Source organism: Bufo bufo, chromosome 9 (genome assembly GCF_905171765.1).
Source record: "Bufo bufo chromosome 9, aBufBuf1.1, whole genome shotgun sequence".
In the NCBI taxonomy this organism is placed as follows: domain Eukaryota; kingdom Metazoa; phylum Chordata; class Amphibia; order Anura; family Bufonidae; genus Bufo; species Bufo bufo.
In genome coordinates this window covers 171,771,809-172,026,649 of record NC_053397.1, presented here as the reverse complement: position 1 = coordinate 172,026,649, position 254,841 = coordinate 171,771,809, and the positions used below count along the sequence as shown (strand labels likewise).

General features: G+C 43.6%; 1 protein-coding gene across 1 annotated transcript; it reads left to right on the top strand.

Annotated features, from left to right (window-relative positions):
- Positions 1 to 93,528: 93,528 nt before the first annotated feature.
- On the top strand, positions 93,529 to 228,480 carry SFMBT1 (Scm like with four mbt domains 1). Its single transcript, XM_040407409.1, has 21 exons — positions 93,529 to 93,633; positions 132,765 to 132,880; positions 135,439 to 135,533; positions 135,938 to 136,178; positions 149,418 to 149,506; positions 150,946 to 151,186; positions 151,307 to 151,401; positions 153,168 to 153,269; positions 154,088 to 154,241; positions 154,868 to 154,950; positions 158,877 to 159,003; positions 167,703 to 167,816; positions 168,162 to 168,201; positions 169,714 to 169,775; positions 184,734 to 184,870; positions 189,134 to 189,243; positions 197,292 to 197,467; positions 200,416 to 200,594; positions 210,729 to 210,926; positions 224,663 to 224,791; positions 228,121 to 228,480. Exons 2-21 carry the CDS (start codon positions 132,775 to 132,777, stop codon positions 228,259 to 228,261), a joined length of 2,619 nt encoding a protein of 872 aa, XP_040263343.1. The 5' UTR covers positions 93,529 to 93,633; positions 132,765 to 132,774; the 3' UTR covers positions 228,262 to 228,480.
- The last annotated feature ends 26,361 nt before the right edge of the window (positions 228,481 to 254,841 follow it).

The following is a 254,841-nucleotide window of genomic DNA, read 5'->3' as shown; positions in this document are numbered from 1 at the left end:
GTCACCTCATCTTGCAAAAAATCCCTACCTAAGAGAATCGGTCAAAAAATAAAAAAGCTATCACTCTCAGAGAATAGAGACACTAAAATATGATGATTTTTTGCTTCAAAACGGCTATTATTGTGCTGTAAAAAGAAATAAATAAAAACTGTGCCAAAACAACAAATTTTTTGGTCACCTTGCCCCATAAAGTGTAATAGTGAATGATCGAAAAATCATATGTACCCAAAAATGGTACCAATAAAAACGTCAACTCTTTCTGCAAAAAACTAGCTCCTGCACAAGACGATCGGCAGAAAAATAAAAAAAATAAGGCGTTCAGAAAATGGAGATACAAAAATGTAATTTTTGTTTTCAAAAATGCTTTATGTCAAACTGAAACAAACATCATAGAAAGTAGACATATTTGATATCATTGCGTCCGTAACAACCTGCTCTATAAAAATAGCACATGATCTAACCTGTCAGATGAATGTTATTAAAAATAAAAACTGTGCCAAAACATAAATTTTTTGGTTACCTTGCCTCACAAAAAATGTAATATAGAGCAATTAAAACTCATATGTACCCCAAAATAGTACCAATAAAACTGGCACCTTATCCCGTAGTTTCCAAAATGTGGTCACTTTTTTGAGTTTCTACTTTAGGGGTGCATCACGGGGGCTTCAAATGGGACATGGCATCTAAAAACCAGTTCAGCTAAATCTGCCTTCCAAAAACCATATGGCGTTCCTTTCCTTCTGCGCCCTGCCGTGTGCCCGTACAGCAGTTTATGATCACATGTGGGGTGTTTCTGTAAACTGCAGAATCAGGGTAATAAATATTGAGTTTTATTTGGCTGTTAACCCTTGCTTTGCTACTGGAAAAATGGATTAAAATGTAAAATCTGCCAAAAAAGTTAAATTCTGACATTTCATCTCCATTTTCCATTAATTCTTGTGGAACACCTAAAGGGTTAACAACGTTTGTAAAATCTGTTGTGTATACCTTGAGGGGTGTAGTTTCTAAAATGGGGTCATTCTTGGGTGGTTTCTATTATGTAAGCCTCAAGTGACTTCAGACCTGAACTGGTCCTTAAAAAGTGGGTTTTGGAAATTTTCCGAAAAATTTCAAGATTTGCTTCCAAACTTCTAAGCCTTATAACGTCCCCAAAAAATAAAATGTCATTTTCAAAATGATTCAAACATGAAGTAGACATATGGAAAATGTAAAGTATTAACTATTATATGAGGTATCACTATCTATTATAAAAGTAGAGAAATTGAAATTTGAAAATTTGGGAATATTTCTAAATCTTTGGTAAATTTGGGATTTTTTCACAAATAAAGGTGAAATATATTGACTCAAGTTTATGACTATCATGAAGTGCAATGTGTCACGAGAAAACAGTCTCAGAATGGCTTGGATAAGTAAAAGTGTTCCAAAGCTATTACCACATAAAGTGACACATGTCAGATTTGCAAAAAATGGCCTGGGCAGGAAGGTAAAAACAGGCCCTGGGTTGAAGGGGTTTATAACATATGCCTCAGACTGATGCCATACAGTGGCGGCCGTTCACCATAGAGTTCCATTGTAAAAAAAACATATACGTTAACGTATGCATTTTTTACTGGACTCTTCAGGATACAAAAACGTGGAGTGCTGCACATTTGTATACATCAAACCGGGGGGGGGAGTACTAAAATTTGCTGTGGGGCCCAGTCAGTTCTAGCTACATCACTGTACAGCTCCTTCTCTCCTCCAGGCCTGGCCCAGTTGTCCAGTTGTGACGTCATGACGTGTGTCTCACTGCTGCAGCGGGTCTGAGGAGAGAAGGAGCGCAGAGAGATGAGCTGCGGTTAGTGAATGATAGGTATGTGAGGGGGGCCACTGGGGGATCATTACACTGTGAGGGCCCCTTACACAGTACAATGACCCCCAGTGCCCCCCATTTAGTATAATGATCACCAATGACCCTCCATTCAGTATAATGACCCCCAGAGCCCCCATTCAATATAATGACCCCCAGTGACCACTATACAGTATAATCACTCCCAGTGCCCCGTCCATACAGTATAACCCCCAGTGTGGGGGCCACTGGGGGTCATTATTCTGAAAGGGGTGCGACTGAGGGTCAATATTCTGAATAGAGGGCCACTGTGGGGTCATTATACTGTGTGTGGGGCCATCTGGGGGTCATTATACTGTTTGAAGGGCCACTAGTGGTCATTATACTGTATAGGGGCCAGTGGGGGTCATTATACCGTGTGGGAGCCACAGGGGAACATATAAATGTAAAAAAATGCCTTAAGGGGGCCCACTGGGATTTATCGCCCAAGGGCCCACAGGAACCTGGAGCCGGCCCTGCCTATACCACTGTATGATTATACAGTGGCATATGTCAGAGCCTTCCATCTGAGCTATACACTGGCGATAAAAATTAGATTTTGATCGCCAATTTCCGAAATGTCAAGGTCATAGTGTAGTCCTATGTGAATATATCCTAACATGAGTAAAATAGCAGTATTTTAAGATTATTTCATAAATTGTATTTATTCTAAAACACAGAATAAAAATGTAAATGAGATAATTGAAAAAGAACACTGATCAAAATTAGAGAACACTTTCAGATATCTGCAAGTTATTGGTGTTAATCTGGCAACTGGTGCTAATTTCCTTAATGATCTGACAAACCCTATTTAACTGGCAGCCTAACTTTCCAGTTTTCACTGACTTTGCCAAAATAATGTGCCGTTCAAAGTGACTGAAACCCTCCGGCAGCAGGTTGTCCAGATGAAGGCCAAAGGGGTGACCCTATCAGCCATAGCAAGAGAAGTTGGTTGTTCCAAGTCTGTGATTTCTAGAATATTGCATCTTTACAACATCACAAACTCATTCAAGTCCCCCAAGAAGGCTGGTCGCCCTCGAAAGACAAATGCAAGAGAGGACAGTATAATGCAGAGAATCTCCATGGGTAATCGTTTCAACACTGCAGCTGGAATTGCTCGCAGGTTCAGCACTGAACAGGGTAAGGATCTATCTCGTCATACATTGTCTCGACGTTTAAGAGCATTTGGACTGAAAGCCCACTCTGCAGTGACCAAACCTCTCATTAGCAGAAAGAATCAAAAGGCTAGACTCACCTTTGCCAAGGAGCATGTTGTGTGAACAGAGGAGAAGTGGTCCAGAGTTCATTTTAGTGATGAAAGCAAGTTTAATTTATTTGGGTCTGATGGGAAACATTATGTCTGATGGGGAAAGACTGAACCCAAAGTGTGTAAAGAAGTCAGTGAAAGGTGGAGGAGGAAGTGTCATGGTTTGGGGAATGTTTTCTGCAGCAGGAGTTGGACCTCTCATACAGCTACATGGCAGAGTCAACACAAGTGTGTATGAGAACCTTCTTCAACAACACATGGTTCCTTCCTTGCGTTCATCACTCAATCAGCCAGCAATTTTCATGCAGGACAATGCCCCCTGTAACACAAAACAGGTAAAGCAGTTCCTTGAAACTAAAAACATTGAAACAATGAAATGACCAGCCCAGAGTCCTGATCTAAACCCAAAAGAAAACCTCTGAAAAATCCTTGGTGACAAAGTTATGGTCAAGAAACCCACAACAGTCACATAACTGTTGAAGAGACTGGAAGAAGAGTGGAGCAAAATCATACCAGAGCAGTGTGAGAGACTCGTGATGTCCTGTGGCCGCAGATGTGCTGAAGTCATTCAAAGAAAGGGCCTTCAGAAAATGTAGCTAGAATCTTTCTCTGTGCTACAGTCATTGCTGTGCTCTAATTATGATCATCAGGTTTTTTGAAAAAATAAAGGTTTTATGTTGATATACTTTGGTTATTTTGGAAAACACTGTTCTAATGGCATGGTGTGTACCCCTTACAAAAAAAATCCTTCAAATGATGATTAATGTAGATTACATTATTTCTGAAAGAATCAAGTGTTCATAAATTGTTCTCTAATTTTGATCGCCAGTGCATACCTCCAAAGGATGAGCTCAGATGCTATTTACACAGAGCCTAAGTCCTCCTCCATCTTGGGAGAAAGCTGAGCACTCATTACAGGTATACTGGATCACAGGAAGACACTTCCTACACATTTCTTAGTTCCATTAGTAACATAGTTTGTGAAGATGTCCATCCAGTTCAGCCTGTTATCCTACAAAGTTCATTCAGAGGAAGGCAAAAAAAAAAAAAAAACTCATGAGGTGGATGCCAATTTTCCTCATTTTAGGGGAAACAGTTCCTTCCCAACTCCAAGCAGGTAGTCAGAATACTCTATGTATCAATGACCCTTCTCCAGAAGAAATCTAATAACTATAATCTGTAATATTATTACACTTCAGAAATACATCCAGGCCCCTCTTCAACTTGTTTAGTGAACTCACCATCACCACCTCCTCAGGCAGAGAGTTCCATAGTCTCACTGCTCTTACCGTAAAGAATCCTCTTCTATGTTTGTGTGAAAACCTTCTTTCAGCTAGACGTAAAGGATGTCACAGTAATGGGTATAAATACATCATGGGAGAGATCTCTGTACTGACCCCTAATATATTTATACATATAGGTGTTTATTTCTTTAAATGTTGATGATTATGGCTTACAGCTAATGAAAAACCAAAAGTTGGTACTTCAGAAAATTAGAATATTATATAAGACCAATTAAAAACTGATTTTTTAATACAGAAATGTTGGCCTACTGAAAAATATTTACAGTATATGCACTCAATACTTGGTCTAAGCTCCTTTTGCATAAATTACTCTATCAATGCAGCATGGCATGGAGGCGATCAGCCTGTAGCACTGCTGAGGTGTTATGGAAGTCCACATTTGATAGCGGCCTTCAGCTCATCTGCATTGTTGGGTCTGGTGTCTCTCATCTTCAGCTTGACAATACCCCATAGATTCTCTATGGGGTTTAGGTCAGGCGAGTTTGCAGGCCAATCAAGCACAGTGATACTGTAGTCATTAAACCAGGTATTGGTACTTTTGGCAGTGTGAGAATTAAATCAGCATCTCCATAAAACTTGTTAGCAGAGGTAAGCATTAAGTGCTCTAAAATGTTCTGGTAGATGACTGCGCTGACTTTGGACTTAATATAACACAGTGGACCAACACCAGCAGATGACATGGCTCCCCAAACCATCACTGACTGTGGAAACATCACACTTGATCTCAAGCAACTTGGATTCTGTGCCTATCTACTCTTCCTTCAGACTTTGGGACATTGATTTCCAAATGAAATGCAAACTTTGCTTTCATCTGAAAAAAGGACTTTGGACCACTGAGCAACAATCCAGTCCTTTCTGCCCTTAGCCCAGGTAAGATGCTTCAATCGTTGTCTTGACAGTGGCATGAGTGCGACAATTGTAGCCCATGTCCTGGATATGTCTGTGTGTGGGGTGGGTCTTGAAACATTGACTCCAGCCACAGTGCACTCTTTGTAAATGTACCCCAAATTCTTGAATGGCCTTTTCCTGACAATCCTTTCAAGGCTGCGGTTATCCCAGTTGCTTGTGCACCTTTTTCGATCACACTTTTTCCTTACATTCCGCTTTCCATTAATATGCTTGAATACAGCACTCTGAACAGCCAGCTTCTTTAGCAATGAACTTTTTTGGCTCGTCCTCCTTGTGGAGGGTGTCAATTATTTTCTTCTGGACAACAGTTAATTCAGCAGTCTTCCCCATAAATATGTAGCCTACTTAACTAGACTGAGGGAATATTTAAAGGCTTAGGAAACCTTTGCAGGTTTTTTGTGTTGATTAGACTGTGACACCATGAGGCTACAATATTCAACTTTTTCACAACATTCTAATTTTCTGCGATACTGACTTTTGGGTTTTCATTAGCTGTAAGCCATAATCATCAACATTACACGTAATAAATGCCGTATTTTTTTCTAAACTAAATAACCCTCATTTTGACGATCTTTCTAAGTACTGTAGTCTACCCATTCCAGTTATTACTTTAGTTGCCCTCCTCTGAACCCTCTCCAGCTCTGCTATGTCTGTCTTCTGCACAGGCGCCCAGAACTGTACACAGTACTCCATGTGTGGTCTGACTAGTGATTTGTAAAGTGGTAGGACTATGTTCTCATCACGGCATCTATGCCCCTTTCGATGCAACCCATTATCTTATTGGACTAAACAGCAGGTGCCTGACACTGGTTGCTACAGTTAAATTTCTTGTCAACTAGAATTCGTAAGTCATTTTCCATGTCAGTTTTACCCAGTGTCTTACCATTTAGTATGTACTGGTGACATGTATTATTCCTTTCCATGTGTATAACCTTACATTTATCAGTGTTAGGGCTCATGCACACGAACGTTTTTTGCGTTCAGTATACTGCCCGTTTTTTTAGTTCAGTATGCATTACTTATACTGAACCAATTATTTAAATGGGTCAGCAAAAAAAAAACTGAAGTGTCTCCGTGTGCATTCCGTTTCCGTATTTCCGTTTTTCCGTTCCGTTCAAAGATAGAAAATGTCCTATTATTGCCCGCAAATCACGTTCCGTGGCTCCATTCAAGTCAATGTGTCCGCCAAAAAAAACGGAACACATACAGAATGTACTCCGTATGTCTTCCGTATCCGTTCTGTTTTTGCGGAACCATCTATTGGAAATTTTATGCCTAGCCTAATTTTTTCTTTGTAATTACTGTATACTGTATATGCCATATGGAAAAACGGAACCGGAAACACTACTGAAACAAAAAAACGGATCCATTAAAAATGGCCCACAAAACACTGAAAAAGACATACGGTTGTGTGCATGAGGCCTTAAACCTCATCTTCCACCTCTCTGCCCTAGCTTCCAATCTATCCAAACCCATCTGTAGCAGTATACTGTACTTTTCATGTTAATTACTTTACACAAGTGTCATCTGCAAAAAATTATATTTTGCTGTACAAGCCTTCCACATGATCACTAATAAATACATTGAAGAGAATATAGCCCCATACTGACCCCTGAGGTACCCCACTAGTGACGGTGACCCAATCTGAGTGTGTACCATTAATAACCACCCTGTGTTTTCTATCACTGAGCCAGTTACCCACATACAGACATTTTCTCCCAGTCCAAGCATTCTCATTTTATATACTAACCTTTTATGTTGCACAGTATTGACATCCAGTCTAGAACCTACCTCCTCATAGAAACTGATTACCGTAGATTAGTTTGACAGGACCAATCCCTCAGAAACTCCTGCTGATATGGTGTTATATATTTATTTTCATTGAGATACTCCTGGATAGCTTCTCTTAGAAAACATTCAAACAGTTTACTCACAACAGATGTTAAACTTACTGGCCTGTAGTTTCCAGGCTCTGTTTTTGACCCCTTTTTGAATACTGGTACCATATTTGCCAAAACGCCAATCCTGTGGAACAGACCCTGTCCTTATAGAGTCTTTAAATATCAGAAATAAGGCTCTGTCTATTACATTACTTAACTCTCTTAGGATATGAGGGTGTATGCCATCTGGGCCCGGTGATTTGTCTATTTTAATATTTTTAAGACACCACTGCACTTCTTCCTGGGTCAGACAGGGCACATTTAATGGGTGAATTTACTTGGACATGCTGCATTTCATCAGACATTTCATTTTCCTCTGAGAATACAGTGGATAAAAAAATATTCAATAAATTAATTTTCTCCTCATCATCCTTTATAACTTCTCCCTCATCACGCTATACTTTCAGGTTTAACCTTTTTACCATTTATATAATTGAAGCATTAAAGGGGTTGTCTCACTTCAGCAAATAGCATTTATTATGTAGAGGAAGTTAATACAAGGCACTTACTAACGTATTATTATCCATATTGCTTCCTCTGCTGGCTGGGTTCATTTTTCCATCACATTATACACCATTACAACCAATCCAATCCAGCAGCGGTGGTCAGGCTTGCACATTGTAGGAAAAAGCACTAGCCTATGTGAGCTCCCACAGTCCCGGCCACCAGAGAGGCCGGCACATTTTCCCTATAGTGTGCAAGCACGACCACCGCTGATGGAGTGGTCATAACCATGGAAACGAGCAGTGCATAATGTGATGGAAAAATGAATTAAGCCAGCAAAGAAAGCAATGTGGATAATCACATTAGTAATTGCCTTGTATTAACTTTCTCTACATGATAAATGCTGCTTGCTGATGTGAGACAACCCAATTAAAGGGATTTTCCAGGACTTAAATATTGATGACCTTTCCTTAGGTATAGCTATTAATATTATTGAATATATGTGTTATTAAATATTCATCCTGTGATATGTCATTTCTGGGGTTGTTACTATTTATCCTGTATTGGACCCTAGCTGTGTATTCACCTGAAGAAGAGGGCAATACGCCCACGAAACGCATCGTGAGCAGCATTTCCAATAAAATTCTAATTACCAAAGTGAGTAGCCCGGACTTGTTTTTCGATCTGCTGTATGCCATTCTCAGGGTAGGTCAGCAATATCTGATCAGTGGGGGGTCTGACTCTTGGTGACTGGTAGCATTTGAGAATAGGTATTTTAACTGTCATTGTGAATGACAGAATAGGAATCTCATCAAACTAAATTCTGAGACTAGAAAACAGATGGCAAATGCAGCAGCCTCCAAAAGTAAAAATAACTGTGAAAGGCATTGGATGTACATCAAGTCAGTATGAATATAGATACTATCTGCAACCCAAAAAAGCAATAACATTTAATGAGTGTTCTGGTTATTGCAGATATAACTATACTACAGGAGAGATTTACATGTACATTTGTGATTTCTGTTGCTAAGTAGCCCTTTCTCTTATTATGAGCCAAGATATACAACCAGTATGCAAGCAGTGAGAAAGAATCACAAAAACAGTGACAAACGGCGTCACATAAATGTATTATGTATGAACTCGGGTTTGTCATTACATTGAGTGGAGAAATTCAAGTAAATGTGAAATCTGAAAGTCTAATAAACCATAAATTAAAGGGAAAAGGGATTTGTGTTCCTTTTGAAACCAAAATGATGCCTCTGCTTATGGTCTCATTGACTTCATCATTCACTAGCAGTTGCCAAAATCCAACAAATTGATAGTTGCCAAAAGCCCCGAATTTGCAGGGACTGTTACGGCAATGGGCTTTCCTGGGATAAAAATGGGTGGGGCTTTTGTACTCACCACCCATAAGTAGGCAGTCTTGTTAAATTTTTAGGTGCTCCTGAGGCGGGGTTACATGCCACAACTGAAATATTGGTAAGTATGCAAATCTCAACTTAGTGGAAAAGTAATCAATATTACTGAAGATGTACGGGGATATTTAAAAGCTGTCTTTACTGCCCATAAGAACCATAAAGAGCACTATGAGAAATGAAAGTGTTTTTTGATTGGTTGTTTTGGGCAATAAAGACAGTTTTCATGAATCTCCCCCCAAAAAATTCTGGGAGTTTGATTTGAAGGGTTTTCCTTTGAAACTAATGGCCTATCCTTAGGCTATCAATATTGATTAGTGGTGGGACAACCCCCAACTCTCCCCCCAATCAGCTGATGAAAGGGAACACAACACTCCAACAGGTAACAGTGCTGTACATTTGGTAGTGGCTATGTCTGGTATTGCAATTCAGTCCCATTCAATTGAGTGGGACTGAGCCACAGAGATCTGCAGTACCAGGGACATGTGCTGTTAAATGTACAACGCTGTTCCTGGTAAGCAGCGAAGGGGACATAGCATCCACCATGGTCCCTTCAGTAAGCTATTCAGTGAGGGAGCTAGACATCAGGCTCCCAGTGATGTGAAATTGATGACCATCACATACTAAGGATAGACTTAGTATTGAAGCCCCAGAAAAAAAAAACATTAAGGAAAGAACTAGGGATGAGTGAATCCATTTCCCAAACTCGGGTTCAGCTCCAAGCAGGGCCGTCTTTAATATTGATTGGACCCTGGACAAGAGGGGGGACACAAGTGCCGCTGCCGCATTCATGGGCCCATACTTTATTAACTAAGTAGCAGGACATGTAGGGCATAAATGGGGGATGTCCCTGCACTTATTATTATTTCTGGTCGCCACTCCGATGCGTCCCTGGCTGTAGTGCTGTCCCATCGCAGCGCAGAACGTCACAGCCAGGGAGAAAAAAAACTCACCTTCTCCCTGTGACGTTCTGCGCTGTGATTGGACAGCGCTACAGTCAGGGAGACGGAACGCCCAGGGAGAAAAGCTGATGTCGCCTCCCTGGTGTTCCGATACTGTTACTTAGAATGTAACGGGGGCCACAGCGGTGCAACGGAGCGGCGCCCAGAAATAATAGTAAGTGCAGGGACATCCCCCATGTATGCCCTACATGTCCTGCTACTTAGTAAATAAAGTATGGACCCATGAAAGGTCCTCCAGTGGCCAGCAGGGCTCAAGAGGCAGTTGCCTTGGGCCCCCCAGGAGCAACTGGGCCTGGAGCAGCTGCCCCTTTTGTCCCGTGTTAAAGACTGCCCTGGTTCCCAGGTACCACTTGGAACTGAACCCGAGTTCGGGAAATGTTTTTTTTTACAGTATAAATCAATTTCTGAAGTTATTATGCATTATAAGTCTTTGCGAAGTAATAACTTCGGCTCATCAGAGCCAATACCTTCTAATACTGTACGGTACCGTACAGTATTGAAAAAAGTTTTATGCGAATCAACTTCGGATGTTTCAACCGAAGTCGATTCGCGCATCCCTAGAAAGAACCCCCAAGTTACAGTTGCAGTCCACCAAGATTTTTGCTCACTTTTAGGCCTCATGCACACAGCCATTGCTCGGCCATTCCAAGCATTGGGGACAGCAATTTGCGGTCCCCAATGCATGGGCATCATCCGTGCAGCTACTACAGTCTGATCCAGACCCATTCAACTTAAATTGGACCATGATCCGTCTGAACCACAATAAAAATTGGTTCTATTTTTTTGCGGTGCGGAGGCACAGAGAGAAAACCCATGTAAGCACTCCGTAGTGCTTCCGTGGGGTTCCATGCCTTCGTTCCACACCGCACCTTCCGTTTTCGGGATGTGGTGCACAAACGACCGGGTGCATGAGCCCTAGTGTACTGGTGACCCATATTAAAGAAACAGCGCAGTGACCAAAAGTGAATTATATATATTTTTTTAAACCTCAATTTCATTATATAAACTTGTTTCTAAAAAAAAGAAACATTAATTCCTTCCCAAACCATGCCATACTAGCATATTTGCCAACTTAGAATATATACACAAAAGTATCTTGCCTGCCCGGTCTAAAACAGAAGAGACGGTGTCTTAGCCTGTATACCCCTTTCACCAGTATACACCAAAATTCAAAATAAGGGGTGTAATAAAACTTAACTTTTAATAGGTTTACCACTAAAAACTACCAAAAGAGAACAAAACAGACCCACAACAGTCTAAAAATAGCACTCCACTGTATGATATGCTACAGAGAACTATCATTCCATTAGCACAATCATAGTAATCCCTCAAAAGCGTAATGGAGCACCCATGGGATTACTAGCTTCCTTCCGTCTTTCTTTTTTTAGGAAAAGTGACCTACACTGCCACATGGGAGACCTGACCCTAAATGCTAGACAGAACATTGGGATCAGCCTCACCATCGACGTCATGCATATGGGGCCACGGTGATTGACTACAATATGGATATGAGGCTGATTTTTCTAATCTTTAGGGACCTATGAGTGTAGGGACGGAATAGTAGTTAGTTCTATGTAGCATATCATACAGTAGAGTGTTGTTCTTAGGCCATTGTGGGCCTGTTTGTAGTGCTATACATACTTGCTAACTTTTAATAGTTACCCTCTGGAATGCACAATCATGCATGAAAAGCACTCTCCCTTTAAGTGCCGCAGCTCCATCCCACTCCCCTTTTTGCATACCACGGTCAATTTTTACTTCAGCGTGCCCCTTCAATGCTGCAGCAGCACCACCTCACTACATGTTTGGCTGAAGACAAAGCATCCCAGCGCCACATACAGTAGAGTTCATGGAGCACTTCCCTCCATGCTGGGCCCGGGAGATTTGACAACTTTTCCGGGAGTTTGAGAGGTCTCTGCTTTTTCTGCTAGCCTCTCAGATGTTATGGCAGAGCTGGCAAGTGTGCGTAATAGTACAGCGCAAAGCAGGGGTGCACCTAGCCGTTCTGATGCCTGAGGCGAAAACTGAAACGCCCCCCCCCCCCCATGCCAATTTCTTAACCTAACCATTTTGCCACAGTGAAAGCGCTTATTGCCCATGGCTCTTCTGCTGCCCCGCTCTTGCCCCTACCTGGTGCTGCCTGAGGCGATCGTCTCACCTGGCCTTATTGGTGGTGCACCCCTGGCGCAAAGAGCAGACACTTTCCAGTGTACTGTTAAGGCACAGGTATGTCGTGGCTTAGGAGTTGTGTCTGCGCGATCAACAGCCTATATTAGCTAACATCAGTCGGTTCCGAAAAAATTCTAATCTATAGTAGGTCAGCCCATTATGCCTTGACCACAACTGCTAAGTGGTTTTAGTGCCTGCGTCAGTTTGATTCACAGGGCAGCATGACCACTCTAAAAGGTAACCATGTATCATGCGTATGGTTGCATCCTGTATCTGTCGTTATTTGGACTATTAACCGTGTAGATGACATACCTGTCTTCTAAATTTCCAGTTCTGTGTTTTTAGTTTATAAATCTCTTCCTTGCCTATGCATTTCCTCTTTCCACCACTAGGGACATCAGTGTTTAAAATTATCTTGCAGCACAGTCATTTTGGAGATCTCATGTTATTCAAATTTAATCCATTTCTTGTTCTCCCTTTTCCATTGTTCTTCTTTTCTGCCTTCTTCTACATTCTTCTACCTCCTCTGTTTCCCTTTTTCTCTATTCATCGTACCCATTCACTTATTGCTAATAAATACATATTGGTAGTATACTGCCTGATTTGTCATGTATTTTTACTGCACTGTACTTTTTGCCTATTTAGAATATTTGGTTACATTGTGTTATTCATGTAGATAATGTATAAATATGTACAGAATAAAAGGAGAAGACACAAAAATAAAGGATGAGTCCGTTATTCAATTTCTTTTGGAAAAAGCTGCTGCTGAACTAAAACCAAGATATAAACGACACAATCATACAAGTGACCAGGGCTGCCATCAGAAATTTTGGGGCCCCTTACACAGCTCAAGGCCTGGGCCCCCCAACACCCCCACCCCCCCCCTCCTAGGCGAAAGCTAATTTTGCCGCCCCCCTTGACTCAGCCCATTGACCACACCATTTAACCCGCCCCTTTTTGTCGGCCACCTATTTAAGGATTGTTTCATGCAACGTTTTACTTGACTAGCTAATTTTAGATATTCTAGATATTCTTGGTGGTCATCTGTGCCATTTTGGCCTCAAAACATTACATGGCCCCCTACACTACATTACATTATTGACAACTGTAAGTTTTTACCTTGACTGGTGGTGGCCTAGGTGTGTTTATCAGCAGGTCTGCTCCAGTCACTGTTATGGGGGATCTGTGGATGACACTGTTATGGAGGGGGATCTGTGGATGACACATACCGTATATAGCATCTTATGCTATGTGTCATCCACAGATCCCCCTCCATAACAGTGTCATCCACAGATCCCCCATAAGTGTCATCCACAGATCCCCCTCCATCCCCATAACAGTTCACAGATCACCCTCCATAACAGTATCATCCACAGATCCCCCCCATAAGTGTCATCCACAGACCCCCCCATAACAGTGTCATCCACGGATCCCCCTCCCTATAACAGTGCCGTCATCCATAGATCCCCCTCCCCGCCGCTCACAGTAGTATACATTTATAAACTGTAATCGGTATCCTGCAGACAGTAACTTTAACTTTAAAGGGACACTGTCAGGCCCAATAAGTATTTTTAGCTATATATATGCAGGCATAGGTCTTCTAATGTGTATTAAAAACATATAAGTATACCCTCTGTCCACCTTATAAATACAGTAAAATCATGTTTGATAACCTGATAGAATCGGTCTCCTTTGCGCCTGTTTTCAAGCGCCGCCCAGCTCATCAATATTCACTTCTCTGGGCGGCTTCTGCTGTCCCCGACGCAGGCGCTTTTTCACACATATCTGCAGCAAGACATGTAGTGGCTGTGATCACAAAGCCGGCGCAGGCGCAGCTGAAGCCGCCTCATCGATGTTTATGGGACGCAGGCACAGTATCATTGTGGCCACTGGGAGTGCTGGGCAAGGTATCCCGCGCATGCCCAGAAGCTGCAAGTGAGGCCGATGCCCATAGCTTTCTATTGGGCATGGGCGGGATCTCGGAGCGTCGGGGACAGCAGAAGTCGCCCAGTGAAGTGAATATTGATGAGCTGGGCGGCGCTTGAAAACGCAAAGTTAACACACTGACACAAAAAAAAATAATGGCTCGGGACCGGCCGGGCCCCCCCGGGGTCCGGGCCCCTTACTGGGGTATCGGCTTTACCCCCTTGATGGCGGCCCTGCAAGTGACCAATTACAGAATGATTCCAACCTGTCACTCCCATTGTCTACAGTTATACGCTTCTTAGGCCCCTTTCACACGAGCGAGTATTCCGTGCGGGTGCAATGCATGATGCGAACGCACGGAATCCGGACCCATTCATTTCAATGGGGCTGTGTACATGTGCGTTGGTTTTCACGCATCACTTGTGCGTTGCGTGAAAATTGCAGCATGTTCTATATTCAGCGATTTTCACGCAATGCTGGCCCCATAGAAGTGAATGGGGCTGCGTGAAAATCGCATTGCATCCCCAAGCAAGTGCGGATGCGATGCGTTTTTCACGGATGGTTGCTAAGAAATGTTTTTTGTATACCTTCAGTTTTTTATCACGCGCGTGCAAAACACATTAAATCGCATTGCATCCGCGCGATAAAAACTGAACAACTGAACACGATCGCAAGCAAAACTGAATGACTTTGCCTGCGAAATCGCACATTTTTCACTGAACGCATTCGCAATGCATCCGGACCTAATCGGGACATGCTCGTCTACAAGGGGCCTTACTGATAATTACATTTCCTTAAAAATATCTGTCTATCTATCTATCTATTTACAGCCAGGTCCAGAAATATTGGGACATCGACACAATTCTAACATTTTTGGCTCTATACACCACCACAATGGATTTGAAATGAAACGAATAAGATGTGCTTTAACTGCAGACTGTCAGCTTTAATTTGAGGGTATTTACATCCAAATCAGGTGAACGGTGTAGGAATTACAACAGTTTGCATATGTGCCTCCCACTTGTTAAGAGACCAAAAGTAATGGGACAATTGGCTTCTCGGCTGTTCCATGGCCAGGTGTGTGTATTCCCTCATTATCCTAATTATAATGAGCAGATAAAAGGTCCAGAGTTTATTTCAAGTGTGCTATTTGCATTTGGAATCTGTTGCTGTCAACTCTCAAGATGAGATCCAAAGAGCTGTCACTATCAGTGAAGCAAGCCATCATTAGGCTGAAAAAACAAACAAACCCATCAGAGAGAAAGCAAAAACATTAGGCGTGGCCAAAACAACTGTTTGGAACATTCTTAATAAGAAGGAACGCACCGGTGAGCTCAGCAACACCAAAAGACCTGGAAGACCATGGAAAACAACTGTGGTGGATGACCGAAGAATTCTTTCCCTGGTGAAGAAAACACCCTTCACAACAGTTGGCCAGATCAAGAACACTCTCCAGGAGGTAGGTGTATGTGTGTCAAAGTCAACAATCAAGAGAAGACTTCACTAGAGTGAATACAGAGGGTTCACCACAAGATGTAAACCATTGGTGAGCCTCAAAAACAGGAAGGCCAGGTTAGAGTTTGCCAAGCGACATCAATAAGCCTTCACAGTTCTGGAACAACATCCAATGGACAGATGAGACCAAGATCAATGTGTACCAGAGTGATGGGAAGAGAAGAGTATGGAGAAGGAAAGGAAATGCTCATGATCCTAAGCATACCACCTCATCAGTAAAGCATGGTGGTGGTAGTGTCATGGCATGGGCATGTATGGCTGCCAATGGAACTGTTTCTCTTGTATTTATTGATGATGTGACTGCTGACAAAAGCAGCAGGATGAATTCTGAAGTGTTTCGGGCAATATTATCTGCTCATATTCCGCCAAATGCTTCAGAACTCATTGGACGGCGCTTCACAGTGCAGATGGACAATGACCCGAAGCATACTGCAAAAGCAACCAAAAAGTTTTTTAAGGGAAAGAAGTGGAATGTTATGTAATGGCCAAGTCAATCACCTGACCTGAATCTGATTGAGCATGCATTTCACTTGCTGAAGACAAAACTGAAGGGAAAATGCCCCAAAAACAAGCAGGAACTGAAGACAGTTGCAGTAAAGGCCTGCCAGCGTCTGGTGATGTCTATGCGTTCCAGGCTGTAATTGACTGCAAAGGATTTGCCACCAAGTATTAAAAAGTGAAAGTTTGATTTATGATTATTATTCTGTCCCATTACTTTTGGTCCCTTAACACGTGGGAGGCACATATACAAACTGTTGTAATTCCTACACCGTTCACCTGATTTTGATGTAAATACCCTAAAATTAAAGCTGACAGTCTGCAGTTAAAGCACATCTTGTTAGTTTCATTTAAAATCCATTGTGGTGGTTGATAGAGCCAAAAATGTTAGAATTGAGATGATGTCCCAATATTTATGGACCTGACTGTATCTATGTGCTCTAATAGGACACATGGACAGGGGTCATCTTCATGAGGCACACCTTTAAATACAATGCAGATACAGTCGAAATCAGGACATACTTCAGCCATTCTGGAACCACGGGACAGTTGCCGAAATTCAGGACTATCCTGCTGGATCTGGGGTGGCTGGGAGGTATGGCTTTCAGGTTTCCTGATGGGACTTTTTCACCTATGTCTATACTTTCTTCTTTACAACCACATGTTATATAAAGAGAAAGAAAAAGAGAAAAATCAAAACAGTACATCAGTACATCAGGAAATGCTATCAGAATACCAATGGATCCATGACGTAATCCACAGCATGGAAGACCTACACATGTAATATAGAGTTCAGGATGGAGAACAACAGAACAAAGGATAAATACCAGCAGATTACCAACAGGTCCAAGACCTGCTCCACAGCATGGGAGAAAATGGGAGAAAGGGAAGGATGATATGGGGGAAAATAACATAATGAAGACCAAAGAAAAGAGAGAAGATGAGAAAGAGTCAAGCACTAATAGCAGCTTTCCTGAACTGGAGACACAAGAGGAACTTATCAGATCTACCAAAACATCTAAGTGCAGCAGTATCCCTGATTGGAAATCCACCACAAGTGACATCTCTTTTGAAGAACCTGACCAGTCTGGCAAGGAAACATCTGCCGTAGCACACCTATCTTTAGAGTCCTTTACCTTCCAACAAACACTGGTAGCAGGAAGCTTTGGTTAAGTCTTCATGGCTAGAGATATCATCTGCAAAGAATGCGCTGCCATAAGTTGTCAGACAAAACAGGATTTCACAATATATAGTGTATAACTATTATGGGCAATGACATGGTCTTTTAATATAATCTTGTTAAAGCTTTTATAACTGTTATAATTTACAAGTCTCTGATTGGATGACAGAACAGTAAGACTAGAGGTACAAGATGACAATGATCAGCTGAACGAAGTCTCTGTACCAAAGCATTAAAGACTTTTCCCATTTTATAAAGTAATGATACATTGCTAGAATATACCATCACTTTATTGTTGGTAGGGGCTCAACCTGTGGGACCAACAATAATCTGGAAAATAATGGGGCTACAACAATAATATATTGTAGCATAGTGTCATCTTCAAAGTTTTCCTTGCACAGTGGCATTCCCAGCCTAATGTCCGTGGAGCCCTGCCGCACCCATTCCAAGGGAGCATAGCACCGCCCCGCATCCCAAAGTTTCCTCCTTGCTCCGCTGACGTCATTCAGAGGACTCAGCGTAATCCTGCACGAGCGTCTGAAGATCCTTTATTTTGAGCATCCGTTGTGCTTATTTTGCATAGTTTTTTGTCAGTTCCATCAGAGATCCATTATTTTAGATGGTACAAAAAGCCCTCCACCCAGGTCATGACAAACAGAACAGGATTCATGCGCACGACCGTTGGCTAAACACGGATACCGGCCGTGTACATTCCGCATTTTGTGGAACAGAAGGGCCGACCTCTAGTTAAACAGTCCTATCCACGGACATGCGGATATACAGACACAGAATGCACACAGAGTAATTTCCGTAGTTTTTGCAGCCCCACTGAAGTGAATGGTTCTGTATACAGGCCACAAAAAAAAGGAACGGACAACGGATAAAAAATATGTTCGTGTGCATGAGCCCGCATAACAAGAATATTACTGAGAAATCCAGAAGAACTCCATCTAGACAGATCACACCCTTCAAGTTCTTGCTCTTCACTTCTCCATCGTGTGTGTTCCAAACCTGGATTTCCAGAAACACCACAGGTGTGTGCCAACACCCAAAAAGCGGAATCATCATCTGCTCCTTTCATCTTAAGTCTTTTTTATTTCCTTGAATACATTTATTTTTTTATTTACTTTATGCACTTGCTATATTCCGAAGCACTTTAGAGACAAAAGCACCATGCTGTCCCCCAATGGAGCAAATACATTTGTCACAAAATTGAATTTGCTCCAAATTCCCCAAAAGTTTCAGATTTTGGTGAATACGAACTTTTTCCGATTTGTCCTGCGCGAATTGCTTAAATTGTCAGCTGACATTTTACAAATCAGAAGATAGGGAAGAAAGATCACATGACCACGGGCGGCAGCCTGGCAGGCTATCCCATAATGCCTTGCAGTATTAAAACTAAATACACAAATAAAGCTATATAAATGTGGTATCACTGTAATCGTACTGACTCAGAGAATGAAGGTAACAGGTCAGTTTTACCGCATAGGGAAGTATGGCGGAATTGCCTTTTTTTTCCAGTGCCACCCCATTTGAAGTGTTTTCCAGCTTTCTATGACATTGCATGCAATATTAAATGGTGCCATTGGAAAGTGCAACTTGACCTGTAAAAAAACAAGTCCTTATTGGGCTATGTGAAAAAAAAAAGTTATGGCTCGGGGAAGGCAGAGATTAAAAATGAGAATGCAAGAACTTGAAAGGATTAAAGTAACCTATAGGGCTTCTCCTACTAGATCGCCATAAAACTGGCTGTGTGGGCAGTCAGAAGAGAAAAGGACTTAGGTGATTTCAGGGAGCTCTGCTATTTTAGATGGGGGAAAGGTTGTTTGTAGCGTTTTCAACAGGATTACTGACATGAAGTCCAGGGAAATGTTTGCATCTGCGGCAAGAAAGACAATAGACAACTGACTCCCATTTCATTCCCTGTGCCTCTTACTTCATTTTCTCAGGTAAACATTCTGGTTTAACCAGCTTTCCCAATGAAATGTAGCTATGTGTGTAGACGATGCTCGCCAAATAAAAAGCTGTTTCGCATAAGATAACCACTTGTCATACAGGTAAGAGCAGTTTTCTGTAAAGTAACACACATTTCCTATAAACAAGCCACTTCCAAGAGGTGGCACTAGCGAGATGGTTCTCTTCCTTGGGTGATAACTGTTTGCATATTCTTTTCCCATGGAGTATTGCCAATAAGTCTGCATACCATGGAGTACTTTCAGTAAGTCTCCACACAGGACTGGTCTCTTTAAGGAGATTCAGCACCCTGCTTAAAGAGTAACTGTCATGTTTTCATCCAAAAATATATTTTAGCATAAGTTACTGCTGCAGCAGCATTATGCATAAAGCAATTTTTACTTTCTTCACATACCACTGTTTTCCTTGAGTTTTTCTCTTAGTTACGGCTGTTTAATCATTTACAATATGAAGACCTTCTCAAGATGGCTCCTCTGCCCGTTCTCTGAGGCCAAAACTTCTTTTCCTCATTTCCCATACACACTTGCTGTAGCCAGCAGCTCCCTGCCAGCCAATCAGATTGGATTACTGAGAGACACGCTTGCTCCTTCTGAAGCCTAATGCAGGCATGCAGTGTGAAGGACCGCCCGTTTGTCTACTGTTTATACTAAAAGGAAACCGGCAATATGTTGCAAAATGTTATTCTTCTTTATTTCATAACTCAATTCATTGTTTCATATAACGCGTTTCGGCATATAGCCTTTATCAATGGCTATATGCCGAAACGCGTTATATGAAACAATTAATTGAGTCATGAAATAAAGAAGAATAATATTTTGCAACATATTGGCGGTTTGCTGGAATTTTTTCACTGGTCCACATGGAGCGACGCTCCTTTCCGTTGCAACGCCAGGTAACACAGCGAGTGCCGGCTGGATTCGAGTTCATTTTATACTAAAAGGAAGACAGACAAGCCCTAGCAATGGTCTTTTAAGGGAGCTGTGGAAAGGGACAGAGGACATTAATGAAAGCTGTTATTATAAGGTAATTACAGATCTTTTGACAATCATTGACAGACTAACTCATGTATACATGCCTAGCTGTAAGAAATACATATTTGATAATGCTAGCTACTTATTTTTTCCTCCTTTTCCCCTTTATATCATACAGAATCTTTAGGTAGTATATTCTGCCCACAGTGTGTTTCAGATCTGAGCCATGATCTCGGAATTTGTAGGCAGTAGTCCTACATTCATCTACGATCACAATTTTTCAATAGCCACACATATAAATATATATATCACCGATCAGTCATAGCATCAAAACCACTGACAAGTTCAACGAATAACATTGCCACTTGTCAAAGGGTGGGACATACTAGGCAGTAAGTGAACAGTTCATTCTTGAACTTAATGGGCTAGAAAGCAGGAAAATGGGAAAGTGTAATGATCTGGCAAATTGGGATTGCTAGTTCAGAGCATCTCCACAATGTCAGGGCATGTGGGGTATTCCCAGTATGCAGTGGTTAGTACCTACCTAAAGTAGTCCAAGGAAGGATATCTGGTGAACTGGCAATTTTTTATTCAATACATGATATGGTAAATTAAATGGGGCCATTAAAAATACAATGTGTCACGGGGTTCCGAAGGTGCACTCGGTCCCCCATTGCCCGCAGACCTGTTGCTTAGCTTTGTGAATGAGGATTTGTGCTTGACCTCATTCCCAGGGCGGCTTTGCTGGCTGGGTGTCTCCCTGCTCCTAGTCTGCCTTTAGCGCCGAGCTGATCACTCGGTGCTCGACTGGTTGGCCTGTCGGTCATGTGACGCTGGCCACGTCACATGACCCTCACTCCCCACTATAAATACAGGCAGCCTGCTGGCCACAGGTTGCCTGTTAATTTCTAGGTTCCTGGCTATTTGTTGGACTACTGAATACTTACCTGATCCTGTTCACTGACGATCCTCTGCCTGCTCCTCCTGTACTGCGCATCCATCCTGGTATTGTGACCTCGGCTCCCACCTGACTACTCTCTTAGGACTCCTCTTGTACTTCGCTACTCTCCTGGTATTTGACCCCGGCTTCTCCTGACCATTCTTTGCTTAATCCGTTGTACTGCGTAGCTCTCTTGGTTCTGACCCGGTCCGTTCATGTTCCGTATTTTGTCTTGTCTGTCTTCCCTGCACATATCCTAAGTTAGGGATTGCCGTCCAGTTGTCCCCTGTCATCAGGACTCGTGAGGCAAGTAGGCAGGGCCAGGGGTGAGGGTGGAGCGCAGTGGTCACTACCCTTCCCCCTGTGTGTGTGTGTGGACGTGACCGTTACACAATGTCATGAAATAAATACAAGATCTCATAAGGGAAAAGCAAAAAAGTTTTGGCTTTTGGTAGGCAGGAAGGATTTAGACTTTGACTGGAAGCGTAATAAAGGCCTAGTACATTTGGTGGAAAGGGAGACCCATTCTAAGTTTTGCACTAAGATGTCTATGTATGTCCCTGGCAATGGGATTGAGAAACTAAAGCTTCATATCAGTCATGAGAGTTGTATAATGGAGGGGGATTCTTGTTACCAAATTTCAGTTCCCCCACCGCTGTCTTTTGCTTTTACTGTTTCCAGTAAAGGAAGTATTTATTATGAAATTGCTTACATAATACTGTAATATTACATGGTAGCACAATGTGCTTAGTTTGGGTAAAGCACAGCAGCCATTTTTTGACAATACATCCAGTTAGGCCACACACCCTTCCACTTCGCAGCTGACGGGGATTTAAAAAATTAAAGTAAAATCAACTATGTGTCAGCTGCAGGGGTGGAAGGGAGGGTGACTTTCCCCCTGCATCTCACATTCAGACAGCACAGTGCTGCTGTCTGAGCGTGACTGTCACGGATGGTGTTGCAGAAAGCTGGAACTTATAAATAAACATCCGACTGACTTGATCCCAAACTAAGGAGCATATGGGTGAGCCCTATAAAACCCCTAGAGCTCTCCGTGACTGCTATGCCCATGCAAAGGTCTTTATGGTAGACGATTGCATGCCCGCGTACCTCATACTGTGTGACACCTGAAAACCCTATAATAGTGAGGGAACACGACCACCGGCTCCCTGCACTTAATACAGACGGAGTCAGGGTCACCTAGAATCAAGCCAGCAAGGAAACACAAATAAAGGAAAAACACTTATCTGAGGAATCAGCAGTAGCAGCCTCCAGCAGTGAACAACTCATCCAGGAAGAAGTATAAACCGCAAAGTGAGGCAGTATGGGAGGGAATATAAAGGGTGACAATTAGTGTAAATAGGTGACAGCTGGGAGAAGGAAAGGAGATGACAAAGTGAAACCAAAACAAAGAACATCATGCAAGAGGTAGAGAAGAACGTCTAACAGACCTTCTCACAGGACTGGCGGTGACAGTGACCTGTTCAAAAGGACATCCCTGTGTCCGTCCAGGTCCTGCGCCGGATAGAGGACAGGGAGTCTGAAAGCCGGACTGTCTGGCCTAAAACCGGACCTCTGGCCACCCTAGTTGCCAGCGGCCAGAGCAAGCCAAGTATTGCTCCCTCTAACCTGTGGACACGCCCCTTTTTACACAGACGGTGTACACAGCAGCTTTACTCTGCCCCCCGAGACACCCAGTGATCATGAGATTGCCAGATTCACTAGAATGTAATCTTCAGCACTACAGCTGTTGTGAAACTACAATTCCCAACATGCTCCATTCATTTCTATGAGAGTTCTGAGAAGAGCAGAGCCAGCATGCATGCTAAGAGTTGTAATTTCACAACAGCTGGAGTGCCGGAGGTTGCCTACCTCTGCACTAGAGGAAGTGGCATAGCTGCTTCCTCTATTCACTGCATAATGCTTATTGAGCGCTATACACCACGCAAAGAAGAAGGCAGAATGGTTAAAAAAAAACACTTTTGTCTTCTCCTCGAGGTCGCTGGCTGTCACTGACCTTCTCCTGCTGGAGCTTTAATCCCGCGCTTTTGCTCTGGATTAAAGCCTGTACATGTATGGCTCGTGGATGAAGTTATTAAGAAGGATTGTTATAGTGGGGGCGAGGGCCTAAATGGACTCTATACTGCAGGTCCATGGGAATTTTACTAGTACTACTTTGAGTAGTACTAGTAAAATTCCCATGGGCCTGCTGTGTAGACACCACTTAAACCCCCAAAGAAATAATCCTCCATTATGAGGCTATCCCAATTCCTATTTAGCCCTCCCTCCCTGACACCGTTCACTAAAATTGCCCCTGAAACAAAAAAAAAAGTAATACCTTGTTGCAGGACTGTGGAGTGGGGCAGCGCACAGTCTACAAGAGAGCCAAGGGTGCAACTAGGTGAATGCCATGCACTCTGCCACAGGCATTGCACTGTGTGCATCCCGCAATCGCCATTTTGTGACTCATTCACTGAATGGCGATAGCAGGATGTGGGCAATGCACTGCCTGAGACACAGTCAGCCCCTCTCCCACTGACAGCCACTGACATTTTAATGTCTCACCTCTCTTGGGGACATGCTGTAAGGAACTTACCTGTCCTGGCTCCAGTGGCACAATTCTTAGCTTCAGCGTGGCCAGGAGAGACGTGCTGCCGAGCCACACCCCCTGGTGACATGGACACGTTTTTACCAACCCAGTGCAATTCTCTGTTTCTCCCTGCGGTGCCTGTGCACTGGAGGAGACAGGCAGTGGACTGATTAACAGTCCATCTGCCGAGATACCTGTTTAGTTACATGTCTGACTTGTTGGAGTCTAGGGACCTGTGCTTTATTTAAATCCCCCCATCTATACACCTGTGCCAGTGATAGCCCAATTTTTGGCTCACTCTCGTCATTCCCTGTTCCTGTTTTGCTGATATTACCCTGTGTTTCTGACCCCTGCTTACCTCCTGACCATTCTTTGTCTCACGTTTTGATACTTGGTAGCCCGTCTGGTTTTGACCACTTTGACGACTCTGGTTTGTTGTATTTGTCTGTTTTCTTGTTTGTCCAGTAGCCTAGGGACCATCGTCCAGTTGCGGTTCAACCGTTTAGGGCTGGTACTGCAAGTAGGTAGGGACAGTGGTCTGGTTTCAGATCAGGGTCTCACTGTCCTTGTCCATACCTACGCCACAGAGCTGACACTTGCAGGACAGGAGCAGGGAGGCTGGAGTTGGAGGGAGAGGGCTTCACCTGCAGTTCTTATACATATATATATATATATATCAGGGGGTGAAGGGCCTTTGATGATGTCATCAGAGATCCTGCACTGTCCTAAACTCAGAACTATACTATTGTCAATGCAGTTCCTTAGACAGTTCAGGGTCTGTAATGACGTCATCACAGGTCCTTTAGCTTTCAAAGCATCCGAACTGCATTGATGATGTTAATGTTTAATCCTGTCAGGCGGCCCTCTGACAGACCAGCCCACCAGGCCTGGACACAGTGAATGGCATTGTCTGTGTCCAGGTGGGCATGTGCCTACCTTATCCTGAAACTAGGTCATCAATATTTAAGTCCCAGAAGACTCCTTTTAAAGGATGTTCAGCATCCTGGGAGATGCTGAACACCTTCTATTCACAATTTGAAGACATTGCATGCAGGGGCGGACTGGGAACTTAAAGTGACCCTGGAAAAAAAAAAAAAGAGGCCCCATTTTGTAGGCAGGTCCAAATTAACAGAAGGTGGGGCAACACAAGTAGGTGGGGGTCAACAAAAATACCATCCCAGCAGAATCAAATAACACAGTGTGGGACAATATACTGCCCCCAAAACCTGGCCCTCTGTGGTGTCCATCAATAGCTACCATCTTCTGTCCTACTCCTCTAGTTGTCTATGGAGCAGGGGGCATAGGAGGTGAGGTGTAGGCCACAGCAGTTAAATTCAGGAGGGCATATGTGGTTGCTGGCTGGGTACATAAGTACTTGATTATCACAGTGTCAATTACTGTTAAGAGCTCATTCTGTACCCAGCCAGTGGCAGAGAGGAGGACTTGGGTGGCCCCTGGGTATTGACCCACCTGGAAATTTCCCTGTGAAGTCTATGGCCAATCCGCCCCTGACTGCATGAAATGTAGAATACATTGAGAAATATGGGGGGATTTATCATCTCCCATGCACCTAAAAAGTGGTGTTATAACTGCAACTTTTAAAAAAATTGTTGCATCTCCCAATTCTACCCCACCCTCGCCACTTTTCAGTACAGTGGAGAGGGAAGGGGACATGGCTAGTAGCCGCAACAAATTTATCTTAATTTACGTGCAAATGAAGCCTCAAATCTACAGCAGCTCGGAGCTGCCATAGATTTCTTTTTGGGCGCATGAACTGCTGGAGGATACATCTAAATAATGACGAGGCCTGAGCCTGATCATAAATTAGGTGCATCCTCCGGCAGTGCAGGAGATATCAAGACTGGTATCTCCCCCATAGTGTCCATATTTATGAAGTAAAGTCCCACTTTTTCTGACATAGAAATTGGTTAACGTGGGTGAGGCCAAGTGTAACTTTTTATTAAAATATTTTAATAAAAATGTCTTCTTAAAAAAAAATCATCATAAAACTGGGATGTTATTCTTTGCATTCTGCATTGTCTGGGAGTGATTGACGCACACGTACTGGGAAACTGGGTAGGGCAGGGAAGCCATACAAAATTTTGTTATGGGGCCCTATGAGATCTGTCTTCACCACGTCAGAGTGGCAGATCAGTGAATAATGTTATTTAAATATATATATATATATATATATATATATATTATTTCACCAGCCAACCCCTATAACTTAAAGGGAATGTGTCATCAGAAAATAACCATTGTTTAAATCACATTTTTATGTTTAACATGTTTAAAAAAATAATAATTGTGATGTTATTTTTAATGTTCCATGTCAATATCTATATTCTAAATGCTCAGGCAAGATGGCCGCCCCCATAATCATGTTCAGAAATATAATAATCAATCATTTCAATCAGAAAATAAAAAGAGACTATTTGGTTTTAACCGTTGGTGACATTTCCTTTAAACTATTCAGGGCCTGTGACAAGAGAAGAATAAATAATGCATCGACTATTGTATTGGATATAGAATAAAAAGAGTGATTTTTGCAATTCCCTTTGCCAACATAGACTACCTTCCTATGTCATTGTGGCATCCTAGTGCTAGATGTAAAAAGCAGTGGGCGGTAATGGCTGCTGCATGCTTCAGATGGGTTGCCATTAATGGACCGAGGCTGTCAGTGACAGCAGAAGGTTCCCATGAGTAGGTTATCGAAAAGTACAGAGATGCACTTCTGCAATTGTACCATGTAGTGTCAGGCGGTTGCTAGGCAACTCAACGAGATCCCCAGAATTCCCGCAGAATTGATCCAAACGCACGTTCTATTTTACAGAATTTTATCTGCTACTTTACAACTTTAAAAATGCAGCTGCCACTGGGGTCACCGAGCTGTGGAGCAACTGTTCCCTCGGCTTGCATGTCGTTATGAGGAGCAGTTGTTAAAGTAATCAGTCAACCCGGTGACAACCACAAGTTCCTGGAGCTTTATCACATTTTATCCTATCTGGACCGTTCCTTATGTGCGATCAGATCTTCAAGTCTCACTGTTGGAATAGCATTTGATCAAGCAATTCTAATGAAAGTGATGGGATTTTATATTTCTGTAATCCCTATATCATAGCAGAAAATGAAGACATATGTTTCTACCGGGAGGATCAGACCCCGTCTGTAAAAATGTGCAATTTTTTTTTACCTTGTTCTGAATTCAGCGGATGTTGCATAAAATGTGTCACATTAATTCAGGAGTTTGAGGAAATTACAGGAAAGGGAAAAAAAAAGAAAATTCAGACGGATGCTTTCTGTGCCTGACTGCCTTACATTTGATAGCTCCTGCCAGGGACGGTCGTCATGGCAACCTGTCGCTCTAACACACAGTGGTCCTAAGTGTTAGGATGCGGCATGCGAGACAGAACACCTTGACCCTGCAGAACGGGAAAGGCAGCAGCGTGCTCTGCATGCATTCAGTACGGAAATGTAGAAAGTCGTACTTGGAGGGGTCACAGAGGTTAATCAGATAGTTATTTACAGAACTTTATGATGGCAAATTAGCACATTATAGCATACACAGCGTGGAGCAAAAAAAAAAAAAAGGAAAATCCGCCTATGAAATTCCACTCTGAAATTCCACTCGGAATGGTTTATAGTGTGTTTTTCGTGCAGTTTTTGATGCTTTTTTTTAACCAATGGGTGTTCACTTGAATACAAAAGCGAATTTTCAGCTTGTGGTTTTTGGCACGGATCCGCTTAATGAGCAGAAAACATATGGAGCTGTTTTTTTTATGCTTCCCATTCATTTCATCGGGAAATTCTGCCCCAAGATAGGACACGCTGCTTCTTTTTTCTACGTAAGAAAAAAAAAAGAAGTACTGCTTCCCATTGAAATGAATAGGAGGCTATTCTGAGGTGGTTTTTGGAGCTGATTTTGAGGCGGAAACGGGACAAAATAGGCAACGGAAAACTCAACGTGAACTAATGAATAACACTCAACATCTAGCAGCCATCAGTAAAGAACACAGTGCATCCGCATGCCGTCTGTTTTTCAGACAAGCTCCGTTCACTTCAATGGGGCCAGAGCTGCGTGAAAAACGCACAATATAGAGCATGCTGCGATTTTTCCTGAATGCAGAGATGATCAGTGAAAAACAACGCTCATGGGTACAGACGCATTGAACTGAATTGGTCAGGATTCAGTCCGGATGCTAAAAGTTCGCTACACGCATCGCATCTGGACAGAAAACTTGCTTGTGTGAAAGAGCTCTAAGTGTAAGGCCTCTTGCATACGACCGTATGGCTTTTTCAGTATTTTGCAATCCTCAAAAAATACGGATGACGTCCGTGTGCATTCAGTTTTTTGCGGAATGGAACAGCTGGCGTCTGATAGAACAGTCCTATCCTTGTCCGTTATGCGGACAATAATAGGACATGTTCTATCTTTGAACGAAATGGAAATACGGAAACGGTAGGCATACAGAGTACCTTCCGTTTTTTAGGGCGGATCCATTGAAATGAATGGTTCCGTACACGGCCCGTATGCGGAACGCAAAAAACGGAACGTAAATGGAAAAAAAAACTTTCCTGTGCAAGAGGCCTAATCCAAATGATAGAAAAAGCATTCCAAGGTATATTAACAAAGAAATTCCAGTGTCTTATTCACCCAGTGCTCAGCAACATTTCAGGAACAGTTCTCAAGCTTCAGAATGGAAGGACTGAAACCTTGCTGAGCATTGGATAAATAAGTCGCCAGATTTTTTGTGAATATACTCTTTTTTTACTATTTGGATTCAATTATGACCTGATTTTTTTTTACAAGTATTTTAAAATTAGTTAAGAATCAGGAGCCAAGAAAAGCAAATAACAGAGAGCTTAGTGATGATATAACCTCTATGTACACACATATGTGGGTATTATGGAACTGACCATCAGGTTTTTCAGTGTCTATTTGCTGATGAGATGACCCATCTTCAATATCAGATCGGTGTCTGTCCGTCACCCAGAATCCCCACCGATCAGCTGGTGCCAAAAACAGCACGGCAGACAGAGCTGGATCCAGAAAGGCGCTAAAGTCACTATGTAGTGGCCGTGCCAGCATACCGCATCGCAGCGCCCGTCCAAGCTGCCAGAAACAGCTGATCAGTGGGGATGTCGGACAGTTTGAAAGTGTAGCATAGAAATCAGATTCGGAGATATGAGATGAATAGGTGTACACAAGGGGAAGATTATGGGTTTAAAGGGAATGTGTGACTACATTTTTTTAGATAGCAATAAATATCCCTTCTTTCTAATCTGTTTGTATTTTTGTTTGCAGATTTTTATATATTTTCTGAGCATGATTATGGGGGCATCCATCTTGCCTGAAGTGTTCTTAACGGCATTTAGAGATATGCTTTAGAGCAGGGAGTAGATAAGCTGTGATATCACCTATTGTGAATGGTGGATCATCTATATAGAGGTGATATCTATCATTCTAATCCTGTCAGTAATGATAAGCAGATAACTGCAGTAAAGTGATCTGTACAAACCAGGTTATTATTAGGCATAGCGGCTAGTGTGAAAACTGCAGGATTTTATGGTTTTTTTTAATGAAAATTTCAAATAGAATCGCCAAAACTATTTTAAATATGTTTACTATAAAACATGAGTTAAACAATATGTAATTTTCAAATGACACATTCTCTTTAAAACCAACCTGCCCAACCTTATGATGATTCCCTATTCCACCCCAGTACTGCCTTTACCACCAAGCTGGGGCATTGACTTCATCAGGTGCCTCACTGTCCCTGCTGCCTCTCCCCCAAGGTGTCTCTGTCTCTGCTGCCCTCTTTTCCACCAGGTGACTCACTATCCATACCCATTCCTAACTGCTTCTCCCACCAAGAGCGAAGTCCCTACCCCCATACCCCTCTCCACCGCTGCCTTGCTGAATGTGGCTTGGGATTACCTCTCACTCCTCAATATGGCTCTCAGTGTAAGGCCTCATGCACACGACCGTTGTTTTGCGGCTTGGATGCGGACCCATTCACTTCAAAGGGGCCGCAAAAGATGCGGACAAGAATAGGCAGTTATATCAATGGCTGTCCGTGCCGTTCCGCAAATTGCGGAACGCACACGGACGCCATCCGTGTTTTGCGGATCCGAAATATGCGGACCGCAAAACACAAAACGGTCGTGTGCATGAGGCCTAAAGGTCAGATCCACTGCTTCAAAGTGTCAGCCACAGGCCAAAAAAGAAGCCTATGGGTCACCAACTGATAGTTAACACTTTATTAAACATATCTATCTATTATTTCTATTGTTGGCCAAGTTACACAAAGGTAGAACTACACGTTTAAGCAACTGTGCATAATGTAACAGCAAAGGTTTGGAAATCAACGTCAGAATGACATCATGCACAAAATATGCGGAATCTGCACTTTCCTTTTGGCAACATTTTTTAGTAAGACCAGTTTTTTTTTTATAAAGGTAAATTCCACACATAATATAATCAGTTTTACCAGAAAAGTTAAGTTATGTCTTTACAGCCACTATTGTTTTTACGCGATTTCTCTCTTTTGAAGAAGTATTGCATCTACAAGCCCAAAATCTTCAATTGGCTTTTACTTTGAGCTGTACCATTCATTATGCTGCTTTCTGCCTTCTTATTACATTTTTTATTCTTCAGTCTTTCTACTCTGCTTGTTCGGTTTCAGCTTCAAAAGAATAGTAAATAACATAAAAAGAATAAAGGTTATAAAGCTTTTTTGGGGAAAGAACAGTCTAAAAGTGTTATTTTTTATTCTCACCTAAAACAGACTAAAAATAAAATGGTAAAAGAATGACATTGGCCCTCATGTCACTCAAATGTCAGGTGAATTAAAGTCCATGCAACACAACAAAGGACTTGATTTGGGATGTGGTGAGTGACTGGGTGACAAAGTTAGGCCTCATGCACACAACCGTATGTATTTTGTGGTCTGCAAAAAACGGATCCGCAACAAATAAGGATGACGTCCGTGTGCATTCTGTATTTTGCGTAACGGAACAGCTGGCCCCAAATAGAACAGTACTATCCTTGTCCGTGATGCGGACAATAATAGGACATGTTTTATTCTTCGCGGAACGGACATACGGAAACAGAATTCACGCGGAGTAACTTCCGTTTTTTTGCTGACCCTTTGAAATGAATGGTTCCGCATGCAGTGCGTAAAAAAACTTAGCGGACACGGAAAGAAAATACTTTCGTGTGCATGAGCCCTTAAGGATTGAAGACTTATAAACTATTTTAACCCCTTCGGGACCACACCGTGTGAGGTTATATCACTATATGTGTGTGTTTATGCCATACAATGTATTTTATTTTTTAAAGTGTCATTTTTTTTTCAATTTTATTTTTTTTCTTGATTTTTATCAAGTTGAATGACCATCTTGTCACAGGTGTATTCAAGCATAACATGTATTTCAACACTGACAGATACGAGTACAGTATTTAATCTTATAATTGTTGTGGTTGTCAGGATGTCACGTAAAGTGACAACTACTGGATGTCATTTCTATCAATGTGACTATAGAAAGTGATAATTCCATTTAATGGCTTCATAAAAACGGAACTTACTGTAAAAGCATGTCAGTACTTACTGTTTAGCAACACACAACACTTTTGGTCCTTCTGGAGGCAGCTATCTTTTTTCATAGTTCATGACTGTTTATTTTTTTGTTGATTTTTTGTGGCTGCATGTGCAGCATTTTCTAGTGCCATCACTTTGCGGTACGTTTAATTTGATCATTAACTTTAATTCCATTTTTATATGGATGTGAAAAAAAATAGCAATTCCATCATTTTATTTTGTTTTCTTTTTTTAGTTGGTTTTTATGGCATCCCCACCTGCAAAGTAAGTGACATCTTAATGTTATTCTATGGGTAATTACAATCTTGGCAATACCAAATCTTTTACCAATGTTCAACAATAAAAGCACTTTTTTTTTAAAATACAGTCAGGTCCATAAATATTGGGACATCGACACAATTCTAACATTTTTGGCTCTATACACCACTACAATGGATTTGAAATGAAACAAACAAGATGTGCTTTATCTGCAGACTGTCAGCTTTAATTTGAGGGTATTTACATCCAAATCAGGTGAACGGTGCAGGAATTACAACAGTTTGCAAATGTGCCTCCCACTTGTTGAGGGACCAAAAGTAATGGGACAATTGGCTTCTCAGCTGTTCCATGGCCAGGTGTGTGTTATTCCCTCATTATCCAAATTACAATGAGCAGATAAAAGGTCCAGAGTTTATTTCAAGTGTGCTATTTGCATTTGGAATCTGTTGCTGTCAACTCTCAAGATGAGATCCAATGAGCTGTCACTATCAGTGAAGCAAGCCATCAATAGGCTGAAAAACACAACAAACCAATCAGAGAGATAGCAAAAACATTAGGCCTGGCCAAAACAACAGTTTGAAACATTGTTAAAAAGAAGGAACGCATCGGTGAGCTCAGCAACACCAAAAGACCCGGAAGACCACGGAAAACAACTGTGGAGGATGACCGAAGAATTATTTCCCTGGTGAAGAAAACACCCTTCAGAACAGTTGTCTAGATCAAGAACACTCTCCAGGAGGTAGGTGTATGTGTGTCAAAGTCAACAACCAAGAGAAGACTTCACCAGAGTGAATACAGAGGGTTCACCACAAGATGTAAACCATTGGTGAGCCTCAAAAACAGGAAGGCCAGATTAGAGATTGCCAAACGACATCTAAAAAAGCCTTCACAGTTCTGGAACAACATCCTATGGACAGATGAGACCAAGATATACTTGTACCAGAGTGATGGGAAGAGAAGAGTATGGAGAAGGAAAGGAACTGCTCATGATCCTAAGCATACCACCTCATCAGTGAAGCATGGTGGTGGTAGTGTCATGGCGTGGGCATGTATGGCTGCCAATGGAACTGGTTCTCTTGCATTTATTGATTATGTGACTGCTGACAAAAGCAGCAGGATGAATTCTGAAGTGTTTCAGGCAATATTATCTGCTTATATTCAGCCAAATGCTTCAGAACTCATTGGACGGCGCTTCACAGTGCAGATGGACAATGACCCAAAGCATACTGAAAAAGCAACCAGAGAGTTTTTTAAGAGAAAGAAGTGGAATGTTATGCAATGGCCAAGTCAATCACCTGACCTGAATCCGATTGAGCATGTATTTCACTTGCTGAAGACAAAACTAAAGGGAAAATGCCCCAAGAACAAGCAGGAACTGAAGACAGTTGGAGTAGAGGCCTGGCAGAGCATCACTAGGGATGAAACCCAACATCTGGTGATGTCTATGCGTTCCAGGCTTCAGGCTGTAATTGACTGCAAAAGATTTGCAACCAAGTATTAAAAAGTGAAAGTTTGATTTATGATTATTATTCTGTCCCATTACTTTTGGTCCCTTAACAAGTGGGAGGCACATATGCAAACTGTTGTAATTCCTACACCGTTCACCTGATTTGGATGTAAATACCCTCAAATTAAAGCTGACAGTCTGCAGGTAAAGCACATCTTGTTTGTTTCATTTCAAATCCATTGTGGTGGTGTATAGAGCCAAAAATGTTAGAATTGCGTTGATGTCCCAATATTTTTGGACCTGACTGTACGTCAGTGCAAACTTTTTTTTTGCTTTTCCATCAATGGACCTGTAAGAGGGCTTATTTTTATGGGACAGGTTGTAGTTTTCCTTGGTACCATTTTAGGATACATAGAACTTATCCAAGATTTTGATATTGACGGCCTAGCCTCAATAGGGTATAGAGACTCAGTGTACTACAGTGTTTGGGAAAGGATAGGTCTCGACTCAGTAGCACTCCCCCTGCCACGCATTGCTCTGTTTGGCCGTGACCAAGGTCCGGGACAGACCGAAACTCTAGTGTCGGCCACCATGTGTGTTTGATGGAAATTCTAATAAAATAAGTTGAATTATTGCATGGGAATTTGAGTGTTGTGGTTACTTACTCTATGTTAACTCTGTAGACCTGTATAAAGATACTGCAGGAAGATGCTTGATGCTTACATCATTGAATGCATTGGTTTGTTTCCTGCCAGGATACATTTCGCATGGACATGGCTGATCATGCTTATATTATTCCTCCACAGGTTCCAGAAAATAATATTACCTTAATATCTGAAAGTTGTGTAGACCCATGAATGAATCAAAGTTTCTGTATCTAGCTACTTAAGAAGTATCGAAGGACACAAAGTACTGATGACCTGTCAAGTATTCTTGCAGGAAACTGGTAAGGTAAGGAAGGAATGTGAAAGGTAGGGCAAAGGCATAAGGCAATAATACATACCATTCTATGAAACTAGATTCTCGCCAGCAATGAACTATTTCCATTTCAAGATTTGTATAACTTCTATCACAGTATGCAGACACCTTCAGAAACATCTAGCGAAATCAACATAAAAAAAACACTCTAGTTACCAAGGACACAGCACACAGGTTCATCAGTTACATTATTGGAATAAATTATCCTAAAGCTGGCATTTTATTGTATCAGTAAAAAAATGAAAAATACAATAATTAGAAGATGGTGAAAAGATCTTCGCTGTATAATACTTGACAGTTTATTAACCCCTTCCCCTCGTAAACCGTTTTCATTTTTTCATTCTCATTTTTCACTCTTTGGCTTCCAAAAACCATAACTATTTTATTTTTTCATTCAATTAGCCTTATAGGTGCTTTTTTTTTTTTTTTGCAGGACATGTAGTACGTTCTGATGATGCCATTTATTATTTTATACACTGTGTTCAGAAGCTGGAAAAAATTATTATTGGGGTGGAATAAAAAAAAATGCAATTGTTGTACCGTGGTTTAACGAGTTTTGTTTTTACAATGTTTTAATAATTAAAAGAAAAAACTCTGAAAAGATAATTTATTTGCATTGTCATATGTTGACACTCTTATTTTTATATTTCCGTCTATGGAGCTCTGTAAGGCTACTTTCACACTTGCGGCAGAGAGATCCGGCAAGCAGTTCCGTCGCCGGAACTGCCTGCCGGATCAGGCAAAACGTATGCCAACTGTCGGCATTAGTAAGACTGATCAGGATCCTGATCAGTCTTAAAGGGTTTCTATCACTTCGTTTCACCTATTTAGCTTTCAGACACTAGCGATCCGCTAGTGTCTGCTTTATCTAACCATCCTAATATAAGAGCTTATTGTCCTGCCGTTTAGCTAAAAAAATAACTTATATAGATATGCAAATGAGCCTCTAGGTGCTATGGGGGCGTGATTAGCACCTAGAGGCTCCGTCTACCTTAACAAACTGCCGCCGCCCAGCACGTCCCTCCAGCCCGCCAATCTCCTCCGGAATGCGATGCTCCTTGTGCGCATCTGTATTCGGCGCATGCGCAGTGAATGTCTGACCGCTTCCCTGCTCAGACATCTCCACTGCGCCTGTTCCTCGGAGCACTATGACGTCATCGGCGCAGGCGCAGTGGAGATGTCTGAGCAGGGAAGCGATCAGACATTCACTGCGCATGCGCCGAATACGAGGAGCATCGCATTCCGGAGGAGATGGGCGGGCTGGAGGGACGCGCTGGGCGGCGGCAGTTTATGAAGGTAGACGGAGCCTCTAGGTGCTAATCACGCCCCCATAGCACCTAGAGGCTCATTTGCATATCTATATAAGTTATTTTTTTAGCTAAACGGCAGGACAATAAGCTCTTATATTAGGATGGTTAGATAAAGCAGAAACTAGCGGATCGCTAGTGTCTGAAAGCTAAATAGGTGAAACGAAGTGATAGAAACCCTTTAAAAATGCCTGATCAGTCGAAAAAATGCATTGAAATGCCGGATCCGTCTTTCCGGTGTCATCCGGCAAAAACGGATCCGGCATTTCTTTTTTTTTACCTTTTTTTCAGTCTGCGCATGCGCAGACCGGAAGGACGGATCCAGTATTCCGGTATTCTGAATGCCGAATCCGGCACTAATACATTCCTATGGGAAAAAATGCTGGATCCGGCATTCAGGCAAGTCTTCAGTTTTTTTCGCCGGAGATAAAACCGTAGCATGCTGCGGTTTTCTCTTTTGCCTGATCAGTCAAAACGACTGAACTGAAGACATCCTGATGCATCCTGAACGGATTACTCTCCATTCAGAATGCATGGGGATAAAACTGATCAGTTCTTTTCTGGTATTGAGCCCCTGTGACGGAACTCTATGCCGGAAAAGAAAAACGCAAGTATGAAAGTAGCCTAAGGGCTATTTTTTTGAAGTGATCTGTAGTTTTTGTTGATAGCATTTTAGGGTATGTATGACTTTTTGATAACTTTTTTTCAGGGAGGCAAAACAACTAAAAAAAAACAGCAATTCAGCCATTTTAATATTTTTCCATTACGGTATTCACAGTATGGGATAATACTTTTATATTTTCATAATTCGGCATTTTCAGTAATACCAACAATGTTTTTAATTGTTTGCTTATTTTATTTCTATGTAAAATGGAAAAAGAGGGGGTGATTTGAATGTTTAGATTTATTGTTTAGCCCCCCTAGGGGACTTGAACATGTAATTGTCAGATTTCTTCTACTGTAGACTGCAATGGATTACTATTGCAGTCTATCTGAAAATGGCTGTGTTCCTATTAATAGGAACTTTGCTATATTAGGCCAGGAAACCTTCACAAGGCTCCCAGCTGCCATAGCAACTGAACAACTCCCACAATGCTGACATGGGGGGCTGTTTGTTTGCAGTCTGCTCCCGGTAAATGACCCCTCAGATGCTAGTCACTAAGGCTAGAGCTACACGACGACATGTGTCGCACAACACATAGGGCACAACTACATTGCAACATGTCGCGCAACAATTTTTATAGTGATAGTCTATGGTGTCGCACACTGCGACATGCTGCAACTGCGAGGCGACAGTCGCGTAAAAATCCATCTTGGATGGGTTTTTTGCCACTGTCATGTCGCAGCATGTCGCAGTGTGCAACACCATAGACTATCACTATAAAAATTGTTGAGCGACATTGCTGCGACAAAATGTCGCGCGACACATGTCGTCGTGTAGCCCTAGCCGAATGGTCATGGTATCTGAGGGATTAAATGTTCGTGATCCATTTTGTCTCCAATCACGGACACTGCTGACTGGTGCCTGCTATGTAACACAGCGGTCACCCACTAACTATGGTGCCCGCTCAGCTCCCGAGCAGGCACCACCTTTAAAGACATGACATTTACTGCACCATAATTTGCATGGTTGGTTTTAAACCCTAAAACATAGTTTGTTAGGCTGAAAAAAGACAAACGTTCATCCAGTTCAGCCTGAACACAGTGACCAGATCCAAAATTGCTACTACCATTCCTCCACGTGCTCCTCTTGGATTGCTGCTTATTACCTTTGTTTACTAAGAATCGATAACTATAGTCAATTCATATAATAAGACACCATATTATAAATGGAAAATGGTAGGTGGCAGGACCTGTTGTAGATCTGCATTGTGGCCCAGGAACTTCAAGTTACCTCTTGGCTTGGCTCAGCTATGAAAAACAATGTATTTGAAACCAGATAGTGATACATACCTGTATTATTTTTACTAAATTGTTTTTATTTTCTGGTTGTAAATGTTATTATATTTTCTAGACCAGATTATGGAGGCAGCTTGAGGCTTAGCTGGAAGGGTGAAAACTACAGCATTTTAGGATTTTTTATAAAATATAGATAGTGACAACAAAAATTGTTCATATAAATCACCAAAAATTCAAAACAATTTTTATTTTTTTTAACATGAAACATTTTATTTGACCAAGTTAGGCAATTTTCTGATGACACTTTCCTTCAATAATATATTTCAGGTGGAAATGTGACACAAAATAGCCATTCAAAGATCTTCAAATTAAAATGATGTATTCTTTAACAAAAATTAGAAGGGTCCGTGCTAAGGCATTTTCTGTATTTCCTTGTAGATGTGAAATCTAATGAAGAAGATGGACAAAAAGGTATTGATGTATTTATTGGTAAAAAAACATTCATACTAAATTGCATATCCAAGAAAACAAACAAATGGATCCTTGATCAAATTAAGGCCTCCTGCACACGAACGTGTGCTGCCCGTTGCCGTTTTTCGGATCGCGGACCCATTAAAATGAATGGGTCCGCGATCCGCTGTGGCTGCCCCACGGTCGATGCTTGTGCATTGCAGCCAGCAATTTGCGGGCCGCAGCATGGCCACGGGGTGCACACCTAAGGCCTCTTGCACACGACCGTATGGCTTTTTCAGTATTTTGCGGTCCGCAAAAAACGGATCCGCAAAAAATACGGATGACGTCCGTGTGCATTCCGTTTTTTGCAGCTGGACCCTGATAGAACAGTACTATCCTTGTCCGTTATGCGGACAATAATAGGACATGTTCTATCTTTGAACAGAACAGAAAAACGGAAATACGGAAATGGAAGGCATACGGAGTGCCTTCCGTTTTTTTGCGGATCCATTGAAATGAATGGTTCCATATACGGAACGAAAACGGAAAAAAAAAAATTGTGTGCAAGAGGCCTAAGTGTGCGCCCCGTGGCCGTGCTGTGGCCTGCAAAATGCGGGCCGCAATGCACGAACACCAACCGTTGGGCAGCCGCAGTGGATCGCAGATCCATTCACTTTAATGGGTCCGAGATCCGCCCATTCCGCAAAAAACTAGGACATACTTTTTGCAGTACGGAAGTACGGGACGAAACACCACGGAAGCACTCCGTAGTGCTTTCGTAGGGTTCTGTTCCGTGCTTCCGTTCCGCACCATTCCGCATCTCCGGATTTGCGGACCCATTAAAGTGAATGGATCCGCATCGGTGATGGGGAATGCACACGGAACAGTGCCCATGTATTGCGGATCCGGAACAGCTATGGTCGTGTGCAGGAGGCCTAAACCTGACTTTTGACTTTAAGCACAAAAGACTAGACTAAAATTATGCAATTATGAGACCAGAAAAAAATAATAAATCTTCCACAGAGCAGTCTGAAGATCCAAAATCAAGACAGGAAACGTATTAGGCTAGGGCTACACGACGACATGTGTTGCGCGACATTTTGTCGCACCAATGTTGCGCGACAATTTTTATAATATTAGTCTATGGTGTCGCACTGCGACATGTGACATGCTGCGACTGTAACACGGCAGTAGCAAAAAATCCATCCAAGATGGATTTTTCTGTGATTGTCGCGTTGCAGTCGCAGCATGTCACATGTCGCAGTGCGACACCATAGACTATCCTAATAAAAATTGTCGCGCGACATTAGTGCAACCTCAATGTCACGCAACACATGTTGCAGTGTAGTTGTGCCCTATGTGTCTCGCGACTTATTGGCTGTTATTCACGCTGCGGATAACACGCACGGCATCCGCTTGTGTGAAACAGCCCTAAGGGTTACCTGCGACGGGTGCAAGTTTATCAACAGAAAATCCACCCAGATTTCCACACAAAAAAACACATGTTTTACTTGTTTTTGGTGCAGATTTGATTTGGTTTTGACACAGATCTCTCCCTTCCATAGAATAGGGTGAAATATGCACAAATATAAATTGTACAAACAATTGACATGCTGGGGATTTCAAAATCTGCACTGCAGGTCAATTTTTGCACAGAAGAAGAAATCTGAGTGTATGTGATATTTATGTTATCTCGTATAATGTTCTGGTACTGTATTATGCTACATTTTTTCCACACGGAAAAACCACACATAATCTGCAAAGTGTGCAAGTATCCTAAGGTTACCAATATCATTATTAACTTGAATATAATAGTAATGAAGATATAATAACCAACTGAAATGTTATTGTTATGGTTTGTTATAGCTTTTTCACACAAGATTTTAGTGTTGTATCAAATCCCCTGAAGCAACAGGTTACTAAAAAGACAGGACTAGCATTTTTATTGCTTTGTAGCATCATTCAGAACGCATGTAGGTGATTTATAATTTCTGACAATAACTTTAACCAGTGGCATAACTATAATACATAGGGGCCCACAACAAAATAAGATGGGGCCCCTACCACCTAGTGTAAGAAAATTAAACGGAACCTGTCATCAACTTTAGTAGAGAGAGGTGAGTTGATTTCAGCGGTTTGTCATTTAAAAGTTAAGAGTAAGTGGTTGCCGAGAACTTTGCGCGTTTGCGATTCGCCGAACATGCGAACATATGGTGATGTCCACCGGCGCCATATTCTTTTGCATTGCACCTAACTTTGACCCATGACACACACATCAGGTAGGACAGGACAGCCAATTGAGACGTTTCAGCACATGGACCCACCCTGTAACAGAACCCGATCTGGCAGCCATTTTACATTCTGTGTTTTGCCAGTGTAGGGAGAGGTTGCTTTGTGAAGCAGGGACAGACTGTTAGGGACACCAAACGCTAGCTAATAGGGCCACAAAATTCCTTTTAAGGACTGGTATAGGTGTACTAGCGATAGTTGTGATATACTGAGGGGTGTGATATACTTATAATATACTTTCTAACATAGAAAGTATATTATAGTGCATTTGTATTATGCAGCAGTTGTGTGCGGTTCTACTGCGATACCGCAGGTATATAGAGGGACAAACGCTATTGGAACAATATTTGCTATTTGCAACAAGTGTGATATACCTGTTGCCCCCCCTCCCAAAAAATGATTGAGGGGTGCAATATACCTGCTTCCACAAAATACTGATTAAGGGGTTTGATATACCTGCTTCCACAAAATACTGATTGAGGGGTGCGATATGCCTGCTTCCACAAAATACTGATTAAGGGGTTCTATATACCTGCCTCCACAAAATACAGATTGAGTGGTGCGATTTACCTGCTTCCACCAAATATTGATTAATGGGTTCTATATACCTGCTTCCACAAAATACTGATTGAGGGGTGCGATATACCTGCTTCCACAAAATACTGATTAAGGGGTTCTATATACCTGCTTCCACAAAATACAGATTGAGGGGTGCAATATACCTGCTTCCACAAAATACTGATTAAGGGGTTTTTATATACCTGCTTCCACAAAATACTGATTAAGGGGATTGATATACCTGCTTGCACCAAATACTGATTGAGGCCTGCGAGATACCTGCTTCCACAAAATACTGATCGAGGGGTGCAATATACCTGCTTCCACAAAATACTGATTAAGGAGTTTGATATACCTGCTTCCACCAAATATTGATTAAGGGGTTGTAACGGTCACGTACACACACACACACACACAGGGGGGAGGATAGTGACCACTGCGCTCCACCCTCACCCCTGGCCCTGCCTACTTGCCTCACGAGTCCTGATGACAGGGGACAACTGGACGGCAGTCCCTAACTTAGGATACGTGCGGGAAGGACAGACAAGACAAATAACGGATAGTGAACGGACCGGGTCAAAACTAAGAGGACAACGCAGTACAGAGGGATAAGCAAAGAATGGTCAGGAGAAGCCGGGGTCATAAATACCAGGAGAGTCGAGAAGTACCAAAGGAGTCCACAAAGAATAGTCAGGTGGAAGCCGAGGTCAAAATACCAGGAGGGATGCGCAGTAAAGGAGGAGCAGGCAAAGGATCGTCAGGGAACAGGATCAGGTAAGTATACAGGTATCCAACAAACGCCAGGAACCTAAATTAACAGGCAACCTGTGGCCAGCAGGCTGCCTGTATTTATAGTGGGGAGTGAGGGTCATGTGACGTGGCCAGCATCACATGACCGACTGCCACGGATGGTGTACAGGAAACAAGACAATGCAATATATTCAATGACTCACTGGATCCACAACTAAGGAACAACAGGGAGACCCCTGCATGAGACCTGCCACTCTCCCTGACTGCTCAGCCTATGCGAACACCCCAAAGGTGGATGGGCGCATATCCACGTACCTCGGCTATCTAATACCCGAAGACCCTACAATAGTGAGGGGACACGACCACCGACTCCCTACACTAGACACGGAGGGAGTCAGGGTCTCCTGAAATCCAGCAAACAGAAAATCACAAATAAAGGAACAGCACTTATCTTGCAGAGGACTGGGAAATAGGAACAGCATGCACACACACTCCAGGAAGTTGTATAAGCCACACACTACTGCATTATGGGGAGGAACTTAAAGGGAAGCAATCAGTCCAACTGCATGACAGCTGAGATAGACTAACGAGATGAGGAACTGAAACCAAAACAAAGAAACTCAAGGAGGAGGATCTGGAAGGCTCCTGTCAGAGCTTCTCAGCTGTCTGGTTGTGACAGTACCCCTCCCTCTACGAGTGGACTCCGGACACTCAGAGCCCACCTTCTCAGGATGGGACCTATGGAAAGCCCTGATGAGACGAGTGGCCTTAATGTCCGTCACTGGGACCCACATCCTCTCCTCAGGACCATAACTCCCTCCCAATGAACGAGGTACTGGAGGGAACCGCGGACAAGACGAGAATCCACAATCCTAGAGACCTGAAATTCAAGATTTCCATCAACCATAATCGGAGGAGGAGGCAAAGGCGAGGGTACAATAGGTTGAACATAAGGTTTCAATAAGGACTTATGAAAAACATTATGGATCTTCCAAGTCTGAGGAAGATCAAGACGGTAGGCAACAGGATTGATGACAGACAGGATCTTGTAAGGCCCAATAAACCTAGGACCCAACTTCCTCTCTTATCCGCCACACGCTTATATCTCTCACTCATGCTCTTTAGATTATCCTGAATCTTTTGCCAAATAGATGACAAAGACGAGGAGAATCTGTCCTCATCAGGTAAACCAGAAGACCCCTCTCCCGAGAAAGTCCCAAACTGCGGATGAAACCCATATGCACCAAAAAATGGTGACTTATCAGAGGACTCCTGACGACGGTTATTTAAAGCAAACTCAGCAAGGGACAAAAAATAACACCAATCCTCCTGATTCTCCGCCACAAAACAGCGCAGATATGTCTCCAGATTCTGATTGACGCGCTCTGTCTGGCCATTCGACTGCGGGTGGAAAGCAGAAGAGAATGACAACCGAACCCCCAAGCGAGAACAGAAAGCCTTCCAGAATCTGGAAACAAACTGCGTGCCCCTATCAGAGACTATGTCTGAAGGAATACCATGCAATTTGACAATGTGGTCAATAAATGCCTGCGCCAGCGTCTTAGCATTGGGCAAACCAGGAAAAGGGATGAAATGCACCATTTTGCTAAAACGGTCCACCACCACCAGAATCACAGTCTTCCCCGAGGAACGAGGCAATTCCGTTATGAAGTCCATGGACAGATGTGTCCAAGGACGGGAAGGAATGGGTAAGGGAAGGAGAGGACCTGATGGCCGTGAATGAGGGACTTTGGCACGAGCGCAAGTCTCGCAAGCTGCCACAAAACCCTCAACTGACTTACGAAGCGCAGGCCACCAGAATCTCAGAGCGATGAGATCCAGTGTGGCTCTTGCCCCCGGGTGCCCAGCAAGGACCGTATCGTGGTGTTCCGTAAAAATCTTGTGTCTCAAAGCGAGAGACACAAACAACCTCCCAGGAGGACAAAGATCAGGAGCCTCTGACTGGGCTGCCTGCACCTCTGCCTCCAATTCAGGAAAAAGAGCAGAGACCACCACACCTTCAGCCAAAATGGGACCCGGGTCTTCAAAATTCCCACCTCCCGGAAAACAACGTGACAGGGCATCTGCCTTCACATTCTTAACCCCAGGGCGGAACGTGACAACAAAATTAAACCTTGAAAAGAACAAAGACCATCTGGCCTGTCTCGGGTTCAGATGCTTGGCTGACTCCAAGTAGGCCAGATTTTTATGGTCAGTAAACACGGTAATAGGGTGTCTGGCTCCCTCTAGCCAATGGCGCCATTCCTCAAAAGCCAACTTGATGGCCAACCATTCCCTATCTCCTACATCATAATTTCTCTCTGCGGAGGAGAGTTTCTTCGAGAAAAAGGCACACGGTTGCCATTTGGCAGGAGAGGAACCCTGAGACAAGACCGCACCCACCCCTACCTCAGAAGCATCAACCTCAACTATGAAGGGTAACGAAATATCAGGTTGTACCAGGACGGGAGCGGAAGCAAAACTCTCCTTGATATTAGAAAAGGCCTTACGCGCCTCTACCGACCAGGAAGAAAAATCTACCCCCTTTCTGGTCATATCAGTGAGTGGTTTAACAACAGAGGAATAATTCTAAATAAATTTCCTGTAATAATTGGCAAAGCCCAAAAAACGCATCAGCGCCTTCTGATTCTCAGGAAGCTCCCACTCAAGCACAGCGCGGACCTTCTCGGGGTCCATGCGAAAACCAGAAGCGGAGAGAAGAAACCCCAGAAATTGAATTTCTGGAACCGCAAACACACATTTTTCCAGTTTCACGTATAATTTATTCTCCCACAGGATGAGCAAGACCTGACGTAAGTGTTCCTTATGAGTCTTGAAATCAGGAGAAAAAATCAAAATGTCATCCAAATATACTAATACAAATTTTCCCATTAAATGATAAAAAATGCTGTTCACGAAATGCTGAAAAACGGCTGGGGCATTCATCAAACCAAAAGGCATAACCAAATTCTCAAAATGGCCCTCAGGGGTATTGAAAGCCGTCTTCCATTCGTCTCCTTCTCTGACCCTGACCAGGTTGTATGCCCCTCTTAGGTCTAATTTGGAAAAGACTTTAGCCCCAACAACCTGGTTAAACAGGTCCGGGATCAGAGGAAGCGGATAAGGGTCACGAATAGTGATACTGTTCAGCTCCCTGAAATACAGACAAGGTCTTAAAGAACCATCTTTTTTCTTAACAAAGAAAAAAACAGCGGCAACAGGTGACTTCGAGGGTCGTATGTGTCCTTTTCTCAGACTCTCAGAGATATAAGCACGCATAGCGACCCTCTCAGGTTGGGAAAGATTGTATAAATGAGATTTAGGCAGCTTGGCGCCTGGGATGAGATTAATAGGGCAATCGTACTCCCTGTGCGGAGGCAAATCCTGAACTCCACTCTCAGAGAAGACATCCGAAAATTCAGAGAGGAAAGGTGGTACAGTCTTAGTAGAAACCTCAGAAACAGATGTCATGAGGCAATTCTCTCTGCAAAAGTCACTCCAACCATTTATTTGCCTCGCTTGCCAATCAATGGTGGGGTTATGTTTAGTGAGCCAGGGTAGCCCCAACACTAGAGGAGTAGGCAAACCGCTAAGGACGAAACAAGACACATCCTCAACATGAGCATCACTCACAATTAAACGGATATTGTGAACTATGCCCTTTAATGATTTCTGAGAAAGTGGAGCGGAATCAATAGCAAAAACAGGAATATCCTTTCCCAAAGTGCATACCTGGAAACCATGAGTTATTGCAAATTGATTATCAATGAGATTAACAGCTGCTCCACTATCCACAAAAAATGCTCTTGCTCTCTAGCGCCACCCTAGCAGGCAGGACAAAACGGGAACTACAAGCAAACGGAAAACCTTCAATTTCCGCCTCAACCCTGCCAATAGTAACAGACGGAACATTTTTAAAAGATTTTTTCCTTTTTGTTTCTTTATTACTCCCAGAAGACTGCCTGAATCTCCTAGAGGGACAAACATTTGCCAAATGATTTATACCTCCACAACAAAAACAAACCCTCCCATGCGGGCTGAATCTTCTATTGTCAGAGGCAATCAACCCCAGCTGCATGGGCTCCTGCTCAGAAGGGGCTGACAGCGACTGAGACCCCTGCGCACAGAATGAGACCGCTGCACTGTCCCGGGACTGAGTATGACAGGAAGGAGAGATCTCTCCTCTCTCTCTAAGACGCCTGTCAATACGAACGGCCTGAGACATAGCAGAATCCAAGGAGGTAGGTCTCTCATGAAAGGCAAATGCATCTTTCAATCCCTCTGAAAGACCATGGCAAAATTGACTTCGGAGTGCAGCATCATTCCTACCAGTAACAGCTGCCCATCTCCGAAATTCTGAGCAGTATATCTCTGCGGATTGTTTACCCTGGCATAACAGACGTAGTCTAGACTCAGCCAGAGCAATACGATCCGGATCATCATATATCTGACCCAGGGCTAAAAAGAATTCATCCACTGAACGGAGGGGCCGTGCCCCCTCCGGCAGCGAAAAGGCCCAGGACTGAGCATTACCCCTGAGCAGCGATATAATGATCCCCACCCTCCGTTCCTCATCACCAGAGGAATGGGGAAGAAGGCGAAAATGGAGTTTGCAAGCCTCTCTAAAACGCACAAAATACTCACTACCCCCGGAGAACGTATCCGGGAGCGAGATCTTAGGCTCAGAACAAACTCCATGAACGCAAGCTGAACCGGTCACTTGAAACTGAGAAAAAGTCTTACGGAGATCAGCTACCTCCAATGAAAGACCCTGGAAGCGTTCAGCCAAAAGTGAAACCGGATCCATGCTTGAGACGGTTTTGGCGGCTTATAATGTCACGGATGGTGTACAGGAAACAAGACAATGCAATATATTCAATGACTCACTGGATCCACAACTAAGGAACAAAAGGGAGACCCCTGCATGAGACCTGCCACTCTCCCTGACTGCTCAGCCTATGCGAACACCCCAAAGGTGGATGGGCGCATATCCACGTACCTCGGCTATCTAATACCTGAAGACCCTACAATAGTGAGGGGACACGACCACCGGCTCCCTACACTAGACACGGAGGGAGTCAGGGTCTCCTGAAATCCAGCAGACAGAAAATCACAAATAAAGGAACAGCACTTATCTTGCAGAGGACTGGGAAATAGGAACAGCATGCACACACACTCCAGGAAGTTGTATAAGCCGCACACTACTGCATTATGGGGAGGAACTTAAAGGGAAGCAATCAGTCCAACTGCATGACAGCTGAGATAGACTAACGAGATGAGGAACTGAAACCAAAACAAAGAAACTCAAGGAGGAGGATCTGGAAGGCTCCTGTCAGAGCTTCTCAGCTGTCTGGTTGTGACACCGACAGACCGACCAGTCGAGCACTGAGTGATCAGCTCGGCGCTCAAAGCAGACCTAGGAGCAGGGAGCCTCCCAGTTAGCAAAGCCGCCCTGGGAACGAGGTCAAACACAGATCCTCGCTCCCGAAGCTAAGCAGCAGGTCTGCGGCTGATGGGAGACTGAGTGCGCCTTCGGCACCCCGTTACAGGGGTTCTATATACCTGCTTCCACAAAATACTGATTGAGGAGTGCGATATACCTGATTCCACAAAATACAGATTTAGGGGTACGATATACCTGCTTCCACTAAATATTGATTGAGGCCTGCGATACACCTGTTTCCACAACATACTGATTAAGGGGATTGATATACCTGTTTCCACCAAATACTGATTGAGGCCTGCGATATACCTGCTTTCACAAATACTGCTCTTCTATAGGGACTTTGGCACAGGGTCATTTTGAAAATGACAGGCAGAGGAAGAGGCAGGCCGTTCCGCAGGGGTGGTAGGGGTTGGGCAGGTGATACCAGGCCGGAGCCTAAGTGGGAAGTTGGAGAAGGTGCATGCGATTACGTCCAAGGACGCACCAGAGTTGGTTGAGTGGCTCACTCAGTCTTCCGCTTCTGCACCGTCCTCATCCTCTGTATCTGCACCCTCCTCACTCTCTGCTGTGTGCACCCCCAAAGACACCACCACCACCATAGCCCCTCAACTCGAGTCAGAGGAATTATTTTCCCATCCATTCCCAGACCTTACCGATGCGCAGCCATTCTTGGCATCAGATGAGGAAGAGGAGGAAGAGGAGGTATCAACGGCCGCCACCCAGCGGTCTGACGACAGTACCCAGATCAGCCCAAGGAGGTCCCTGCTGTTGCTGCCTACTCTGAGATCTCTAATGTCAGTGGTGGTGAAGGTGACGATTAGGACATGTCGATGGATGTCACGTGGGTGCCCACAAGAGAGGAAGAGAAGGGGAGTTCAGAGGGAGAGACGGAGCAGCAGATAGGGAGGAGAAGGAGGAGAAGCAGGCAGAACTTGCAGTGCACAGGAGGTAAAAAGCAGACTGCAAATGTATCTGGAGCGAGCCATCCACCATGCACGGTCACATCTTGCGCTCTCGGATGCCGGCACATGGCTCCGCAGTGTGGGCTTTTTTTAATGTGTCAGCTGCAGACAATAGTGTTGCCATCTGCAGCCTGTGCGGTCAATGCATCAGTCGCGGTAAGCCCAACACTCACCTAGGGATGACCATCTTAAGAAGGCACCTGGCCTCCCATTACCGAGCCCAGTGGGAGCAACTCCATCAGAACCCTCAAAGCCACACTCCTGGAGCTCCATGTCCTACCTCCTCTCCTTCTCCTTCTCCTCTCTCCTCCCATTTGTCCTCCACTCCACCTTCCATCGTGCCGTCGTCGTGTTCATCTGGCAGAAGGCAGGCTTCCGTGGCCCAAATGTTTGAGCGTAAAAATTTGATGATGCTGGATAACCCTCTTGCCCAACGGCTGACCGATGGCTTGTCGGAACTGCTAGTCCGCCAACTACTGCCATATAAACTGGTGGACTCAGAGGCCATCAGAAAATCTGTGGCCATTGGCACACTACAATGGAAGGTCCCCGGAAGGAAATATTTTTCCCAGAAGGGCATCCCAGAGCTATATGGCCACGTTCAGCGGCAAGTGAATATATCTATGGGACACAGTTTCGGTGCCAAGATACATCTGACCACAGACACATGGTCTAGCAAACACGGGTTAGGAAAGGTACATAACTTCTGATGGCCGTCAAGCATGTAACCCGTGGAACCCGTGTGGATTTGGTGTTACTGTGACGGATTGCATGCAGGCCTGCCTCTTCTTCTCCTCCTCCTACTCCATCCTCTGTCCCCTCCTCGGCTGACTCCTCCTTTTCCACTGCTACCGCCTCTTCAGCTGCAGCCCCCAAGCTCCCCAGAACCTATTCGACATGCCAGGTGAGACGTTGCCATGCTGTGCTGTGGCTGTTGTGCCTGGAAGCCAAGAGCCACACCGGTCCTTGCACTGCTTTCAGCTCTGCGGTCACAGGCCAATCAGTGGCTAACCCCGCTCAATTTGACAGTTGGTAAAGTGGTATGCGACAACTGTGCCAATCTGCTGAGTGCGCTGAAACAGGGCAAAATGACACATGTGCCGTGCATGGCACACGTCCTAAACTTAGTCGTGCAGCGATTCATTGCCAAATACCCCGGGGTCCAGGATGTCTTGCGGCAGGCCAGGAAAATCTCTGGCCATTTTAGAAGATCTTACAGGCCAGGCTCGCCTTGCTGACGTTCAGCGGCGACACAACCCGCCCGTCAGACGTCTGATTTGTGGCAGCCTGACGCGCTGGAACACTACCTTGTATTTGCTTGATAGGCTGCTCCAGCAGCAACGTGCCGTTAATGACTACCTATACGAACCCAGTGGCTGCTCATGCGCGACGCATTCAGACTTCTGCGGCCATTTGATGAGATAACCAAACTGGTCAGTCGCAGCCAGGGCACCATCAGTGACATCGTACCTTACACCTTCTTTCTGAAGCGTGCATTGCGTTGTGTCATTGATCAAGCCGTCGAGGAGCAGGAGCTGGAAGATGAGGAAGTCGCAATGCTGAATGAATTCCCAGGGGGGCTACTCCATCTGAGACAAGTCAGCAGGAGTCTAAAAAGGAGTCAGAGGAGGATGGTGGCTGGGGGAGGAGCAAGAAGAGCAGGCTTTGAGGGGGACTTTAAACTATTTGGGGATCCCTGATGTTGTCTGTGGCTGGGGGGATGAGACTGAGGATGACATTCTCCTGGGCGATGAGCAGGAGCCAGGGCGCTCAATTGCTTCCAATTTAGTGCAAATGGGGGCCTTCATGCTCCAGTGTTTGAAGAGGGACCCCGTATAAAAAGCATAAAGGGCAAGGACCAGTACTGGTTGGCAACATATTTAGACCCCCGGTACAAACACAAAATGGCGGACATGTTACTAGCATCACAGAGGGCTGTCAGAATGCAGCATTTCCAGGCCTTGCTGCGAGAGATGCTGCATTCTGCTTTTGCGGGTGCTGGCAGAGGAATTTCCACTCACAGCAAAACAGGTGCGGGTACCAATCCTACCGCGCCTGCAAGAAGAGGGCGGTTTGAAGATGTGTTGGTCACTTTGGATATGAGATCATTCTTGCAACCAACCCATCGACAGCCGCCCTTCGGATCCAGCCTCAGGGACTAGACCGACAGGTGTCTGACTACATCAGGTTAATGGCCGATGTGGACGCTCTGAGAAGCGAGGAACCCCTGGACTACTGGGTGTGCAGGCTTGACCTGTGGCCAGAGCTGGCACAATTTGCCATGGAACCTCGTCGAGTGTCCTGTCCGAAAGGAATGAGGCATGGATCTCAGAGGAATTCAACACCTGTGATGACCACGTGTAATTGAATTTCCTCATGCCAGCCCACACATATCCGTCACCACCCAGAACAAAGAATGGTCCTTGTCTTATGTATATACAGCGGCATAAAAGGCCTTTTCTGTCAGGTGAATGCCTAATTTTTGGGGCCTGTACTCAACTGGCCTACAGTATAATTGTTATCCAGTGACCCCCTAATATACCTCCAGCCACATAATCATTTGTTCTTTTCTGTCAGATGAATGCCTAATTTTTGGGGCCTGTACTCAACTGGCCTACAGTATAATTGTTATCCAGTGACCGCCTAATGTACCTCCAGCAACATAATCATTTGTTCTTTTCTGTCAGATGAATGCCTAATTTTTGGGGCCTCCACTCCAGTGGCCTACAGTAAAATTGTTATCCAGTGACCGCCTAATGTACCTCCAGCCACATAATCACTTGTTCTTTTCTGTCAGGTGAATGCCTAATTTTTGGGGCCTGTACTCTCGTCTCCTAAAATATAAATTTTCTAGGCTCCGCAGGGCACATTTTTGAGAGTTTCCCTTTAAGACGCATAAAAATGTCCCCTGATTAAAATACATATTTTTTGTGGGAATTTTTGCCATTGATCCCCCTCTGGTATGTCACTGTCCATGGCTGCAAATATGACCTGAAGTTTTTTAGGTTCGCCTGCCATTAAAGTCAATGGGGTCCGCCGCGAACGCGCGGTTCGTGAATATTTGATCGTGAACGCGCATTCGCGAATCGTTCCTGCCGATGTTCGTCCATCACTACTGGTAAAGAGTCCCGGCCACCTGAGAAGAGTCCTGGTTATTCATGAATTCCTGCTTTCTCTGCCCACCTGCTGATGACTGACCGTCTTCTACCTAGTTTTCTCCCTTTCTCTCTAGGAGAGAACTGCCAATCATCAGCAGATGGTTGAGAGTACAGGAGATTATGAATAACCATGCCTGTTCTCAGGTAGATTTGACTCTTTTCAAGGCCTGTGCTGCAATGATTATGATGCTGGTTCTCAGCAACCACTTACTATTAGCTCATGAGTGACACAACGCTGACATCAGCATTTCTGTCAGTACTTTATACTGCCCTCAGTGAGGTCAGCATAAAGTTGATGACAGGTTCCCTTTAAAACAGTACCATAAGATGCAATAATTAAATGCATGTAGCATGTATAATAGCACCATATGTCAGAAAACCAACATTATAACAAAAAGCCTACATATTGTTATTCACCACAAAATGTACAATGTTCTCGCACCTGATGGACCCCCCCTTCAAACTCTGGGCCCCATAGCAAGTGATGTGGCTGCTATGGCTATAGTTATGCCTATGCTTTAAACCCCTATGCATTATAGCTGGTGGAAAAGCTCATTTTAGGAACTCCTTTTGTGAATTGAATTTGGAAACACAATACATACCAAGCCCATCCACAGTTGTGCTATAGGGATCTGGTGTTTAACAGATCAAGCCATTGTCATTTAAAAGATACAATGCAAATGAATCGTTCCCACACCCGCTATTTAAATATAAAAGTGGAGATGCGACTTTTTTGTGACTTTTACAAATGTTGCAAATAGTAAATGTGCCTTCAAACACATCAAAGAAGAAAGAGATGCAAATGAGCTCGTAACAAGCTCTGCCTCTAATGCCACCAGATGTAAGGCAGCTATCCTATAAGTCAATGTTCAACCCTTTAACTAGACATTGAGACATAACTTGAATAATAAACAAGCCATCACCCCATCTGCAGACATCTGTTTCGAGGTGATTGCCCCTCATCAGTGCAGAGCAGAGAGTACTGGCTTAACTGGCTGAGAGGCCTAAGTCAGGATTTGGGGGGTACTATCTCTTCATGGAGAGAACGCTTGTTTACTACCCAAGCCATGTCTTAAGGCCTAGTTAAAGGGTTGAACATTGACTTATAGGATAGCTGCCTTACATCTGGTGGCATCATAGGCAGAGCTTGTTAAGAGCTCATTTGCATCCCTTCCTTCACAGAATTCCAGAGGAGCATGAATGGCCTATAAGTCTCCTCACGCCGATTAAGGTGCTCTCCCCAAGGAGAGATAGTACCCCCCAAATTCAAACACATATAAACTGAAAACATGTCCTAAAACATAGACCACTAAAAAAAGTAGGAAAAGTAGCAAAGGCATCAGTAGATAAATGTTGCAAAATTTTGGATACAATTGATGCAACAAAATACGGCAAAAAAACAGACCTACATAGAATAAATGTTCCCCAAAGTGTCTAAACCCCTTAATAAATGTGGTTGTCAGCTTTTTGCTACCAGAATTCTGGCACATTTTGATTATTAAATCTACCCCTCTGTGTCTAAAGATGTGCCAGATTTATCATACAGTGTGAACCACTGTGATAAACCTGGCACATTTTCAGATTTCCTGTCTTAAGTTTACGCTGTTTACATTTGTAAATGTGGACTCGTGTTTTATTTTTCCAAGTGTCATTTTGAGGTAAATACGAATTTATATTTGATTTACAAAGAGTATTTATTTTATACTGTATGACATGTTAATACGCCACAATAAGGGAAGATATAAGTGAGGGAAATAAACACGTGGAGTCACTGTGGGTAGAAATAAATTGTTTAAAAACCAATAATAAAATACTATCAGACAGGGGCGTAGCTAACGGCTCATTGGCCTTGGTGCAAGAGTTTAGCTTGGGCTCCCCCTCCCTGCTTGGCTATGGCAAGGGGCAGGGGTGCACCTAGCCTTTCTGCTTCCTGAGGTAATAATTTAAATGCCAACCCCCCTCCTCATGCCAAATTCTCAACCTAACCCCTTTCCTCCTGCCATACTGTTAAAGACATAGTAACATAGTATATAAGGCCGAAAAAAGACATTTGTCCATCCAGTTCGGCCTGTTATCCTGCAAGTTGATCTAGAGGAAGGCAAAAAAAAAAAACTGTGAGGAAGAAACCAATTTTCCCCACTTAAGGGGAAAAAAATTCCTTCCCGACTCCAATTAGGCAATCAGAATAACTCCCTGGTTCAACGCACCATCTCTTTTAGCTATAGCCTGTAATATTATTACACTCCAGAAATACATCCAGGCCCCTCTTGAATTCCTTTATTGTACTCACCATCACCACCTCCTCAGGCAGAGAGTTCCAAAGTCTCACTGCTCTTACCGTAAAGAATCCTCTTCTATGTTTGTGTACAAACCTTCTTTCCTCCAAACGCAGAGGATGTCCCCTCGTCACAGTCACAGTCCTGGGGATAAATAGATGATGGGATAGATCTCTGTACTGACCCCTGATATGTTTATACATAGTAATTAGATCTCCCCTCAGTCGTCTTTTTTCTAAAGTGAATAACCCTAATGTTAATAATCTTTCAGGGTACTGTAGTGCCCCCATTACAAGTATTACTTTAGTTGCCCTCCTCTGTACCCTCTCCAGCTCTGCTATGTCTACCTTGTTCACAGGAGCCCAGAACTGTACACAGTACTCCATGTGTGGTCTGACTAGTTTTTTGCAAAGTGGTAGGACTATGTTCTCATCATGGGCATCTATGCCTCTTTTGATGCAACCCATTATCTTATTGGCCTTGGCAGCAGCTGCCTGACACTGTTCACTAAAATTCCTAGGTCCTTTTCCATGTCAGTGTTATCCAGTAGCCTCCAATCTATCCAGATCCCTCTGTAGCCGTATATTGTCCTCTTCCTTGTCAATTACTTTAACCGCCTCACGTCCGCCCATAGGATATAAACGTCCTATGGGTGGACGTCTATTTCTGACAGCACGTTTTAAAACGTCCTGTCAGAAATAGCAGCTGCACGCTAATCGTGCAGCTGCTGATCGGGTTGCCCGCTGTCAGTGACAGCAGGGCAACCCTAAGACAAGGCAGGGACAGTGCCCAGGTGTCCCTGCCTTCACGATCGCTGCAGACACAGCGCTCACCGAGCGCTGTGTCTGCAGAGCATGTGCATGTGACCGCCGTGACCGGAGTGTGCAGGGGCTGTGTGAGGTCTCTCAGAGACCTCGATCAGCCCTGCTGTGAGGCTGTACAGCACAGGATTGCTGCTGTACAGCCTCTATAGGGGTGCATTTGTCCTGTAACTGGGGCTACTATCTCAGCCCCAGTTACAGGAGAAATCAACTGTGAAAAAAAAAAGAAAAAGTGAAGCAAATGTCCCCCAGAGGTCTTGTAGGACCTTATGGGGGATGAAAAGTGTAAAAAAAAAATAAAAAAAATAAAGGGTTGAAAAAATAAAATAAAGTTTCACATGTAAAAAAAAAAAAAGTTCCCAAGTTAGGAATAAAAGAAAAATTTAAAAATAGAAAAAATAAAATAAAATAGACATATTTAGTATTGCCGCGTCCGTAAAAACCAGCTCTATAAAAATATCACATGACCTAACCCCTCGGGTGAACACCGTAAAAAAAAAAAACTGTGTCAAAACAAGCAATTTTTGTCACCTTGCATCACAAAAGGTGCAACACCAAGTGATCAAAAACGCGTATGTCCCACAAAATGGTACCAATAAAACCGTCACCTCATCCCGCAAAAAATGAGCCCCTACATAAGAAAATCTCTCAAAAAATAAAAAAAACTATAGCTCTCAGAACATGGACACATTAAAACATAATTTTTTGGTTTCAAAAATGCTATTATTGTGTAAAACTTTAATAAATGAGAAAAAGTATACATATTAGGTATCGCCACGTCCGTAACAATCTGCTCTATAAAAATGTCACTTGACTGAACCCCTAAGGTGAACGCTGTAAAAATAAATAAAAAGAAACTGTGCTAAAACAACCAATTTTTTGGTCACCTTGCCCCATAAAGTGTTATATTGAATGATCAAAAAATCATATGTACCCAAAAATAGTACTAAAAAAAATGGCACCTTATCCCCTAGTTTCCAAAATGGGGTCACTTCTTGGGAGTTTCTACTGTAAGGGTGCATCAGGGGGCTTCAAATGGGACATGGCATCTAAAAACCATGTGGAGTTCCTTTCCTTCTGCGCCCTGCCGTGTGCCCATACAGCAGTTTACGACCACATGTGGGGTGTTTCTGTAAACCGCAGAATCTGGGTAATAAATATTGAGTTTTGTTTGGCTGTTAACCATCGATGTGTTAGAGAAAAAAATTGATTAAAATGGAAAATCTGCCAAAAAAGTGAAATTTAAAAATTTGATCTCCATTTTCCTTTAATTCTTGTGGAACGCCTAAAGGGTTAACAAAGTTTGTAAAATCGGTTTTGAATACCTTGAGGGGTGTAGTTTCTACAATGGGGTCATTTATGGGGGTATCCACTATGTAGGCCCCACAAAGTGACTTCAGACCTGAACTGGTCCTTATAAAGTGGGTTTTGGCAATTTTCTTAAAAATTTGAAGAATTGCTTCTAAACTTCTAAGCCTTCTAACGTCCTAGAAAGATAAAATGACATTTCCAAAATGATGCCAACATAAAGTAGACATATGGGGAATGTTAAATAATAAATATTTTATGAGGTATCACTTTCTGTTTTAAAAGCAGAGAAATTGAAATTTAGAAAATTGCGATTTTTTTAAATTTTTGGGTAAATTTGGGATTTTTTCATAAATAAAGGTGAAATATTTTGACTCAAATTTATGACTATCATGAAGTACAATGTGTCACGAGAAAACAATCTCTGAATGACTTGGATAAATAAAGGCGTTCCAAAGTTATTACCACATAAAGTGAGATATGTCAGTTTTGCCAAATTTGGCCTGGTCAGGAAGGGGGCAAAGGGCCCAGATGGGAAGTGGTTAAACAGTTTAGTGTCATCTGCAATAATTGAGATTTTACTGTGCAAGCCTTCTACAAGATCATTAATAAATATATTGAAGAGAATAGGGCCCAATACTGACCCCTGAGGTACCCCACTAGTGACAGTGACCCAATCTGAGTGTGTACCATTAATAACCACCCTCTGTTTTCTATTACTGAGCCAGTTACTCACCCACATACAGACATTTTCTCTCAGTCCAAGCATTCTCATTTTATATACTAACCTTTTATGTGGTACAGTGTCAAATGCTTTGACACATCCATTGATTCGCCGTTGTCAAGTCTAAAACTTATCTCCTCATAGAAACTGATTAAATTAGTTTGACATGACCGATCCCTCATGAAGCCATGCTGATATGGCGTTATTTGCTTATTTTCATTGAGGTACTCCAAGATAGCATCTCTTAGAAAACCTTCAAACAGTTTACCAATGACAGATGTTAAACTTACCGCCTCGTCTATCTTGTTTAGTAGTAGATTTTCTGTGGACTCTGGTATATTAGGTGGTTTATAATAAACTCCTATTAGTAATTTATTATTGTTTTTGCCTCCATGTATTTCTACCCACAGTGACTCCACATGTTCATGTCCCTCACTTATATCTTCCCGGAGTGTGGGCTTTAGACAGGACTTTACATAAAGGCAGACCCCTCCCCCTCTCCGATTTTGGCGATCCTTTCTAAACAGACTCCAACATGCTTGGAAAACATAACATACAGTGCTACAAAAGGATAATACAGTGCCCAATACCTCTTACATCCAGTGACGTCTCCTCTGATGTAGACATTCTTTTTCCTAATATTCTCCATTCAGACCAGACCGCTATGATGATTTCATTCAGGTATCTCTTGTCTCTGCAGAGTTTGAAAAACAGACATCATAATTTCCCTTCATCATTTTACCTTCTCAACACCCCATGTTTTATCCGCTATGCTCCCCAATACTATATTGCAGAAACAGAAAATCCCCTTGAAAATATTAGTACCACACAGATAGCGCCCCCTTCAATAATTATTGCCACACAGTGCCGTAAAAAATAACTGCCCAACAAATAGTGTAAACATAATGCCCCCCAAAATAATTGTGCTAATCTGATACTGTGCCAGGGTGTCCCCCCCCCCCCCACACACACAGTAATAGAGCTCCTCAAAGTCCCACCAATAGAGATAATTATCTCCTAGAGTGCATAGTGTTAGCAGTGCCCCCAGTAGTAATAATGCCCCTATTACACCCATACTAGTAATCATGTTCCCCATAGTCCCACAGAAGCAATACTTGTCTTGTAATGTGTGCCAGTAGAAAAATTCCCCCTTATAATGTGTGCCAGTACAAAAAAATGCTTTCTTATAATGTGCACCAGTACAAAAAGTACCCCCTTATAATGTGCGCCAGTACAAAAATTACCCCCTTATAATGTGCGCCAGTACAAAAATTACCCCCTTATATTATGCACCAGTACAAAAAATCCCCCTTATAATACGCTCAAGTACAAAATAATATCTCTTTATATTGTGCGCCAATAAGAAAATACCCCCTTACCTTTCAGATCAGACCCCCATATCAGATCCTCAGATCTGACCTCCATATCAGACCTCAAATTAGACCCCCATTTCAAATCTTTAGATCAGACCCCCATATCAGATCCTCAGATCAGACCTCCATATCAGAGCTCAAATCAGACTCCAATATCACACTTCAAATAAGACCCCCATATCATACCTTAAATCAATCTCCCATATCAAACCTCAAATCAGCCCCCCATATCAGACCTCAAATTAGACCCCACATTAGACCTCCATATCAGATCTTCAGCTAAGACCTCTGTATCAGATCAGACCCCAGTATCAGACCTCAAATCAAACCCCCATATCAGACTTTAAATCAGACCCCCATGTCAGATCCTCAGATCAGACCCCCATATCAGACCCTCCGATTAGACCCCATATCAGACAGATACCACACCTCATATCAGCCCCCCATTTCATCCTCAGATCAGACCCCCATCTACTACTAAGGGAAAATAGAAGAGGAGTCAAATAATATGGATGTTGTTATTATGGGTGACTTCAACTACCTAGATATAGATGGGAAAACTGAAACCTGTGGTTCTCATAAAGGAAATAGGTTCTTGTTAATAACTAAAGAAAATGGGGAAGATTTATCAAAAAGCGCACAGCTCATCATAAGGTGTGTGTGTGTGGGGAATAAAATGCATAGTTTGCTACTTTTTAACACCTCTTTTCAGACTAAGGGAGATTATAAAACTCCCCCAATGTTGTTTCCCAACTGGTACTGGACAAGACTAGAGGGACGGCCATACTGGACTTAGTATTAACCAATAGACCTGACAGAACAACAGATGTGCAGGTTTGGGGACACCTGGGAAATAGTGACCATAATATAATAACCTTCCAATTGTCATTCAATAAGGTGTTTCGTCAGGGAGGCACAAAAACGCTGAACTTCAGTTTAGAGAGTCCATTAGCCTCACTAACTGGGACAATGTCCTCTAAAATAAAAATACACAGACGCAAAATAGTATATTTTTAAAAGCATCCTACAATTTCACTGTGCAAGGTACATACCTTATGGGAATAAAAGGGTTAGGAACAAAAAAAAAAACAATGTGGATAAATAGAAATATAAAGGGAGCAATGACACAAAGAAAGCACTTAAATAACTAAAAGAGGAAGGTAGCAATGAAAAAAAGAAAAAATAGAATATGTAAAAGACAGATAAACACAGAAATGTCATAACCAGCCCAGACAACAGTTTATTAAATGCCTTCTGTCATCCTTCTCTCAACCAATTCATTTGGTTATTTTTAATATGTACTCTCCATCCCCTTCACCCCAGTTCCCTTCATGCACTTGCACTTCCCAAAGCTATTCACAGCTTAAAGACATAGCTATAAGTAGAAATAAGCAAATTGAGCTTCAGATCGTAGATCCAAAGTCGATTTGTTCAAACACTTTGTTTTAACGTTGTACAGAGGCCTGTCTCATTACAGCATTAAAATGTATTGCCTCCGTGGAAGCAAAATTCGTTTCAGCCTAAGTCACACAAGACTATGGTAAATTAATTCAGTATTCACTTTTGTATCTTTAAAAACATTTAAAAATTTGGAATCAAAAGTTGGGTTTGGTATCGGCAGGTACCTCGATACCAAACCTGACTTTGGATTGCTATTTTAAAATGTTTTTAAAGACGCAGAAGTGATTACCGAATTCATCCACCGAAGTCTCGCACAACTTCGGCTGAAACTAATTTTGCCTCCACAGAGGCAATACATTTTAATGCTGTACAGAGATAGGTCTCAGGACAGCATTTAAAACTAAGTGTTTGAACAAATCGATTTCAGATCTATGATCCGAAGCTTGATTCGATCAACACTAGCTATAAGTTTCTGGGCTCTGGTGTAAAAAGTATATTACTTACCTGTCACCTGCTACCGCACATGAAGACTTCACTCCATAGTATCAATAAAGATTATTTTTAAATTCATACAAGATAGCTGTCTTTCAGTAAGATGGTGTAAGGAAAAAGAACACCGTCTGGAGCCACAGCCAGCAAAACTCAAAAACTGCTACCAACATTCTTTCACCATTCTGGTTAGTAGAAGCTAAGGCTACCTCTAGGTTATTCACTAAAGACTAGCCCAGATGGACTTAAATTCTAGGGACCCAGGTTAAGTCTGCAGAGTAAGGTGGTAGAAAACAGGTGCAGGCTCACTGGTGGCAGACCTACCAGAACGACCAAGGGGTGCAGAAGAGTAGTCTGCAAGCAGGGTCAGAACCAGGAGAGAAAGTAAGAGCCAAATCAGTAGACAAAGGGTTCATCCAGAGACAAGCCAAAGTCAGTTCCACATGAGAAACAGTTGAAGTCAAATCAGTAGACAAAGAGTTAAGACAGAGACAAATCAGAGTTTTACTTATAGTCAGTGCCTGATTTATATCCCCAGCTCAGCCTTCTGATTGGATGCTGAGCTAGATCCCTGATGGGCTTGGCATTCCCTCACTCCCTGGTAGGCAGCTTCTTTTTCCCCCAGCACCACAGCATGGACCGGAGCAGCAGCTGCTGGGTGGAGAGGAGGACACCACATGATCGTGGCTGGGTAACGTTTCTAACAGATGGTCTGATGATCTAATGTGTATGGGGATCTCCCAACTTCCTGGCATAGGCAAAAGCTAAATTTCAACATGACTAATCCTTAGTTTACACAGGAGATAAACCACTGTCAATGGTGTCTAACAACATCTTAGGGTCGTATAAGACAGGAAGATATCTTTTCATTAGTGACCGGAGAGCAATGATTTAGCGAGTCGTTTGCATTAAAAGACGTTAAATTAAATGTGTCACCAAATTTTTTTATCTGCCAGTTAAAACCAGATAGTGACACATATTCTTTTTTTCTAACCTATTTTTATTTTCTAATTATTGTTTTTTTTTCTATTTCTTGAACATGATTATGGGGGTGGTCATCTTACTGCTTTACAGCAGCCACATGGGCCACAGATACAATGGTCTGGAGGGGTCCCTATTGACTTCTCTGTTTCCTAGACATTCTCTGTGCCGAGGTAATTGTACAAGGGAAGAGTAGATAACCTTTGATGGTCACCTACTGTAAATGGTGGACCCTGTCTTATCTATAACAGAGGTGATATCATTACAGGCAGGATTAGAATGACAGATAAGCAGGTAACTGCAGTGTGAAAAATGCTGGATTTTATGTTTTTTGTTTTAATACAGATATTGATTAAATTAAAAATAACCTCATAAAAATTATTTAAAAATATGTTAAACATAAAAGCGTAATTTAAACAATAGGTCATTTTCTGATGACACATTCCTTTTAAATTACACAGAAAGATCACTGCAGGCTGCTCATTGTGATCATTGCTTGTTGGCCCCTACAGCATTGAAACTGCTCGCAGATTTCCGAGGAGATGTGGTGGTGACTAACGATAAATTCTAATGATTATATGAAAATTTTAATGATAATCACTCCATCTCGCAGGCCCTTTATTCTTCTCTACCCAGTTAGATAAATAGGCACACTCAGAATCAGGAGAAATAACTGACGGCCACGTGTGCATTAAGCCGTAAGCTATGCTATGTATTACTGTTGAGGAACGGTTGAGACGTATGCATATATCCATGCATGCCTGCAAACACGTGCGGGCATGTATGGTATATATGTGCATACATTAACCACAGCATCATGGGACGATGTGCGCAGATGTGCCCAGCATCTGCGCACGTCTGCCCATGGTGATCCCCAGGAGCTCATGGTGGCCCCTGTGGGAAATATGTGCCCCCTGGGAGCCGGGGCCCCTTATAATGTAGGGGCTTGTGCCCCCTTATAATGTAGGGGCTTGTGCCCCCTTATAATGTAGGGGCTTGTGATGTAGGGGCACAATATAATAATGTGCCCCCTCTAGATATGTCTGTCCCTAATATTAATGTATACATGTGTATGGATGTGCCCCAAGCATCCATACGCATGTATATTATATATATCCCCCCCCCCTCCTACAACTGAAACCAGGTGCATCGGTGTGAATGTGCCCCAAGCATTCGCACCGATGCAATCTGGCTAATTGCATCAGAATGACCGGACAAGGTCCGGTCATCCTGATGGATACAAAGAGCTCAGATTCAACAGTATCTGAGCCCTTTGTTGTAATTATCCCCAGCGCCGCTGGAGATAATTACGCATGATAGAAGAAGGGGAGAAGCCTCTCCTCCTTCTATTATGCGCATTCCGACAGTGCGATTACTATCGCACTGTCCGGAATGCTAGGTGCAGCAGGCGGGAGATCAAAGGCTTCTCCCGCCTGTCTGCCAGAAGCGCGTCCCCGATGTGAGCACGCGGGCAGGCGCAGTGATGTCATATCGCTGCGCCGGCCCTCGTGGCTCGGATGGGGACGCGCGCGCCCCCTGGTGGGCGGCGCGGTGCGGGAGTGCGGGCTGCCGGGGTTAAACGTCTGGGCCCCCACCTGGAAGAGGGGCGCGTCCTGCGCTCCGGGAGTCAGGGCCCCCCACGTGGCGGCCGACCGGACCGGACCCCCCCTTCAGATAGGAGAGCGCGATCGGCGCTCAAGGCTGCCCTCCCCAGGAGGAGAGAGGATCGGGACCCCCCTGGACGAACGAGCAGACCCCTGGACGCGAGCATAAGTATCGCCCCCTATTAACCCCTATATATACCGCTATCCCACCAACAATTCCCCTTATCTAAACCCCCTAACCCTTACACCCCTGAGCCCAAACCCCTATCCCACCAACGATCCTACACCACCTCCCCTTATTCAAATATGATTTAACCCCTGGGTTACCCCTACCCCTGCATCCCCTGGTTCCCTACCCTGTCCATATACACCCCTGGTAACCCTAGCCCTATTATACACCCCTGGTAACCCTAGCACACCCCTTGTTAGCCCTATTCACACCCCTTGTTAGCCCTATTACCCCTGGTAATCCTACAACCCTACACCCCTTGTCCCCTGGTTAACCCCTGCCTTCCCCTGGCAACTACATTTGCAGGGTATACTGTGTAGCCCTGCAATACTGTATTTGTGTCGGTGGCCTGCATAAACTCTTGCAGTGCCACCGTTAACCCCGTAGGGACAGTGAGTAGACAGATGGGTGGGTTATTGTTATATACTTGTATGTGTGAATTGTCTAGTTAGTTTATGGGTGGAATTGGGAACGTGTAGTGTAGTTTAGGATTGTATATGGGTAGTGCTGTATTGTTAGTGTATTGCGTGCTGTATTGTTAGTGTATTGTAAGTAATAAATACCGTTATATTTGTACCCTTTGTGTAGCGTGTACTTGTTAGCGGTAGTGAGTAAGGCGCATGCAGCTAGTGTAGTGATTAGTGTAAAGCATAGCGAAAGTAGTATGTTATTATTAGTATATAAAGGTATAAATGGGCGGAGTCATCAATAGACGGCTCCTCCCATTTATAATTATTAATTATTGATATTTGCATAAATATTGGTGATTAATATTCCCCCTTTACAATTACATACTACTGTATGATCGTGTTATGTTATTGTATCCCTGTTCTTTACCATGTTGCAGCAGAGCCTATAGGTCCCAAAGGCATAAAAGCCTTGGTGCAGTTGTACCCTTCGTACCCCCATTGATACAGTATATGCAGTATATTGATTGTTCAATTAAAATCATATATCATTTATTTGATTAAAATTCACAAACTGTTAAAATGTGGCTAGAATCAATTTTAATGAACATCTCATATACAAGGGTTCCGTACCCATGTTAAATTAGTGAGACAAGCCCAGAGGACAGCTCATTTCTACAACGCTTTGCAGAGAGACACTGGCTAGACACACATACTGATGATTTCTTTGTAAGGAAGCTATGTGCGGATCTACAGACTTGTCTCACTTCTAATACAAATTTATTGCCGCCTTGATGACCTTACTCAAACAATAAGATGGAGTGTCAACAATCTGCTGTTTTATTTGGTTTCATCAAAAAGGGGAAGAATTTATGTAGACTCTATATTATTCTAAGGAAGTGTCGAAGATGAACCATTGTAGGTTCTCCTGATATTGAAGGCAGATCTATGTATCTTCAATAGCAGCCAGTAAGAGGGTTGGTTCACATGTAGGTTTTTGCTGGTGTTTTTCTGCATTTTTTTGCTGTTATTTTGAAATAGAGTAAAAATGCCAGCTCCAGATGTCCGCTGAAGCTTTTTTACTACTAGAGTTTTTGTTCATTAGGTATTTTTTGTCTTTCTGGCTTCTATTGAAAATCTCAGCATGCTGTAGCTCTTGGCGTTATGAAAGGTGTTTTCACATCACCTTCTCTACAGAGGAAAACCACCATGAAGAAAATGCTAGTGGACAAACACGCTGCCCCAACTTTACTAATGTGTTTGCGCCTACAATCCATCTGAAAAGTGGTGTAACTTGGTGCAGTTTTTGGGCAATTAGGGTTTTTGCGCTTTTTTTCTGACTTGCTTAGCAAAAAGAGTGACTAACTCTGCTGGAAAGATAGTCTAAAATGCGCCATTTTGATCCAAAATGACACCACAATTCTAGAGTAAAAATCTGTCTTTGGGGACCACAAATTGCATGGGCGGATTCTGCAGACGCATCCAGACCTATTCAAATTAAATGGGTCCGTGATCCGTCCGCACTGCAAAAAAATAGAACATGTTCTATTTTTTGCGTTGCGGAGGCACAGATAGAAACCCCCCATGCCTCCGTTCCGCACTGCACCTTCCGGATTGTGGAACCATTCCACATTCGTGAGATGGTGAGTACACGGCTGGTGCCCGCATATTGCGGACCCGCTGTTTTTGGACCACAATACGGGCCGTTGCCCGGCCGTGTGCATGAGGCCAAAGAGTCAGCAAAAAGCCTAGCCCTGCACCAAATTTATCATCTAGCCTGAGCCCCTGTGATAAATCTGGTGCAGGTCTAGACAGCCGGTCTGAGCTCACACCATCTGTAGGATTAATAAATCTGGGCCACTGTGTCCCAAAAAAGGCAGCAAAAAAACACTTGGGTATTCAGGCGTTTTTTTTTTTTGCGTGTGCAGGGAACCAGATGCAGCTTCTTTACAACAGCATGTGTCATGTCTGCTGCTTCATATGGAGATATACACAGCGTTCTGCTGAGGAATTTGCAGGACAAAGGTGGAAATGTTGAATTCTGTACAGCCATCTTATCAGATCTCTGAAGCGTGTAAATAGAGCAGGTGATAAGTATGTATGACAGAATTGTGGTTTAGGGAACTATCTATTATTTCCTTGAAGAGTCCCCCAGCTTGCAGGGCATGTGCCCCAGGTGCTGGGAGCCAGCAGGTTGACAAGGCCTTGGCTAAGTTACTAAGATACAGGACTAGTGCAGTAGAGTAGACTGAACCTATTGTCCTAGGTGAAAAAAAGGGTTTCAGACTGACAGTAGAACAGAGTAAAAACAGTTGTATAACACTGCCGAAAATAAAAATTGTCTTTGTTGCCCATAGCAACCAATCACAGCACAGCTTTAATATTTCAAGAATAGAATATGAAATAAAAGCTGTGCTGTGATTGGTTGCTTTGGACAATAAAGACCATTATTCTTTTAGACAGTTTTAGCAATCTGCCCCATTCTGCTTGACTAATCTGTTCCACATGATTTAAAAAAAAAATAATTTAATCAGTCAGGACAAAATTAAGTGCACGAGGGCAGCACAGAGGTATACAGATTCTCAGTGGCTCAGACAGCCATAGGCAATCCATTTGCTGCTGTATGAAGCCCCCATACAGAGGAGAATAAATCCATTGATATAGCATTGGATGAAACATCATGACAGAAACATTTTTTGGTACGGATTCTGGCAGAATAAATCGTTTGTATGCCTCCGTATGAAATATTAAACATAGTGGGGGAGATTTATCAAAACTGGTGTCAAGGAAAACTGTCTTAGTTGTCCATAGCAACCAATCATATTCCACCATTCATTTTTCAGAGCTCCTTTAGAAAATGATAGGTGGAATCTGATTGGTTGCTATGGGCTATAGTTATACATGTTAACATGTTTACTGCCACCTGTAGGCTATATAGATATGACAGTTTATAACCTTTGTTATTTTGTTTGTGTCTGAATAAAGTTGTTGTTGAAATACCCTACATGGCTTCAGGAAACATGGTGTCAGAAGTGGAGAGGGCTTTGGTGTTTTAGAAACCAAACCAAACATAGAAACATAGAATGTGTCGGCAGATAAGAACCATTTGGCCCATCTAGTCTGCCCAATATATCTGAATCCTATGAATAGCCCCTGACCCTATCTTATAAGAAGGATAGCCTTATGCCTATCCCATGCATGCTTAAACTCCTTCACTGTATTTGCAGCTACCACTTCTGCAGGAAGGCTATTCCATGCATCCACTACTCTCTCAGTAAAGTAATACTTCCTTATATTACTTTTAAACCTTTGCCCCTCTAATTTAAAACTGTGTCCTCTTGTGGTAGTTTTTCTTCTTTTAAATATGCTCTCCTCCTTTACCGAGTTGATTCCCTTTATGTATTTAAAAGTTTCTATCATATCCCCTCTGTCTCTTCTTTCTTCCAAGCTATACATATTAAGGTCCTTTAATCTTTCCTGGTAAGTTTTATCCTGCAATCCATGTACTAGTTTAGTAGCTCTTCTCTGAACTCTCTCCAAAGTATCAATATCCTTCTGGAGATATGGCCTCCAGTACTGAGCACAATACTCCAAGTGAGGTCTCACCAGTGTTCTGTACAGCGGCAATCAACAAGAATTTGAAAAAAAGAAGTCAAAAGAAAGAGAATGCTCAGAGTACCAGACCTGAACCTACAGAGAGCCATTGATATGTGTAGAAGCCATGAACTTACAGAAATGCAAATACAAGCAATGCAAGAAAGCAAAAGTGAAACTGAAGCTGTACATTATACTGCTAAAAGATATAAAAAGCCCATGAAAGAAAGCAAAGTAAAAACAAAAACACAGTCTGCTGATATCAGATGTAGATACTGTGGAAACAACCACCCCTGGGGCAGAGACCACTGTCCTGCATATGGAGAAACCTGTAGTAAATGCAAAAAGCAAAACCCTTTTTCTAGAGTATGCAGGCAGAAAGCAAATGCCAGAATACATATGGCTGCACAGATCAAGAGCAGCAGCTCAGAAGAATCAGTATTCACTATTATTCATCAAATAGGAGCAGTAAGCAGTCCGGGGTCACAGTGGTTTGTACCACTAGAACTCAGCATTGACAGAGAAGCAGGGGAAAGGTTACACTGTCAGTTAGACTGTGGGGCCACCTGCAACCTTATGACATACAAAGACTATTGCAAAATTGTTAAAGAAGAAAAGCCAACATTACAGAAGAGTAATTAAAATGGTGCGATGATACCTATATGATACCTATGGGCCAATGTAATCTAAATTGTACATACAAAGATAAAACATATACACTGCAATTCCAAGTTGTCCAAGGTAAACACAAACCACTTCTCTCAGCAGAAACATGTCAGAAAATGGGCCTTCTTACACTGAATGTAGAACATAATGTATTATTACATGATGACCAGCAAACAACTACAACTTCATCCATTTCTGATGAAATGATCACAACTGAATATAGAGACATTTTTAAAGGACTAGGGTGTCTACCTGGAGAGTATCACCTAGAAATAGATGAAGCAATACATCCTGTTCAACACCGACCACGTAGAGTGCCGGCTCCACTTAAAGCAGACTTAAAGGCGAAAATAGCACCAAAACATCTACAGCGCATGATGCTACAGTTGCAAAAATACAACCTGAATGTGGTTTACAAAAAATGTATATTGCAGACTTCTTATCAAGAGCAGCATTACCTCACAAAACAATGGACAAGGACCCCCCAGATTATGAGATTTTCTTGATGCAATCAGAGGATGCATTTTCTAAAGAACTGGAAGAGATAAACTGATTTGCACCTACAACAAATTCAGAAGTTCACAGAACAAGATGAAGTCTTGCAAGCATAAAAAAACGACTGTTCTTACAGGATGGCCAGACCAGAAAGAAAAAATACCGATTTGTATTAGGGACTAATGGGGCTTTAGAGATAAGCATACAAAATGGAATTCTGTATAAAGGACACAGAGTCATCATACCAAAAAACATGCGCCCAGAAATGATAGTGAGGACTCATTCTAGCCACTTAGGAATAGAAGCATGCCTTCGTAAGGCCAAGGATGTCATCTTTTGGCCACACATGGGCCCAGAGATTATAGAGGCAATAAAGAACTGTAACACTTGCAATGAGTATATGCGTAAACAAACAAAAGAACCTCTGATGACTCACAAATTGCCCACTCCACCCTGGAGCAAACTAGGCATGGACTTATTTTCCTTAACAGAACAAGATTACTTAATAATTGTTGATTATTATTCAGATTTCTGGGAAATTGATTTAGTTTCTGATACCACCTCTAAAACAATTATAGATTGTTGCAAAGCACATTTTAGCAGACATGGAATCCCTGATTCTGTAATTACAGATAACGGACCACAGTTTGTCAGCTCAGAGTTTGACCGATTTTGTAGAGAGTGGGAATTTGAACATCTTACATCATCCCTATATCACAGTCAGTCCAACGGTAAAGCTGAAGCTACTGTAAAAATAGCAAAAACACTCATAAAGAAAGCTAAACGAGATGACAAGGATATCTGGAAAGCGGTTCTTGACTGGAGAAATACCCCATCAGAAGGCACCAGCAGTAGTCCTGTACAACGGCTAATGTCAAGAAGGACCAGGACTTTACTTCCGACTGCTCAGAAACTTCTGTTTCCAAAGGCTATAAAAGGAGTGGTCGAGAACCTAACTGAAAGACGCAAAAAAGCAAAGGCATATTATGATAAAGGAGCCAAGGAACTTCCTGAACTAAGCATTGGTCAGCCAGTGCGAATACAACCATCGCCGTCATCAACAGATGAAATTTGGCGACAAGGTATTTGGAGAAAGTTGCTCCACGATCTTATAAAGTGGAAGCAAATGGACAGTTGTACAGAAGGAATAGGAAGTTTCTGAGGACTGCAGATGACAAATCTGACATTGAAATAAGTGAAGTGATTACACCAGGTACATCTCCAGATGAGACAACTCCCGAAGAAACAGGGATGGATGATCATATGCAACAATGTGAAGATCCTGCCACACCAAGACGTACTAGAACTAGGGTTATTAGGACACCAACAAGATATAAGGATTTTGTATGCTAGATACATTATAAAAAACATTGTCACCTTTGGAATGTATTGTGGTATCCAATCATCTTATGTTATATATTACTTGATTTCACAAGAAAGGGAGGATGTTAGGACTTATACATGTTAACATGTTTACTGCCACCTGTAGGCTATATAGATATGACGGTTCATAACCTTTGTTATATTGTTTGTGTCTGAATAAAGTTGTTGTTGAAATACCCTACATGGCTTCAGGAAACACTTTCCTTTATACCAGTTTGATAAATCACCCCCACAGAATTACAGTAGAGCATCATAGGTGCCACATTACAGCCTAATACAGCACTCGTGTATAAAGCCTAAATGATAGGTGTTCTCAGGTGTCATATGAGAGTAATAATAGCTTTAGGTTATCACACAAACAGTAACATTTACAATATACCACCAAATGAGACACATTTAAGATATTTTTATTAGATGAGTAGAGGCCTAGAAGGTAAACTGAAGTTAAAAGACATCAGAATGTGATTAAAATGAACTGTCGGGAAATTGAAAGCGTCAGCCATGAATTTCATTTGTATATTCATGTCGCCTTACTTCCTTACTTCTTCAGCCTCAACAGCAAGAGTTAACATTCAGCACCACAGCGCACCCAGAGGGCACCAGCTGTAACTGCGCCTAATGTTTTTCTATATTGTTTTTTAAACACCACTGAAAATGTGACTACTAAGCATATTATATCACGACTTACACAATTGTAAGCACACATTTAAGACATTTTTACTGACAATGGAAATTGTTTCACAACTACAATATCTGTGAGTGAAGCTGCAGAAAAAACGGGAAGTTACTTTGCTGCTTGTTTCCAGAGCACTATTTTCTATACTTAAGGCCACACAACAGTAAAGAAAAAATAACCATGAAAAACAGTTAAAATGTACATTTTTCATGACCATTTTTTAATCCGTGTGTGACAAATGTTTGATTCCTTTCTTGGCCGTCTAAACCTTTTTAACACAGTCGTTTATCACTCATTCACCATTCGTTTTTAATAGCAGTAAAAAATCTGATTTCATTGGATTTTTTTTTTCCTGACCCCCTGAAGATACCCACAGGATGGTCACATGATCGCCCAGTCTGCCTTCTACTGCATCCTGCCTCTCCTCAGCGTCTCCTAGCAACCAACCTATTTTCAACGGCCGTCAGACGGATGCCATTCTGCAGAATGGCCATTAAAAATGGGCCCTCCCTCAGGCTGTCAAAATGTCAAAAATAGAACATCTATTTTTGACTGCCAGTATTCATGGTCCATTAAAACAATGGATGTGTGAATGCACGCATAGATTGGCATTGTTCCAAAACGTCCCTCACACAGTTTTCACTATTGTTGACTAGCTCGGAAATTAATAATTGCTGTGGTTATCCGTTTCTGAGCTATTTCTAGGAAACCTTAGTGACAACCATTATTGACATATTAGGCATAACTATAGCCATAGCATCCATAGCTGTTGCTATGGGACTCGGAGGCTGAGGGGCCCCAATGCACAAGAATACTGTTGCTTTTCATGGTGACTTTTTGCTATCCCGCCCTACTATGTGGGTGGTTGTTTCTGCAGAAGATATCTGACACTAATATCCAGATAGAAATAGTTAATCGGCTGTCAGCTCAATTCACATTCGAGTAGGTGGTGAGACACCATCCCTGACATCACCATCCCTGACATTGCTATGGAGACCCATGATGGTCACCACTACAGCTCTGGTTCCCTAGTGACCCGATCAGCAAATATCTATCTAGCTATGTGGCAGGTGTAACCAGAAGCGGACTGGGAACTTAAAGTGGCCCTGGAAAAAATACTAAAAGTGGTCCCGTTTTGTAGTTGGGTCCAAATTGATAGAAGGCAGGGCCAGCAATACCATATTGTGGCACATTATATCACCCCAACAGAGCCAAATACCACAGTCCATCACAAAATTCCCAGCAGCACAAAATACATCCTCAAAAACCTCCACTGGATGACCTTTAATGGCCACAAAAAGAGAAAGGCGCTCATAGAGTGAGTACGTAAAAAAAAAAAAAAACTGTGTCCTCCAAACACAAGGGAGTGAATTATGCTCACCTATTAGGGTTGCACCAAATTGGGTGCAACCACAATGAAGGCCAGCTGGAGAAATTACAGGTAACTGGTTGGTGCCACCGGATCTGTCCGAAAGAGCGTTAGGCGGGGGCCAGAACGCCGATCGGGTAAACACTTGTACTGGAGCTCCACTGGACTATAGAAGTCTAGCGAGCGTGTGGACACAGGGCGCAAACTCACAACCAGATGACAAGTATAATAAGGTTTATTTGAAGACAAGGCGTTTCGGGGTTCAACGATAGCAAGCGGCCGTACTAAATCTTCTGCTGCAGCCTCACAGACTTGATAAAGGGGTCGGTTGAATCCCGAAACGCGTTGTCTTCAAATAAACCTTATTATACTTGTCATCTAGTTGTGAGTTTGCGCCCTGTGTCCACACACTCGCTAGACTTCTATGGTCCAGTTGAGCTCCAGTACCAGTACTACTGGATGGCCTTGAGAAGGGCCCAGGCGGCCCTCTGGGCATCGGCCCCCCAGGAAATTTTCCTGTAAGGCGCCTCGGCCCTCCTCACTGCCACTGGTCAGGAACATAACGATCTGATGCTCTGAGCATTAATTAATGTGTTGTCCATGCCTACTTGTTTTGCCCCTCCTTCTGTCAATTTGGACTGGCCTACAACTTTGGGCCACTTTTAGTTTTTTCCAGGGCCACTTTAAGTTCCCAGTCCTCCCCATAGCGATAGGACAGTATGTCCTGTCTGAAAGGTCCTTGTACACCTAAGGCATCTTTTAAACAGGCGTTGCGGGAAAAGGTGCGGGTGCGTTGCGGGAACATGCACGATTTTTCCGCGCGAGTGCAAAACATTGTAATGCGTGCGTTTTGCACGCGCGTGAGAAAAATCGGCATGTTTGGTACCCAAACCCGAACTTCTTCACAGAAGTTCGGGCTTGGGATCGGTGTTCTGTAGATTGTATTATTTTCCCTTATAACATGGTTATAAGGGAAAATAATAGCATTCTGAATACAGAATGCATAGTACAATAGGGCTGGAGGGGTTAAAAAAATAATAATAATAATTTAACTCACCTAAATCTACTTGATCGCGCAGCCCGGCTTCTCTTTTGTCTTCTTCTTTGCTGTGTGCAGGAAAAGGACCTGTGGTGATGTCACTCCGGTCATCACATGGTCCGTCACATGATCTTTTACCATGGTGATGGATCATGTGATGACCGGTGTGACGTCACCACAGGTCCTTTTCCTGCACACAGCAAAGAAGAAGACAGAAGAGAAGCCGGGCTGTGCGATCAAGTGCATTTAGGTGAGTTAAATTTTTATTTTATTTTTTTTAACCCCTCCAGCCCTATTGTACTATGCATTCTGTATTCAGAATGCTATTATTTTCCCTTATAACCATGTTATAAGGGAAATAAATAATGATCGGGTCTCCATCCCGATCGTCTCCTAGCAACCGTGCGTGAAAATCGCACCGCATCCGTACTTGCTTGCGGATGCTTGAGATTTTCACGCAGCCCCATTCACTTCTATGGGGCCTGCGTTGCGTGGAAAACGCACAATATAGAGCATGCTGCGATTTTCACGCAACGCACAAGTGATGCGTGAATCACCGCTCGTGTGCACAGCCCCATAGAAATGAATGGGTCCGGATTCAGTGCGGGTGCAATGCGTTCACATCACGCATTGCACCCGCGCGGAATACTCGCCCGTGTGAAAGGGGCCTAAATCTAGCTACACATAAAATGGGTTTCAATTAGTTAAACTTCTTGTTTTTTTTGTGCCTAAACGGTTTCATTGGTTGCATTCCTGATAATTGCCGTGTGTAAAGAAGTGGCCGATCACTCTACTTTTCAAGGCAGTAGATTATCCTCTGTAAATGGAATCTGCTGCCCAGAAACAATGAATCTGTATGTGGACGACCGATCACAGTAGCGCTCTCTTTATTCCATATAGCAGAGGTGATTGCTGCATGTTAATGCAGCTCTCACATTTGCTTAAGGATTAGGCAGTTATAAGGAAAAAAGATTTGTTCCTGAAAAAGTCCTGTATATATTGATATAGAAATGATCACTGATGTCTGTTGTCATGACTATGGGGGAGACTTATCAAAACTGGTGCAAAGGAAAACTGGCTTAGTTGCCCACAGCAACCAATAAGATTCCACTTTTCATTTTCTAAAGGAGCTGTGAAAAATGAAAGGTGGAATCTGATTGGTTGCTATGGGTAACTAAGCCAGTTCTACTTTACACCAGTTTTGATAAATCACCCCCTTTGACAATGGCTGGCTAAACTGCAGTAAATCTGAAAGTGAATCTGTGTAGTTATCTGGCTGAACTGAAAGTCCAGAAGTTGCCAGTTATGACATGGGTTAGGTATGTGACCACGTGTAATATCTAGGTGTTTTTTACTTCCTGGTAAGATGACAAAGTACAACATGTTTATTCAATGGGAGGCAGGCAAGCGATCGAGAAGCACACAAGTGAAAGTGCTCATTATATAAATGAAGATCCACCGTGAATAACATTGGTTATTTATTACAGTTTCATGTGTTTTAGTTTAATATTATTTTAGTATTTTGTGTTATTTCTCCTTAATTATATGGTAACAGCCTATTCCACAATCCTGCACAATAGTCCTTGTGTCCTGTGAAGATCACAGTCTAATCTCTCTATCACGAGTACACACGCACCCCTTGAACACCATTTTTTATGCCAATTCTCCTATCAGTATATTTTGAGGAGTAGGAGGAATCCAGAACATGCAAACTCAGATAACGCCCTTGGTCAGATTCGAACCCAGAACCCCAGTGCTGCAAGGCAATAGTGCTTTTTATTTAGCAAATGTTTATCTTTATTTTACTTTATTTACATTTGTGCTGTTTTCATTTATTCTTTACTACAGGCTGTGCATTGTATAAAACAAATTCCATTTGCTATTTCGAAAGAAAGCAGGTGCCATGAGTGCAAAAGATTTTCTGAATTGGCTAATTTACTGTAGCCTGTGGCCTATTATTCAAAAAAATTACAGAAACATTATTACAGTCAACAATGGCTAACCTACTGGTTAACGGGGTTATCTAACCCCTATAATGCCCCCTCTAATGCCCGGGCCCCTCACACAGGTTGTATTTAACTTGATCCCTGGCACGCACGTTGCTTCTGATGCCCGCCGCTGCATCTCCCGCATCTGCATCCCCTTCTATACCAGGAAGGCTCGTCCGCGACGTGGCCTGCTATAGGCTGCTCGTGCGGACATCAGAAGCGACGTGGATGTGCGAACATTTCCTATTATTGTCCACATTATGGACAAGGATAGTACTGCTCTATTAGGGTACAGCTGTTCCGTTCCTCAAAATACGCAATGCACACGGATGTCATCCGTATTTTTTTGGCGGATCCGTTTTTTGCGGACTGCAAAATACATCGGTCGTGTGCATGAGCCTTAGGGCCAATTTCACACTAGTAAAATACAGCAGCATTTCTGCATCTGTGCTACAGCTGCAAGCCCCGTCTGGCCTGTGGGTCTTATGATGTGAACTAGATTATAGGGATTTATGATGCTGTGAGTTCAATTGATTAGATTCATGGTCAGAACGGGACTTGAGGCCGCAATACCGATGCAGTTATGTACCCATATTACTGGCCTTTTTGTGTGTTGTCTGTATCGCACAGAGAATATATAATATATAAATTGCTGATAAACTGCGGGTGCAACACAACTTTCAAAAGTTATGACTTTCTAACTGTTGCCAACTTTTACATATGTTTCATGGGGAGTGGAAGTGTTGCAACAATACACACATTGGTATAATCATATTTTACCGTAGAGTTATCCTATGCTGACTACCACCATTACTAACTCTCTAAACGAAGCCATGGCAGGGAGGCCCTGCTTCAAACCACAGCTAGATAGCAGAGGTCAGAGAACTCCATAGGAGGTCCTGGCCAAGCACGCCACCTTTGTTTACATCTTATACCTCCATTCAGACCGCATGGATCCTGCAGGAAAGCTTCCCTGCAGGGGGTCTAGGCCATTCCCCAGTTCAATGAACATTATCAGACATCATGAAACCGGCGATTCATAAGGAATTATGAATCGGCGGTCCATCACAGACATAAACCAGATGCTTATTTGTCTCCCTGTGGCCACGATGAACAGGCCTGTGGTCATAGTTTGGTGGTGGGATGCCAGGGACGGGAGATATACATATCTCCCTACAGAAACCAAATAACGGTACCATGCTTGGACTCTATTGGTAGCTGGAATCCAGGCGGATCCATTGGTCCCAGAACCACCTCCCTGCGACATTCTGGTCTGGAGCCATGAGCCCTAATCGGTTTTGTGGCTCATGTGCTGCCAGCCCAGCAGAGGGGGAGTGGACCCCTCCCAGAGGGGGGGAGGGGCCGGCTACAGATTAAAAGGCTTGTGCCAGCAAGGGGGGTCACATCGTGCTATGTGTTTAGAGGGACCTGCAACTTGCTGAGATCACTGCCCCCCATGTGACTCCAGCTAAGAACTCATCACAACCCACAGGACTCATATACCTGGTAAACTGACTTATTGTTCTACTTAACCCTGTTGTACCCTATCATCTGTATTTGTAACCTCAGACCACTGTATATACTTTCTGTGTGTATAGTGTTATTTCTAGTGAGCTCTTAAGGTGATTAAAAACATAATTTAATCTTGTGCTGTCTTGTATCTCGATCAGGAATACCCACGTCCGTGTTTCGGCCTAGTTATACTCTACTGCAAGTTGGTTTCCTATATAATCTCGTTAGCGGACCAGGCTTATACCAAACGAGAAGCTGGTGGCAGTATACCCGAGCTGATAAAGCGCTGTTTCACTGGGGCAGTGAAAAGGCTCTCTCAGCTTGTTGCCTCTCTGTGCCCGCGTGGACAGGAGCTGTCTGTGTAAACTGTATCAAGCTGACCTTACCTGCTCCTCAGGGACGGCGTAACGTCACGTCTTGGTAACCAGTGACTATACCGTATCTCGCTGGATCTACTTATTTGACGTCCGATGCTCTGCAACTGCCATGAGGATCTCGTAGGAAGCCTGGTCTCCGGCCTGGAAACGGTCTAGGGCAGCCTGTAGGAGAGCAGCCGAGCCTGCCTGGCTGGGGGGATGGACAGGTGGAGTGCGGCCCACTGCGGGCCTCACTGCCGACAACTGGCTGCTTGGGGAGCTTTGGCTGTGCTCCCCCTCGCCTTGAAGAAAGTCACCTTCCACCTCCTCTTGGCCCCCTATCTGGACTGCGTCCTCCCCGTCACAGTTCATAGCATCGGCCATCTCCTTCGCCTTTCTTCTTGTGATACTGGCCATCATTGCCACAGGTGATCACTGACACAGACTGCAACCTGATGCACACACACACCTTATTGTATATGCACTCAGCTGTCTAGTGTTGAGCTGATCTTAAGACTCCAGTGGCAAAAGCTACTGCTGGTAGTCTTTAGTGTCTGGGAGTATGGGTCCCACACTCACACACACTAGTATCTCGATTCCACTTTGCTGCCACCAATATGTGACGAATACTGTACCCCGACTGATGTCGGACGTCAAAAACATAGAGTCGGTATAGTCACTGGTTACCAAGACGTGACGTTACGCCATCCCTGAGGAGCAGGTAAGGTCAGCTTGATACAGTTTACACAGACACCTCCTGTCCACGCGGGCACAGAGAGGCAACAAGTTGAGAGAGCTTTTTCACTGTCCCAGAGAAAACGGCGCTTTCTTAGCCGGGTATACTGCCACCAGCTTCTCGTTTGATATAAGCCCAGTCCGCTAATGGGATTATATATATTCGTGATCGAGATACAAGACAGCACAAGATTAAGTTATGTATTTATTCACCTTAAGGGCTCACTAGAAATAACACTTTACACACAAAAAATATATACAGTGGTCTGATGTTACAAATACAGATGATAGGGTACAACAGGGTTAAGCAGAACAATAAGTCAGTTTACCAGGTATATGAGTCTTGTGGGTTATGATGAGTTCTTAGCTGGAGTCACGTGAGGGGCAGTGATCTCAGCAAGTTGCAGGTCCCTCTAAACGCATGGCACGATGTGACCCCCTTCAGAGAAAAGACACGCCCACTTGCTGGCACAAGCCTTTTAACCTGTATCCGACACCTCCTCTGGGAGGGGTCCACTCCCCCTCTGCTGGTCTGGCAGCACATGAGCCACAAAACCAGAATGTCGCAGGGAGGTGATTCTGGGACCAATGGATCTGCCTGGGTTCTGGCTACCAGTAAAGTCCAAGCATGGTACAGTTATTTGGTTTATGTGGGGAGATATGTATATCTCCCCTCCCTGGCATCCCACCACCAAACTATGACCACGGGCCTGTTCATCGTAGCCACAGGGAGACAAATAAACATCTGGTTTATGTCTGTGATGGACCGGCGATTCATAATTTCTTATGAATCGCCAGTTTCATGATGTCTGATAATGTTCATTGAACTGGGGAATGGCCTAGATCCCCTGCAAGTGAGCTTTCCTGCAGGTTCTGTGCGGTCTGAATGGAGGTGTAAGATGTAATCAAAGGTGGCGTGCTTGGCCAGGACCTCCTGTGGAGTTCTCTGACCTCTGTTATCTGGCTGCGCTTTGAAGCAGGGCCCCCCTGTGTAGCTTGATTTCCTCTGTGTCATGGTCTTACCTGCTTGCTGCTCTCCTTCGTTTGACATGTGCTGGCGGCCATCTTGGGTCCTGGGTTTCTTGTAGCCTTCCACCCTGCGGCTCCTCCTTCCCCTGGGAGGAGCTGGATGCCTAGCTCATATATATAGGAGGTCTGTGGCTCCAGTTCCTTGCTTGGTCCTCTTGTGTTCACATGCTTCTAAGACTGCTGCTGCTTCTGGTTCCTGATCCTGGCTTCGTCTGACTACCCTGCTGGTTCCTGATCCTGGCTTCGTCTGACTACCCTGCTGGTTCCTGATCCTGGCTTCGTCTGACTACCCTGCTGGTTCCTGATCCTGGCTTCGTCTGTCTACCCTTCTGGTTCCTGACCTCTGGCTTCGCAAAGACTCTGCTCGGTTTCACCATCCGTTTGGACTTTTGCTTTACAGCTTTATTTTCAATAAAGCCTTCTATTTTCACTTATCTCTTGTTGTACGTCTGGTTCATGGTTCCGTGACATTAGGACCAAGCCATGAATTCTGACGGTACAGGGCCATCCTCGCTACCCACGCTGGTTGCCAGACTTGATCAGCAAGATCACCTGTTGGGTCGGTTCGCTGTGGCGTTGCAAACCCTGCTTGAACGCACGGCTCATTTCGCTCCCGTTGCCGATGGGTCGGTTGTCGCTCCTGGGCTCGCTCCTACTGCCGCTCCGGTTGTTGCGCCAGAGTCTACCCCGACACCTGTTGTTGCGCCTGCGGTGTTTCGGGGTATGACCGGTTCTGCCCCTCTTCCACAGCGCTTTGGGGGAGAGCCAACTCAGTGCCGAGGTTTCCTTAACCAGGTGGGCATTTATTTCGAGTTGCTGCCACATGCCTTTCCTACTGAGAGATCAAAGGTGGGCTTCTTGATCTCGCTGCTCTCGGACAAGGCCTTGGCCTGGGCCAGCCCTTTATGGGAGAACAACAATCCGGTGGTTGCCGAGTTTTCCGGTTTTGTTGCTTCTCTTCGGAAGGTATTCGATGTGCCGGCTCGTGCTGCCTCTGCTGCGAAGCTCCTTATGTCCATCAGACAGGGTTCACGATCCGTAGCTGAATACGCCATTGAGTTTCGTACCCTGGCAGCAGAGGTGGGCTGGAATGATGAGGCTCTGGTCGCTGCTTTCTCTCATGGTCTCTCGGATGCCTTGAAGGATGAGGTTGCAGCTAAGGACCTACCAGTTGAGCTCGAGTCTCTTATTTCTTTCCTGATTTTGATTGACACCAGACTCAGGGAGAGACCTTCCTTTAAGGAGAACCTGCGGAGGTCTTCTAACAGATTGGTGCCTACGTTTGCTGTCCCACCCGTGCCTCCCTCTCCTCCCACGCCTCCTGGGGATGACTTGTCTGGGGGTGAACCCATGCAGCTGGGGTTTGCTCGCCTGTCCGAGGGGGAGAGGGCACTCCGGAGACGTGAGGGCCGATGCATGTACTGCGGTCTCGGTGGGCATTTTCGGTTGGCATGTCCGAACCGTCCGGGAAACGCTCGTACCCTGAGATCCTGTCGGGGGCAGATCTTGGGTGGAGTCTCCTCGTCCCCGGTTTCCCGTGTTGACAAACCACTGATCACTGTTGTCCTCTCCTGGGTCGGGGGCTCGGTGACGACCCAGGCGTTGGTGGACTCTGGTGCTGGTGGTTTGTTCATTGATAGTGTGTTCGCTGCCGCCAATTCCATTCCTCTGCAGGCTCGAGGTTCCCCACTGGCTCTTGAGGCGATAGACGGCAGACCCCTTCTGCCGCCACACGTGACTCATGAGACCCTTCCAGTGGGGATAGCCATTGGTGCCGTTCACAGAGAGTCGGTCTGCCTCCAGGTTATTTCGTCTCCACACTACTCGGTGGTCTTGGGGTACCCCTGGCTCCAGAAGCATAATCCGACTTTCGATTGGAGATTGGTCGAGATCCTCTCGTGGTCACCGCAGTGTGGGGCTAGTTGCATCCATGGGTCTGTCAAGTTGCTGTGTACTTCCTCGGACTCTCTGTTGCCTCCTGAATACGAGGAGTACCGGGATGTATTCGATAAGGTGCGCGCGGTTGCCCTACCTCCGCACCGCCCATACGATTGTGCCATAGAGTTACAATCTGGTGCCGTTCCTCCTCGTGGCAAAGTCTATCCACTGTCGGTAGCGGAGAATGAGGCCATGGAGGAGTACGTGAGGGAGGCGCTTTCACGCGGACACATTCGCAAATCTTCGTCCCCGGCAGGGGCTGGATTTTTCTTTGTGAAAAAGAAGGGCGGTGAGTTGAGGCCTTGCATCGATTACAGGGGTCTCAATCGCATCACGATCAAGAACGCTTACCCGATACCCTTGATTTCCGAGCTGTTCGATCGCCTTAAAGGGGCCACGGTCTTTACCAAACTCGACCTGAGGGCGGCATATAACCTGGTAAGGATCAAGGCGGGCGATGAGTGGAAGACCGCGTTTAACACCAGGACCGGTCATTACGAATCCTTGGTTATGCCCTTTGGGTTGTGCAATGCGCCCGCAGTCTTTCAGGAATTCATCAACGATGTTTTCCGTGACCTGTTGCAGCAGTGTGTGGTAGTCTATTTGGATGACATCTTGGTATATTCTGAATCCATGGAGGCCCACATTCTGGATGTCAGACGAGTGTTGCAACGGTTACTAGAGAACAAGCTGTTCGGTAAGCTTGAGAAATGCGAATTTCACCGATCCCAGGTAACCTTCTTAGGTTACATCATTTCCGCTGAGGGGTTCTCCATGGATCCTGAGAAGGTTTCGGCTGTCTTACAGTGGCCCCAGCCCAGTGGTCTTCGTTCCCTGCAGCGCTTTTTGGGCTTCGCCAATTATTATCGGAAGTTCATCAGGGACTTTTCCATGCCAGCCAAGCCTCTCACGGATCTGACCAGGAAGGGCAGTAATTCCCAGGTCTGGCCGCTCGAGGCCATCCGAGCTTTTGAGGCCCTAAAGTCCGCCTTTGTGTCGGCTCCGATTCTGTCGCATCCCAACCCTGGGTTGCCCTTTGTCCTCGAGGTGGACGCGTCTGAGACGGGAGTAGGCGCCCTTCTGTCTCAGCGTAGAACACCAGAGGGTCCTCTGCTTCCTTGTGGGTTTTACTCCCGGAAACTGTCTTCCGCGGAGTGCAACTATCAGATTGGTGACAGGGAGTTATTGGCCATCGTGCAGGCCCTTAAAGAATGGAGGCACTTGCTCGAGGGTTCGGTGGTTTCGGTTCTCATCCTGACGGACCACAAGAATCTGACCTACCTTTCTGAGGCCAAGAGATTGACACCACGTCAGGCCAGATGGGCTCTGTTCTTGTCACGTTTTAATTACGTGGTCTCCTACCTTCCCGGTTCCAAGAACATCAGGGCGGATGCCTTATCACGGCAGTACTCCGAGCTGTCCAGGGAGGAGTCGATTCCGACTTCGGTCATACCTCCGAATCAGATCCTGGCCGCCATTCGCACCAGCCTGACCTCTCCCCTGGGTGAGCAGATTTTGGCGGCTCAATCTGGTGCTCCCTCTGGGAGACCCAACGGCAGATGTTTTGTGCCTGAGGAGTTGCGCACTCGGTTGTTGCGAACCTACCATAACTCCAAGACCGCGGGGCATCCTGGAAAGAATCAGCTGTCCTGGGCTGTTTCACGTCTGTTCTGGTGGCCTTCCCTACGTTCCGACATCGCCGCATATGTAGCGGCATGCTCCGTTTGTGCCCAGAGTAAGTCCCCTCGGCACCTTCCGTTGGGCCTTCTGCAACCCATAGCCACCGGGGAGCGCCCATGGTCACACCTGGGGATGGATTTCATTGTGGACCTCCCTGCATCCCGAGGCCATACGGTCATTCTCATGATTGTGGATCGGTTTTCCAAAATGTGCCACTGTGTTCCTCTCAAGAAGTTACCCTCTGCACAAGAGTTGGCCACGATTTTTGCCAGGGAGGTCTTCCGGTTGCACGGTTTGCCTAAGGAGATTGTGTCGGATCGGGGGAGTCAGTTTGTGTCCAGGTTCTGGCGCGCCTTTTGCTCCCAGTTGGGGATTCATCTCTCCTTCTCCTCGGCCTACCACCCTCAGTCCAATGGGGCCGCAGAACGATCCAATCAGGCCTTGGAGCAATTCCTTCGTTGCTATGTCTCCGATCACCAAGACAATTGGGTTGACCTCCTGCCTTGGGCTGAGTTTGCCAGGAACACGGCGGTGAACTCTTCCTCTGGGACGTCTCCCTTCATGGCCAATTATGGGTTCCAACCTGCCGTGTTACCGGAGGTATTCTCTCCCCAGGATATTCCGGCTGTGGAGGATCACCTTTCCGTCCTACGTGCTTCTTGGGTACAGATCCAGAAGTCCCTTGAGGTCTCTGCGCAGCGCCAGAGATTCCAGGCTGATCGCAGACGAGCGCCTGCTCCTTCCTACCAGGTCGGAGACCGTGTATGGTTGTCCACCCGCAACCTCAACCTTCGAGTGCCCACTCCCAAGCTGGCGCCTCGCTTTGTTGGTCCCTTCCGAGTGCTTCGCAGGGTAAACCCGGTAGCCTATGCCCTTGCGCTTCCTCCTGGCATGCGGATCTCCAACGTGTTTCATGTCTCCCTGTTGAAGCCACTGGTGTGTAATCGTTTCACTTCCTCGGTTCCTCGGCCTCGTCCGGTCCAAGTGGGCAATCGTGAGGAATATGAGGTGAGCAATATCCTGGACTCACGCCTGGTCCGCGGTCGGTTGCAGTTTTTGGTCCATTGGCGTGGTTATGGTCCAGAGGAGCGTTCCTGGGTTCCCTCCGCAGATGTCCATGCTCCTGCCTTGCTCCGAGCCTTCCACGCACGCTTCCCTCAGAAACCGTTTTGTGCTCCGCGGAGGAGGGGCCCTTGAGGGGGAGGTACTGTCATGGTCTTACCTGCTTGCTGCTCTCCTTCGTTTGACATGTGCTGGCGGCCATCTTGGGTCCTGGGTTTCTTGTAGCCTTCCACCCTGCGGCTCCTCCTTCCCCTGGGAGGAGCTGGATGCCTAGCTCATATATATAGGAGGTCTGTGGCTTCAGTTCCTTGCTTGGTCCTCTTGTGTTCACATGCTTCTAAGACTGCTGCTGCTTCTGGTTCCTGATCCTGGCTTCGTCTGACTACCCTGCTGGTTCCTGATCCTGGCTTCGTCTGACTACCCTGCTGGTTCCTGATCCTGGCTTCGTCTGACTACCCTGCTGGTTCCTGATCCTGGCTTCGTCTGTCTACCCTTCTGGTTCCTGACCTCTGGCTTCGCAAAGACTCTGCTCGGTTTCACCATCCGTTTGGACTTTTGCTTTACAGCTTTATTTTCAATAAAGCCTTCTATTTTCACTTATCTCTTGTTGTACGTCTGGTTCATGGTTCCGTGACACTCTGCCCACTCCTGGAGCATATGGCAGGAATGAAATCATACTCCATATTCCTCACAGGCAGCTATGACGGGTTTGTTTTCAAGTGGATTCCAACAAACCCTGACAAGCTTATTTTTAAGAACGAGTTCGCTCACTGCATATTTTTTGCTACATTTTTGGATTGCGGAATCCCCACCGAAATTCTTCTACAAAGTTCAATGTACAGTATAGGAAAGAGATTTGAAGGAGTTTTCTGGGATTCACACATTCATGACCTATCCTCAGAATAGGTCTTCAGTATCTGATCAGTGGGGTTCGGACTCCCAGCACCCCGAGATCAGCTGTTCAAAGTGGTCATGGCAATCACTGATGGCAGCGAAGCATCTGCAGAGAGAAGTGAGAAAATACTTACCTTGCCATCTTCCTATCAGCTTCGCTCCTCTGCTATGTGTGAAGCCGGCGGCATGTCAGTCCACCTGGAAGTGAAGGTGCCGGTGGCTTGACACACAGCAGAGGTGTACAGCTGCTGGCAGGATGGAAAGGTACGGAAAGTATTCTCTCCTACCCGCACAGAGCTCGCTCCCATATTACTCTAGACCACCAATGATTATTTGTGAGTCACAGCTCAAGCACCATTTGTACATAAAAAGGAGGGGGGTGTAATGAGCACTAGGGGTGAAACGGTTCTCAAAGGGCTACAGCCCTCCCTTGGTGCTCCAACTGCCTACTTTACATAAAGATAAAAATCCTCACATCTCGGGAACACTGCAATCTACAAAGAAAAGTAAGGTATCATTTTATTCAGCATGATCAACCCTACCAGGCAATATGCCTGGTTTAATAGTGTTTTTCATGCTGACAGAGGCTCTTTACTATACAGTGTACTGATACATAGTGATGCACCTATAGATATCAGTACATTATACATGGGAAGAAGACAAGTGAGGTCTATGGCTCAATTGCTAAGGTTTGTGTCTCTCATATAGCAGGTCGGTAGTGAAGTGCAGGTACTCTTTACAGTGTGGTAGTGGAGTCCGCGACTGTGCGGCCTGCCTCCATTGACAGTACCCCACTGGTTCCAGTGCCACAATCAGCAGCGGGTGTGACATTGTGTTACTTGTCAGACATCCTGCAATAGATGCTCTGTTGACCTCCTGCCACTGCTCTTAAAGGCTATTATGGTGCGCATCATGAAGGCTGGAATGGAAGGCTATCCTCTTCAGCGACTAGCCCCATTTATGTCTCGGACACAATGATAGGGGGAGATTGGTCTGGAGACCAGGTGGGCAATACCTTGGAGAGATCTTCACAAAGGACATCACACCAGTCCTACTCCTGGGATGCACAAATAGCTTGGCGTTACATTGATTTGGTCATGAAACCAGTGGTACGTCCATTTTTCCAAAGTGTCTCAGCCGTTTTTCAACAGTACAAGGCCAGGCACGATGTTGCTTGTGCTATTGTGAGCAGCCTAAACATGGTACTATGGCCTGAAGAGTCTCTGGACTGGTTTCCCATTGCTCACATTGGTCAATTGCAAAGGGAGCTGCTAGCAGCAGATCTTGATGATTTGCGTGCCCAAGTGCAGTGTGGAAGAGCATTCCTCAATCGTTAATAACCTCATTGAAAGCATGCCAAGGTGTGTAAGTGCATGCATTTCTGGGCAAAGCACTTATACATGATACTGAATAAATCCACATGCTGAATACTTTGTTTCCATATTTTTTTTATAATTTGCATATTAATAATACGTCTGTCGATCCTGTAATTTTTATAATTCCACAATGTTCCCTTCTTGGTGTTGCAATTTCAGTGTTGAAGAGTGTATATACATTATTATTTAAGACTAGTACGAATGCGGCTACTATTACTACTTTAAAAGGGACCTGTCATTAATTTTATGCTGACCTTACTGAGGGCAGTATAAAATAGTGAGACATGTTGATTTCAGCAGTCGCTCATTAGCTAAAAGTAAGGCCCCTTTCACATGGGCGAGAATTCCGTGCGGGTGCAATGCGTGAGGGGAACGCATTGCACCCGCACTGAATACGGACCCATTCACTTCAATGGGGCTGTGCAGATGAGAAGTGATTTTCACGCATCACTTGCGCGTTGCGTGAAAATCACAGCATGTTCGATATTCTGCGTTTTTCACGCAGAGCAGGCCCCATAGAAATGGATGGGGCTGCGTGAAAATCGTAAAGCATCCACAAGCAAGTGCGGATGCAGTGCGATTTTCACGCATGGTTGCTAGGAGATGATAGGGATGAATGCAAACCCGGACCCCATTAAAGTGTATTCACTGTATTATTTTTCCTTGTAACATGGTTATAAGGGAAAATAATAGCATTCTTATTACAGAATGCTTACTAAAATGTGGCTTGAGGGAAAGGATCTTCTATCCTCATTCAGCAGGACCTGCGCTGACGTCACCACGTGGTGAGCGCGATTACGTCATCAAAGGTCCTTTTGCAGGTCCTGAAAGAAGAAGAAAGAAGACATGCTGGCTGCGCGAACAAGAGGATGAGGTGAGTAAATTTTTTTATTCATTTTTTTAACCCCTCAAGCCACTTTTTAGTAAGCTTTCTGTATTAAGAATGATATTATTTTCCCTTATAACCATGTTATAAGGGAAAATAATAAAATCTACAGAACACCTAACAGAAACCCGAACTTCAGTGAAGAAGTCCAGGTTTGGGTCTGGGTACCACATTCAGTTTTTTCTCACACGCGTGCAAAACGCATTGCACTCGTGCGGAAAAAACTGAACATCAGAACACAATCGCAGTCAAAACTGACTGCAATTGCGTGCCTACTCGCGTGGTTTTCCCGCAATGCACACGTGACGCATCCGGAGCAAATCCGGAACGCCCGTGTGAAAGGGGCCTAAGTGCTGAGAACCTCTGAAATCAACTCACCTGTCTCTACTTTATTCTGCCGTTAGTATGGGCAGCATAAGGCTAGATCTACACGACAACATTTGACGCGCGACATTTTGTTGCACCAATGTCGCGTGACAATTTTTATAATGGTAGTTTATGGTGTCGCACTGCAACATGCGACATGCTGCGACTGCGACAGTCACAAAAAATCCATTCAAGATAGATTTTTTTGCAACTGTCGCAGTCGCAGCCGCAGCATGTCGCATGTTGCAGTGCGACACCATAGACTACCATTATAAAAATTGTCACGCGACATTGGTGCAACAAAATGTCGTGCGACAAATGTTGCAGTGTAGTTGTGCCCTATCTGTCGCGCTACAAATGTCATCGTGTAGACGAAGCTTCCTTCACACACTTGTCTGCAGTATTTTTTTTGGCTGGAGAGTAAAAATGTATTTTGGGTGGTGCTTTTTTTATTCACACATTTTTTAATATGTGTTTCTTTATTTTCTACTGTAAATCCTATGGAAAACTGTCTGAAAGAAATGCCACACTAAGAGCTTGCTGCATTTAAAAAAAAGGGCATGGACCCAAAAAACACCATGGGTATAGCCACATAACGCAGAATTTCTGCATGTGTTACATGTGTATCTGTCACTGATTAAACTGTGGAATTATCGATGATTTCACTTTGTGCATTGCATTTCTTAGGCCCCTTTCACACGAGCGAGTTTTCAGCGCGGGTGCAATGCGTGACGTGAACGCATAGTACCCGCACTGAATCCTGACCCATTCATTTCTATGGGTCTGTGTACATGAGTGTTGTTTTTCACGCATCAGTTCTGCGTTGCGTGAAAATCGCAGCATGTTCTATTTTCTGCGTTTTTCACGCAGCCCTGGCCCCATAGAAGTGAATGGGGCTGCGTCAAAAACGCATAGCATCCGCAAACAAGTGCGGGTCCGATGCGTTTTTCACTGATGGTTGCTAAGAGATGTTGTTTGTAAACCTTCCGTTTTTTATCACTTGTGCGTTGCGTGAAAATCGCAGCATGCTCTATACTGTGCGTTTTTCACGCAAAGCAGGCCCCATAGAAGTGAATGGGGTTGCGTGAAAATCGCAAGCATCCGCAAGCAAGTGCGGATGCGGTGCGATTTTCATGCACGGTTGCTAGGAGACGATCGGGATGGAGACCTGATCATTATTATTTTCCCTTATAACATGGTTATAAGGGAAAATAATAGTATTCTGAATACAGAATGCATAGTAAACTAGCGCTGGAGAGGTTAAAAAAATAAATAAAAATAATTTAACTCACCTTAGTCCAATTGATCGCGAAGCCCGGCATCTCCTTCTGTCTCCTTTGCTGAACAGGACCTGTGGTGAGCATTAATTACAGGTAAAGGACCTTTGGTGACGTCACTCCGGTCATCACATGATCCATCACATGATCTTTTACCATGGTGATGGATCATGTGATGACCGGAGTGACGTCACCAAAGGTCCTTTACCTGTAATTAATGCTCACCACAGGTCCTGTTCAGCAAAGGAGACAGAAGGAGATGCCGGGCTACGCGATCAAGTGGACTAAGGTGAGTTAAATTATTATTATTATTTTTTTAACCCCTCCAGCGCTAGTTTACTATGCATTCTGTATTCAGAATGCTATTATTTTCCCTTATAACTATGTTATAAGGGGAAATAATACAATCTACAGAACACCGATCCCAAGCCCGAACTTCTGTGAAGAAGTTCGGGTTTGGGTACCAAACATGCACGATTTTTCTCACGCGAGTGCAAAACGCATTACAATGTTTTGCACTCGCGCGGAAAAATTGCGCAACGCACCCGCACATTTTCCCGCAACGCCCGTGTGAACCCAGCCTTAAAGTCTCATCCACTTTGCAAGTACTGTAAATGCTGGGGGTATTCTGCACACAAATCCACCTCGGCACTTCAGTCTTGTATGAACGTCCCCAATAGTGAAGAAAAATGTCACAAAAAATGCACTATTAGTACTGAATTTTATATTTACCCATTGACTTTCTGCTATCAACCTGCTGCAGTATAAAAAGAAAAAAATGCATTTTTTCCTCCTAAAAACTCTATCTGTGAAACTACCCCTAGGGTATGGCGACATGTGTTCCGTGACATCTTATCGGATTTATGTCGGACTGTCTTGTCGCAGTTGCTGCAGGTCGTATGTCACATTGCGACACCATTAACTATAATTACAAAAAATGACACGCAACTTTTCGTCGACAAGAATTTGCTCAACACGTGTTGCTGTATAGCTGTACCTTTTTTTGTCGCGCAACTCCCTGTCGTGCAACACAAGTCGCCATGTAGCCCTAGCCGTAGGGTGGATTTACACATGGGTTTTTAATGGTGTTTTGCCTTTCTAGCAGCGTTTTTTGCACCTATGTTTTTGGTGCGTTTTTTTTTGTGTGCCGTAAAAAAAACAAAACAGCTCCAGATAATAGCTGTTGGAAATATGAATTGAAGGACACACAAGTGTGTGAGTTATTTTATTTTGGTGCTGCTTTTTGGAGGTTTTTTCTGATGTTTTCACATCACTATGGGGAATAAAATGCAGGAAAAGAAAAAACCACCCAGTCCTTTAGAAAGAATACTACAAACGGTTTTCTTAGTGGTAAAAAAAACACCAGTGCAAATTCATTTCTATAGGGACCCTAAGGCCCCTTTCACATGGGCGTTCCGGATTTTCTCCGTATGCGTTGCGTGTGCATTGCAGGAAAACCGCACGAGTAGGCACGCAATTGCAGTCAGTTTTGACTGGGATTGCGTTCCGATGTTCCGTTTTTATCGCGCAGGTGCAATGCGTTTTGCACGCGCGTGATAAAAAACTGAATGTGGTACCCAGACCCCGAACCCGGACTTCTTCACTGAAGTTCGGGTTTCTGTTAGGTGTTCTGTAGATTTTATTATTTTCCCTTATAACATGGTTATAAGGGAAAATAATAGCATTCTTAATACAAAATGCATAGTAAAATGTTGCTTGAGGGGTTAAAAAATAAAAAATATATTAACTAACCTCATCCTCTTGTTCGCGCAGCCGGCATGTCTTCTTTCTTCTTCTTTCAGGACCTGCAAAAGGACCTTTCATGACGTAATCTATCTTCATTCAGCAGGACGTGCGCTGACGTCACCGCGCTCACCACGTGGTGAGCGCGGTGACGTCAGCGCACGTCCTGCTGAATGAAGATAGATTACGTCATGAAAGGTCCTTTTGCAGGTCCTGAAAGAAGAAGAAAGAAGACGATGCCGGGTGCGCAAACAAGAGGATGTGGTGAGTTAATTATTATTTTTTTCTTTAAACCCTCAAGCCACATTTTAGTAAGCATTCTGTATTCAGAATGCTATTATTTTCCTTTAGAACCATGTTATAAGGGAAAATAATACAGTAAATTGACTTTTATCAATTTACAAACAACATCTCCTAGCGACCATGCGTGAAAATCGCATTGCATCCGCACTTGCTTGCGGATGCTATGAGATTTTCACGCATCCCCATTCATTTCTATGGGGCCTGCGTTGCGTGAAAAACGCAGAATATAGAACATGCTGCGATTTTCAAGCAACGCACAAGTGATGCGTGAAAATCACTGCTCATCTGAACAGCCCCATTGAAGTGAATGGGTCCGGATTCAGTGCCGGTGCAATGCGTTCACCTCACACATTGCACCCGCGCCGAATTCTCGCCCTTGTGAAAGGGGCCTAAGACAACCTGCACATGATGCAGGTTAAGCCTCATTCACATGTCCATGTCCGTGATGTAACTGTGAAGATGTCCGTGAAGGATCCGAATTTGGTCCGTGTGACCGTTTTTTGCTCTCCGTGTGTCATCCATATTTCACGGATACTGCACAATTCTAAAATAATTTTCATTGCATCTCCTCCTAAGGCCCCCTTCACACGAGCGAGTTTTTCGCACGGTTGAAATGCGTGACGTGAACGCATAGCACCCGCACTGAATCCTGACCCATTCATTTCAATGGGTCTGTGTACATGAGCGTTTTTTTCACGCATCAGTTCTGCATTGCCTGATAAACGCAGCATGTTCTATATTCTGTGTTTTTCGAGCAGCCCTGGCCCCATAGAAGTGAATGGGGCTTCAGTGAAAAGCGCATTGCATCCGCAAGCAAGTGCGGATGCAATGCATTTCTCACTGATGGTTGCTAAGAGATGTTGTTTGTAAACCTTCAGTTTTTTATCACGCTTGTAAAAAACGCATCAAAACGCATTGCACAAGCGTGGAAAAAACTGTAATCGCAGACAAAACTGACTGAACTTGCTGGCAAAATGGTGCGAGTTTCACTGAACGCACCCTGAATGCATCTGGAGTCAATCCGTCACACTCGTGTGAAAGAGGCCTAATGGTCTGTGAAATACGGAGGGCATCCATGTCTTTCACGGATCCATAGATTATAATGAACGTGATGTATCCGTGAACATGGACAAAATAGAGCATGTGTCTGTGCTACAAACACAGACCCCCGGACCGTGGTAAACTGATTTGTGAATATAGACATTAAAAACACGTACAGCGCATGTTCGTGAATCACTGACGTGTTAAGGAGACTTGGGCCTCATGCACACGACAGTGTTTTTTCACTGTCAGTGATTTGGCTTCAGTGGTCCGTGTCCGATTTTGCTTCAGTTGTTGTGTTTCCTTGTGTCTTCCTTTTTTTTATCTGACAGGGGGAAAAAAGGAAGGTTAATGAAAAGTGTAATTGTATTGCACCAAAGTCTTGTAGAGAAAAACGGACACGGACACGGATGACATACCAGTTGTGCATCAGTTTTTTTTTTTTGAAGGACCCATTGACTTGAATGGGTCCGTCCTCCGTTTTCCACTGACAAGAATAGAACAGATTATATTTTTTTGATGGACTGGAATCACGGATCACGGACGCGGAGAAAAAACTGAGGACTATCAGTTTTTTTTCACAGCTCCATAGAAATAAATGGGAACTCCGCTAAACTGTGAAAAATGACGGAACGGACGCGGATGCACACAACGGTCGTGTGCATGAGGCCTTTGTCTGCAGTATTTCTGTGCAGATTTTTGTGCAGGAAAATACGTTTCCAGTAAAGTGAATGATATTTGACACGTATTTTTTCTGTGTGGAAATGTTTCTGTGGATTTTTAGTGAGAATTTCATCCTTTGCAATGCAAGGGGTGAGATCGGGGGAAAAACACATCAAAATCCGCAACTTGGTGCAGAAACGCAGAGAAATCAGCATGAAATTCTATGTGGAAATTCTTTGTTTCTCTATATTTATTAATGGTAATTTGTCTAGTCACATAGACTCCTACATTTCATATAAGGCTATGCCCACACGGTCAGGTTTCTTAATGCAGTTTAGGAAGCCAAAATCAGGAGTGGATCATAATAGGAGAGAAACTATAAGGGTCCATTCACACATCTGTGTGTGTTTTGCGGTTCCACAGATCCGCGGATCCGCAAAACACGGACAGCGGCAATGTGTGTTCCGCATTGCCGGCACTAAGAGAATATGCCTAAGAATAGGACATGTTCTATTTTTTTCAGGATCGGAATTGCGGGCCCGGAAGTGCGGGTCCGCAATTCCGGATCGGGGACGCACGTTGTGCGGCCCCATAGAAATGTACGGGTCCGCAATTCCGTTCTGCAAAATGCGGAATGGAATTGCGGATGTGTGAATGGAGCCTAAAGGACACAGACGACTTCTCCTCTTTTTTGAATTCACTCTTGGTTTTGGGTTCCAAAATTACAACAGGAAGCCAGACTGTGTGGCCATTGCCCTTAGGCTACTTTCACACTAGCGTTCGGAGCGGATCCGTCTGATGTTTCATCAGACGGATCCGCTCCGATAATGCAGACGTTTGCATCCGTTCAGAACGGATCCGTCTGCATTATTACTTAGAAAATTTTCTAAGTCTGAAAGTAGCCTGAGCGGATCCGTTCAGACTTTACATTGAAAGTCAATGGGGAACGGATCCGCTTGAAGATTGAGCCATATAGTGTCATCTTCAAGCGGATCCGTCCCCATTGACTTCCATTATAAGTCTGGACGGATCCGCTCGCCTCCGCACGGCCAGGCGGACACCCCAACGCTGCAAGCAGCGTTCAGGTGTCCGCTCACTGAGCGGAGCGGAGGGTGAGCGCTGGCAGGCGGATGCATTCTCAGCGGATCCGCCTCCACTGAGAATGCATTAGGGCCAGACGGATGCGTTCGGGGCCGCTCGTGAGCCCCTTCAAACGGAGCGCACGAGCGGACACCTGAACGCAGGTGTGAAAGTAGCCTTACTAGGCAGATTTTCCATACAGGACCCTGGGGAAGCTGGGTGTCACCATACTGCCAGCTGTAATGGCAGCCATATTCCCAAGAAACATACACAATAAATAAAGGTCTGAATAGGATTTTTCACCACTTGACAGAAGGGGAGAAATCAAGGACCAGCAACCTCTGGCACTCTGAAACTACAACTCCCAGAATCCTTTATTCACTTCTCTGGGAGTTACAAGAACAGCTGAGCATGTTTGCATGCTGGGAGTTGTAGTTTCACAGCAGCTGGAGTGCCAAAGGTTGCTGTTCTCTAACCTAGTGCTTACTTGGGATTTCTTAATTTTTGGGTGAAAAACTTTTTTTTTTAATCTGTTGCTGAATGCAATAAAACATCTTTGTGGACAAGAGGTCATTCACACAGCCGTATTTTTCTTCCATGTGCTATCCGTTTTTAAAAAAAGGACAGCACGCAAACCCACTCAAGTCAATGGGGCTATTCACACATCCGTTTTGTTTTTTTTAGGACGGATACAGGTGTCCGATCCAAGAAGTTCCTATTCTGGTCCATTTCTGGTCATAAAAGCCATTTCTATTGATGGAAGTGGAAAAAAAAAAAAACGTAATGCACACGGAAGCTATCCGTATTTGCAGATGGGAAACTGGACAAGCTCTATGAATGATATATTTAACGTCCCTGAGCAACAATAATAAATGAAGTATATTTAGATAAAACTATAGCACCCCTTTTAGGTTTTCCCCTCATTTGGGTTTCACTTTCATTGTTGTTTTTCACCTCATTTAATATCAAAGCATGGGCCAATATGGAAAGTTTTCATATGGAAGCGGAGCAGTGGTCAAAGCAACCAATCAGATGGCTGCTTTCATTGTCTGAGGGACTTCTCAGAAATGACAGCTGGAATCTGATTGGTTGCTATGGGCAACTGCTCTACTTCTGCACCAGTTCGGAGAAATCTTGCCCAAAGAGCATCCCAGGGCTGCATAGGGAGAGGAGGGATTAGGTCTATACACTTCACCCTACTATTTGCTAAAACCCCCAAAATCACTCGATACTAGTGAATATATTAGTAATTGAGAGCATTATAGGTGCCAAATACACAGCCCCGATGGCACATTTTCATCAATTTCTGGCCAAACAGCCCCATATGTGTATTAATACCCTGACTAAATGCACACACAGAGGAATAATGCAACAATGCAGTATATGCTGATTTATTTTTTATTATTTGTATACTTCAAGTGACAAAATGCGTCCACAGCCGAGAACATTGCAAGGAAATGGCAGTTTTAGCCACAGGAGCTGCTTTCTTTAGGATTCCGTCTAAAAAAGAGAATTTTTGAGCACTTCCTGTGGTTAAAAGATACTTCCAAGGCACCTTACTAGTAAACGACATGTCATTAAAGAAAAAAAAAAAAAGTGCACCCCCAAACACGGTGACTGGAGAACTAGGGGGGAAGAAGAGTTAGAGGAGGGGAAGAGGGGGACAAAATAAAGCTAAAAGGGGGGAAAAAGTGGGTGGAGGAAAAGCGAAAAATGCCCTAAAAAAAATTAAAGAAGGCTGAGAGTGAAGGAGGAGAGCGAGGCGCATGCGCAGTGGCGGCCTCTGGGCCATATTGGAATGAGGCAGTGAGCAGCGGTGGGGGCTGAGGAGCTGAGGGGAGAGAGAGCAGCGCACCGGGCCCGGGGAATCAGCCTGGAAAAAGTCCGGACGGGTAAGAAAAAGCTCTGCAACGGGTCTCCTCAGACAGGGGGGAGTCTGAGCTGTCTGCTGAGGGGCTTTTCCCCCCTCCCCGGGGCTTCTGGGCTTTTTTAAGAGCTTCCTAAGTTTGCAACAATGTATTCCTGTAGGAGGATGTTGTGTATATGTGTGAGCATGGGAGGGGGCAGCTGCACTTTAGCAGTGCATGGATAGCTCCAGATACATGCCTAGCTGTGCCCTCTCCACTCTCTTCTTCTCCAGGACTTTTCTGATCTGATAGAACAATGCATGAAAAAAATAATATATATATTTATATAAATAATAATAATGGGGGAAAAAAACCACCTAGAGATCAACAACTTCATGCAAAGTCAGCAGCTGTAATGCATGGTGTGTATGAGTCCTGGGAATAGTCAGATATTTGGGGGGGGGGTCAGTTCATCCCTCAGGGATTGAGCTCTGTCCTCACAGTCTGTCATCTATTTCTATTACTGACGACTAAAAAAAACCACGCACGTTTAGGCTCTACTATAGGGATCTGCTGGATGACGATACAATGGGGCTTGTTCTTTGAATGCTGTCCTTTTAATGTTAATGATTTAACCCACTCAGTGCCACAATGCAGAACATTACTTCTTGACTGGATTCCCCCCCCCCTTTTTTTTTTCTTTTCTGGTTTTATACAGGCATCCAGCCGGCAGGGAATTGTCGTTCTCCATTTTTCTTTTTTTTTTTTTTTGCAAACCCACATTCCTTTTCTACAAAGATCTTCTTCTTTAATTCTTATTTTTTTATTTTTTTTCCCAATATTAAGCACAGTGACAGGCTGTGTGAATTTCTACAGGGTATTTGTAGGTTGATATTTTTTCCCCAGAAGATTAAAAAAAAATATATATCTATATAAGAAAAAAAGTGGCAGCACCGTCTCTGATGCAAACAATAGCTGGCCCAATACAGGCAAATCCAATAGATAGAAATAAAAAAAAAATGGGCAGCACTCCATGAAGTAAAAAAATACAAAAAACCTTTATTTACCCAAGCAGGACATGCCATATTTCGGCTCTATGCTGGAGCCTTTCTCATAAATTCGGATGACGTCCGTGTCCATTCCGTATTTTCCCCCATAGAACTGGCTATTCTTGTCCGCAATTGCGGACAAGAATAGGACATGTTCTATTTTTTTTTTCCGGAGCCGCAGACCGGAAGATCGGGGGCGCGCTCCGGAAATGCGGATTCGGTGAGAACATAGTGTGCTCTCCGTATCCATAGTGAATGAATGGGTCCGCACCCACGGACGTGGGAATTCATTGGAAAATAATGAAATCTGCAGCTAAAGCCCCAAACATAATTGACATGCTGCGGATTTGGAAATCTGCACGGCAGGTCACTTTCTGTACAGAATAAATCCGCATAGTGTACATGAGATTTGTGTCATCTCATACACTTTGCTGGCACTGTACTACACGGTGGTTTTTCCGCACAGGAATCTGCATGGAAAAACTGCACATATTCCGCAACGTGTGCAGGTGGCCTAATGGTATAGAGTCAGAGAAAAGTGTCTATGGGGACAGCTGTCTAACTTTGCGCCATCTGTAGGATTAGGCCAGTGTTTCTAAACTGCGTGAAAAACCCATTTAAAGGAATGCGCATATTTTAGCATTTTGCTGGGGTGATATTTTTTTAATACCTGGAAAAAAAACTAGTATTGGTGGATTCATTCACTATAATGAGGCAATTGGAGTCCAAACCGGTAAACGTTGGACTCCATTTGACCGGTTTTACGTCTCTTTGTCTATTTATTGCCAGATGACATGGTAGCCTATGATATAAAAAAAAACTGACATAATGCAAGTCAAAAGGTCCAACGTTTAATCATTGATGCAAAAGGATCCAATGAAAGATACGTTTGAGTACTGTCCTCAGCTATTCAGATGTTTTTCCTCAGTGAAGCAGTAAAGTGTGATGTGAACAACCCCTCAAGTCGTCAGCATTTTTTATACAGTCAGGTCCATAAATATTGGGACATCAACACAATTCTAACATTTTTCGGTCTATACACTACCACAATGGATTTGAAATGATACTAACAAGATGTGCTTTAACTGCAGACTGTCAGCTTTAATTTGAGGGTATTTACATCCAAATCAGGTGAACGGTGTAGGAATTACAACAGTTTGCATATGCGCCTCCCACTTGTTAAGGAACCAAAAGTAATGGGACAGAATAATAATCATAAATTTAACTTTCACTTTTTAATACTTGGTTGCAAATCCTTTGCAGTCAATTACAGCCTGAAGTCTGGAACGCATAGACATCTCCAGACGCTGGGTTTCATCCCTGGTGATGCTCTGCCAGGCCTCTACTGCAACTGTCTTCAGTTCCTGCTTGTTCTTGGGGCATTTTCCCTTCAGTTTTGTCTTCAACAAGTGAAATGCATGCTCAATCGGATTCAGGTCAGGTGATTGACTTGGCCATTGCATAACATTCCACTTCTTTCCCTTAAAAAACTTTTTGGTTGCTTTTGCAGTATGCTTTGGGTCATTATCCATCTGCACTGTGAAGCGCCGTCCAATGAGTTCTGAAGCATTTGGCTGAATATGAGCAGATAATATTGCCCGAAACACTTCAGAATTCATCCTGCTGCTTTTGTCAGCAGTCACATCATCAATAAATACAAGAGAACCAGTTCTATTGGCAGCCATACATGCCCACGCCATGACACTACCACCACCATGCTTCACTGATGAGGTGGTATGCTTAGGATCATGAGCAGTTCCTTTCCTTCTCCATACTCTTCTCTTCCCATCACTCTGGTACAAGTTGATCTTGGTCTCATCTGTCCATAGGATGTTGTTCCAGAACTGTAAAGGCTTTTTTAGATGTCGTTTGGCAAACTTTTTTATTTATTTTTTAGTATTTGTTTATTCATTTTCCAGTACAAAATACAAAAATAAAACATTTTGACAATACAATAATCCGGATTCCTTAATACACAATCTGCCAGGACAGTTAATATGATAAAGTACAACAAACAAAAACACAACAAAGCTAGCAAATTGTGTACTCTGTTATGAGGGGTTCCCAAGCTCCCAGTTAAATTTCAATCTATCCAGATTGATTGTCACCCGCATTACGTACAACCCCACCCAATCCCCCCCACCCCCTTGGTGGTCCTCTCGGTGCGCGCCGTTAGTGTTCGTTACTCTCATCTCTCCCCCGCCCCCCCGGCCAACAACTCCACTCATCCGCTACCAGCGGTATGTTCCTCAAACCTCGCAATCCGTGCCAATACATTTTTCCGCTCCATAATGTTCGGAGCTCTTTTTGAACCTCACTCTCTCGCAATAATCACTCTTGCTACCATAAGGCCCCTTATCCAAACCCTTTTTTTCCTTTTATCTCTGATTTAATAATGGGATACTACCTAAGACTGCCACTTCTAGATTACATGGAAGAGATATTAAAGACTCTGCACTTAGAACTTGGAAGACCTCACTCCAATAAAGTTGCACAACTCCATATCATATGCAAATAATCTGCAGATTCTTCTTTACATTTCCAACAGTTTGATTCTCGCTCTTTATAGATCTTACTTAACAATATGGGAGTCATATATGTTCTATGGATAATATTAAAATAAATTAGCCTAAAGTTGCTGGAAATCGTTGTCTTTTTTTATATTTTTATATATATTCACCCATTCTATTGTGTTTGATCCTATATCCTTTGCCCATTTTTTTTTCTCACTGTTAAATTTTAGTATTTTCCCCAGACCCTTCCTTATTCTCCTATAGACTTGGGAGATAGTCACCCTTATTGTCGTGTGTTGGTAACAAAAATCTATGAATTCGTGTTTTGTTGTGACAAAATATTCCCTATTTGTGTAGCATCAAATGCATGTTTCAATTGGTGATATCGATACCGGCTCATTAAGTCTAAATTAATTCCAGGACATAATTCTATTAGTGATCTTATTTCCCCATTCTTAACTTTCTGTGATACATAAATAATACCGTATTTTTCCCAATACTTGTGATCTGTGATTAATTGAAATTCACTAATATTACTATTGCACCATAAAGGTGAAAAATGTGAAGTCTTCAAAATTCCTAATATAACTTTTATTTTACTCCAAACCAAGTCAACCATTCGACATATTGGGCATTTTTTCCCTTTATTTTTAATAAATCCAATCTCCAATATACTAAATATGTTGTATTTTGGGCCGTTAAAGCCCTTTACTAGAAACTCCTAATCTGGCATTCCTGTTTTTGAGGCTCACCAATGGTTTACATCTTGTGGTGAACCCTCTGTATTCACTCTGGTGAAGTCTTCTCTTGATTGTTGACTTTGACACACATACACCTACCTGTCTGGAGAGAACGGAAACGGAAACACAACGGAAACAAAAAACGGAACAGATCCGTGAAAAACGGACCGCAAAACACTGAAAAAGCCATACGGTCATGTGAAAGAGGCCTTATTGTATTCTTCCGTTTTCCGTTTGCGAAACCAAAACGGAAAAACAGAACGGAAGCAGAAACACTACTGAAACAAAAAACTGAAAAACGGACCGTAAAATACAGAAAAAGGCCGTATACTTTTTCAGTATTTTGTGGTCCGCAAAAAACGGATCCGCAAAAAATACAGATGACATCCGTGTGCATTTAGTTTTTTGCGGAACGAAACAGCTGGCCCCTGATAGAACAGTACTATCCTTGTCCGTTATACGGACAATAATAGGACATGTTCTATCTTGGAACGGAAATACGGAAACGGAAGGCATACGGAGTACCTTCAGGTTTTTTTTGCGGATCCATTGAAATGAATGGTTCCGTATACGGAACGCAAAAACGGAACGTAAACGGAAAAAAAAACTTTTGTGTACAAGAGGCCAAAGCTATACGGTTGTGTGAAAGAGGCCTAAGGCCCCTTTCACACGAGCAAGTTTTCCGCGCAGGTGCAATGCGTGACGTGAACGCATAGTACCCGCACTGAATCCTGACCCTTTCATTTCAATGGGTCTGTGTACATGAGCGTTTTTTTTCTCACGCATCAGTTCTGAAAAACGCAGCATGTTCTATATTCTGTGAATGGGGCTTCATTGAAAAACGCATTGCATCCGCAATGCAATGCGTTTTTCACTGATGGTTGCTAGGAGATGTTGTTTGTAAACCTTCAGTTTTTTATCACACGTGTGAAAAACGCATCAAAATGCATTGCACCCGCGCGGAAAAAAAAAAGAACTGAACGCAATCGCAGACAAAACTGACTGAACTTGCTTGCAAAATGGTTTCACTGAACGCATCCGGAGCCAATCCATCACACTCGTGTGAAAGAGGCCTAAGGCCTCTTTCACACGGGCGTTGCGGGAAAATGTGCGGGTGCGTTACGGGAACACCCGCGATTTTTCCGCGCGAGTGCAAAACATTGTAATGCGTTTTGCACTCGCGTGAGAAAAATCGCGCATGTTTGGTAGCCGAACTTCTTCACAGAAGTTCGGGCTTGGGATCGGTGTTCTGTAGATTGTATTATTTTCCCTTATAACATGGTTCTGAATACTGAATGCATAGTAAAACAGCGCTGGAGGGGTTAAAAAAAATAGAAAAATAATTTAACTCACCTTAGTCCACTTGATCGCGTAGCCCGGCATCTCCTTCTGTCTTCATCTTAGCTCTGTGCAGCAATAGGACCTGTGGTGATGTCATTCCGGTCATCACATGATCCATCCCCATGGTAAAAGATCATGTGATGGATCATGTGATGACCGGAGTGACGTCACCACGGGTCCTATTGCTGCACAGAGATCAGATGAAGACAGAAGGAGATGCCGGGCTACGCGATCAAGTGGATTAAGGTGAGTTAAATATATATTATTTTTTTTTTAACCCCTCCAGCGCTATTTTACTATGCATTCTGTATTCAGAATGCTATTATTTTCCTTTATAACCATGTTATAAGGGAAAATAATAATGATCGGGTCTCCATCCCGATCGTCTCCTAGCAACCGTGCGTGAAAATCGCACTGCATCCGCACTTGCTTGCGGATGCTTGCGATTTTCACGCAACCCCATTCACTTCTATGGGGCCTGCGTTGCGTGAAAATCACTGCTCATCTGAACAGCCCCATAGAAATGAATGGGTCAGTATTCAGTGCGGGTGCAATGCGTTCAACTCACGCATCGCATCCGCGCAGAATACTCGCCCGTGTGAAAGGGGCCTAAGGCTAATTTCAGACATGTAGAAGCGTGATTTCTCATAGTGAACTCTGCTCCTGTGACAGAACTGCACTGCATTATAATGATTTATAATGCTGTGTGTCTCTGCCCGACCTCCCCTGTAATAATTTGTACTGACGGAATTATACAATACAGTGGAGATTGGGCAGAGACGCACAGGATTAGAAGTCCACACAGGCTTTTGGTGGCGTTTGTGTACTTTTGTGTTTTATGTGTGGTAAAAACACCAACTGTAGATGTTTAGTTGAAGGTCTGTGGAAAATATGAAACACAGGACACACAAGTGTTTTTTTCATTTTTTTTTTTTGTGCTGGTGATGTTTTTTTTTTTTTTTTCTTCAGAAAACCAACATACTGTGTCTTTTGGTATTTTTCAAGCAATTTTTTGTTCAAAAATACTGCTCCAGATGTTACTTTAAAGTCTATTTAGTAAAATATGAGCCGCAGCATATATGTTATTTAAAGAGGACCTTTCACTAGAATAAAACATCTAAACTAACTATACAGACATAGAGAGCGGCGCCCAGGGATCCCCCTGCACTTACTGTTATCCCCGGGCGCCGCTCCGTTCTCCGGTTATAGCCTCCGGTATCTTCATAGTTAGGCTCCACCCAGGGGAACCTGCCGGGGTCTCTTTCTCCCATTTTCACACAAAGTAATTTGCCAATGTGATAATAGGTTGTGAAACATGTAAATAAATGTTTTTTGTTAGCTTTAAAAAAAATGCATGGCCAATTACATAATTGCAAAACCTCTGTAAGGGCACACGCTCCAGATTTTGTTGCAAAATTTTCAGTTCTATTCTTTTCAATGGGGCGGTAAACGCATGGATTTCTGCAAGCTGGATGGAACTGATTTTCAGTCGCAGAAAATTCTGCAGCATTTGAAAGCTTCCTAACGCTACCTGTCTTGCATAAATTCTGCACAAATTTAGGTGCCTATTTCTATGTTTTTCTGCACCAAATCCTTACCAAAAACCATATGTGTTACTTGCTGGGTTTTTTTGTGCAGAATTGATGCAGGTTTGCTGCAGATCTCACCCTTGCAGCAGTACTGTATTGCATGTAGCCTAAGGCCCCTTTCACACGGGCGAGTATTCCGCGCGGATGCGATGCGTGAGTTGAACGCATTGCACCCGCACTGAATCCCGACCCATTCATTTCTATGGGGCTGTGCACATGAGCGGTGATTTTCACGCATCACTTGTGCGTTGCGTGAAAATCGCAGCATGCTCCTCTTTGTGCGTTTTTAACGTAACGCAGGCCCCATAGAAATGAATGGGGTTGCGTTAAAATCGCAAGCATCCGCAAGCAAGTGCGGATGCGGTGCAATTTTCACGCACGGTCGCTAGGAGACAATCGGGATGGGGACCCGATCATTATTATTTTCCCTTATAACATGCATAGTAAAATAGGGCTGGAGGGGTTAAAAAATAATTAGACTCCCCTTAATCCACTTGCTCGCGCAGCCCGGCTTCTCTTCTGTCTCCTTCTTTGCTGATTGCAGGAAAAAAAACTGTGGTGACGTCACTCCGGTCATCACATGGTCCGTCACATGATCTTTTACCATGGTGATGGATCATGTGATGGTCCATGTGATGACCGGAGTGACGTCAACACAGGTCCTTTTCCTGCAATCAGCAAAGAAGGAGACAGAAGAGATGCCGGCTGCGCGAGCAAGTGGATTAAGGTGAGTTAAATTTTATTTTTATTTTTTTAACCCCCCAAGCCCTATTTTACTTTGCATTCTGTATTCAGAATGCTATTATTTTCCCTTATAACCATGTTATAAGGGAAAATAATGCAATCTACAGAACACCGATCCCATGCCCGAACTTCTGTGAAGAAGTTCGGGTTTGGGTACCAAACATGCGCGATTTTTCTCACGCGAATGCAAAACGCATTACAATGTTTTGCACTCGCGTGGAAAAATCGCGCATGTTCCCGCAACGCCCGTGTGAAAGAGGCCTAAGGGTCCTTACACACATGAATTTGCACTAGCTTTTTTTTTTTTACCAGTAAAAAAAATAAAACACCAGTGTAAGGCCTCATGCACACGACCGTTGTGTGTATTGCGGTCCGCAAATCGTGCATCCGCAAAACACGGATGGCGTCCGTGTGTGTTCCGCAATTTGCGAAACGGCACGGACAGCCTTTAATATAACTGCCTATTCTTGTCCGCATAGGACATGTTATTTTTTTTTCGCGGTCCACGGAACAGAGCAACGGATGTCGACAGCACAATGGCCGTGTGCATGAGGCCTAAGCAGAACTTTTTTTAATTGGCCCCTTCTAGTTTTGCAGCACTTCTTGTGTTGTGACATGAAGACGCCTGATCAAGCTGAGCCACGGCATACAACATTTTTGAAGAGAAGCGAGAATGACAAAAAAGCCACCTAATTAACAAAAACGGCAGGAACAAAAAAAAACTTCGTGTCCCGCATCAAATTTCCCAAGATGTGGTGCAAAAAAGAAAAAAAAGTGTGAAAGCACCTATGTGTTTTTCTTAAAATTCCTAAACCTCAAACTTTGGCCTCATGCACACGGCAGTATTTTTTCATGATCCGCAAAACGGGGTTCCGTTGTTCCGTGATCCGTGTCTGTTTTTTTTTTTCCGTGTGTCTTCCTTGATTTTTGGAGAATCACCAGACAAGAAAAGTGAAAAAAAAATCTAAGTCAAGTTTGCCTTGAAAATGATAGGAAAAAAACGGACACGGATCACGGACGCGGATGACAATCTTGTGTGCCTCCGTGTTTTTTCACGGACCCATTGACTTGAATGGGTCCGCGAACCGTTGTCCATCAAAAAAATAGGACAGGTCCTATTTTTTGGAGTGACTGGAAACACTGATCACGGACGCGGATGACAAACGGTGCATTTTCCAAGTTTTCCACGGACCCATTGAAAGTCAATGGGTCCGCAGAAAATCACGGAAGACTGAACAACGGACACGGATGCACACAACGGTCGTGTGCATGAGGCCTAAAATAATTGATTTTGTCAGTGTGAATGATCCCTAACTATTAATTTGCTGCTTTGACGGACTAAAATGGATACTTTAGGAAAAAATGAGTTCCAGGGAAAAGTGGAAGAGATTTCAGGTCTCATTTCTCCGAAGTCATTTGGAAAGTGCAAACAGCCATCTGATTGTCATGGATAAGAACTTGACTTTTTCTTTTCCTTTCCTATTGTATGAATTTTTTTTTCTTTTTAATCATATTCTCATTATTAAAGCTAGGGCTACACAGCGACATGTGGGGCCGAAAAGTCGCGCAACATTTTTTAGAATGGGTTAATAGTGTCCATGCGACATGCTTCAACTGTGACACGACGGTCGCAAAAAAATCATCAAAGTTGGATTTTTGTCACATGACATTGGTGCGACACATATTGCAGTGTAGTTGTTCCCTTTTTGTCACTCGACTTAGGCCACTTTCACACTCGCGTTTTGGGCAGATTCGTCATGGATCTGCAAAAACGGATCCGTTACAATAATACAACTGCAGGCATCCGTCATAAACGCATCTGTTTGTATTATTTGTAACATAGCCAAGACGGATCGGTCATGAACTCCATTGAAAGTCAATGGGAGACAGATCTGTTTTCTTTTGTGCCAGATTGTGTCGGAGAAAACGGATCCGTCCCCATTGACTTACATTGTGTGCCAGGACGGATCCGCTTGGCTCAGTTTAGTCAAGCGGACAGCAGAACGCCGCAGGCAGCGTTTTGGTGTCCACCTCCAGAGCGGAATGGAGACTGATCGGAGGCAAACTGATGCATTCTGAACGGATCCTTTTCCATTTAGAATGCATTAGGGCAAAACTGATCCGTTGTGGACCGCTTGTGAGAGCCCTGAACGGATCTCGCAAACGGAAAGCCAAAACGGGAGTGTGAAAGTAGCCTTATTGTCGCACGACACGTCGCTGTGTAGCCCTAGACTAATATATGGTTGTGGTGTTGTCTAAAAAAAATAGTGCAATGAAGAATGTAAGAAAAAAAACCTGTGTGGACCCAACTCAAGACCACTTCACATGGCCGTATTTAGATGAGTATTTTACCTCAGTATTGGTGACGGCATGTTCACATCTTTGTTGGAGGCTCTGTCGCAGATTATGCCAAATAGCAGCAGACAAAAAAGTCCTACATGCAGGACTTTTTTTCCGCTGAAAAAGCAGACACCTGAACGGAAACCAAACTGACCCCATTATAGTCAGTGGGGTCTTTTCGGCTCCATTGGTTTCTCTGCCGAATCGGGCATTTCTGTCCTTTTCATTTTCCTGCTTTTCTAATGGAACAGAACAGCTGAAATAACTAGCACATATGTGAACATGGCCCAAGCCCAAACTATGACTAGGTCCAAAGCACGGAGGTGGTACAAATGTTTCCATTAGGCCTCTTTTAGAGGGACGTAGTCACAAATCCCAGACTGACCACAGGTCTAATTACCCAAATTTAGGGCTCATGCACACGAACGTTGTGCGTCTGTTCCGTGCATTAGGGACCGCAATTTGCAGTCCTCAATGCACGGGCAGCGTCCGTGTGGCGGCCGGGAAGGATTTAGACCCGTTCAACTTGAATGGGTCTGTGATCTGTCCACACTGGAAAAAAATAGAACAAGTTCTATTTTTTTGCGGTGCGGAGGAATGACCAAAATCACCATGGAAGCACTCTGTAGTGCTTCTGTGGGGTTCCGATCCGTGCTTCTGTTCCGTATCTCCGTGATTGCAGACCCATTCAAGTGAATGGGTCCACATCCATGATGCAGAGAGCACACAGGCCGGTGCCCGTGTATTGCAGACCTGCCGTATGCGGGCCGCAATACGGCCACGGGCACACAACGTTCTTGTGCATGAGGCCTAAGGATGCTTCCACAGACAGTTTTCTGTGGTGCATTTCTGGACCAAAAAAGCTTGTCTTCTTAGTTTTTTGTTTTTGAGGTGTTCTTCCCCATGTAGTATGTTTTACCAGGGGGCTTATTTAATGGTATTTTTTGTATGTTTTTCTTTTAATAGGAAAGTATATACCCCCCCCCCCTTTCCAGACACAGAGCATGCTGATACTGCAAAAAAATAAAAGGAAAACACCACTGACCCTAAAAATTCTGCCTAATATTTATAGAATACAGTTGTAGAATTTTTGATGTTTTTCTTTTTCATTTCGGCAGTACTGTGCCACTCAAAAATACAAAATCTTGTCCTTCTCAACACAGAGAGATTACACTCCTCTATAGGTAGGCATCCTTTTGTTAGTTTACTTGTGCTGAGAGGTTGTCCACCAGTAAAACAGTAGTTGTAGAATTTAGGATGACACCTCTATTGTTCTTTTCATAGACCTTGATAAAATGGCCACAAAATAGCATAGCACTTAGGCCTCCTGCACACGACCGTATGGCTTTTTCAGTGTTTTGCGGTCCATTTTTCACGGATCCGTTGTTCCGTTTTTTGTTTCCGTTGTGTTTCCGTTCCGTTTTTCCGTATGGCATATGCAGTAATTACATAGATAAAATTGGGCTGGGCATAACATTTTCAATAGATGGTTCCGCAAAAAACGGAATGGAAACGGAAGACATACGGATGCATTTCCGTATGTGGTCCGTTGTTTTGCGGACCCATTGAAATGAATGGAGCCACGGAACGTGATTTGCGGGCAATAATAGGACATGTTCTATCTTTAAACGGAAAAACTGAAATACGGAAACTGAATGCATACGGAGTACATTCCGTTTTTTTTGCAGAACCATTGAAATGAATGGTTCCGTATACGGAACTCAAAAAACGGCCAGTAAACGGGGGGAAAAAAACGGTTGTGTGCAGGAGGCCTTATTCAGACCTCCCAAGTGTCCTACTTTTAGAGGGACAGTGCCTACTTTCAACCCAAGTCCCTCTATCCCTCTTTGCTCCTCAAAGGCTATGTATATTTTTTTTTTTATGATTGCATGTTACTTATTTTTGGCAAAAAATTTTTTTTTTTTTCAATTGGCCTTTTATTAAAAATATTGATCTGTTCTGTCACAAAGGGTTAACAGTTTTTCTAGCTGTTTAACTGGTACTTTCACTTTGTCATCTAATAAACCTTATCTCTAAACTACTAAGATGGTCATAAACACTTATTTAAGGCCTCCTGCACACGACCGTATGGCTTTTTTAGTGTTTTGCGGTCCATTTTTCACGGATCCGTTGTTCCATTTTTTTGTTTACCTTTGGGTTTCCGTTCCGTTTTTCCGTATGGCATATACAGTGTACAGTAATTACATAGAAAAAATTGGGCTGGGCATAAAATTTTTAATAGACGGTTCCGCAAAAACGGAACGGATACGGAAGACACGGAACGTGATTTGCAGGCAATAATAGGACATGTTCTATCTTTCAACGGAAATACGGAAACGGAATGCATACGGAGTACATTCCGTTTTTTTTTTTTGCTGAACCATTGAAATCAATATGCGGAACGCAAAAAACGGCCAATAAACGAAAAAAAAAAAACGGTCGTGTGCAGGAGGCCTAAGCCACATTCTTATCAGTAAGATCAGAACTAAGCTATAATGAGTGTTTAACAGGGCAGAGATACAGTAAGGCCTATTGCAGACGACCGTAGGTGTCCCGTGCCCATGCTGCGGACCGCATATGCGGATCCGCAATACACGGGCGCCATTCCGTGGGCATTCTGCATCACGGATGCGGGCCCATTCACTTCAATGGGTCCGCAAATCCGGAGATGCGGAATGGTGCGGAACGGAAGCACGTAACGGAACCCTACGGAAGCACTACAGAGTGCTTCCATGGGGTTTCGTCCCGTACTTCCGTTCCGCAAAAAGATAATACATGTCCTATCTTTTTGCGGAACTGGCGGATCGTGGACCCATTAAAATGAAAAGGTCCACGATCTGCTGCGGCTGCCCCACGGTTGGTGTTCGTGCATTGCGGCCACAGTGCGCACACGTTCGTGTGCAGGAGGCCTAAGGAGTCCCTCTGCTACTGATCTGACTGAAAAGAGAGAAAATCCAAAGGGTGCTACTAGAGCATCTCAGCTCTGTACAGAAAAAAAAGACACCATATTTTTAATAAAGACCAATTTAAAAAATAATTTTTAGCACAAAATGAGTACAATGCAATAATAAAAAAAAATTGCCACAAAAGATGTTCATAGCCTTTCAAAGCCCCTCTTTTTGATCTGAGGTATAGATTTGCATTATTACATTTGCAATATTGATCCAGAAAGTGTTTGTCTGGTTCCTATCTGTATATTAGAGCTCGCCTTGAAATTGAAATTAGAATTTTAGAAATTTCTATATTCAGATCATTTTTGCGCTGTTGTGTAAAAGAAAACTATTGAAGTGTTTAACTATGCAATGGAAAATTTGATCTTTTAGACCATGAACCATAAGGCCCCTTTCACACGGGCGAGTATTCCGCGCGGATGCGTTGTGGGAGGTGAACGCATTGCATCCGCACAGAATCCTGACCCATTCATTTCTATGGGGCTGTTCACATGAGCGGTGATTTTCACGCATCACTTGTGCGTTGCGTGAAAATCGCAGCATACTCCTCTTTGTGCGTTTTTCACGTAACGCAAGCCCCATAGAAATGAATGGGGTTTCGTGAAAATCGCAAGCATCCGCAAGCAAGTGCGGATGCGGTGCGATTTTCACGCATGGTTGCTAGGAGACGATCGGGATGGAGACCCGATCATTATTATTTTCCCTTATAACATGGTTATAAGGGAAAATAATAGCATTCTGAATACAGAATGCAAAGTAAAACAGCGCTGGAGGGGTTAAAAAAAATAAAAAATCATTTAACTCACCTTAAGGCCTATTGCACACGGCCGTTTTTTTTCCCCGTTTACTGGCAGTTTTTTGCGTTCCGTATACGGTCCGTATACGGTCCGTATACGGAACCATTCATTTCAATGGTTCCGCAAAAAAAACGGATTGTACTCCGTATGCATTCCGTTTCCGTATTTCCGTTTTTCCGTTCCGTTTTAACATAGAACATGTCCTATTATTGCCCGCAAATCACGGTCCGTGGCTCCATTCAAGTCAATGGGTCCGCAAAAAAAACGGAACACATACGGAAATGCATCCGTATGTCTTCCGTTTCCGTTCCGTTTTTTGTTGAACCATCTATTGAAAATGTTATGCCCAGCCCAATTTTATCTATGTAATTACTGTATACTGTATATGCCATACGGAAAAATGGAACGGAAAAACGGAACAGAAACGGAAACACAACGGAAACAAAAAACGGAACAACGGATCCGTGAAAAACGGACCGCAAAACACTGAAAAAGCCATACGGTCGTGTGCAATAGGCCTAATCCACTTGATCGCGATGTCGGCATCTCCTTCTGTCCCCTTTACTGAATAGGACCTGTGGTGAGCATTAATTATAGGTCAAGGACCTTTGATGACGTCACTCCGGTCATCACATGGTATGTCACATGATCTTTTACCATGGTGATGGATCATGTGATGACCGGAATGACGTCACCACAGGTCCTGTTGCTGCACAGAGATCAGATGAAGACAGAAGGAGATGCCGGGCTGCGAACAAGTGGACTAAGGTGAGTTAAATTATTATTATTATTTTTTTTAAACCCCTCCAGCCCTATTTTACTATGCAGTCTGTATTCAGAAAGTTATTATTTTCCCTTCTAACCATGTTATAAGGGAAAATAATACTATTTACAGAACACCGATCCCAAGCCCGAACTTCTGTGAAGAAGTTCGGGTTTGTGTACCAAACACGCGCGATTTTTCTCACGCGAGTGCAAAACGCATTACAATGTTTTGCACTCGCGCGGAAAAATCGCGGGTGTTCCCGCAACGCACCCGCACATTTTCCCGCAACGCCCGTGCGAAAGAGGCCTAAGTGTCCCTCTCTGACCCAAAAAGATGGGACGCTTATTAGTGTAATGTGTTTCGCTCTTATTGAGTCACTCATCCTCCTTCCCTCTCTGGCCGCAGTAAATGGTCTGAGAAAGTGAAGCAAGGCTGTTGTCATGCCAAGACCAAACAAAGGAAGGAATGTAGAATAGATGGAGTGACTTAATAAAAAATCTGGATATAATTTTTTAAAAGAAATAATAATAAAAATACACATATAGGCCTACTGCACACGACCTGTCATGAGACCCAAAACGCGTAGACTTATGCAACCAGTACCTGGATGTTTTTAACATTTGATATTCAATAAAGTGCCTTTTGGATTACCACAACTTCCCTTTTACTGCACACAACCGTATTTTTTTCCCTTCCGTTTTTGCGGATTCTGTTTGTGGTCCATATGCGTAACCATTCATTTAAATGGCTCCGCAAAAACAACGGAAGGTACTCCGTATGCATTCCGTTTCCGTTCCGTTCAAAGATAGAACATGTCCTATTATTGCCTGCAAATCACTTTCCGTGGCTCCATTCAAGTCAATGGTTCCGCAAAAAAAACGGAATGCATCCGTATGTCTTCCGTATCCGTTTTGTTTTTGCGGAACCATCTATTGAAATTGTTATGCCAGACCAATTTTTTTATGTACTTAAGGCTTCTTTCACACGAGCGTGTCCGGATTAGGTCCGGATGCGTCCCGGTGCATTGCGGCAAACCCGCTCGAGTAGGTACACAATTGCAGTCAGTTTTGACTGCGATTGCGTTCCGTTGTTCAGTTTTTATCGTGCGGGTACAATGTGTTTTGCACGCGCGTGATAAAAAACTGAATGTGGTACCCAGACCCGAACTTCTTCACAGAAGTTCAGGTCTGGGCTCAAGGTTGTGTAGATTGTATTATTTTCCCTTATAACATGGTTATAAGGGAAAATAATAGCATTCTGAATACAGAATGCATAGTACAATAGCGCTGGAGGGGTTAAAAAGTAAATAAAAAAATTTAACTCACCTTTAATCCACTTGTTCGCGCAGCCGGCATCTCTTCTGTCTTCATCTGAGGAATAGGACCTTTGATAATGTCACTACGCTCATCACATGGTCCGTCACATTATCCATCACCAAACGGAACAATGGAACGGCAAAGCGTAACGGAAACACTACTGAAACCTAAAACGGATCCGTTTAAAACGGACTGCAAAACCATACGGTCGTGTGCAGGAGGCCATAGGCTGTGAGAAACAAAATTGATGGAAGTGTCCTTTTAGGCCTCTTGCACATGACTGTATGACTTTCTGTATTTTGCGGTCCGTTTTTTCAGATCCATTGTTCAGTTTTTTGTTTCCGTTCCGTAGTTCTGCAAAAAAAAAATGCACCAAAACGCATTGCACCATCAGTCAGTGTTGTCTACGATTGCGTGGAAAAAACTGCACGCAATCGTAGACAAAACTGACTGAACTTGCTTGCAAAATCGTGCGAGTTTCCCTGAACGCATCCGGAGCCAATCCACAACGCTTGTGTGAAAGAGGCCTTCTAAATCATTAGGCCACATGCACGCGTTGCGGAATATGTGCATTTTTTTTTCTACGAGGATTCCCATGCGGAAAAACTGCAACGTATTCCAGTACCAGCAAAGTGTATAAGATTGCACAAATCTCATGTACACTGAAGTTACATGCGGAAATTGACCTGCCGATTTCAAAATATGCGGCGTGTCAATTATGTTTGTTGTTTTAGCTGAATATTTCACCCTTTTCAATGGAAGAATGAGATCTGCGGCAAAACCACATCAAATCCGCACCAAAAACCACTGTTAGACATTGTGGATTTTGGTGCGCATATGCTGCAGAAACGCAAATAAATCTGCATGGAAATTTGTGTGGCTCTTATGTGCGTTCAATGTCCGTAATGGGAAATCGCGCTTCCATACGGAGCATATTTTCTGCAGCGGACACACTTCTCTGAAATGACCCTAAATATTTCTCAGACTTCCATGCAACATCTGAAGCTGCATATCCAGAAACTGCTGGAACACCGCCATGTCCCGTTAACTCTATTGGGAATCGGCTTTTTTCCGGAATTAGTCCCGGAATTCAGCGGGCAAAAAACAAACAAAAGGGTGCTTGGGCAATGGGCTTCTGCGGAGAAAAGCAGTATCTGCCTATGCCAGATATGATAAACTCCAGGAGGCTGTTCCTCTGCCAGAAGATCTAGCCTTAGGCCTAGTTCACACGAACGTTTTTTTTTGCGAGTGTACGGGCCGTTTTTTTGTGTTCCGTATACGGTCCGTATACGGAACCATTCATTTCAATGGTTCCGCAAAAATAACGTAATGTGTTCCGTATGCATTCCGTTTCCGTATTTCCGTTTTTCCGTTCCGTTGAAAGATGGAACATGTCCTATATTTGGCCACAAATCACGTTCCGTGGCTCCATTAAAGTCAATGGGTCCACAAAAAAAACGGAACACATACGGAAATGCATCCGTATGTCTTCCGTATCTGTTCCGTTTTTGCTGAACCATCTATTGAAAATGTTATGCCCAGCAAATTTTTTCTATGTAGTTACTGTATACTGTATATGCCATACGGAAAAACGGAACGGGGAAACGGAAACACAACGGAACTCAAAAACGGACCAACGGATCCGTTAAAAATGGACCGCAAAAAAACTATAAAAGCCATACGTTCGTGTGAACTAGGCCTTAGAGTAAAGCAAGAATGGGTAATATTTGATAAAGATAATTATTAGTAATCCATCTACTATTATTATATTATACATACAGACTTTTTATATTTTGTCTGCCTAGGATGTGGAGGTGAGAACGAGGAAGAAGTGAAGATTATACTTTTTTTTCCTGAATTTTTCCCCCCTTGAACACTATGTAGCACTTTTTTTGTGTACAGTAAAGTCTTTGTGGTGGTTCTGCAGATGCAGCACCTTACCCTCTCACCGTACGTTCTTGTTGGAGTGAATATCAAACGTTCTCATGTTACACTTTTTCTCTTACCGTAGTGATAGAGCCTGAAGCAATGTTTGTGAAACGGTGGAATATCCTAGGCGTGGCAGTCTTCTCTACACCATTCTCAACGGGGGTAGAAACCTCAATATGAATATAGGTCAGGTTTTCATGGGGGGTTTTATCCGTTTTTGGTTGCTAAAAATACAGCCAGCTGCTTTCTAGTTGTCAGTATGAAGTTTACACATTGCATTTTATTTTTTAAAATTTTAATTTTTTTTTTTGACAGTTTTGAACCTTGAGTTATTTTCTCCAAAACACAACTTGTTTCAGATGCGGTGTTATTTTAGGCCTCATGTACACGACCGTATTTTTTTGCCAACATCTGATGTGGATCAGATGCAGACCCATTCATTTCCATGGGGTCGCAAAAGATATGGACAGCACGCCTGTCCGTTCTGTGGCCCCGCAAAAAAGATAGAACACGTCCTATTCTTGTCTGTTTTGCAGACAGGGATGGGACATTTCTACAGGGGTTTAAAGGGGTTCCTCGGGATAGGTCATCAATATCAGATTGTCGGGGGTCCGACTCCCGGCACCCCCTCCGATCAGCTGTATAAGGAGATGACGCACACAGTGTGCAGGTGCTGTCTCCCTTCATTCTTCCTACTCGCTGCTGCTTTGCCATACACATAGCAGCAGCAGGAAGAGAGACGGGAGACGGCACTTGCACACTGTGCACGTCATCTCCTCATACAGCTGTTTCGCGGGGGTGCCGGGTGTCAGACCCCCGCCGATCTGATATTGATGACCTATCCTGAGGATAGGTCATCAATATTGATATTGCTGTTTGCTCCTTTGTCTCGTTCTCACAACCGAAAACGACCGCCAGAAATACAATCGGGAAATCCTTGGTGTAGTGTGCGTCGATGTGTGCGCAATTCCTCCAAAAAAACGTCACAGAGACGTTCTCAAGTAGGATCCAATAATGTGCCTGCTTCCCACAGCTAGACGAGGTTTATTTATACCAGAAGATGGAAGGCGATCTTACAATCATGACCAATGGGGAGACAGGTGATTGGCTGGAGGGCAGTCTTACAATCATGACCAATGGGGAGACAGGTGATTGGCTGGAAGGCGGTCTTACAATCATGACCAATGGGGAGACAGGTTATTGGCTGGAAGGCGGTCTTACAATCATGACCAATGGGGAGACAGGTGATTGGCTGGAAGGCGGTCTTACAATCATGACCAATGGGGAGACAGGTGATTGGCTGGAGGGCAGTCTTACAATCATGACCAATGGGGAGACAGGTGATTGGCTGGCAAAGATGTGAATGATCGCGCGAATGATCCTCGTGGATGAAGAAACCTTTGTTCGACTGTCCCCATCCCTCCCGCCTCAGCCGGCGCCATGACACTGGTATCCTGCAGTAATACCAGGCCGGGCACAAATCAGCTACAGGTCGGGAAGACCAGACCATCGTGCGAAAGTTTCTGCACAATGCGAACAAATCTGCGCATCTCCATAGGATAGATGGCGACCATACGGCGAACAATAATTTTTCCACAACAATATTAAGAACCCTTTTAAGATGGCGGCATGCACACAGTTGGGTTCTGTGTTTTGCAAAGCAGATATGGTGGCGTGTATTAGGCCTTGGGGTGTCTACCACCCATGTACCTCAAATTTTTAAACAAAAAAAAAGGTACCATAAGCTTCAGTTTGACCTGTTGCATTTTTAGGGCATTTTGTTGTGTTTTTCTTGCATCAAACAAGATTTGTGGAGGAGACCCTATAAACAGTCATAGAAAAAGAAGACTAAGGGACCATTCACACGTCCGTAAGTGTTTTGCGGATCCGCAAATTGCGGATCCGCAAAACACGGACAACTGCAATGTGCGATCCGCAATTTGCGGAACCGCACATCAGACACTATAATAGAAAATGCCTTTTCTGGTCCGCAATTGCGGACAAGAATAGGACATGTTCTATTTTTTTCCAGGAACGAAATTGCGGATCCCGAAAAAACGGATCCCAAAACAACGGATGCGGATCTCGAAAAAACGGATGCGGATCCAGGAAATGTGGATTTGCATCCGTTCCAGCCCCATTGAAAGTAAAGGGGTCCGCAAATTGCGGAACGAATGCGGACCCAAATTACGGACGTGTGAATGGACCCTAAACGTGTGTTACAGCAAAGCAGCTATGTCAGCAGATATTTCTTATTCAGTGTTTTGGATTTATTACACCCTTCACTCCAGAATTCTGACTTTAAAAACTTTAAGGGCTTCCTTGCATAAAAATGTGCAACTTTTTAGTATATAATTTTTTTTTATTTTTTTTTTATTCAAATGTTTAGAGAGGGCTCACCTACTAGTCAAGAATGGTATGGGTGCTCCTACAAAGAAGGATTCACCCAATCCTCTAAAAATGATTAAGGAAAAAAAGATATAAAGTAGTAGGGCACACCACCACTTGGTACCACAAGGAGAGTTGGTATAACAATATTTATTCTTATTCGTTGTGACATGTAATATTTATTAAAACATAGCTAAAATTATTACTTTAAAATTAAAGTAGTGGTGGTGTGCCCTACTACTTTATATCTTTTTTTCCTTAATCATATATTTTTTTTAAACACCACTCACTCTAGTTTTTAAAAGTTTGCATGGTTGGCTATGTTAAAGGGGTTATCCAATAATACAAATACCCCCCCATAATGCCCGGGCCCCTCCTATAGATGATACTTACCCAGTCCCTGGTACCCGCGTCCGTCCGGATCTCTGCATGGCCACCGCTGCATGTCCCCGACGTGCGGGTCAAAACATCCGGCAATGGAGGGGGGGGGGCGGAGCGGCCAATAGCAGGCCGCAACGTTGACCAGCCTCCCTAGCGTTACCCAGTTGCATCTCTTAACATATTTAAAGATGCACCAAACATATGAAATAACGTTTGATAAATTTGATGCAAATAATGGTAATGTACACCCAAGCAAAATTGACTTCAGAAGTTCCCCTCATGATAAATCCCCCCATATTATTAGTTTAGCCATGAGATTCACAGCCATGTTGGACAACTGACCCTCCCCTATAAAAAAGTAGAGGAGGGCAGCAGTAGCAACCAATCAGACTTCAGCTTTCACTTTCTCACTGCAGGTTAACTACAGAAATCTTATTGGTTGCTATGGGCACCCAGTGCACTTCTTCTCTGAATTGTTTTACATACCTGGGGCCCTATATGTCGTCTGCAGGTAAGGGATTTGGCAGAGGTGCAGGTTTTGTTAGAGTAGGTTCACACATAGGTTTTTAGTGGTGTTTTTACGCACTTTTGGGTTTTTTAGGGGTGTTTCTTGCACCCATGATTTTTTTTTTTTTTCGGTAAAAGTACCAGCTCCAGATTTTAGCTAAAAGTTTATGGAACAAATTAAACATTTTTGGGGGTTTCTGGCCTTTTTTTTTTATGCAGCATGTTAAAAAAAATTAAACAGAAAAAAATCAGTGGGAGATTTATTCAAAACTGGTGTAAAGGAAAACTGGCTTAGTTGCCCATAGCAACCAATCAGATTCCACCTTTCATTTATCAAAGGAGCTTTGAAAATGAAAGGTGGAATCTGATTGGTTGCTATGGGTAATTAAGCCAGTTTTCCTTTACACCAGTTTTGATAAATGTACTCCATTGTTCACTCGTGGATAAAAAATAAAAAAAAATCAGTGTTTGGTGCAAATTCATGTGTGTGGGGACCCTTAAATGGTCACTAACTTTTCACACAACTTAGCAAAAATCAGTAGTACAGGCGACTACAAGAAACTTTGTAATATACCTTTTCAAATAGAAATGTCTAGTTCTGTTATCAGCTGTTTACTTACCAACCTGCCTGCTTGCTAAATGCTTTTCTCCTTAAAATTTCACTTGAATTCGTCCAAGATGGACCAGGTCATTGAAGGATCAGATCACACGTGTCAATACAAGTCTATAGAGATGGGAGGGGGGGGAGGAGTGAGCAACAGCTTTGCGAGACAAAAGAGACACACAGACAAAAAGACTGCTGCAGCCAAATGGGAAGTTTATATCTCCTTATTTCTCCTTTGCAATGCAAAGAGTGACATCTGGGGAAGATCCACGGCAAAATTCCCAAGTAACACATGCGGATTTTGGTGCGGATGTTTTTCTATCGTGTAGGCAATGAGGGAGATTTATTATAGCTATACGCTAGTTTTCTGGCATACTAAAGTTGCAAATTTTGTTGCAAGTGCTGTTCCCCGACAAAGTTTGCGACTTTAGCAAAAAGTGGGTGGCATGTGGGCGGGAGCTTCTCGGGACGACTTTACACCTGGAATCCACTCCAGCTCCTAGTACAACTTTATTAAGTGGCAGCCTCTTAATAGATTTGTCGCATCGCACTGCAACCCAGGGCAAATTAAGACCAGTGTAAATAACGCTAGTCTTAAAGGGGTTGTCTGCTTTTTACTAGGGTTTACTAGGTCATCAATAGTAAAAAGCGGAAAACCCCTTTAATAAATCTCCCCCAATGTTTTCTCATAGCCTGGTGCTACCATTTCTTCCTGGTTCTACAAATACCACGTTGATCATGCCACGCCAAGATAACATGGTCAAATTGCAAAACACATGTAATATTTGTGGATTTGGTCATGGTGCAACCTTAACAAGAGTTGTAAAAACTCAAAACCTGCTGCCTCTTTGGTCGCAGATTGCAAATAGCAATCAACTTTTTTTGGCATAGAGATCAGTGTAAGGGCTTATGCACACGGCCGGATGCTGCCCGTGTGCCTTTGCAGAATTTGCGAAATGGAACAGGAGGCCCATCATAGAAATACCTATTCTTGTCCGCAAAACGGACAAGAATAGGACATGAAGAAACCAACGACAAATCCAGCTCACCCTGTATGTTGAATTCCTTGTTCACGGATCGAACCAGGTAAGTCTCGTGTCCACAGCAGAAAAGAACAATGATCCAGCACTTGACCACTACATGGTCTTAATCATATTACTAGTTATGATTAAGACCAAGTAGTGGTCGAAACGCGTAAACTGAAGGGGAGCTAGTGTGCAGAGGGGTCTACTGTATGCGATTTCACATTTTGCCAATAAAGTCAGAGCAACTATCCCACAAGTGCTGGATCATCCGTTCTTTTTTTGCTAAGAATAGGACATGCCTCATATTTTTTGCGGGGCCACGGAACGGAGCAACGGATGCGGACAGCACACAGAGTGCTGTCTGCATCTTTTGTGGACCCATTGAAATGAATGGTACCGTATACAGAATCAAAATATGGCCCGTATACGGAACGCAAAAAACGTTCTTGTGCATGAGCCCTAAGCCACATGTGACCATGACTAATGGGTGCTACAAATCCTACATTGCACTTGACCTGCAGCCACGTCAGATAGCAAAATAGCCCTACGACTGCAATGCAATAGCAGGCTGCATACGTGTTTAGATTGTGACTTGATGTCATCAAAGGTCACCCTGTGTGCCTATCAAGGTGATATTAATGGCTGGGGTCAGTCCCTCGGAATAAAATGGAAATAAAGAATTTAAACAGCATTTGTCAGTGGGATCAACCCTATTAAAGTAGATATGATGCCTGGTAGGGTTGAGTCTGCTGAGTAAAACGATACCTTTTTTCACCTTGGCCAACTGCACACGTGTGTTTTCCTGTGCAAAAAAAAATGCAGCCTACTACAGTACCAAAAAAGTGTAAAAGATTACACAAAGCTCCTGTGCATTTTGCAGATTTTTTTTCTGTGCGGAAATTGACCTGCTGTGCGGATTTCCAAATCTGCAGCATGTATATTATGTTTGCGGTTTTACATGCGGTTTTGCACACCAAAAAACAGTTAGAGATTGGAAACTATGGGTCTGAAACGCACATAAATCTGCGCAGAAACTTGTGCGGATCTTTTGCACGTTCACCCGCAAGTACCCTTTGTGTATTTATTATGCGCGGAAATTAACCTGCTGTGAGATTTTAAAAAAACGCAGCATATGAATTGTTTGTGGAATTCCACACCTTATACCTAGTGGTTTTTCCCATAGACTTTAATTGGGCTGTTAACATAAACCGAAAACCCACACCAAAAACCTTATAAAAAAACGCACAAAAATGTATTCCATAGTGCAGATTTATATGGGGGTTTTGTGCGGATTTTCTGCATGCAAATATGCCACATGCGTGGGTAGCCTTATGATGACCACAGACTGACAAATGTCTGGCTGTCTCCACAGCTGGTGAAATGCTAGCACAGCAGGTCCTTTACTTCTCTGTGAGAAAAGGGAAGGATCACTCAGAGATTTTTACAGCACGTTGTAAATTCAGTTTTGATCGGTATGGAGAGCTTCTCCTTGTCAGAAGCCGTTCAGTATATTGTCTAGGATCTGATCAGCATCCAGAAGAGATCTGCTATGTTCTAAACCAGATTTACAAAATGTGCTTTCATAATGTGTCCATACGTGTCATCACTGCTAGAAATGGAGACATTTTACATTCTAGTCACTCTGTCTTTATATGATGCAGATTTCCCTGAATGTTGTGTTAGAATACATAATAATGATACATAGGGGCACCTTTACTGCGCAAGTTGTGCCAGAATATTGGTGTAAAATGCACCAAAAAGAATGGCGTTTTGATTTGCACCAAATATATCAACTGCTTTCTCCACAATTTCAAATTGGCGCATATTACACTTCATTTATCATCCTCTTATAGGCAGAAATGGCTGAAATTGTTGCGGACAATTAAGGCTACTTTCACACTTGCGTTTTCTTTTCCGGCATAGAGTTCCGTCACAGGGGCTCTATACCGGAAAAGAACCGATCAGGCATATCCCCATGCATTCTGAATGGAGAGCAATCCGTTCAGGATGCATCAGGACGTCTTCAGTTCAGTCATTTTGACTGATCAGGACGGAGATAATATCGCAGCATGCTACGGTTTTAACTCCGGCGAAAAAAACTGAAGACTTGCCGAAATGCCGGAACTGCCGGCATTTTTCCCCATAGGAATGTATAAAATACCGGAATGCCGGATCTGCCCTTCATGCGCAGACCGGTAAAAATTTGAAAAAAGATACAAGACGGATCAGTCTGTCCACATGACAAGCGGAGAGACGGATCCGTTCTTGCAATGCATTTGTGAGACGGATCCGCATCCGGATGCGTCTCACAAATGCTTTCAGTCACATCCAGATCGGCGGATCCGGCGGGCAGTTCCGACGATGGAACTGCCCGCCGGATCACACTGCCGCAAGTGTGAAAATAGCCTAAGCCAGCTTATGTGGTGGTGTTTTGTGTAAAAATTTGCATTTATGGCATAAAGATGCAACCTTTTTGTCAGAAAGTTGCATTTATGAAAAGAAAAACAGCTCGTCGTGGGAACAAGTGATAGGTAAGTAATAAAACAGGATGCATTAATTTTGATCTAATATAAATTAGCTAAATAGGGTTTTGTCAGTAAATTGACATTCAACAAAACAATAACAAATGTCCCAAGTCTGAGATAAAAGTCGCAATTTACCAGAGGAAATGTCACAAATATGCTTCAAAAGTCGCAAATGTGTTTCAAAAGACGCAAGTGCGATCTGGCAAGGTTGGCTGGAATGGCACAGTATTTAAAAAGTCATATTTTATTGCTATTGGCGTTAAAATGTGTCAAATCAAGAGAAATAGGCGGATAATCAAGTTTATATGTTAAAAAGTCATATTTTGAAAGTGGTGAAATATGATATGAGGTGAAAATAATCACCAGTTCTGATTTGTAATGTTTTTTGTTTGTTTTTTGCGCGAATTACGCCCATTATTGATAAATGTACCCCCTAATGTATTATCTATTAACCCACTAACATACACTGCATTTGGGTGGTCATTTATTAAGGTTGTCTGGCATAAAAATAGTCACAAAGGGCATTTTTTAAACTCTTTTAACACCCATGCAACATTATTTTGTCGCACAGGCGTTTGTATGCCAAGTGAAAAAAATGGTCAGGATGGGAAATGCTGGACAAGACAAATGTACTGCTTTTTCACCTGGAAACAGGCAAAAAGTAGACACGTTTTTCAGACAGGCACACGGACTGCCATATATGTGCTTAATTTAGCCATATACTAAGCTAAGACCGGCGTAAAAAGCAGTCTTAGGACTCTTGCACACCACCGTATGGCTTTTTTTAACGGATCCGCAAAAAATACGGATGATGTCCGTGTGCATTCCGTTTTTTGCGGAATGGAACAGCTGGCTCCTAATAGAACAATACTATCCTTGTCTGTTAGGCCTCATGCACACGACCGTTGTTGTGGTCCGCATCTGAGCCGCATTTTTTGTGGCTCGTGTGCGGACCCATTCACTTCAATGGGACCGCAAAAGATGCGGACAGCACTCCGTGTGCTGTCCGCATCCGTTGCTCCGTTCCGTGGCCCCGCAAAAATAATATAGCATGTCCTATTCTTGTCCGTTTTGCGGACAAGAATTGGCATTTCTCCAATGGGCCGCCCGTTCCGTTCCACAAATTGTGGAAGGCACACGGGCAGCTTCCGTTTTTTGCGGATCCGCGGTTTGCGGACCGCAAAAAACTGAACGGTTGTGTGCATGAGGCCTTATGCGGAGAATAATAGGACATGTTCTATCTTTAAACGGAAGGCATACAGAGTACCTTCCGTTTTTTTGGGCGGATTCATTGAAATGAATGGTTCCATATACGAAACGCAAAAAAACGGAACGTAAACGGAAAAAAAATAACATTCGTGTGCAAGAGGCCATAGTAAATGTCCCCCACAGAGGTGGACAATTAAGGCCTCTTGCACGCAAACATATTTTCTTTTCATGTCCGTTCTGTCAGCCGTGTTTTTTGCGGACCACAAAATACATATGGTTGTGTGCAAGAGGCCTAACTAAGATTGTAGAAGTCGGTTCAGCCCCAACAGATGCTGGTTTACTATAAAAATTTACAAAGGACACGGACTAAAAGTTAGCCCATGGGATTGGTCCATCTCTATTAATATATTAATATTTTAGTAAGTAAGGTCTGTACATTGTAGTAAATGTCTAGTTCCTCTTCCGTGTTACAAAGTAGACCAAAAATAAAACAATGAACTCCCACAAAATAAAACAGTCGTCAGCCAAAATATGCCAAATTCCTGTCTGAGAGTGAGGGGGACACACAGGAAAGCAGCTGATAAAAAAAAACTGAAGTCAGACCAGCAATGGTACATTCAAGCGCTTACCTCGGATGAGGCAGCTGGTATGCCATGATTCCCATAGCCATGAATAATGGCCAAATTAGAGGGCTACCTTTTGACCTTTGAAAAGATGGCAATGTTAGAGCATGGTGGACAAATCCCAAAAGCCAGGTAGCCAATATGCAAAGTTTTGGGGTTCATTGCCTGGTGACTACAGGAGTGGCTTGTTGGGCCACTACAGCACTTTGTCCATCAATTTCTTTGTACAGAGCAGAAGAGGTACAGGTAACGGTGCAAGACACGTTCAGATCATTGACTCTCGGACGTGTGCTGTGTGACTCGTGTATCCATTTATTTTATTGTGTTTGTTCTTCCACCGTGGGTAAGTGGAAAAAACAACGTGCACTACTTTGGGCCCTTGTTGTGGACCAAACATGCACATTAAAGGCTGTGGGTCTGTGAAACCAATGACCAAACATGGATGTCATCCGTGTTCTGTCAGTGGTTTTCACTGACCATTGGTAGGAGATGCCCTGGAAATGCCCTTTTCAGGCTCGCAGTGCAAATGGCAAACGGATGACCCACAGAGGACAAAAAATGGACACATGGACCAATAATGGACCCTTCACAAATATTGGGTGAAACAGTGACCGTCTTATCATTGGTGCCGTCACAAACTTGGACGTGTAAATAAGGCCTTAGTGTGGTGAGGGTGGCAACCCTGGCTTAGGGGCCCGGTGGCAAGTGAGACCACTGAAACCCCTCTAACTTCTCCACTGGTGGATCCTTTTCCCAATTAATTCTGATAGACCCCAGTGACTTAAAATGTGATCTCTGTCAGGGTTACATTATTTTTGATGGCTTGAATAGGGAGTGACTCTTACAATATATTTACTTCTAGCTGTAATGTAGCCAAAACGAAAAGTGAAAGCAAGCAACCTGTGGCAGGCTGCCTCGACAGTCCTCCCATCACTGTATAGTCCTGGACTTGTTGAGATTTACTAGTAAATTATACATCAACCTATTGATTCTTATAAAAAGTGAAAAGCATGAGAAAAAAAACAAAGATGCTCCTCAGCGAAAGTGTCAAGATTGCAAACCTCGTTCTAGGATGAAAGGAGATTTATTAATGGTTGAATGGAAGATACAACAGGTTTAAAAATATACCCAGAAAAAAACTACCGGTAAGGCCTAGTTCACACGAACATATGGCTTTTATACTTTTTTGCGGTCCGTTCTTCACGGATCCGTTGTTCCGTTTATGAGTTCCGTTGTGTTTCTGTTCCGTTTTTCTGTATGGCATATACAGTATACAGTAATTACATAGAAAAAATTGGGCTGGGCATAACATTTTCAATAGATGGTTCCACAAAAACGGAAAGGATGCATTTCCGTATGTGTTCCGTTTTCTTTGCGGACCCATTGACTTGAATGGAGCCACGGAACGTGATTTGCGGGCAATAATAGGAAATGTTCTATCTTTTGCCAGAACAGAAAAACGGAAATACGGAAATGGAATGCTTACGGAACACATTCCGTTTTTAATGCGGAACCATTGAAATGAATGGTTCTGTATACGGAACACAAAAAAACGGCCCGTACACTCGCAAAAAAAACGATCGTGTGAACTAGGCCTAAATGTGAGCCCTCGGCTGGCCACCTTTGTCAGGCACAGGAACAAAGATCTGTTGACATGGCTGATGGTTTGGTGGTCATAGAGACTGCTATACTGATGGGATGCGCAGGTTTTACAAGGTTTTGTGGACAGTTGTAGTTGTGATTTGTCAGTAATACTACATTAAGACGAGAGCTACATGGCGCAAAGCTGCAACATTATACAGAATGCAGATTTGTCACAGTGACAGTGCAAACCTGTAATGGAGGGGACAATAAAGGGGTTGTCCAGCTTTCACATATTCATGACTTAATTTATATATATATAAATGACAGGATAGGTCATCAGTTTCCATTTAATGGGCACCCCCGCAGAGACTGTAGCGTTTGTGCAAGCTCGACATTGCAGGGGCGGAGCGGTGAAATTACAGCTGCTCCATCCCATTCACATGATTGAACAGTACAACTCTAATTACACCGCTCTGCCGCTGCAGTGTCGACAGGGATCAGGTAAACGGTGAAGAACACAGAGCTTGCACAAATGCTGCGTTCTCTTCAAACAGCTGATCGGCTGGGGTGCTGAGAATCAGACCCCCACCCATCTGATATTGATGACCAATCCTGAGGATATGTCTTCAGTATTAAAACGGGTCAACCCCTTTAAGGGCTCATGCACAAGAACTTATTTTGTCTCCATGTCCGTTCCGTTTTTTTTTTTGCAGCCCGTATGCGGAACCATTGACTTCAATGGGGCTGCAAAGAAAACGTAAATGACTTCATGTGCATTCCGTTTCCGTATGTTAGTTACACAAAAAAAAATAATTCACATGTCCTATTATTGTCCGCATTACTGACAAGGCTGGGACTGTTCTATTAGGGGCCAGCTGTTACATTCCACAAAATACAAAATGCACATTGACGTCATCCGTATTTTTTGCGGATCCGTGTTTTGCGGACCACAAAATACATACGTCGTGTGCATGAGCCCTAATGCTGTGAGGGCTAATCATCCCAATACTAATTACTGTATTCTTGGCCAAACCCACCGAGAATGGGTTCGCGTGTGGCTGAGAGGCTGAGGCATGGATGGCCAACCTGTGGCTCTCCAGCTGTTGTAAAACTACCCTGCTGTAGGCAGTCTAGGCATGCTGGGAGTTGTAGTTTTGCAACAGCTGGAGAGCCTCAGGTTGGCCATCCCTGGCCTAAGGCCTCATGCACATGACATGTATTTTGGATCCGTGTCCAAGCCTCATTTTTGTGGATTGCACGCGGACCTATTAATTTCTTTGGGCCTGCAAAAAATGCGGACAGCACATGGATGTGATAAGTGTGCTGTCCGCATCCGCAAATTGTAGAACATGTTCTGTTCTTGTCTGGAAGGAAAGAAAACGGTGAAAAGTGAAGGATGCACACGGCTGTGCATGAGGCCTAAAGGTTCTGTTTTCAGAATAAGCAGGAACATACAAACATGCCATAAGAAGTATGTGTGAAACAGGCCTGTATTCAGCAACCGATCAGTGTAAATGAGAATCTGCTCATAGTTCATACGACTTTTCTTTCTTTTTTCCACTGTGGATTTAAAGGGAATCTGTCACCAGTTTTCTGCTGCTAGGTTCCAGCTCCAGCGCATGCCAGTGAGTCCGCGTATTCATGAGCTCACGGCTCTCCTCGCCCACCTGCTTCTGATTGACAGTCTTTTTCCATATGAATCAGCAGCAGGTGGGCGGGGAAAACAAGGAGATCATGAATATCAGGACTCATTCACCATGTGCTGGAGCTGTTGAGTACAAGATTTTAGCAAAATGGATGAGTCATTTAAACTGAGTGACCCTGCATTTTGCTAAGGGGACCCACTAGTTTATGTTGCCCTTAGTTAGGACACCATAAAACTAGTGACAGATTACCCTTAAAAAAAAAATGTTACATGCCACTTCTTGACTCATTCTGTGCAAAATCTGTGTGGATACCACCGGGCTAATACATGTGCGCATCCGCATCATGGCAAACTTCTAATTCTTGGCAGAAATCTGAGGGTTGCCACAGATTCCGCTTCAAATACACATCCGATTTTTTTATTTTTTTTCCGACCTGTGTCTCAACAATGTGAAAACTGGTAGCAAAGTTGTGTGGTCACGCTAAGGTGTAGTAGTTTATGTATGTCATATGCAATATGTTGCAGAAACAAAAACAGGTGGAAACGAAAGTGAAACTTATTTTGTGCAAAATTGCACTATTTGCCTTTCTGACCTATAACCTTCCTAATCAATTAGGGGATGATGTTAGCAAACATTTTTTTTATTTAAAAAAAGGCAAGAAGACTAGTATTACCCTCTGACTAGAGCTTAAATTCTGAGGGGGTCACTTATTAGGCGTTCTTGTTTGGACAGTGGACCACAGGAGTGGGGGTTATAAAGAATGCTGAATGAGGCGGTCACAGAGTGTGATCTCAGAAAGCACCAGTGTCATTTGTATACGTGCACTGACGAGGAATATGGAGGAGAGCAGAGCTGCAGTACACTGCCAGTTGATTTTAGCAGTCCAGTTGCAACAGAGGTTATGGAAATCAAGGTCTTCAATTCCAATATGTAGAGGTGACTCCACTAAAAGACATTTTCAAGTTTAGCTTAACCCCTTCTTGCATTTGGACACATACATTTGTGTGCGATATGCAGGAAAAGACATTTGGACATACTGCAGCTGTGTCCATGGGGGCTGCCGGCGGGAGAGAGTCCATGATTGACAGTCCCACTCCTGATTTAAAGAGGACTTGTCTCCTCCCATGACATGTTTTAGTAACTACTTGCATCCCCCATGTGATTACAGGTTGTCTTTCTGCTTTTTAAAGGGGTTATGTCCATGGCATTCTCTTTGAAACAAAGCTAAAACCATCCCTGTACCTCACATGGATCCAGAGATTTTCCCATTCATTGATTTCAAGCTGGCAGCTCAGGCGGTGTGTCCTCTCGGTGAGGTGGACAGAGAAATTAGAAAAGGAGCAAACAGCAGGTGGCGCTATACAGATAGATTTCATTGAATAACCCAGCGGCTATAATACATTTTTAATTACACGCAGTTACAGAAGTATTCAGACCCAGGTGTTCCAAATTTAATATAACTTAAGTTATTTAAAGTGGTTATCCGACACTAACAAATGCCGGGCCCCTCACACTGATTCTACTTAGCTGACTCCCTGCGTCGCTCCTGGTTCTGCACCGCCGTTGCTGCTTCTCCCCGTGCGTGGATGAAAACATCCGGTGTGTGTGGGGGTGAAGGTAGCCAATGGCAGGCAGCGATGGGGACAAGCCTCCCTAGCGTTGCGGGTGATGCTAGAGAGGCTCGTCCCCATCACCGCCTACCATTAGCTGTCTCCGCAGCGGCGGTGCACAGAGTGGGGGGTCAGGTAAGTAGAATCAGTGTGAGGGGCCCGGGCATATGGGGTGCATTTGTTAGTGTCGGATAACCCCTTTAACTATATGGACTCAAATTGTGGATTAGAAGAGCAAACATTGTTAATTAAATTGGGAATGAATACAGGAGCAGCACAAGAGAAGTAAGGTGGATAATGGAGAGTGTTAGGCCGGCTGAGTGGTAAGCAGTAGATCCTAATGACCGGTCAAAAACTGGCATTTGCTTGATCACCTCTCTGTAAGCTATGGCTTTAGGGATCTGAAAGGAAATGTGTCATCAGAAATCATATTTTTTAAGATTTTTTTTATGTAATCTTTTAATTTTCCATGTCATTATATTTAAACACAAACCATAAAATCCTGCTGTTTTCGCACTGGCCACTAATAGCTTAATTATAGGCGCCACTTCTTGGTCTGTACAGACCAATTTACTACAGTTACCTGCTTATCTGTCATTGTAATCCTGCTTGTAATGATATCAACTCTGTGTATAGATAAGACAGGATCCTCCATTCATAATAGGTGATTGTCAAAGCTTATCTATTCCTTCCTTGTACAGTGACCTCTGCACAGGTCACAGAGCATGCCCAGAAAACTCTCCCATAGAAGTCAGTGAGGTCCTCTCCAGACTATTGTGTCTATGGACCGTGTGGCTGCTGTAAAGCAATTTTCTTTATGCTTTCTGAATGCTGTAAAGAACAGCTTAGGCAAGATGGCCGCCCCCATAATCTTGTTCAGAAAATAGAATAAAAAATTCTGTAATAATAAAATAAAAAAAAAAGGATCTGTGTCATTATCTGGTTATGACTGTCAAAAAACTATTTTGGTGACTCATTTCCTCTAATACCATGAAATTTGGAGCAACTACTTAGGGTCCATTCACATGTCCGTATGTGTTTTGCGGATCCGCAAATTCGCATTTTGTGGACCGCACATCGCCGGCACTCTCATGGAAAATGCCTTTTCTTGTCCGCAATTGCGTACAAGAATAGGACATGTTCTATTTTTTGGGCGGAACGGAAGTGCGGATACGGACAGCACATTCCGGCCCCATTAAAAAATGAATGGGTCCGCACCTGTTCCGCAAAATTGAGGAACGAATGCAGACCCATTTTGCGGACGTGTGAATGGACCCTTATTGTGAAGCCTTGCCTTGCTCATGACACCATTTCAGCAGAACTGGGGCTGTGTCCTTTTGTTGTCATGAAGACAACACCTGTCTAGACTCTATATCCTAGTTTCCTCTGCTTGCCACCTCCCGCACTCCTTATATTGCATGGATGGCTATTCATCTGAATAGATACCATATAGTACTATATTTTAATGGGATGGATGCAGCTTCCCCTGACAAAATAAGCTGTTTCTAGGGGCGCCAGGAGCTGTGCCCACAGAGATCAGCGGGGTGCCTTTATTTTGAAAGGAGTTATCGCTCATGATGCAACCCCTCGAAGACTGTCTTGGTTATTCCCATCTCATAAAAACATAGCACTTTGCTGGGATTTGCTGTCACTTTGTGATCAGTGGGGACTGTATTCTGGGACAGCTGCCAGTCCTTAGATGTTAATAATGGTGGTGTTTTTCCCTACACAGAGTGCCGTGCGATCATTATCATGTGTGACATTATAATTGACAGCACAGCAGGGCTGCCTGTGATTAGTGTGAGCGAAGCGAGCTTTGGATCATAGATCCCAAGTCACTACAATAAAAACTTTGTTTGAATGCTGTACGGAGATCCGTCTCTATACAGCATTCAAATGTATGGGCTCCGCAGAGGTGCAATTCATGATCTCCAAAGTATTGCAAGACTTAGGTGAAAAAATTCAGACTTCGATTTTTCTACTTGAATTTTTTTTAAGGCCTCCTGCATAGAGATGAGCGAACTTCTGTTTTAAGTTCGGCGTCTAAAGTTCGGCTTCCGGTTAGCGGAGGATCCCGATATGGATTCCGAATTCCGTTGTGGTCCGTGGTAGCGGAATCAATAATGGTCATTATTGATTCCGCTACCACGGACCACAACGGAATTCGGAATCCATATCTGGATCCTCCGCTAACCGGAAGCCGAACTTTAGACGCCGAACTTAAAACAGAAGTTTGCTCATCTCTACTCCTGCACACGACCATATGGCTTTTTCAGTGTTTTTCACGGATCCATTCCGTTTTGTGTTTCTGTTCCGTTTTTTCCGTATGGCATATACAGTATACAGTAATTACATAGAAAAAAATTGGGCTGGGCATAACATTTTCAATAGATGGTTCTGCAAAAACGGAACGGATACCGAAGACATATGGATGCATTTCCGTTAGTCTTCCGTTTTTTTTGCGGACCCATTGACTTGAATTCAGCCACGGAACGTGATTTGCGGGCAATAATAGGACATGTTCTATCTTTCAATGGAACGGAAATACGGAATGCATACGGAGTACATTTCTGTTTTTTTGCGGAACCATTGAAATAAATGGTTCTGTATACGGAAAGCAAAAAACGGTCAGTAAACGGAAAAAAAACCGGTCGTGTGCAGGAGGTCTAATGCTGTAAGGAGACAGATCTTCTTACAGCATTCAAACAAAGTTTTGACTGAAGCGACTTTAGATTTATGATCCGAAGCTCGCTTCGCCCAACACTACCTGTGATATGTATTGCAAAGAGGGCATATGATCACTACAACATTTATAATACCATTAATAGTGACCGGAGCATCCAAGTGGTTTCAGTGGCCCGGCTGACCGTATAATACACTACACTATATAAGTAGTACAATATATTATGTGAACGGTCAAAGGATTGCATGTAAAAGTCCTCTTGTGGGACTAATAATTGGTGAAAGTATGGGTGCCTTCACACGTTATGGAATTTTTCGCAACAAAATACGCATCATAAAGACATCCCCCATGTTAGGCTACTTTCACACTTGCGCTTTCCCTTTTCCGCTATTGAGATCCGTCATGGAATCTCAATAGCGGGGGGAAAACGCTTCCGTTTTGTCCCCATTCATTGTCAATGGGGACAAAACTGAATGAAACGGAATGCACCTGAATGCATTCCGTTTGGTTGCATTCCCATCGCGGACAGAATAACGCTGCAAGCAGCGTTTTTCTGTCTGCAACGTAGTGACACAATAGAAAAAGGATCCGTCCCCCATTGACTTTCAATGGAGTTCATGACTAATCCGTCTTGGTTATGTTAAAGAAAATACAAGCGGATCCATTCATAACGGATTGCGGCGGTTGTATTATCAGAATGGAAGCGTTTTTGCTGATCCATGACGGATCCAGCAAAAACGCTGGTGTGAAAGTAGCCTTTAAGGTACTTTCACACTTGCTTTAAAGCTTTCCGGTATTGCGTTCCGTCGCAGAGGCTCAAGACCTGAAAAAAAGCTTCCGTTTTATCCAAATGCATTCTGAATGGAAAGCATTCCGTTCAGTATGCATCACGATGTCTTCAGTTCAGTCACCCTTACGGTATTTGGCCGGAGAAAATACCGCAGCACATTAATTTCCATTAAAATGTATTAATGCCGGATCCGATACCAAGTGTTCAGACTTTTAAAAATGCAAATAAATACTGGATCCGTTTTTCCGGATGACACCGGAGAGACACATCCAGTGTTTCAATGCATTTATCAGCCTGATCCGGAAAAAAATTCTATCCGTTTGCATACAGATTTCCGGATCCGGCAGGCAGTTCCGGGAACGGAACTGCCTACCGGAATCCAACAACGCAAGTGTGAAAGTAGCCTTAGCCTATGGGGATGAAAACATTCCACAGTGGAACAGAATGCAGATAAAGTTTTGTTCCGGATTCCCTGTAGCTGATTGTCTCCATTCATTTCAGTGGGGATGTAATCGGCACAGAAATCCTCAACGTTAGGCCTCATGCACACTAACGTTTTTTTGCGGTCCGCAAAAACGGTTTCCGTTGTTCCGTGATCCGTGTCCGTTTTTCATCCGTGGGTCTTCCTTGATTTTTGGAGGATCCACGGACATGAAAAGTGAAAAAAAAAACGAAGTCAAGTTTGCATTGAAAATGATAGGAAAAACGGACAAGGATCACGGACACGGATCACGGACGCGGATGACTATCTTGTGTGCATCCGTGATTTTTCACGGACCCATTGACTTGAATAGGTCCATGAACCGTTGTCCATGAAAAAAATAGGACAGGTCGTATTTTTTTCACGGACTAGAAAAACGGATCACGGACGCGGAAGCCAAACGGTGCATTTTCCTATTTTTCCACGGACCCATTGAAAGTCAATGGGTCCGCGAAAAAAACGGAACAACGGACACGGATGCACACAACGGTCGTGTGCATGAGGCCTTAGTCACACACAAAAACCGCAACTTTGAAAAATGCGCAACTGCGGATTTTATTTTTGCAGAAAATTCCGCAAAGGGTGAAGGAACCATAAGAATTAAATAAAACTTTGTTAAACATGCTTACCCTTTTTCAATTGAAAAAAAATGCTTTTCAACAAAAACTGAAAAATAAAAATCCCTCCACATATCATGTATCGGCACATCTGTAAGAACCCAAACTATACAATTAGCTAGTAATTTATCCTGCATAGTGAGCAGCATACATTTTTTTTTTTTCTTGTGTGCTACCAAAAAACACTGATTAAGCGCTTAAAAAATACCATGTACCCCAAAAAGATACCAATGAAAACCAAGTCGTCTTGCAAAAATTCAGCACTCGCACAGCTCCGTAAAAAGAAAGTTATGGTCTCGGGTTAAGGTGATGCACAAACTATTTCTATAAAAAAAAAAAAGCGCTTTATTGGGGGAAAACTAGTAAAACATTTATATTATATATTTGGTATTGCTGTAATTGTACTGAAAACAAAATTATGTCACTTTTGCTGCAAAGTGAATGTTTATGATTATGTGGCAAACATAACTGATGTGTGTGCTGACCGACTGCTGTTTTTGCATCAAGTACAGTTCCATTGCGTTGGCCCTGTCTACCAGTGCAGTGCCTTGCTTAGGGTACTTTTCCGGCATAGAGTTCCGTCCTAGGGGCTCAATACCGGAAAAGAACTGATCAGTTTTATCCTAATGCATTCTGAATGGAGAGCAATCTGTTCAGGATACATCAGGATGTCTTCAGTTCAGTCTTTTATACTGATCAGGACGTAGATAATTCCGCAGCATGCTACGGTTTTATCTCCGGCCAAAAAAACTGAAGACTTGCCTGAATGGCGGCATTTTTTTTCCATAGGAATGTATTAGTGCCGGATCCGGCATTCAAAATACCGGAATGTCTGATCCGTAAAAATGTGGGGAAAAAAACAAAACAAACCCGTTTGTCCGTATGACAGACGGATCCGTTATTGCAATGCATTTGTAAGACGGATGAGGATCCTGATCAGTCTTAAAATGCAATCCGTTGGCATACGTTTTTCCGGAACCGGCAGGCAGTTCCAGCTGCCGGATTCCTCTGCCGCAAGTGTGAAAGTAGCCTCAGGCTACTTTCACAATACCGGAGAATACCATTTTGTCCCCATTCATTTTCAATGGGAACAAAACTGAACAGAACGGAATTCACCAAAATGCATTCTGTTCCGTTTGGTTGTGTTCCCATACCGGAGAGAAAAGTCTTTTGCCTGCATTGGCGCCACCAGCCAGCATTATGACCATGCCTAACATTTTGCTGACCCCGCCATTGGGCTTGGCCACAACTTTTACCGCTTTGGCTCCACCTGCAACACAGGGCCACATCTGCGATTTTTCTAGGGCCATTTTGAGTTCAATGCTCCGCCTCTGCTGGGATTGGAGCCTCACTAATCACAAAGTGACGTGCCTTCACTTTATAACAGGGATCAGCAAACTTCGGCACGCCAGCTGCTGTGAAACTACAACTCCCAGCAAATAAACTTGGCTGTTCTACTCTCATAGAAGTGAATGGAAAATTCTGAGAATTGCAGTTTCAGTGCAGCCGGAATGCGGGAGGTTGCTGATCCCTGCTTTATAATATGGGGGTAGTGCATTTTATCCGTGCAAGTTATCCATGCATATTACATCTGTTCTTTGGTGCTGACCAATATGCATATACCCGAAGGATTGCCAGGACCAGTATTTTTTGCTGTATATCTGAAGCATACAGGATCTTCTCCTGCTGATCATCTAAGTGGTTAAATAGCTATGGTAAGACAGGGGAGTGACACATGGTGAGTTCATTATGTACAGGAAGGACGTGGGGTATAAACAATTTCTGACAGAGACGCAATAGAAGATGGATGTGTTACTACAACAAATGGCGGTGGACTGTGGGGCACTGACTTGCTTTTTCAATCCTTTATTTCTGTCAGGCTCAATTCTAAAAAGTAAGGCTACTTTCACACTAGCGTTCGGGTATCCGCTTGTGAGCTCCGTTTGAAGGGGCTCACAAGCGGCTCCGAACGCATCCGTCCAGCCCTAATGCATTCTGAGTGGACGCGGATCCGCTCAGAATGCATCAGTCTGGCAGCGTTCAGCCTCCGCTCCGCTCAGCAAGCGGACACCTGAGCGCTGCTTGCAGCATTCGGGTGTCCGCCTGGCCGTGCGGAGGCAAGCGGATCCGTCCAGACTTACAATGTAAGTCAATGGGGACGGATCCGTTTTAAGATTGAGCCATATTGTGTCATCTATCTTCAAACGGATCCGTCCCCCATTGACTTTCAATGTAAAGTGTGGACGGATCCGTCTGAACTACTTTCACACTTAGAAATTTTTCTACAATATAATGCAGACGGATCCGTTCTGAACGGATCCCAAGTCTGCATTATATGTCGGATCCGTCTGGGCAGACATCAGACGGATCCGCTCTGAACGCTAGTGTGAAAGTAGCCTAAGGTGTATTATATTGTTTCTGTTTTTAGGGTTGGTTGAATGGGAACTCTGAGTGCTGGCCTGATGTTACAGACACCGCTTGCAAATCCCACCGGTGGTCCCCCTACTGAAATGATCGCCCAGGGAAAAAAACATGAAGATACAAGTATGTGACAATCCTGACGCCTTTTAACCAACATTTTTGTTTTGTTTTCTTAACTGTAATTTTACCTTGAATCCATGTGAAATTGCCACTTCAGCCATACATGTATGTGTCTGTGCAGCCAATCCTTTGTTGGACAATACAGAAAATATGATGTAATCTGGCATATGATCATGGTCTGAGTGAAAACTATGAGAAATTTAAAGTTCAGTGTTGCAAAGGTTTGATGCAAGCCATTTGTTTGTTCAGTGCTTCTCACTGTCTCCATGGCGACAGACTACATTTAAAGTTTCATTCATTTAAAAAAATAAATTGTAATGTGTAGGGGCAGTAATATTGACAATTTTTTCAATATACTTTATTCACTGAAATCGTAGATTTCTATTACCAAAAATAGCTCTAAAGTGGCCCATTTTTTGCCTTAGCAACACTCCCCATCTTCTGTTTACTGAACTGTGGAGACATTACAAAAAAAGAAAAAATAATAATAAAGTTACACTTAAAAAAGAACCTGTCACCACAAAATGCAGTGCAAATTATAGGCAGCATGTTATAGAGCAGGAGGAGCTGAGCAGATTGATATATAGTTCTGTGGGAAGGAATTCAGTAAAACTCATAGGGGGTCATTTTCATAACTTCAGCGGAACCACCGCCAGCAAAACGCCGGTCTTAATAAATATGCCCCTTAATGTATACAAAAAGCAGAGCTATAAATGTATAAATTACAAGCTTTACTGTATCTTTTCCCATAAAACTGTACATCAATCTGCTCAGCTCCTCCTGCTCTATAACATGCTGCCTGCAGATTGCACTTTAAAGGGGAATCGTGATTCTCTGATATGTCATATACGAGTGAGCAGATCACTGAGTTTCTGATGGAATGAGCTGTATAGGACGCTCAAACCCTTTTGGAACTGAGATTTTTCCATTGACATTCTGACACCAAATTAGAATCAAAGGACCATTCGGATCAAGGACAGCGTGTTCAGATCGTTGTGCAAGATTATCAGGAACAGAAATTTTTGAACAGTGCCAAAGTGTCTTAATATGTACACTACAAAATGGCAAGAAACAAATAAAGGGAGGTTCACATATAGTGAGTATGTTGAGATCAAATGTGTTAGGAATATAGTGAGGGTCCTCACCTTCTTGTGCTGTGCAAGATTAGGCACAACACTAATGGAGAGCCATTAGTGAAGAGTAGACGGCGCTGCCAGTGTGGTCAGGATCCACTCAGTAGCGGGCCAACCTTAAGGAGGAGAACAGTATGGAGAAAATCACTGGACAAGTCTTAGTTAGGCCTGGGAGATAGCTCCTATTTTTTTTCCAGCTAACGATCCACAATTGATACCTGAAAGAAACCAAAGTCCAGCAATTGAGGATGTCACATCTTGACCTCATGTATCTAATGAGGGTTTGATCTTCAACCCTCCCTAGTTAGTATAAAGTTTCCCGTGGTAGTTCCAGGTCTGTCCTATCCCTCCATCGTTTTCCCTCTTGTTCTCAAAAGGTTGTCCTACTTCCCTAGTCAGAGTAAACCCCCACCTCTTCAGCAGGCGCCTCTTTTTGCTTTTTTGGGAGTTTCAGCAGGCCTCCTTCTACCCTCTTCACCGGTAGTCATAGCAGGTCCATAATACTTCGTCAGTAGCCACAAAGCCCCTCCCTACTTCCTCTTTAGTCACAGCAGGATTCCTCCCAGCCTACCTTCTCTACCAGTACTCACAGCAAGACTAACCACACCCTACCACCAGGCCACCTTTCCTTCCTGTAGTCTTGGCAAGATTCCTACTTGTTTGTCACTTTCCTTCATTTACATAGTGGACTAATTGAATATAGTTACTGGACACCCCTGATGCTTGACATTTTAGGGCAGGTTGGCCACTAAAGAAGTGTTGTGCATGTCTGGTATTAGTATGGCATGGTATCCCCATTGTTAGAGTTGCTACATACAGGATTGATAGTGACTGATGCAACAGTAAGCTAACCTTCGACGTGAACACTATGATGAACAGTATACAAATAATACTAATATATGAAAAGTGTCCGAATTCACTTGTTTTATTCATGAAAACTGTTTTTTGTCTTTTATTTATATTTTTTTATTGTTCTGACACCAGTTGTGTGCCATATGCATTAAACATCTTACAGCATCTTCAGGCATATAGAAGTATTGGAAATACCCAGTAGTAAATGGCTGCCATAAGTGGTCTTACATGCAAAATATTCCTTAAACTTTTCATGTGCACGTCACACTGCTGTGAAAAATTTGTGCTGCTTATTTATCCTGAACAATTTGTCCACATAACATTATTATATATAATCTAACTTAAGTCATGACTGCATACTTGCTGGATTCTTAGCCTTAGATTCATTTATATAAGGATATACTATCTCCACATCTGCGTTACAGTATTCCGGGAGTCTGTTCCGGAAGAGGAGCATACTACCGAAATTACTATTTCTCTTTATTCCCCTTTAAAGGCTAAGTTTGTGTGTCGGCAACCAAAATAAAAAAAAATCCTATTTGTCTTTTTTCTCTTTCTTTTCTTGTTTTGGCAAAGATGCAGACTCCAGTCTTGAGGAGGCAGAATTTAACTGGGAGGAGTATCTGGAAGAGACGGGGAGTACAACAGCTCCTCACAGCTTTTTCAAACATGTGAGTTATTGAAAATCTGCCTCATAATTTCATGGACTTATTCCAATGTGTTTAATATCATCATACTTCACACAGAGACCTGGATCATTCGATCAAAACATGTCTAGACAAAGTGCAAAATTTTGCAGTTCTCATTTCATATACCGTGCAGTGTCAGAATGTTTTACATTATACTTCAAGTCTTTGTGTATGCTCCAGTTTCCCCATGGCAATAAGGCTTGGAATCACTACCTAAAATATTTCTTTAGCTACTTATTCCCAATCTTATTACCAAAAATATTTTGTTGCCCACAGCTAGCCAGGTAGGGGAGCTTATGCATTTTTAAATTACTCTTTGTTATACTATGCATACTATAAAGAATGATTCACTTCTAGTTCACATCCTATGTCCTGTATCTGGACAGGTCGACACCTCCATGCAGACTGGTTTGTCCCCAGGAATGAAATTAGAGGTCCCGCTTGGGACAGACCCCCAGTCTTACTGGATTGCAAGTATCATCACTACTTGTGGCAAATTGCTGCTTCTGAGATATGACGGATGTGGAGAAGATCGATCTGCAGACTTCTGGTGTGATATTGTGACTTCTGACCTTCATTCCATTGGCTGGGCCCAGCAGAACAAGAAGACCCTTAGACCCCCTGAAAGTAAGATACAACCTTGATAGGATAGTTTAAAGGGGTTTTGCAGTTCTTTTAAACTGATGACCTATCCTCTGGATATATCATGCCGGGTGCTCTCGCTGGCACACCCTGCGAGTCCAGTGTGTGAAACTCACTGGTGTGAAGGGGGCCTTAGGCCCCTTTCACACGGACGAGTTTTCTGCGCGGGTGCAATGCGTGAGGCGAACGCATTGCACCCGCACTGAATCCGGACCCATTAATTTCTATGGAGCTGTGCACATAAGCGGTGATTTTTACGCATCACTTTTGCGTTGCGTGAAAATCGCAGCATGCTCTATATTGTGCGTTTTTCACGCAACGCAGGCCCCTTAGAAGTAAATGGGGCTGCGTGAAAATCGCAAGCATCCGCAAGCAAGTGCGGATGCGGTGCGATTTTCACGCATGGTTTCTAGGTGACGATCGGGATGGGGACCCGATCATTATTATTTTCCCTTATAGCATGGTTATAAGGGAAAATAATAGCATTCTTAATACAGAATGCTTAGTAAAATAGGGATGGAGGGGTTAAAAAATAAATAAAAATAAAATTAAACTCATCCACTTGTTCACGCAGCCCGGCTTGTCTTCTTTCTTCTTCTTTGATGACCTAGGAGTAAAAGGACCTTTGGTGACGTCACTGCGCTCCTCACATGGTCCATCACCATGGTGATGGACCATGTGATGAGCGCAGTGACGTCACCAAAGGTCCTTTTCCTCCCAGGTCATCAAAGAAGAAGAAAGAAGACAAGCCGGGCTGCGCAAACAAGTGGATGAGGTGAGTTAAATTTTTTTAACCCCTCCATCCCTATTTTACTAAGCATTCTGTATTAAGAATGCTATTATTTTCCCTTATAAGCATGTTATAAGGGAAAAGAATAAAATTTACACAACACCTAACCCAAACCCGAACTTCTGTGAAGAAGTTCGGATCTGGGTACCAAACATGACGATTTTTCTCACGCGCGTGCAAAATGCATTAAAACACTTTGCACTCGCCCTGAAAAATCTGGCATTTTCCCGCGACGCATCCTATCCGGCCCTCACATGCGACGCCCGTGTGAAAGAGACCTTAGTCTTTGGCAAGATTTGCGGTTTATGAATGGCAAATTTTGGGGCTTTAAATATAGAGCCCGCTTAGGTGTTGAGCAGGCACCATAGCTGGTCGATATCTACTCTTTTGCACACCAAACATCCACCGCCAGTGTTTGTGATTGGCAACTGATCGCAGAAATTCAACCTCTCAGATGCCATTTTCAATTGTGACCACAGCATTTGAATGGTCATTTTAAGGGAGGGAGCTCCCCGAAAAGTGTTAAAAACCAAAAAAACATTAAACATCATGTATCACCACATCGAAAAATATGAGTTATTAAATTTTTTTAGCCCATATGGTAAATGTGATAATGGAAGAAAAAAATGTCCTGCAAAAACAGGGGCCTCACACAACTCTGTAGATAAGACTATGAAAAAGTTATGGGTGTTAGAATATGGTGATGCAAAGATTTTATTTTCAACTTTTGTTAATTTAAAAACTATATGAATTTGGTAACGCTGTAATTGTACTAACCCACAGAATAATGGTGAACACCGTAAATGCAAAACCTATAAAATGCCTAAAGTTTTGGCTCTTGAACGGCAGGGAGGAAAAACAAAAATGTAAAAATAATTGGCCCAGTCCTTAAAGAGGTTTTACCATCTCAGGCAATGGGACCCGCACCTTACAATGAGAACGATTGGGCACAAGGTTTGCTGTCTGAATGTGCACTCCCTAGAGTAAGCCTGCTTGTAGCAAAACAATGCCTTTGGCAAGGAGAAAATGTTAATGTTCCAGACTGAGGCGGCCTCTGTTCAACAGGTTAGGCTACTTTCACACTGGCGTTTTGGCTTTCCGTTTGGGAGATCCGTTCATGGCTCTCATACGCGGTTCAAAACGGATCAGTTTTGCCCTAATGCATTCTGAATGTAAAAGGATCCGCTCAGAATGCATCAGTTTGCCTCCGTTTCGTCTCCATTCCGCTTTGGAGGCGGACACCAAAACACTGCTTGCAGCGTTTTGGTGTCAGTCTGACGAAACTGAGACAAACGGATCCGTTCTGACACACAATGTGAGTCAATGGGGACGGATCCGTTTTCTATGACACAATAGAAAACGGATGCGTCCTCCATTGACTTTCAATGGTGTTCAAGACGGATCTGTCTTGGCTATGTTAAAGATAATACAAACGGATGCAGATGTTTGTATTATCTGAATGGATCTGTCTGTGTAGATCCATGACGGATCCGCACTAAACGCGAGTGTGAAAGTAGCCTTAGCTGGTTGTTATCACCTTCTGATTTTAGATTATAACCCAAGGTGGCCCTGTGGTTAGCACTGTGGCCTTCCAGAGTTGGGCAGGCATCTGAGAACCCCAGTGCACACAAACTCTTACAGATAAAATTGTCTTCCATAATGAAAAAAATCTGAATAATGGCAAAGAAATGTCAGTTAAATAAGCTAAAAGGTTAAAAAGACCCTTCCGTCAAAAAGGGGTATTTTTTAAACTCTGTATTTATTTAAAAAAAAAAAAAAAAAAAAAAAAAAAACTTTTTTAAAGAATTGCTTGCTTTTTCATTTTGGTAGTACAATGCCATTGAAAATGAAATACAAAATATTGCCCTTCTGTAGCAGTCAGCTCAGAGAGCGAAAACTCCCATACAGATTGGTAATCTATTTTTAGTTTGCTGCTTCTGTGAAGCGAGGGTGATTATCTGCAAGTAAAATCGTAAATGTAGTATTGGGATAACAGTATGACGAATCCATTGTTCTGCTGATAGGCCTAGATAAAGATGCACACAGAAGAGTATTGTATTGATTAGTGTAATGTGTGATGCTTTAGTTGAGTCACTCCTCCTTCCCTCTCTCGTTAGAGTGAATGGTCTGAATGAGAAAGTGTAGCAATGCTGTTTGCTGTGCTAAAAGTGCAAAAAAAGGAAGACGTTAAAGAGCCAGGACAGGAAGTAGAATGTGCAGTGACTTAAAATAATTATATCCAGAAAACCATCCACCCGTTTTTATAAAAAAAAAAATATATATTAATGTTAATGTGTTAAATTTTAGGTTGTTAATGTTTGTTTTGTGTTTTTTGTTTTTTTTCTTAACCCCTTAAGGACCCTGCCATTTTTCACCTTAAGCACCAGGCCATTTTTTGCAAATCTGACATGTCACTTTATGTGGTAACAACTTTAAAACGCTTTTACTTATCCAGGCCATTCTGAGATGGTTTTCTCGTCACATATTGTACTTCATGACAGTGGTAAATTTGAGTCAAAATATTTCATATTTATTTAGAAAAAAAAATAAAAATTTGCCAAAAATTGGGAATTTTTTTTTTCATTTTTTTGACAGATTTTGCATTTTAATCCATTTTTTTTTCTGCTAACAAAGCATGGGTTAACAGCCAAACAAAACTAAATATTTATTGCTCTGATTCTGTAGTTTACAGAAACACCCCATATGTGGTCGTAAACTGCTGTACGAGCACACTGCAGCGCATTTTCTTTTTTAAATCTTTATTTAAGCAGTATATTCATAATGATAAGCATGAACATATAATCATATATGAGAAACGTAATGAAAGATTGAATAACAAAGAACAATGTCAAGTGAAAATGAGGCATAGATACAAAGCGTGCAAGTAAGGCCTCATGCACACGACCGTTTTTTTTTACGGTCCACAAAAACGGGGTCCGTAGGTCCGTGATCCGTGACCGTTTTTTCATCCGTGGGTCTTCCTTGATTTTTGGAGGATCCACGGACATGAAAAAACTGTCGTTTTGGTGTCCGCCTGGCCGTGCGGAGCCAAACGGATCCGTCCTGAATTACAATGCAAGTCAATGGGGACGGATCCGTTTGACGTTGACACAATATGGTGCAATTTCAAACGGATCCGTCCCATATTGACTTTCAATGTAAAGTCAGGAGTTAATATACCATAGGATCGGAGTTTTCTCCAATCCGATGGTATATTTTAACTTGAAGCGTCCCCATCACCATGGGAACGCCTCTATGTTAGACTATACTGTCGGATATGAGGTTACATCGTGAAACTCAGATCCAACAGCATATTCTAACACAGAGGCGTTCCCATGGTGATGGGGACGCTTCAGGTTAGAATATACTAAAATAACTGTGTACATGACTGCCCCCTGCTGCCTGGCAGGTGCTGCCAGGCAGCAGGGGGCAGCCCCCCCCCCTGTAGTTAACACATTGGTGGCCAGTGCGGCCGGCCCCCCCCCTCCCCTGTAGTTAACTCATTGGTGGCCAGTGGGCCCCCCTCCCTCCCCTGTAGTTAACTCGTTGGTGGCCAGTGGGCCCCTCCCTCCCCTGTAGTTAACTCGTTGGTGGCCAGTGGGCCCTCTCCCTTCCCTCCCCCTCCTAATTAAAATCTCCCCCCCTATCATTGGTGGCAGCGGAGAGTACCGATCGGAGTCCCAGTTTAATCGCTGGGGCTCCGATCGGTAACCATGGCAACCAGGACGCTGCTACTGCTGTCCCGGTTGCCATGGTTACTTAGCAATTTGTAGAACCATTATACTTACCTGCGAGCTGCGATCTCTGCGTCCGGCCGGGAGCTCCTCCTACTGGTAAGTGACAGGTCATTAAGCAATGCGCCGCACAGACCTGTCACTTACCAGTAGGAGGAGCTCCCGGCCGGACGCAGAGATCGCAGCTCGCAGGTAAGTATAATGGTTCTACAAATTGCTAAGTAACCATGGCAACCGGGACAGCAGTAGCGTCCTGGTTGCCATGGTTACCGATCGGAGCCCCAGCGATTAAACTGGGACTCCGATCGGTACTCTCCGCTGCCACCAATGATAGGGGGGGAGATTTTAATTAGGAGGAGGAGGGAGGGGAGAGGGCCCACTGGCCACCAACGAGTTAACTACAGGGGAGGGAGGGGGGCCGGCGCACTGGCCACCAACGAGTTAACTACAGGGGAGGGAGGGGGGCCCACTGGCCACCAACGAGTTAACTACAGGGGAGGGGGGGGCGGCCGCACTGGCCACCAATGTGTTAACTACAGGGGGGGGGCACTGGCCACCAATGAATTAACTACAAGGGAGGGAGGGGGGGGCGGCCGCACTGGCCACCAATGTGTTAACTACAGCGGGGGGGGGGGGGGGGGGCTGCCCCCTGCTGCCAGGCAGCAGGGGGCAGTCATGTACACAGTTCTTTTAGTATATTCTAACCTGAAGCGTCCCCATCACCATGGGAACGCCTCTGTGTTAGAATATACTGTCGGTTCTGAGTTTTCACGAAGTGAAAACTCAGCTATGAAAAAGCTTTTATGCAGACGGATCTTCGGATCCGTCTGTATAAAAAGTAACCTACGGCCACGGATCACGGACACGGATGCCAATCTTGTGTGCATCCGTGTTCTTTCACGGACTCATTGACTTGAATGGGTCCGTGAACCGTTGGCCGTGAAAAAAATAGGACAGGTCATATTTTTTTCACGGCCAGGAAACACGGATCACGGATGCGGCTGCAAAACGGTGCATTTTCCGATTTTTCCACGGACCCATTGTAAGCCAATGGGTCCGCGAAAAAAAACGGAAAATGGCACAACGGCCACGGATGCACACAACGGTCGTGTGCATGAGGCCTAAAGAGCATGTACATAAACTTGGATCCTATGAAGACCATGTAGCATATTTTGCCATTGATCACTGGAGTGATCCTGTATGCAAAATAATGTAAGGTTAAGAGTGAGTTTGATGTTGAGTCTTATCTGCCAGACAAGTACGAAATCAGTGCGAGTAAGACTAGTACCACTTCAACCAAGGTCACCACACAGATAGGAATTTATCATGTGATAAGGTTAACCAACTACTAAGTTCTTCCATTCTATAAATGTCCTGCATTTTCCCAACCCAGTCATTTATCGAGGGAGTTTGTTCACTGATCCAGAATTTGGGTATTAATAACTTGGCCGCCAATCTATGCATCGGTGGGAGGTGTAATTTTTTAAGTGGGCAATCGTGCTCAGGCTTGTTAAGTAAGGCTAGAGCTGGGGTGAGCGTAATGGACGAGGAGCATATCTGATTAATTGCTGTGGTAACTTTCCCCCAAAATATAGAGATACGTGGACATTCCCACCATATGTGGAGCATGGAACTTTGGGCTCTGTGACATCTCCAGCAGTCCGCAGGAACGGATGGATTTATTTTATGGATTATATCAGGGGTGCAATACCATCTTGTCACTATTTTGTATCAATTCTCTTGAATTCTTATACATTTTGAGATGCCATAAGAGTTTTGAAGGATCTGTTTAGATTCTGAGTCTGAAAAGGATATACCCAAGTCCTTCTCCCACTGTTTGAGGAAGGTGGGTTTATTTGTGGCATAGTTTTCTAAGATCTTTTTGTAGAGTAAGGAAATGAGTTCTTTGCGTTGGGTTGAAGAATCTAACAATGCCTCATACCAGGATTGAGACCTACGTGGCCTCTGGGCCTCTAGAAAGCGAGTGCATTCCTTATGGAAATGTCTATAGTGGCTTTCGGACCATGGTTTAATTCAATAAGTATCTTTAATCTTTTCCAGGGGGGGATTGAGTTACCCGCTATCAAATCCTTAATTAGGACGTTACCTAATGTGGATCAAATCTCAAAGTCATCTCTATAGTCAAACCGCAGTAGGGGAGGAAGTAATTTGGCAGGAGTGAGAGAAGGGGAATCGAGTAGTTGTAAAGGGGTAGATAGGTTTTGCCATGTGAATTGCCAAGCCCGGTTGGGGTTTGCTAGGGGTTTTCCAGAGATTAGATATCTCAGATGGAGAGAGAAGCAGAGAAGCTATGTTCACACCTAGTTTGTTAGTGTGAGGGTTGAGCACTTCAATGTGCAGGCATAGTTGGATCGCTCTGTAATACATTGTGATATCTGGAAGACCAAAGCCACCCATACTCTTAGGCAAAGTCAGGATCGTGGGTGGGAATTTTTCCAAACAAATGCTGAAAAGAGTTTCTTGATTGAGGCCAAAAAGCTAGATGGGACATGTATTGGGGCAGTTTGCATAATATATAGTAGTTTTGGGGTGATGAAGGTTTTCAATAAGTTTTCACGCCCTATCCAAGACATGAACAGGATATCTAAATTGTTTAATTGTTGTGTAATCTCTTTTAATAGAGGGGGATAATTTAGCTGGAACAAGGTCTCTGTCTTGGGAGCTATGTTAATTCTTAGGTAGGACATGTTATTTTGATCCCTAACGCCAAACATTTTGGGAAAGTAATCTTGAAGTTCGACAATGAGCCGAACCTGTCAAATAGATTCAGAAGGGCCGGGAATGCACTGACCAGGTCCGTAAGGAAGAGTAGCATATCGTCTGCAAATGCAGCAACCGTATGAGTAAAGTTCACGATAGTCAGCCCTTGAATAGCCGTAACTCGCCTAATGGTTTGAGTTAGAGTCTCTAGTCATAAAATAAAAAGGGAAGGGGGTAGGGGGCATCCCTGTCTTGTGACATTGTGATTGTTGAAAGTAGGAGGAGAGAGGATACCATTTACTCGGACCCTAGTGTAAGGAGAAGAATATAAGGACATAACCGCTCTGATAAACGGAATTGGGAAGCCACATTTTTGCAGTGTCAGTTCCATGAACCTCCAGTCAACCCTATCAAACGCCTTTTCGGCATCTGTGCTAAGGAGCGTTAGACCTGTTCCAGTACGGTTGGCATACTCTATGGCCTGTATAACCCTGAAGGTACTGTCTCTCCCTTCCCTTCCTTTAACAAAGCCTGTTTGTTCTGGAGAGATTATTTTTTGAAGCAGTGGGGCGATACGCGATGCCAGGACTTTGGCCCAAAGTTTGGTATCTGCATTTAAAAGTGATATATTTGCCTGTAGCTGGTTGTTGCTTCAGGGTCTTTACCCGGTTTAGGCAGTACAACTATGTGTGCTTCTAATTATTGTTTAGCAGGGGGTGATCCTTCCTAGAGTGCATTGAAATATAGTTCAATGCGAGAGCCCAATACGGGAAAAAATCTTTTATAATATGAGATAGCCAAACTGTCTGGGCCGGGGCTCTTACCAGAGGGTGTGGAATATAGCGCTGATTTAATTTCATCTAAATGAATTGGGGCTATGAGGGCTTCAGTGTCTTCGTCATTTAAGGAGGGAAACTGTAAGGAGTCTAGGAATTTTTTAATAAGTGAGGATCTTTTTGTGAGGTCTTCCTGAGATTCCTTCTTTCTCAAAGTATATAGGGAGTGATAATACGTGGAGAAAGCGGAAGCAATATCTGACATGTCGGTTAGTATGTTGCCCTTTTGATCGCTTTTATGTGGGTTTGTTCTATTCTTTTCTTTATAAGGGCAGACATAATCTTATTCACTTTTTCGCCATGTGCGTACTGTTTGTTTTACCCACATATACTGTAAGCTTTAGCTTCTCTAATATTAAGTAAATCCTTAAGGAAGTTGCATAATTTAGTTAGTTCTCCGTGGTCCTCGCAATGCAAAAGATCTTTTTTGTGTTTTCGCCAATTTAGCTATATTTTGGAGGAGTGCAGTAATTTGAGATGAGCGTTGTTTCTTCAAAAAGGAACCGAATGCTATGAACTCACCCCTGATCACAGCTTTATGGGCAACCCATATAGATGACTTTTGTGTCTGAGGGGATGCATTTTCTGCAAAATACCTATGTAGTTTCTCAGAAAATGCTTGTACTGTATCAGAGGAGTCTAAGAGAGTGGGATTGAGTTTCCACGTCCACATCCTTTCAGGTAACTCAGGGAATTCTAGAATAAATGTAATGGGAGCATGGTCCGATATTGTGATACAGTGTATGTCAGTTTTCAACACCAGAGGGGGATATCCACTGCTAATTAAAAAGTAGTCCAATCTTTGGTAAGATTTGTGGGCATTGGAATAGAAGGTGTAATCTCTGACATTTGCATTGAGGGTGCGCCAGACATCACACAGGTGAAGATCTTGTAATTGACGGTGGATTCCCCTCAAGGTTTTGTAGGGGAGAGCTGATTTCTGAGAGGATGAATCCACAACAGGATTCAATACAAGATTAAGGTCTCCGCCCAAAATAACAAGACCTGAGGCAAATTGTGAGATTATGCATAGTGTCTCTCTCAGCCATTTCACAGTGTTATTATTAGGGGAGTAGAGGTTACATATGGTAAGTTCCTTACTGTCAATTTGGGCTTTAAGCAAGAGATATCTCCCTTCTGGGTCGATAAGCTTGTCTGACAATGAAAAGGGAACATTTTTATGAAGGCGAATGCTGACACCCCTAGATGCCAATCTTGGCACGCGTGGTACCATTTCTGATAGTGGGAATGAGAGAGATTGGGAATACCGCCTTTTTTTTTTTTTTTTTTTCATGCGTTTCTTGTAACAGAACAATGTCAGCTTTGGTCTTTCTCAACACTTGGAAAACATGACTTCTCTTAACTGGTGAGTTAACTCCTTTTACATTAAAGGAGGCAAAGCCAATATGTAGCTTAGCCATAGTAGGTTACATGGGTATTATCAGATACATTAGGCCTCATTCCCACGAACAAACCAATAACAATGAATAATACAGGTAACAGTATAAAACCAAATAAATGTGGTGTTGTATAGTAATGTGAACAAAGTGTGTGGCTTAGGAAGTATGGGCTCCGAATGGAGCAGATAAGGGGGGAGGGGTGATGTTTCATGAATAGCCTGATCGAACAGGCCCCCCCATCCTAAAAGCCCAGCAACTGAAGCATCAAAGAAATCTCCCTATGTGTATCCATGAGTAATAACGGATATATAGTTGAAAAGGAATTTACATTGGTGATATACAAAGAGAGTCCCAAACAGATGGGAGATCTTCCGTTGCCCTAACAGTCAGCCTTTTGTTGCCATGGACGATGAGGAGTCCAAAAGGGAATAGCCACCTATATGGGATCCCCTCCGCTCTGAGCTTATCTGTAAGAGGCTTTAGGAGTCTCCTTTTATGCAGAGTGGATGGTGCTAAATCTTGAAAAACTTGCACATTTGAGCCATCAAACTGGGTTTCACCAAGCTCTCTTGCTTTGGATAATATGTCTGCCATGTCGCAGAATGACAAGAGGCCACAAATGATGTCCCTGGGTCACTCAGTGGGTGGTGGTTTAGAGCGCAGGGCTCTATGAGCTCTTTCAATAATAATGGCGTCTGCTCTTTCTCCCCCTAATATTCCAGCGAATAATCGCTGCGCCACTGCAGAAGAGTCTGCCTTATCAGAGGCCTCAGGTATACTGCGGATTCAGATGTTTTTCCTGCGTCTTCTGTTCTCCTGGTCCTCTAATAGGAGCATGGATTAATTGATGCGGGCTGAGTGTGCCACTAGGTTATCTTCAGCTGCTATATCAAAGGCCACTAGGGCCTGATGAGAGGTTTCCAGGGTTTCAACTCTATCCCCAATATAGCGGACATCCGCCTTAATGTCAGCTAGATCCGATGCAATCGGGGCTAGAGCTCTTTTAAGAGCTTTTTGTAAGAAGCCCCAGGTGATTGCGAGGGACTCACCTGAGCTGCACCTCTTCCTGCTGTGGCGGGCCATCTTAGACATCTGTGCCAAGGGTTTGGCCGCTTGTTTCTGGAGGTATTTCTCCATGTCTGACTGTGAGCACTGTGCCCTCGGGGGGCAGCTTGTGTCCCAGTCTCTGCTGTTGGTTTTCACCATGATGGGGGATATCTGCGATTTTCAGGGCTTGATGAGGGTCTGCTGGCGGGAGAGCTCTCTTCAAGCGTCTGCCATCAAGCTCGGTCAGGCTCCGCCCCCCAATAACAGCATTTTTGAAACAAAACAAAAAAAAAATCATGTTTTAGTGTCTCCATATGTCTGAGAACTATGGTTATTTTTTTATTTTTTGGGAGATTGTCTAATGTAGGGTATCATTTTTTACGGGATGAGATGACTGTTTGAATGGCACTATTTTGGGATGCATATGATTTTTTTGATCGCTTGCTATTACACTTTTTGTGATGTAAGGTGACAAAAAATGGCTTTTTTGACCCTTTTTTTTTATTCACGGTGTTCACCTGAAAGGTTACGTCATGTGGTATATTTATAGTGCTGGTCGTTACGGATTCGGCGATACCTAATATGTCTACATTTTCCCTATTTTTATATATTTTTTTTCACTTTTTTTTTCCCCACTTTCTTTTTTTTGTCCCACTCTGGGACTTCAACTTTTGGGGGTCTGATCCCCTTTACAATGCATTACAATACTTCTGTATTGTAATGCATTGGCTGTAAGTGTATTACTCAATGTAATACACTTACAGCGTCCTGCCTTTTTAGTCACAGGTCACACAGCACTAGGGAAGGGGTATAGGTGTCTGAGGGGGACTAAGTGCAGCTGATGGGGTTAACTGCAGCTAAGCGGGAAGGTCAGGCACAGCTCACTGGTCACACAGCTCCCCAAACATCAGGGAGCTCTAATGAAGGGCTATAGATGTGTGAGGGGGACTGAAGGGGTTAACTCTGCAGCTGAGGGGGAAGGGCAGGCTTATCCACAGCTCATGTCCTCAGCACTAGCACTGACAACACCGGCTGTCGGTAACAGCTATTGTCACTATCCTGACCCTGTGTGTTTACTCACAATGACAGTTTAACTGCAGGACGAGAATGCTCGTCCTAGTGCCTGAAGTACCTGCGAGTTAGGACGAGCATTCTCGTCCAAGGTTCTGAAGGTGTTAATGGAAGTGTCCCTTAAGAAATTTGAAAAACAAGCCTCCTTTGTTCCAGGAACAGTCCCACTCATGTGCATTGGCTGTGTCTAGTATTGCAGCATAGAACTTTTTATTTTAATATGAGAAAGCCCATCTGGAGGAAGGCAGACATGTTTTTTTTTTTATCTTGTACGCCATTTTTCATTAGATACCGAATGCATTAAAATGTAAGATATCATAGCTTTAATCCTGGAAATAGATGATACCCGTAAACGGGAGATAATCTTGCCCTCGCTGTTTTTCAGTCTGTAGAACTTTTTCTATGGTCCTGAAACAAAATGTTGTAGGGACCATAATAGGGCCTTGCATAAAACAGGAGTCCTCAGGCAAAAATAAATAAATAATGGAACCACATACACAAGAAACATTTTATTGGAAGAGAGTTGGTTAGCGCTTTAATTCTTAGTTAAACTGAACACAATTCTCTTAAAGTGGTTGTCCACCTTTTATTAAAAAATAGCCTATCCTCATGATAGGGCATCACTGGCTGATCGGCAGAGGTCAGACACCCTTCACCACAGGAGACACCCGTCTCCTGTGGTTGAAGACAGCTTCATCTATTCTGTGGTGAACTGAGCTCGTCACTGCAGTGCTGCTACCACTTCAAGGGGCACAGCAGGGAGGGTCCTGCTCCAGCTAGTTGTCTTATTGAAAGTCACAGGACTGTGAAAAGGAGGATGTGGGATTTCCAAGACTTTAGAACTGATAAACTATCCTCTGGCTAGGTCATCAGTATCTGATCAGTGGGGGTCCGACATGCAGGACCCCTGCTGATCAGCTGTTTGAAAAGGGAGCGACGCTCTCAAGTTTCTGTAGGCCAGTGACGACATGTTCATCGGTCACATGGCCTAGACGCAGCTCAACTCGTTAGAAGTGAATGGGGCGAGCTACGATACCAAGTACAGCCACTATACTATGTACGGCGCTGTGCTTGGTAAGCATGGAGAAGGCCGTGGCGCTCAAAGGAGCACCAGTGCCTTCTCAGACAGTTGACCTATCTAGAGTTTATCAGTTCTAAAGTCTTCGAAAGCCCTATTAACTGTAATGTGACACCTTAAAGGGGTGAGTACTGGTTATTTTATAATTTTCTACTGATTCCCTTTAAATGACCATGCTTGCAGGCTTTACTGTGAGACTCTCCTTTGATTCATTGAAGATTTTGCAAGCTCTAAGACTGCCTCTACTAGAGGCATGGTGGTTTGAACTCCCAGCAATGCATTGTTCTAACATGTTGTATGAGGTGTTAGAAGATGGGGAAGAATATACACAAGATCCAGTATTGCTTCATAGACTCTGTAGTTTATCTGCATGTTACATGACATCATCAAATAAAAAAAAGAAAGTGGTAATATTTGCAAAGTAACATGACCGTTGAATCCAAATACATGACTGTATATAACGGATGGAGAAGTTTTTAATATATTTTTTAAAAATCTCTTATTTCCCTTATTGGGCTGTTCTGAATTATCTTTGTTCACCTTTTAGTTCTAAAGGACAAATTGCAGAATTGGGAAGAATTTCATGCAGAGACATTGAAAGGGGCTTTCAGTGCACCTACTCATCTGCTTGAGGGCGTGAGTATACCCTTCATATGTATTAGTGTAGAATGAACTGTAATGGTTTACACACATAGGGAAATGAATGCTCTTCCTTTGTTGAAAAGGCCACACTAATGTAAACTGGTCTCTTAAAGTCCACTCATGGTCTCCGCCAACGTACAGTCAGGTTCTTTAGATCTGTTTCCTCAGGCTTCTTAATTTCTATGTTTTAAAGGGGTTGTCTTGCTTCAGCAAATGGCTGAAAAAGTAAATACAAGGCACTTACTAATGTATTGTGATTCTCCATATTGCTTCCTTTCCCGGCTTGATTCATTTTTCCATCGCATTATAGATTGCTCACATCCAGGCGTTATGACCACACTACAATCCAGCAGTGGTGGTCGTGCTTGCACACTATAGGAAAAAGCGCCAGTCTATGCACACTGCCAAAGTCCCAGCCGCTTGAGAGTCTGGCTCTTTTTCCTATAATGTGCAAGCACGTCCACCACAGCTGGGTTACAGGGTGGTCGTAGCCATGGAAATGAGTAGTGTATAATATGATGGAAAAATGAGTCAAACTACCAAAGGAGGCAATATGGATAATCACAATAGATTAGTAAGTGCCTTGTATTAACTTTCTCTACATGATACATGCCACTGAAGTGAGATAGCTCCTTTAAGTACTACCTTCCCTCGACTATGAAGCTGGGCATACACAAAACATAGCTGCTGGCCAATCATGTATCTGACAGCGGTCTCTCCTTATCCTTCTGTACCTATGTATGCTCAGCTAAGTAGTGAATGGGGAGAGGAGAGAAAGCTGCCGCTGGACACCTGGCAGTGACATCTCCTGAGAACAAAAGGATCAGGCAGCTGAAATCCCACATGCCCCATCCTTGCTGAAAACCCATACACATTAGATAGATGTCTGAACCAGCTGGAATTATTGGGTTTGGTCAACATAGATCGAATGTGTATGGCCAATTTAAAGAGGTTATGCCATATGATAATCGGAGATCATTTAGCACATGACAATCTCTTTCTAACAGAGTTAAAACCAGCCCTGTACCTCACATGGGTCCAGAGATCTCCTCATTCACTGCTCCAATTGCTCTACTAAATGAACTTCACCCTGGCAGCTCAGGGGTTGTGTCCTTTCTGCTGCTTCTAACAGTTGATGGTAGTTGAAGATTTAAAATGAGCATGTTTGACCAGCTCGGTGAGACAGACAAAAAAAAAAAAAGGAAAAGAAAAAACAGGAGCTGGTGCTATACATTAAATAGCTATTCTAAATTTTTAATGACATGCAATTAAAAAAGTATTCAGATCCAGATTCTGGTTTGAAAAATGTAGAATGTGTTTTGTGACACAACCCCTTTTAAGCCTCTGATCTTACTGCCTAGATAAGTTTAGATTATTCCAGTGATTTTAATTTTTGTGTTATTCATCCCTTGCCAATTTGTATTTTCATGAAGCCACACAGAGGAAAAGACCCACTAGATCTGTTCGGGCCTGGTTGTAGGCTGGAGCTTCAGCATTCACAGGACTCCTTGGCCACATGGCCAGTTCTTGTGCTAGACAACATTGGTGGAAGACTTCAGCTGCAGTATGAAGGGGCCCCTGACTGCCCATCGCTACACTGTTTCTACCTTAACTCATCCCTGCATGAAATAGGGTGGGCTAATCGAAATGGCTATGAACTAAAGCCCCCCAAAGGTAAGTACATTTACTCTGCAGGACACTGGATGAGAACTGTTTGTTCTAATTTCCAGCATTTTCAGATTGTCGATAATTCTTACTAATAAAAGTGATTTTTGTTTTTTGTTTTTTATGCAGAAATTGTTTCTCTGAACACAGATGAGAAATGGAAAGAAATACTGACCAAGTGCTTAGAAGACAGTGAAAACTTTGTACCAACTGAGTTCTTTCAGGTTAGTATGGACGAACCACATGTGGTGGTTCTACAATGCGAGAAGTCATTGCCATCTGGAATTAATCTAGGAGATTCTCCTGGATTGAAATCTGCCTTTTACACACACGTTTTTATTTTTCTTTGCTGTTCGGTGATGTAGCATGCTGATTGCCGCTCTTGTCCAAAAGATGGGCCAACAGCTCTTCCCTGTTTACAAAGGGTCATGTGCTGCAGAAAACCAATACTTCATGACATGTAAAAGATGCAAGAACCCGATATATATATATATATCTCTTTGATTTGTAAAGTGATAAAGTGATTAGTGGCATGTTTATTGGGGAAATGCTATTTGTTCCTTCCCAGTCCTCGGCTCATGCGAAAAGCTCCTTAGAGACCTGAAGAAATTAGATTATTATATTACTTTATGGATTTTACAAGTCTTACTTTCCAATTTTCTCATAGTATTTTTGTGTGTTGTATTAAGAATTTTTTAGGATCACCATGCAGACCCCTTTCACCCATATTTTCCTTCTTTTTAGCAGTGGAGAGGGATAACTATCACGCAACCTGTTGGTGTCACCCATGTGTCTCAGTCTGTGGGGAGATATATCAGGACTGGCGGATCCATCCGCCGGTCTTGATCTCCCCTCATTGCCGTGAGATGTGGCTGATTTGCTGCCCTGCTGTGCAACAGAAAGTGAAGTCTACGCCACCTACAGGCCGTCGTAGACTTCTGCTATAACTTCTGGCGAAAGTGTCAAGAACCTCAAAAAGTCGCAAATTATGGTGCACAGATGCCATGCGCCATAATGTGCGACTTTTTTACGCCACGTTTGTGGCATAAAGACATTGATAAATGCCCCCTGTGTCGCTAAAGGCCCCTTTACACTGACAGACGAGGCTGACGATTGTCAAGAATGAAGTGTTCCTTCCCGGCTAGCGCCTGGTCATTAGTAGAGGGAACTGCTGCATTTCCATGCAATGATCCCCTCTACATTATAGGGAGAAGTGATCACCAATGCCATCGCTTGTCCCCATACAGAATCCTTGTTTGCCGGCAGCAGAGGCCGTTTAGACGGCACGAAGATTTAGGTGACCGAGTGAATGATGCAATTACCTGGTGAGCAATCGTTTCGCTCATTTATTAGGTAATCAGCAGCACCTTTACACTGGCAGATTATCGCTAATAAGTTTTCCTATGAACGTTCGTTAGAGATAATCTGCCCGAATACTGGGCAGTGTAAAGGGCATTGAGAAACAGCCTGAACATTAAAAGAGTTTTCCGGGAGTTTTATACTGATGACCTAGCCTCTAGATAGGCCATCAGAATCTGTTCTGTAGGGGCCTGACACCTGGGATCCCCGCCGATCAGCTGTTTGAGAAGCCATCAGTGCTCGCAATAGTACTGTGGCCTTCTCTGCAAACCCAGCACTTAATATAGCGGCTGTTTGGTATTGCAGCTCGGCCTCATTCACTTTAAGGGAGTTGAGCTGCGCCTAGGCCATGTGATCGATGTACGTGACGTCACATGGCCTAGGGAAAGCTGAGAGACGGCTGTGGTGCTGGTGCCTTCTCAATCAGCTGATCTGCGTGGGTCCCAGGTGTCGGAAACCCGACCGATCAGATACTGAAGACCATATCCAGGGAATAGGTCATCAGTGTAAAACTCTTGGGAAAACTCCTTTAACATTTAACGAAAACTCCAGTGCAAAATTACTCAGATATAAAATGGCTGTTCTTTTTTCTTTTCAGAAAAATCACTATATTATTGATGTGTTTTTCTAGGAACAGGCACAAATTCCCAATCATACATTCAAGTCTGGCATGAAGATTGAGGCAATAAACCCCAAAGATCCTTCATGCATTGTTCCTGCAACAGTGACTGAGGTACGACAAGTGTCCTATTCTTTACTATGGTGGATCTCATGTTCTTACAACTTTATTTTAACAGTTCTTCATTTGTACTGATGTGGTCTGATGTGCATGTACACTTCTCTGACCCTGTAATATAGTTTGTGATTGTGTACACACCCTGTAATGATATTCTGTGCCAGATTCTCTGCCTGGAGGAACATCCTTTCCGTTTGTGTAATGCACACACGTCCAGATCTTATGAGAACCTCTTAAAACAAGCTATAGGAAAGAATGGAGAACTGCATGTGCCTTTTAACATGTTGAACTTGATAGTGCTCTCTGTCAATTAGATCCTATGCAAGGGACTATGCTCATTCCCATCCAACAGTCACCAGAGATTTTCTGGCAAGCTCTGTATGAGGTGGTCTGTAGGTAACAGTGTTGTGTTATTAAATTGAAAGTTGAAAACTGGGGGTGTCATTTATGATTAGAAATATGCCTATATTGGGCATTTTTCTGGCACAGAATGCACCTCAAAGTTTATTTGCGCCACAATCTGCAACTTTTATGCATGTTTTAGGCGTAGAAAATGGTCTAAATGTAAGCAAGCAAGGAAGCTTTCTTACAGTAAGAACTGGCGCTGGCTGCGCCGAAGTTATGTAGAGGCCAGTGCCTCTATATAACTTTGGCGGATCCACCGCCAGCTATAGGGGTTATTAAGACTGGCATCTAAAACGCCGGTCTTAATCAATGACCCCCTTGGTGCCCGTATACTGTTCTTGCACTTTTGTTGTCAGCTTCTGCCCTTGTTGCTCCATGTTATTTTTCACTTAAACCCTTTTGTGTCTTAGGTCTTCAATGACCAGTATTTCCTGGTTGAACTAGATGATCTAAGGCCTGACAACTCTACGGACCATCAGTCCATGGTGTGTCACAGGAATAGCCCACACATTCTCCCTGCACGATGGAGCCTGAAGATGGGCCTGACTGTCTGCTCCCCTTCTGGTATGTCCACATAAATGGGGTCATTTATCAAACTGGTGTAAGGTAGAACTGCCTTAGTTGCCCATAGCAACCAATCGGATTCCACCTTTCATTTTGGACAACTCCTTTGGAACATGAAAGGAGGAATCTGATTGGTTGCTATGGGAAACTAAGGCAGTTCTACTTTACACCAGTTTGATAAATGACCCCCAAAGTGTATAAAGCGCGCCCTTTTGTCTTAGGTCTCGCCTATGCAAAACTTTGTATAGTTATGATTGGATACGTTATTTTGATATCTAAAGATACCCTTTTGGCACAGCTAATAAAAAGCAGTGTGTGAAATGAATCTTTAATGCCTATAGTATCGTCAGTGACAGCTTGGGAGGACATGGCAGTAGATCACTGGTGTTAAGGTATTATGGAGGATCTGTGGCAGCGGTGTGATATTCTGTGCTAGAGCTTTCTGTCTAATGTGAATGTTTCCTGCTTTTGCTGAGACTTAATAATATAATAACCTTGAAGATGCCTATAAACAGCCTGAAGATCCTATAAACAGCCATTGTGTTGCATGTACATTCTTAGGTTGCCTTCTTCCACATCTGGTAAATCTAGGTAACATGTTTTACTTTGTCATTCTTCTCCTTCAGGTTATTCAGAAGAGGTCTTTGACTGGGATAAATATCTGACTCATTGCAATGCTCACGCTGCTCCCGACAGTTGCTTCCCCGAGGTGAGTTTTTCACGGTTGAAACCTAGCAGGCTCCCTAGACTTTTCTGTATGTTCAGCTATAGATGTGCACAGGAGTTTTTTTTTAATTTTTTTATTAGCAAAGGACAAAAGAAACAAAGACAATTTCTCGCAGACAAGGTATGGCGGTAAAGAAAAATGGGAATCGCTTCCGTCCTGTAAATAAAAAGAAACCTATCTCTTAATCTATCCCGCTAGCTAGCTATTAACCCTTTCTTTAAACATGTCACCCACTTGCACGTGCAGTGGGCGCCATAGCTGCCGGGTTTCTGCTGTTTCAGCAGAGACCTGAGGCACATGTATGAGATCAGCCATAAGACTGATCGCATATATTTCACCTCTCAGATGCCGTGGTCAAATGTGACCACGGCATCTGAGCAGTCTAGAAGCGGGAGCCGCACGCTCCCGCTCCTGTAACAGTGTTCCCCGGCTGAGATCGGGAAACCTGTTACACTATACTAATAGCCCGAATTCTCAAGCAGGCTTTGGCAGCTATTACTGGAATATATCAATACAGGCCACTAGGTGGCAGCACTGTATTGTTATATTGAAAATGAAGTGTTCAATGATGGCTGTATAATATATATAATCTAATGATTGCCAGTTATAATGACCCAGTTTTAAAAAATATATATAAAGGTTCAACTCTGCCCCTTCCTTTCCCCAAAATGAAAATACTTAACAAAAAAAAATAAAAAATCATGGGAATTACCGCATGCGTAAATGCCAGTACTATTAAAATATAGCAATATTAATCCCATACGGCAAATGGCGTAATGGGGAAAAAAAAAAAAAACTGCCAATTTGCCATTTTTTGTCACAAAAAGTATTTTATTAAAAGTGATCAAAAAGTCACACACACTTCAAAATGGTACCACTGAAATGTACAGATTGCTCTGCAAATTTTTTTTTAGCACTTCCACAGCTCTATACTTCTAACTACAAAAAAGTTATAGGGGTAGAATATGGTGATGAAGAGAATTTTTTTCAAGGTTTTAAATTTTGTTTCAGCATTAAAAAGCAAGAAAAACTATATAAGTGTGGTATCATTGTAATCGTACTGACCTGGAGAATGAAGGTAACAGGTAAATTTTACTGCATAATGTGTTGTGATTGTCCATGTTGTCTCCTTTGCTGGCTTGATTCAGTGATTTCCATCACTTTATTCACTGCTCATTTCCATGGTTACGACCACCTTACGATCCAGCAGTGGCCGAGCTTGCACACCATAGGTAAAAGTGCTGGATTGTGTGCACTCCTGCAATCCTGGCCACCAGAGAGGTGGCACCTTTTCTTATAGTGTACAAGCACGGCAACCGCTGATGGATTTCAGGATGGAAAATCAGTAGTGTATATTGCAATGGAAAAATTAATCAAGCTAGAAAAGGAAGCAATATGGACAATCACAATACATTAGTAAGTGCCTTGTATTACCTTTGTCTACATGATAAATTACATTTGCTGAAGTGAGACAACCTCTCTAAATACTGATGACCTATCCTCGCAGTAGTGCCGCTGCTGTCTCTCAGCTTTTCCAAGGCCAAATGTCAACATTGGTCACATGGCCTAGGCACATCTCAGACCCATAGAAGTGAATGGGGCTGAGCCACGATGCCAAGCACAGTCTCTGTACAATGTGCGGCGCTGTGCTTGGTGAACACGGAAAAGGCCATGGCGCTCGAAGGAGTGCCAGTGCCTTCTCAAACAGCTGATCAACACCCAAGACGCCCACCAATCCAGAGGATAGGTAATCTGAATTTAAATCTCTGGAAACATATATGTTTTTTTTCTAATCTGTTATTTTCTGGTTGCAGATTTATTCTGTTTCCTGAACATGATTAAGGGGGCGGACATCTTGTCTGAGCTGTTCTTAACAGCATTTAGAAAAGCATTAAGAAAATTGCTTTAAAGGGAACCTGTCACTGGGATTTTGTCTATAGAGCTGAGGACATGGGTTGCTAAATGGCCGCTGGCACATCCGCAATACCCAGTCCCCATAGCTCTGCGTGCTTTTATTGTGTAAAAAAAACGATTTGATACAGATGCAAATTAACCTGAGATGAGTCCTGTCTGTGAGATGGGTCAGGAACAGGACTCATCTCAGGTTAATTTGCATATGTATAAAATCGTTTTTTTTTACACAATAAAAGCACACAGAGCTATGGGGACTGGGTGTTGTGGATGTGCTAGCGGCCATCTAGCAACCCATGTCCTCAGCTCTATACACAAAATCCCGGTGACAGGTTCCCTTTAAAGCAGCCACATGCGCCATAGGCACAATGGTCAGCAGGGTACCTCCTTGACTTACATGGGAGAGTTTTAGGCATGCTCTGTGCCCTGTGCAGAGGTCATTGTACAAGGAAAGAATAGATAAGCTTTGACAAAGTATTGTGACTGGAGGATCCTGTAATATCTGTAACCAGAGGTGATATAATTATAGGCAGATTTAGATAACTGCTTAGTGGTCAGTGCGAAAATTGCTGGATTTTATTGTTTGTTTAAATATAGATATTGACACATTCCCTTTAAAAACACCATTAATATGCACAACATCTGAAGCTCTTGTGTAGGTGAGGTCTATTGTATCTATAAGATGTTTCCTGGTATAGAGCTTGAATTTCTACAGCCTGCTGAAAGTGTGCCCTGCAGTACCACCTAGTGGTCAGCTAGAGACAATTATCTAGAGTCTAGAAAACGTTTCTTTTGATTACCTCTGCATGTCCCGTCTGGTTCACATAGAGTTGGCTGTAAGTATGTCATGTATAATTTCTTATTTTCAGAACTTAGACTGTTTGAGGCATCTGTGTCCTGTAGCCAAACTAACTTCCAAATATGTAATAAAAAGCCTCTTAAAAAAGTGACAGTAAAATGAGTCCTTTTATATTTACTATTCCCACAGTGATGGGTAAGTAATGAGCAATGAAACCATAGATCAGAGCTCAGTATGCTCTTACCTGTGTCAGTGGTAACAACTGGCAACACGGATGGATCTAGGCATTTTGCCTGAAGTCACCAGCAAATCTTTACGCTGTTCCTTAATGCAGGAGTAACTTGCTGAAGAATGTGAAATTGCAGATTGGCTTAGGAATATGTTTTGACTTTCAGGCAAGGGCAGACTGGCTATAGGCCCTACAGTAAGATTTCATGGTGGGCTGATGCCCAGGGAGCTGCCCAAGCCCTCCTCTCTGCTGCTGGCTGGGTACATAGTTCAGTACATAAGTTCCGAGTCTGCTCCTGCTTCTGGTTTGTAGTAAAATTCTAATTCTCTACCTATTTGGCCACATAAAGTGCAAAGAAGTATCTTCTCAAGAAGGAGAACCATCTCGACAGCGCCACCTCTTAGAAGTGGCTCCCAATGAGTCAAGATCTGACTTTCCAACAAGCCTTGGGATTTGACAAGGGAATATGGCCAGGCAAGGCTTCTTAGAAAGTTGGATCTTGACTTATAAGGAGCCACTTCCAATAGGTGGCGCTAGCAGGATGGTTCTCTTTCTTGGGAGATACCTCCTTGCATATTTGTTTCCCATTGCCAATAAGTCTCCAGAAAGGACTGGTTTCTTTCAGGAGATTCATCACCCTGCCTAAGGCACATAAAGTGGTAAGGGGGTAATTGCTGTCCATATAGGTTTACCTACATCGACATGGGCATGGGAATATTTTGGATCCATTAAAATAGTTTGTCTTACCTTGCCAAGGTTGCACAAGACTCACCAAGCAACTAATTATGTAGTATGAGAGAAGTCAATGTAATGGGATAACTAAATGAAAACACTATGTGGCTCAATATTGTTCCCCATGTACAGTAGAATTATAAATGAGTCTATTCATTAGGACCAAACACTGATGCTAGTAATCTTCTTGATTCCTGCTGCACATTCTGACCTACATGGTTTTTCTTCTGTATGAAGGTCCAGAATGAACATGTTCTTCAGGAACGCATGAAGCTCGAGGCCGTCAATCCCTTTCAGCCACGGGATATCTGCATTGCCACTGTAACGAGGGTCAACGGCCTTTACATCTGGCTCCAGCTAGAAGGTTTTAGTTCTCAAATTATTTGAACCTTAAAATTAAGTTTTACTACTAGTTAGCGCAATTTATGTTGGTGTTTTACAAATGTCTGACATGGTCAAATAATCTGAAACCTCAGCAAGTGGGGGGTGGGTTTAGTACAGACTCTAACTGGCTGTCAATAAGGAGGCAACGGAGCTGAGTGTCTGCATTTGACGGGAAAAGAAAGATCCAGGAGAGAGAAGCACTACGTTTACCTCAATAGGTGTTTCCAGAGAAGTAATCCCTAAGGGAGTAATGGGTGCAAGCAGTGTCGAACCCTGGCCTATGGTCCCAGACAGTAGTTCAAAAAGTAAAACTGCAGCACTCCTCTAATTCAAAGCAATGTGGTTATTTATTCATTAGGCATCAATACAAGGCGAAATTTCGACTCTCTCAAGTCTTTTTCTTCAAAGATTTGGAGTCGAAATGTCACCTTGTAGTGATGCCTAATGAATAAATAACCACATTGCTTTGAATTGGAGGAGTGCTGAAGTTTTATTTTTTAAACGCATTTGACTGGAGACACAGAGCCTCTCAGGCTGTGTTCTTAATAGGCCTAAACATATGTGCCTGCATATAATACCTATTCCTGGTTCTTACAGTGTATCAGTTGCAGATTTTCAGATGCTGAATCCACAAAGATCAGCTCAATGTATGTGAATGAGGTTTTGACAACTCCCATTCACTTATTGTGAAATATTCACATGGTAGTTTTGGAAAGAGCAGTGCAAGCAGTGCTTGACTCTTTCTGTAACTCCCGTAAACTACAAAAATAACAGCATGACCCCCTCTTCACTGACTTCTGAAGCAGCCAGTATGAATCTGAACAGGAACCCGAGGTGAGACCTGCACATATCAGGTATTTATGGCATATTCTATGTATATGCCAGTAGTAAGAGGGTATATGTTTTGTCAAAGTGACAGGTACCACGCCCTCTTTTATACGCCCCCTTTTATATCGCTTGATATTAGGTTTATATCGCTTGATATTAGGTTTATATCGCATGATATTAGGTTTATATCGCATGATATTAGGTTTATATTGCGTGATATTAGGTTTATATCACTTATCACTTCTCAGATTCTTGCTAATATCAGTCAGTTCACAAATGCAGGCAAAAGCACATTGCTTAAATCAAGACTTTCTCAGACCCATCACAGGATGTGTTCTAAAAGGTCATGACATCTGTCATGTACATCAAAAGCAAAGCTTTTTAAAGCTGGACTTTAGCAAATGAATTTGATTATATGTTTAAAAGTATGATAGATTACTAATATCCTCCAGACTTAAATCCTTCAGACTTAAATGCAGACGTTTCTAATGCAAAGGTCATGACATCTTACTACAAAAGGCTGTGTTCTACAAGGTCGTGACATCTGTTTAGACTTTCTACAGACATGCTCGTGAAACTGTCTGGACATGCCACAGGCTGTATTCTTGTCATTGATTTTATTCTACTTATAAAAATCTTACAGGCCTATAATAAACATATAGATCGTACAGTAATGCCCGATGTCGTGTATTTGTCTGCTTTGATACCTTATAGTCTTAGAAGTTTATATAAACTTCATAAAGTAGGCAGGAATTATTTCATTGCGGCTTTATAAAAAATTTTTGTAATTTTATAACCTTTTGATATAAAAGCTACCCACTTTGATATGAATTTATATCAATTTATACAGTTGATAAATTTCATTTCATTAATTTTTTTTGATAACCCCATTTATAACATTGATAAGCTTTTGATATAAAAGCTACCCACTTTGATATGTATTTATATCAATTTATACAGTTTGATAAGTTTCATTTCATAAAATCTTATTGATACTTAAGTTTATATTGCGTGATATTAAATTTATATTGCTTGATATTAAATTGATATTGATTCTTACTACTTTTGTATTCGTCCATTAAGGGCTTACCACTTCTGCCAGATTCTTACTACAGATGGCAACATCCTCCCAGACATTCTTCTCAGATTACTGCTAGTGCTAAAACAGGATGTTGAGCTTTTTTGAGAGACTCCTGACAGCTTACTACAGATGGTGAAATCTACCCCTCGATAAACCTGATATTTGCAAACAAATGGGTTAGTTCATCATACAGCCTTCTATCTATTTATCTATTATCTTTCTATCTACCTATCTATAGTCTATCTATCCATCTATCTGTTATCTATCTATCTATCAATCCATTGTATCCAGACAACTGTCTATCTATCTATCTATCTATCTATAGTCTATCTTTCCATCTATCTGTTATCTATCTTTCCATTTATCTATCTATCTATCTATCTATCTATCTATCCATCCATTTAACCAATCTATCTAAATTCTATCAATTTATCTATCTATTTATCTATCTATATTTCTATCTACATATCTATGTATCATTACCTATCTATCTATTCTGTTTATCTACAGACATGTCAGGACATGTCCTAATATAAAGTCTATACATATATCTATGTATCTATGTATCTATCTGTTATCTATCTATGTATCTAAACAACCATATACCCCATCTATCTAAATTCTATCTATCAATTTATCTACCTACCTATCAATTATCTATCTTTCTATCTACAGACATGTCAGGACATGTCCTAATATAAAGTCTATACATATATCTATCCATCTATCTGTTATCTATCTATGTAGCTAAACAACCATATACCCCATCTATCTAAAATGTATCTATCAATTTATCTATCTATCTATCTACCTATCTTTCCATCTATCTGTTATCTATCTATGTATCTATACATCCATATACCCCATCTGTCTAAATTCTATCTATCCTTCTATCTATCTATCTATCTATCCATCTACCTGTTTTCTATCTATCAATTATCTATCTATCTACTTATCTGTAGTCTATCTTTCCAGCTATATTTATAGTGCTTGATATTAAAATTTATATTGCTTGATATAAAATTTATATACTGTTGTGCACTGTCACAGATGTCCTAAGACATATCCTACACAACCAACCCCCAACACTCTGTGTCAATACACACCTTAGTATTTCTCTGTGCCAACCATCCCCACCACTCTGTGGCAATACACACCGCAATGTTGCAAAGTTGTATTCATTTTTAAAATGTTTACACAATACAAAATTTCTAAAATGTTGTACAATATGCTGTAAAAATTTCAAAATGATCAATTTATCCGTATATCTATCTATCACAATCTAACGTTTCAATAGATAAATATTTTATCTTTCTATCTATTTCTAACCATCTAGCTACTATAACATGGCTATCTATCAAACATCTATCTATTTACATTTCTATCTCTCAAACATCTATCCATTTACATTTCTATCTATCAAACATCTATTTATCTTTCTATCTATCTAACTGGCTGTCTTTCTATCTTTCTTTCTATCTATTATCTATCTTTCTATTTATCTATCCATTTTATCTAACAATTTATCAATTTATCTGTCTATCTTTCTATCTATTTCTAACCATCTAGCTACTATAACATGGCTATCTATCAAACATCTATCCATTTACCTTTCTATCTATCAAACATATATTTATCTTTCTATCTATCTAACTGGCTGTCTTTCTATCTTTATTTATATCTATTATCTATCTTTCTATCCATTTATCTAACAATTTATCCTTTTTTTTTTTTTGTCTAGCTACCACATATCTATTTATCTAGCTTCTAATATCTATCTAACGTGCAATCTTTCTATCTATTTTCCTTTCAATCTATCCATTTATCTAACAATGTATCCATTTATCTGTCTTTCTATCTTTCTATCTATCTTTCTATCAATTTTTCTATCTATCCAGCTATCTAACAATTTATCCATTTATCTATCTATGATCAATTTATCCGTATATCTGTGCCAATATAGACTGACAAACCCCACCACTCTGTCAATACACACAGCAATGTTGCAAAGTTGTATTCATTTTGACATTTTTACAGCATATTGTACAACACTTTGAAATTTTGAATTGTGTATACATTTCAAATGAATACAACTTTGCAACATTGCTGTGTATTGACAGAGTGGTGGGGTTTGTCAGTCTATATTGGCACAGATATACACAGATATTGGCACAGATATACACAAAAACAAAAAAAAAGATAAATTGTTAGATAGATGGATAGATTGAAAGATAGATAAATGGATAAATTGTTAGGTAAAATGGATAGATAGATAGAAAGATAGATAATAGATAGATAGAAAGAAAGATAGAAAGACAGCCAGTTAGATAGATAGAAAGATAAATAGATGTTTGATAGATGGAAATGTAAATAGATAGATGTTTGATAGATAGCCATGTTATAGTAGCTAGATGGTTAGAAATAGATAGAAAGATAAAATATTTATCTATTGAAACGTTAGATTGTGATAGATAGATATACGGATAAATTGATCATTTTGACATTTTTACAGCATATTGTGCAACATTTTTGAAATTTTGTATTGTGTAAACATTTTAAATGAATACAACTTTGCAACATTGCGGTGTGTATTGCCACAGAGTGGTGGGGATGGTTGGCACAGAGAAATACTAAGGTGTGTATTGACAAAGAGTGTTGGGGGTTGGTTGTGTAGGATATGTCTTAGGACATCTGTGACAGTGCACAACAGTATATAAATTTAATATCAAGCAATATAAATTTAATATCAAGCAATATAGCATTTTAATATCAAGCACTATAAATTTAATATCAAGCAATATAACATTTTAATATCAAGCACTATAAATATAGATAGCTGGAAAGATAGACTACAGATAAGTAGATGGAAAGATAGACTACAGATAAGTAGATAGATAGATAGATAGATAATTGATAGAAAACCGGTAGATGGATAGATAGACTATAGATAGGTAGATAGAAAGATAGATAGATAGAAGGATAGATAGAATTTAGATAGATGGGGTATATGGATGTATAGATACATAGATAGATAGATAGATAACAGATGGATGGATAGATAGCTAAATAACAGATAGATGGAAAGATAGACTATAGATAGGTAGATAGAAAGATATATAGATAATTGATAGATAGAAGGATAGATAGGTAGATAAATTGATAGATAGACTTTAGATATATGGGGTATATTGCTGTATAGATACATAGATAAATGGAAAGATAGATAACAGATAGATGGAAAGCTAGACTATAGATAGGTAGATAGAAAGATAGATAGATAATTGATTGATAGATACATTTTAGATAGATGGGGTATATGGTTGTTTAGCTACATAGATGGATAACAGATAGATGGATAGATATATGTATAGACTTTATATTAGGACATGTCCTGTAGATAGACAGAATAGATAAATAGATAGGTAATTGATACATAGATATGTAGATAGAAATATAGATAGATAAATAGATAAATTGATAGAATTTAGATAGATGAGGTATATAGATAGATAAAGGGATAGATAGATAGCTAACAGATAGATGGAAAGATAGACTATAGATAGGTAGATAGATAGAAAGATAGATAATTGATAGAAGGATAGAGCTGTAGATAAATTGATAGATAGAAAACAGGTAGATGGCTAGATAGACTATATATAGGTAGATAGAGAGATAGATAGATAATTGATAGATAATAGATAGAAGGATAGATAGAATTTAGATAGATGGGGTATATGGATGTATAGATACATAGATAGATAACAGATAGCTGGATAGATAGTTTGATAGATAAATGGATAGATAACAGATAGATAGATGGATAGATAGTTAGATAGACAGTTGTCTGGATAAAAATGGATTGATAGATAGATAAATGGATAGATAGATAACAGATAGATGGAAAGATAGACTATAGATAGGTAGATAGAAAGATAGATAGATAATTAATAGGTAGGTAGATAAATTGATAGATAGAATTTAGATAGATGGGGTATATGGTTGTTTAGATACATAGATAGATAACAGATAGATACATAGATATATGTATAGACTTTATATTAGGACATGTCCTGACATGTCTGTAGATAGACAGAATAGATAGGTAATGATACATAGATATGTAGATATAAATATAGATAGATAAATAGATAGATAAATTGATATAATTTAGATAGATGGGGTAAATGGATGGATAGATAGATAGATAAATGGAAAGATAGATAGATAACAGATAGATGGAAAGATAGACTATAGATAGATAGATAGATAGATAGATAGATAGACAGTTGTCTGGATACAATGGATTGATAGATAGATAGATAGATAGATAGATAACAGATAGATGGATAGATAGACTATAGATAGGTAGATAGAAAGATAATAGATAAATAGATAGAAGGCTGTATGATGAACTAACCCATTTGTTTGCAAATATCAGGTTTATCGAGGAGTAGATTTCACCATCTGTAGTAAGCTGTCAGGAGTCTCTCAAAAAAGCTCAACATCCTGTTTTAGCACTAGCAGTAATCTGAGAAGAATGTCTGGGAGGATGTTGCCATCTGTAGTAAGAATCTGGCAGAAGTGGTAAGCCCTTAATGGACGAATACAAATGTAGTAAGAATCAATATCAATTTAATATCAAGCAATATAAATTTAATATCACGCAATATAAACTTAAGTATCAATAAGATTTTATGAAATGAAACTTATCAAACTGTATAAATTGATATAAATACATATCAAAGTGGGTAGCTTTTATATCAAAAGCTTATCAATGTTATAAATGGGGTTATCAAAAAAAATTTATGAAATGAAATTTATCAACTGTATAAATTGATATAAATTCATATCAAAGTGGGTAGCTTTTATATCAAAAGGTTATAAAATTACAAAATTTATTTATAAAGCCGCAATGAAATATTTCCTGCCTACTTTATGAAGTTTATATAAACTTCTAAGACTATAAGGTATCAAAGCAGACAAATACACAACATCGGGCATTACTGTACGATCTATATGTATATTATAGGCCTGTAAGATTTTTATAAGTAGAATAAAATCAATGACAAGAATACAGCCTGTGGCATGTCCAGACGGTTTCACGATCTTGTCTGTAGAAAGTCTAAACAGATGTCACGACCTTGTAGAACACAGCCTTTTGTAGTAAGATGTCATGACCTTTGCATTAGAAACGTCTGGATTTAAGTCTGAAGGATTTAAATCTGGACAATATTAGTAATCTATCATACTTTTAAACATATAATCGAATCCATTTGCTAAAGTCCAGCTTTAAAAAGCTTTGCTTTTGATGTACATGACAGACGTCCTGTGACGGGTCTGAGAAAGTCTTGATTTAAGCAATGTGCTTTTGCCTGCATTTGTGAACTGACTGATATTAGCAGGAATCTGAGAAGTGATAACCGATATAAACCTAATATCACGCGATATAAACCTAATATCACGCGATATAAACCTAATATCACGCGATATAAACCTAATATCACGCGATATAAACCTAATATCACGCGATATAAACCTAATATCACGCGATATAAACCTAATATCACGCGATATAAACCTAATATCACGCGATATAAACCTAATATCACGCGATATAAACCTAATATCACGCGATATAAACCTAATATCACGCGATATAAACCTAATATCACGCGATATAAACCTAATATCACGCGATATAAACCTAATATCACGCGATATAAACCTAATATCACGCGATATAAACCTAATATCACGCGATATAAACCTAATATCACGCGATATAAACCTAATATCACGCGATATAAACCTAATATCACGCGATATAAAAGGGGGCGTGGTACCTGTCACTTTGACGAAACATATACCCTCTTACTACTTATGCCATTTATGTTTAAGATGGGCCAACCCCTTTAAAAGGTTTTCCTAAGACTGAGACTTACCAGCTATCTAAAGATGGAAAGTTAAAAAGTTTCTGATTGCAGCAGGGACTCCCCTGTGTACTCTGAAAGGAGCACTGTACTCGACTGTCTCCAGCAGTCCCCATAGACTTTTACTAGAGCGAGAGCGTGCATGATCAACCAGCACTCCATGCAAATGGGGGAAATGGAAAATTCATTCCGACACCCGGAACTTTTCAGCGGTCACTAGAGCGCCGCGGCCTTCTCGCATCTTACCCTAGGCCAGTGACGTCATGAACATCGATCATTTGGCTTAGACGCAGCTCAGTCCCATTGAAGTGAATTGGGCTAAGCTGCAATACCAAGCACAGCTGCTATACAATGTACGGTGCTGTGCTTGGTAAGCCGTGAGGAGGCCACAGCACTGTGGCCTCCTCAAAAGGCCGGGCAGCGGAGGTCCTTCGTGTTGGACCCCCATAGATTAGATTCTGATGACCTATCCTTGGAATAGGTCATCAATGTAAAATAGTGATCTGTAAATGTATTTTGCCAATTGAATGTGAATAAAGGAACAGGTAACAACTTAGGAACAGTTCAAACATGGATTTATTGACCACAGGTGTGTGACATTTTGACTCTGCCCTGAGCCTTTCTTGAATTGTTCCTGAAATCCATGTGCCTGTGTCCATGTTACCTGTCTGTGGTTTTGGATTGATATGGGAATAGATCCCTTCCTATGGTGACATGCCTACAGCCCAGACAGATTCATTGGAAGGGAGTGCTATATTCTCTGATTTTGTGGTTTAAATAAGAAAAACAAATGTTAGGCTTAAAAATGTTAAAATAGCATCATATTTCACTATTCACTAGGCGTGAAGACTCCTGTTCCCGAGTGCATTGTGCATGTAGAGTCCATTGACATCTTTCCAATGGGATGGTGTGAAACTAATGGGCACCCCTTATGTACCCCACCTCCTACAAATGGTAAATTTTCACTTTATTCTGATTCAATGCAAGCTTTTATTAAAATGTTCTGAAATATAGTAATAGCTGCAAATAACATTTATCAGCATGTATGAGATGTTTCTTAACTTCCCTGTACTACCCTAGGGAAAGATTGGGGTGCTGTATGCTAACCAGCTTTGGGTTTGGCAGATCAGGAAATAATTTGTTGCATTGAAATGTGATCATTTTCTAGAATTGTGCCACATTTACATATTTTTGTGTCTTTTAGGCAGTGTTAGATAGACTTGCCAGAAAACTGTGCATGTGCCCTTATTACATTTGGGCATAACATGGATTTCATTTTTTATTTTTTTTTTTCATTAGCAAAACCTCGGAAGAAGACTGCTAGACACTCTCAGAAACAGTAAGTAAATGAACACAAATCTACACACAAAGGGGTTGCCCGCAAAAATTGCCGCAAACAGTTTTATACCATATGCCTGAGGACGAGAATGGCACATACTCATACACCACATGTTTATGGCATGTGGACAGCATTGTTTGCATGCTTGTAGTTGCACTGATTGTTGTCTGATTTAAATAAAAACTTAGGAAACAGCTGTAAATTGTCTAAAATAACAAAAGAAGTGATACTTTTCTTCTGCCATTCCTGCGATGTTCCTTCCTGCTGCTGTCTATTTTCTTGGCTGCAGCAGTGATGTTCCATACACACCACGTCACTGGTGTAGCCAATCCCAAGCCTCAGCAGTGACGTCCCGGATACTGCTGAGACCAGTGATTGGCTGCACGGTGACCTGTGTACACGGAACTTGGGCGATGGGAATGACGCCAGAGGGGTAGGGACCAGAGCACGACAATGGGAAGTGGCAGGAGAGACAAATGGTAAGTATTGCTTCTTTTGTTATTTCACACCATTTACAGGGGCTGGGAGAGATTATTCAACTTGGACAGTCCCTTTAACTTCCTACAGGTGCTTGGCACATTTCAGACATTTTACACATGTCCGTTTTTTTACCCTAAAATGTTGTGAGTCGGGAAAGATTTTGCTTACGTTTTAAAGGGCTTCTGTCATCAAGAACATCGTTATTAAACTGACTGACTTTAGACATATGTTACTGTCAGCTGAAGCGAACAGTCTTTGTCCCTTCTTTCTATGTGCCCCTGTTTTTGTGAAACATTAACTAGAGGCTCTGCTCACACTCCCCTGGCCGTGCCCTCATCATGTTGATTAACAGGGCCAGGCAAGATGATGTGAACGCTGCCTGGCCCTGTCAATCAACATGATGAGGGTGTGGCCAAGCCTTGTAAGTCCAGAAGCAAGGAGCTCCACAGATTCCTAGAACATAGAGGCAAAAGCAGCCTGTGGAGCACTTCACCTCTTCGTTTGATCTCCCCCCACCATCTCTCTCCTCATGAGTATTGGGCTCTGTTCACAGCTGCTTTGTTCCATTTGAAACGGAAACCACAACATAGTTCTGCATCCATCGCATGGCAGATAACCAGCGGCTCCCATTGACCTACAGTACAGTCAGTCAGGTTCTGCCAAGGAGCCGTAGCGCTACTGAATCTACTATAATTTGAGCCTTTGATGGAGAACATCAACTTGCACTGTGAGATGAGTAGAGTTTGGCTGCTTTGTCTTACGTGCTATGACTGCAAATGGCGCCATGCAAAACTTGGTCACATCAATGTAGTCGAGCCCCATTGCATCTGATACGCCAGCCAACATGGAGAAGGCCAGGATGTGAAGGCCCTTAGTTTCTCTACCTGGTTCCTGGACTGTTTGTTTCAGGGGCTCTTAGAAGAAGATCCACATCTAATAATAGTAAATGGGTATAGAGGCTATCTTTACCCTTGTAATCTCGCCTTCCCAATCTACATGTGTGTGACACCATTTCTGTTCTTTTTTTTTTAGAGATGTGACTGCTAAGAATAAGCATGGAGTAAATGAGTCAGATACTACAGCCAGCAACACCAGTAAGCTATTTCTCTAGTATTTAAAGTGAAAGGGGCATAACTAAAGGATTATGGGCCCTGGTGCAAGAGCTCAGCTTGGGCCCCCCTTCCCTCAGTGATTTGTGGCCAGGGGCATGGAAGCACATAGCCCTCCTGCTGCATGAGGCAAAAATTTAAATAGCACCCCCTCCTTTCCGCCATGCCAAATTCTTGTCCTAACCCCTTCCCTCCAGCCAGAGGTGTAACTTGAAGATTCTGGGCCCCAGTGCAAAATCTACAACAGAGCCCTCCCAGTGTGCAGTTTCTATAATACCGGTCTCTTATGTGGCACAAGGGCCAAGGGCCCCCTCAGGCTCCTGGGCCCGGTGGCGGCACCTCTGCACCGCCTATAGCTATGCCCCTGTAAAGTACTTTCCTCTTGAGAGGCCTATTAGATGGAACGATTATTGCTTGGATTCTCAGATAATTGTTTGCATTTCAGAAACTGACACATGCAGTAGCATGATAATAGATCTTTCATTTTGTGTGGATCAGACAAGTCTGCCATGACTGAAAGATTATCATTAGTCGCCACCTCTTGTCTAAATAACAGTGTAAATGCTCTAGGGGTGAACAAGCAACAATCGTATTAATGAGCAAACTTTGGAAAATATTTAACGGTTATTGTTTTGTATAATTAAACATCTTCTGAACGCTAACAACTTGCTAAATTGTTGATCACTACTCGTTAATGAAAAAAAAAAATCTTACTCATGCCTGTGAAATTCTACATTTAAAGAGAATCTGTCTCCAGAGACTACCCAACTGTTTGTAGACACATAGCTGTGGTTTGCCTGATTAAATAGCTTTTTTTCTTTTGTTGATCCAGGGCTCCATTCCCGATTTATGATACTTTTTTTTAAATATACAAATTAAGCTGTTGGTGAAATGAAGGCTTGACCGTTGCTCTTGTTGCACCCAAACTCTGCTCCTTTCTCTGGCTAGCCCCTCCCAGGCTTCTTTACCACTGCCTGGCCCTATCAATCAAAGCAGTGAGGGAGGGTCTGGCCCCAGAAAGGAGTGGAGCTTTGGTGGAACAAGGGAAATGGTGATGCCTTCATTGCACCAAAGGCCTAATTTGCATATAAAAAATATATAACTCCAGTCAACAAAAGAAAAACTGTGTTTTAATCAGGTGAACCACAGCTATGTGTCTATGCAATGAGCTGGATAGGGAGGTCGCTGATGACCTAGTCTTACCCAAAGACCTGAGGCCTTTTTAACGGTTTTTACTTTTGCTTGGGAAAAGGGAATTTAGGCCCAAACTGAATCTGGGATTGTTTTTAAAAGCTTTGTCTGGAAATGTAACGTGTTAGCATGTGACGTGTATGATAAATTGCAAGCAGCCTTTTCTTAGTTAAAGGGGTTCTCTGGTCTACAGATATTGACCTATCCTCAGGTGACCTATCTTATCAGCTTCAGTGCCAGAAACAAAACAGTGTACAGAGTGGAAGCAGAAGGCTTTAAATACTGTTTAGTTTCTGGTGCTGTGGCATACTGCAGCTCAGTTCTCATTCACTTGAATAGGAGCTGAGCTGCAGAACCCTGGTATGGCCGTTATACATGAAAGAAACAATCCTCAGCCCGTCCTGTGTACTCTCCAACTCCACACAATTTTGTCCAATTGTCAGTGGCTATGTTTCATGGAGAACAGCCGAAATTGCAGGACTGGTAACTAGGTAGTACAGACCATAGAAAATGGAACTCCAGCAACTTTATTTGGCATCCATATTGAAAACAGATAAAATCATGTTATGTACTACTGACATGTTTCTGGCCTGTAGTCCCGCACATATAGCCCCAGAGATACATTTGACATGTAATGCCCTTCCCACAGTTTCCTTCTCCACTGTCTAGCGATATATATAGCTATATACTTTGATACATTTAGAACTGGGGATGAATGGAAGGTGTCTGGGCCACTTCACCTGCTTTATGGTGCCAGCACTGAAAGGAGGGGAAGGTTGCAGGGAACCTACTGAGCATGTTTGTCCACCACTGAATGCAGGAGAAGTTTGACCAGAAGGATAAACAGCAGGGGGCGCTACCTGAGATACAAATGTAATGTACATAAAAAATAAAAATTTTATGCAGGTATATTGCAGTAATATTTTTCTTGAAATGCCCTATTCATTGCATAATACTTTTTTTTTTTTTTTTTATAACCCCTTTAAGATGACATCATTGTCATAAATGGCACATGGTAAATGTCGGGCCCAGGAGATCAAAGTTACAGCTCTGGTAACACTGCCGCCCTCTGTAGAATACGCTTAAATTCCAGACACGGCCAGTGGTTTAAAGCCACAACCATGCCAAGGGACATGTCCCTTCTTGGCACAGTGTCTGGATGGATGACGCTTGAAACCACGGCATGTTTCAGCTCTTGGATTAGCTCCATTCAATGGAGCTAAGCGCAAGAAGGTCATCGTCATTGACAGTGAACAACCCCAGCAGAAACCACAACGGTTTCTGCCACGGAGTATGGGGTGAATTTTTACAGAAGCAGAATCCGCCACGTGAACATACCATGTTGTCGTCATTACATTCTGATATCATAACTGTTCAGAGAGAAGAATGTTTTCAGCTTAGGCCATGTGCATACAAGTAAATGTGATTTTACACCTTCACACACTATGAAAATAGCTGCTCATTTTTGAGGAAGTACTTTGAAATTTGAAATCTGCAGTCTTCTGTATTTGCAGTGAATTTCTTCTAATTTGAAGCAGCTTTCACTCATTACAGTGCAAAGGTACAAAAGGATCCGCCACAATTCTGCAGTGGATGTTGCTGTGTGTACACAGCACCGTTGTCTGTGTGCTGCCCTTCCTGATCTGTTCAGATAATAACCACCTGTAAAATAAATTTTATTACAATGCAATTGCAGCAAACTAACTTTTTCAGCTGCTTTTCTTTGTGGCTGTGCCACACTTGTGGCATTTTTTTTATTATCCGATTCTACTTATTTTGGGCACCTTTCAGTTGCTTTCTGCATCTGTGAGAGCTGCCCTGACGGCTGGATTTGTAGTCCTTAAAGGGGTTATCCGATTTCAGAAACAACACCCCCATGTGCCGGGCCCCTAACAGGTAATATACTTATCCCGCTCCTGGTCCCTGCTGCTTCTCCTTGTACACCGATGAATACATCTGGTGTTGGGGGGGGGGGGGGAGCAGCCAATGGCAGGCGGGGACAGGGACAAGCATCCCTAGCATCACGGGTGACACTAAGGACCAGGAGGGGAGCGGGCTAAGTATATTACCTGTGAGGGGCCCAACACATGGGGGAGATGTTTCTGAAATCGGATAACCCCTGAACTCCTGACGGCTCCTAAACACTCGTTTAAACTAAATTCTTATCAGACTGATAAGAATTCACCTATAGTGAATGTTTGAGCTGTAAGGTAGCAGCAGCAGTTTGCAGATGCACTGAATGTGAAAGCTGCAAAGCAAAAACGGTGTAGAATGCAATAATAAACAAAACCCTAACTGTGTCTGTATCGTTTAAGCATCAAATTAATGTGTAATCTGTAGGTTTAGATGCATGATTTTAACATACATTAAAGGGAACCTGTCAGCAGGAAAATGAGTGTTCAACCAGGCACAATACCTGGTAGTGTTCACTCACTGTAATCCAGCAGTAGCTTTTATTCTTTGGTCCAGTGCATTAATAAAAAAAATTGTATTTTCAATCTGTGTGCAGATGAGTTGTTAAAGGCTATGTACACTTTTGGGGGAATTATTTTTATGATTTTGGGTTAAAAAAAAAAAATTTTCAATTGGTCTTTATTACAATTTTTTAGACTTTCTGTCACATGGATTAACTGTTTTTCTAGCTGTATATATGAAACTTTTTACTTTGTGCTGTCATCTAATAAACCTTATCTCTAAATTACTAGAAGGTCATAACACTTATTTAAAGGCGGGTTCACACTGCACGATGTAACAGATTGTCGGTAGGAAGCGTTCCTTTCCGACAGTCGGCTGCTCGTTCAGTGAAGGAAACAGCTGTATTTACATGCAGCGATCTCCTTTACTGTATGAGGATGAGGCATGACTATTGTGATCGCTCGTCCCCATACAGCTACACTGTTTCTGGGTAGCAGATCGCTGTTTAGACAGCACAATCTGCTGCCCAGAAATGATGATTGGTGTGCCTATACGAACGACAGGATCACCTGATGAACTCTCATTGTCCGGTGATCAGTGGCACATTTAGATGGGCAGATTATCGGGTGCAAGGGTTCACAGGAACATTCGTTCCCAATAATCTGCCCAACAATCGGGCCATGTGAATCCACATTAAACCACAGTCTTATCAGTAACAAAAGGATTGAGCTACAAGGGGGGTAGGCAACCTCTGGCACTCCATCTGTTGTGAAAATACAACTCCCAGCATGCATACTTACTCTGCACTTCTCTGAACTCCTATAGAAATGAATGTTACATGCTCAGATGTAGTTTCAAAGCAGCTGAAGTGCCGAAGTTTGCTCACCCCTGAGTTAGAATGAGTATTTATAAGGTCAAAGATAGGAAGCCTTTTAGATGAGCAGGCTGACTGAGCAGAGAGAAAATTCAGATCCTGCTACTAGAGCATCCGTGCCCTGTACAGGGAAAACTGCTCCAAATTTCTAATATAGACCAATTGAAAAAAAGATTTTAGCTCACAATGTGGCTATGTAAAGCGCTAACTGTGTTGCCGTTCATTGATGATTATCACGTATGTCTAAAAATCAATAAAAACGTATTGATTGCGCCAGGCTTGTAAGGGACAGCGCGGACATGAGATTTCAGGGCCAGATGAGAGAACAATTCTGCAGCCTGCCCTGTTGATCATCCATGAAAGAGAGGGGCTGGCAAATAAAAGGAACCAAGTTAGAGGTTCAGGCCCTCCCACAGTACACTTAACAGCTCTTTTGCATTAAGGATTAAAACCTGATTTTCTCAGCAATGCAACGATGGATCAAAGAATAAAAGGTACAATTGGATTATGGCGAGCAAGGCCTAGCAGGCACTGTGACTCCGCTTATGTTTCTTCTGATAGACTCACGTTAAGGCCTCTTTCACACGAGCGAGTATTCCGCGCGGGTGCAATGCGTGACGTGAACGCATTGCACCCGCACTGAATTCGGACCCATTCATTTCTAGGGGGCTGTGCACACGAGCTGTGATTTTCACGCATCACGTGTGCGTTGCGTGAAAATAGCAGCATGTTCTATATTCTGCATTTTTCACGCAATGCAGGCCCCATAGAAGTGAATGGGGCTGCGTGAAAATCGCAAGCAAGTGCGGATGCGGTGTGATTTTCACGCACGGTTGCTAGGAAACGATCGGGATGGGGACCCGATCTTTAGTATTTCCTCTTATAACATGGTTATAAGGGAAAATAATAGCATTCTGAATGCAGAATGCATAGTACAATAGGGCTGGAGGGGTTAAAAAAAATAAAAAATAATTAAACTCACCTTAATCCACTTGTTCGCGCAGCCAGCATCTCTTCTGTCTTCTTCTTTGAGGAATAGGACCTTTGATGACGTCACTACGCTCATCACATGGTCCGTCACATGATCCATCACCATTGTGATGGATCATGTGACGGACCATGTGATGAGCGTAGTGACGTCATCAAAGGTCCTATTCCTCAAAGAAGAAGACAGAAGAGATGCCGGCTGCGCGAACAAGTGGATTAAGGATGTTACATTTATTTTTATTTATTTATTTATTTTTTTAACTCCTCCAGCCCTATTGTACTATGCATTCTGTATTCAGAATGCTATTATTTTCCCTTATAACCATGTTAGAAGGGAAAATAATACAATCTACACAACCTTGAACCCAAACCTGAACTTCTGTGAAGAAGTTCGGGTCTGGGTACCACATTCAGTTTTTTATCACGCGCGTGCAAAACGCTTTGCACCCGCGTGATAAAAACTGAACAATGGAACGCAATCGCAGTCAAAACTGACTGCAATTGCGTACCTACTCGCGCGGATTTGCCGCAACGCATCCAGACCTTATCCGGACATGCTCGTGTGAAAGAGGCCTAATAGTGGATACCCTGTAAGAGTACTTTAAAAAAAAAATCTACTAAAAAAGTACAAACCTAGAATGTATCTGTGTGTGTGTGTCTGTAGTTTAGCGTCTCCACCTTAAAATACACATCCCTGAGATTTTAACAGTCAATATTTGAACTCTGTGGCTTGCTCTGTGTGCGATAGGAATGTTTTTCCATTGCAGATTGTTTTTTTTTTCCTTAAGTTTTTTAGATCAACATCTTACTTGCTGTGCTAAAGCTCTGATAACTGGTACGCACAGCAGTTTCCTATCTTAAAATCACTAGTGTAACATCAACATGAACAAGTCTATGGAGATGAGTGGGATAATTATGTTCATTGACATAATTGTCATTCGGGAGCTGTAGGTTTTTATAAATATGAACAATTGATGAAAAAAAAGTTCTCACTTATGGTTTCTATAATTCTGCTAACACTATAGATATCTTGTTAGCAATTTTTAACCTCTAAATTACTATTACTTGCTGCTGGTTCAGCACAGTAGGCAATCTGCTCATTAAAAAAGACCAACAATATCTGTGCTATTACTGACGCAACAAATATATACAAGTTTCTATGTAGAGGATTTGGAGCCATGTTGTGGAAAAGAGGTCGGACTCTGTCAAAATATCTTAACCCCTCTGGGAAATTGCTGTACATGTACATCACAAGTGATATCTTCTGTGCATGTGCAATCATCCTTGGATCACAGCTACCCTTGTAGTGCCCTGGAGCAAAGATACTTTGAAGTCTGCAAATTAGTGGAAATTTGCCCTTATTTCCTTATTTCACTTTAAAGGGTTAACTTGCACTGACTCATACTGTTTAATACTGTCTAACTACATTTTATATGTATGCTTGTGATATATATCCTGTTCACTTGCACTGTATTTGCACAACACTATGGAAAGGGTTAATGAATACTAAGAGACTTTTGGGACGTTCCAGTTAATAATGAGAAGCTAGTAATTTTCCACAGTTACCATAGGATTTAAAGAAGAGTATGTGTTGGTCAGGTGTAGCTATGTTATTATGTCTGAAGACTTATGTTTGTCTGGAAAACTGTGCCATCATTGCCATTGAGTATTATTGAAGTTCTAATGCAAGTCTATAAGAGATAATTGTAACATTGCATTTGTTTGGGTTGTGTATCTCCACTACACCCCTCCCACTAGAAAGTTGTAGTTCTCCTTATATACAGTTTCTAGCTGAATAGTCAGAGCCCATAGTATTTAGCAGTTAGGGATCAGTGCTTAGAAGAGAAGACTCTGAGATGGGGATGCTGAGCCACAGACCATGGGTTGCCAGCCAGACTACTGAGCCACAGAACGTGGGCCTCCATCCTTTTGCCGGGGTACCAGCCTTCTGAGAGTGAGAGGGACAGCTAGCTCAGGCCTTTCCTCGGCATGAACCCATCTTCTGCCCGAGAGGAGACTAGAGAAGCCAGCCCAGTGCCTTGCCTGTATTGTTTTGCACTTGAGTTTCTCCAGTAAAGAAGCACACTGGTTTACTGCAGATTCCAACTTTCTGGACTTAATTCCCATTGGAGTGCACCATATCTTAGCATCCCTTCTGTAGAGCAGGAACATGTGATGACACCTCAACGGTTTCCGGGGGACCCAGTTTAGCGTTAGGACCACCTCAGACCTAGTCACTGCACCCTCCTATACTAAGGGTTGGAATCTGAGAAAAATCTGATCCGTATGTTCAGGCCATAAAGCAACTAACTTTGTCACATTCTTGTCAGCCCCAGCATCACTGTCTGACAATAAGCACTATTTTCCCTTCCCCCAGGACAGCACCACAGAGAGATGGCTCCGCCTCCCAGGACAGGAAACCTGCAGCATAAAAAGGTGGAGCCTCTCTCCCACCTCAGTGAGGTTTCCTGTCCCTGGAGTGGGAGACCTGCAGTTTTTCCTTTAGGTTCTGCCCATGGCCTGGAAGTCCCAGAGAGGCTCTGGAGGGTTATGCGTCACATACCTGCGGGGGTCTATCGCACATATGTTGAGCTGGCAGGACCCGAGGAGCCAGTGGTAGTCCGGGCTGCTATGGTGCTCTTACAGCAGGCGCGTGTGTACTCCTCAATGGGAGTGAGACCGTGCTGGAGATTCCCGAAAAAAAGGAAACAAGGTGGGTGTTGTATTCTGCCGCATGCAGCCGGGACCCAGTGTGGATCGGGTCTTCCGTACGCCGGTACGTGCGATCCAGAGGAGGAGGCATCGCGAGAACCAACGTCGCTTCCTGGGTGGATGTGCGTTATAAGCGACGTTCTTCTGGGTGAGGTCCGGATGTGCGTTTCACAGGCACGGGGAGGAGTTACAATCATTTAAAAGGAGCAGGATGCCGGAAGCATTCTGGCGTAGTGTTGTGCGGCTTCACAAGTAGGCTGCAGATACCGGTTGTGTTCCCTTCATTCCTGTGCCAAATATGTATATATATTTCCTAATTGACGGTTCCGCTGTCCTCCTCGTATATTAGAACCCTCCGGTGAGGAGTTCTATCCCTCCTCATAAAAGTTATACTGAGAAATTAGTTTTTCACCAGACGTCCTGGTTTTGAGAGATGGGGGAGGAAAAAAGATCAGATCCGGTGGAAGGAGAGATTCCGGCGCCGGTACTTGCCAAACTTGGAGGGGGTAAGTGCCCAGTATTTGATACCATACTAAAATATGGTTATTCTTTCTCTAGATTGTGAGTAAGAAAGTCTTGACAAAGAGAAAGAATAAGGAGTGCGCTGTATGTAGATGTCCTCTGTCATCCTCATATACAAAAAAGCTGTGACAACAATGTATTGAGAAAACAGTTGCTGAAGAGTCACCTAGCTTTATGAGAAATTTCGGATCTCTCATTAGGTCGGAGGTGAAAGACTCCCTAAAAACCCGTAAGAGACAAAAGAAGTCTGTGGAGCAGTCGGAATTAGGTTCTTCAGCGGATAGTGAGGAAGCCGTTAAAGGGGACGACTCAGAAAATTCCTCTTCGGCAGATGAAGACCTTTATTTCCAGTGGAAGACATTGACATGTTGATCCACCTTGGAATTGGAGGACGTAAAAGAAGATAAGTCGGTGGCTGATTCGGTGTTTGAGGGCCTTAGAGAAAAAAAGCGCAGATGTTTTCCTTTGCATAAAAGTATGTCATCCATTATTGACAGAGAATGGAAGAAACCAGATAAAAAGGCCTTCTTTACCAAAGGATTTAAAAGAAAGTATCCCTTTGAAGAGGAATCCTCATTTTGGGATAAAGCCCCAAAAATAGATGTGGCTATATCTAAGATTTCTAGAAAGTCTTCCTTACCTTTTGAGGATATGGGATTCCTATGGGATCCTTTGGATAAAAAAATTGATGCTTGCCTTAGAAACACTTGGGAGGCAGCGGCCTCCACTTTCAGACCTAATATTGCTGCCACGGTTACAGCCAGATCCATGGCCGTTTGGTTAGAGAGACTAGAATTTCAAATTAAAGAGAAATGTCCAAGAGAACAAATCCTAGCATCCTTGCCCACGTTCCAGAATACAGTTGATTTAATCGCCAATGCTTCTGTAGATGTGGTTAAGCTGGTGGCTAGGGCTTCTTCCCTCTCCAATTCTGCCTGCCAAGCTCTTTGGTTGAAGAATTGGAAAGGGGGGGACTTGTCCTCTAAACGAAGATTGTGTAGTATCCCTTGTCAGGGTCAGTTTCTATTTGGTTCAGAACTAGACTCTCTCTTGGAGAAGGCAGCGGATAGAAAAAAGAGATTTCCACGGTTTTCTCAAGAATCTTCCTTTGCTCCCTTCAAAAGATATAGATGCCCCTTTCGTACATCATCCAGATTTCAGAGTAGAAGGCAGTTGGGTGATATAGACCAGAATCCCATATCTAGAGTTACAAAAAGCAAAGGTTTCATGTTCGGGGGTTCTTCCTCCCAGCTGGGTAAACAATCTAAGCAATGACACTAGAAGCGCGGTGGGGGGAAGGTTGAAGTACTTCCTTCCCGCCTGGGAGAAGGTGGCAGGAGATTGGGTAAAAAAGCTTTTAAGAGAAGGACTAAAGCTGGAATTTCAGAAAAATCCACCTCAAAAATTTGTTTTCACAAGAGGATCTCTAGAGATAAAGATAGAAGTAAAAAAAATGTTAAACAAACGGGTATTAGTTCCGGTTCCAGCGGCAGAACAAGGGAAAGGATTCTACTCCACCCTGTTTTTCAAGATGGAGAAGGTAAAATCAGCAGTTCATCTTCTGTTTCCCAGATGTTTTATGGCAGTCATAGACTTAAAAGATGCTTATCATCACATACCCATTCATCCAGCTCATCAACAATTCCTCAGGGTAGCGATGAACATAGAGGGGGAGGTAAGTCACCTTCAATTTCAGGCTCTTGCATTCGGCCTCTCCATGGCACCAAGGATCTTTACGAAAGTGGTGGCAGATGTAGCTTAGTTTATCAGAAAACAGGACATTACATTTCTACCCTACCTCACGATTTTTTAATCGTAGCGGGATCTCAGAAGAGTTGTGTGACAGCAGTACAAGAAGTGAGGAACATCTTGGAGAGCTTAGGTTGGATCATAAACTTAGAAAAATCCAGAATGTTACCACAGACGTGACAATTATTCCTGGGTCTGCTCCTGGACTCTGAAGCTCAAAAAATCTTTCTGACTCAAGGAAAAGATTTTTCATATACAGGCAAAAAATAAAGTGGCTTCGATCAGACCCAAATTGACAGTTCAGAAGGCAATGTCTATTCTAGGGTCATTTCCATACTCAACAGCTTCAAAGAGAGATTCTTCTATCACTAAAGAGACTTGGGGGATCTTTGGACTCAAAGATGATAATTTCCAAAAAGACACCTATATCCCTGTCCTGGTGGGAAGATTATACTAACCTAAGCCAGGGGATTTCTTGATGTTACCCAGACCCTGTGGTAATAACAACAGATGCCAGCCCTTGTGGATGGGGAGCCCATTTCTTGGATCAGGTCATTCAGGGTCAGTGGTCTCCAATGCAGAATGCGTTCTCATCAAACAGGAAGGAGCTGCTGGCAGTAAGATTAGCTCTAAAAACAGCATTGCCCTTTATTCAGCAAAGGCATGTCAGAATAATGTTCGACAATCGCGCTACGGTGGCTTATTTAAATCGTCAGGGGGGACCAGATCAGTCTCATGAGGGAAGCAGAGTTGATGTTCCAAGAGATGGAAGAAAAGATTGCTCATCTCTCAGCCCTACACATAAGGGGACAAGAAAACCTCCAGGCAGATTTTTTGAGCCGTCACAGGTTGAGGCAGGGGGAGTGGTCCCTGAACCCCATAATTTTCGCAAAGATGGTGAGTCTCTGGGGCTGTCCTTCAATAGATCTATTTGCCACTAGAAAGAACAGGAAGGTAGAGGAATTTTGCTCTCTCAATCCAAGGGAGTTCCCGAAGGGGGTGGATGCTTTGCTCCAGAGATGCGACTATCCTCTGGGTTACACCTTTCCCCCTCTACAGTTGATCCCTCTTGTTCTCAAAAAAATCAGGAACGAGGGTGCAAGGATGATCATGATTGCCCCGTTTTGGCCAAGAAGGGCATGGTTTTCTATTGAGATCCATGTCAGTCTCGGATCCTTGGATCCTCCCGGAGGTTCCGGATCTTCTGGTGCAGGGCCCAGTACATCATCCAGATGTGGGGAGGCTGCATCTCATGGCATTGAACTTGAGAGGTAATTCCTAATCAGCCAGGGTTTTTCTAAAGCCTTAACAGCTACCTTACTTAAAAGTAGGAAAGCAGTGACAAATTCTATTTATACTAGGATTTGGAAAAGATTCCCATCCTTTGCAGGAATAAAGGCAGATTCATGGCCCTGTGAAATTTCTATTGTACAGATTCTAGAGTTTCTTCAAAGGGGTTTGTCTATGGGGTTAGCTAAGAGCACTCTTAAAGTGCAAGTTTCAGCCCTTTTTGCCCTCTGAGGTAAAAATTTTGCTATAAACCCTTGGATAGTGAGATTTTTCAAGGCGGTAGATAGAATCATCCCAGTGACAGGTCCTAAATTTCCTCCATGGGATTTGAACCTAGTGTTGAATGCGTTAACTAGGGAACCCTTTAAGCCTTTGGAGTCTTGTTCAGTAAAAATGCTTACCCTTAAGCTAGTCCTGTTGGTAGCTCTAACATCTGCTAGAGGGGTTGGCGAGACTCAATCTATCTCTATCAACCCTCCCTTTATGTCGATTCTGGAGGATAGGGTAGTACTTAGGCCAGACCCAAAATTTTTACTAAAAGTTCCATCCAGGTCTAATAATCTCCAGGAGATGGTCCTTCTGTCCTTTTTTGCCGAGCCCAAAGATAATGAAGAGAGGGTTTTTCTCTCTTTAGATGTGAGACAAATTCTTATCCATTACCTAGAAGTGACCAAGGAGTGCAGGAAGTTGTCTGCTTTATTTGTTCTTCTTTCAGGTGTAAATAAGGGTAAGACAGCCTCAAAAAGTTCCATCTCTCATGCTCTGTAAACTCACTGAGGTGGGAGAGAGGCTCCACCTTTTTATGCTGCAGGTTTCCTGTCCTGGGAGGCGGAACCATCTCTCTGTGGTGCTGTCGTGGGGTCTGGAAAATCTGATTACTGGAAAATGTACTCATCGTTTTTTTTTCTACATAAATCACTTTTGTTAGGTTACGTTCACGTTTTGTGTGTGCAGTGCTATTTTTTCCATCAAAATGATGGATACCTGGGTGGAACCTGATTGACCCCATTGCAAGTCACCGGGTTCGTTATAATGTTTAGATGCCTGTGATGTCATTCATGCTATGGATCTGGCACTACATCTTCATTGCCATTTATAACGGAAGCCGTGATACAGGTTTCTACGTCAACTTCTATAACGTTGGGTTCACATCAGGTTTTTGCCATATGTTTAACGTACACAAAAACCCTATACGTTAACGGATGCCTTCCGACAGATGCCATATTGTGGCGTCCGTCACCATAGAGTTTCATTGCAAAAAGAAGGCAAGGAGGACCAGAGCTTCCTGTAAAAACCTCTGTCTCCCGCCAGATTTCGGGTTACCAGGTCCGTTCTCCACCAAAGTCCCCTCTGTTACCGGTGTAGCTACCCTCACCAAGGGGTAACACACCAAAGCTGGTGACCCAGCTGGACCCAGGGGGGCAGAAAACGCCAAACGGGTGAGTATTCTCTCAGTCCCCAAGGCCCCTATTTCTCCTCCCTCCCCCTCCTCAGGTTTTTTCATGTGAATATCCCCCATGGAGGCCTACTTACCTCCACCTGAGGCCTCAGTTTCGGCAGGTGTCCCTTCATTTGGAAGCCAAGCAGGATGTGTTGTTGATGAGAGTCCAACCTGGTGTAGTAATTGCTCTAGCCCCACCAGCTGCCAATAAGCTCCGCCCCAACCCCTTCCCTGCCTCAGTGCTACTGTGCTGAGGAAAGTGCTTCTGGGCTCTCTGCTGAGGATTGCAGTGCTGGTTATTAGTACAGATGGATGTGGGTGCAGTTCCCTTAGGTCTGTTTCAGACGTCCTCTTTCCGACGGACGGATTCATTATTCGTCATTCCGGAGGAACCGAGATGAGGGCTGGCTGTCTCCAAAGTTTCCATTTCCCGATGGATTCGTTTGGCTGTTGTGGAAGCGTACCACATCAGTGGACGGGCTCCACCCTTCCGGGTTACTGCTCATTATGGTTGGGCAGTACATCATGGGGCTTTGGCCCTTCAAGGGTGCAGGGCAGCTGCCTGGTCATCTGGGCACACTTTTCCAAGTTTTCCAAGTGCACACCTTTGCATCTTCTGACACTTCTCTGGGTGTAGAGTTTTGCAGAAAGCAGTTCTCAGATTGGCAGGATGGCTTCTTCGTTTATGACCCACCCCGGGGACTGCTCTGGAACATCCCAAGGTCAAGACTGTGTCCCCCAATGATACAGATAAGAAAACTAGATTTTTGTACTTATCGTAAAATTGGTGGAACATTGGGGGAACACAGCTCCCACCCTGTATATCCATTACTGATTCTCCTAGATGGATCCTTCTGGTTCTTCAGGATGACCCATCTCCGGTTTTCTTTCTTTGTATTATTGGCTGTTGGCTTCTCCTGGCTGCTCCTACTGCTTTTGAACAAACTGATTAGTTCAGTGTCTGCAGGAGGGATATAGCTGAGAGGAAGAGCTAACACTTCTTTTGCTTAGTGTCACCTCCTAGTGGCAATAGCTATACCCAAGGTCAAGACTGTGTCCCCCAATGAATGGAAGAGAAACAGATTTTACGGTAAGTACAAAAATCTAGCTTTTTTGCTGGACTTTGCAGGAGTCCATACTGTGACTCCTGCAAAAATATGTATGCGTTAACATATACAGGTGAAACTCGAAAAATTTGAATATCGTGCATTAATGCTATTCCTTTTAATTTGCATTACTGAAATAAATGAGCTTTTGCACGATATTCAAATTTTTCGAGTTTCGCCTGTACATTTTTTTTTTTTTTTTACAATGGAACTCTATGGTGACAGATGCCAAAAGAAAGTACTGCATTAAGTAATTGAAAACATATGGGACAATGACAATAAAGTCCTCACTGGTATTTGTTTTAAATGACAAAATATAACTAGAAGATTCAGTAAACTTAAGGAGTTTTTGAGATTATACTCCCTGGGAAAAACATTAAATAATCCCCTAAAAGAGGAATATTAAATAGCAAAATGGAAATTTCCTGTGTTGTTTGTTATATTAGGTCACCTTAATCTATTGATTGCACTGAACTGATTATCAGATGTAAAAATATATGAATAAATCTTATGTTATGCAGATTAGAACATATTTACATAATGATTAATAATCGTCTAAGATGTACTGTAGAAATTATTGCACATTTTTATATAGTTTTGTATTGTATATTATACACATGAAGTGGTGACATTATTTATTCCTGTTTTCTCCGTAGCATCCAATGGGAAATATCTCTGCCCCAAGATCTTTTTCAACCATCGCTGCTTCTCAGGTCCCTATCTGAACAAAGGACGGATAGCAGAGCTACCAAAATCTGTGGGTCCGGGAAACTGTGTTTTGGTCCTTAAAGAGGTAATGCTGAACCTCTCCCCAAAGTATATATGCTAACAATTAAGAAAAAACATTTCTGGCTCTATACACCACCACAATGGATTTGAAATGAAACTAACAAGATGTGCTTTAACTGCAGACTGTCAGCTTTAATTTGAAGGTATTTGCATCCAAATCAGGTGAACGGTGTAGGAATTACAACAGTTTGCATATGTGCCTTCCACTTGTTAAGGGACTAAAAGTAATGGGACATAATAATAATCATAAATCAAACTTTCACTTTTTAATACTTGGTTGCAAATCCTTTGCAGTCAATTACAGCCTGAAGTCTGGAACGCATAGACATCACCAGACGCTGGGTTTCGTCCCTGGTGATGCTCTGCCAGGCCTCTACTCCAACTGTCTTCAGTTCCTGCTTGTTCTTGGGACATTTTCCCTTCAGTTTTGTCTTCAGCATGTGAAATGCATGCTCAATCGAATTCAGGTCAGGTGATTGACTTGGCCATTGCATAACATTCCGCTTCTTTCCCTTAAAAAACTCTTTGGTTGCTTTTGCAGTATGCTTTGGGTCATTGTCTATCTGCACTGTGAAGCGCCATCCAATGAGTTCTAAAGCATGTGGCTGAATATGAGCAGATAATATTGCCCGAAACACTTCAGAATTCATCCTGCTGCTTTTGTCAGCAGTCACATCATCAATAAATACAAGAGAACCAGTTCCATTGGCAGCCATACATGCCCACGCCATGACACTACCACCACCATGCTTCACTGATGAGGTGGTATGCTTAGGATCATGAGAAGTTCCTTTCCTTCTCTATACTCTTCTCTTCCCATCACTCTGGTACAAGTTGATCTTGGTCTTATCTGTCCATAGGACGTTGTTCCAGAACTGTGAAGGCTTTTTTAGATGTCGTTTGGCAAACTCTAATCTGGCCTTCCTGTTTTTGATGCTCACCAATGGTTTATATCTTGTGGTGAACCCTCTGTATTCACTCTGGGCAAGTCTTCTCTTGATTGTTGACTTTGACACACATACACCTACCTCCTGGAGAGTGTTCTTGATGTGGCCAACTGTTGTGAAGGGTGTTTTCTTCACCAGGGAAAGAATTCTTTGGTCATCCACCACAGTTGTTTTCCGTGGTCTTCTGGGTCTTTTGGTGTGGCTGAGCTCACCGGTGCGTTCCTTCTTTTTAAGACTTTTCCAAACAGTTGTTTTGGCCACGCCTAATGTTTTTGCTATCTCTCTGATGGGTTTGATTAGTTTTTTCAGCCTAATGATGACTTGCTTCACTGATGGTGACAGTTTTTTGGATCTCATCTTGAGAGTTGACGGCAACAAAATCCAAATGCAAATAGCACACTTGAAATTAACTCTGGACCTTTTATCTGCTCATTGTGACGTTTTGGTTCCAACTTGAAAAAGGCTTCATGTTGGAGCCGAAATGCTGTGTCACTTATGGGTGAATAAACACATCCTTTTTTTTAATCACAATTTTGGAGTGCTGCTCTGCTTTAGTTATGTATATATGGAAAAAAGAGCTTGAGGAAGGCTCTAGCACTGAGCCGAAACGTCTCATTGCCATATGGGTGAATACATTTCTTTTTCATTTTACTACATGGAGTGCTGCCCGCTTTATATATATATATATATATATATATATATATATATATATATATATATATATATATATATATATATATATATTTTTTTTTATGTTACTGCATTGGTAAACAACTTTTCCCCCCTATGGGTTAAAGTGCTGGTGGCATGTTGATACTTGGTGCGCCACCAGTACGTCAGTAACATATAATGTGACCACAGCAACCTCTATACAAGGCGGGTTGAGCCGATGGTAGACAGATCAAACTCATTAAGGCAATGAATCTTTAATCATTCATTTCATTTCTGAGCAATCAGGAAAAAATATTGGCTAGTCTAAATGCTCAAGAAAAATCATTAATTGATTGTTGAGCAAAGTCAATTATACATACAAAAAAACCCAAAAAACATTGCTTTCGTAAACTGTATCGTTCATTTTGAATACTGCTTGTCTTACATTTACCATACATATTTTGATATTATCAAACATAGTTAGGTCCATATATATTTGGACACTGACACACATTTAGTTGTTTACCTGTTTACTAAAACATATATTTAAGTTATAATTATATAATGGACATGGACATAAAGTCCTGGACTTTTAGCTTTTATTTGAGGGTATCCACATTAAAATTGGATGAAGGGTTTAGGAGTTTTTAAAGGCTCATGGGTATGTGTGGGCAATTCCTTCATTATTTCATTCTCAATTAAGCACATAAAAAGACTGGAGTTGCTTTGAGATGTGGTGCTTGCATTTTGAATATTTTGCTGAGAAGTAAACATGCTGTCAAAGGAGCTCTCCTTGCAGGTGAAACAAGCCATCCTTCATCTGCGAAAACAGAAAAAACCCATCCGAGAAATTGCTACACTATTAGGAGTAGCAAAATCTACAGTTTGGTACATCCTGAGAAAAAAAGAAAGCACTAGTGACCTCAACAATGCAAAAAGACCTGGATGCCCACGGAAGACAACAGTGGTGGATGATTGCTGAATAATTACCATGGTGAAGAGAAACCCCTTCACAACAGCCAACCAAGTGAACAACACTCTGCGGGATATAGGTGTATCAATATCCAATTCTACCATAAAGAAACGACTGTATGAAAGTAAATACAGAGGGTTCACTGCACAGTGCAAGCCACTCATAAGCCTCAAGACTAAAAAGGCTAGATTGAACTTTGCTAAAAAAACATCTTAAAAAACCAGCACACTTCTGAAAGAACATTCTTTGGACGGATGAAACAAAGACCTCTACCAGAATGATGGAAAGAAAAAAGTATGGCGAAGGCATGGAAAACCACACTGTGCATTTCTAATGTTTGCAACTGTTTGTATGTAATGTGACTGGTTCACCAGCAGGTGGCAGCAAACACGACAAAGCTACCGTTAGATAGAATAGAACCTTCCATTCCAACCTCCACCCTCTGTGGCAGAGTGGGCTAGTCCCACTTCCTGCAGGAAGGGTGGGGTCCAGTGAAAGTTAGTCTAGCTTACTTCCTGCTAGGGGAAGGTGTGCAGAGCATGTCTCTGCTGGACGTGTCCAAGCCAGCCAGAGCACCCTAAGCTCTGCTGGCCATGGAGGCCAAATCTTAAAGCCTCAGGAGCCAGGAGGAAAATTCCCTGGCCTAATATGGAGACAGACCATACATGAAGAAGCAAAGTCATACAACCAGCCTGTCAGTACAGCAGAGCCAGAGAGAAACAGATGTAGCAGAGTCCAGTTTGCCTGTCAGTTTTAATGCTAAAGCCTGCTGGGACTAATACAAAGCTTGAAGACTGTTTCTGATGAACGTTTATGCAAAGTAAAGCTGCTGCTCAACTACATACAAGGTCTGGACTCAATCTTTCTTTCAAATTCCTCAAATTATCCCCCTATTTATTGCTTTGGAGCCAAAGCCTGGGGTCCAGCCGTATCCAGGTAGGAGTACCGTCACACACATAGAGACATTTTAGGCCGCACTATACCACTTTGCATTTCCTAAACCTGGGACGTTATATAGAGGGGCTTAGGGGGAGGTGCCTGTTGCAAAAGCAACCCAGGAGTTTATCAAAGCAAAGAATTGGAATATGCTTGAATCGCCAAGTCTGTCACCTGATCTGAGCCCAATAGAGCATTTCACTTATTAAAGACTAAACTTCAGACAGAAAGGCCCACAAACAAACAGTAACAGAAAACTGCTGCAGTAAAAGCCTGGCAGAGCATTAAAATGGAGGAAACACAGCGTCTGGTGATGTCCATGAGTTCAAGACTTCAGGCAGTTATTGCCAACAAAGGGTTTTCAAGTATTAGAAATTAACATTTTATTTGCAATTATTAAATTTGTCCAATTACTTTTGAGTCCCTAAAATAAAAGGATTAAGTTTAAAAAATGCTTTAGTTCCTCACATTTTATGCAATTATTTTGTTCAACCCACTGAATTAAAGCTGAAAGTCTGAACTTCAACTGCATCTGAATTGTTTTGTTCAAAATCCGTTGTGGTAATGTACAGAATAAAAATTATAAAAATGTTGTCTGTGTCCCAATATATGTGATATAACCTATAAAAATATTTTCAAAATGGCAGTATGTGTATAATCATTGTACTGCTGAAAATATGTTTTTTACTCAATTTTTTAAGCCTCTGATCAAGCCATAGTATTTGTAGAGAATTAATCATAAACTCTGTCTTTATCATAGGTCTTATCGTTAATCATCAACGCCGCTTACAAGCCAAGCAGAGTCCTACATGAACTGGAATTACAGGATGAACCATTGTGGCCTCAGCATGCAGAAATTTTGAAAGCCAAGTAAGCCCATTTTATCCATGCTCTAGCGTATCACCTTGATGTTTGAGACTAGTAGGATTATCATATGAAGTCTATTTTTTGGTGTATGATGTAAAGTCTGTTTGTTGTTATATGCGTGCACCTCCCCCTGGCTGAGATTGAGGAAGATGTTCCATTGCTGTAATAAGCCAGAGCCTGTAATAGGCTTCTAGGTTTATTACTTGTATATTACAATTCAGGCCTGCAGGTGGCAACACTGAATTGTAATATACTGATCTTTGTATAGTGTATGGGATAAAATTCAATTACTTTGTACAAATTGCAATCTAATGATGGCATGTTGGGGTCCACTTGGGGGCCTAAAAATTTTTTAACATTTTTTGAAAAAATATAAAAATTCAGATCGCCCCCTTTCCCCAAAATAAATAAATAATAAAACAAATAAACATCATAGGCATCTCTGCATCCAAAAACGCCCGTACTATAAAAATACTTTAAAAAAAATTGTCCCATATGGTGAATGGCGTAAAAAAAAGAAATCAATGACAGATTTGCAGCATTTTCTCGCTGGTATCATTGGGGGACACAGGACTGTGGGTATAGCTTACTGCTGCCACTAGGAGGCGACACTAGGCTGAAAAGAGACTTAGCTCCTCCCCTGCAGGCTATACCCCCTCCAGCCTGGAGAGAGCATGTCAGTTTTTAGCTTAGTGTCGTAGGAGGCAGACCCCCTGCAGGGTGGCTGTTATTTTTAATTTTTAATTTTTATTTTCCTTTTAGGTTGGGGGTCCAGAGCTACTAAGAGCTCTGCATCCCCGGGGGGGCTGACCGGTGACGCTTATTCCACCGCTCTGCCTCCCACAAGAAGACAAAGTGGACCAGGCGGGCTTGACCTTCCTGCTCCCCCCAGCCTTAGGGCCACCTGTTCCTACCTTTCAACCCGGTCCCTGTCACTTGTGCTAGGGACTGAAGAGGTGGCTCTGCTGGTAGATGTCAGAAGGGTGAAGAACACAGATGAAGGCAGGTGAGTAGTTCGGAGTGGGTAAGTATCCTCAGCTCCCCCCCCCCCCCCTCCCCCTTGGTCACCTCGTCATAAATAGAGGACCTTTTTTTCTTAATGTGGGCCATTCCCCGGTGAGGGCCCCACATTACCTCATCCCCTGATGTAGGTCTGGGCTTCTATCCATGTCTGGGGGCCTGGGTTCTCCCATCATACTCGGGGGGGATCATCCAAGGGCGCATCTCTAACATTCCGCGGCCTCACCTTATCCGGCCTGCGGGTTGAGCACCCGCGGCCGGTATACATCCAGGGCGCTCGAGAGCGCCGCTCCGGACACTCCTTCGGGCCTACCAGTACTTGGCCCGCGCGGTTTTTGCGGCCCGCGGCAGGTGGACGCAAGCAGACACATCCGACCGCCGATTGAGAGGTAATCTGCCAAGTTCCCCCGGTTGGCCATGCGCCGACTTTATGTCCCGGCTTTGCGGCCTACTAGGTCGCAACTTTCATTCCGATTATGGGGGGGCGGGTTCGTCCTTCAGGCGCGAATTCTCCCCGACTAGCGGTTCCCCTCCCCCAGGTGCCAGCTGAGCTCCGCCTTCGGTCCTCTAAGCTGGGTTAACCCTTCATGGTAAGCCGCATTTTTGCAGCAGGCACTGGATTATCCAGTGTCCCCTTTCTGCAGACCAAAGCCCTTAAGTTTAAAAAATGTAACCTCTTCCTGCCTCTTATTCATTTTGCGGGGGCATTACCGGTAGTCCTGCCCCCTTCAGCCCACATCACCGCAGGACCATCCTGATTGTGTGATACCAGACTGGCCCATGTCCTATCCGGTCAGTGGAGGATTGCTCACAGTTCCCAATCCGCCCTCCGGGGTCGTTTGGTTGATAAAGGACATCTGAAGAATTCCCAAACCACCCTTCTGGGTCGTCTGGTTGATATGCCACCACCTGTGCAATCCAGTGGAGGACCTCTGTAATTCCCAATCCGCCCTACAGGGCCGTTTGGTTGATGATACTCCACCTGCGCAAAATCAGGGGAGCACATCTGAAGGATTCCCAATACGCCCTACGGGGCCGTTTGGTTGATAACACTCCACCTGCACAAATCCAGGGAAGCACATCGGAAGGATTCCCAATCTGCCCTACGGGGCCGTTTGGTTGATAATGCTTCACCTGCGCAAATTCCGATTCCACCTTCTGGGTGGTTTGATTATTATTTCATCACCGACACAGCCTGCATCCACCATGGCTGATGCTGAGAGGTAGAACTGCGCACGAGCGGGCCAGAGCAGGACATGTTTCCTCCTCGGTCTCCTCCACACCTCCTCCCTTCCTCAATAAGGTTATATTCAGAACCCTCCCTTCCGGCAGGGGTTGGTTCTGAGGAAAGGGGTGGGGGGGGGGGAATCTGTTCTGCGGACTCTGATATGAATCCAGTTCAATTTTCTAGTATTCCAGCTGTACTGATGGTATGCATTACCCCCTTCCTTAGGCGGCATTGCACCACTACTGGATAGGTGGACTGACTGCACTAGCACTGGTCTCAGTGCCAGCCATTCGCGTCCCTCCTTCCGTACTTGATGGAATTGCCGTTCCACTGGGTACAGTACTGGCAGTATACATTAGCCTCTCTCATAGGGGACGTTATGGCAAAATCACTGGTGCAGTGTTTGCCGTAAGCATTCCCCCCTTACATAGGTGGAGGAATTTCTCTTCCCACCAGATACAGGACTGATCATATACATTACCCTCTTCCTTAGGGGCGTAATTCTCTACCCTTGAGTTCAGTTCCTGCTGGGTGCATTACTCCCTGCCATAGGCGAGGTTCTTGTGCTAACTCAGGATACAGTACTTCCTGTATATTTTTATCCTTTTCATAGGAGGAGTAATTACACTTCCACTGAGTTCAGTGCTTACCGTAGGTATTCTCCCCCCCCCCCCTCCATGGAGGGGTGATTACACTTCCGTTGGATACAGTTCTGATTATCTCGCTACCCCCCTTCCTTGACCGGAGGATTGCGCTACTACTGAATACTATTCAACAGTCGTGGCATTACCCCCTTCTACATCTAACGGGAATTCACTAAGCATCTTGCATGCTTTATTTCAACTAAGCCACGACACTAGATGCCTTGCCGTCTTTTAGGTGGGCCGTGGCAACAGTCGTCACTGTTGGTGCCTTGTACTCTTCATCTAGTGACATATGGATACTGCCACTAGATACTGTGGCTACTCCCATATTGTATCCTCCCTTTTCTTCCGATGCTGGTTGGGGGCGCAGATGTGTCGTCCTTGTGCCACCACTCTTCCTTATCTAGGTGAGGGTGTTTTGCTGACAATCTGCAATGGCAACTACAGAGTGTTCTTCTAAGCAGGGGAAGCTTTCGCACTAGGGCCGGAGATCGTAGTTGCGGCAGTGGGACAGCCCCCTCGGGTAAGGGTTCTACCCTGCCACTGCTTCGGCGGTCGCTCCGGTTCAGCCCCCTTTATTCACGGAGTACCTCAGGATGGCTCTACTTAACTGAGACACCATGGTACCATGCTACTTCTGGGTATCCTTAGGCCTCTACCTCGATTTTTCGCTGGCGGAGCATGCTGTAGCTCTTACTGTACAATGGGTATTTGCACCCCCACTACATATTAGGGTTCCTACTGCACAGTTCCTTCGTCAGATGACGGTTTCTACTGACTCTCTGGAATCAGTATCCTCTACGGTGCGGCCTTCTCCTCAGCCAGAGTATGGCGTTAGCATTACTCTTGTGGCTTCCCATGTCCGGGCTCCTCCTCAGGCGGTGTATTGCATTACCAAGAGATTCTGTAGATTGCCAGTCTCTTATGGCAATGGGCTTTAGCCCTGGCCTCTTAATGGTCTATACTACTGTTAATTGACCGTTGCCCTGACTACTGTTGTTCTGGTGTCGTCAACTCGGGCTTTGCATTGACGTACATGCCATAGCTATCCGCACCTTACTTTGGGTGCGCTCTTCGGGGTAGCTGAGTCCCTGCGGCACTTGTCTACCACTACAGTGATACCTTTCTTCAGATATGATTACTGTCTGTGTCTCCTCAAGCCGTTGGTGGTCTTTCCTTTCACTGCTCATTCCGGGGGTGGACTATGGGTCCACCCACGCCGGGCAGGGCGGGTGTCTTCACGCCTTGCCACCACTGGTGGGGGTTTCGTCCCTGGAACGGGACACCCTTTTCTTTCCTGTCCTTCCTCTAGCTGGATATGGCTGGCCATCTTCCCCTTCGATCTACTCGACCGGTAGCACTGGGTTGTACGGCTAGGGAATCCGGAATCTATTTTTTTCCATGAGGAGTATTCTCGTTTCTTGGTCATCTGCCCGTCCAGGCATTCTCTCCGCATGGTCAATATATATCACTTATGGGGCTTTCCATCACCGGTGATGCTCACCTCCTTTTTTTTTTTGCTTCTACCTTTATCCGAGGTATTGGTTCTTTGGCCTGCAGTTGGGCACGCCTGGCTCAGGAATTTATTTATTTTTTCTCTGTAGTTTCTCAAGCAGCTTGTCTCGCTAGAAGTCTCACCACAAGCCCGAAGGCTCTAGTGGCATTAGTCTACCAAGTTACCGCTTTTTCAGGGGGTGTCCTTTTAACCAGAGGAGGACCCTGCGGACCTGGATTTTGGTTCTGCTTCCACAGTTGTGGCCAGCAGCCAGCCTTGTCCTAGACACCTCTGGGATTTCTTCTTCTCTGGGGATTCCCTCTGGGTCTTCTTCTTTCTTCTTTCTTCTTCTTTCTTCTTCTTTCTTCTTCTTTCTTCTAAGGCGGCATTCCGGGTGGCGGGATCTTCCACCTGGCGGCTTTCTGAGTTGATGGCACCTTCTTGTATGTACATTTTTCCAAGTTATCTACATCCAGGGTTAGGGCCAAGTACCAGGTTTCGTCCAGACGACCGATGGGTCGTGTGTCGTTTCAGTGAGGAACATGTTCCCTCTCTGTGAGTCTTCTTCCCCTCTTTTTATTCTGGGAAGGTGGCATTCCTGGGGGGGGGGGGGCTTTTCCACCCAACGAATTTGGGAGTTGGGAGTACCTTTCTTGTAAGTAAGTTTTTCTTATCAGGTACTCTCATAAGGCAGTGCCTCGCCCATTACTTTCCTTTTGCTGATGGCAGTCGCCGCCTTCCGCGTCGACAGGACATTGTTTTCCCTTCTTTTTCCTTCTCCCTCGCACTCGAGAGAAGGAGCTCTCCATCAGAATGTATTAGAGCTCGGAAGTTTGCTTGTCCATGACTAGCTCTTCCGCCGTGCAGATTTTTACCGGGTCATTCCTGGAGGTCCTTGGAAGTGCTCGATGGTCTCCAAGGGGTGTTCCAGGTGGATCCGTTGGTGGCTGCTTAGGCATTCCGCTCCCGGGGCAAGACACCGCCCAGCGGAGTTCGGGACATCTGACCAGCGGTCAGCTCTTCGGGGGATACATGTTTCACCCTGCATCAGCTTCGGGGTTGTGGTCTTCCTGGCGCACGTTCTCCAAGTTTTTTTGCCAGGTGCCTCCTAGGCATCGCCGGTGCGGCTCCGGGCTTCCGGGTCTCGCAGGCAGCAGTGCATTTAGCATTCTCGTGAGTGCTATTCCATGGGCGTGGATCTTTTTCCCTCCCCGTGCACTGCTTTAGGACTTCCCACGGTCCTGTGTCCCCCAATGATACCAGCAAGAAAACGAGATTTTGTGAAACTCAACTGTATAATCGATTTCAGGGTAGACGTAACCATGGAAACAGAGTATAATGTGATGGAAAAATGAATCCAGCCAGCAAAGGAGGCAATATGGACAATCACAATACATTAGTAAGTGCCTTGTATTAACTTTCTCTACATGATAAATACCACTTGCTGAAGTGAGACAACCCCTTTAATGAACAAAGAGAGGGAACCTATTAGGAAAATGAAAAAACAAAAATGTTATAATCACCGCCTTGAACCGTTCCAGCGCTGCCACTTCTATCCTGCAGTTGCAGTGATGACATGATATAACGCACATGACCACTGCAGACAGTCACTGGTCTCAGCAGTATGCATATTTCAGATAAGGCAGAGAGGCACAATAAGCTTAGCCCCTCTGTACTACTCTTAAAGGAAATCTTCTTTGACCATTCTAAACTGCTAACACCACTAAGTAGAGGCTGAGGAGAGCACTAAAAACATAACTTTTGTGGACTTTTACTATCAGGAGTAGTGGAGTATGAATGGGGAGTACACTTATATTCAATATAAAATGGATGAGCAGGAACTCAGAAGAGGACAACACACCAGCTAATCCAACTCCAGGCAGATAATATCAACCGCATGGTAAAGTGTAAGTCCAGACTAAATAAAGGAGCAGAAATGACCACAAGCTACACCTGAAACAAAAGGTGTGGTCATACCAACAACAACACTGCAAGTGAAAACCGAGAGGCTGTTGGATAACCTCACGTGATGCAAGTCTCTCAGATCTTCTAACATCTGTCACGGGAGGGATCGTGACACCTGTAGATGCCTTTCCTAGCTTCATCTAGGCTAATCTACTGGCTTCCTTGAACACTAATCTGTCAGACTTGCTAGCCTTTGACTCTTTATGTCTCATGAGTGACCACTTGAGGGCTTCCAGTCTCCAGGACCTGTCGCTCTCTTCCTCAATCTCTACAAGGCAGTCTCTGTTCAGGCTTCAATCACTGTCTGCCTCAGACTCGGTCTTCTGTCATGCTCCAAAGTGGCTTTCTAGGTCCCAGACTAAGGCCTCATGCACACGACCGTGCTGTTTTTTTGCGGTTCGCAAACCGCGGATCCGCAAAAAACGGAAGCTGCCCATGTGCCTTCCGCAATTTACGGAACGGGCGTCCCATTGTAGACATGCCTATTCTTGTCCGCAAAACTGACAAGAATAGGACATGCTATATTTTTTTTGCGGGGCCTCGGAACGGAGCAACCAAGCATCTCCTTCTGTCTTCATCTGATCTCTGTGCAGCAACAGGACCTTTGATGACGTCATTCCGGTCATCACATGATCCATCACCATGGTAAAAGATCATGTGATGATCGGAGTGACGTCACCAAAGGTCCTTTACCTGTAAAATGCTCACCACAGGTACTGTTCAGCAAAGGAGACAGAAGGAGATGCCGGGCCGCAATCAAGCGGACTAAGGTGAGTTAAATTTTTTATTTTATTTTTTAACCCCTACAGCGATGTTTTACTATGCATTCTGTATTCAGAATGCTATTATTTTCCCTTATTACCATGTTATAAGGGAAAATAATAATGATCGGGTCTCCATCCCGATCGTCTCCTAGCAACCGTGCGTGAAAATCGCACCGCATCCGCTCTTGCTTGCGGATGCTTGCGATTTTCACGCAACCCCATTCATTTCTATGGGCCCTGCGTTACGTGAAAAACGCACAAAGAGAAGCATGCTGCGATTTTCACGCAACGCACAAGTGATGCGTGAAAATCACCGCTCATGTGAACAGCCCCATAGAAATTAATGGGTCGGTATTCAGTGCGGGTGCAATGCATTCACCTCCCGCATCGCATCCGCGCGAAATACTCGCTCTTGTGAAAGGGGCCTTAGACTCTCAGCAGGTCTTTTTGTCTCTCATGCGCTTACTGCATGAACACACACGGGGCACTAAATTGACACCTCAATCCCCTTCTACTGGTGCTATGGCACAGTACTTCTGGTGTTGCAACATCCACTGTCAAATCTGGGCACCAGGACAGTATTCCATTGTAATTGATACCTCCTGCAGGATAATATCCAGGAACATCGTTCTACTTCTACTGCTTGCGCTAAGTGGTGCCTGGGCTCTGTGGGGTACAAGATGTCGAACAGTACAACATCAGCAAAGCTGTGCAAACATATCAATATATCTTTCAAGGGTGTAAGTGTGGGAAACTAGGTCTAAACACAACGCAATTTTTTATTGAAATTGATTGTTGCTTAAAATGATGTATCATAGTATGCTGTGTAGCAGACATTTCTAGGTCGCCCCAAGGGGCTTTTAGTGTTCCACGGTTCTGCAATACTCTTTACCCTGTCTTCATGTTCTGACTATGTGATTGGGTTTACTTTTCAGATATAAAGGAAAAACATACCGTGCCACAGTCGAATTGGTGAGAACATCAGACCAGGTGTCAGAGTTTTGTCGGAAAACCTGTATCAAACTGGAATGCTGCCCAAATCTCTTTGGGCCTCTTATGGTTCTTGACCAGTGCTCTGAAAACTGTTCAGTACTAACAAAGACTAAATATAGTAAGTATAAGTAATAATTAGATTCTTTTAGAGGTATTTTTTTTACTTGCTGCTGCCTAGATTTCAGTAAGATACATACATCTAGAAACATTGTCAACATTGTGGCTGCCTTACTAGGGCACATCTGCCTATATATAAGCTATCTTCTAATTATATTTGTCAGTGCTGGTTTGGTTGCCTATAATCTATACTCATTCAGAATTTTCTGTAATGGAAATAATAGGTTGTGTAGGTTGGAGGTCTATGTGTTGATCCCTTTGCAAATCTTAGATGACACTAAAGCAGCATTCATGAATGCATGTTACAGTTCCATGTAGTTCTGTGGCAGCATGCTTAACATTACATAGGTCTTTCTTTGAATCGTACGATCTATGTCCATCAAGTGAAACAGTTTTACTATAAAAATCATCAAAGCCTGTTATGAAGGCACCAATTATTCCTGCTGTTTTCATGTCTTGAGGTGACTATTCCACAGATTCAGTTCTTATGGTAAAGAAGCCTTGTCACCTCTGGAGACTGAACTTTTTCTTCTCCAGATGGACTCCATGCTCCCTTGTCTTTTTGAGAGGATTTTACATGGAATAGCTTTTCACAATATTTTTATATTATTATATCATTTATATACTGTATTTATGTGGGTTAATCATGTCTCTCCCCCCCCCCCCCCCCTCCTTAGACGCCTCTTCTCAAGACTTAAGTTTAGTTCTTTTAATCTTCCATCAAAACTAAGGCTACTTTCACACCAGCGTTTTTGCTGGATCCGGAAGGGTTCAGCAACAACCATCTGCATGAACGAATTCGGTTTTATTATCTTTACATAGCCATTGACAATGAATGGGGACAAAACTGAAGCGTTTTTTCAGGTATTGAGACCGTATGACGGATCTCAATACCGGAAAATATTAACGTTAGTGTGAAAGTAGCCTTAGGCCCTCCATGCCCCTTATTAGGCTACTTTCACACTATTTTTAATATTTTTCGGTATTGAGATCCGTCATAGGGTCTCAATACCGGAAAAAAAACGCTCTCTTTTTGTCCCCATTAATTGTCATTGGGAACAAAACATAACAGAACGGAATGCTCCAAAATGTTTCCTTTTGGTTGCGTTCTCATACCGGAGAGAGAACTGCAGCATGCTGTGGTTTGCTTTCCTTCATGGGATGCGGAGCAAGATGGTTATCCATCATGACCCACAATGCAAGTGAATGGGGACAGATCACTTTCTCTGACACAATAGAAAACAGAGCCGTCCCCCATTGACTTTCAATGGAGTTCATGACTGAGCCGTCTTGGCTATGTTACAGATAATACAACCGGGTCCATTCATAACGGATGCCGATGGTTGTATTCTCAGTAACGGAAGCGTTTTTGCTTAACCCTGCCAGATCCAGCAAAAACACTAGTGTGAAAGTAGCTTTAGTTTAGTCGTTCTTTATCCTTCTTTATTGTGAAATGGTGCCTGTAACTGAATTGCTTATTCCAGGTGAGACCACACAAAGCTTTGTAAAGTGGTTAATATTACATCCCTGTCCTGTGAGTCCATGCTTTATATAATACATGACCATATCCTGCTAGCCTGCATGCTGCTGCTTGAGCTATGATCTACAAGTACACCAAGATCCTTTTCTACAAGTGACTCTCCCAGTGTTACTTGCCCTAGGACATAAGACGCATGTAGGTTATTAGTACCCAGATACATACCTTTTGCGTTTATTCACATTGACCCTCATTTGAAGTGGATGCCCAAAGACTCTGTGTGTTAGCTTATCATTTTTGGACATTTTCCATAGACTGTACAGTACTGCAGTCTGTGTCATTAACAAAAATAGAAAGAGTGCTATTAAAGCGGTTATCCAGTAATGTCTATTGATGACCTATACTCAGGATAGGTCATCAGTATCAAATCAGTGCCGTGGCCTCTTCCTAGGCCATGTGACGTCGCCGTACATCGATCACATGGCCTCGTTGCTGCTCAGCCCCATTAAAGTGGGACGGAGCTGCAATACCAAGCACAAACACTGTACTATGTACAATTCTGTGCTTGGAAAGCTGCTGGGAGCCGGCTACGTTAGTCAGAGGTCTAGGGCGCGCGACGGCCCCCTGTACCAGCTGATCGGCGGGGGTGCCGGAACTCGGACCCCACCGGTCCTCAGGATAGGTCATCATTATCTATCACTGGATAACCCATTTAATCTCATTCTCTATTTCATTAATACACTAAATAACACAAAGCTTCCAAGCTGAAAACTAAAAGCACTAACAAGCGCTGTACATTCTAGTGATTGGTGGGAAGCCCAGTGCATGGACCTCCAATAATGCAATCTTCTGACATGTCTCTGTGTGGAGATCACCTTAAAACGGTTCAGACTATCTACATAGTAAACTTCTGACAAGTTCATATGATATAAAGCAGTGATAATGGTAATGTGTAAAGAAAGCCCCACTTATCTATGCATTCTCCTATTGATTCAGCAGATTAGGCTCATTTAAACTCAATTAAAGGAGTTGTCAGTTTAAAAACAAAACCGTGGCATACAGGACTGTATTAAGAGTAAAGGGTGTATTAGACACCCCTATCCTTCCCTCCCATCATTCGTCAGATAGCTGTGGTGTCCTCCGCTAGTTATTACTAGGGATGAGCAAATCGACTCCGCATAAAACTTTGTTTCAATACTATATGGAGCAGGAGCTCCGTACAGTATTAGGATGTATTGTCTCCGATGAGCCGAAGTAATTACTAAAATATCCCGAGTTCAGGAAATGTTTTTTTCAGTATAAATCAATTTCTGAAGTTATGATGCTAAGTCTCGCGAGACTGTATAGCACTGCCACATTTAAGAAAAGCATGGCTTTTATACTAGGCTGCGACCAGTGACATTTGCTGGGTTAGGACAGAAGAGTCTGCTGGTCAGATCCATATTGAATTCCTCTGTATTTCTCTTGAATAGCTCATTATTATGGAAAGCGTCGTGGGAGGAACTTAAGCAATCCTACAGGCATTTTGCGCAGCATAGAGGCTGCCCTGAAGAAGCCTGCTAAGAGGAGGAAGAGAAGGAAACACTTCTTTGTCCACAAGAAGAAGCGCTCATCCAACTCTGTAGAGAACACACCTGTCGGAAGTCCTCAGGTATGTATTCGCAAAAAAAATAGATCTAATATTACTCTTGTGTTTATACCAATGTTAGTATAAGAAATCATGAAATACTGGATAAAATACGTGGGTTTTACTACTGTTTGCTCAACTTCACCAGTCATATGTTCCTCCAAACCAGGCCTTCATTTACTGTGTGTCTAACCTGCCATTCGGGCATACTGTATGTGTAAATGTATATAAAGTCTGTGAGTTGTAGAAGATCTTATATGGCAGTATTAACCAGAGAAGTTTTGGTCATGTCCTTTAAATGCACCATACTCGGGCGGTGTTCAGATTTGTGTGTTGGAGGCTCAGGTTAAAACCCCTGTCAAGAGTTGTGTAACCTTTTATGGTAAGAATGGCAGAGCATGTAGCACTATTGTTGCCATCAAAATAATATGCAGCGTGCCCAGGAGGAGTGGGGTTGAGGATGGGAGTTGTAGTGGCTCTGACTGCAACAGCCCTTGGGCAGTGCAGTGATAGGAGGGCGCACCTTTTCTTCCTTCGTGGGACACCATGATGTCGGGTTCCTGTCTGATGGGTAGTTGGGGTGACTTTGGTGTTTTGAGTGCTGGACATGTACAAGGAAAGAGGTGGGGCTGTGGCCAGCAAATGGTGCTGGAGTCAGTAACCAGGCTGATTGTAGAAAATAGTCTCTCTTTATGGAGTCTCTTTTTACTAAAGTGCAGAATGGTAGTTGTAGTCCATCCAACGGTATCAAACAGTTACAAACAATTCACATTGCAAATCTTCACAGATCGCGATGTGCAGATATAATTAAGGTTGAGCCTCTCTCTCCAGAATCTAAGGCTGGCAATACAGTTTAAGATGGGGTGGGCCAAAGTGTGGAAGGGTGTTTTAGCAATGTCCCTCTCACTGCAGTAAAGTCTCTATCGGCAAATACCTTACTGACTGACTCCAGTGCTCAGCCATGCACATTCTGCACCTTCTAGGTTCTTCCATTCTCTCTTTCTCTCTCTCTCTCTCTGGAGTACTGTGAAGAAGAGATGGTTTTATCTCTGTGGATCTCTGAGATAGTGGTTCTCTCGGATGTAGGCCTAGTACTCTCAGGGGAGAACACATGAAGCTCCTCTCACTTCCTCAGCTAACTGTAGACCAGTGATGGTGAACCTATGGTACGGGTGCCAGAGGGGGCACTCAGAGCCCTCTCTGTGGGCACCCACGCCCTGGAAAAATTCTAAGGTAAATCAATATGTCTTAGACTTTTCCTGCCATTCATCAGTGCAGGGCGTGCTATGAATGGCATTGAATGTAGGCAGGCTATTATAGCAAAATTATAAAGTACATGGAAGATATACTACATCACCCCCATCCTCCTTGTGTCTGCCTCGCCTATCCTTTTCAATATGCTGCCGTGCCTATGTGCGTGTGCTGGACGCATCGTGCGCTCCACTATTCACAGTGGAGCGCACTATGCGTTCCACCATGCGTTCCACAGTGGCGCCTCACTTCCGGTTATGTGATTACTCACATCCGGTTTGCAAATACTGTCCCGATTTCTCACTAGCTTGCCTTGCATTGCCTATGTGGCTGTAAATGCCTCTACTCAACAATGTTTAGCTTCAGTTTAAACATATGTGCCCTCAGTGTCCTCTCTTGCTATGTGGCTGGGCTTTGGCTGGTGGAACGCATATGCGTTCCACCATGCGTTCCACCAGCCGATCATGTGACTCACACTTCCGGTTTCCTGCTTTGACTGGAGTCTGATATGCTCATGCACCGACCACAGTTCCTGCTGCACAGGTGAATATAATTATAGCTTATTTAACACCCTATATTAACTGACGCCCCAACACACAGTCCTTCACCCCTGAGGAAGCCGGATTGCTTCGGCGACACGCGTTGGGCGCTTGCTATGTTTCCAGGTCCACTGCACCAGCTGGCTATGTAGGTTTGGCTCTTGATATTTTGACCCCATGTCGGTCTGTTTGTATCTTTTAGTCTAGTGGCCTCACCTCACCTTATATTTGCTTTATGTGATTTATTGTTTTGCTTTATACGCTGGTTGATAACGCATACATTTATATGTTATAATACAGTGGACCTGTGTCACGGAACCATGAACCAGACGTACAACAAGAGATAAGTGAAAATAAGAAGGCTTTATTGAAAATAAAGCTGTAAAGCAAAAGTCCAAACGGATGGTGAAACCGAGCAGAGTCTTTGCGAAGCCAGAGGTCAGGAACCAGAAGGGTAGTCAGACGAAGCCAGGATCAGGAACCAGCAGGGTAGTCAGACGAAGCCAGGATCAGGAACCAGCAGGGTAGTCAGACGAAGCCAGGATCAGGAACCAGAAGCAGCAGCAGTCTTAGAAGCATGTGAACACAAGAGGACCAAGCAAGGAACTGAAGCCACAGACCTCCTATATATATGAGCTAGGCATCCAGCTCCTCCCAGGGCAAGGAGGAGCCGCAGGGTGGAAGGCTACAAGAAACCCAGAAACCTAAGATGGCCGCCAGCACATGTCAAACGAAGGAGAGCAGCAAGCAGGTAAGACCATGACAGTACCTCCCCCTCAAGGGCCCCTCCTCCGCGGAGCACAAAACGGTTTCTGAGGGAAGCGTGCGTGGAAGGCTCGGAGCAAGGCAGGAGCATGGACATCTGCGGAGGGAACCCAGGAACGCTCCTCTGGACCATAACCACGCCAATGGACCAAAAACTGCAACCGACCGCGGACCAGGCGTGAGTCCAGGATATTGCTCACCTCATATTCCTCACGATTGCCCACTTGGACCGGACGAGGCCGAGGAACCGAGGAAGTGAAACGATTACACACCAGTGGCTTCAACAGGGAGACATGAAACACGTTGGAGATCCGCATGCCAGGAGGAAGCGCAAGGGCATAGGCTACCGGGTTTACCCTGCGAAGCACTCGGAAGGGACCAACAAAGCGAGGCGCCAGCTTGGGAGTGGGCACTCGAAGGTTGAGGTTGCGGGTGGACAACCATACACGGTCTCCGACCTGGTAGGAAGGAGCAGGCGCTCGTCTGCGATCAGCCTGGAGTCTCTGGCGCTGCGCAGAGACCTCAAGGGACTTCTGGATCTGTACCCAAGAAGCACGTAGGACGGAAAGGTGATCCTCCACAGCCGGAATATCCTGGGGAGAGAATACCTCCGGTAACACGGCAGGTTGGAACCCATAATTGGCCATGAAGGGAGACGTCCCAGAGGAAGAGTTCACTGCCGTGTTCCTGGCAAACTCAGCCCAAGGCAGGAGGTCAACCCAATTGTCTTGGTGATCGGAGACATAGCAACGAAGGAATTGCTCCAAGGCCTGATTGGATCGTTCTGCGGCCCCATTGGACTGAGGGTGGTAGGCCGAGGAGAAGGAGAGATGAATCCCCAACTGGGAGCAAAAGGCGCGCCAGAACCTGGACACAAACTGACTCCCCCGATCCGACACAATCTCCTTAGGCAAACCGTGCAACCGGAAGACCTCCCTGGCAAAAATCGTGGCCAACTCTTGTGCAGAGGGTAACTTCTTGAGAGGAACACAGTGGCACATTTTGGAAAACCGATCCACAATCATGAGAATGACCGTATGGCCTCGGGATGCAGGGAGGTCCACAATGAAATCCATCCCCAGGTGTGACCATGGGCGCTCCCCGGTGGCTATGGGTTGCAGAAGGCCCAACGGAAGGTGCCGAGGGGACTTACTCTGGGCACAAACGGAGCATGCCGCTACATATGCGGCGATGTCGGAAAGTAGGGAAGGCCACCAGAACAGACGTGAAACAGCCCAGGACAGCTGATTCTTTCCAGGATGCCCCGCGGTCTTGGAGTTATGGTAGGTTCGCAACAACCGAGTGCGCAACTCCTCAGGCACAAAACATCTGCCGTTGGGTCTCCCAGAGGGAGCACCAGATTGAGCCGCCAAAATCTGCTCACCCAGGGGAGAGGTCAGGCTGGTGCGAATGGCGGCCAGGATCTGATTCGGAGGTATGACCGAAGTCGGAATCGACTCCTCCCTGGACAGCTCGGAGTACTGCCGTGATAAGGCATCCGCCCTGATGTTCTTGGAACCGGGTAGGTAGGAGACCACGTAATTAAAACGTGACAAGAACAGAGCCCATCTGGCCTGACGTGGTGTCAATCTCTTGGCCTCAGAAAGGTAGGTCAGATTCTTGTGGTCCGTCAGGATGAGAACCGGAACCACCGAACCCTCGAGCAAGTGCCTCCATTCTTTAAGGGCCTGCACGATGGCCAATAACTCCCTGTCACCAATCTGATAGTTGCACTCCGCGGAAGACAGTTTCCGGGAGTAAAACCCACAAGGAAGCAGAGGACCCTCTGGTGTTCTACGCTGAGACAGAAGGGCGCCTACTCCCGTCTCAGACGCGTCCACCTCGAGGACAAAGGGCAACCCAGGGTTGGGATGCGACAGAATCGGAGCCGACACAAAGGCGGACTTTAGGGCCTCAAAAGCTCGGATGGCCTCGAGCGGCCAGACCTGGGAATTACTGCCCTTCCTGGTCAGATCCGTGAGAGGCTTGGCCAGCATGGAAAAGTCCCTGATGAACCTCCGATAATAATTGGCGAAGCCCAAAAAGCGCTGCAGGGAACGAAGACCATTGGGCTGGGGCCACTGTAAGACAGCCGAAACCTTCTCAGGATCCATGGAGAACCCCTCAGCGGAAATGATGTAACCTAAGAAGGTTACCTGGGATCGGTGAAATTCGCATTTCTCAAGCTTACCGAACAGCTTGTTCTCTCGTAACCGTTGCAACACTCGTCTGACATCCAGAATGTGGGCCTCCATGGATTCAGAATATACCAAGATGTCATCCAAATAGACTACCACACACTGCTGCAACAGGTCACGGAAAACATCGTTGATGAATTCCTGAAAGACTGCGGGCGCATTGCACAACCCAAAGGGCATAACCAAGGATTCGTAATGACCGGTCCTGGTGTTAAACGCGGTCTTCCACTCATCGCCCGCCTTGATCCTTACCAGGTTATATGCCGCCCTCAGGTCGAGTTTGGTAAAGACCGTGGCCCCTTTAAGGCGATCGAACAGCTCGGAAATCAAGGGTATCGGGTAAGCGTTCTTGATCGTGATGCGATTGAGACCCCTGTAATCGATGCAAGGCCTCAACTCACCGCCCTTCTTTTTCACAAAGAAAAATCCAGCCCCTGCCGGGGACGAAGATTTGCGAATGTGTCCGCGTGAAAGCGCCTCCCTCACGTACTCCTCCATGGCCTCATTCTCCGCTACCGACAGTGGATAGACTTTGCCACGAGGAGGAACGGCACCAGATTGTAACTCTATGGCACAATCGTATGGGCGGTGCGGAGGTAGGGCAACCGCGCGCACCTTATCGAATACATCCCGGTACTCCTCGTATTCAGGAGGCAACAGAGAGTCCGAGGAAGTACACAGCAACTTGACAGACCCATGGATGCAACTAGCCCCACACTGCGGTGACCACGAGAGGATCTCGACCGATCTCCAATCGAAAGTCGGATTATGCTTCTGGAGCCAGGGGTACCCCAAGACCACCGAGTAGTGTGGAGACGAAATAACCTGGAGGCAGACCGACTCTCTGTGAACGGCACCAATGGCTATCCCCACTGGAAGGGTCTCATGAGTCACGTGTGGCGGCAGAAGGGGTCTGCCGTCTATCGCCTCAAGAGCCAGTGGGGAACCTCGAGCCTGCAGAGGAATGGAATTGGCGGCAGCGAACACACTATCAATGAACAAACCACCAGCACCAGAGTCCACCAACGCCTGGGTCGTCACCGAGCCCCCGACCCAGGAGAGGACAACAGTGATCAGTGGTTTGTCAACACGGGAAACCGGGGACGAGGAGACTCCACCCAAGATCTGCCCCCGACAGGATCTCAGGGTACGAGCGTTTCCCGGACGGTTCGGACATGCCAACCGAAAATGCCCACCGAGACCACAGTACATGCATCGGCCCTCGCGTCTCCGGAGTGCCCTCTCCCCCTCGGACAGGTGAGCAAACCCCAGCTGCATGGGTTCACCCCCAGACAAGTCATCCCCAGGAGGCGTGGGAGGAGAGGGAGGCACGGGTGGGACAGCAAACGTAGGCACCAATCTGTTAAAAGACCTCCGCAGGTTCTCCTTAAAGGAAGGTCTCTCCCTGAGTCTGGTGTCAATCAAAATCAGGAAAGAAATAAGAGACTCGAGCTCAACTGGTAGGTCCTTAGCTGCAACCTCATCCTTCAAGGCATCCGAGAGACCATGAGAGAAAGCAGCGACCAGAGCCTCATTATTCCAGCCCACCTCTGCTGCCAGGGTACGAAACTCAATGGCGTATTCAGCTACGGATCGTGAACCCTGTCTGATGGACATAAGGAGCTTCGCAGCAGAGGCAGCACGAGCCGGCACATCGAATACCTTCCGAAGAGAAGCAACAAAACCGGAAAACTCGGCAACCACCGGATTGTTGTTCTCCCATAAAGGGCTGGCCCAGGCCAAGGCCTTGTCCGAGAGCAGCGAGATCAAGAAGCCCACCTTTGATCTCTCAGTAGGAAAGGCATGTGGCAGCAACTCGAAATAAATGCCCACCTGGTTAAGGAAACCTCGGCACTGAGTTGGCTCTCCCCCAAAGCGCTGTGGAAGAGGGGCAGAACCGGTCATACCCCGAAACACCGCAGGCGCAACAACAGGTGTCGGGGTAGACTCTGGCGCAACAACCGGAGCGGCAGTAGGAGCGAGCCCAGGAGCGACAACCGACCCATCGGCAACGGGAGCGAAATGAGCCGTGCGTTCAAGCAGGGTTTGCAACGCCACAGCGAACCGACCCAACAGGTGATCCTGCTGATCAAGTCTGGCAACCAGCGTGGGTAGCGAGGATGGCCCTGTACCGTCAGAATTCATGGCTTGGTCCTAATGTCACGGAACCATGAACCAGACGTACAACAAGAGATAAGTGAAAATAAGAAGGCTTTATTGAAAATAAAGCTGTAAAGCAAAAGTCCAAACGGATGGTGAAACCGAGCAGAGTCTTTGCGAAGCCAGAGGTCAGGAACCAGAAGGGTAGTCAGACGAAGCCAGGATCAGGAACCAGCAGGGTAGTCAGACGAAGCCAGGATCAGGAACCAGCAGGGTAGTCAGACGAAGCCAGGATCAGGAACCAGAAGCAGCAGCAGTCTTAGAAGCATGTGAACACAAGAGGACCAAGCAAGGAACTGAAGCCACAGACCTCCTATATATATGAGCTAGGCATCCAGCTCCTCCCAGGGGAAGGAGGAGCCGCAGGGTGGAAGGCTACAAGAAACCCAGAAACCTAAGATGGCCGCCAGCACATGTCAAACGAAGGAGAGCAGCAAGCAGGTAAGACCATGACAACCTGTGTGTGTCGGTTACATATATTTTATTGCAGACCGCACTTTGTTCTACATTGTATACAATTTTTTTATGCGTGTGTTGTTGTGTCCAATAAACTTTATATATATTTTTATATCCTTTTATGGTCGGATGTGCATTCATGGGGTGGCTCTTTTGACTCTTTCTTGGGTCAGATTATTTGTCAGATATACTACACTAGACTGTAGTACTCAGGTTAAATTGCCGTGTTGGCAATTTGCAATAAATAAGTGGGTTTTGGGTTGCAGTTTGGGCACTCTGCCTCTAAACAGTTCGCCACCACTGCTCTAGACTGACTGAGCTAGGGGCGGACTGGAGTCTCTTAGCTTCCTACAGGAGCAGAGTCAGGATTGTTAACCCTGACTGATCCATACAAAGTTATATGGCTTTTATACACTGCATCAAATAACATTGAATAACAATTTGCAAGTACCTTAAAGGGGTTCTCCGGCCTCTACTTGAAAATTGTCCATCTTCATAACCTGTGGAGGGAAGGTTATTACACCAATACTTACCCTCCACAGCACAGCTCTTCCTATGATACTGTTCACGGTCACGTGACCGCTCCTGAAGCGTTTTGAAGTCTTCCGGTCCAGCGCAGTCCTCTTCTTTTCCTGCCTGAGGCAGGAGACGGAACGTCATCACTGACGTCGTTGCCTCCTGCCAGCCTTCTTCAGTCCCGTCGCTTGCACACTACTGCGCATGTGCCGGGACCGCTGGCCATCTGAGTGTACAGGCTTCTATGTGAAGCCTGTACTGACTCATGTACAGCGCGATATAAGCACTGTACATGAGTGACAGCATAGCGATCAGCCACAGAGGCTGATCGCTATGCTGTGGAGGTCATTGGGGGAGCTGTGCATGGCACATGGGGGGCACTTTGGATGGCACATGGGTGCACATGGGGGCACTGTGGCTGGCACATGGGGGCACTGTGGCTGGCACATGGGGCACTGTGGATAGCACATGGGGGCACTGTAGAGAACATCTAGAGTGACCCCTATAACAGTGATATCCACAGTGCTGGATGTCACTGTTATGGGGGTGCTCTAGATGTCACTGTTATGGGGCACTGTGGATATAACTTTTATGGGGCACTGTGGCTGTCACTGTTATGGGGGCGCTGTGGATGTCACTGTTATGGGGGCGCTGTGGATGTCACTGTTATGGGGGTGCTGTGGATGTCACTGTTATGGGGGTGCTGTGGATGTCACTGTTATGGGGGCGCTCTGGATGTCACTGTTATGGCGGCGCTCTGGATGTCACTGTTATGGTGGCTCAGTATGAGTGATAGGGATCATCTAGAGAACATCTAGAGTGACCCCATAACAGTGATATCCACAGTGCTCTCATAACATGTCTCAGTCCATGTATTAGCCACAATTTCCAGGCCAACCTCGGCTCCCTGACCAGATAAGAGACTGGCTGTATCATACATTACTGTCATATCAGTTCGGTCAGGAGAGTGCGGTCAGCCTGGGAGATGCGGCAACATGGGGACCGTGTTTCCCAGGCTGATCAGGGTCTTCTCTCACGTGTATCGCACATGATGGCCTAAGGTAAACCCTTCAGCAGTCAGGACCAAAAAAGATAGGATTAGGATTAGGCCTCATGCACAGGACCGTATCCGTTCTGCTTTCTCCAAGTAGCAGATCTGCTAAATAAGGATACTGCCTGTGTGAGATGTGCATTTTTTTCCAGAGCCATTGAGTTCTATAGGTTTTAGATCTGCATTATGAGGACCAGAATAAGACCTGTTCTATCTTTTGCTGTACTAATATACGGATGTGGAAAGCAAAGTGTCAGTTCTGCAAAAAAAAAACATGTCTTATTTTGGTCCTCATAATGCAGACCTGAATTTCATAGAAATCAATGGGACTGCAAAAAAATAAATAAAATGCTGGTCGCGCAAGGACCGTATCCTTATTTGGCGGACCTGCGTCTCGCAGACCGAAAAATGGATATGGCCGTGTGCATAAGGGTTTAGATACACAGCTCAGCAGGCGGAATCATACAAGATAGGATTAGATACACCACTCAACAGACTGTGTCATACAAAATGGAATTAGATACCCCGCTCAGCAGGCTGTATCATAGAAGATGGGATTAGATACACACTTCAGCGGGCAGTATCTCATACAACATGCTATGTATCATGCACACATACATGTTAGGATTAGATACAGATGTGTGTGGATATGATGTGTTTATTACACTCTGGAGATGGTGAGGGAAGAGCCTGTGAACGGTCAGTGATGAGATTTAGACACTGAGTGAGAAGTAGATTCCTGTCTGGGTGTAGTAACATGGACACAGGAGTTGTAGTGGGTGGAGCTGCTGCAGACAGAGCAGAGTGGGGGCGTGGCCAGCCCGTGACTCATCACTGTGCAGTGCAGCCAGGCTTGTGTAGCAATAAAGTTATGTATTCAACAGAACAAAAAGGGGAGAAAGTAAACAGATCTGCCAGGATAATGTGATGTCTTCCAGGGGGGAAGGAAAGCTCATACATGAAAAACAAGTATTGGGGGCCTATGTATGCATGGTGAGGGGTGTTAGGAGCACATAAAAAGAATTGATTTTGGGACCGGACAACCTCTTTAATCTGGGGTAGTGGAAATGGACACCAGGATAAAGCCGACAATAAGTCACTGTATTCTGTCAGGCATCTGATTTTGCATAAAAGAATCCACAATGCACATGGAGGTCACACTACAAATCTGGTATGTTTTTTCTGCTTAATATTCATATGAATTTTTTAATTGCTTCTCTAGGGAAGTGGTGACGAGGAGGAGGAGGAAGATGAGGATTACTCCCCAAGTGAAGAAAGTGTTCAAGAACATCAAGAGGGCTCAGAACTCTCTGGGAAAGGGTCTTCATCAGCCTCCCCTACTCGTAGTGAACAGTCACTGAACTGTGAGAAGAAAAGAAAACCTTGGATGCTCGAAAGTGAAAAGCTTCTGTCTGCTAAGGTACAGGGAAACGAGTAACTGTAATTACCTCAATCATAGAACAAAACAGATGAGCTGTGACTACCAAGGTCATTGCAGTTTAGTCAAATCCTTTGTCAGGAACATTAATGTTCATTGGCTATAATACAAACCTGGTTGGAATTCATTCGTTGTGTAATTCAGAAAGTTTTTCAGTAAATGAACATGCAGATTGATGTATATATGCGTAACAGCCAGATGCCAAGAAATTCTGCTTAATAGTCCGTGTTCAGGACTGAATTTGCTTGGGCTCACCAGAGTAAATTATTCTGAGGGTCCACCCTCTGCCTATATAGGACATATGTACGTTCTCTTTTAAAGGGAACCTGTCACCTCTACTATGCTACCCTCACTGAGCGTTTCTAAATGTTCTTTGTGTTACCCTAAACCAGGGCTTTTTTTCTCAGAGAAAAGGTGGTGGAACTCAGCCCCCCTCCCCTGGCCATGCCCCTACCCACCCCTAGGACCGCCCCCTAAAACCGCCCCTTTAGAGAACAGGGATGCAAGTAAAATTTGGGGGGGCTATAAAAGTCCAGCCCAGCAAAGATACCCCCCAGATGGGGATGGCACTGTTAATGGGGGATCTGGGGATGGCACCCGCAGATCCCCCATCCTATAACAGTGCCATCCACAGACCCCCCATCCTATAACAGTGCAATCCACAGACCCCCCCACCCCATAACAGTGCCATCCACAGACCCCCCCACCCCATAACAGTGCCATCCACAGACCCCCCCACCCCATAACAGTGCCATCCACAGACCCCCCCACCCCATAACAGTGTCATCCACAGACACCCCACCCACCCCATAACAGTGCCATCCACAGACATCCCCCCAACCCATAACAGTGCCATCCACAGCCCCCCCACCCCATAACAGTGCCATCCACAGACCCCCCCACCCCTTAACAGTGCCATCCACAGACCCCCCCACCCCTTAACAGTGCCATCCACAGACACCCCCCCACCCCATAACAGTGCCATCCACAGACACCCGCCCCCCCACCCCATAACAGTGCCATCCACAGACCCCCCCCCCCCCCCATAACACTGCCATCCACAGACCCCCCCCCCCCCCATTGCCGCTCCAGTACAGTTATAAAATGTGTAAAATTAATAATGATTCTATTCATGAGGCCCCCTCTGTAGTAGAACATTCAATATATCCATCCTACTCACAGGGCTGTTGTCGTAATGCAGGCCGGCCGGGCAGACGAGCGGCAGCGTCACTGACTGACGTCACGTGCCTGCGCCGCCTGCTTCATTCATAAAGTAATCCGGGCAGGCATGTGACGTCAGTCAGTGACGCTGCCGCTCGTCTGCCCGGCCGGCCTGCATTACGATAGCAGCCCTGTGAGTAGGATGGATATATTGAATGTTCTACTACAGAGGGGGCCTAATGAATAGAATCATTATTAATTTTACACATTCTATAACTGTACTGGAGCTGGGGGCCGGAGCACAGTGAACGCACCGGCCCCCAGCTCCTCCTCCCAGTCCCTCCCCGCTGATACATCGCAGCCTGCGATGCTGGAGCATGGCAGGCTGCTATGTCAAAAGGTGGCGGAACGCCGTTCCGGTGCGTTCCGCCAGAAAAAAAGCCCTGCCCTAAACATATAACTTATACTTTTCATTTCATTTGCAGATAATTCAATAAGTATTATGAATTTTTGTACTTCTCACCTTTTATGCAAATTAACATAAGAGTCATATCTTACTTGTGTGACCAGAGAAGAGTAATATTTTCAAGCTCTGACTCATCTCATTAATTTGCAGATGAATCAAATCCTTTTTTTTACACAATAAAAGCACACAGAGCTATGGGGACTGGATATTGTGGATGTGCTAGCGGCCATTTAGCAACCCATGTCCTCAGCTCTATACCCAAAATCCAGGTGACAGGTTCCCTTTAAGTCACTTTTGCTATAATTTTATATATTTAGATCTTATCATTTATATGGTTTAATAGGTGCTTTTCGGTTCAAAGGTCAGCTCCAAATGATCTGATAGACCTCAGGGGTCCTGTTTTATAAGAGACCCATTAATGTATCAAATTTGGGTCCATCAGAGGATGCTGTGGTACTCTGGTGGGCCAGTCCAACCCTGTTAGTAGTTGATAAAAAGCCTCAGTCTATAGCTATAAGATAAAGGTAGCAGAATGATAAAGTTGATGTGTATCTCATATGTTGAGGTATCTGACTGTTGAGGTCACTAATAAAGGGGCGCGTACTGTGGCGGTCACTGTTAAATGGGCAGGCGCTGTGGAGGTCACTGTTAAAAGGGCAGGCACTGTGGAGGTCACTGTGAAAGGGGCGGGCACTGTTGAGGTCACTGTTAAAGGGGCGCATACTGTGGGGGTCACTGTTAAATGGGCAGGCGCTGTGGAGGTCACTGTGAAAGAGGCGGGCACTGTGGAGGTCACTGTTAAGGGGGCGGGCACTGTGGAGGTCACTGAAGGTGGCAGGCACTGTGGAGGTCACTGTGTAAGGGGCGGGCACTGGGGAGGTCACTGTTGAGGGGGCAGGGGCGACTATTAAAGGGGCAATTGCTGTGTGCTGTGGAGGTCACTGTTAAGGCAGCTGTCACAGCCTCTGTTGTGTGCGTCGTGACACGGTTGCCGTGCATGCTGTTGCCTGCAGCAACGTGTATTGGTTGCAGCATGTAGGTGGCTCCTCCTTTCCCCTGGGTCCTTCTCTGTCTGGTGCCGGAGGGGTTAATTATCTGGCTGGTGTGGATTTAGGTGTGTCTTGGGTGTGGCATTTTGGCTCATCTTGGCTCTTTATATGTTGTGTTGTGAGCTTGAGGTCAGTTGCCGTCCAGCCTTTGTGTAAGCTGGAGTGCTGCTCCTATCCTGGATATACCATCTGTCCAGTGGGAGGGCCTCCTAGCTAGACATCAATGTCACCTTGATGTCTCCCCGATGTTCCCTATGTCTTTACCTTCCCTTATCCCAGCCTCTGGCCTAGTTGCTTGTCCGTCTGCTTTACATTGTACATTGTCCCCACCATGACAGTATGTTCCACAAGGAGGCCCTCACGGACAGGTGAAACATCCAGAGAGGAGCAAAGCTCCTTCTCCTACAAAGGCAGACAAACAACTGACCGCACGCTTACAACTCCAACATAAGAAGAGCCATGAGGCCACACCCAGCTTCACCTTGCACACACCTTAACCCCGTACACACCAAAATGGGAAGGAACACCAGACTAAAAGGGGAAGTGACCACACATGCTAAAACACGTTGCCACCGGCAGCAAGCATGCACGGCAACCGTGTCACGGCACACACAATAGAGGCCGTGACAGCAGTGGGGTACTGTGGAGGTCTCTGTTAAGGGGGCGGGCCTCTGAGGAGGTCACTGTCAAGGGAATAGGGTGCTGCAAAACTCACTGTTAAAGGGGTGGGCTGCTGTGAAGGTCAAAGTTAAGGGGATGGGTTGCTGTGGAGGTCCCATTTTAAAGTGGCGGGGCACTGTGGGGGGGTCAGTGTTAAGGAGTGGGGAACTGTGACGTTCACTGTTAAAGGGGCGGGTGCTGTAGAGGTCACTGTTATGCGGGATACTGTCGATATCTTTTAACGACACACAGAAACGTTAAATGAAATAGATTAAATATACCCGTGCGAAGCTGGGTCCTGCTGCTAGTCTTATTTTTACATATACACTGAACAAAAATATAAACTCAACACTTTCGGTTTTGCTCCCATTTTGCATAAGCTGAACTCAAAGATCAACATTTTTTACATACACAAAAGACCTATTACTCTCAAAAATTGTTCACAAATCTGTCTAAATCTGTGTTAGTGAGCACTTCTCCTTTGCTGAGATAATCCATCCCACCTCACAGGTTTGGCATATCAAGGTGCTGATTAGACAGCATGAATATTGCACAGGTGTGCCTTAGACTGCCCACAATAAAAGCACACTCTAAAATATGTGCAGAGTTTTGCCTTACTGGGGGGATGGTCAAAAAACCATTCAGTATCTGGTGTGGCCACCATTTGCCTCACACAGTGCAACACATCTCCGTCGCCTAGAGTTGATCAGGTTGTTGATTGTGGCCTGTGGAATCTTGGTCCACTCCTCTTCAATAGCTGTGTGAAGTTGCAGAATATTGGCAGGAACTGGAACACGCTGTCCTATACGCCGATCCAAAGCATCCCAAACATGCTCAATGGGTGACATGTCCGGTGAGTATGCTGGCCATACAAGAACTGGGATGTTTTCAATTTCCAGGAATTGTGTACAGATCCTTGCAATATGGGGCCGTGCATTATCATGCTGCAACATGAGGTGATGGTCGTAGATGAATGGCAAAACAATGGGCCTCAGGATCTCGTCATCTTATCTCTGTGCATTTAAAATGCCATTAATAAAATCCACCTGTGTTTGTTGCCCATAACATACGCCTGCCCATACCATAACCCCACCGCCACCATGGAGTTAATCGATCCACAACGTTGACGTCAGCAAACCGCTCACCCACACAACGCCACACATGCTGTTTGCCTTCTGCCCTGAACAGTTAAAAACCGGGACTCATCCAGTCAGGTCCAGGCCCCGATAAGGACGACGAGCATGCAGATGAGCTTCCCTGAGACGGTTTATGACAGTTTGTGCAGAAATTCTTTGGTTATGCAAACCGATTGTTGCTGCAGCTTTCCGGGTGGCTGGTCTCAGATGATCATGGAGGTGAACATGCTGGATGTGGAGGTCCTGGGCTGGTGTGGTTACACATGGTCTGCGGTTGTGAGGCCGGTTGGATGTACTGCCAAATTCTCTGAAACGCCTTTGGAGACGGCTTATGGTAGAGAAATTAGCATTCATTGCATGGGCAACAGCTCTGGTAGACATTTCTGCAGTCAGCATGCCAATTGCACGCTCCCTCAAATGTTGAGACATCTGTGGCATTGTGCTGTGTGATCAAACTGCACATTTCAGAGTGGCCTTTTATTATCGGCAGTCTAATGCACACCTGTGCAATATTCATGCTGTCTTATCAGCACCTTAATATGCCACACCTGTGAGGTGGGATGGATTATCTCGGCAAAGGAGAAGTGCTCACTAACAATATTGTGAACAATATTTGAAAGTAATGGGTCTTTTGTGTATGTAGAAAATGTTTCAGATCTTTGAGTTCAGCTCGTGCAAAATGGGAGCAAAACTGAAAGTGTTGCGTTTATATTTTTGTTCAGTGTGTGTATGTGTGTGTATGTATGTGTGTATATATATATATATATATATATATCAACGAAAAAGTCCAGAAAAATGAATGGCACTCCAATAGGTTATAAAAAAATAACTCCTTTAATCACCCGTGCGGTGGAATGTTTCGGCTCAATGCTAGAGCCTTTTTCAAGCAAAGAACATATACACCCTGTACAGAATTATTAGGCAAATGAGTATTTTGACCACATCATCCTCTTTATGCATGTTGTCTTACTCCAAGCCGTATAGGCTCGAAAGCCTACTACCAATTAAGCATATTAGGTGATGTGCATCTCTGTAATGAGAAGGGGTGTGGTCTAATGACATCAACACCCTATATTAGGTGTGCATAATTATTAGGCAACTTCCTTTCCTTTGTCAAAATGGGTCAAAAGAAGGACTTGACAGGCTCAGAAAAGTCCAAAATAGTGAGATATCTTGCAGAGGGATGCAGCACTCTTAAAATTGCAAAGCTTCTGAAGCGTGATCATCGAACAATCAAGCGTTTCATTCAAAATAGTCAACAGGGTCGCAAGAAGCGTGTGGAAAAACCAAGGCGCAAAATAACTGCCCATGAACTGAGAAAAGTCAAGCGTGCAGCTGCCAAGATACCACTTGCCACCAGTTTGGCCATATTTCAGAGCTGCAACATCACTGGAGTGCCCAAAAGCACAAGGTGTGCAATACTCAGAGACATGGCCAAGGTAAGAAAGGCTGAAAGACGACCACCACTGAACAAGACACACAAGCTGAAACGTCAAAACTGGGCCAAGAAATATCTCAAGACTGATTTTTCTAAGGTTTTATGGACTGATGAAATGAGAGTGAGTCTTGATGGGCCAGATGGATGGGCCCGTGGCTGGATTGGTAAAGGGCAGAGAGCTCCAGTCCGACTCAGACACCAGCAAGGTGGAGGTGGAGTACTGGTTTGATGGGCTTGTGGGGCCTTTTCGGGTTGAGGATGGAGTCAAGCTCAACTCCCAGTCCTACTGCCAGTTTCTGAAGGACACCTTCTTCAAGCAGTGGTACAGGAAGAAGTCTGCATCCTTCAAGAAAAACATGATTTTCATGCAGGACAATGCTCCATCACACGCGTCCAAGTACTCCACAGCGTGGCTGGCAAGAAAGGGTATAAAAGAAGAAAATCTAATGACATGGCCTCCTTGTTCACCTGATCTGAACCCCATTGAGAACCTGTGGTCCATCATCAAATGTGAGATTTACAAGGAGGGAAAACAGTACACCTCTCTGAACAGTGTCTGGGAGGCTGTGGTTGCTGCTGCACGCAATGTTGATGGTGAACAGATCAAAACACTGACCGAATCCATGGATGGCAGGCTTTTGAGTGTCCTTGCAAAGAAAGGTGGCTATATTGGTCACTGATTTGTTTTTGAATGTCAGAAATGTATATTTGTGAATGTTGAGATGTTATATTGGTATTACTGGTAAAAATAAATAATTGAAATGGGTATATATTTGTTTTTTGTTAAGTTGCCTAATAATTATGCACAGTAATAGTCACCTGCACACACAGATATCCCCCTAAAATAGCTAAAACTAAAAACAAACTAAAAACTACTTCCAAAAATATTCAGCTTTGATATTAATGAGTTTTTTGGGTTCATTGAGAACATGGTTGTTGTTCAATAATAAAATGAATCCTCAAAAATACAACTTGCCTAATAATTCTGCACTCCCTGTACATATGGTGGGTATATATAGGTGAAACAGCACACATCATCATCATGTGACCCAATCAAAACAGTGGGTGTTGACAAAATTAGCATACAAAACAATGAGAAAAAATACTTTAAACTATACAATGTACATTGCAAACTAAAAATTACATAGGTGAAGACATGGTCAATCAATCATTGTGATATAAATTATAATCTAATGTCCATGTGTGATCCATGATAATAAACACCATCTCCAGTGTTGACCATGACAGATGTGAAAACCAAAGTGAAATATAAGGGGAGGAGCCAAAAAGACCGAAAATGCTAACATATCCAAGGGATGAGGCACACGATCCAAACGCCATCCCAGCGTTGTATACAATCTACTGCGCCTGCTTCGGGGAGTGCCAATCAGGTAGGCAGCTGAGAGCGTCCTGCGTCAGAGACAAATATTTGCGCATGCGCATTCTCCTGCCGTTCCGCTCATCTGCCTATTCTACAGAATACTGTGCGCATGCCCAGTGCGATACAAGCACACACGGCCATCTTGGTTGCTGGTCAACTGCCCGACCTTCGCATATCAGTGCTGTTCATATCGGAATACAGCCTTATAATCGAGCATAGTGCCGCAGAGCGGTAGGGGCAGTCCCCTTCACAGGGCTGCAGCCCCACCCTTCCAGGCAACGTTCCGAAGACCACCACATATCACGTGGCTATCTGGGGGGGTTTACCATGAAAGTAATGCAGGCACCATTCAACTCAAGAGGGATCTCCTCAGGCCGGTGAACCAATGTATGTAAAGGGCAAGTCAATCAAGACGCCTAAAACAATATAGACTAAACAAATAGGGCTAGTATGGCTTGTACCCTTTGGCACTCCTCACTCAGGGCAGCATGTACTAAATAAAACACTACAATAAGTGTGCCGGATTCCCAATGGATGTGAAGCAGCGGTTCGACTTTCATTTCCATCCCTGTTTCATTTGTGTTGTGCAAGTGATCTTAAACAGAGAAAAAGAAAAATATATAAGTATATTAAAAACATTACAAACAGTATTGCAGTTCTCCAAGTCTACACACTTGAGAACACACCAAGTCACAGGTCAGAAAAGGCAAACCACCCTCTACATGATATCCCCAAAATTGTATTCCACATTCAATCCATTGGGCTTAAGGCTGCCCAACCTGTGTATCCACAGTAACTCCCTATGTTTCAACAACTTAAGTCTATTGCCACCGCGTCTAGGTAGAGGTATGTGGTCCAAGATCCAACATTTCAAATCATTCTCCCTATGTCCTGCCTCAGTAAAATGTTTGTCATTTGTAATTTTTTGTGTGCAATGTTCATTGTATATTTTGATGTATTTTTTTCTCATTGTTTTGTATGCTAATTTTGTCAACACCCACTGTTTTGATTGGGTCACATGATGCTGATGTGTGCTGTTTCACCTATATATACCCACCATATGTATATGTTCTTTGCTTGAAAAAGGCTCTAGCATTGAGCCGAAACGTTCCACCGCACGGGTGATTAAAGGAGTTATTTTTTTATAACCTATTGGAGTGCCGTTCATTTTTCTGGACTCTATATATATATATATATATATATATATATATATATATATAATATATATATATATATATATATATATATATATATAAATATATATATAGTTTGTCTGTTCTTTATGAGAGACCAAACAACTGCACCAATCTTCACCAAATTTGGCACACAGGTACATCAGGTGTCCAGTCTCTAGGACGTACCATTCCTGAGATGCATGTATTCCCAAAAAATTACCTGCATTAGCCAATACAAGCCTGCAAATCTTTCTCTTCATATCCCAACTGCCATACACACGGTCATATGCAGGGCTGGGACAAGGTCCACCACCAACAGAGGCTGAGCTGCCCAAGTGCGCCCCCCCCCCCGCTTGCCTGCGCCCAGAGCCGGTGCAAGGTTTTTTACCAACACAAGCGAACCTACATTTTGGTGCCCCAGACCCCCCCCTCCCCCTTCAGCTCACCTGGGGGAAGGGGGATGCGCCAAAATGTAGGTTCGTCCCATAAGACGCACCTAGGTTTTAAAGGAGGATAATAGGAAACAATATTTTTCATTCCACCTCAGGTCAGACCAGCCATCAGACCCGCAATGTTAATTAGACCTCAGCTCGCAGGCACAGCCCCAATGCCTCAGATCAGACCCCCATGTCAGCCATCAGCCCTCCATGTCATATTTCTCCCCGTCCATGGCACAGACAGACTACAGACATTGTCTCCGGCCCATCATGTAACCCCATCCTCACCCATGTCACATTTCTCCCCCTCCATTTGATTGCTCTAACACCTAAAGAAATTTTTATTTTTTTTTTAAAACCTGATGTTTCTCCAGATGATCTTTTTACAAACCTTTGAGACTCTATTAACACTACTATCAACATCAGGTCATTTAGAGAAACAGCATCTTTTTTTAATTATGTTTTTCCTTTAGGTGTTAAAACATAACTTTCATTTCATTGCTGTAACACCTAAAGGAAAAATCTTTTTAAAAACCTGCTGTGTCCCTAGATGACCTTATGTTGATAGTAGTGTTAATAGAGCCTCAAAGGTCTGTAAACATAGGGTAACTGCTTCTATAGACCTTTCAGACTCTATTACCACTGCTATCGACATAAGGTCATCTTGAGAAACAGCAGGTTTTTTATTTGATTTCCTTTAGGTGTTCAAGCAATCAAATAAGTTAGGTTTTAACACCTAAAGGAAAAAGATAATTTAAAAAACTTGCTCTTTCTCTAGGTGACATTATGTTGATAGCAGTGGTAATAGTCTCAAGGGTCTATAAAAGCAGTTACCCTATTTTTACAGACCTTTGAGACTCTATTAACACTACTATCAGCATAAGGTCATCTAGAGAAACAGCAGGCTTTAAAAAAAATCCCTTTAGGCTACTTTCACACGAGCGTTCAGGTGTCCGCTTGTCAGCTCCGTTTGAAGGGGCTCATGAGCGGCCCCGAACACATCCGTCCGGCCCCAATGCATTCTCAGTGGAGGCGGATCCACTGAGAATGCATCCGCCTGCCAGCGCTCAGCCTCCGCTCCGCTCAGTGAGCGGACTCCTGAACGCTGCTTGCAGCGTTCGGGTGTCCGCCTGGCCGTGCGGAGGCGAGCGGATCCGTCCAGACTTATAATGGAAGTCAATGGGGACGGATCCGCTTGAAGAGGACACTATATGGCTCAATCTTCAAGCGGATCCGTTCCCCATTGACTTTCAATGTAAAGTCTGAACGGATCCGCTCAGGCTACTTTCTGACTTCGAAAATTTTCTAAGTAATAATGCAGACGGATCCGTTCTGAACGGATGCAAACGTCTGCATTATCGGAGCGGATCCGTCTGATGAAACATCAGACGGATCCGCTCCGAACGCTCGTGTGAAAGTAGCCTTAGGTGTTAGAGTAGATTGGAATCAAATTAACATTATGTGTTAAGATTAGGGTCAGAAGCCGACAAGCAGGGTTTCTTTAGCCTCTTGGCTATTAGTTTTTACATTCATAAAGCTCCACATTGAGCTTCCAGCAGCAGACAGATGCCAGGGCACTTCTGTGGTCACCTCACCTGGGCACATGGTCTTTGCTCAGCAGAGTCCTGCCATACATGCTGGCTAGATGCTAGAATGGATTTGTTAGAAGGAGGTCTGTGATGTCACTGGTCACATGATCCACTGTGAGAACGCAGGCTTCCTGTCTTCAAAGTTCACACCCTCCTGCTGTGTTCAGCTCCAGAGAGAAGGGGGTGTGAAAGGATTGACCAATGGCAGGGCAGCTAGCTGATACTGGCCAATCAGCAGCCTCCTGCTCAGGGGCATAACTAGAAGTGACTGGTCCCCACAGCAAATTTTTGTATGGGCCCCCCCCCCCCTTCCCCCAGAAAACTACTGATCGTTAAACAAAAACAAGCGCTCACATAGACCGAAATATAGAAAAGTAATTTTTTTAAAGTAATTAAACAAAATAAAAACCATACAAGTTTAGTATCGTATTGAGCCGCAGAATAAAGACGGCATTTTTAGTGAACGCTGTGATGTGAAAACCTCAAAAATCTTGGCGGAATTGTGTGTGTTTTTTTTTTGTTTTGTTTTTTTAACCCACAAATATATTTTTTTCCTGCTTTCTGATACAAGACATGGTAAACTAATTGGCGGCATTTAAAAAATGCATCTTGTCCCACACAAAATAAGCCCTCATATAACTGTGAATGGAAAAATAAAAAGGTTATGGCTAATGTACAAATGAAAATGGGGCCGGTCTTTAAGGGGTAAAAGGTATCAAACTACAATGTTTTATATTGCTTGCTCTTTTTGAGAGCATCAGGGTTTTTGCACATTTCACATACACAACTCTGCTACATGCGCACACACACAGCTCTGGGTGGCACATTATATATCACTGTGTTGCACATTTTACATACACAGCTCCGCTGTGCACATTATACATTCCTCTGTCTCATACAGCTCTGCTACATACACCACACACACTACTGTTCTGGATTTACACTATACACCTATCTTTGCTGCATTATACACATGAAGCACCCTCAGCTCTGCTACATGCACCCCACACACAGCTGCTCTGGGTAGGCAGACACACACAGCTCTGCTACATACACCACACACACTACTGTTCTGGATTCAAACTATACACCTATCTTTGCTGCATTATACACATGAAGCACCCCCCAAGCTCTGCTACATGCACCCCACACACAGCTCTGCTACATACACCACACACACTACTGTTCTGGATTCACACTATACACCTATCTTTGCTGCATTATACACATGAAGCACTCTCAGCTCTGCTACATGCACCCCACACACAGCTGCTCTGGGTAGGCAGACACACACAGCTATGCTACAGCCTCGCTGTACATCTTGTTTGCAGATTTGACTAAATCTGCAATGTGTGAATGAGGCCATACACATCATCCCTGCATTAACCCCTAAGTACCCGGAATTGTAAGTGCTAGGGTGCTAACCTCATATGTTCAACAGTTCAAGCCAAAGTCAGAAGCAGATGAGGATCATAAAGGCGCTACCAGTCCACAGCCTGGCTCCTCCCACCCACATGACCGGTCACATGGTCATGACATCATCAAAGGTCCTGTAGCTTAGAAGGATCTCGCATCTACACTGAGCTGCAGGGCGCAGAGCCCCTATGTCTGGTATACTGGGAGGGGGGGCGCGGAGCTGAGGGATCCCCATATGTTTAGCTCTGCAGGGATAGACAGGGCACGCTGCCGGGGGCCGGGCAGGGGAGGGGAGAGGAGGGGAGGGGAGGGCGCCCGGCAGCAAGTAAGTGATAAAAAAAAAAGGTTTGTTTTTCCGCCCACCCCAGGCTGCGCCCTGAGGCTGGAGCCTCCCCAGCCTCTGTGTCGGCCCGGCCCTGGTCATATGACCCTTATCAGCCAATAGACGCTCGCAGGCCCTTAGTCTCCACATACACACAGTTTAACTCCAGGTTTCCATAACAATCCAGCCATTTTTCTTCACTGCTGTAGGTCAGCTTTAGGCTAGGGCTACACGACGACAATAAGTCTCACGACACATAGGGCACAACTACACTGCGACATTGATATTGATGTCGCACGACAATTTTTATAATGATAGTCTATGGTGTTGCACTGCGACATACTGCAACTGTGATGCGACAGTCACAGAAAAATCCCTCTTGGATGGATTTTTTGCGACTATTGTGTCGCAGCATGTCACATGTCGCAGTGCGACACCATAGACTATCATTATAAAAAAAAATGCGAGCCATTGGTGCGACAAAATGTCACGCGACACATGTCGTCGTGTAGCCCTAGCCCTAAAGGGGCAGAGCGCTGTGGAGGTCACTGTTAAGGGGGCAGGGGCCACTATTAAAGGGGCAGCTGCTGTGAAGCTCAGTGTTAAAGGGGCGGGCACTGTGGAGGTCACTGTTAAAGGGGCGTTGATTGTGGATGTTACTGTTGAGGGGGCAGGCCGCTGTGGAGGTCACAGATAAGGGGACGGTCCCCTATGGAGGTCAGTGTTTAGGGGTGAGGTGCTGTATAGGCTACTGTTAAGGGGGCAGACCCCTGAAGAGGTCACTGTCAAGGGAGTGGGGTGCTGTGAAACTCACTGTTAAAGGGGCGGTCTGCTGTAAAGGTAAAAGTTAAGGGGATGGGCTGCTGTGAAGATCCCATTTTAAGAAGGCGGGGCACTGTGCGGGGTCAGTGTTAAGGGGGCGAAGTGCTGTAGAGGCCAATGTTATGGGGGATACTGTCTATCTTTTAACGACACACAAAAACATTAAATCAAATAGATGAAATATACCTGTGCGAAGCTGGATCCTTCTGTTAGTATTAAATAAATGTTGGCTGAATTCTGAATTTTTGGTGGGACTGGATGGCCATCTAAAGTGTATGAAGGCCTTCTGTCCCCTGATGGCAGATGTTAGGGCAGAGTATACCTGGGTATTTGAAATTCAACTGCCTCATCCTTATGTTCTTCAAGAGATGTCACCTTTGTGTTTTTTTATAGAGGAATGGCTGCTTCTAAACAGTCGTTAAAGGGAACTTTCCCAGAGCTTACTGTCGGACTCCGCAATTACAAAAAACTAGGTTTTACTCTAAAACGAGCAGAGGACAGGGAGAAAGGTTGGCTCCCCTCTGGCTTTATCCTGCTCAGCTAAATTAAAAGGTCTCTTCCTATTCACAAATAGTGAGAGACCTGGACATCGGGAAATGTGTTTTGTTTTGTTTTTGTTTGTTTTTTAATTGCCCATTTAGGAGTTAACAAACTGTTACTTTGCAGGATATCCGTATTGAGTTGAAGGAGCCCTTGACACTAAATGGAAGCCCACTGGACTGGACTGTGAATGATGTTGTCGAATACATCAAGTCCACAGATTGTAATCATCTTGCACGACTCTTTCAAGAACAGGTAAAATCTAACCACAATCAATTAGAAGAGTGTTATAACTTATAAAGAAGCAATGTTTTTCTATTTTATAAGAATGACAGTATACACACTGTTTAACATACAAAATGTGGCTTTTAATAGACAAACAATTGGCATACCATCTGTCTGTGGCTGAGAGAGGAACCAGGTTTTTTAACATTGGCATATTCATGTATGCATTTCATACAAAGGCCAATTTCACACAAGTGATACAGTGCGAGAAATGTGCTCCGTGTGTCACAGGTATTTCCTGTCCTGAGTGCTGCTCCTATGACATGGACCCACAGCATTCTAGTAATTTACAGTGCTGTGTGTTTCTGCCCGATCTCAACTCTGATTTGTAGTGATGGCAATATGTCAGTACAGGTCATTACAGTTGAGGTCAGGCAGGAATACATAGCATTATAATGCCGTGGGTCCATGTCAAAGGAGCAGCCAGTGGTGTAACTAGAACTGACTGGGCCCCACACTAAAGTTTTGAAACCCCCTCCCCCCAAAGCAACCCTCTCTTCTCCTGTGCAACCCTCACTCCTGCGGCTAGTCAAGATCTTGGTCTCACACCAGACCAAGCAGCCGCTCCGTCCGTTTTCTACATGTATATACTATATGTCATGTCACTGTATATAGTGTCACTATATATAATGTCATTGTATAATACTGTTGAGGGGGCCCTGACAATAACATCCTTCAGTCCTCCTCCTGGGCGGGACCCTTTTGAGTTTGGGCCCTATAGCAGTCGCTTCCACTATATAGCTACGCCCCCTGGGAGCAGCTCTCAAGCCGGGAAATACTTCTGACACACGGAGCGTATTTCTCACATTGAATACACTCATGTGTAATTGGCCAAACAGAGAGTGACTCTCCTGACTAGGGGAACCAATGGGACAAACTCCTTTGCATAAAACTTGCTTTAAAAGGGATCCTGCTACACTGAAAATGCTGTGCAGTCTGCAGCAGCATGTTAGAGAGAAGCTGGATTTGCTGAATAGATTGAGATATTGATATATGGTTTGATAATAAAACATTCATATTCAGTTCAGATAAATTTTTCTATTAATTTAAATCCCTGCTCATTCTGAGTTTAGGTGTTAAAATTATAGCTATCCATGACTGAGTTGGAGCATCCCTCTTGAGTGCGAAGCCCAGAATGAGCAGAGATTTAAATTAATAAAATACAAGTTATATTTAATCTATTAAAACTCCTGTTGCTCTGGCCAAGATTGGAGCTAGCTCCGATCCCAGCCATTTAACCCCTTAGATGCTGAGATGAAAAGCATCCACGGTGTCTATGTTGTTGGCAGAGGGAGGAGGGCTCTCTCTGTAACCACCCCCCCTCCTGCAATGTGATCATAGGATGTTGATGGATGCTATAGCAACCAAAGAACTAATAATTGCCTCAACAGAAGTAAATTTAGACTCTGCCTTAGGTAAGGTCTAATAGGCTGACAATTTTTTTTTTTTTTAAAGTGAAAAAAAAAAAAAAAAAAATGTTATGGGTCTTAGAATAGGAAGAGACCAAAAATATGGATGTTAATGACATTTTTTTTATGATGCATAAGTAGTAAAACATACAAACTACTGAATAAATTTAACCTGATTTCTAGCACACAGTGAATCCCATAGGGAAAAAAAAAAAAAAAAAAAAAGAAACTTGCTAGTATTTGGCCATCTCACTTCCCAAAAAATGGAATAAAAAAAGTGATCAAAATGTCATATGTACCCCAAAATTGTACCAATATAAACGACAGCTTGTCCAGCAAATAAGAAGCCCTCATGTAGCTTCACAAACAGAAATATAATAAAAGTAATGACTTCAAGAATATTTTGACACAAAGTAAAAGTAATTTATTTTTTAAGTGATTTTATGGTATAAAAGTAATGAAACCTTTAAAAAATATGTAAAATTTGTATCATAATAATCGTATCACCCACAGTTATATCACAGTTCTGTCATGTTATTTACATTGCATTAATAAAAATACTGACAGAATTGCTGTTATTTGGCCACCCTGGCTCCCAAAAATGGAGATCTAAAAGCCCTCCAAAATGGTACGAATGAAAACTGCAGTTTGTTCCACAGTCCCATATTAAAGGTTTTGATTGGTGGGGTTTGAAGTGTGAGATTCACACAGAGAGCTGAAAACAGACTCTGTATAAACTCTATGAGAATGTCTGTCTCTAGTTGCATGGAGGCACAGTGGTCTATGCGAGCCCTTCTATATCAATGGCGATCTCCGCACTTGGAAACACACCAGTCAAAATCTTCTATCCATCACTATGATGCAAATGTCAAGTTTTAAAATTGGGGCTTCAACCGGAAGACTAAAACTGCCTGCATCCTTTTAAGGGGTTATCCAAGATGCGCCGCAATCCCGTGCGGCCACCACTTTCAGGATCACATGCCATACATTGGGCATATGTTCCCAGCCTGGGGTTGAAGCCCGCTGCACATGCGTGAGTCTTAATCTCATGCAAGTGCTTTCGTGAGTGATTTAGACTCACAGTTGCGCTGCAGGTTGTAATCCCAGGCAGGGATCATGTGCCCAATATACAGCACCTGATCCCGGAAGTGATGGCTGCACTGGATTGTGGCACATTTTGGATAATCCCTTTAAGGGCTTAAAACAGTTATATGTGGAGGCAGCAATGCATATAAATCCTATTCATCACTCGGCAGTAGTCACTATGATTAGGTGATGGGTACTAACATTAGTAGGCATGAAAATATGAAGTCTACCCTAGTTAAACGGCATCTGTCAGCAGATTTGTACCCATAAAACTGGCTGAACTTGGCAGCGGAAGGCATCTGTGTTGGTCCCATGTTCATATGTACCTTCACTGCTGAGAAAAATGAAGTTTTAATGTATGCAAATGAGCCTCCAGGAGCAATGGGGGCATTGCTGTTACACCTAGAACCTCTGCTCTCTCTGCAACTGCTGCACCCTCTGCACTTTGACAGGACCAGGCAGTGAAAACATCTGGCCCTGTCAATCAGTGGAGAGGGTGCGGCAGTTGTAAAGAAAATGGAGCCTCTAGGTGTAACGGCAGAGCCCCCATTGCTCCTGGAGACACATTTGCATATATTAAAACTAAATTTTTCTCAGCAATGTCGGCACATATAGACATGGGACCAAGACAGATGCCTTCAGCTATCAAGTGCATTTGTAACGGGTCAGCCAGTTTCATAGTTATAAATTTGCTGACAGATGCATTTTAGGTTGTTGATCCATTTTAAGAGCTCAAATTCTTACAAAGACACTGTTCGCTGTGTTAATGGTTTTTATATATTTTTTCCTTCTGCTTTTATCCAGGAAATAGATGGAAGGGCACTTTTATTGCTCAATCTCCCTGCTGTTCAAGACTGTATGGATCTCAAGCCTGCCATGGCCATCAAACTGTGCTACCACATTGAACGAGTGAAGCTGGCTTTCTACCAAAGCTTTTCTCAATAAAGTATCCTGTTTTTGGATAGTGGACATACATTGTGCCCGGCACAGCCCATATATGTACCAGCCTTAAGGGATTTGCACTTTTATAGAACTGTCACTTGTTTACAAGTCCTCAGGCCATTTCAGTCCTAGGCTTGGAAATATGAGGAGATGTGTATGTAGTCACTGCTACCCACTTACTTTTATGGTGCGGTTACTACAGCAGCCACTAACTCACCCATGGGTTATGAAAACTTGTATTTGTAAGAAGTGACGAGGGTACTTGATAAGCAGCCATTTTTCTTTATTGATTTAGACTTCTGGAGCTAGAGAAAGTTAATTTGTTTTTGTAAAGGGACGCTGTTGTATGATATATGAAAAATGGATTTATCTGAAAAAGACCTTTAAGATGTGTTTAGTTTAGTTTATTTCTTTTGTGTGTTAACCTTGCACAAAGTCTTAATTTTAGTTGTAGTTTTTGTACATACACTTCTGTCCTAAACGTGCACATGGAGAAGAAGATGGGAGTTATAATCTCTGGACAGCAGTTTAACCAATGCAATTTAAAACTGAAGTTAGTATCTTTCAGCTTTCTATATGTTTTTAGGCAAAAATACTTGATTAAAGTATTATCCTTAAAGGCAATCCTTAAAGTACTCCTTAAAGGTAGTATCTGGTAATGCATTTTTAAATAATAAGTTGAGGAGTTCTCAGTTAAAGGGGTTCTTTGAGACTGGGACAAAGGATTACAAAAAAAATTGACTCGACTGTCACAGGAGCTCCTGTTCTAACACCAAGCTCCGTTCTCCTTCACTGCTGGACCAAAGGTATGACATGCCGTCTAAACACAACTCATCCATCAGTGGCCTTAGCTGTAATATGTGTAGGCATGGCCTGATGCCAATTATTGGATGGCAGCAGTGACGTGCATGTAGACTGCACTTCAAGCCTCCAGTCCATCGGGGTCCAGAAGTGGAGAAGGGAGCTTGGTGCTGGAACTGGAGCATCGGTGACAGGCGAGTCTTTTTTTTCAATCCCTGCACCCTGCCTGCACATATGAAAAGAAGTTCCTTGTTTCAGAGAACCCCTTTAATAAAGGGGGCTTTGTCCAGAATGGAGAGTGTCTAAAGATATTGGCTGGAGGACCCTACATCTTGGACACATCACGTAATACAGCAGAGCTGCTGACGATATATCAAATTCATGCTGTTGCCCTCTAGGCCAGGAGAGTGTAGATCCTTGTTTTCTGTGAGGGGAGAGAGCATGCAGGATTTTGTAATATCCTTATGGGCATTGTAGTAGCCACTTTGCTCTGTCCATTCAAAGAAATATAGGCTGCAGTCATTAGGATATTGTACAGTTCAGCATTTTAAAAACAGTCTAGATGAGTTAATGTCGGCCAAACCCAACGATTTTGCTGGGACCGGCTGACCTTCTAATGTGTATGGGGGGCTTTCTGAATCTCCCATGACTGTAGATGTTGGGGAGAATATGATCGGGCGTGTTGAATTTCAACATGTCTGATCCTTTTGTTCTCAGGAAATGGAATCTACCACAAGAGGTGTTGTTAAAGACGAAGATATCTTACTGGCTTATTCTCCTCTCCCATAGAGAATATATGCTTGCTCGGCTGAGCCGAATGCACATGTATATGGGAGATTAGTAGAGATCTCTATCAGATGAGTGAGCATTCGGCTGACCACTATTTTATGTATATGGCCAACGTAACACTTGTGCTATCAATCAAATTGTCTTGTGATAGATCCCTCTAAACAGCCCGGATTGCTGCCACCTAGGAAACGGGAACCCAATATCTCCTGTTAAAATGACCCATTGATAAATACTTGTGTATATACTTGAAGCTGCACAAGACTAGAGTTCTGTGCTACGTTAATTGCGCTACCTATGTGAAGAGGCTTATTTATATAACCCAGTGATTTTCTTTTGATTTTTTTTTTATTGCTACTGAGCCATTATTGTGTGAACAGTATTTTACCTATTGTACATCTTTTTCTTGGTTGTTTTTTTTTTTTCCTCTTTTCAGCATTTAGGTAGTGATGTAGCTATAATGTCTAACAGGTTAGACGCCTAAACAGTTATGTAAAGCAAAGCATTAAGTCATGTCCGGCTTATACCTTTCTAATAAGGTTCTGTTGTTTCAGCATTTATTGCCACTTCTTTTTCATTTTAGCAGTGCATTTTTGGAAATATTAATTTGAACTTCTCCAATTTAGATATCGAAAAAAACAAACGGAAACCAGAGGTTGCGTTTCTGTGTTATTTATTTCATGCGTGCACTGAAATGGAGTGAGACGACCTTCCTACAGCTGCATTGTCTTGTAGCATAAGTGTCCTCCTTTTAAATGATTATTCTACTCCTAGCCATGAAACCAACTTATTTAAATACATTTTCTATGTTTGGAATGTGTAACTTGTGTATATGATGTACAAATTAGAACACAATGAATCAGACTTGATTTCTTTAAACAGGTTTTTAATAAATTTGTAATATTTTAATATGAAGTGTCCACTCCTTTATTTGCTTCAGTGTGTCCAAACCCCACATGCACATTATACTATTATTGGCCTTTTCAGCTGGACCAGCTGACAGTCTAATGCAGTGGTGGTGATGGCACCTGTGCCAGAGGGGGCCCTCGGAGCCCTTTCTGTGGGCATGCGGCTCTGTGTGGGCCATTTGTAGGGTTGCCTATTTTATGTATATTCTCCTGAAGAATGGGTTATTTAAAAAAAAATATATAAAAAAAACCGCGTTGAGCCACATATTACCCTAATAAAGAGATTGACCTGAAGCCGTGTGAAGAGTACGCTGACTTCAATCTCCAACATTCTACATGTGATCCTGGCCAGGGGGGTTCAAATGTCTCAGGTGTCTTGAGCTTATCCTGCTGACAGTCCCCCAGTGAAGTGAGTGGAGATAATTTTTATATCTTCTATCTATTTTAAAACCTACTTGTTTTTATATATAGTATTTTTTAATTCATGACTATCCTTTATGATTATCCTATAAGGGACGAATTAACAGTTATCTTTTGACACTATATACTCTATACTTCCGTCATTGGCTTTATTGGGGAGTGGCGCTACCTCTCAACACTTGCTTATTCCTAGTTTCGGAATTTAGCAAGTGAGCCTATCAACCTGGCGGATGATTCCACCTTCCACTACCGCCAGTTCCTTTTCTTTTGTTTTCACTAATTCTTTGTTATCAAGCGTTTAGTAATCACTAACGCTATTTCTAGCTGCCTTCCCCATTGGAATCCAGTAGCTCTATTCCTCTTCTTCCTCCTTCCATCACTGCAGGCGCCCAAAAGGTTTCACATCTTCTTCAAGGGACTCTACCTACACCCAGAGGATTTGTTTAACCTCCTCATTTTTTTTTCTTTCATTTATCATTTGTAGGGTTGCCACCTGTGCTCCTTTGTGGAGCGTTCATTGGTACAGCCTTTGCCCCCCTCTTCTGCTTGTGTTAAAAAAAGAAATGAAACTCACCTCATCCATTTGATCACGGCGCGGGGAACACTTGTTGCTCACTGGATGTGCAGGATGTTTCTCAGCATTGACTGGAAGCAGCAGAACCTGCGAAACGTCATCACGCTGGAGCGCAGGTCTTGTCCTGCACATGCAATGAACAGCAAGTGTTCACTGCGGCGTGATGAAGTAGATGAGGTGAGTTTATATTTTTTTTTGCGCAAGAAGAGTGGGGAAGGGGACAATAATAATACTGTGGCCTTTAATGGGGGTTTTATTAATACTGGGAGCCATTAATGGAGGAAAAATAATATTAGGGAAACACTAATGGGGGCATTTATTTTACTGGGGGGCATTTATTTTACTGGGGGCCATTAATGGGGGCCTTATTGATACTTGAGGACACTAATAGGGCCTTATTAATACTGGGGACAACTAAAGGGGGTCTTATTAATACTGGGGGCCACTACTGGGGTATTATTTTTTTTTAAATCAAATAGTTTTTATTAAGTTTTTCAAAACAAGCCAAACAACTCCCCCCTTACTCCCCCCGCCCCCCCCCCCCTCACCCTCCCCACAAACCCTTACATGGCAAGAGAGATCAAGTAAAAACCATAATAACAAGATCTGGTGAGTTAGCAGAGCATTATCACAAAGCACGATACATGGTTACATCGCAATAAATATCCTTATTTTTTGAGCTCTAATATACATTAATCATGTACATACATACCACATCACCTGAAGTACTGTGTATACATTTCAAAAGCCCTTTGGGGTAACTATTTCCCTCAAATCTCCCATATAACCTTAGAGAACTCCCTTGTGTCCCTTTCGATAATCTCTTCCATACCTTCATTCGTCCTCATTCCCATTCCCTTACACTTGAATATTATAATGTTGAATCCATAGTGACCAGATTTTCTCAAATTTTTTTAGACAGTTTCTTTTATGGTATACATATTTTTCAAGGCGTGTCAGCATATGTACTTTATTTTCTAGTTCACTCACCGAAGGTGGTTGTCTATCTAACCAGTGAAACGCTATCACCTTTCTCGCCTGATACAGCACTCGGATGATAGCCAATCTTTTCTCAGGTGTTACTTCAGACAGTTTCACACAACCCAAAATGCAGGTCACAATCGACATATCAATTCTAACTTCAAATACATTCCTTACTATTCCTTCCACTCCCCTCCAGTATCTCCTTAGTCTGGGGCAGTTCCACATTAAGTGAATTAGGTCTGCATTCGCTACATCGCATCTCGGACAGCAATCATCCATTCTGTACCCTATTTTCTTCAAAAGGACCGGTGTTTTATATACACGATGCATCAACAAGAGTTGCGACACCCTATGGGCCTCACTTACTGCTACTTGATTAAATTCTTCTAGGACAGTGTCCCATTGCTCCTTCGTTAAATCCGGGGCATCCTTCCTCCATTTCTCATATAGCGTAAACTCCTGTTTTTTAAACTGTGCTTCCATAAGACAGGCATAATTCAACGAGATAACTCCTGCTGTACCTCCACTAGACTTTACCAAATCTATTACTGAGTTTTTCTGTGCAGGACCTACTACAACTACCTGTTCTTGGGCTCTCAGTGCATGTCTAAGTTGCAAAAATAAGTAAAATTGTGACTTGTGCAACTCAAATTCCTGTTGTAACTGAGTATATTCTTTAAGGATATTATTTTCAAACAGCTGTCTCATATATTTAAGCCCTTTTTCTTCCCATATTTTAACTTCCTTAACTTTATTTACTTCTTTATACATGAAATTCGGCCAGATATGAGTGAGATCAGAATATCCCTGTATGCCTATAACTTCCCTAGCTTTCCACCACGTATTATGGATGGAACGCAGTATCCCATATGTACTACCCATTTTGTGAAACGTGCCATCCTCCAGAGATGCTCTCAAGTTATCTTTCCTTACCATAGCCTGAATAATTCTGCTGGCTGTGCCCAATTCATCCGTTGACTCCCATCCCCTCATATGCTGCAGTTGTGCCGCCAGATAATACATCCATGGATCCGGAACTCCCAGACCTCCATTAGTTTTGGGTCTACATAAAGTCGCCAGTTTAATGCGGGGTATGCCTTTCTTCCAGATAAGATCTCTAAATATTGCATTGACCACATAAAAGAATCTTAAGGGAAGCCATACTGGAGAGTTATGCAACAAGTATAACAGCTGAGGCATCATTATCATTTTGATAAGGTTAGCCCTGCCTATCAAGGATAATGGTAGTTTTATCCAGGCATTCACCTTCTGCTTAAATTTTTGTAACAAAGGGGTGATATTCAGTCTTTCAAATTCTGAGTCCTTACAAGAAATCTGAATGCCCAGATATTTAAAAGACTGAACAACCCGTAATCCTTCAACGCACGAGCTGACCTGATCACTATCTCCCTTCAGAGGCATCAGCACTGATTTCGACCAGTTAATGCATAGACCTGACATTTTTCCAAATCTATCAATCACCTCCATAGCTGCCTGCAGAGACTCCTTCCAATTATCCATAAATAATAACAGGTCATCTGCATATAAAGCTACTTTCTCTGTCAGGGTACCATACGTGAAACCTTTAATCCCCTCTGAAGTTCGAATAGCCTCTGCTAGTGGTTCAACTGCAATCGCGAACAGCAGAGGTGACAGAGGGCAGCCTTGCCTCGTCCCCCTGTGTAGTATAAAGCTATTAGAAAGATTACCATTAACTCTGATTTTAGCTGATGGGCCATTATAAAGGAGCTGTATCCATCCTACAAATGCATCGCCAAATCCCAACCTCTGCAGTACTTTCCACAAATATCTCCACTCCACACTATCAAATGCTTTGGCCGCATCAAGAGATGCGACCGCCGCATCCGAAGTGTCTGCCTGCCCCTGTATATTTAGAAAAAGGCGTCTAATGTTAACCGCTGTAGACATATTTGGCATAAAGCCAGCCTGATCCGGGTGAATGAGCTTAGAAATAATTTTATTCAAGCGATTGGCCAGTACTTTAGCAAGAATCTTAACATCCACCTGAAGTAATGAAATAGGTCTATAAGACTCAGCCTCCAATATATCTTTACCTGGTTTCGGTATAACCACAATCGTTGCCTCAGTCATGCTGGGGGGCATTTTTCCCTGTATCTTTGCCTCCTTAATAACCTCTAATAACTGAGGCAGCATCACCGAGGCAAACCTCTTGTAAATCTCCACCGGCAGTCCATCACTTCCTGGAGCTTTATTGTTAGACATACTTGATAACGCTATCTCCATCTCAGTGACTGTTATAGGGGAATCTAATGTAGCACGCTGTTCAATTGTAAGTACCGGCAATTGCAGACCCCTAAGAAATGTATCTATTTCCGCATCTGAAGCTGTTAATCTGGATGCATATAAATTCGAATAGAACTCCTTCATAATCCCCAGTATCTGTTCCGGAGCATTGCATTGAACCCCAGATGCGTTCTTAAGAGTCGCTATATAACCGGAAGTACGTTGTGCTCTAGACACCATGGCCAACATTCTTCCTGTCTTTTCTCCCTCTTCATAATATACTTGCTTCTGGAAGAACTGTTTATTTCTAGCGTTAATCAATAGCCTCTCATTAAGCTCCTTTTGTGCCTCTTCCCATACCACCCTATGTCTTTCAAGAGGTTGATCTACATATTTGGCTTCAGCCTCTTCCATTGCTCTCGTTAATGTCTGTATCTTAGCTCTAGTTTCACTTTTTTTCCTGTTTACCTGTGCTATGAGTAATCCTCTCAAATATGCTTTCATAGTATCCCATACTATTAGTCGTGAAGTTGTATGTAGATTGGTCTTAAAAAACTCTTCTAGTTGCTCCTTGATGCTACCTACATCTGCCAATATAGGCAGCCAAAAAGGATTAAACGTCCACGACTGACCATTCCCTATTCTAGGGGGTATAAAGGTAGCGGACACCACTAATGGAGAATGATCCGTCAGCCGCCTGGCGAGGTATGCAATATCTTGTACTAAGCCTCCCATTTCCTTGTTCACCAGTGCCAAGTCTATTCTAGACAATGAACTGAATGAGCTAGAACAGCATGAGTATTGTTGTACCTGCGGGTTTTTTTCTCTCCAGATATCTATTAGAGACACCTCTTGTAATAATCTGCCGAACGGAGTATAGTCTCCTGCTGATGCTTTCCCTGCCATCCCCATTCTATCCATACTAGGGCATATCACATTATTGAAATCCCCCATTATGAGAACTGGAACCCCAGGGAAATCTGCTATGAAAGATAAAATCTTCCTAACTACAAGTGGGGAGTATGGCGGTGGGATGTACACTCCACATACAACACACAGCCGGTTGTATAAAGTACCATATAGGCATACATAGCATCCTTCATCATCCACCTTGCTGGAAATGCAGCAAAACTGGATGTTCCTGTGGATTAAAATACTGACCCCCCTAGCATATGTAGAATACGTGGAGTGAAATCCCTCCCCCGCCCAGGATGGCCTAAGCAACTGTACCTGCTCCGGCAGCAAGTGAGTCTCTTGAAGGCAGCATATGAGAGGATGTAACGGCCGAATGCTCTCCAGGATCGCTCTCCTTTTGGCTGTGTCTTTAATCCCACGCACATTCCAGCTAAGAAATTTAACGCAGTTCGCCATTAGTATTGGATAAACATCTTCTGCACATTTTTTGAGTACCACCTAATTCTTTGCCCTTCCTTTCACTTCTCTCCGGAGGATGGCACGCCACATTCCACTTCAAACACATCCAGTCTTGCATCCATACATGCCTGAAATCTCTCTGCCCAATAACCTTTCCCAATCCCCCCCCCCTCATAAACCTTGCCATTTGGTGGCAAAAACTAAAGAACTTTACGTTATACTGGTCTCTCCGACAGGCCCCACAACACTCCCAGCTACTAGGCCCGTGGGACTAAGATAAACCTGTCAGCAAGGCCAGTTGTGATCCTTTGCTGATAAACGGTATCAGCGAAAAGAGCACAGCAAGTAATAACTTTGGTATATTTTATGTGTTAACGAAAAGTCGCCTACACACACTATGGTTATATTCGGTCGCCACTCCGCACCCCTCACTTTACCCGTATATATAACATATGTTAGAAAAACCTTATAGCACATAACATCTTTTTCATACTTACAAGACATATTAGCTGAGCTATCCCTAGGATGTTAACCATCTAGCACTTCCCTAAAAAATTATTATAGCCCATAATATGCCTGTTCCTATTCATCATTATACAGATGAACCCTTGCATTTCTTTTCCTCTCTATATTGCATTTAACATGAAAATGAAAACAGTGCAAAAAATACCAACATAAAGAGAAATATGTATAGGAGAGATAGTTATATTTTAAGCAGACGTCCGCACAGAAAAGGATAATGTCCCTCAAGCAGGAGGTTGTTGTTCCACCCGGATCTGCCTTTCGTTTCTGTCCAGCCACATTGTCGCCTCTTTGGGATCCTCAAAAAAGCTTGTATTATTCAAGGCTACCACTCGCAGCTTGGCTGGGTATAACATGGAGTAAGGAACCCCCAGACTTCTCAGCCGCTTTTTTATGTCCAGAAACCGGGCTCTTCTTTTCTGGACCTCCATAGAGTAGTCCGGGTACAGCGAGATTTTATGCCCCTCCACGGAGATGTCAGGCATTTCTCTGGCCTTACGGAGCAGGATATCTCTATCTCTATAATGCAATAACTTAGCCAGGACTGTTCTCGGCGGGGCCCCCGGAGGCAAAGGCCTAGTGGGCACCCTATGGGCACGTTCCACGGCAAACAATGGTGTCAGAGATTCAGATCCAAACTGCTCTTTCAGCCATGCTTCAAAAAATTCTGTGGGGTTCCTGCCTTCCACTCTTTCCGGTACTCCTACTATGCGGACGTTATTCCGGCGCAAACGATTCTCCATATCGTCCTGCTTTGCATATAGCACATTCAACATTCGGGTATGTTCTGCTACCTCTCCCTTTAAAGGTTGCACCTCGTCTTCAACCTCACCCATTCTATCTTCTAGGGCAGTTGTTCTTTCTGCTAATTTTTTAAAATCATGCCTTATGATGGAAATATCCTCTTTAATTGCGCCAACCTGGACCGTCAGGGCATTGAGGGATTTGCCACATTTGGATATGGCATGCATTACATCCTTGAGGGTAGGTTCCCCAGAGTCTGCATCACAGGCTTCTCGGTCTATCTCCTCACTATTCAACTGTAGCGCCGCAAACCTGTTGGCGCTTTTACTCACAGTTGTGGCAGACTCCGTCTCTTCAGGCTCTGAGTCGTCCCCCTGATCTAGGGACACAGGGTCCCGATTCTCCGGACGCCGCTTGTTGCTGGAATCCTGTGAGGAGCGAGCATACTGGTACAATTTCGCTGCCGCTTCTTTCTGCACTTCAGCCGCGCGTTCCCGCCGCTTCGGCGTGCCTGCTCCGGCGCCATCTTGGGGTTCTTTTTCTACTCCTCTGCCTTTCCTTGACATGATCGCTATAACCAGCTCAAACCGGCTCAATTGGCACGCACGCTGGTGTCAGCTAGCAATCTTTTATCGTTCAGGCCGTGTTTTTACGCAAATTTGCGGGTTTTTCAGGATAAATGGCCGGGTCAAAGCGGGAGCTCACTCGGCGTGCGACCGCTTACATGCCCTGCTAGCCACGCCCCTACTGGGGTATTATTAATATTAGGGGCCACTAATGGAATATTAATACTAGGGGGCACCAAGAGGGGCATTCATTTTACTGGGGCCTGTGTTAAGCCACACCCCCACAGCTTAAAGGGGTTCTGCACTTTCATTTAACTGATGATCTATCCTCTGGATAGATCATCAGCTTCTGATCGGCGGGGGTCCGACACCCGGGACCCACACCGATCAGCTGTTTGAGAAGGCAGCGGCGCTCCAGCAGCGCCGCGGCCTTCTCACTGTTTACCGCCGGACCACTGACGTCACGACTAGTATCAACTAGCGTGGGCGTGACTAAGCTCCATTCAAGTGAACAGAGCTTAGCCCTGCCCACGCTAGTTGATACTAGTCGTGATGTCAGTGGGCCGGCGGTAAACAGTGAGAAGGCCGCGGCGCTGCTGCCTTCTCAAACAGCTGATCGGCGGGGGTCCCGGGTGTCGGACCCCCGCCGATCAGAAGCTGATGATCTATCCAGAGGATAGATCATCAGTTAAATGAAAGTGCAGAACCCCTTTAACTTGGCCGATATTTTTCAGTATTCAGGTTAAAGGTGTATTCCCATCAGACAATGGGGGCATATTGCTAGGATATTCCCCCATTGTCTGATAGGTGCGGGTCCCACCCGCACCTACACCGAGAACGGAGCAGGGAACGTGGTGGAGGGCGCATGCACAGCTGCCCTCTATCCATTTCTATGGGGCCGCCGAAAATAGGCAAGCGCTGGCTTGACTATTTCCGTCGGCCCCATAGAAATTAATGGGAGCGGTGGCCGTGCAAGCATGGTGCACTCCCATTCACTTGTATGGGGAGAGTGCTTGGTGGTGGCCAGACCCCGGGAAACACGGGGTCCTCCAGCCACCACTCTCCCCGCTCCGTTCTCGGCGTATCCTCTGGGACCCGCACCTATAAGACAATGGGGGCATATACTAGCAATATGCCCCAATTGTCTGTGATGGGAATCCCCTTTTAAATTGGCTTGTTGGCACTTTGTAATAAATAAATGGGTTTTGGGTTGCAGTTTGGTCACTCAATCTCCAAAACGTTCGCCATCACTGGTCTAATGTGTATGGGGCCTCCTGACTCTCTCTTGACAAATGATGTTGAAGAAGAGAGGGATCCAGAACTTTGAATTGTAATGCTCGATTATTTTGGGAGATAAGCCAGCTTTCTCCCCTCTCCCCATTGAAAACACATACATGCTAGACCAAACCAAGTGTGTATGTGTATGGAGGAGTTGGGAGAGATAGCAGTTGGTTCAATGAGCTAGCTGTAGCCAGTGGCCTTTGGAGGTGTATGAGCACCTTTTAATTTGAACTCTTCTGCAGCCTCAATGCACTAAAAGCATTTTAGCATATGGTGGAAGATATCGGACTGCTGTAATGGTGCCCATATAAATATATGTGCATAGGGGTATCTCAACTCTCTCCCACTAGCCAATTTCAGATGAGTGTGTTCACTGCGTGAAACACACCCTGTCTGGGAGTGTAAATTCCCATAGCTAACTTTGCCCCCTTGACCGGACCGCAAGGCATTATGATGATTTAGAATGCTGTGTGGCTCTGCCCAACCTCAACCATAATAATTTGTACTGACTGCACTATGTCAGTACAAATCAATACAGTGGGGTCAGGCAGAGACACCCAGTATTCTAAATCATCATAATGCTGTGCGGTCTGGTGAAAAGAACCAGTATTCACTATGGGAAATAGTAATCCCAGACAGAGTGCATTTCACGTAGTGGACACGCTAGTATGAAACCTGCCAATGTAAGTTGGTATCTGGCAGTGGCTTATTGCCAGGGCTGCACCTAGCCTTTATGCTGTCTGAGGAGAAAATTGAAATAGTGCCAAAAACATTACATGCAGTACTACAAAACATATAGGTTAATACAACACCACATACCTCTTACATCCAGTGATGTCTCCTCTGATGTAGATGTTCTCATTCCTCATCGTCTCCATTCAGTCCAGACTGCCATGATGGTTTCTTCCAGCCATCTCTCGTCTTTGCAGATTTTGACACACAGACATCTTACTTTATTACTTTTCCATCATCCTGCCATCCCAATACTGTGCCCACTGTGCTCCCTAATACTAAACTGCAGAAATTGATAATTCCCCTGAAAATACCAGTACCACACAGGTAATGCCCCCTTCAATAATTTTCACACAGTGGCCTCAAAATAACTGTGGCCAGCAAAGAGTGCCCCTGACAGTAATAGTGTTGTACATATAATGTCCCACAAAAATAATTGTACTAAGCTGATAGTGTGCCAGGGTGCCACCCACAGTAATAGTGCTTCCTAAAGTCCCACCAATAGTTATAATTCTCTGCCAGAATGCACTTGGTGGTAACAGTGCCCCAAATAGTAGTAATGTCCCCAACTGTGCCCCAGAAGTAATAATGCCCCCCATAGTGCCCATATTAGTAATCATGTTCCCCACAGTCCCCCGGTAGTAATAAAGTCCACTATAATGGCCCCCAGTAGTAATAATTATGTGTGCCATTTAAAAAAAATACCCACTTATAATGTCTGCCAGTAAAAAAAATACCCCTTATAACATGCTAGTACAAAAAATACCCCCTTTATATGTGCCAGTACAAAAATGCCCCTTATGTATGCCAGTACAGAGTGCTCCCAGTGGACATGTTCAGAGTTTCCTCCCTTTTATGTGTGCCAGTACAAAAATACCCTTTTATAATGTGTGCCAGTACAAAAAATAACCCTTTTAGTGCTCCCAGTAAAACCAATGTGCCCATAGTGCCCTCTAGTTATAATAATGATCCCCCCCATAAAGGCTCAATGGAATGCTGCGAAAGAAAAATAGTAAACTTAAATACTTACCTACACACCACTTCAGGATGCAGTGCAGGACACAGGCCTCTTCCGGGCTGTGTCCTGAGCTGTATGCAGCCTGGCTCATGCAGAGCGATGATGACAACCTAGTGCCTATAGCCTATCAGAGGGAACAGTGGGACAAAGGAGTGAAGGGTTAAATAGAATAAGCTATATGATCTGTAGGAATGACAGGATGTTGGGTGACATCATACTAGAGGGTGAATGTATTTACATTAGCCTTATTTCCATATAAGGAATTGTTTCTACTCAGCACCATTGTATATGTGAACCATATCTGTTTCCTGTATGGATGTATGTATAAGAGGCTGTATTCTCAAAATAAAATCAGAGCTGTTTCGAAGGCCATACTGTGTGTGTGTTATTGACATAGCTCTCCAGGCGCCTGTCATTGGGGATGAAGGAGGAATCGGGGTGCATACAGAAGCAAGACCCTTTCAGCTGGGGGCTCCGTCCGGGATAGAACACACAGGAATTCGGTAAGTACGGAAACTCCCTGCCTTTAGGACTGGGGAGATTCCGTTGCTTTCCGAAAACTCTGTTGTTTCTATCTTGAATCGACTTCAGACACACTGAAAGGAATAGTATCTATCTTTAGGCAAGATAGACTTTAAATAGACTAATGGCCAAGTCTAAAATATACATTCTTTAGGGAAGGACTTAAAAGAGGAATTTATGCTGAAGGTAAGCAGCAAATGGTACTGTGAAAACTGTACTAACTTTATTGTGTGTGTGTTCCTGTAAGACGCCCCCACCACTCTAGCGAGGGGAAACCCGCTAACCCAGAAACTGGTGAATGCAAGTGACGGTTTTAAGGGATAATACTAACAGTCAGGTGAGAAGGAAGTTGAGCATAGACATAAGTCCTTTCTACCTAGTTGACAGGAATTGTCGAAGTCTTTACGGTTCAGTACAGCCAGTCCTGGGGAGAGTTCTGCTCTGCCTCCGTCTCAATTAAATTAGAAGAAATGGGTGCAAAACAAGGAAAGGTTTCTCCACCCCCTCCGTATGTAGGAGAAACATGTAAGGATTATGTAGCCCGGGTCTGTGGAACTGATTATTATTTAGTTATTCCCTGGATGGATAATATGGCAGGATGGACAGAGGAGATGAAGAGTATAAATTCGTTCCCTTAGGGCTAATGACACCTTCCATATGGACATGGTAAAAGGGTTATGTTTGGGTGACACTGAAGCTTACCCATATTATGGTCCAGACCCCCAGTGGGACATGCAGTGTATGAAGTTGGGAGGGGAAAATTGGCTTACTTATGCACCATATTGGTATGACAGACCAAATAAAAAGGTTAAGAAACAGAAGGCAGAGAACCAGGAGGGATATAAAAAGAAACATGAGTTAGAAAAAGAATTGACAAGGGGTTCGCTTCAGAAGCCCCCTCCTCCCTATTTAGGAAATATCCCACAGATATATCCATCCCTTTCAAAAGATGACTTGGATGTACTGGCTGGATATACTGCTACCAACATCCAACCACCTACAGCTCCCCAGCTCCCGCAGCCACCTCCGCAGTTGCCCCAACCTATGGCTGATCAGAGTGGTCAGGATCCAGCGGGCGGTGATGGGGATGTCATATCTCCCATGCGCCTTAGGTCACAAAAGTCTTTTCCCAAACCTCAACATATACCTCATCCTGATGAGGACAGTGCCCTTGAGGAACAGTTCCCTTTTATGACTGTAGGGGACACCTTGTTAAAGAAACCTATTGAAGTAGATGATATTAATAAGATTGTTAAACCCTGCCCTAAACCCTCTTCATCTTCATCTGGGACATTTCATTATTTGAAGAGAGCCTGTAAAGGGAGATGTCTGACTCAGGAGGATATGTGCCTTATAATAGATGGGATAGTTGGGCACAATTCCCCCTGGGATTGGAGTAAGGTCCCCTCTATAAGCACTGTAGAGTCCCCGAATACGCCGGCTGGAAATTATAAATTAAATACTGAGGCAGGCATGGACACAATGTGGGAAGAAATTAAGTGTGAAATGAAGAGGTGTTTTCAGACTAGGTCCTCGTTGCCGACTGCTGTAGCCTGTAAACAAAAATCAGGAGAGTCTGTTATAGACTTTTGGAAGAGGTTTAACCACCTCCGGACCGCTGTACGCACAGACGCGTCCTGGAGGTGGTTGATTCATTCCTCCTGGACGCGCCGGCGCGTCCTCTCGCGAGACGCGAGATTTCCTGTGAACGCGTGCACACAGGCGCGCGCGCTCACAGGAACGGAAGGTAAGAGAGTTGATCTCCAGCCTGCCAGCGGCGATCGTTCGCTGGCAGGCTGGAGATGTGTTTTTTTTAACCCCTAACAGGTATATTAGACGCTGTTTTGATAACAGCGTCTAATATACCTGCTACCTGGTCCTCTGGTGGTCCCCTTTGTTTGGATCGACCACCAGAGGACACAGGTAGCTCAGTAAAGTAGCACCAAGCACCACTACACTACACTACACCCCCCCCCCCCCGTCACTTATTAACGCCTTATTAGCCCCTGATCACCCCTGATCACCCCATATAGACTCCCTGATCACCCCCCTGTCATTGATTACCCCCCTGTCATTGATCACCCCCCTGTAAAGCTCCATTCAGACGTCCGCATGATTTTTACGGATCCACTGATAGATGGATCGGATCCGCAAAACGCATCCGGACGTCTGAATGAAGCCTTACAGGGGCGTGATCAATGACTGTGGTGATCACCCCATATAGACTCCCTGATCACCCCCCTGTCATTGATTACCCCCCTGTCATTGATCACCCCCCTGTAAAGCTCCATTCAGACGTCCGCATGATTTTTACGGATCCACTGATAGATGGATCGGATCCGCAAAACGCATCCGGACGTCTGAATGAAGCCTTACAGGGGCATGATCAATGACTGTGGTGATCACCCCATATAGACTCCCTGATCACCCCCCTGTAAAGCTCCATTCAGATGTCCGCATGATTTTTACGGATGCACTGATAGATGGATCGGATCCGCAAAACGCATCCGGACGTCTGAATGAAGCCTTACAGGGGCATGATCAATGACTGTGGTGATCACCCCATATAGACTCCCTGATCACCCCCCTGTCATTGATTACACCCCTGTCATTGATCACCCCCCTGTAAAGCTCCATTCAGACGTCCGCATGATTTTTACGGATCCACTGATAGATGGATCGGATCCGCAAAACGCATCCGGACGTCTGAATGAAGCCTTACAGGGGCATGATCAATGACTGTGGTGATCACCCCATATAGACTCCCTGATCACCCCCCTGTAAAGCTCCATTCAGATGTCCGCATGATTTTTACGGATGCACTGATAGATGGATCGGATCCGCAAAACGCATCCGGACGTCTGAATGAAGCCTTACAGGGGCATGATCAATGACTGTAGTGATCACCCCATATAGACTCCCTGATCACCCCCCTGTCATTGATTACACCCCTGTCATTGATCAACCCCCTGTAAAGCTCCATTCAGATGTCCGCATGATTTTTACGGATGCACTGATAGATGGATCGGATCCGCAAAACGCATCCGGACGTCTGAATGAAGCCTTACAGGGGCATGATCAATGACTGTGGTTATCACCCCATATAGACTCCCTGATCACCCCCCTGTCATTGATTACACCCCTGTCATTGATCAACCCCCTGTAAAGCTCCATTCAGATGTCCGCATGATTTTTACGGATGCAATGATAGATGGATCGGATCCGCAAAACGCATCCGGACGTCTGAATGAAGCCTTACAGGGGCGTGATCAATGACTGTGGTGATCACCCCATATAGACTCCCTGATCACCCCCCTGTCATTGATCACCCCCCTGTAAAGCTCCATTCAGATGTCCGCATGATTTTTACGGATGCACTGATAGATGGATCGGATCCGCAAAACGCATCCGGACGTCTGAATGAAGCCTTACAGGGGCGTGATCAATGACTGTGGTGATCACCCCATATAGACTCCCTGATCACCCCCCTGTCATTGATTACCCCCCTGTAAAGCTCCATTCAGACGTCCGCATGATTTTTACGGATCCACTGATAGATGGATCGGATCCGCAAAACGCATCCGGACGTCTGAATGAAGCCTTACAGGGGCGTGATCAATGACTGTGGTAATCACCCCATATAGACTCCCTGATCACCCCCCTGTCATTGATTACCCCCCTGTAAAGCTCCATTCAGACGTCCGCATGATTTTTACGGATCCACTGATAGATGGATCGGATCCGCAAAACGCATCCGGACGTCTGAATGAAGCCTTACAGGGGCATGATCAATGACTGTGGTTATCACCCCATATAGACTCCCTGATCACCCCCCTGTCATTGATCACCCCCCTGTCATTGATCACCCCCCTGTCATTGATCACCCCCCCTGTCATTGATCACCCCCCCTGTCATTGATCACCCCCCCTGTCATTGATCACCCCTCTGTAAGGCTCCATTCAGACATTTTTTTGGCCCAAGTTAGCGGAATTATTTTTTTTTTTTCTTACAAAGTCTCATATTCCACTAACTTGTGTCAAAAAATAAAATCTCACATGAACTCACCATACCCCTCACGGAATCCAAATGCGTAAAATTTTTTAGACATTTATATTCCAGACTTCTTCTCACGCTTTAGGGCCCCTAGAATGCCAGGGCAGTATAAATACCCCACATGTGACCCCATTTCGGAAAGAAGACACCCCCAGGTATTCCGTGAGGGGCATATTGAGTCCATGAAAGATTGAAATTTTTGTCCCAAGTTAGCGGAACGGAAGACTTTGTGAGAAAAAAATTAAAAATATCAATTTCCGCTAACTTGTGCCAAAAAAAAAAAATTTCTATGAACTCGCCATGCCCCTCATTGAATACCTTGGGGTGTCTTCTTTCCAAAATGGGGTCACATGTGGGGTATTTATACTGCCCTGGCATTCTAGGGGCCCCAAAGCGTGAGAAGAAGTCTGGTATCCAAATGTCTAAAAATGCCCTCCTAAAAGGAATTTGGGCACCTTTGCGCATCTAGGCTGCAAAAAAGTGTCACACATCTGGTATCGCCGTACTCAGGAGAAGGTGGGGAATGTGTTTTGGGGTGTCATTTTACATATACCCATGCTGGGTGAGAGAAATATCTTGGTCAAATGCCAACTTTGTATAAAAAAAAATGGGAAAAGTTGTCTTTTGTCAAGATATTTCTCTCACCCAGCAAGGGTATATGTAAAATGACACCCCAAAACACATTCCCCAACTTCTCCTGAATACGGCGATACCACATGTGTGACACTTTTTTGCAGCCTAGGTGGGCAAAGGGGCCCATATTCCAAAGAGCACCCTTAGGATTTCACAGGTCATTTACCTACTTACCACACATTAGGGCCCCTGGAAAATGCCAGGGCAGTATAACTACCCCACAAGTGACCCCATTTTGGAAAGAAGACACCCCAAGGTATTCCGTGAGGGGCATGGCGAGTTCCTAGAATTTTTTATTTTTTGTCACAAGTTAGTGGAAAATGCTGCTTTTTTTTTTTTTTTTTTTTTTTTTTTTTCATACAAAGTCTCATATTCCACTAACTTGTGACAAAAAATAAAAAATTCTAGGAACTTGCCATGCCCCTCACGGAATACCTTGGGGTGTCTTCTTTCCAAAATGGGGTCACTTGTGGGGTAGTTATACTGCCCTGGCATTCTAGGGGCCCAAATGTGTAGTAAGGAGTTTGAAATCAAATTCTGTAAAAAATGACCTGTGAAATCCGAAAGGTGCTCTTTGGAATATGGGCCCCTTTGCCCACCTAGGCTGCAAAAAAGTGTCACACATCTGGTATCTCCGTACTCAGGAGAAGTTGGGGAATGTGTTTTGGGGTGTCATTTTACATATACCCATGCTGGGTGAGAGAAATATCTTGGCAAAAGACAACTTTTCCCATTTTTTTATACAAAGTTGGCATTTGACCAAGATATTTCTCTCACCCAGCATGGGTATATATAAAATGACACCCCAAAACACATTCCCCACCTTCTCCTGAGTACGGAGATACCAGATGTGTGACACTTTTTTGCAGCCTAGGTGGGCAAAGGGGCCCATATTCCAAAGAGCACCTTTCGGATTTCACAGGTCATTTTTTACAGAATTTGATTTCAAACTCCTTACCACACATTTGGGCCCCTAGAATGCCAGGGCAGTATAACCACCCCACAAGTGACCCCATTTTGGAAAGAAGAGACCCCAAGGTATTCGCTGATGGGCATAGTGAGTTCATAGAAGTTTTTATTTTTTGTCACAAGTTAGTGGAATATGAGACTTTGTAAGAAAAGAAAAAAAAATTAAAAAAAATCATCATTTTCCACTAACTTGTGACAAAAAATAAAAAGTTCTATGAACTCACTATGCCCATCAGCGAATACCTTAGGGTGTGTACTTTCCGAAATGGGGTCATTTGTGGGGTGTTTGTACTGTCAGGCCATTGTAGAACCTCAGGAAACATGACAGGTGCTCAGAAAGTCAGATCTGCTTCAAAAAGCGGAAATTCACATTTTTGTACCATAGTTTGTAAACGCTATAACTTTTACCCAAACCATTTTTTTTTTTTACCCAAACATTTTTTTTTTATCAAAGACATGTAGAACAATAAATTTTGAGCAAAATTTATATATGGATCTCGTTTTTTTTGCAAAATTTTACAACTGAAAAGTGAAAAATGTCATTTTTTTGCAAAAAAATCGTTAAATTTCGATTAATAACAAAAAAAGTAAAAATGTCAGCAGCAATGAAATACCACCAAATGAAAGCTCTATTAGTGAGAAGAAAAGGAGGTAAAATTCATTTGGGTGGTAAGTTGCATGACCGAGCAATAAACGGTGAAAGTAGTGTAGGTCAGAAGTGTAAAAAGTGGCCTGGTCTTTCAGGGTGTTTAAGCACTGGGGGCTGAGGTGGTTAATGAAGTTTGGATTCTGGAGGCAGGAATGAGTATTCAGGATAATATGCATTCTATGCTCATTCAGACTTTCCTTACCAATCTACAGCCACATCTCCAGCTTACTGTTAAACAAATGATCTCCGAATGGCCTAGTCTTAATAAAGATCAATTCCAAAATAAGTTAATGGAGAAAGATGTGGCGGGTTGTTTTGAAATAGTAAGACCTAAAGTGGCCCATTACCAAACTCAGTATAGGAATTGTCCCTCGAATCAGCCCAATAGGGGAAGTGGCAAAAGAAGAGGTAGAGGGCTATGCTCTGGGAAAGGGGGGAATAATAGAAATCGTCCTGCAGGTTGCTTTAATTGTGGTAAGACTGACCACTGGTTCAGTCTATGCCCTTACCCACTCAGGCAACATGCCCTAAATGATACCCAAGCTCAAGGCACCCAACCATATCCACAAGCTCAGATCCGAGATCTCCTTCCCCACTGCCACAGCCCCAGAATAATACCCCTCGTTTTCCCGTGGCCTGGGGGCAGCAGACATCACAATGAGGATGCTCGGGGGACAGTATCCCAGCATTCACTCTTATCACAAACCACTATAAGGAATCACCACTGATTGTGTTAACCATAGAGGGACGTCCTCTCCCTTTTCTTGTGGATTCTGGTGCTACTAGTAGTACTATATGTGAGGATTATTATAGTGGTCCAAGAGAGAATGCTGAGCCCTCTGTGGGAATTAATGGGATACTGACCAGATCTTATAAAACTCCTCCCCTCTTGATCCAACATCCATACAAGCACCAGTCAATGTTCACACACAGTTTTAGGATCATTCCAAATTGTCCTGTGAATTTATTAGGGAGAGATTTGTTTGTTCTGTTAAGGTTGCAGTTGGGGATTAGCAAGACGGGACACCTACATGTCACATCCTCAGTTATGCCCATTCATATACCAAAGTGTAATTGTTTTTTATATTTGGAATGCCAACCTCAGGATCCGCTACTTGATCCGGTTCCTCCTGAGGTTTGGGCAAATACTGACCAAGATGTTGGCCTTATCTCTTGTACACCATATAAGGCAATGCTTAAGCCCGGCGCTGCACCTGTTTATATTAAACAATACCCCCTTTCCCCAGCAAAATAAAAGGGGATTGAGTCTATGTTGATGGAATTCCTAGAGGCCGGGGTTATTGAGGAAGTTATTTCCCCCTATAATACAAGTATCAACCTAGTGAGAAAGGCTGATAATACCTTTTAAGTTTGTCCAGGATCTTAGAGCGGTAAATGCACAGATCATACCCATAGCCCCTGTGTCACGGCGGACGTGCACTCAGACTGACAGATAAACCACCAACCAGGCTCTAGGGGAGAGGCAGGGGAAGGGTCACCTCCTAGCTAATCCCTGACATCTCTCCCTGCACTGCTCAGCCCACATGCAGACCTTGGTGGTAGGTATGATGTGTCCCCGTGCCTGGGCTGAAACACCCTAAATTCCCTGAGATGGTGAAGAGGGGAAATAGGAGCAGCCTGCTCGCACAGAACCTGGATGGGAGAGATGACACAAAACAATCAAACTAGAAACCACACTTATCTTTCTGAGCTGGAACAGACAACCTTCCTTCCTAGCTTCCAAGACCAAAGTGATTCCTATAATCCGCTCAGAGAACTGGGCTGGAGTGCTATTTAAACTAATGACCCCACCCAGTGCACCTGATGGGAGGCGGATCCAGCACGGCTCCAAAACAAAACACTAAACTCGTGCTGCTATTCTGGCCGACCTCCGCACATAGTCAGGGCTGGGCATGACACCCTGTGGTTCCAGAGGGCCATCTGTGCAAACAGCTATTCCTGCCCATGCAGAGTTTTTCTCTGTTATTGATTTAAAGAATGCATTTTTTTTCTGTCCCAGTTGACAAGGAGACATGGCCACTCTTTGCCTTCACATTAAAATTTCGCCAGTATACTTGGTGTAGAATGCCTCAGGGTTATGTAGACTCCCCAGTAGTCTACTCCATTGTCCTCCAAGTTACACTGCGCCCTTGGACTGCCCCTCATGGTTCTGTCCTTCTACAATATGTGGACGATCTCCTCATATGTAGTTCTACTCGGGAGGCCTGCCAGGCAGACTGTGTTTGTTTATTACTGTGGTTATGTGAATGTGGTCACAAAGTTTCTAGGAAGAAATTACAATGGTGTATGGAAAGTGTTGAGTATTTGGGCTTTGTTCTCAGTAAAGGTGAGAGGAAAATCAGCCATGCCAGAATTACCGCCGTACTGGGTCTGCCCCGCCCCCACAAACCAAGAAAGACATGTTGACCTTTCTTGGCATGATTGGTTACTGCCGCCAATGGATTGCTGATTGTTCCTACTATGATAATATTCTGAGACATGCCTGACTTCATTAAATGGTCTGATGAGATATTACAAGCTTTTAATAATTTGAAATGTGCAATGATTTCAAGTCCTGGTTTGGGCCTACCCGACTATGGCGTGATGTTTCACTTATTTGCCAGGGACAATTGTAAAATCATGGCGGGAGTCCTGGCGCAAGATCATGGAGGCAAATTCCGCCCTGTTGCTTTTTTCTCAAAAGTGGTTCCCGTACAGGTTCAGGGCATGCCTGCGTGTCTCAGAAGTTTGGCAGCCTGTGCTATGGTCGATGAGATGGCCACGCCTATCACCCTAGGTCATCCCACCACAATGTTCAGGCCCTATTGAAGAACATACATACACAACATATGTCAGCACAAAGACTGAGTGGATATGAAGTTTTGTTGCTATCTAATCCTCAACTTCATATCAAATACTCAGCACCCACATTCGGTCCAATGGCTATACTGAATGCCCTTCTTGGCTACAAGGGAGAGCAGGATGATTTGCCTCCTCCCCCTGCATGTACTGAACTTTTACATGAACATACCTCACCTAGGCCTGACTTACAGTCCACACCCATTGAAGGAACACCTGATATTTTTGTGGGTGGATCCTGTTCCCGCCCTAATGACAACACTTATCATGCAGGATACGCTGTGGTTCAACTCCCTGATGTTATTCTAGAATCAAATTCTATACCTTTTCAGTCAGCCCAAGCAGCTGAACTGATTGCCCTCACTAGAGCTTGTTGTCTTTTTGAGGGGGGAGATGTAAATGTGTACACTAATTCCAAATATGCCTTTGGGGTTGTACATGATCATGGGGTAATCTGGCAGAGGAGAGGCTTCATAGCTGCAGATGGGAGGCAAATCTCACATTCCACCCTAGTACATGATCTCCTGGCCGCCATCTAATTACCAAGCAAAGTTGCTATTATCCATTGTAAGGCACATACTGGTCTCCAAATGCACATAGCTAAAGGGAATGCCCTAGTTCATCAGGCAGCAAAAGAGGCTGCTATTAGAACGGCAGCAACCGTTCAAATGCCCTCCCTAGTTCCAGACATCACCCTTACTGACAATACTATTGCTAAGCCTCCAGGATTTGGCTACCAGTAGTGACAAAATAGAATGGCAGTCGGTAGGTGCAGTACAAGACCCTGATACGGGTCTTATCTGCAAAGAGGGGAAACCATGTATTCCAGTTTCAAGCGCACCCATTTTAATTGCACAATATCATGGTCTTGGCCATAGGGGAGCACAGGCAACCACTGAACTCATTCGGAGAGATTTTTTTATACCAAGTCTTAAATCAAAGGTACAATCTTATGTTTCACTGTGTCTTATATGTCTCAGAAACAACCCAAATAATTCAAAGAAGGCCCAACACCAGCATCTGAATTACCCGACTTCGCCATTCACTTACTTACAAATTGACTTCACCCATATCCCAAAGACGGGAAGAAAGCAGGAGTATGCCCTTGTAATTTTGGATATGTTCTCTAGATGGCCAGAGGTTTTTCCTACTACCAATGAAACCACACAAATTGTGGTAAAAATTGTGTTACAAGAGATCATCCCCAGATGGGGGTGTCCTGTTCAAATTAACTCAGATAATGGCCCAGCTTTTGCGTCCAGGGTATGTAAGGAGCTTTCCAAAGCCCTTAGGATTGACTGGAAGTTCCACCTCCCTTATCACACACAGAGTTCCGGGGTAGTAGAAAGGATGAATAGAACAATTAAAGAAAAAAATAAGGAAAATTACTGGAGGCACGATCACTAATTGGAAAAAGTTCTTGCCTATAGCCCTAGCTAAAATTAGGATGCAGCCTAATAAGAATACTGGTTACTCACCATTTGAGGTCCTAATGGGAAGACCCTTCCCCACCCAAAGGCCCCCATGATAGAAAAAGGGGATCTAGAAGTAGTACAGACAGAATATGTGAGGAAACTTGTAGAAACTTTAGATCAATTTGAACGAGATGTTGCTTGTGCCTCTCCTTTCTCTCCACAGGAACCTGCGCATCCTTTCCAACCAGGAGACGTGGTGATAGTCCAGCGCCTGGCAAAAGGACGAAAACAGACTGAGTTCCCGTCTGGACCACCCACCCGAGTGGTAGCAGTCACCAGAACAGCGATTCTCACAGAAGAGGCTCCAATCTGGATTCACGATAGCAGAGTGAAAAGGGTCTCTGAGGCTTCTTTTCCGGTGACGGACAAAGACCAAGAGGGTGAAGCAGGTGTGAAATCCCTGAACAAAGAGGGGAGCTCAAGAGAAGTTTCCCTGAAAAGTGCCTTGCCACAGGCTGAAGATGATGACCCCTCAATATTCTGGGAGATTTGTTTGTCTGCTGATAATTATTAATCTTTGTGTTTTCTTGCCAGTCTGGCTTATTACTACATGTATTTATCACCCAGAGGAGATGAGTTTCTTCTGTGGTGCACCAAATAATCAGTCAGTATATAAAAGAGCTCAGGAGCAAGATCCCTTTGCTCCCGTCCCCTTTTATTCTGAACAGAATAGTATAGACAGGATGGCAAATGCCCTAAATGTTAGTTCATTGTGCCTTAAAGACTTACAGAGCCCACAGGATCTTATACATACATGTGTTATTGCTGTGCCTACACTCGATGAATCCCTCCTTGAAGTCTGGTCGATGGCTAACAATACACAATCTTTTATTCCCTTGTATGACTTCTGTGGGGAGTGTCAGAAATTAGGAAATAGCATGGATAATATTAGAATAATTACTATTAATGTGACTACAGCAGAGACTTGTTTTACCTTTTCCCAGGATATGACTTTATATTGTGGTAGAGACATAAAAAGTGGATTACCTAAGAATAGTGTATATGATTATATTGACGACACCTGTAAAAAGAATAGTAGGCTTGCTAGCTCCCTGAATAATTCCATGAGTTGTAATAAGACCATTGTGACTCCCAGTTTTATCTATAATATAATGCTCCCTAAGAGATGGTTTTTGTCTTGTGGTAACAGCACTTACAATTACATTCCTGCTAATGTTATTGGAGGTCCCTGTGCGTTATCCAGGCTGACTTTGGCCCTTCCCAGTCAACCCCCTATCAGGAGAGCTTACAGATCGGTTACCAAGACTTTATCAGAAAACTGTGACTCTACTTTACCCCTTCTCAGCTGTGCAGACTATACAAGTTTGGGCGCCTCTATATTAGGAGTGCCTGGACTGGCTATATATAATAATCGTACTATAAATTCTATTGCATGTGACTTGGTTTAATCTCTGAATCATACCTCTATCGCCTTATCAGACATGCTTTTAGATCTACAAGGCGTAAGAGGAGCAGTGCTAGAAACTAGATTTGCTGTGGATTATCTGTTACTTAAACATAATATAGGATGTCAAGATTTTAAAGGAATGTGTTGCTTTAATTTATCTGACCATTTCAGATCAATCTAGTCCCATATTCAAGCATTACATGAAATTGCCAATAATATCAAGAAGGATGTTGATTCATCCTCTTGGTGGGACTGGTTATTGAGCTGGCTGCCGGATTTGAGTTGGTTAAGAACATTATTTATCAGTATTATAATTATAATTGCTACCTTGATTATCATATGTTGTTGTATCCAATGTATCCCTTCCCTCATACAGATTTTTTGTGTAATGTGTCCAAAACCCACAGATCCTGGACAATCATATGCTACTTACCTCTCTATGAGAGAAAAAAGATAAGTCATATTCATGACTTAAGAGGGGATTGAAGGGTTAAATAGAATAAGCTATATGATCTGTAGGAATGACAGGATGTTGGGTGACATCATACAAGGGGGTGAATGTATTTACATTAGCCTTGTTTCCATATAAGGAATTGTTTCTACTCAGCACCATTGTATATGTGAACCACATCTGTTTCCTGTATGGACGTATGTATAAGAGGCTGTATTCTCAAAATAAAATCAGAGCTGTTTCGAAGGCCATACTGTGTGTGTGTGTGTGTGTGTGTCATTAACATAGCACTCCAGGCGCCTGTCATTGGGGATTAAGTAGGAATTGGGGTGCATACAGAAGCAGAACCCTTTCAAGGAGCATTTATCTCCCTGCCCCACAGAAGCATTTAACTGTATTTTTCCTGACACCTCCACAACGGCACTGACAGGAGGGTGTCCCTGCCCCCCGGACAGGAAACAAGGCAGGAGCACATGATTTAAAAGGCCTCCTCCCCCTCACCTATCCAGTCATTGTTTCCTGTACTCGGGATACGTAGGAGCCGCTCCTGCCGTGCCAGGAAGATTTTCAGTTCGCCCAGCCTCATTCT

Coding starts and splice junctions, on each gene's coding strand:
- SFMBT1 (XM_040407409.1), top strand. CDS start 132,775: ATGGGAACTCTGAGTGCTGGCCTGATGTTACAGACACCGCTTGCAAAT. Junction 184,871..189,133: donor GTGTTTTGGTCCTTAAAGAG/GTAATGCTGAAC, acceptor TCTTTATCATAG/GTCTTATCGTTAATCATCAA. Junction 224,792..228,120: donor CACGACTCTTTCAAGAACAG/GTAAAATCTAAC, acceptor GCTTTTATCCAG/GAAATAGATGGAAGGGCACT.